The 288,358-nt window shown below is 40.0% G+C and overlaps 1 protein-coding gene across 2 annotated transcripts; it reads right to left on the bottom strand.

The window, feature by feature from the left end:
* Positions 1 to 59,610: 59,610 nt before the first annotated feature.
* On the bottom strand, positions 59,611 to 282,344 carry trhde.2 (thyrotropin releasing hormone degrading enzyme, tandem duplicate 2). 2 transcript variants are annotated; one of them, XM_039600662.1, is made up of 20 exons: positions 282,283 to 282,344; positions 278,187 to 278,431; positions 253,705 to 253,981; positions 211,203 to 211,329; positions 156,788 to 156,942; positions 122,053 to 122,166; positions 109,548 to 109,685; positions 108,856 to 108,921; positions 103,913 to 103,978; positions 103,208 to 103,386; positions 92,331 to 92,419; positions 89,445 to 89,578; positions 89,298 to 89,353; positions 81,619 to 81,766; positions 81,416 to 81,519; positions 80,569 to 80,676; positions 68,209 to 68,376; positions 64,275 to 64,415; positions 64,098 to 64,179; positions 59,611 to 60,058 (listed from the first exon to the last, which is right to left on the bottom strand). In XM_039600662.1, exons 1-20 carry the CDS (start codon positions 282,286 to 282,288, stop codon positions 59,906 to 59,908), a joined length of 2,556 nt encoding a protein of 851 aa, XP_039456596.1. In that variant the 5' UTR covers positions 282,289 to 282,344; the 3' UTR covers positions 59,611 to 59,905. The 2 variants fall into 2 exon arrangements, with proteins under 2 accessions (XP_039456596.1, XP_039456595.1); XM_039600661.1 differs by lacking the exon at positions 282,283 to 282,344 and adding an exon at positions 278,862 to 278,917.
* Between the last annotated feature and the right edge of the window lie 6,014 nt (positions 282,345 to 288,358).

Below are 288,358 nucleotides of genomic sequence, written 5' to 3'. Positions count from 1 at the left end.
AAGTTTTGTCTTTAAGAGAATATATATATTTATTTGCAGAATTATTATGCAACTAATTGAAACGAACATTTTCCCATCTCACTAGTTTATTTGTAAATGTTAAAGTGAGAATAATAAAACAACTCAAAATGTACATATAAACATTTCTGACATGTCAAAAAAAAATATCAGTGACCAATATAGCCACCCTTCTTTTCAATAACTGTCACAAGCCTTCCATTCATGGAGTCTGTCAGTTTCTTGATCTGATGATGATCAACTTTTTGTGCAGCAGCAACCACAGCCTCCCAGACACTGTTCAGAGAGGCGTACTGTTTTCCTACACTGTAAATCTCCCATTTAAGCAAGGCCCACAGGTTCTCAATAGGGTTTAGGTCAGGGGAGGAAGGGGGCCATGTCATTATCTTTTCATTCTTAAGGCCTTTACTGGCTAGCCATGCAGTGGAGTACTTCGATGCAGAAGATGGAGTATTGTCCTGCATAAAAGTCATGGTCTTCTTAAAAGACTTTTTCCCGTACCACTGCTTGAAGAAAGTGTCTTCTAAAAACTGGCAGTAGGTTTTGGAGTTGATTTTCAGACCATCTTCAACCCGAAAAGGTCCAACCAGCTCATCTTTAATAATACCAGCCCACACCAGTACCCCACCTTGCTGGTGTCTGAGTCAAAGTGGAGCTCTGTGTCCATTACTGATCCATTCATCTGGTCCATCAGGAGTCACTCTCATCTCATCAGTCCATAACACCTTTGAAAAATCTGTCTTCAGATATTTCTTGGCCCAGCCTTGACGTTTCAACTTGTGTGTTTTGTTCAGTGGTGGTCGGGTTTTAGCCTTCCTTACCTTGGCCATGTCTCTAAGCACTGAACACCTTGTACTTCTGGACACTCTGGGTAGGTTGCAGTTCAGGAATATGGCAGCACTGGAGAATAATGGGTTCCTGGTAGCTTCACGTTTGATTCTTTTCAAATCTTTGGCAGTTAGCTTGTGTCTTTTTTTGTCAATACGTTTCTTGCAACCCTGTTGGCTATTTCCAACAAAACATTTGATGGTTCTATGGTCACGCCCCAATATCTTCGCAATTTCAAGAGTGCTGCATCCTTCTGAAATACTTTTTACAATTTGACAATTGACTTTTCAGAGTCCATTAAATCTCTTTTTTGCCCATTTTGCCTGAGGGAGAGAAGCTGCCTAATAATTATGCACACCTTTATATAGAGTGTTGATCTCCTTAGGCCACACCCTCACTCGTTACGCAAATACAGATCACCTGATATACTTAAATCCAATAAGCACTCAAGTTTATACAGCTTGAAGTTGGAAAATATGCGTAAAAATTACACCCACTTGCCTAACAATTGTGCACACAGTGTATACCCAGTGCTTGGCAGGGAGATATTTCTGTTACTTACAGTAATGCAGTAATCTAAGGCCTGGAAACTGGTCAGCAACCTTTAGTCACTAGGGAGAAATGTGTATTACCCGATTGGTTGCTAGAGGTTGCTGGCTATAACTACATGGGTGAAATTAGCCGCAAAGAGAGTGCTACACCAAAACCTTCGTGTGTTTGCTTTGTTTGCTAACAGATTGCTTGTGTCAGCTACAGCTTGCATTAAGCTGCTAAGCTGCACTTGCTGTTTGCTCTCCAAGATGTAGTCCAACTTCTGCAAGAGCAAAGCAAACCAAAAAGGGAGGACTTTGGCTTTCAAGGTAAAAGTTGTGCCTTACAGTGCAAACAACACATTTCCAAAAGGCCGAAGTTCTCCATTTCCAGTTTGCATTTTGCTCTTCAGCATTTTTGAGTGTTTGCAGAAAAGTTGGCATCTTCCATGGAAATTATGGAACAGCAACAATCTGCTAATGTCCAAAGCAAAGGAAGGAGGATATTGGTGCAGCATTCTTTGCAACTAATGTGATGCTAGCAACTTTCCGAAATGTTCAGAAACCACTTGCTAACCAGACTGGGCAGACTTGGTAAGTGCACTATTAGTTAATTATGTAGTATGTTTTAATTAGTGACAGTATATTAATTAATATTATTTATACGCTTATACACTGTTAATGGATGTAGCTTGCTAATGAAGCTTGCTAGCCTTAGCTGATATCTTTGGATTCTGCTGTAACTTCCACCTTCAAGATCAAAACCAAAACGCTTACGATGAGACTTCCAAATGTATCAAAGCCACTGGATGATGTCGTTTCTAGACAGTCTATGGCTAAGGCATATATCTGAGTGTTACAGTTATAGTTACTATCATCGGAAAACATGACAGAAGATAACAGGTCACTGTGCTAGAAGAAAGGAAACAGAGTGAAACACTGTATTGCAAATGAATGACAGTAAATATAAAAGAACAGGAGGATTGTAGGAAGAGAAGGGTTTAAAGTTCACCAGTATAAAAGGCTGAAGAGGAAGAAGTAAAGAGCAATGACTTCTGTTGCAGATGGTGTGTATTTGAGTGTTTAAGTCCAGGAACAACACACAGACAAGATTTGTCAGACTGAGACTTCCTCTGCCAAAGCTCCTTCACTCTGATTTTTATTTTCCTCTGTAAATGAGATGTGCACTGAAGCCTCAGTGATTGACTGATTGTTTGATTTTGACTCATTGTAGACAGGTACTTTAAATTTTGAGCCCACACATCACGACACAAAGCAAAAAGCAAACATAATGGGTAGTATCAGTTGTATTTTCATTGCTCAGGTGACTCACCACTTATTTTGAAATGTTACCAACCACTTGAACAGAAGAAATTACAATTTTTAATGACCAAATTGTTCTGACATTTAGTGAACACATTTACAATAAACCGTTAATGGAACCAAAGATTTTTCATAAACAACTAACACGAAAAACATTATGATGTTTAACCTATTAATATTTTCATGATATTTTCCATTCTCCTCTTTTTTTTAAAAGTTACTGTTACACATATAAGAGTTCGCCCTGCTTTGGGAAATATCTGACTCCCATTGTCAATGTTTGACATTTTATTGACCCATCCACTGACACTGACCTCCTCTTTCTGTCATCTTTTTTGGCTCCTGTGAAGAGGAGTCAGACATCCTACAGCTGCTAGAAAGCTTTTCACTTGCTGTTTGGGGTGCATGGACTGCAATGACTGATGCTGGGTTTTTTTTCCTGTTGGGTATTTTGAACCAATAAAGGTTTTTCCTCTGAGCTTTTAGAACACACTGATAATAATGAGTTACGATAGTCCACCCTCAAAAAAGAAATGATGTGAACTAGCTTTTCACCATTGCTCTGGGATAGGATATTTCTAATGTCAGTAATATTGCACAGATGAAAGAAGAGAGTTCTTGAATTCGATGTGTGTGTGTTGAAGAAAATATCCCACTGACAAAAAAATCCTTGCAGTTTCTTTAATATCAGCAATTTATTTTTAGTTTGTGTATGAAAATGTTGAGGTCATCAGGTGTGACCATCATCAGGACATGCATGAAGTTGAGTCCACTGGCAGAGCCCATAAGATGGTCATTTGAAGCATTCGCCAATGCTGTTCCTGTTCTCCAAAAACCATTCCTTTGCATTCCTGTGGTCATGTAGCTGATTTGTACAGGGTTTAAAACTGTTGGTGATTCACCCACATTGATGTAAGACCATCAGATCCATAAAACATACTTAATGCCCAAATTTATTCTTACCACTGTGTACTGGTTAGTGAATCAGAATGAGTCTAAATTTGGATTCAGCACACTGTCCCATTGACATTTTTCTACAGAAGACCTATTTGCCTTGAGGGAAATGTTGTAGCAAATAAACAAAGCAGGAAATTTTAGGAACTCGGGAAATTGAAGCAAAAGTTACAGAGACTGAACTCTGAAAAAGGACAACTTTCCAAAGTGTTTCCCTGGAATGAGGCTGGGGGACAAAAGCAGGGGTTGTGCTGCAATAACTGAGGCAGTGATTGTTGTGTCCCCTGTGACATGGGCTGTCGCTCTCAAACAGAAAAAAAGAAAAGGTTTGACATCAGACAAAAAGAAGGGAGCAGGTATCGAACAAAGACCACCTGGCCTGTCAGCCCGAGAAGATAGTCACTACAATTACTGGACAAACATTCTTTACCTGGATGAACTAACAGTATAAGAGATAACATCCATCTGTGTTGTTTAGTCTTTTTTTATTGGCAAAACCCAGCAGTGAAAGAGTCACCTGTAAGAAGACAGGCGTTAACTAAAGTCAGGCTGATTCATTACTACAAAGCATGATTGTTGTTAAAGTCAACGTCAAGGACTCAAAACTTTAAAGTGACTGCAATAAATCTGAAGTATTAAGTTGAATGATTTGAGTGTTTTTATGATCACAGAAAGTCTTTAAGCATTTAAAAGAACATCTTTGACATTTTCTTCAAACTGCAAGGCTGAGAGGTCTATGAAGAGTTTCCACTCTGAAAAAAAGTTCCATAATATGTTGATGATGTGACATTTCAAAATGATTACTTAGGGAACTCTAAATAGTACATTCAACTCAAGTAAAGTAAGTAACTCAAACAATTTAAGTTTGGAAATCACAGCTAATTGGTTCATTGGTTTCTACTAATGAATATAACACAAAAAAAGATCAGATTTTCATACGTCTAATGCAGACCTATGCAGCTCTGGTGAGATCCCCCAGTAGTTTGTGGTCCTGTTTTAGTGATAAAGTTCACTGTTGCAATTGGTGTTCTGAAACCAGATGTGACCAGCTGGCTACCAGTGAGCATCACCTGGGTAATCCATCCATCCATCCATTGATCCATCCATCCAGGTGGGCTGGAGGCTATCACAGGGCAGGAGGCAGGCACACCCTGGACAGATCACGACAGGGCTAACACAGAGATACAGATAACCAGTCGCACCTGCAATCAGTTCAGTATAGAATAACTAATGAACATAACCCCTATGCAAATCTTTGGATTGTAGGAGGAAACCAGAGTTCCCAGAGAGAACCCACACAGACACAGTCTCTAACCCTAACTCATTTGAATCTAGAACCTTCTTGCTGTGAGGTGACAGTGCTAACGATGTACCACTATGTCAGCCATGTGACTCTTCAAATCAGGCAAAATGTACACAATGGACGTAATGTTTCAAATGGTGTGACCAGAGCAAAGTGCTTCCATAGGTTTCTGCAGAACCAGCAGTCTTTTTGCATTCAGAGTTGTCGGCTCCTGTTGCCATTAAAAAGAATGTAGATTTAAGGCACATTTAAGGCTTTACTTTTCAGGACTGGAAGCTACATCCATCTTTATGCTGTCTGTGGATCATGGACTACTATCACAGTGGCCATGGATAGACTGAAGGCAGCTTCTCCCTTTTTCTTTAATAAGTTTTGTTTTTACCCTCAGTAGATAAAAGCTATTGCCTTTATCTTGAGATATTAGAGCTGTATCAATGTTTCCATCTTAATAATATCTGGAAAGAAAGCAGCCATGGGATTTCTTTCCATTCGTTCACTAAAGAACTCCAATCCATTTTAATATTGACTGAAATTTTCAGCACACTACAGTCATAATAATGAACCCCTTGTACTAAATTTCTTGAAAGCTGTTGCACACAGTCTGTGCTCCCATGTGGTTTAACCATTTTGTCTGAAAATGTAACTGAAATGTCAAGCCTCAGGAAAAGTATTTAATCAACTAGATTATAACAATGATAAAAGTTTCATATTAATAAATCTAAATATTCTGCAAATGATTTATCCCTTTTATTTTGAAGAAATGTAATGGTACATTGACAGAGTTTACTCATTAAGTGTCAGGACTGTTAAAATGACTGATGTGCTCTTTGTTTAGCTGTATTTTTTTCCTTATTAATGACTAGTCATTCTGTGTAAAGAAAATGTAAAAAGCAAGCTTGGATGTGTCACTCCTCCCACGCACTCCTTTGCCCCACTTTGTCTGATGTTTAGATTTGTGTAGGAGGCCGGGACAGTGTTTCATTATCCATGAACAACAGTTAAATCACCAGTTTGTTGTCCCTTTGTATTGTGGGATGAGCAGGTGTGACCACAAGGTTTCTGTTCCCATCTGTGGCTGCAGGTTGTCTGGTGTCTGTGACCATTAAAGCATTTAACATTCAAAGCCTTTCTCGTCTTCCTCTGCTCTTCTTTGTGCATTCTTGTGAATATGGAGCAGCTGTTATCTGAACGAGTTGCTGAAGATAATTGGTGGACAAGTGGAGTTTGATTGGAGAGGGACGCTGCATTTAAATTTGTTTTTCCATTAAAGAAACAATCTCATGTGAAAAGTGCATCTGTCTGTTGGCCGGCTAACAATGCCATCTTTTAGTTAAATGCAGCTTTTTGAAGTGAGGCTTGTGTTTACAAAGCAGATTGTGTATGTGACTTTTCAGCTCTGGCTTTCAGTTACTATCCTATCAGAATAAATGAACACACATGGTCATGTTTGTGCCACTTCAGGGGAAACTATATTGACTCTAAACTTTACGTACCTTTAAATAAATCAAATCTTATTCACATTTTTGGTGATTTATTTTCCCAAATGCCACATTTGCATGGATTAGCTGCTTAGAATGTATTTGTATCTGAACTTAATCACTCATTTATTATTTATTAATGCAGTTATGATTTATTCATGCTGTAATTCAGTGGTAGGTGTTCTAATATCATTCCCACAATGTTACCTTGAAATTTATATTATGGAAACTTGCCTTTTATCCCCTAAAAGAAGATGAGTCTTCACAGTAGCTAAACTTACACAATATGTTGTGTAGTAAATCTGATTAGACATAAAAAAAAAAATAAAAAAAAATAAAATAAAAGCTCAATTCATAAATTTGTTGTAGCTGCTTTTGCAGCACTTGCGGTCTCTTGGGAGCTTTGCCGCATCTGATTTCGTTTAGTTTATCACCTTCTCCCTCACAGATCCTCTCCAGCTTCATCAGAATATATGGAAAGCATCTGCCATTAAATGCTCTGTGGACTCTAGTGCTGAACTTATTCTGGGCCACTCAAGAAGTCAAGTCCCAATCTTAATCTTAACTGAGACTCATTAGAATAGGCAATGTTTCCCAGTCACCACTGTAGAGGCACCCACTGTGGTTTTTTGCTTCTATAGACCATCTGATTTAAGGTTTGACCTTTTGTGTGTTCAGAGATGCTATTCTGCACATCTTGGTTGTAACAAGTGTTTATTTGAGTAACTGTATCCTTCCCATCACCTCAAAGCAGTCTTGCTAGTCTCATGTGACATCAACTAGATTTTTTCTCCCTGATAACGCTCTCTCACTAAATATTTTCTCTTTTTCAGATCATTCTCTTCTATAAAACTTAGAGATGGCTGCGGGAGAAAATCCCAGCAGATCAACATTTCTGAAATACTTAGACATTCATACAATGTTCATGTAAATCACCTTTCACCTCCCTTCTGATGTACACTTTGAACTTCAGCAGGTTTTCTTAACCATATCTACATGTCTAAAAGCATTGAAATGCTACCATGTGATTGAGCAGCTGAATAAGTTTGTTTAACAAAACAATCACTGAGTGTATATCACCCTCCTCTACAGTTCACCTGATATCATCGTTGGAGTTCAACTCTTTCCTTCAGCACAGAGAGTCTTTAGTTTGACAAGCACTGGGCTTATTTACCTTTTACTCAAAGTGGCTTTTGTGCAGCTGCTCTTCAATAAAGTGCTGATTGATGGAGTGCTACTAAGATTGTTCTCCAGTTTCATCCAAGGACTTGTGGAGTTTGTTTTGATTGACTCCTTGGTCCTTGATCACCTCTCTTACCAATGAGTTTTCCCCCCATTACTCAGTTTTGCAGCATGGTAACCTATAGAAAAAATCAAGGTGGTCATTTCTGCTGGAAAGCTTTACAAATGCTTTTATACCTCTGCACTCATCTTTACACCAGCAGGTTTTTGACCTTCTAAACTCTGTCAGTTTATTTTTAATTAGTTTGTCACAGTTAGAAGGAGGAGTCACAACAAAGAGGTTCTTTTTCTTCTCACTGCAGCTTTTTTTTTGTTCATTTAGTTGGCAAGAAATAAAAAAGTTTTTGGTTTGTTAAAATTGCTTAACCAGTCTAGATCAATGATGGAAATGTCAGCTATTTGAGTTAAATAAAATTCACGTTATAATTTGAACACTGGTGCTGGCATGCCCCCACAAGTTGAGTAACACAAGCTACACACATGGATTAAGTCAAAATCCAAGGACAGAAAAAACAAAAAGACAGAAAATAACCAACCCTAAAATTTTATTCTATAACGATTGTTCTTGTTTTAAATCTCCATTCAGAAATTGTCTGACTCATTGTCATTTGCATATTCCACCTTAAACCAAACTACGTTCTTACACTCATTTGTATTTCACCCTTAACTTGAACCAGTCAATTTTTCATTTCCCCTTAGCAAACCAATCAGTTCCACTGTCTGAGCCTCAGTCATGTGTATAATGAGCTGTCAGCCAATCACATTAAGCCCAGGGGCAGACGCCGCCTCGTGATTGGATACTTGCTGTGAATGGTGGTTTTCTCTATGTTTAATGTTTGACTTCTTGGTTCTTTAAATGTTATAATTTCATTTTTTCATCATGTTTCAATATCAAAGTTTTGGACAGCTTTTAAATGAAAGTTAAAAATAGTCCCAGATAACACAATAGACGCGTGGACCAAATTATGCAGGTGGTGAGAGAGCTCAGAAAATTTCACCTTGCTATGAGATTTCAAATTCATATTGTATTGGCAAGACCTGTGTTTTGCTTTTTTTAAGTGGTATAGTATATAAATTTTGTTTGTTTGTTTGTTTAGAGGTAGATTGTCTGCCAAAACAGTACATACAACCATAATTTTTGGGGGACAAAGACATTTATTGTAGTTTTGCCTCTGAACACCACCACAGTGGATTTTAAATCAAACAGTCAAGATTATGAAGATGATCAGTGATGTGATGAAAAGTTTAGGATTACCACCCACTTTCATACACAATTGATCATTTTAGAGTCTCAAAACTTTTTAGATAAAGTAGCATAATGGAATATAATAACTGTTTTACAACTTGGATTAACATCCGTCACATGGATTTGAACAAAATGATGTTTTTGCTCGCTTCAGTTGCTCTGCCAGGCCTTTCCTTTAGCCACGTTCAGTTTTTGGATTTCGCTGCCTTTAGTTTTACATTTCATAACTGAAAAGTTACTCTGCTGGGTTGAGATTAGGTGGCTGACTTGGAAATTTCTTTACCATGAGAAACTCTTGGCTTGCTTTTGAATTATGCTTTGTGTCATTGTCCATTTTCACTGTAAAGAAAACACTGACCTGGTTCCACTGGTAGCCCCTCCACCCTTATTAAATTTATTACACTATATTACTGCCCTTGTATACACCCCCACAATGTTTCTGTTTCAATGTTTCTACATACACCAGGTATATAGTTTACTCATCTAGATAGATGATAGATAGATAGATAGATTTGATGAAATTCTGGGGCAATACTGATGGAGAAGTTAAGGATACCATTCATGGGACCCATTTGTTGGGAATCAAAGAAGTCTTTACGAATGATCAATAAACATTTAGCCAGCTAAACATTAAAGTGTTATCTTCACTATCTACTATCAGTTATATGATTTGCTGTCAACAAGGCCAGCATTTGGCCAAAATAGTGGCAAAATGATAGAAAATGGGGTATAAGTTCAAACAAGTACACCCAGCGGTAAAATGGTCAAAACTACTGTTGTGTTGTTCCTAAAGCATCACTTCTCAGCCATCTGAGGTAGAGCGAGTCCTTTCCACGTCTCAGAGAACAAACAGATTGAAGAAATGATAATTAGAACAAATTAGGAACATCTGTGCTCAAACATACACACATGCCGACTGTCCTCGTCCAGCCATTAGTGTGCGTGTGTTTTTACTTTTTCATCTGCAGCAGCTGTTTTTCTGTCTTGAGGCGACTACAATCTTTGTGTCTTACTCTTTCTTTCTCTCTTTTCTTCCCTTTCTTCACTCCTCATTCTCACTGAATTTATTTTTTTAAACTCCCCCCCCAAATGTTTCACAGTTCCTCTCTCTCTCTCGCTCTCTCTCTCTCTCACACACACACACACGCACACACACACACACACACACACACACACACTGAGCAGTCTGCCAGGCTGTGATTAGAGAGGAAGGTTGCAGGGGATATAAAAAAAGAAGGGAAAAGATGCTAAGATGCTTTAAGCAACAAATAGAACCTATAGACTGCTCTTTATGTGCTTTCCCAGTAATTCAAGATTTGCAACATTTAAAATATTCAGTTCAGTTGTTTTTCTTATTTCTTTATTTCACACGGACAGAAAGACAAACAGGTGTGTCAGGTTGATTTATTTCTTTTGGCTGGAGGGCTTCTCTCCCTCTGCTCTCCCTCTGCTCTCCCTTTCTTCTTTTACCTTTTAGCTCCTCCGGGGATGAAAACCCTCTCTCCTCTTTCTTTATTTACTTTCCTTCCACTCTTCTTTTCCTCCTTCAGTCTCTGCCTTTCAGATTTATAAGTCAGGAGAGTAAAAAACATGAATCCAAACTTTAAATGAGCTCATTTAAAATCAAGCTGCCTGATTACACAGTCATCATGGGTTTCTCCGACTAACCTCACAGAGACTAAGTGTAATGATGCGTTCAGGTGCTTCTCATCGATTCAGAAGTTGTGCCACATCACCAGTGGTAACATGGGACGTGAAATTAGAGAAATTTCCTACCAGACTGCATGTTATGACTGTAACAATGTGTTCTCACCACAGGGTGTCAAATAATGTTGTTTTGTCAGATGCCTTCTGCATCTCACCATTATTCGCGAGTCTTCTGGCACTGAATCTTTGGCATACCAGCCATGGTAGGGCAAGATGGTGGGGGTATGAATCACAGGTTTGTCAGCCAGGAGAAGATTGTTCACACCTTTGTTATATTGTGTTCATGAGCTGGTTAGGTTACACACTAAAAACTCTTTTCTTAGTGTAGCAACCTACGAAAAAGGGAAAATGGCGGTTTGATGTGAAAAAGGCATCATTGCACCATACATTGATATTTATAGTGAATCCCATATTTTTGAATGTTTTGGCTGCCGCCATTGTGTTTGGAGCTATGAGAGACAATATTTGGAAGACAGAGCGGTGTGCTAAGCTATCAGTTGACTCTGACAAACTTGATTAGGCCCCAGTCACACAGGACTAGAGGCCAGTTGACACCAATCTGGAAACGATGGGTCACTAGGGAAAAATATCCCACCTGCCTTTTAAACATGAAGAATATGAGTTGAAACCATGTTTAAATTTACATTAACTGGAAAATTTCACTCCTGGTGTCAAGAAGGTCTTGATGTTAAAGATTACTAACTATTTCTCTTTTTCAAATTACATTGACTATTATATTATAAAACACTGATCCATTCCTTTTTAATAAAGTACACAATTATAGTCTGACTGGGTCTCATGTTCGCACTGATCTCTACTTATTTTTCTTCTTTCGTACGCTCCAGCAGGAAAAAAAGATGTCCCTGATGAATGTCACTGCTATCCTTCCTCTTACTCACGATGACACTCAGTGTGGATGAAAGCTAACTGAAATAACAATTCTCACACTTTAATCAAACACTAATCATGCTATCTGTCATAAGCAAGCAGAGCTAAGCCTCCAGCACAGTCCTATGGAGGTGCTATACAGTGCATGTAATAACTGAGTACTTTCAAAAACATGTGGATCCATGTGCTGCTCTTGTTTGTGTTTGTGCGGTTGTATATTGATTTGTTTTTCTCTTTAAACTATGCTGTTAAAATAAAATTTAAAAAAACTCTTCCTGAGTTAAATACCCAGTAAAGACGTATATTTAAAATGAACTAGAGGTAGAAACCAAACAACACATTCATGCCTGTCAAATATTTCTGCGTTGTTTAGAAAAACTGTGAAGAGCAGATAGTTAGCAGTGTGGAAACTCATCAATAAAAAGCCCGTCATGCACAGCAAAAATCAAATGCTACAACAAAACAGTAGACACAGCAACCTAGTTGAAAAGTTGAAATTCAGAGGTATGCCTTATCTTTGGTGAGATAAAATAAAGACAATAAAAGAAAAGATAAAATTCCTTTGCCGCAAGCATAACAAACAATACTACAAGTTCATACACAGTATGAAGTAATGTAACATAGAGCAACACAATAATTTTGTTTCGTAACAATTATATCTGACACAACAGCAGCTCACACACCAAAAAGACACACAGTGGGAACTGCATGTTTGTGCTGTTGTAAATCATGCCTGTGACAGATTGGTGTTGCCAAGGGGAAAATATATAGCAATTTAAACATCACATTCTCACACAGTGAGTAATGTGAGTGCGGGACGACTGACAGGAAAACAAGAATAGAGGGAGAAAGCAGAGAAACGATCACAGGGCTGAGCTCAGGGTCTGACAAAGTGTCTGTCTGCGCACATATGTCTCCCTGCCTGTCACCGCTTATTTATTTTATTTACTTATCTGTGTGTGAATTTGTCAGTCTGTGTGCTGAGAATTCAGATTTCCTTTAAGGTGAACTCGACATGGAAGTTGGAGTTGGATAGTTTCAGACTCTCATGACTAGTTTTGCTCTTAACTGAAATCCTAAAACCATATCAAACACGTGCGGTGACGCAGGACTTTAAATCAGGGTGTGGTCAGTACACTGTGACATCAGTGTTTATTCCATTTATTATTTACATTTCTTTTGTTATTTTGTACATTACAGACTAAACTGTGACCTCATCCAGGTCTCAGTGTCACAGCTCGTGGGTTTGTTATTTTAAGTGTTCTAGATTTCAGTTTGCTTTTCATTAATAACCTTTAAGATTCTCATTTTTAATATTATCATTTTATAGTCTGTTTTGTATATATATTGATTTTTAAAATGTAGTTATGTGGTCAGTCTAGCCTTCCTAGAGTTTTCTCTGTTAAGTGTCTGTTAGGTTACTTCTATCTTATTTTGTGAGTCCTTGTCTCGTCTGCCTTGCTTTTAGTGCTACGTCCTGTGTTCGATTAGTTCAGCTGTTTCCAGCTCCCCTGGTTCCCTTGTGTGTTTTGGTGTGTATCTGTTGCCTGAGTGTCTCTTTACTCCCTGTTACATTGTTCTGTTTCTCTGCCTGCTGCCCATTTGTCTCTGTTGTCTAGATTTAGTTACTTTGTATCTTGGAGTATGGTTTCTCTCTGCTTTGGATTTTTGTTTGGGGCTTTTTTAAATCACTTTTTGAACTTTGTCTTTATGCCCTCACTCTACATATGCCAGACCTTGAAATGGAGACGTAAATGAAAAGATAAAAATGATAAATACGAACTTTAAAGATGTAGTTGCTGAGCATGAATTCCCAAACTATTTTACTGTATTTGTGTATATTACAGAATAAATCCCATGATCAAATACAGTAGAAAACTTAGAGATCAATACAAGTTATTGATGCTCTTCTTAGCTTTTGTCTGTTTAGTGTTTACTTCAGATTTCACAGTTTTCAGATATTTTAGAGTCTAAATGCTTCTTTAGTAACAAATGGAAACATGGGCTGAGGCTCTACTAAAAAAAGACCAAAATGTTTTCAGCTGCAATGAAATAATCAGCATGACTGTACTCACAGGTCTTACAATAAGGTTTAGCTGTGATCTACACACTATTTCTAAAAACTAAAAAAATTGGATTTACATAATGTTTGAGAAAAGACAAATGTTTTTCCTCTGCAGACCGCCAGAGTAAATCAAACACTGTTGATGTGATTTCAGTGCAGATTCAAGAAGTTCTCACAATTTGAACCGTCTAAAAATTACTGCAATTGTATACACAGCCCCCCATTTTCAGAGGTTCAAAATTATTGGGACAATAGACTGACGAGCAGTTTCACACCTTCATAATTGGAAATACATAACGTTTATAAGAAGGTGTAAATCACAGGTTACAATCAAGGCTCAGAAGGTCAGATTGGAGCGGACAAAAATTCTGAAAATATATCTTTGGAGAGTTGAGACTGGAATGATGGAAAGAGAAAAATATGGAGAAGGTGAGAAACAACTCATCACCTGAAACATGTCTTCTCACATGGGCGAGATAGTGTTATGCCATGGGCATATATGGTTAGTAGTGGAACTGGGCCACTCTTATTGATGATGTTACTGCTGATAGAAGCAGCAGCAGGATCAAATACTGCAACACTGGACTACTTAACAAAAGCATTGTCCTTAATCCTGCAAAAGAAACCCAAGAGTTTCTAAATGTAAAAGAATGAAATTTTCTCTCATTGCCAAGTCAGATGAGTTGATCTAAACCCAACAGATTAGCTTTTCTATTATGAAATACAAAACCGAAGGTGCAGAGACCCCAAAACAAGCAGCAACTGAAGATGGCTGCAGTAAAAGTCCAGCAGAGAATAAAGTTTGATAAACATGTTTCTCTTTACTAAACCAGAAAACATAAAGTCACCAGCATTAATAAAAAGTGGCTGCTGTCTAAATATAACTGTAAAAAGCAAGTCAAATAATGCTGCAGTCATGGCAAAGTCAACATCCTGATGCAAGAGCATGATGGAGTTAGCACAGCTGCTATGATAATTTTAATGAGCTTCTCCCTTTACATAATTTCCTTAGGGATTAATAAAGTGTTCTGATTCTGATTCTTTGTATGCAGAAATGCCAGTCTTTATGTTGTTGTGAGCTTCAGGGTGCCTGGCTAACCACAGAGGAGCACAGGGCCTTTATTTAAAGGGTATGAAGCCAGATAATAACTAATAAAACTGTTTGCTGTACCAGTTTTGCCTCTGTTACAATAGACAATTAACTAGGTCTCATTTCTTATATTTTATTTTAGCTTTTTTCCATTACTATAATCCAACATCTAATGGTTATACATGCACTAGCCTTTAGGTGTGCTTAAAAAAAATCAATCTCTGCAAACCCTGGGCTGACTGCTGGCAAGTTAAAGGTGAAGAAGGTTTTTCAAAGTAGCATCAAGTGTGTCTCTGCCCTCTGGCGATACAGGGGACACCATCTTAACTCTTGCCTAGGGCGTTAAATTAATTAGGGACAAATGTGACTAAAAACTTGTTTGCTGCTGTAATTTGCTGGAATACAAATGGATCTTAGCAATGTATGAGGGAAATGATTTATAGGATTCAAGGTGAAATTGCCTGCACACAGCAGCAACTGATGCATTTTGACAGTGAAAAGGAATGTTACTTATTGTATAAGTGCAATATATCCATTTAAACTTCCATCCATCCATCTTCTGCTGTTTATCCAGGGAGCAGAATGACTGGTAAAGCCATAAGCAGCACCGATGTCTGGGGAATACTAAGTGTCCCAAGTCATCCAAGATATCTTATCCACCACGTTGGACATGACTAAAATACCTCAGCGTGGAGGTGTCTGGGAGGCATCTTAGGGAGAAGATCAACCCACCTCAACTGGCTCCTTTAAGCAGGAGAAGCAGCACCTCTACACTGAGCCCATCCTTCAGTCACTGAGCTCCTCACAATTCAAGGAGGCTCACAGATCCTTACCTGCCAGACATCCTTGGTGGGAAGGTTATTTCTGACATTTATATTTCCAGCCTATTCTCGTTCTCAGGAATGTCAGATAATACAGTTTTGTCAGATCCGTTGGCGTGACTCAGTTACTTACAAAGTGTCATTTGGTGACATAGCAGATTATGGCATTAAGCAGACGGGGCTGTCACTCCCAACTTGTCAGTTTTCCACATGCAGGGTTAATGTTGTGTAAAGCCATATTGTAACTCAAACCATGATTTTTCCTAACCCTAAAAGCGTAGCCTTTAGTGCCTTAAACTAACAAATTAAGACAAAACTAAAAAGTGAGTCGAGAAAAAAAAACTCACGGGTAGCAGACCTCCTAATGCTGGGCTTACACTGTGCGATTTTTGGCTCATTTTGATACGATTTTTCAGTCGTGCAACCGTTTTGGGGATCGGCCCAAGTTTCGCCTTCATCGTGTGTCGTGCATCGTGTAGTATACATGGGGTAACGAGAAGCGTTTAACACCTCACGACCAGCTCCCGATCATCAATCGTTTGGTCGTAAGAAAATCAAACCTGTTTGAAATCCTGTCGGCCATCGTGAGGGTGTCACCGCAGCCTCTCACACTGCGCACGCGCAAACACAGAAATGTAAGTGAAAAGACGGAGCAGCACGGCAGTGCAGCGTTTGATCTGGCCACAAGCGATGAAGCACAACTTGTAGAACTTTGGCAAGCTCATCCGAGCCTTTTCGATGTGGCCTCACAAAATTATCACGACCACAACAACCGTGAAAATAGTTGGATTTACATTGCTGCTCAATTACAGCTGCCTGATCAATGTTTTTCATTAGCAATTTAGCTAAATTGATGGTGGCGGTGTGTGTGTCTGTGTGAGTGAATGACAGAGAGGGAGAGCGAGAGACAGATTTTGTGTTATAACCTTCATGTTATGGACACAGTGTGAGCACTCAGGTCGCATCAGAGCATCGGGCCGTAGTGTGAGACTCTGCATCGTGACCTACGAACTTCTAACCCCTGCGAGTCAATCGTGCAGTTTGAGCAGGAGCTGAATAACGCGACTGAACAAAATCGCAGTGTATGTCCAGCTTAATGCAGATTTTGTACGCCTCTAAAACAGATCTCTCACAGAGGCTGATATTTCCAGGACTCGTGTTTCAATGCACTAACACCATAAGACAAATAGCTGTGTAAAGGCCTCAAGATAAGAAAGCATTTTTTGGTATTTTGGTTACTACCTACAACTTGAACTGCAGATCAGCCTGTGAATCTGCAATTTAACCTTAACACTCATGCGCATCTTGTTTCAATGCACAGCTGTCTTATTCCTCACTTCATAACAAGACCTCAAAGTACTCCTTCACATCAGGCCTCACTCATCCCCAACCTGAGAGGCCATTTTACTCTTTTCTGACGGAGAGCAAAGCCCTCAGACCTGAAGGTGCCAATTTGCTCACCAGCTCCTTTGATTGTGGCAACAAACTGCATCACTGCAAGCTGGCGATTAACTCTTGATGGCACCAACAGAACTTTATCATCTGTAAATAGCAAAGATACAATTTCAAGAACATCAAAGTGGACACCCTGTTCCTTTTGGTTGGAAATCAAGCTCTGAGGGTCCCAACTGCATTTAATACAGGGCTCACTAACTCGTACTCCAACGGCATCCGCCACAGGACAAGTCAAGAGATGTGGTGATTCGTCTTTAAGTCACCCACAAAACCACGTAGACTCATTGGACCACCACCCACCTCTGTGAAAGACTAAAGAGCTGGTCCAGCGTTCCACAACAAGGATGAAAACCAGAATGAGATCTTTGATTGCACTGAATCAAATATCCACTAACAATAATCTTCTATTTAATTTGAAACTGGAGGTAACCAAAGCGTTAACCATTCAAGTTGTCAGGGTTCCTGGGTCGCTGACCCAGTGATTCAGTTCTGTTCATGTTCAGTTTAGTTTGCCACATTAATGTTCTCACTTCCTGTTTTTTCCCATGTCAGCTTGTGTCATTAGTCGGATTATGTTCAGCCCTGTACTCACCCGTTTCCAATCATTGTCATCATTCAACCTGTGTATTTAAGCTCCTCGGTTTCACCAGTTCTTTGTCGTGTCATTGATGTTCGTATGATGTTCGTATGATGTTGTCCTTTCCGTGTGTTCCCTCAATTCAGTCAGCCATTCAGTTATCCAGCCAGTCAGTGTCAGTTCACCCTCTGTTCATCCATTCCTTATAATAAACCTTCACCAGTCTTCACCTACCCGCGAGTCCTGCGTTTGGGTTCCTTCTTCCTCGCCTCCACACAAAACCTGACACAAGTTTTAAAAAGCCATCCGTCTGTCTATCAAACTTTTACAAATGCCATATAATATTTAACAGCAGTTTGTTTTTATCATTAAATCATCATTACAATCCCCTCTGAAGTTTGTTTTTGCAGATATTTGCTGCTCTAAAATACCACACAACACACACAGTCATGTTTCCATCACTTCAGAGGACATTACAATGACTTACGTCAATTTCTGACCTTAACATTACATAAAAGTCTTCTTTCAAAAACGTCAATAACTCCCTTATGGACCACAATGTGGCTGTGTTTATGTCCTCACAACATGAGTTACACAAATGAACACACACATAGTCTTTTGTTTCCTGTGAGTGATGTGACATTTTTAAATCCGTGTTGCAGTGGTTCTGCACGGCTGTACGCTTTAATGGAAACACAACTTCTGTTCACAAATAAGTGCAATGATGATAAAGGATTTTATTTATAATCCAGGTCTTTATTTAAAAAGAACAAACTGCTGTGAGTTACACGACTCCAGGGAGAAAAACACCTGTATCACCACAGAAAACATGAAACGGAGAAATGTGCGACGAGGGAGGAATAAGCAGCGGACTGTTTCTGTGTTAGCTTTCTTTGTTTCCAGTATTAGCCATGCGACCACCTCTAATGCAAAGACGAAAAGGGATTTTAAAGAGACCCACAGAGAAACAGCATTAACCTGCTGGGCTCACGGGAAACAACAAGAGACTAAAAGCTGCATTAATACGTGTACTATTAAATTAGCCTCTCAGCTTTTCAGTTATTGTGGTAAATTAGACCATGTGCAAAAGTCTTGAGCCACTCTTTGAATTTTGGTTCCAAAGAGGCAGTAAATATAAAACTGGCACCTAACTCAAGGCATAAAACAGTGCTGTGTCTACAGATAACAGACAACTCAACAAAGAACCAACTTTAAATTGTATCTTTAGGCTCTTTGTTACTAACAGCCTGTCATTTCTTCAGCTGAAGCTATAAAAAATGACAAAGATAAACTGGCATATCTTGGCATGGTGTACAGCATGTCCTTAGAAGTAGTCACAGGCCTAAAAACACCATCTGCAGCAGTCATGTTGAAAGTCATGTTCTTAATCCAGTAAAGACCAAAAATGTAAAAGTAACGTAAACGTAAAAGTAAGACTATGATGATCTGATGGAGGTATGCCAAGTTACACAAAAACTGGCCTGAAATTCAGTGTCAGCAACTGTTAGCTGGTGGTCTTGGGGATCTTTTTCAAAATAATGGAATTACAAATGCAGACAAGCACGTCCATATTTTGACAATGATCCCAAAGAGCTTGTACCTGAACATTACTGAAGCATCTTGATAGAGAACAGAACAAAAAGGCAGCTCATACTGCATCACTAGGATCTAGTCTCTTCAGAACTGTAGCCTTTTCTATTAGTCATTGAAGCACACTGTACATATGATGCATCAGGAAAAAAACTCCAAACCTGACTAATGTGTACACCCCGGTTATCATTGTTAAAGAAAAATCATACCTCTCCTATATTGTCTTCTTTTTATTGGCACCCTAAATTGAATTAAAAATCCTTCAGGCCCTATCACATCTTAAAGACCTTATAATATCGTATTATCCTAACAGAGCTCTCAGACAGGCACCGACTGGGCCATCCTTTCGTATGCTGATACACTAAGGCGTCACTCTTTTTTATTACCCATGAATTTCCTATCCAGTGATCAGTGTTTGTCTAAGCATAATTTATTAGGGTATTTCTGACCTGAATTAAAAACTTAAATCTGTAAAATAGCAGGCAAGTAAAGCTCTAAAGTCAAAGTACTGGAACACATCCTGCTATACATGCTGGAGGTATAACTACTGGAGAAGATGGCTGTGGTTAACCTCCAGCTAACTTTATCAGTCTAATCAAGATTTCTGGTTAATTATGTTCAAACCCCAAACTTTGTCTGTTAGGTAACAGTTGTCACAGAGTTTACCCTGGAGGAAATATCAAACTCAACCAATTTGACAAATCTCAGACTTATATTGTAGTTATGTTTCTGTAAAAGGAAGCACTTTTACAGAAAAATAATAACTTGCACAAGGAAAAATCACTAGGAATGAGGTCACTAGCATGCTGAATTCACAGAGAAATGACTGACACTATCCTCCAGATGAAGGGCCATTGGGAGAGAGGTAATGACTGTTGGACTGAGGCAGACTGACAGGCGAATCTACAAATTTCCAAGATTTGTGTGAAGCGAACGAATATGTCTTATTTGAAAGAGTCAATAAGGTCCAGGAGGGGGCACCAGTTTGCTTGAAAAAGTCCGTAGGAGGGAGGGAAGGCAGGGTAGTCGGTTCACAGATGTAGCTGATCGTCTGACCCACAGAAATACAAAATGAAAACGAGAACTGGAAGCATACTGTTGGAACAAAGTTTACAAAGTACACAGAAGGTTCAGAGGAAGGGTCTGTCTGGATGCAATAGCTGGTTCTTCGGTATCAGTAAGTTGATGCAGGCCAAGGAGTAGACATTGCCGGCTCCACCCAAAGGCAGAACCATGTCTGTCCACCCCATCCTAGACCCAACCTTGACCCGAGGTTTGGTCTGTTAGGTGCATTACTAGAAGAAGCAGGGTAGGCAGCCAGAGCTCCACCACTGGTCTCAACTAGTTTCTGGAGACTCTTTAGGAGCCGAGACTGTGCATGTACAGCTGGGAGTCATGAATCTTAATACAGTCAGTGTCTGTGAAAAGGTTTGTTGTGAGTACTTTTTGTTTGTTTGTTTTTAAATTTAAATTTCAGCTGAACATATTTTGGCATCCTCCTCACATCACTTCATCAGACACACACGACAAATGTAATCCTGTCCGGTTTGGAGCGACAGTGAAATCCTGTCTCAGTGGTTTGTTGATACTCCGAGATCTTCTTCAGAAAAGTTGATCAGAAAATATTCTTACACATATTTCAGACAGATTTTTGTCTTAATGTCAGATTCTGAACATTTCAGGCAGGATGTGCTTCAGTTATTATCGTTTTTATTTAATCCCCGTCTCGTTGGCTCTAATGCTTTCATCTTTCCTCACTCTACTGTGTGCATGCGGTGCTTTGATCTTCTCCCTCTCGCTGTATGTTTAATGTATACTGACTGTACAAGACTCTGCTGTGCTGGTCCTCTTCGCAGGAGGAGGAGGAAGAGGAGGAGGAGGAGGAAGAGGATGGCATGAAAATAGACAAAGAAGAGATAAACAAGAGAGAACAAACAGAGGAGGAGGAGTGGAACAGTGTGAGGAGGTGGAAGAAGCTGATGCAAAAAAAAAAAACCCATCACGATAGAAAAAAAAACAGAAACAGAAATTAAGGAAGGACAAAGAAAGGAGTTGAAGCGGGTTAGGAGTTGGTGATGGAGGGAGAGGAAAAATAAAAAGCATGTAGTGGTGAAATGATGGATCACATACTGCGATGACCTCCATTACCCTCGCTCTCCTTTCTCTTTGGTGGATCAGGGGAGCGTAGGAGGTGTAAAAACATTACTTAAAGAAAGTATGGACAGGGTGACACGAGTTTGATTTCATCGGGTCTTCATTAAGGCCGACTTCTGCTCCAAACTTAAATGAAAATGTCCACGAAGCGGAGAAAAGGAGCAGACAGCTAATGAAAAAGATGTCACAATCACACAAAAGGGGAAAAAATAAGGGTTTAAAAGGAGCGGCAGCAAGAAAGCTCAGATAGTGAGGACTAATGAAGTGAAGAATGGAGAGGGAAAAGGGTGAAAGAAGTATTGTTATTGCTGATTTAATGTCTAGGATCAGCTGACTGAGTTGGCTGATATGGATCAAATATTCTGTCACAGTAAATTAAATTTTTAATCACATAGTGGTATTATCAGCACCTGGTAATTAAGGTTAGAACATGTGTTTAGATACAATCACTGCCTTTTAGTCAAATGAATTAAACACCTGACAAATCAGTGCTCATCTAAAAATCTCAACTTGCAGCACAAAAAAAAAATCTAAAATAACTTCACAGTTTCCTTCATTTTCCCCAAAAGTTGATTCTGTTCATCTGGACGTAGTGTTTTCAGTGGGAGAAACATTTCATCACTCATCCAAGTGACTTCTTCAGTCTCAGCTGACTTCAGGTTTCTCCAATCTTATAAACAGTACATTTGCATAATGACTGAAACTAGCACCACTGAGGGAACAATGGGCTGGGAGGTCAGTTCCTTGATCAATAATATGCAAATTCTCATGACCATTGATCAGTGTTGGGGAGTAACGGAATACATGTACCGCCGTTACGTATTCAGAATACAAAATATGAGTAACTGTATTCCGTTACAGTTACCGTTTAAAAAGGTGGTATTCAGAATACAGTTACTTTGTTGAAATAAATGGATTACACTGCGGTACTTTCCTGTTTCATATTGTCGCGGGTCAGGATTATTTGGGTTTGTTTGACAGCTACGTTCTGTTGTTCCAGGCGGCAGCGTTACGGTTGCCATGGTTACAGGGTGACGCGCTCTCTCTCTGCGTGTTTCCTGGGTGAGAGAGCGCTTTGTTGTTGTTGTTGTTGTGCTAAGCTAAAAGGCAGAATGCTACAGGCATAGCGCTAAAGCATGTAGCCTGATGGGCAGTGTAGTCCGTGCTGCAGGGAGAATGGACTGCCATACCCGTTATGTGTCTGTGAGCGAGGGAGGGAGAGAAAGGAAAAGTCCGAACTGTCACGGAGCAAAAACGGGAGCTGGAAGCATGTAAATATAATAATAACCACAGCAGCCAAGAAGAGTGCCTGACGAGCCCATTTGTAAGTAAGCTATTAAGACTCAACGGTACACTGTGTTCGTGTTTTCCTCCGGAAAAAATAAGTTCCGTTGGAGCAGCCTTTCAACGCCTCTCTCTGTCTCCCGCAAGCAAAGTTGACCCAGACAACAAAGTAAAGCTAGTTTTCGGCTACCAGCCCGACACGGAACCGGACGTATTAGCCAGAGGTCCCTTTACTACGTTTCGTACTACGTACCTTCAGTAACAGTAATAAATCACAGCAATAGGACATTCATGTAGTTGTAAACAGCATGATAATATATTAAGTATTCCAAAGTATTCAGAATACGTTACTCTCATTGAGTAACGTAACGGAATACGTTACAGAATACATTTTGGGGCATGTATTCAGTATTCTGTAGTGGAATACATTTTAAAAGTAACCTTCCCAACACTGCCATTGATCAACGTACACTGATCAAAGCTCATTAATCAAGGAACACTGATCTATGGCCATGAGTACCATTCACAGAGAGTTGGGGAATGGCTGCAATCACAGCATTGTAAGATGGCGAAAGATGTACCCATAGGCCCCCTCCTCGATTATGAGATGGTCTTTCCTACCAGCGTTCATCCCTGTCCAGGATGTGCACATCCTCATCACTGAAAGAGTGTCCACTGGCCTGTAGATGTGAACAGACTGCGGAGTCTTGGCCTGACGAGGTAGCTCTTCTGTGTTGTGCCATTCTCTTCGCCAGAGGTTGTTTGGTTTCCCCGATGTAAAAATCCTGGCAATCCTCCTGGCACTTAACAGCGTACACTATGTTACTCTGTTTGTGTCCCGATCCTTGGGGTGGACCAATTTTTGGCGCAGCTTGTTTTGGGGTTTAAAAGCCACCGAGACGCGGCATTTAGAAAAAATGCATCTCAACTGTTCCGATACTCCTGACACACTATGGGTTTTCGCTTAGGCAGCAGTTTTCCTTCTGTTCTGGATCAGCTGGAGCTTTCTTTAGGTGCCTTCCCAGCTTTGACAAATGTACAGCTGGGATAACCACATTTACTCAGGGGCTTCTTGATGTGATGTTTTTCTGCTTCTCTGGCCGCTGTGTCTGTGGAGGTGGTGTTCGCTCTATGTTGTAGCGTCCTGATGACACCCAGTTTATGCTCCAGTGGATGATCAGAGTCAAACCTTAAATACTGGTCCTTATGTGTAGGTTTAAGGTACACATTAGCTTTTAAATGTCCTCCATTACTGATGGAAATCTCACAGTCTAAGAAGGCTCCCTCTTCAGAGGGAAGAGTCTTGGCCCACGTTTCCTTCTACTGACCTTTGCTGACAGAAACTATGATGTAGGAAACTATGAGCTGCTAGTGGTCAAAATAGCTTTAGAAGAGTGGCATCATTGGTTGGAAGGGGGTGAGCAGTTGTTTATTTAGACTGACCATAAAAAACTGACCAGTCTCCAGTGAACTAAATTCAAGATGAGCTATGATGGCACTGATGCTACTGCTTGTTAGCTTTCTACAGAAGATGACTTCATTGCTCTAGAAACCATCTTGCCTCCCTCATACAATGTGGGCAGCCTCATGCTGCATTCAATTTTTAAACTTGATTTACTCATGTAGTGCCAAATCAAAACAACAGTCATCTCAGGGTGTTTTTTAATTAAAGGTAAAGACCCTACAATAATACAGAGAAAACCCCAACATCAGACAAGCCCCTTTGAGCAAGCACTTGGCAACAGTGGGAAGGAAAACTCCCTTTTAACAGGAAGAAACGTCCAGCAGAACCAGGCTCAGGAAGGGGCAGCCAGCTGCCAGAGAGCCAGTAAATATTTGGGCAGCAAGATCGTCTAAGTGAACCAGACCCTGTTTCAGGTCCCTCAACCATCTTTTTGTCTCTTTTAGTTCGCTTACACTGAAACCACATTTGAAATTTGTATTGTACTCTGGGGTAACTTGCACCATCATTGTCCTCAAATAGTCTTTGGTGGCTATCCCTGGACAAAGATGTTAGAGAGCTTATAGCATACTGTTCCATCTGTCCCAGAAATAAAAGTAACTCTCAACGACCAGCTAGTCTGCTCCACCCCCAGTTTCCTCCTGATCTCACATTGCTTTGGATTTATTGCTACCTCCATCCGATGCTGAGAATGTTATCATTACCATAATTGACAGATTTTCTAAAAACACCCACTTTGTAGCTTTAGCCAAACTTCCTTTCTCCACAAAAACAGAAAGCCTCTTAGTCCATCATGCTTTCTGCCTGCATAGCATTCTTGAAATTCTTGTAACTGTTTCAGACCAAGGTCCTCGATTGACATGAAAACCTTCTGTAAGACTCTAGGCTGGCCGTGGTTCAGGAGGTAGAGAAGATCACCTACTAATCGGAGGTTGGTAGTTTGATCCCTGTCTACTCTAGTCTGCATATCAAATGTCCTTGGCCAAGATTCTAACCCCGAATTGCTCTCTGATGCATTGATTGAAGTGTGTTAGATAGAAAGCACCTATATAGAAAATGCATAGAAAAAAGTGCTTGTATGAATGTGTGTGAATGTGTGAACAATGGGTGAGCATTATTACCATAACCCGTTCCTACCAGCATATCACCCCTGTTCTTCGGGAACTTCACTGGCTCCCAGTGAAATTCCGGATAATATTCAAACTTCTTCTGCTCATCTTCAAGGCCATTCATAACCTTGCTCCTCCTTATCTTTCTGATCTGTTAAGCACTACCTCTTCTGCCCGCTCACTTCGATCCTCTTCTTCTATCCAGCTTGCCGTGCCTTCTTTCCGCCTCACCACCATGGGAAGCAGAGCTATAGCTGCTCTGCTCCCAGGCTGTGGAAATCTCTACCCCCAGATATAAGAAATATTGGTTCTCTCCCCCAGTTTAAATCTCAACTCAAAACACATCCTTTCAAATCTGCATATTCACTGTGAACCCACTGTTTGTTAATTTTAACTTGTGCTTTTGTTTCTATTGTTCTTCATTTTGTCATCTCTATTATGTGTTTTATTCTGTTGTTAAGTGTCCTTGGGTGTCTTGAAAGGCGCCTATATTATTATTATTACAAGGCAGTCTGTAGAAAAGCACTATATGAGAACCAGTCCATTTAACATTTACTGGGTACAAAAGCCAGCCTATCGTCTGGATTCCATCTCCAGAGTAAAGTCCAAGCAGAGCAAATTGAGTGCTTGAAACAATTTTAAGATGTCTAGTTTTATCTTGGACTTTACTGCCTGGTCTGAAAACAGACCAAAGCTGCTCTTCTGAGAACTGTTACTCAAAATCAGCTTCTGGCAGACGGATGGAGGAACTCAGCTTCACATTACACCCCAGGTCAGAGTGTATGAGTCCTGGTCCCCGTGCCTCTCCGGATGGCTCATGTTGGCCACAGGTTTGTTTTTCTTTTTATCCCTCTCTCCTGCTTGCTTGGGCGAAGCTCATTGTGGGCTCTCGCTCTTGGCCCACGCCCCTGCGGTGATTACACCACCTGTTGCTGATCTGCTGGTGTTCCCTTTGACTATTTAATGCAGTCGGCGCTGGAACGTTGAACCTCCGGTGTTCGTGCTCTCAGCTCTCTCTCTAAAAAGACTCTCTCTGTGTTCATTGGCCTATTGGTTCTAATCGAGCTCTCTGTGTTTAGATCTCCCCGGAACTGGTGGTGGACCCTTTCCTGTGATCCCTGAGCGTGTCGGCGTGAGTGGAAAGAGTGGATGAAGAGGCGTGAGTGTGCATGGAAGAGGAGTGGCGGAAATTGGACTGTGGTGAAGAGCGAGTGTGGATTCCCTTCCCTCCATCGCCCGGAGCCCTGAACCTCTGCCCCATTCACTGTATATACATATCACTGTGGTTTCCCTTTGTGAAGATAAATCGTCACCCTTTTGCTTCCCTGAACGCTGTCTGCACTTGAGTCCATCTGTTAGCCATGACGGTATGGCTTTCCCCTAAAGATATTCATTGAAATCCGTTTTTAAGGAGCTGTCACCAAGATCACCAACATACACTGACTCTTTGGGATTGACAAGATTATTAGAGCACCTGCTGTCAAACCGCCCCCTGCATGAAGATTCATCCACGTATCAAGTACCTTAAATCAAACCTGTTGCTTCCAGTACTCTGAGTCCTGCTTTTGGGTCTACATTTACTAGGTTTATAAAATAAAAAGGAAGAGACAATTGAATTAGAAGGGAATATTTAAACAAAAGATGTTTTTAAAAAAGAAATTTCTTACTTGAGAAAAACATTGCATTGTTGATAAGCTGTACTTTCCTTAGAAATGTCTTGATGCATTCTCAATCATCCAGGAAAGTAAATCTCCAAAAGTTGATTCTGTTCGAGACTGAAGAAGTCACTTGGATGAGTGACGAAACGTTTCTCCCACAAAACGCTACGTCCAGATGAACAGAATCAACTTTTGGAGATTGCCTTAGAAATGTTTCCAGTGTAAGTGGAAGCATGCCAAACTGCACAATACCCCCCCATATGCTCAGTCCTAATTCTTTAACAGCTTTCAGGGTTTTAAGTGACATTTTAATTTTGTGAAATTGTCATGCTGGTGCTAATTTTTAAAGGGAAGCCCCAAATGCGGAAAAAATATTCACATGTGCAGATAATCAAAGAAAAAGAAATGTGCTAGTAAAAGAAGACAATGGGGAATTTTTTTCTGAGAGCACATTGGGAGGTTTTGTTTTTTTCAAAGTCGCAAAGCTATGACATCATAGCAAAGTCACTGGTCACTTGCAATTTTGAACCTGGAGAAACATCATTATGTTGATCCAGGAACAACACCAACACAAGAATATAAGAGAGACCATGGGACATGGTGTCAGAGGGAGACACAAGGTTGATCTGACAGTGTGGGAAAAGAAAGCAATACACACCTTTGTTCTTTTTTGCCTGCATTAGGATCTCATTACCCTTCTTCACAAAGGATGTTAAGTAAAAACAGGAAAAACACTTGAGCAATTAACCTTCAAAATAAAACAGGAAGTAAACTGAAAGGCAGAAATATACAGTGCAAAAACACAGAGGGCACACGTGAGATAGAGGAAAGGGAACGGCGTTCAAAAACACAAAGAAATGGAAAAACTAAGAATTTCTGATTAAAAGCAGAGCACATCCTGCATTCCTCTCTTGTTGTGGTTTTCTTTGTCAGTTGTGTTGCACACCCCAGAGATGCTGCAAAACACTGCGTAGTGAAGAAGTGAAAGTAGAAGTGACATCTACTTTCACACAAAAATGTTTCCATTTAAGACTTCATAAGGATTATTATGTTTTGAGATGTATTTCTATAATTTCCAATCTCTTTTTTTCAAATACACAAACAGAAAACAGTTTAACCAAACACATACTTACAGAGTAGGAAAAGCAAAACAGAATTAATAGAAAAGTCTGTCAGGGACAGGAAGGCTTGGCATGAACCAATTAACACACCTGAGGTGATTGAATCACATGTAGACCTGAGAAACCTCCAATCTACTTCACACATAAAGTTTAGACCTCTGTTTTTGTGCCTTATTAATGTACACACTTTGAGATGGAGAACTAAAAAGTGAGCTTTGATTTTTTTTATAAGTGAGAGCGCCCTTTGAAAACTCATGGCCACACAGTGCCCTAGAAAAATTACCATTAAATAACAGAAAACCCCCAAATCTGCCCATCCATCCTCAGGAAAACTAAAAACAGATTAAACAGAGCCTTTTTTAAAGCACTCTGTAAACATCATGCCATGTTCCAATGGTTGTCCTGTGTAATAAATATGATCAAAGTTTCAGTTAAAGAGTACAGTTTTTTTTTTATCTGGGTTCAATGTGACACTACTGATCTGCTGCTCATACCTTCTGTTTGCCAGCGGTAGCATATTAGAAGAAAGCAATCTTAAAGTGAGGGTGGATTCAAAGGGGGAGGGGCTAAAATGTCTTTTTTAGACAGAGAATGAGCTAAGGGACTGTAAAAAGACAGTATGGGTATGGCAAAAGCATGAAGTAGGATTTGAATGAGCTGTTTTTGGCTGTTGGTGGGAATTTGTTTCTGCAACTTTCTGTGGTTTTCTAAAAAAAAAAAAAATCTAAAAAAAAAAAAAAGAATCCATAAGTCCCCAAAGCGAGAAAGCATTGACAGCAGAAGGAACTTGATAAATTATTCACAACTACAGACACACAGAGAGGACTGGACACACAGTCTGTGCTCCTCTACAATGGTAGGACTCATTTCTATCCTCGGACAGGTGATCTGTTACAGAGTTGGGGCTTCACAGTAGAATCAGCTGTTACACAGCAGCTGTACTCTGAGTCCCAACTCCATCTGTCAGGAAGGCTTTAAAAAGTCTGATCGGTTTGTGGAGTTCAAAGTACTTTCCTGTCGAGGTTATTATTATTTTTCCAGTTTTGGAAGTTGTGTTTTGAGTATCTGCTGTAGTTCAGTTCAGTTTAGAAATAATACAATACAAAGTGATGAAGTGAGTTTGGCAGATACACAGACACTACATTTAGGTGATAACTTATTCATAAACCTCAGGCCTGATAGCCTCTTTCCACAAATTTACAGTGGAACTTTTTGGGCTATTAAATGGTCTGTTTACCAAAACTTCTAAAACTTCGACTACTCTCTAACCCTTGGCTCAAACTCACTCTGACAGTAAAGAACTGGTGACTCCAAAATAAAGAAAAGGAATGAAAAAAAAATATTTTTTTGATTTTTGCTTCCCACCTTTGCCAAGTGCTTGTTCATAGAGTGTCATGATTGTAAGGAATCTCTCTGTATTAGGGTCTTTACCTTAAAATATACTGCAAGGTAATTGCTAGTGATAGGTTTTAATTGCATTAGTGAACTTCTTGGCTAATGCCAACTAAATGCTCAGACAACACGATTGGTCAGTTGCCATACTGATCCTGGACTGAGATTGTTATCGGAATCAGTATCAGAAGAACTTTATTATCCAAAAACATTATGATGGTACAGGAACAACAGCAACATGCTGATGTTAGATCACCTGATTTCACTGGGGCACTGACAGCAACCTCCAGCAACCACTCACCACCAACCAGTTAGCGACTACACGTTTTTCGTTAAAGAACAGAGGTTAGCAGATAAGCAGTCCTTAGGCCTGAGGAAGATCTGTTCTCATGTTATCTCTATATTTGTCTGGATTATAAAGGGGGCAATTCCAGTTCTCCAAAATCACTTCTCTGGTCTTTGCACTTTTGTTTATCTGCTTGTATTCTCTGAGTAATCGTCCCTGTATCCGGCTCTTTAAATGTTTTCCTGTCTGTGATGGTCTCCTTGGGATTTTCTGCATCTCTGCCTCCTCCCCAGTCTTTTCCTCTAAACTAATTCTGTTTATTTAACTATATGAATATGATTTTTCATAAGTATGGACTTATACCAACAAATCTGTGTGTGAGAGTGTGTAACAAAGATTAATATCACTGTGTAACACCAACATAAAAAACCACACACACAGAGAAACGGACCTCACACAGAGTGCCGTTATCCTGTGTGTCATCTTGTTCTATTAAAGAGCTTCTTCTCTCCTTATCAGCTCCAACCTACACACACACACACACACACACACACACACACACACACACACACACACACACACACACACACACACACTATCGACTAGCAAACAGATGAAAGCTCTTTCAGTCTTTCAGCTGAATTCAATTTAAAAACACAGTTAGTTAGAAAGATATTGATCGGTTTCACAATAAAAGCCCTTTGACCTTTGATATTACTGGGATTCACTGTAAAAAATATATATATGGATTTGTTAGACACTATGTATGTGTGTGTGTGTGTGTGTGTGTGTCTGTGTCTGTGTCTGTGTGTGTGTGTGTGTGTTCAGATGGCCTGTACTTGGATATTGGTGGTGTTTGCATGTTTTTAATCACTGTTTTTGACTCCGCTGGTGGTGGTGCAGGAGAAGATGTTCTAGCTTTGAGGCTCAGAGGTTGTCAGTTTTTATTGTGCCTTCAGGTTTTTTCTTTTTTGTATTTTAACTCCTCCTGGCAAAGTCCTGTTTGAGTCATAATAATGCCTTCAGTGCCAGTACCATGATCACAAAGAGTCTGGTTTAATCCCAGTAAAGTCTGGTTTAATCCTAGTGGAGTGTCATTTGATCTCATTATTGTTTGTGCATCAAACAAGTTTACTTGCTTTCCAGAGCAAATTTCAGGCTCTTGTGTGCCGCAGCAGAAACAATGCTCAGCTTTTTAAACTAATGTAAATAAAATGTTGGTTTCAGTTTAAACAAAAGATGAAAGTATTTATGTTTTTTTGTCACAGTGATATACAAATACAAATAGATAAATATTACAAAAACAATCCAAAGACTAATAACAAAAAATATCAATTTGTCTTGGTTTAAAATTAATCCATGTTAATTAATAAGTAGTACTAATGTAATAACTATAACAATGTTATAATAAATGCAATATTATTACTGTTATCATAAGGAGCAGTGCTAGTATTTACATTTGTTTGAAATGTATACACTTTAAATCAATATAAAAATATTAATTGGAAATGTAAATTCTTTTGGCTTCACTGGTCCTCCACAGACATTATGTTTAGATTAAATCAAGAAATTTTCCAGTTCAGGGGGTATTTAAAAACATTATGTCTGCTATTATTCTAGATATTCATTGTTATAAGATCAAAACCAGAATTGTTTTTGTCCAGTTTTCAGTTTTTTCTGAGACCTGTGGCTCTGAGCCCAAAGCTCACTAGTTCCTACTTGCAAATTAATAAAAATAGATTTGAGAGTTATGTAGCTTCATTAAATCTGCTGTAATAGTTTGTTAAGTCACCTTGGGTCACCAGAGTTTTTAGAAAATATTACCCAGGAAACAGGAGAAGCATTGGTATCATTTTTGGCAGTGTGATAATAATCCATAAATTGTATCTAGCTAGTAGCAGTTAGTAAAATGAAGATCACGTAGTAACATTTAATGGAAAGTCTCGTGACTGGTGGAAAATCTTTTCTGCTGCTCAAAGATTTCTGGGAAAAACTATAAATTCCTGAAAACACCAGTTATATTATCTCTCACACTCACACACACACACACACACACACACACACACACACACACACACACACACACACAGTCACGCTACATATATTTACAGAAGAAGAGAGGTGACAGAGAGAGAATCTGTCTCATTGGTAGAGTAACAATAATTAATACATTTATCAGTTTGTTACTTTCATATTCTTTCTAAATGTAGCTTTTAACACTTAAACAGCATAGCTCATTGCCCTGGGAAATGAACCATGATACAGTAGCTTGGGTAACATCTGCTCATATCTTGGTGAATTCAGTTTGTTAGAGCCACAAAAAGCAGCAGCACAGGTCAGCTGATCACAGGCTAAATACACAGAAAAATCTACTTGAGCAGAAAACAAATTATTTAGACTTATTTCTAAGTGATTGTGCTACATCTGAACTTTGTGTCCCCCCTCTAGTCCAATCCCTCTCTAAGCCCTGAGTGTTAAAGACCTTTTTAGCAAGTGGCAACCGTAAAAGCGGAGAGAAAAATGTCACAGGAGTGAATGTGAGAGGAACCAAACACAAATCTGATTCAGTGAGTTAATCTAATCAGAATCATTACTTTAATTCATGTTTAGATGAACTCTAGATGCAACCATCCCAGCCTACTACAACCTTAATAACAGCACTGCAAACTAACCAGTCTAACCTGCATGAACTGCCTGGTATTTTCATGTATCCGCTAAATAACAATAATTTAGCATTTCAGTTTGTTTCACATGACATTTCACAAAAACAGCAACATGCTGCTGCAGATATTTTTTGCCCACTTTACTGCTGTAAAACACAGACATGCCCACAGTGGTGAATGCTGGGTCTATGTACATCCATGATTGCAGTTCTAAGATAAGTTTAATAAACTTGGACCAGGACCAGTGTTCTGATCAAGTAAGAAGAAAACGTGTCTTTGAAAGCGGCAGCTCTTTTCACTCTCTGTGTGTCATTTGGGTAATACCATTTTGTAATTTTGCCTCACAGTGGTTCAAACATCCAGGTCACAACGACAGTGTGACCTGGATGTTTGTGGACACCGTGGAATAAGACTTCTAGTCAGCCTCAAAGCGGTTCTGGCAAACAGTCAGATGACACAGGAGGTGGAAGAGGTAATCTACACACACTGTTTACCATGGTGGGATGCTGTGGACCACGACTGAGGATATAGTCAGATGGTGGAAAAACACTTTGAGCATCTTTTCAATCCCACAGCCACGACTGAGTCTTGAAAGCACTTACGAGGAGGGGGACAACACGCCCATCACTGTGGCGGAAAGTCACTGATATAGTTGTCTGTGAAGGTTCTCAGTCATCCAGGTCACTGTAGTCTAATAAGCTTGGAAAGAAAAGAGTCTGGACTTCTTTAAGTTTCTTGAAGACGTTTCACCTCTCATCCTCTTCCTAATTCACTAATATAGTTAAACAACTGCACACTGGCGGGACCCCTGGGATGGGTAAGATTTGCTCTGAGCTCCTGAAGGCTCCAGATATTGTAGGGTTTTCTTGGTATACATGTCTCTGTTTTCTCAAAAAGGTGTTTCCTACTGTTGGACCACATATTCTAAACATAATCAATACCAGCCTCTTGTCAGGTCAAGTACCAAGTGAGTTTAAGCATGCACTTATTGATCCCTTATTTAAGAAACCAGGCTCAGACATTTCAATTATGACAAACTTCAGACCCATCTCTAAGCTTACTTTTCTGAGTAAGATCCTGGAAAAGATTGTTCACACTCAGCTGATGGACTATCTAAATGATTTTCACATTTCAGAAGCTCATCAGGCTCATTTTGTTCCCAGGACGCAGAGAGGCTGAGGGAAATCTCAAACATTTGCAGAGTCAGGCTTGTAGCACTACCCACATAGCAAAATTGGTATGGTCCGGATCTGGCCCACACACCGCAAAGAATGACGGCTCTTTGATGGCCCAGATCTGGTTTGCCAGAGGTGGCCCACACATGGGCCAGCACAAGGCCAGTTGCAGACACAATGGTGGTCCTTTGCTGGCCCATGTGTGGATTACCTCTGGCAAACCTGGTCTGGGCCACCAAAGGGCTGTCATTCTTTCTGGCTGTCTAATCTCTGTTCAGACAGTGAATGGACTGATTCATATATAGCATTTTTCAACTCTCCCAGATTACTCAAAGTGCTCTATACAACATGCCACCTTCACCCAATCACACACTTTCTCTTAACTGAGTGCTTCCTAACTAGATTCATACACATTCAAACTCACGACATGCAGACTGGAGAAGGGATCGAACTACTAACCTTCTGATCAGTAGGTGACCTGCTCTACCACCGGAGCTACAGCCACCCGCTGGCAAAGTTGAGTAAACCCTCACTAGGTTTTGGATAAAGTGTACACTCACAAACCTGTCAAACCTGCATTTGAAACGTTGGCTACCATAGTAGTGTAGTATTGCAACATGGCATTTGGGTCTTCTAACTAAAATAGGAAAATAGGAACATAAATAGTGCCATCATTGCCAGACCTGGCCCACATCTGGTTGACATACACCCTGTCATGACACCAGTCAGTCAGAAGTGCCAGCTTGATGCCAGATCCGGGCCAGGCCTGTTTTCTATGAGCCAGGCCAGATAAACCAAACCACAATCGAGCCAGATATGGTATGCCATCACATACACAGTGCCATCTATGCCAGGCCTGGCCCATATCTGGATGACATACGTCTTATCATGCCAGAAGTCAGCCAGCAGTGCCGGCTTGATACCAGATCCGGGCCAGACCTGCTTGCTATGTGGGTAGAGGCTCCATTTCTACCAATAAATGTTTTTAAAAAAATAAATAAATAAATAAATAAAAGTAATGAACGATATTATGGTAGCGATGGACTGTGGTAAACATGTAGTGCTGGTTTTATTGGATATGACTGCTGCATTTGACACAGTGGATCAAGACCTGCTGATCTCTCGACTACAGCATTGTGTAGGGATTTCTGGCTTGGCACTTTCGTGGATAAAATCATATCTCTCTAACAGGAGGTTTTGTGTTAAGTAAGGTTTGGCTTCATCCTCTGTGGCCCCTCTGGCGTGCCACAGGGATCTATTCTTGGGCCACTACCGTTTTCACCGTATCTCCTGCCACTGGGTGCGATCTTCAGAAAACACATAATTTCATATCATCTATATGCTGATAGTTGCCAGCTTTATTTACCTTTCAGTCACTCTGACAGCTCTCCGATTGGATGCCTGCTTGATTGTCTTAGTGATGATAAGTCATGGATGGCTCTAAATTTTTTTTAATTTTAATGAATGTAAAACGGAAGCAATTTTATTCGGTCCCAGTCATTCCTCTGGAACCCCAGTTGACCTTGCTGCTCTGATCCAGAGCTAGATAAGCAGCAGAAAACAGATGGATGGGTAGATGGCTCAATTAAAGCTTGATAAAAAACAATATTTTAAATAAAATTGAAAAATCTCAAATAATGTAATGCCATGTAGTTGTAGTAATAATAATAATAATAATAATAATAATAATAATAATAATAATAATGATAATAATTCTTATTATTAATGTTTTAGTGCTTGAAATAAAATAGAAAATACTTTTCTCATCTTTGGTCTGCCACAGTCACTGCATTCATAATGAAAATTGAATCATTTTCGAGTTTAAGGAGTATTTAAAAGTATCCCATGCCTGCTCCTATACCAAATATTTATTTCAAAAAATACATTTCACATGTTTTGATACTTTCTGAGACCTGTGGCTCAGAAAACCCAATGGTTCCTACTTGGAAAATATTAAAAACAGCTGACAAATATATAGCTTCATTATTATATCTGCCTTAGTAGTTTCTTAATTCATGCAGGTTACTATAGTTTCTAGAAAATGTTTTGCAGTGTAAAAATAGTTTTAGCTAGTAGCAGCTGCTAAAAAGGAAGCACAAAATAAAGACAATGTGGCAAGAGTTAGTGAAAAGTCTTGTGAAAGTGCTAATTGGTGGAAAGCCTTTTCTACTGCTTGAAGACTTCTAGGAAAAACTGTCAGTTCCTGCAAACACAAGTTATACTCTCTCTCACACACACAGTCACGCTACATATATTTACAGGAGAGGAGAGGTGACAGAGAGGGAGTCTATCTTAACAGTAGAGTAACAATAATTAATACATTTATCCATTCATTGCTTTGATATGCTTAATAAATGTAGCTTTTAACACTAACCAAACAGTGTCACTCCATGGTGTGGGAAATCAGCTGTGGAGCTGCTTATATTGATGGATTAGACCCACAGGTTAGACCAGGGGTCGACAACCCGCGGCTCTGGAGCCGCATGCGGCTCTTTAGTCTTTATTTTGCGGCTCCGGGTGGTTTGGGAAAATAAATTAGAAGTATAGCTGAAGTGTATTTTATTTGTGTTTAGTTCTTTTTTTTAACTTGTAGTTCTAAATTGGAAGATTATTGTGATTTTGAAATGTAAAAACAAAATTATATCTTATCATTTTTTCATCGCTCAAAATAAGCGTCACACTCGCAGAACCCGGTGTACCTGCCAAAACGCCGTGCATTTATCGAGACTATCGACACCAGGTAGGCCAATTATGGATCTTCGGATCCACATTATGTCGGCAGCTGTTCTCCACCATGAACTATGTTAAAAACAAACACCGCTCAGGCCTCACAGATGACAGCTTACAGTCCTGCGTAAAGATGAAAGCCCCGATTTGCAGACGCTGTGCGCCGAGGTTTGGGACCAGAAGTCTTATTGTAAACATATCACGGCAGACCCGACGATGTTTGCATGAACATGCTTTTCAGCATCTCTTTATTGACCACTTTTCACACACGGTTGCTGTACGCATACAGCCGGTTGTAGCTTTTCAGCTCACAGCCCGACAACACAACAGCAGAGAGAGCACAGACTTTAAGGCGGCGAGGCGTGATTGCGGGTGCCGCTCATGTGCGTCCGACTCCCATGCAGCGGCACTGCAGACCACGCCCCGCCACACACATTAACCAATTTTGCAAATATCAATTTTTTTTAGCGGCATAGTGCTTTTTTTCCCAATTACTTTTTAAAAGTCAGGTCAAGGCTCCAAAAGCCCAAAGGCGATATAAGGGAGGCGGCTCACAACAGTTTTTGTTTGCTACATGGATCATTTTAGTTCAGCTGGGTTTCTTTCCTTTTGTTATATTTCTTTAAGAGTTTAAAATGTGTTATTTACTTAAATAAAATGTAATTTTCTCTGTAGCACTTCATGGATTACATAAGCAACACACCTTAGTTTCTCTGTGGATTCTTTTAAAAAGCAGTTAAAAACTTTTCTGTTCAAACAAGCCTTTTGTTGATCTACGTATTTTATATTCTTTACATTATTTACATTTGATCTTTTACATTGTGTATAATGTCTATTGATTGTATTGTTTATTTTAATATTTGTGTACAGCACTTTGTGACTGCCTGTCTGTGAAAAGCGCTTAATAAATAAACTTTACTTACTTACTTTAGTTGTTCACAGAAAGCATAAAGGTAAAAAAAAACAATATATACAGTGTTAACTTCATTTTAGATTTCAAAAAGTATTTGCGGCTCCCAGTGTTTTCTTTTGCGTGGAAACCGGGTCCAAGTGGCTCTTTGGGTGTTAAAAGTTGCAGACCCCTGGGTTAGACCCACAGGTCAGCTGATCACAGCCTGTACAAAAGGAAAAATCTACTGGAGCTTTGCAGCCACTGTGCTGTTTTTAAGCATTTCAAACCTTTTTATTTATTTTAGTCTCCTTTTGCATCACTTCCTTTGCACCTTACCTCTGCTGTTTTTGTGCTTCTTTGTTGTGTTGTCTATTGGCAGGTTTCTCGCTGTTTTGGGTCATTTTTTGGCCTTTTGCAGTCATTCTGTGTCTGCTTTAACGTTGCCCTTTGTTCTGTTTTGGTTTGTCCCACTTTGTGCTTGATTTGCATCTCTCTGTAGTTGCTTGGTTTTTCTCTGCCTTTCTGGTGACATTTGCTTTACAGTAAACCTCCATCACACTATGGACATGCAGGAGGACTGGTGTATAACAGCAACCCAGGAGGTCCGTTAGATCAACAACAAGGTGCAACAGCTGCATGTCATTGCTGGTTGAACCTCAGAACTGTTTTTATATTAATTTAAGTGATTGTTTCAAAGCAAATATGGCAGCAAATTAGAAAGAAGGGGGCCAGCCTGGCTGTGTGGCTGCTTTGCCTTTTTTCTCATCCTTTGGTTTCTCTCTGCAGTAATTTTGTGTTGATGTGCATTATTCGTTTGCCCCTTTCTGATTTCTCTTATTCAGTTTAATAATTTTCTTTTCAGGTGGCAATTTTATGCTTTTTTAAAAATCTTTTTTTGTTTAATTCCCTTCCAGCACGAAATGTTAATTGTCACTTCTGACGGAGGTTCTGGATGAGACCCCCTTTGGCGCCTGAGCCGGTCCCCTGCAGGCCTGTTCGGTTATCCTGTTATCCCATTAAAGGGGCGCTCCATGGGGAGTTTTCCTTCATGAAAGTGGACGGTCTAAAGCACAGAGCATCTTATGTTCCACCTTTTACCCTTGAGGCACAATTGTGCTTGATAAATTCAAGTGTTAGGTAACGCTGTAGCTCTAACAGCCCCACAGGCTGTTGAGTTTGAGTGGAGCTCAACACACACAGTGTAGTTCAACAGCGGGAGGTGACGAACTTCAACTTCTCGTTTCTATTTCCAAATTTATCTGGAGGAGGAAAACCGTGAGAACAGTATGTCCGCCGGTCTGTTTATCATTTTGTGCTTTTCTTCTTTCAGATCTCTTCTTCCAGCGAACCGACCGGAGCTGTGCTGCTCCCAGTGTGTGTGCGCTGATAACAGTGCTCGTCTGATAATCAGCCACAATTACATCTCAGCAGAGGGAGACAGAGAGGAAGTGGGTGGTAGGAGGAGAGAACTATTGATATGGTAATATGTGTGACACGCGCAGGCACGCACGCTGAGGCCTATTGTACGGTGACAGCAGGAGAATAGCAGGTTTCATTTTCTCTCACCAACCTTTTATTACAATGAGATACTGAAACCACTCATTAGAGGCAGAGACAGCAGAGAGGTGTTGCTTTCAAGTGAATTCGTGCAGAATGAAATGCAGTGAAGGTGACAGAGCCCGACTGTTTAGAATTATTATTTGACACATTTAGTGCCTTTTCACACTAAATCACACTTGCAAAGAGCGCACTTGGAGACGCCGAGATTGATTTCATGTATGTTTAATGGTCCCATCTCACAGGGACTCTTCAGCAGCACGGCGTATGTTTTTTAAACAAATCCATCTACAAATCTAAACAGAGCTGTTCTGGAATATCTAAAATAAATAAAATACATGACCTCTCCTCCTTTTCCCCAGTCACAGTAAACTATAATAGTTAGTACCTAAAACAGGATAGCTGCTGTGTTTTGGCATTTTGGCTGCTATGCACACATACTCTTAGCCACAAGGCCAAGAAATACTTAGAGATTGTCCCCTTAGCATCAGTGATTTGACGCACACACTGTGACATTACTGGCTGCTGACAGCTATTGATCCCGTTTATGGAGCAACAACGGAGGCAAAAGGAGGCAGGAGGGTGAGTCAAGTTTCTGAGTCAGGAGATGCCAGTTAAGCCCCCGTTATTTCTGGTTCCTGGACATGATCCTTCATCTGATCAGTCTCATGAACCTTTGAACGTGGACTTTAAAAATAAAAATCTAAAGAAAAAAGGGCGAAAAACAATTTAGAGGGAGGAGGGGTTAGTGGTGGAGTGAAGGGAGTCATTTTGCTGCTTACAGCAGAAACCACAGTTTGAGGCTTGCGTGTGACATATTTTCATGCATTAAATTTAAAAATTTTATGAATTATAATTAAAAATGATATTGCTTCATTTAAAGTATTGTTGGTGAAGCCAATGAGATTTTCAGAAAAGTAGAATGATGAATTTTACGGTGGGTTATGTAGTCTTCGCATTGATGGCATCATCATCTGCAGGATATACAGATGCATGGAAACTGTGTGAAACTGAAAGCGAGTCGTTTATTTGACTGTTTGCAGTAAATTCAAAAAGAAAAAGAAAAGCACAATCCGAAAGGCAGAAACTATAAACTTCTGAAAAATAAAGCTAACCAAAATATGCTCTGATAAGAAGAGACAGCAACTACATATAGACAGAAGGGTAATCAGGGAAGTGGCGACAGCTGAGAGAACGAGACACAGCTGAGCTAAATCACAGAGGACGAGACAAAGGAAGCAAAACTAAAAGCAAACACAGGAGCTGTAAATGAAACAGGAAGTGTGATAACGTAACGATTTGACACAAGGGGGCAGTACAGCAAGCAGAATTAAACTCTAAAACAACTACAGACCAAGAACATAAATAAATACACTAATAGGAAAAAAAAAAACATAAACATAATATTTACATGCAACCCATGTAGTGTGCACATGTAGTCCAGCTCCTACGACATTACATCCATACATGCTGTTGCAAGAAGGTTCGTTTTCTTTCCCAGAACAGCCTCAAGAGTCTGAAGGAGACACCAGCAGATGGGTTCTTACTCAGAGAGAGCTGGAAAGGTTCATCAGCCCAGCAGCAGGAGCACAACGGATCTGACTCTGAGAAGGAAGCTCCACAGTGGACTACACGTGCATGCTTCTAACCGAACTGTCTTCATGAGGGCCAAAGTCCTTTACTGGGACCTGTGCTCACAGCCCAGCACTGTGCAGAAGTGGCATTTTCTTCACAAATGACACTAAGTTCACTGAGCATGTGTGACAGGAAAGTATCCATGGCAACAATTATGTTTCCTACAATGCCATCCAGCCTGATGCGTTTATCAGCGGGTAGGTGATAGCCTGGCCTTCTCTCAATGGCACCCTGAGGGCTTTTATGTAGGATCAAATCAGATAGACTGTCAGATCTCGCTGCTGATGCAGTGCATCCTGGGCTCCTCCTGATGCGTAACCGCGCCTGACCTCTTAGCAATTGGAGTTTGTGCGGAGTTACTGGATGACATAAGCATCGATATTATTAATAGGCCCTTAACACCACAGACTGTCAAGGGGCTCACTGGTGCCTTGATCCAGGTCCGGGAGGAGATACGGCAGAACACCATCCATCAGGAGCATGCCCAGATGGTGGGGGTGCAAACAGCCTCCTGAGCCACTTATTGGATCAGTCTGTGATTTCCATTTGTGGGATTTTACATCCATCCCTCAGAGTGTTGATGATTTTGGTTTCTACTCATTAATGTTAACGATGCCATTTTGCTCTTAACAAATTAAACAGTGTATTTCAGGTGTTACACAGAGTTTTTTAACGTAAATGTTTCATTCATCAAGACCCAGCTTTCCCTTAGTTATTTTGCACCGTGCATAAATCTGTCATATATCTGTCATTTTGAAAAGTTACATTTAAAAAACAGTAACAGAGTGATAGAAAAAAGTCATTTCCTGTGGCATTTCCTTACTTTATGTCATGAAAAAAAACTACAATTCAAGGAAGAACTGAATGGAAAGACCTGCAGGGGCATTTCTATCAGTTTTCACACACGCTGCAGATTTTTAAATTTTGCTGAAACCCTGAAAAAGTGAATCTGCAGAGGTGAATATAAAAGTCTGCAAAGACAAAGAAATCAGTATGGACATTCATCTGAACCACAATCACACAGTGAGAAACCTGCACATCAGTCAGCAGTGCTGGCATTCATAGACTTCCATACTGACTCCCACAGTGAAGTTAGTTTCATACAGCAATTTTCTTTAAACTGTAGTCACTATTCAGCAAATAGCACACACATACACACACACATTGTGGTGATGTCAAATTAATAGTAGCACAGTGTGTTCGGGGCCCAAAGCTGCAGATAGAAGCTCAATCATCCATCAACCCTGACTGCTGATATAATTACTACACACACGTGCACATACACTTGCAGAGACTCTGTCATTTCCCCATGTTTTCTCCACCTGTCTCAAGGAAACAACCAATTTTCTCTGAACATTTCCATTTACCTTGAAGCTCTCTGTTTTTTCATTCTCTCTTTGTCAGCCTGTGTCTCTACTTTCTGACTGGCTGCGACGTGTGTGTTCACTATTGATTAGTAATTCATTAACATCTGGTCAGTGAGGTATTTTTTTTTCCAAAAACAAACAACTCTTAGACTTTATCCCGTCACCTCTCTGCATTGAATCATACTTGTACATTAATACATTAATCTCTGGCTCTCTTCCACAGTATGTCTTTTGTCTTGTCTTTCTCCCCTCACCCCAACCAGTTATTGCAAATGGCCGCCCCTCCCTGAGCCTGGTTCTGCTGGAGGTTTCTTCCTGTTATAAGGGAGTTTTTCCTTCCCACTGTTGCCAAATCGCTTGATCATACAGGGTCATATGATTGTTTGTTTTTTCTCTGTATATATTATTGTACGGTCTACCTTACAATATAAAGGACCTTGAAGCGACTGTTGTTGTGATTTGGTGCTGTATAAATAAAACTGAATTGAACTGAATCTAGTCAAAGGTGAGCAAACTGATTAAAATAGACAAAAGTTCAACTGAACTCCATGATGCCGACAGTCTTCTTAAAGAAGTTGTTATGTTATTGTTGTCTATAAAGCATCATTTTACTCTTTTTGTCCCAGCTTTCTTTTGCCAAGCTCGTCGTATTATTATTTTTTGAATTGTAACTTTAAAGATGAATGCTTGTTAAACTTTTTTAAAAATTTGTTCCAAAAAATGCACGATTTTGTCAAAAAATATATCCTTATTATTTGTAGTTTATGCCCTTGTAGGTTTCCCTAACTGGCTGGTATTGTTTGTTAGTATCCAGAAGGATAATACAGCATAGTATGTTTTAGGGTAGCCCTCCCTACTACTGACAGGATGCATTTACGCTCTTATTGTCCCTTGCTTATCACGTCCGGCTGTGAAAACAACCAGACGTGAATATACTCAGCTTGAGGCTCAGAATGACTGATACATTGTAAACCAGAGGGTGACATCATGGTGGCCTGCACATCCCTCCAGTCTTAGATTGGAGTCTAAGGAGTCGAAAGGCTGAGTCTGTACTTTGGGTTCTTTGATGTGTTGCTGGGCAGTTTTTGGGGCGTGACAGCAAAATTTCCATGCAGGACATCCTTGAGCATACTACTGTAAAACATGTCACCCATTTAAAATTACAGAAAAAACTTAAAGAGTACAACACATAAGTGTTGTTATGTTGTCAGTGTAGAAAGGAACATGTGAGTTATGCATGCAGTATTGTATACTGACAGGGAGTTCTGAAACTGTGTATCAATTGCATTAATTACTGTATCCAAAACAGGTGCGTCTGTCCACTTTTTATGTGTCTGTAATGGTTAATCCACCAGAATATAATTATTGCTGTTATCCATGAATTTTAAAATTTACTGGGTTTTTTTGTAAAGCAGAAATAAATAGTAAAGAACATGACTATTCCAGTTATTTACAGAAATGTGTCTTAGTGGCTGAATTTTGTGCTTGATTGGTTTTTGTGTGCTGGCTCTGACTCGGGTATGAAAACCTGAACTCTTTTTGTTATAACTAACAAGTAATTTTTTAGTTTTAAACAATTTCCGGACAGATTTCTAGAATATCTGGGTTTTCTTGTTTTGGAGACAGGTGGTCTAATACATTTTTAAAGAATTTTCTTGAAGATGGACTTGTGAAGCTTTAGGATACTGGGAATAAACAGAATTATGCAGACAGAAATGTTGGCAGTGTTTGCAAGTTTAACTTGCTCTGTCCTCTCAGTGCTCTTGAACATCACATGCTGTTTGCAGGGCTTCTGTTTCTGTTGATTTTGTTGTTTCCTGGGACCTGAAACCTAACATTTCTGCCTTGTATCAGAAATGTTACTTCATTTCTATATAAAACAGGAAAGTTTCATTTATTTGCTAGTTCATTCATTGATGAAAAAATCACTGTTTATTTATTGTTAATCTTGCTTATTTTACATTTAGTTTTAGCCTCATTTTTTGCTATAACAAACAGGGTGTGGAACAATGGTTTGTTGTCACTTGACCTTAGGCATATAGCTGCCAGCCTGCCTGAGAGTGGACCACATTCATGAACAGGATACAAACAGCATGTTGTCTAGAAGACTCGATGTAAATGATTAAAGACGTTGAGTGAAACATCTTCTCTCTAACAACTCTTTGAAACTCAAACTGATCTGCAGTCTCTATCTGTCTGTGGAGGCTTTGCACATCAAATGCTCCTGAGGACTTTTTATGTAAGAGACGTTTCTTACAAAACAAGAACAAATCTGAAAAGCTGTGAACAACTATGTCCTTCTCCCTGTGTGGATGTTACTGTTTTTAAAAGCTCTTTGTGTTTCACCTCCAAGGAAGAAGCTGAACTCAAGTGTTTGTCAGTGGCTTCATGTGTATTTAAACAGACTGTATTAATATGCAGATTTTTCCTCTTTTCTATTGCTCGTGTTTTTAGATTTCTGTGAATGGACTTTCAGACGTGTCACAGGAAAACACAGAAATGTGTTTCCAAAACATCACAGGAAGTGCCTGATTGGCTTCTTCAGTCTGTTAAATCTAAAGTAGAAATGATGCTGGAATGTCACACTGATGCCAACTGCTGCAAATGTTTTTGTGAGACAGTTATCTCTTAGAGTTCTTTCACAAAAATGATATCCGTGAAATCACCTTTCTTTCAATTACAGCTCAACTACTTAAAATTTACCAGTTCGCTGGTAATCTATAGGTGTAGTGTAAGGGCTTTTTTGCCACATGATAAAACCATTCAAATGTTACCTTAATGTGAAGTCAAGCTTTCTTGTTGAAATTATTTTTTTATTTGAATGTCCCAAACAGTGAATACCCATGACTTTCTTCGCTGGTGACCTGGTGGACATTAAGGACACTATGTCACATTACCAAGGATGTCTGAGCCAACGAGAAATTGTGTTCCACTTGTGCCAAGTTGGTTCACAAGCTAAAGTCTAGGCAGGCCTAGAGACCTTTTGAAGATGTCCTCTGATCACTAGGGAGCAATGTGTGTTCCTGGAAGTTTTTGCACCAAAAACCTCTGTTGCTTGGTTGCCACAGATGCCTGTAGTTTGCATGGAAGATGACGGCTTGTCTGCAAATACTTTCTAACTAATGACCGAGCAGCAGTCAAAATGGAACCTTAATCAGAGGGTGTTTGCCTTTAAAGTAAAAGCTGAAAATGAAACATCTGAAACCAATATGCTTGCACTCTTCATTTTCACTACTGCTTAGTGAGTAAATAGTGAGTTTTTGGAGACAAGTTGGAATCTTCCCTGCAAACTATGCATGACTATGAAAATCTGTGAGGTTTGTGTACAGTGCTGTTATACCTCATTGTGACCAGTCTCACCTAACAACAACAACCTCTAACAATCCTTTACAACCGGACAGGCAATACTCACTAGTTGGCTACTACAGTCTAAAAGGCTGCTTGACTGCAGTCTAAGCAGGAAATTCTAGAGAGCCTTTAAATCCTTGTTGCTAGCATTGTTTTCCACTTTCTCCTGGAGAATCTAAAGACATTGGTGAAAACAAACTCACTGATGTTTGCATTTTTAATGTGTTGCATTTGAGCTAATACGATAGCCTTTAGCCAGAGCCCATGAGGTTGTGAACACCTGTGACTGTTCCTAAATTTAAAAACAGAACTAAAACATTTTTTTTTAACTATGAACATATTCATTATTAATTTACAGTAATTGTACATCGCCATGCTTTCACTTGGCTGTTCTCAACTACACATTAGCTTATCTCCAAATTGAAGATACTAAATCTGTTATATTAAAATTATTCAACAATTGCGCCAATCAGGATATCCTGTTTGGGTTATTATAGTTATAGTATTGTATTACGCACACACACACACACACACACACACACACACACACACACACACACACACACACACACACACACACACACAAAACCCAGGAAAAATCTGTCAGCAGTGTTTAATCAGTTGTGAGGTCATTATGATGATTTACATTCATGCCCTTAGAGTGTAACCTCACCTAAAGATGAGTTTAATTTTTAATGGAACCAGTATGATTGATTTACACATAAAAATGTACGCACGCACACATGTTCACACACACATACACCCATATACACACACCCACACACACCCTTGAGTCCAGTTTTAGTGCCTTAATGTGAATGAAGATGAACAGAAATTAAATTATTTCAGTTTGGAGAGATGAAAAAATGCAAATGAATACTTAGGATGTGTGTGTATCTCTCTCTCCGTGTCTGTGTGTGTGTGTGTGTGTGTGTGTGTGTGTGTGTGTGTTTTGCCTGAAGGAAAAGCAGCTCTACTTTCATTCATATTAAAATGAACTGACGAGAGTCTGTAAGTCGCAGAGTCGGATAAGGAAAAAGGACGACAGCAGAAACAGGAATGAGAGAACGGATGTAAGGATGGGAGGAAAGAGGAGACAGCGAAAGACAGGAGGAGTCAGGAGGGTAAGAGAGGTGAAGGCGAAGAGCGGAGCAGATAGGAGGAGTCAGAGTGACATTATCTGGGTTTCCTTGTTTTGCTGCTGTCAGAGTAATCCACTGTCAGCACACACACACACACACACACACACACACACACACACACACACACACACACACACACACACACACTTCCACACATGTACAGACGCACACACACACACACACACACACACACACACACACACACACACACAAAAATGGTTTTCCATATAAACAAACGTTTTCTCTGAGATCGCAGCACATTTGTAATTACTGTGAATTTTAAAGAGCTGCATCAAACACACACGGCGTGTTCGCAGTTCACATTTAGGTCACACTGGAAGCCATCACCATGACTGCTGACGAGTCTTGTGCTGGACTCAGTGTGAGTGGGGCAGGTGGATTCATCCTGCCTTGCTGCAGTGTGACAGCATCAGATTTTGCTTATATGAGAGCTGACAAAGCAATAATCACAGGAAGGAGGAATTTGCTTAGTGAGATTGTTGAGTCTGTCTAGCACAGGCCGACCGCTGGAACGAGACAATTTAACTACACCGGGAAAGCATTGAACACCAAGTAGGCAAAGTTCGTTGGGCTACTCATGCATGAGGGAACCCTGCCCAGAGCCAAGTGTCGTTCCACCCACTTGACCTCCGTCAGACTCTCAGCCAGGTTCCCCATAGCACTCCTTTTATTGTGGTTACATGAATATACATAGGTTCATTAACATATGACGTATACATACACACAAAGAGTACCTTGCCTGTACGTTGTGTAAGTATGTGTGTGTGTGTGTGTGTGTGTGTGTGTGTGTGTGTGTGTGTGTGTGTGTGTGTGTGTGCGCGCGTGTGTGTGTGGTCAAGATGTGACCCCGTGAAGACTCCCCAAAGCTGGTGCCAGGAGTCTAGCGGTCCATCTAAACAAAAGGCTCTTATACTTAACCAGATACAGAGTGGGTGTCCTTCTATACCATAAGTCAGTAAGAGCAGATATAACCTCTCTCCTGACCTTAAGTTGTGTGTGCATGCCAGAGTGCTCTGGAATGCACACAAAGTTTGCAGACTATTAAGGATCAAACCTCTACCAATCTACAACTAATTATAAAACTCTAAGCATATATAAGTAGATATTTCTAAGCATAAATGACAATCAACAATACAAATCCAACAGAGATCACAAAATGTCAGCAGTTACTGAAAAGAAGCTTGCAGTGGTATCGGAAGCACAGTCTGCACCGACTTCCATTTTCAGGTTATGTGGCTTCATTACTGTGAATTAAGTGTTTTAGTGAATATTGTAAGGATACATTCTCAATGATCAGACAGTCTGCTAAAACCAAGCTCTTCACAGTGACAAGAAAGATCTCCCTTTCAATAGGAAGAGACCTCCAGCAGAACCAGCTCAGGAAGGTATCTGCCTCACCTAGTAAAAGGTGTTTCACGGTCACCTGCTCCAACTCTTTATCCATGAGGAACGCTTTAAGCCTAATTTTGACAGTAGAGATGGTGTCTGTCTCCCAAATTCAAACTGGGAGCTGGTTCCACAGGTAAGGGGCCTGAAAGGTTTGCCAAGTTTCACAAGTGCTCTGTTATAATAATGTGATGACAAAAGGTCTTTAGGACATGATGGGCCTGATCATTGAGTAGAAGGGTTTTGAATTTAATTCAGGGTTTAACACAAACCACTCTAAGCTTCTCTGCAGTGTTGTAGGTCTTAACACAGATCCGAATGCAGCTCTTCAGCTGCATCCTGCACATAACAGCAACAACCATTCAGGGCCCAGTTCACTCCTTTTATGCAGGGGAGGCATGATGAACTGATTGAGCTCGGGTGTAGCCACACCAGACCACACCCCGCCACAACAACTTAATTAGTTCTGATCGGTTCTCAGAACCAATGTCTGCAGAACATTTTCATCTCGTTTTCAGTCATTGATAGAAGTTTCACTAAGTCTCATCATAGTTTTTGTCCTGGTTAGTCACTGAACTTAACACTGGTATACTTTGCACTCATGTTGTTTGGATGAGCAGTTCCTGGAAAGGCTACAGCTACAGGACCTTTTCTAAATGAGATGAGGTAAAACTGAATGTTTTTGTAATTTGGATCCATATTACACCACTGGTTCCACTGTAGGGACAATGGCTGCATTATCAACCTGACTGTGTCTGTGTGTCACACGTGCACTGCAGTATAATACCTCTGTGCATTAATGCACCTCTCATTAGGGCTGTGAGACAGTGTGAGCATGTTTCACCCGAGCTTTAAGCATTCTCGTTAACGTGATCCAATAATCCTGAATGAAGTCGGTAATAAAACTGTTGGGTAAAGTAATGTAAAGCTGATTTATTATTTTACTGCTTCTGCCAGAGAAAAAAAAAATCCACTTTCTCTGACTCTGGTTAAGCTGTTACCAAGGTAACGATGGATTATACTTGATATCAGAAAATGAATTACACGTTTTTTCTCCTGCCCTCTGTCTTCCTGTCCTTCATTAAACTGTGTGTATGTGTGTGTGTGTGTGTGTGTGTGTGTGTGTGTGTGTGTGTGTGTGTGTGTGTGTGTGTGTTATCTGAAATGGGATTCCTCTGAACAGAGACAAGACTAATAAGAATAATAACAATCTGCACACTGCTGCTGTTAGCCCGACTCATCCATATCCTGAATTTTTTCCTTGTGTTTTTCCTTGTTTCATAATTTTTTCTTTCTTTTTTTTACTCTCCCTTTCCCTTCTGCTCCTGTTTCCTTAATCTGTCTTTCTTTGCTTCCATATTTACATTTCCTTTTATGGTTGTTTCCTCATCTCCTTTCTCTGTCTTCCCTCGTTTCCTGTTTCCTTGTCTCTTTTCTTTCTTTCTAAATTCCCTCATTTTCCGGTTGCTTTCTTTTCTTACTTTCTATTCACCTCTCCTTGTGTTTCTCCCTTCACCAGTTCCTCTCTCTTTTTTTGTTTTTTTCTTTCTTCCCCCACCCACAAGATAATTCTGCCTTCATCACACTGTTTTCTGTTTTCCTTCTAAATGAAGCTTTTTTTTCCACAGGAAAGGAAAACTGAAACTTTCATAATAAAAATGATCAAACACAGAAACAACAATGCAAACATTCATCTAGGGGTTTTATATTAATCTCTTTACTTAAGGCAGCCATTTCTGTTGTGAGCCCGGTCACTGATGATGGAGCACCAAACTGCTGATGGCCTCCTGATTTGCATAATGAAGCAGAAATGCATCATTAAATTTAAAAAAAAGAAAAACAGAAATAAATAGGTTTTGGGGGGAAATGCAAAGGGAACTATATGAACTTCAATTAATTTATAAAAATGGGCCTGCAGGGGAGTTAATACAAAGGTAAATAAATGCAGGACTGAATATCAATTTCTAATACATTTCAGAGTTTGTCTTTATTTTTGATTATGGCAGTTCTGGCGCTCCATACTGACAGATTTAGGTTGGATTTGGAGTAAAGTGGCAGACTGATTCTCTTCTCTTTGCATTCCCATTCATAAAACACAAAGTACTCCTCTATCTCTGCATGTGTGCCTGTTTCTCTCTCTTTATCATCTGTTTAGCTCATTTCTCTCTGTGTCACATTCTTTCCGAGTCCCATTAATCTCAGCACACACACACACACACACACACACACACACACACACACACACACACACACACACACACACACACACACACATAAACACACAGTTTTGTGTTGATCACTTCTGAGGACATAAAAGTGACTTACATTAGACTAACAATCATTTTAATAACTTTAACCTACCCCGGGTCAAGGCATCACTGTAAAATTAAATGATTTGCATTATGGAGACTTTCTTTGTTCCCCATAAAGGAAACTGGAATAACCTGAATGTAAGCTGCATGAACAGAATTATGTCCCCACAACAGTGGTAATACAAGAGCACACGTGCACACACACACACACACACACACACACACATAGCGTGCACTCTCAGTGGGTATGCACGGTATGATTTCCCATGACGCTGTGGGAAAAAACAATGGAGCCATTCATCACTTTGGATGAAGTCTGGAGATGTTGCACACACACACACACACACACACACACACACACACACACACATGCATAGATCACTGCGGTGGTTGCCGGTTTGAATCTCTGTTCATTTCTCCTTCTCAGCAGTTAAATACTGGAAACTGTCTTCCAGCTGTAATTTCTCATGATATATTTCAGGGTAAGTGGCCCACTTGACAGTCATGTTGTTACCATGGAAACCAGCCACCACCAACCTCATCACTGTGACATTGACTAGACAAGTAAACGTCATAATAGTAATACAAGTTTACTACTTCTGCTTGTGTTTTTTGGTCGATGGGCTTGTTGATACAGTATCACTTGTACGCACGAGTTTCCATGAATTAGTCATTGTGCAGCCAAAAATAACATTTAATTACTAAAAGTCTGAAAAAGTTTAGTGAATTCTGTGAGATCTTCTGTTTCCTATTGATTATCGTGACAATGTCTGCAGCTGTTGACAGCAGCTGGGACGCAGAGCTCTGCCAGAGGAAGACAAAGAAAATGTAGTTATTAAGCAAAATTGAGAGATTTTGAAGGATTTTTGAAGACCACATTAAGTCAGACGATGTGACATTTGTCCCACGTAGGCTGAACGCATTTAGGTAGTGTGCAAAATGTAGGTATATATTTTGATAAGTTTTAATACATGGCTAGAACACAATTAAGCTGCGTCACTTTGAATATAACTGTTTTTGTTTGTTTTGTTTTGTTTTTTGGCCTTGTCTGCATTCAGTCATACAGGATAAACAACTGGAGTGTGTATCCTATATGCCAGAACTATGAAAATCTGCACATACTTTCTTCATCTTGTCATCCATACCTGTGCAAAATTCCAAAAATCTAAGGCTAAGCTTGTGTGAGAAGTGACATTCCGCCAACTAATTGGCCTTCCAAACTGAGAATGCTCGCTGTACCACACAGCTGTAGTGGGCTGAAAAACAACAAGATCCAGCAACTGAGGGACATGTTGGAAGAATTTTATTTTATATTCTAAAAACAGCAGGCATGACAATATTAATTTAGAATTATTTCAAAAACTAATTTTGTTCCTTTGTTGTGTGGAGCCCTGTGGACTTAATGGTTAGAAATGATCAAGAAAACACATTTTATGACCTCTTCATTGTCAGGAGGTCCCCAGTGTTATTCTGTGTATTTTCTCTTCTACACTGGTAATAATGGATACAATGAGCTATCTACTCATTATACATACAAGAGCTGCTCAACCATGGAAACCCATAGCGTGAAGCTCCCAGTGCACAGTTTTAGTGCTGATAATAATGCCAAAGGAGATTTGGCACAAGAAGAACTCTCCAGTTAGACTCAGCTGAGTGTTGAAGACGTTTAGACATTGTGCACCTCAGCATAGAGAATAGATTTGACCCATTCTTCCATAGATGTTTGTAAAGGCAATGAGACTGAAAACACCTGAATTCAAAGATTAAGAGGCATGAGCCAGTCCTTTTCCATATGTTGCTGTGCTGTTTCTTCATCTGAAGAAGAATAAGGACAAAGTGTGGGTAACCATACTGATCCAGTGGCTGGATAAACTAGCCCCCGCAGATCTAAAATGAAGACAAATCGAACAACTGCAGGGCTTTTTCTTCACTAAAGAAGAGATGATGGTCATTGTCTTACTGGCTGTGTCAGTGATGAATGTGGTATAAAGAGGAACTGAATGCTGAAATACTGGTAAAGTTTTTGAGCTGCATTTGTAATCATCTGGGTTTTAAATGGCTTTTCGTGTTAATGTATGGATCAATATATTCCCAACAGAGTTTCATATCCTACCAATTCTTGTTTTTAAATGTAGTTTGTTTCTTGCTGCTTAGATTTGCTGTTTGGTTCAGCTGAAATCCCTGCAAAACTAATAAGATTTTGAGATGTATTTCCTCTCAGTAAGCTGAAGCTGCAATGAAGTCAGCATTAGTAAGCCTCTCCGTCAAAGTCAAAGAACGCATCATAAAATTATCATACACAGATGGAGATGTATCTACAGCAGAAGCAGAGCATGAGCCTTCCAATACTTTCAGATATTGTATCCTATCTGTGATAAACTGCCATTCTATGAAAATCACACCTGCAGTAGCAGAGCTGGGTTTCACCTAGAAGAAAAGTTGTCTCACAAAGGAGGACAGATGTTGTTCTAGCTCCACTACACAAGACTGCAAGCAGTGTTAAAGTGGAATTCATCAAAAATAGGATTGAAGGGTTCAGGATCAAGAGGCGGGGGGCGACTTCTCTGGTTCCACAAAGAAGTCGGACTGTAGAAGTCTGAGAAATGGAAGCTGCTCACTGGATCTTTGACTATGTGAATACTTTTCTGTTGTACTAATGGCCAACAGAACATGATGCTCATTTTAAAAATTATGAATTTCTTGGTATAGCCAAGCAACCAAAGGCCTCCACATTGGTGGTCGCCTGAATACCATCTCTGCTTTTTGGTCCTACTGTAGCTGGAGGTCGAGTGGAATGCCACTTCACATTGGAGTGGTTTGCAGCTGAGTGTGGAGCCATAGGAATGAGGATTAGCAGCTCCAACTCTGAAGCCATGGTGCTCAGGCAGAAAAGGGTGGAGTGCCCACTCCAGGTCAGGGACAAGTTTCTGCCCAAAGTGGAAGAATTTAAGTATTTTTGGGTATTGTTCACGAGTGATGTGTGAGGGGAGAGGCAAGCTGGAGATGGATGGACGGATTGGTGCCATGGCTGCAGTGACAAACCGTAGTGGTGAAGAGAGAGCTGAGTGTGAAGAATAAGCCTGGAAGTGACTGGTTGATGTACAACTCCACGCCCAACTATGGTGTTGAGCTTTGGGTAGTGACCAAAAAAATGAGATCACAGATACAAGCAGCGGAAATTAGTTGTCTCTGAACGATGGCTGGCCTCTGCCTCGGAGATGCAATCATTCGAGTGGGGCTCAGATTAGAGCCGCAACTCCTCCACATCATAAGCAATAGAGACGGGAAATTAGAATTTAGCAATTCTGATTCCATTATTGGTATCAATAAAAATCTGAATGGGAAAAACCAAAAGTGGATTTCATAAACCAGTAGGTGATGGATAGTGACTAAAATTGGATTATGATTATTTACAAGGTTATTCTTCTGGTCTCAGTGCTGCATCCTGAAAGAAGACACGCAGTGCCCTTGAGTTAAAGCTTTTAGAAATAAAACTGCAAGGTCTCTAAATGGTGTTTGAACAAAAGGGGGCAATGACTGTATCCAAATAAAAGGCCTTATTGCTTTTATTGTATTTGATGTTCTACTTGACAAAGTATATGTGCATATAAATAGCTTGAAAATAAAAGCTAACAGTCAGCATCTACTTATCTCACTGTCGTGAAATTGATCCTAAATTTCTTAAAAGTAGCACAAATATCACTCGACTATGAGGGCTCTGAAAAGAAACTGTGATTTTAAAATTCTTTATTATATAACCCAAGTGGATTAAAAACAGTAAGACTATTACAAAAACATTAGAAAAATAGTAAATAACTGAAGGTCTTAGCAAAAGGAAAGTTCACTGTGCTCAGAGAAATAATGCAGCACTTATCATGTGATTAGTGGTTACTCATAAAAGGTACTTTCAGACTGCAGGGACATTTCAATCGCTCTAATAACTTGTGAAGGAAGTCCCCCACTTTTTGTGTTAATGGTTCAGTAACTAGGAGCGATCAGAGTTCTTAGAAACACCATTTCTGTTTTGTTTTGTTATTTTTTTTTTTTAGCTTCTACCTCAGGGTAGGGCCAACATGTTCTCGTTAATGTAACATAATGCTGTTTTGTCAGATTCCTCCTGGCATCAATGCTCTGACACAGGCCGTGGCAATATCAGCCACTGTGATCCCATTTTAAAGACCTACAAATTCCACAGTAGCCGTGATGACACAAGTAGCTTTATCAACCATAAAACAACAATTTGTGTCCAGTGGGGATGGTTCAAGTACTCTTTGTTTTAGGTTCAGACACGGAAAACTACTTGGATACTAGACACCGCTTCAGAACAATAACCCTTCTCATTAACAACTGACACGTGTAAATGAGCCACTGTGGCAGTACTGACAAACAGCAGCAACTGCCACTTAATGGATAAAAACTATCCTAAAAGAGAAACCTCTGATTGACATTGGCAATCCATGGCAAACCATGTGAACACTAGACATTTAAGCAATATTTAGCTCTAATAAAGGGGAAAATACAATCAATGGACAGTAAAATCTAGCTTTAAGAAACCTATACAGAATAGAGACAACATAAAAAAGTCTGGCTCCTCTAAATGAAATATGTTAAAAAAAACTTCCCCAGCAGTTTATCTCGACTTGCTACATGTGACTTCAGACAGCAAAGAGGCAGAGACAGAAAATGATTAAAGTGAAAGTGGATTACCACAACAACCAAAGTAGATCTAAACTGCTGTACCACAAACTATCCTTGATCATAAACTGGCAGAAGATCTGCAGTCTGCCTCTGTCCAAGGTTAGTGGCTCCTTGTATACTTAACTTTTTTTTTAAAGTAATTCCTTCTTAGGTTGTATAATGTGAAAAAGTACAGAATCAATACTGCTTTCCAGCTCAGTTATCTTCAAACCCACTGTGCACATAAACTCTTCCATCATGGGATCCTGTATCCTGTCTTTTTTTGGTACTGAAATGCCAACACCATCTTCTGTAGCTATTAGGTCACTTTAGTTTTCAGAGGAACAGCTCAGCAGGATGTTACCCTGTGCGTTCAAACTAATAAACCTTCCTATTACTTGCCTTCTTGCTGGTTTCCAGGTACTGGACAGAAACAGAATGAATCACACACAAGGGTAACCATTTTTGTTTTAATATTGTCCAATCAGAAAACACAACCAAAGAAAAGTAAACAGGAAGTAGGATTAAAGGCTTGTGTAGGACTTCCTGTTTCTTTCAGATTTTGGTCCTAAGCCATAAACATCATCATCATCTTCTTCATCATTACCACCACCACCATTATTATGATCTTCAGCATCAACATCTTTGTAGTCCACATTTTAATTTCAAAGTCATCACAGTTGAATAATTTACAGTGTTTATCATACACAGGGCAGATTTATTGTGTGCTTTGTGTCTGTAAACCAAACTTCCCTGAATGGACAATAAAAGGTTGAAAATGCACTGAATAATTAGTATAATAATTAGAATAATACTAATTAGCTTTTTCACATCATCAACATTTGTCATCACTGAGTCAACCATCATCATTAGTTCCACCATCATAATTATAATCATTTAATCATGACTGGTAATGTGGCTCTCATCATCAAAACTGCTGTTTTCTTCATGTTCACACACGCACATCAACATACGTCACTGGACACACATTTTATAGAAGCAGGCAGGTCCATTAATTTGTATATGGCTCAATTATTAACATCAAAGCTGGATCGAAGAGAAGAGGAACAACTTCAAAGTCTGCTCCACTGGACGAAAGTTCAATGCAACAAACATTAAAAGTCCTTTTTTTTAAAACTTCTTAAAAGTCACATTTCCAAAGGTTTCACAGGTGTTCTCTTCAGGCATTTTTGTGTCCAGCTCATGTTCCCAAGACTCTCGAGTCCACAGAATCATTTACATTTAAAACTCAGCAGGGCAAAATCAGAAATCTACTCCCTTGAAAGTCCATTGTGCTTTTAAATCCGTCATGCTGCAAGACTCTTAGCCACACAGTCCACAGCAGTGCAGAGCCCATTATACTGTACAATCCACAATGATCAGAAATCCTTTGATCTGCAGAATCTGTCACATTTCCGTCACGCAGCCAACACCTCCATTCTGCTTTGTATTTTGTAGCGCAGCAGAATCTGTACAGGCTCCACAAAGCAGTCAGACCTACGACACTCGTGCACGACTGACCGCGTGTATGGTCAGTGCTGTTGTACACTGTCTGTTGTACTTTGTAATCCATCACACTGCAAAAGTAAAGCTGTCCCATATGGCATCAACTCTGCCAAAGTGCATGCTCCTCAACATAGAACTTATCTTTGCAAACAAATATCTTGAAATGCCAGGTTCATCAGGCTTTGCATTTCATCAGTAAATCACTTTGTGAACTTTGTAGGATTACACTTGCCTGTCTTTAAATAAGTCCACTGATGATGACCTTCAATCTGTCACATCAACATGAGTACAACTGTGTTTAAAAAGCCACATCATCTGCATATAACAACACTAAACACATTTCTCTAAACAACATGCTCTCAGCTGTCTCGTTGGACGTTTCATTTTACCATCTTTCATTTTGACTCTACTCACTGATTTGTCCATCAGGTTTACAAAAAACAGGTTTACTGATATCTAACCATTGACTGGCTCAAAAAAATATTTTATTAGTGACTGTCAGTTTTGTCCAGAAGTTGAGGCTGATGTGCTTTTGTCCAACAACTTTCTGGTTTTGTGCTTTGTAAAACCACAGAAATCTTTTTGAGTTGTTATTTGGTCACTGATTTAATTTCCAAGATTGCTGTCAGCCAGAAAAAGCTTTCTGAGATGCTCTGTCAGTTTTACAGTCCCCTGGCTCTTCTCAGTTTTCCACAAGGAATGATTCCAACATTCTCATCCATCTGTCATTCAATTAATCTCTCTGAGGAGTTTGTCAGACTTTAGGAGGTCACAAAATAAATAGCAGGTTTACTGGCTGACAGATTTGAAGTGGGAAGCATTCGGGGAAACTATTACAATTACACCTGACCCCTTCTGGTAGCTTGCCAAGTGTGTGGATGCAGGTGTCTTTAATTTAAGATTACATGTACCAAAAAAAATATCTCTAACCCAATGTGTTGGAGAAAAGAAAAAAATGTGTTTTACTTGTTCCAAACAAGTAAACACACAGATTCTTTTAAAGAATATAAATTATATATTATGATAGCTTAGGGCTATGAATTAGTATTTTTAGAATTAGCCCCCTGAAAGTTAACTGGATCATGCTAATGTGAGTCTTTTTCCATTTAAGTCTATGAATGCCAAAGTAGTTGTGCATTCAGAGATGCTGTACTGCATACTTTGATAGTAATGAGTGATTATTTGGGTTACTGCTGTCTTGCTATCAGATTCCTATCAAAGCAGTCTGGTCATTCTCCTCTGACCTCTGACATCAACAGTGTTCTCAGAGAGAACTGCTGTTAACTGGATATTTCCTATTTTTCAGACCAGGCTAATGAGAGCTGTATTCATTTTACATTTGAATTTGTTTTTCTTTTCCTGCTTTCTTTGCCTTTACAAATGAAAAACAAATGCATTTAAATACTTTTACTTTTGATTTTCTGTCAGGTAGCATATTTAATCCTACAGAGGGCACAGAATACAGACTTACATATTGGCAAATGGGAAATACCTTTCTTGGTAAATTCTGTTTTTGTAGTTGCTGTCAACAACTTTAAATAGAAAAACTAATTTATAGGAAATTGTAAACCTTGTCCTATTCAGCCTCCTTTGTGCTTTTGCTTAAACCCAACACCCCCTTTATGTACCAAGGCTGTTTTAGGCCTGCTTTTAAAGTCTCCTTCAAAATGCTGTCCAGTTTTGCTTATAGAAAAGAAAACAGACCTTTGCTCGACCATTATTATTCTTCAGCATTAAGTGTTTTCTCTGGTTTAGAGGAAATTTTGTTTGAGCTTTTGTGCTGTGAGCTTTTTATATTCAGGGGACATTTCTGAAACGAGGCCCCAACAACCCCCCCGAACCCACTGATATTTTCAAAAGCTGAGTCTTTGATCATGAAAAAAAAAGCTGCCCTTTAATTTCAGGCCGAACGGTATGAATTCTGTGGAGAGTTAATGAGTGTGAATCAGTGCTCTGAGTGTTATCAGAAGACACCAAGTCCATGTAGTGTTAATTACAGCTCTGTTCAATGATCGACATGCCCCTAACTGCCAGGGTGTCTGCCTTTTACCGTCAGCCGGTTTAATGTGCTGAACACAGGCCAGACTGATTAAACTGTTCTGGATCTTTGGTTAGCAAGGACGTTGTGAGGATCAGAGCCTTGAAGGACTGAAAACTGCAAGTTGCATCTTTAATCAGCCAATCAAAATGCAGACAATTACACCTATGATTTGTCAAAGTGAGAGTAAAATTTTCTTTGTTCTGGATATGTTGAAAGGTCTATTTTGAATCCTTTCTATTCAATTCATTGCATTGTGTGATTGAAACCATACAATCCAATGTCTTGATGCATGCTTAATCATCCAGGTATCCCAAAAAGTTCATTCTGTTTCTGGACGTAGCGTTTTCCATGGGAGAAACGTTTCGTCATTCATCCAAGTGACTTCTACAGTCTCAGGCTGGAACACCACTAAGTCATTGGTTCAGGTATGTGGATGACACCTGGGTGAGATCAAATCTCACGACGTACCACAATTCATTGATCACATAAACTCAGTGGACCAACACATCAAATTCACCAGGGAGGATATGACAGGTTAGCATTCTTAGACTGTGAGATTTCCATCAGTAATGGGGGACATTTAAAAGCTGATGTGTACCGTAAACCTACCCATGTGGATCAGTATTTAAGGTTTGACTCTCATCATCCACTGGAGCACAAACTGGGTGTCATTTAGGATGCTACAACACATAGCGATCACCATCCCTCGTATACAGCGGCCAGGGAAGCAGAAGAACATCATATCAAGAAGGTCCTGAGTAAAATACGGTTATCCCAGCTGGACAATTGTCAAAGCTGGGAAGGCACCTAAAGAAAGTTCCAGGCGATCTAGGAGAGAAGGACAACTGCAAAACCCCGTAGTGATCCCTTATGTGTCAGGAGTATCGGAACAGTTAAGACGCATTTTTTCTAAACACCGAGTCGCTGTGGACTTTAAACCCCAAAACTCGCTGAGCTACCAAACGCTACCAAAAAATGGTCCACCCCAAGGATCGGGTCCCCCGACACAAACAGAGTAATATAGTGTATGATGTTAAGTGCCAGGAGGACTGCCATGATTTATACATCGGGGGGGGGGAAAAAAAAAAACCTCTGGCGAAGCGGATGGCACAACACAGAAGAGCTAACTTGTCAGTCCCGGACTCTGTAGTCTATCTATGCCTACAGGCCAGTAAACACTCTTTCAGTGATGAGGATGTACACATCCTGGACAGGGAGGAACGCTGGTTTGAGTGGCTGAGACTGAAGAAGTCACTTGGATGAGCGACAAAATGTTTCTCCCACTGAACATGCTATGTCCAAATGAACAGAATAAACTTTTTGACTATTCAATACTGGTTGTGTTCCCATTTTTTGATCAAAAGAAAAGCTAGTATCAAACATCAGTGTCATATTAGATGTTTTAAAGGGAAAACTCACTAAACCATTTATATCTAAACGCGTTGTCAACCTCAGAAAGAACCACCCGTGACTGCTAATACCACAGTAAGTAGTCCCCCATGGGCTGTGTCTAATGAAGCCTAGCTGAAATACAACTTTGTTTTTTTTGTTGTTTATAAAAATCTTAGTCATTTCACGTGGTTGTTGGCTGTTTTTAATCTGACAGCTGGTTCTTGTCTCAATGACTACCCTTAAAGCAGTCTAAACATAGCACAGAAATCAATTTAACCACATCAGCCACAAGTGGAGGAAAGCAATCCAGTAGAGCTAAAAAGATTGAAATCAAGGTTCTTTAAAAAAAATCAAAACCAGTCAACCCAGTGTTCTTGATCTTTCAGTCTGTCTTTTCTTCTGTCTGACTGCATCTGGTAGCTAGCATGGCGTTAGCATAGCAGTCAGTTTGCAGTCACTTCACTTTAGCTGGCTGGCATGGTGTTAGCCGAAGGTGGTACTCGGAGGTTTGCGTAGCCACTGGTAGAACTGCCGCCGGTGGAGGCGGTGCCAGCGCACATTGCCCTCGACAATTTCCAGCGCTCGTGGCAACGCAGGCCCCGCCCCCACACCACTGGACAGGATGAACTCCTTTAACTAAAGGAAGAAAGAGTGACAGGAGTAAATAAGGCAGCAGAGGAGAAGAAAGAAAAGAAGATGAAAGAAAAGCAATAATAATAATAATATTTATCCCCTGTAGATGCTAAAAAGGCTGTCACCTACCCCCCCCCCCGCAGATTTGAGCCTTTCAAGCTCATTGAACTGTTCTATGTTGTTTCTATTAAAATTTAAAAATCTAAATAAAACTTAGAAGGCACAATCTGTGTGCCTGAGACGGTGAAGAGTAGAAAAAACTGAAGAGAGCATTGTGGGGCAGTTTGAACCCAGAGGTTAGTCTCACAGGGATTCCTTGTACATAAATTGACCTCATTTTTTGAAACTTGTGCCATGACCATTATAAAAATCCACCTCTGGGAGAGTATATATATGACATAAATAAGGGAAAGCTTCATAATTCCACTTTTAGAAGTGAGAAAAAGTACAATTAACAGATACATTGCCAGTAGAAGTTGGACAAAAACAATAGCATACACATTTCATTCTTTTATTTTGAGGGTTTTGACCAGATTGTGAACCCAGCTGCAAGGATTTGCTCCCATTCAGCCATGAGAGCATTAATGTGCTGCTACACTGATGCTGGGTGATAAATCTGGATCACAGTTGCTGTTCCAGTTCACCCCAGAGGTGTTGGATGGAACTAATGAGGTCAGGGCATGCAGGATCTTCCTCAAACAGTTAGACACAAAGTTAGACGGATACTAAAGCAAATAACTGAAAACGCCTGGATGATGTTTTCACGTCTCAAACAGATTCTTTTAGAGTTGCACTGTAAACCCGCAAAAGATGGAAAAACTTTAATGCAAACATTTTATTGTATTTTATATTGATGCGCTTTAATGTCATGGTATATGTACAGTTTCACTACATTTAAATTAAAGAGCTTGTTAGCTCAGCTGAAATAGTTTCACAGTGTCTTATTTAATTTTCTTCACTTATGCATCACTGAGGAAGGCATGTGTAAGGTAAATATACAGTTTCAAATTAAATACTGTAATCATTGACATTTAAATGCAGTTATTCTTCATTACTCTTGACTTGAATGGTACTTGCGGTGAGTGATTACACATTCTTGATGGCCATTAGCAAGACAGCTTGAAATTCACTTCACAGATATTGCTTTTTTTTCACTGAGTGGAGCACCACACGACACACAGATACCTGCGCTTCCAATTACAGGTAGCTGGAAAACGACTCTGCTCACGGTGTCACACCTCAGTGTCATTAAAAAAATAAGATGAAACAAAACCTCAGCAGCTGAACTGTAAACATAATGGATTCACATATGTCATCAGTATTTCAGAGCCTGCAGAATACTTCCCAGACACGCCCACTTAGAATAAAGAGTATACAATTATTTAATTGCTTTAATCATTAGGGTTTACAGATCGACTGTGAGCATGAATGTCATGAAAATATTTGGATTTTAATGATTTCTTCAAACTGTTCTTTTTCTAATGTTGAATGATTGTGCAGCATACATCTTAAAAAACAACATTCACACATTTTTTATTTGCTCTGTTTTTTCACTGGGCAACTTTCCAACTGCCCTGCTCGTAGCACACCACCTCAGGTCCCAGCACATCTTTTACAAGGGAGACATGATCAGCTGACGGAGCTCAGGTGTGTGTCAGCCTCCCCTGACACCACACCCTGAACCCACTGCTCCACCCCTCCCCTGCAGCTGAGCCACAAACCACACCCCACCACATATACATGTAAGGTCAAATGCATTTATAAACCCCCCACTAATCTTTGGTTAGCTTTCCCATTGCAAGCTGCACTTCGTCCAGATGCTTTTGGTAGCCATCAACAAGCTTCTCACATAATTCATAATTTCTGTTCACTGTGGCCAGAACTAAATCTTCGTCTCGTTTGACCATCAAACCTTTCTTCAGTAAGCACTTGACTTGTACACGTGGGCAGCTTGAAATTTCAGTCGAGGTTGAAGGTGTTGATTTTGGAGTCACAGCTTCTTTCTTGGTCGGCACCCTCTCAGTCCATGGTGTTGTCAAAGTGACCGCATTGTGGACAGTGACACTGGTGTTCCAGCAGTTACCATTCATGGGAGGCTTGAGCCATTTATTAGCTAGGAGATCATGGTCTGCATCCAAGTTTGAAACTTTTTTTTTTACAATTTGTTTTGTTTGTTACAAGTGGAACTAAGGCAGCTGGACAAAGCAATAAAAAGGCACATGCATATACATTTGGCCATTTAGTAGCTGAAATACAAAAAGCTCTGAGGTTTTATATAAAGAAGACTTTGTTGTTTAAACACAGCTGAAGAAAAACGTTTGAATGTGAACATGTGATGTATTCAAGCTAAACTGTCTTTGAAAGGCATCAATTAACTGTTGAAAATTACTTTGTTTCAACAATTTATAATTACACATAAAATTTCCAGCATGAAAGTGGAGATATCAAAAGAAGACTTTGGTTTACAGGACTGTAAATTAACAGGTTTTCAACATGTGAGGTGGTTTTTCTTTTTGGTCACAAAGAGAAACTTTGTTGAAAGAAGTGAATTAATTATTTTTTTTAAAAGTTGAGAGCCAAAAAGGAAACTTAATGTTGTTGCGAGTTTGACAGATTCAGTGAAGCGCGGGAGAAAATCCATCCCTCCAGCTCACTTTACTACAGTTCATATCATTAAGCAAGCACTCCTCCCTCCTCTCGTCTCTGCCATGATTTCACTTTCTGTTATCTTTACACTTTCCCTCTCCTGTGTGAGTCACCCTAAGACCCTTTTCAAACTAAAAAGAATCATCATGTATTTAAGCTCATGATGTTTTTGTTCTGAGGTTTCACTGACAGCCAAACCTGATGCGGTTACCATACCAACAGGAAAGTCGAAAGAATATTAATCACCAAAGTTTAAATAAACAGATTTATTCAGAAACACCTACGACCTTTTTTCTCTTCCTTTAATTTTATATTTAATTATATCTGATTTCCATCTTTTCATCATATCAAACAACAAGCGTAGTAGCTGTGAGATGATTCAACAGAGGAACGATTAATGTTGTTAATCAAGCTCTATTTTCTCTGAGTAATCAACAGTAAATCTGGAATATTGATCCAGCTGTGAGCCTCTTGAGAACACAATTACACACTGATTAATTTCAAGGTCCTGTTAATTTCCAAGCTCCCATACTGGCATGTAGAAAACGTGCTAATCTTCCTTCTTGTAGGGTATAGATTTATTTATTCTTGCTCTGAATGAAATAATTAATTTCCCTTCATTTATTTAGCCCAAATGAAAGAGTCCACAGTCACAAAGTCTATAATGTGCAACAGTAAAGTAATCCACAAGTTTCCACCAAGTTTCTACCAAGTAAGGAGAACATGAGGAAGACAGCAGGGAGGAAAATGGATTGGAACACACTGGGAAAACCACAGATGCCCCAAGAAAGGATGAAGGCAGGACTCAGGATATATGTACAGACAGAGTTAATTAGAGGAAGCTAAACAAATGTGTAACACAGGTGGAAGAAAATCAGGAAGAAGAAGCTAAACTTCATAGAAGACACAAAACAGTAACTCAGTCCCAGCTGGTCACTCTGTTTCATATCAGAACACACTGGCTCGATCTCAGAAATTATCCAAAAGAATAGTTGTCTTTGAATGGTTACAACACTTTGGCTCATAATCAAAATCTCATAATCAAATTAGTGAACTTACCCTGACTTTGCTAACTTTAAAATGTGTGATGTCATAGTGGCTGCATTCACATTTTATATCACAGGAAAGTTAAATTTACACAACAAGTAACTTTAATGAACGTCTTGATGTCTTTAAATCTGATTTTGTGCCAGTTTGACACTTCATGGCTTCAGGATTTGATGGTTTTCAGGTGAAACTAAAATCGGGAGAAATAGACCTTCGACGGGGAAAGATGTTTTTTTTGTTCTTTTAAATAGAAGCTTCACACCTTTCTAAACCCCAGATGCCACTTTCTATCGGATGTCATCTTTAGTCGACTGATCACAGAAAAAACAACACCACTGGATTCACTCACCTCATTGAGTTCTCGCTCAGTGTTGAGGAACTCTGTGACTCCACTGATGAGTTTTGAATTCATGAACAAAGCTTCACCGTATCTGAACAGAAATGAAGACAGAGACGGCGTTTCAGGTGCCACATGTACAGAACTTGAAGACGCGTGCGTGCTTCTTTGATCGTTCACGTCTCTTACCGCGCGTTCAGGATGTCCCACTTCTCTCTGAAGTACCTCCAAGCCAGGTTCCGACCCTGAGGGTTTCGACCCACGTGGATGATGACATCAATCACATCCTGCTCTGGGACCAGGTCTGAGGTCAGAGACAGGTTCAGCAGCCTTGGAGACACAAAGAAAAGGATGGAAAGGTTGGAATGTGACTGTACCGAGTCTACCTCGAGAGCTGATAGGTTCCATATATGCTAACACATTAACATGCTAAACGTTCTCCTCAACAAATATTAGCACAATCACAATATTAATAAAGACTGAAACTCGCTCCAAATACTGACTTTGAATTTAACTATAAAGCCCTTAAAGACGATGTTCACACTCTTCAAATCAAATCAAATCAAATCAAAATTTATTTATATAGCACATTAAAAACAACAAAGTTGACCATAGTGCTTCACAGTCAGTAAAAGCATGAGACAATTAAAACAAAACAATAAGAAAACAGGGCAGGAAACAATAGATGACAACACAACAAGCCAGATAACAGCCAACTAGTTAGAATCAAAAGCCAAAGTAAAAAGACCGGATTTAAAACACCGGATAGACTCGGCGGTACGAATATGAACAGGGAGGTTATTCCAGAGTCTAGGTGCCACGGTTGCAAAGGCCTGGTCACCTCTGGACTTCAGTCGAGACCTTGGTTGTGCTAGGAGCATCTGATTGGTAGCTGGGCGCTAAATTATTTAGAATTTTAAAAGTGAACAAAATAATTTTTAAATCTATACGATATTTGACAGGGAGCCAATGTAAGTTGGCTAAAAAGGGAGTGATGTGATCATAGATTCTAGTACCTGTTAAAAGACGCGCAGCTGCATTTTGAACTAACTGAAGCCGGTAAAGAGAAGAGTTTTGGAGGCCCAAGTAGGAGTTACAGTAGTCCAGTGTGGAAGTGATAAGTGGATAAGCTTTTCAAGGTCCTTTAAAGGAAGGAACGGCTTTGCTTTGGATATCTGACGCAACTGGTAAAAGCTGTTTTTTTATCATAGTGGAGACCTGTTTCTCTAGATTAAAAGAGCTATCCAGGAACACTCCGAGGTTTCTTACAGTGAGCGAGAGATGGCTAGCAAGAGGACCTAGGCCCTAGGTCTATGAACTGAAATCACAGAACTATGATTTCAGTCTTACTCTCGTTCAGTGTAAGAAAATTATGTGATAACCAAATTTTAACTTCATGCAGACAGTTGAACAGAGGTTGCAAAGAAGTAGACACATCAGATTTCAAAGATGAATAAATCTGGACACTCTTCCACAGTGTTTTCCCATCTGCCTTCCCTGATGCATGAAATATGACAACAGCTTTCAAGGAATAAAGAGTTAAGAAAAAACAATGTGGGATGTAAATGTGGATCTTTTGAAGTTATGAGTCGTTCAATAACCTTCTTTAGCTCCTGTTAAAGTTTTGTCTTACATGGATTAATAACCTTATAGAGAAACTTCTGTGCACCTCTGGCAACTGGAACTTGTAAAGTGTATTTTGTGTTCAGATATTAAAAGTTGTTTAACCTCTGTTTTTTGGCTTCGGCGTGAGAGTCGCAGTGTGTGAAGTCTTTTTTTTTTTTTTTTTTTTTTTTTTTGACTTTTATGATCAGTTTAATTGTATCACTTTGTTTAAACCAAACAGTGTGTGAAGTCTAACGCGTGTGTCACTCGCCAGCAGCGTGAGGGTCGACAGCTCATGTAATCTGGCCAGAAAAGGTCAAGCTGTCATTTTGTAGTTTTTTTGTTCTGAGAGCTGCCGGAGGATGTTTGTGCCAAATCAAGAAAGAGTCCTCTGAAACACTCACACAAGCTACTCCCAGCTTGAAGGGGATTGGAGGGAATTTAAAGGGATTTACAGAAACATGTTGATCACACACAGAGCGATCATTTGGATGTGTAAACGTATCAAATTGAGAGTTTTTCTTTTTCTTTGAGATGTGAAACTGAGCAGGCCAAAAAGTTTCATAAATTTATGTTCAATCATCAAACGCCGTGTTCAAAGTTTACCTTCATCGTTCTCTATTTTCTGTTGCTTCACTGCTCGTGTGTGTGTGTGTGTGTGTGTGTGTGTGTGTGTGTGTGTGTGTGTGTGTCGCTTGGCTCGTTGTTTGTAACTGCCATCTTTTCATTAAACCCCCAAATCAATTTTCTCTCTCTTTTCCCACAATCCCTCTGCTGAAACCATTTCCTGTGTGACCAATCAGGTTCTTTCTGAGCTGTGGTTTTTGATTTGTGTGTGTGTGTGCTGCAATCTGAACATACAGTACCACCTCTCTGATTGCAGAACAGTTTACTGTGGGTAGAAAATCAATACCTGAGACACACACACACACACACACACACACACACACACACACACACACACACACACACACCGATCGGTCTTACTATGAGTGTGTGTGTAATTCATCCTTGCAATTTTTCTAAATGAGCGATAGTGGCAGTTGCCCCTGATAAAATACAGTGTTATGTATACACAGTCACACAAAAACACACTTGTACACACACACACACACACACACACACACACACACACACACACACACACACACACACACACACACACACACACACACACACACACACACACACACACACACACACACACACACACACACACAAACCTAGCTGGATTTCAGCACATGTAATGCCCCCCAGGCATCTTTTCACTGCACATACTTTTCTGTCAATTAGCAATTTTTTTCCTGTCAGTGCGCCGCCAATTAACAGAGCTCACCTGACAGGTAGGAGTCACCTGTTTATTTTTTATTGTTCACTGGTTTGTTTGTCATATTCTAATACAGCCCAGTACAGACAAAACTCTGCAGTATCCGAGTCATTTTCCAAATATGAACAAAGTCATTGTTTCCACGCTGTCCCCCAAATTTGTCCTTTTACCTTCATTTCTTGGTCTGATAATGTTTTTTTAGACCCACTCTAAGTTGGTCTTAACCAAACTGTTCCCGGCAGCACGTTCTGTTTATTTTCAGTACATTTTTATTAAAGTTCTATTTATTTATTCCATCCTGCTTGTCTACCACGTGTCTGTTTTTGGTCCCTCTTATTCAGACACCTATTACAGCTCAAAATAAATGTGAATGTTGTTTCATATCTGCCGGAGGGTCTTAACAATTTAATATTATATGACATTTGCAAAACATGTACGCAAGATGCAATTAAAGACAAACAGCAGGAGGTAGATAATCCAGATGTGAATTAAGCTCACAGCAGGAAACTGATTAAAAATAGCAGCAATGCAGAATTATTTAATATTGAAACTACACAATGTGACTGTACTGGCACAGCCTGACAGGCACACAGTTAAAAATGCCTGTGGATGTTAACAGGTTAACTTAATCTCACTTCCCACCACTGTTATTCATATATCTTATGCTCAGATACACTTGGCCTGTCTTTATGTTCCCCTCCAGCACAGAGTCATTGTACATGGCTCAAGTTTCAGTTTCAGTAACAAAATCCTGATTTCATACGGGGAGATTTGTTACTGCTGTTGCTTTCGCGAAAACATAAAAAATAGTGAAGCAGAATTCAGACTCTAGGGTCAGTCTATCACAGTGACCGTCTCGAAAGACACATACAAATGGTTATACTGTATAGAACCCATGTGGGCCCGATGTAGGAGACATAAATCCTTTGAGAGTTGTGTCAGGAAGGGCATCTGGTGCAAAAATCTGCCAAATCAACTATGCGATGACCCCTTGTATTAGGACTGCGTGGGTCTGCCCACACTTGCCCTCACATGGGCCCCAAGAGGGTTGGGTAGATCAATGATATCGATTCATATGACTTTAGAATGCAATTTAAAAAAACAGCTCTCTCATTGAGTGTCTGTGAGGTTAAACAATGCAGAATCATTCTCTAATAGCTGCAACGACAGAAACAGCAGAGCCATGTGTACCTGTTGAGGAGGAAAGTGTTGTCTGAGCAGGTCAGAGCCTCCAGCAGGATCTTCTTCTCTGAAACGGCGTTGGAAGAGTGAAACTTCATCCAGATGAACTCCCACACATCCTCGTCCATCAGGCTGACTCCGGTGCAGTAAACTATGTCTCGGATGTTAGGAGGAATCCTACAGGGCAGGGACACAATATCACACCATCACACTGACTGAAGCCACTCTGCCCCGGTGCAACAAATTACCAGTACAGCAAAAGTCTGGTATCATTTTAGGAATGTGAGTATTTGATGTGACTTATTTGCAGTACCACCTTCCTGCAGGGACAGGAAGGTAATAAAACTAAAAGCCCCGATAAGGCATGTCTGCGGGATTAACTGGGACGCTCTCTGGGTGCTAAGTGAGAAATTCTGATTCCATTAAGAAGCTCCATTAAAAACATTCCTCCTGCTGCTGCTATGGTCATAAAATGCAGAGAAAGAGCCACACTCAGACACTTTTGAACAACGGGGACTTTAGAAAGTTTCAGGAAGTCTAATTGGCACGCATACCTCTAAATTTATTGTGTTGGAATATATTTTCAGTTTGAATAGCATACGTGCTGACTGCAGACAGCTTCTGTCTCAGCTGCATTCACAATTGCCAAGCCAAACTTTAATCAGAGTAAACACAGCAAATGTTCTAGTCAGTGTCCAAGTTCCAACTTTGAGATACACGGCTAAGTAAACAGACAAGACAGAGATGGCGATGCATAAATTCTGAGTAGAGGTTTAGGAGAATTCTAACTGAGATGCTAAAAAACATGTTAGCCAGTCACCCTGCTGCTCTGATGAATGCTCAGAGCAAAGCTTCACAAGACTTTCGGTGAAGTGGTCGCAGGTAGCTGCTGCCTTGCTGTATTTGTAGCACTAACTACCGTGGCATTTGTTCTGGTGCTTCAGTGGATTCAGATAGTCTGACAGTGGCAGGGTGGATGAGCCGTACTGCTGTAGAACTTTGTTCATGTTGAAGCTGCAGCGCTAAAAGCTTTTTGATCCCTGCATTTCTTTGCAGTCATCAAACTCTTCATTTTGAACAGGTTTGAATTGTGATTGTATGTTTATAATGTAATTCAAGTTGAGCCTGTTAGAGTTGCAGTTAGGAACTTTTAGATTCAGTTTCATTGCAAAACAATAACTCTTGTTTAATAACTGTTGATGACCCTGATGTTCTCTCTTATTTATAATTTTGATGAGATGGAAGTCATTAAAATGGTATTCTCGACTGACCAGAACTAAAGTAAAGGAGACTTGTTTCTTGTGTTTCCCATCCATAGTTTGTTAGTTAGTTTGTTATGACCGCATTGTTGCAGCTGTAATTGACTAAAAACAGAAGCAACTGCCCCCTAATAGTCTTTTGGTCATAATTACCAGAAGTTTCCGTTTTGTTTGCATCACTGGAATTCTGCTTTGTCATTAACTTTACACTAACCTGTCATTTCACAGTTTCTTTTCTTCAGTACTAAGGTTTGTTCATGACTTGGATTTTGTTCCACAACAATGAAAGGTGGTGGTGTAGTATAAGTGCTGACAAGCAAGACCAAGTAACACTACTAAAAACATGTTCAACATGTGAAGAAATATGAGCAACCAGAAAAAGTGAAAACAAGTCAGTCACTTAAATCCTAAAAGTTCTTTCACAGGAAAAAAAAGAGTGTGTTCAGCTATATTAATCATGGAAGGACTCATAAACAGTCACAGTCATTGGGATGGCCAATATTTGCATTTTCACCACCTCTAAATACTCATTAACCCCGTTATTGGTTTACAACCTGTACAATCGACCAGCTGCTCCTGTTGTTTGACCTGAATATTGATCTTCCAGGGTGCCAGATATGAGTGATTTACTTAATGAATAGACAGTTACAAAAATAAGACCTGTCTAAGCAGAGATTCTCAGATTTCTCTCTCCCTGTCCAGCTCCTCTAACACTTACTTCTTGGGGGACTCTGAGGCATTCCTAAGCCAGCTGAGAGATTCAATTTCACCAGCATGTTCTGGGTCTGCCCTCGGGTCTAATCCCAGTTGGAAATGCTGAAACATCTCACCTAGACGCACCCTGGTCAAATCCCTGAATCATCTGAAATGGCTGTTTTTGATGTGGAGGAGTAACGTTCTGTTCTGTCCACATCCCAATCTGTCCACAGCCCAGACAGCCTACAGAGGAACCTCATTTCCGCTTCCTGTATCCACAGTCTCCCTCTGTTGGTGATTACCACCAGCTCGCTGTAGATGAACCCATAAAATGGTGATGTTTGCTTTGTTAAGAATAAATACAATTATTTCAACACTAACAAGGCAGAATAATAACCTAAGCCTCTATCTGAATACAGAGAAAACTCTGCCCCTGTATCCTCCTGGAGGAGCTGGAGTGAGTGGCTGGGCACAGGAAGGTCTGGTCATCTCTGATTAGACTGCTGCCCTCATGACCCTTACTGGATCAGCAGTAAAGAAAACACAAATTAACACCCATTAACCTCTCAACAATCAACAAGTTGGTACTGACCGTGTTAGGAGGTTAATATCCAACATCACAATATAACAGACTCGTGTGATGCCATAAACAGCTGATGGAGCTGATCCGTCATTAGCAAAGAGGTGAACAAGATATAATAACACAATATCTGACATTTTTTTCTCTATTTATTGCTGCCAGTGTTTCATTGTTTCAGTCACAAATGTGTGTTTTGCTATTATATATTTTGGTCCGTTTATTTCAATATACAACATAACACATGGTGTAGTTGCAGTCTTGAGTCATATTGCTTCTAGCTGATTAGTTTTCGTAACCTCTCTGTGACACCAGAGAAAATAAACGCACACAAAGTTTATTAAAATAAAATGAGCTGGGTTTGTGTCAGTCATATGTCTGTAAAGTTGGTTTTTTTTGTAAAGTCTTTGAACACAAACTGAATGATGCTTCTTATTTTGAACCTGCTGTGAAAGCACCCCACGACTTGTGTCAACATTTATTCTTGTGCTGTGTATCACCATTTGCAGGCAGAGGAATAAAAGTGGAATCTGTGAGGTGACCTGGCACACTGAATGCTGGTTACACAAACTGTCTCTCAGTTATCTGACTGCTGGAGGAAAAAAGCAACACCTGGTGGTACAGGCTGATTGATAAGAGCGAGATCTGGAGCCCCTTCGAGGAAGACCTTTGATGCACCATGAATCCCATTTCATCCATGAAGGGAAAAAAGTCTACACAAATGTTCTGAACTGTCAAAACAACATAAAAAACTTCATGTGTACCTGACAAAACGCACATCCGTGTAAATGTCTCTAAGAGATGGACGCAGCTTCATATTTAAGTGTCTGAGTATGAGCCAGTAGCGCGTGCCTCCTCTGGTTGTGAAAAATAAATCTGAATATATAGAAGTTCCTATGACACTGTAAAATCTGTGGCATCAGTAAACACTTTTCTGAGTTTGTGGTCTCATTCTGATGTTTAAAGTCTTATTTAATTCAACATGATGTTCAAGTTGCTCTGTTTAAAGGAAAATAGAGAACATTTTGACCTTATCATATGTCTCTTCACCACACTGGATGTACCTCCTGTCTACTAAGAACAGAAACCTGAGGCTACAATTCACACAGTTTCAACAAAAGAAGATTAGAAAAATGTTGCCGGGTCTGATTTCGTCCGAAATTTTGCTACATTTTGATGGTATAAACAACACGAGTGCATGAATCCATCCTACCTTGTATCAACGGTGCTGGTGCTGGTGTAAAGGTTATGGGGATATTTTCCTGGTGCTCTTTGGGCCCCGCAGTAGCAACTGAGCATCATTTGAACCTCACAGCCTACTTTACCTGAGTACTTTTGCTGACCTTTATGAGCACAGTGCAACCATCAAATCATCTCAAACTGGTTTCTTGAACATGCCAACAAGTTCACTGTCCTGAAATCACCTCCACAGTCACCATTCCAACAGAAAGCCTTTGGATGTGGTGGAAGACGATGGAAGTGCAGCATGATGGTTTCATGTCAATATGGACCAAAATCCCTGAGGTATGTTTCCAGAACCTTGTTAAATCTGTGCCATCAAGAATAAACTCTTTACCTCTTTAAAGCTTACAAGGACATCCCCTGAAGTTCTTGTCTAAACTGAGCGGCTTCTGTCATATTTCAGGTCTGCTTATCTACTGAGTGTGAATCAGAGATTGGTGATGGTGGTCTGTCTATGTAGCTACCCAGAAACCATTCTAATGGTTGTCAAAAAACAAATCTGTATTGATATACTTAGTTGTCAAAACTCTTCATTAAAGGTAGAGAGGAAGTCATCAAATGTTATCTTTGTAGGACAAAGAGTTACAGCAGCTCTCAAAGCAAAAGGAGGTAAAACCTGGTATTAGCAAGGTGTTCCTAATAAAGTGTCTGGTGAGTATATACAGTGCATATTTTTTTAGAGATGACCTCTCTATTTGGCAAGTTCTCACTATTTTGAGGAGCTGGGCCCAGTGGAGCCTTTGTGGGGGATGATAACCTGACCGTGTTCTGTTCTGCCTCTGTGGAGACCTCAAGGACAACCTGACTGCTTGTTGTCTAGTTCGGAATAACTTCACTGTGTTCCTCTGTATGGAGCAGAGAGTAGCTGTAGGAAAGTGCACAAAGGAAAATCTCTGTGAAAGAATAAACTTCAGAATGTGGAAGGTCATATGCGATGTAACACCTGTGCTCGTCTCTGTTCTCCTTGAAGCGCTTCCCTAATAATTTATTTATCTATTTTAAACTTTAGATCTATGCCTACTGAAAGATTATTTCTGCATGAGGAGAACCTGGTCTCACAAGATTTCAATAAGACTAGTCCGAAGGTCAAATTCAGACGAGAAAGTCTAAGACCCTTCTGCACCAGGTTTGGGGGGGGGGGTCATGTTTATTTACTGTATGTCAGATCAGATTTACTCATTACTGTGCTGAACTGAAAACAAAAAAACTCTGATGAACATTTGAAAGAAACCTTGAATAGATTCATCTAAGTTCCAGTTAGATTTCACAGGACTGCCTATGCTAGCCTCTAACGTTAAAGAAAACCCATTATTCTTTTCTTTATTTCTCGTCATGCATTTTTCTCTTAAAATGCCAAATTAAAACTCTGACAACTCCCTGGAATGGAAAAGACAATGCTGAGTGAAACTTAAGTGTAAGTTTTATTTCCAGGGGAGCAATTACACCGACACACCTCTGAAGAGACAAAAACAAATCACAAACTCATTAGGCGAAGTCAGAACACCTGCCTGATCACTTCACTTCACACAGAGAAAGACAATTACACTGCGACTGGAAAGAATCCCCCAGAGAAGAACTGCTTAGAGTGTGAAGATCCCACTGGTTTGAGCACTAATATTATATCACAACTTTAAGTGACGGTAAAATATTAGCATGACAGGAAGATATCATTCTTTTGGTCTGCTTGATTTATTGACTTATTTACCAGGCACGAGTCTTTCATGTTGCTGTGGAGGACTTTTAGCCCACTCTTCTTTGTTTTACTGTTTTAATTCACCCACAATGTCCAAATCTATTAATGTCCCTTACACGGTTTACTTGAAGTAACTCAGAAACGCCAAATGAAAATGTAACTTCATATTTTGTGTGAATGGCGATTCCTTCCTTTTGTGAAAGAGTATACATAGTCCTAGAGTGTGAGTGCTAATTAATCTACAGCCTGACAACCACATCCTACATAAGGAGCCAAGATGGCTGCCACCTGCAGAGGATCATTCACTTCATCATCTCCCAGCCTGTCACTCCAGTGTTTGTTGTAACCTGTGAAGTATGATTTGAAGGAGTGAGCAGCGGTGACCTGCTTATGTTGGAGCTGTGTTTAGTAGATTATCTCAGGCTGTATCTGCACACAGCTTTGTTTGTTAGTTAGTTATTTTGTCCTTAGCTCACCTCAACACTAATTCACACTCCTGTGTTTGCAAATCTGTTGAATAATAAATACAACATCTATTTTTAATTGAAAAGTTGTTTTTGTGGCAGCTTGAGACTAGGATGCCATTTCATGCCATTTCTCAGCGTCCAAGATGGGACCCAGGAAAATGTTTTGGATGCCATCATCACTTTTAATGTAACTTTTAAAAAAAAAGAAAAAGAAAAAAAAAAGCTAAATATAATAACAGATACTCATGAGAAAAATGCATGTCAGTTAAAAGCACAGAGAAAATTATCTGGCAGGTGTTTGGATTTTTCCCCATAATGCAGATGAGCTAACTATATATAGTTTCACAGAGTGTGTAAGTGAATAAGTGAAGAATTTTAGACACAACTGCAGTGATCTCATGCACGCCAACCTGGGTGCTGCACCACAAAGTTAGTTCAACATATCCGGGTATCTTTCTGGTGTCTAAATCCACTCACCCTAAAATCGGCAATCAGGATACGTGGTCACATGACACTGGTCATCAACTCCCTAAGATAATCTGAGGGTTTCTCTATCTGATTACAGTACGAGGATGTTTTTGTGAAAAAGGTTGCAGTTTTAGGTTTATCTGCTCATCCACAGCCTCGGTGCTGAAGAATAAACATGAAACGGAATTCAAATGTAGCCTTGGACTAGGCTACGTGTGAAATGAAGTAAAACATAATATATAAAATAAAACAAGTGCCCTGATATGGATCACATACTATTACTAACACATTTAAAAAAATGTCTGCAGCCAGTGGGGGAAAAATGAATACAGTTTTGTCTTACATTCTGAACTTTACTGATGCTCATCGAGGAAGAACAAAGACTCTAAACACTAATGACAAAACTTGCACAGAAGGATTCAGGATTAATGAGGCTATTTTCTGGAGATTTGATAGGTTAATAGGTGGTGACACCTGCTGTAGGTTTGGTCTGCAGTATAAGTCAACATGTTGAAGTGAACCACTTTCACGGTGCAGAAAATCCTGGGTTAACCCTGAAGGTACTAGGATAAGAGGAAACCTTGCTTGTCAGTGCAGACTGCACTTGTCAGTTTGACTCTTGTTCACAAGGATCAGCCAATCAGAAAGAAGCACCCTTGAAAGGTAGACATGTTACAGAAAAAGCACTAAGGGGCTGCACCAAAGTCAGGTATAAAATAAAGATCATTTTGATCTGAAAATCATGCAAAGCTACTCTAACAGCATCTGATACAAATAAGGAATGTGAGCAGTCACCTTCAGAGATCATGACACACTTTTCCAACCATGTCTGAGAGCTCAGACCTCACAGGGTTAAACGCCAACACACACACACAGACCTCGTGTTCCAGCTGGTTACTGGCCTGAATCATCTAAAGTAAAGCCAAAAAGGTGAACATTTCTTTCATACTATAAAGTGTCTGTGCATGGGTGTGTGTGTGTGTGTGTGTGTGTAGATGTGCGTGTGCTTAACCTAAATTGTCAGCAAACCAAACTTTAATCTCAATACAGTGAGCTCAACTGGCAGCAAAATAATATCGTGGACGATAACACTGCGTGCGTGTGCGTGCATTCAGTGTGAGCACAGTGAGTGATGCAGGGACAATTACATCATTCAGCGACCTGGGAAATCATTTTAGAGATGCTCCACATAAGAACAAGCTCCAGCACACACACACACACACACACACACACACACACACACACACACACACACACACACACACACACACACACACACACACACACACACACACACACACACACACACACACACACACAGGTTGGCTAACTTCCACATTACTGCTGACTGTAGCATTAAAGTCCTTCTCAGGCGACAGCTGCCAAACACTGCGCACTCGAGTGTATTTATGACATCGAGTGTGTTTACCCAGATAACACTACCAGGTTATTAATCATGTAAAACATTAAGTAATACTCTATGCTGTCCTCCTGCTACTACATCTATTTTGCCACCTGCACAATGAAAATAACTTCATGATGTTGCATTTCCTCCGTATAATCAACCACCCAGATGGCTTAGCTCCCATTAATGAGCTCCCTTTGTGTGTGGATGTGTTTTAACAGTTTGTAGAGGATGTTTTATGTCCTAAAGCTCCATCTTTCTCCTGAAATATTTTTCCCCCGGATCAAACGCCTACTCCAATGGTAAACATGGCTCTTCACCATCTGCTCTGTCTGTCTGCCCATGTGTCTGTATGTCTGACGTCCCAGTCTAAATATCATATAGAAATTAGAAAATTACCCTGTCAGTCTCATAAAACCTTTTAAAGTACCCAATAAAGACACATGACCTCAGTCTGATCATTAAAAACAGGACTGTAGTACTGCTGTTGTTGACCTGCAGACAGATGACCATCAGAAATTTAATGGGTAGAATATTTTTTAATCAGACTGAGCCAAGTGAAGCTCTCATTGCAGCTAGCTTATTATCGCTTATGATTATTCTTTTTCCACTATAGTCATGGAGGATAAAAACAATGCAGCAGAGTCACATTTTGAACAAATGTAATTACATCATACCAGCTGGGAAAGTAGGATCTAGTTGGACCAAATTCCCCAGTCATTCATATTTACAGCAGATTGTAGACTATTGGGTATAAAATATGGACATAGCCACCCTCCCTTTTAGACTAAATAATCAAAATTAGTCACATGTTACCTTTTGGATCTGGAAGTTACCACATTTAGATAAGAGGATTGATTTCTAAATTATCAGCTAGTTAGCTAGATTAGCAAACTGCCTCCATAAAGTGTTTGTGTTTTAGTGTTTGGAATTATAATGGGATAGAATGGGGATTGACTGCTTTTAAAACCAGCCCTTAACATAACTACCGTTTTTGGCACTTTCACATTGAAAATTTGACTTGTTGGGGAGGGATTTACAGTCAGGCACACCAAACCTGACTCCATTTTGTCCAGTTATGGGTACTGGTTCTCATCTAAAGGGAACATTGTATAAGAATGCAGCTGGAAGTTCAGGCAGAGGCGGGTGGGCAGTGCATTATTTTAATGCAGAGAACTGTGGTTGCATCTTGTTACTGATATGTATTTATGCACCTTTTTTCATTTAACCAGAGTTCGATCATTAACCAATGTGTCAAACTGCTTGGCGCTCACTTCGTACCGGGGCTAGATTAAAGGCCAGATGATGAAGTTATGACAATTCCTCTTCATGGAGACATGAATGTGTAAATGTCACGGGAATCCATTTAACTGTAGTCGAGATATTTGACCCGAAACAGCAAATGTCAACCTGACATTAAACCCCAGAACCATAAATGTCTGAACCATATTTCATGAAAATCCATCAGGAAGAAACTGAATCTCAGTCTGAAGCAAAGTGTTGGACACAAAGGCTGATGTTGAAAACTCTGCAGCACAATTTTAGTTCAGTTTCAGATTCTTTGTTTGCATATTCCTAAAATAATTGGCAGAAGAATAATAAACACAAAGCAAGAAGTGGAAGTAACAGGGGTTAATGGGGGCCTAGCAGTCCATTGTTGTCCCTGAAACCTTTACCACATAATCCATTGATGGCTGCAGACGCATAAGAGCATAAGATTCATTTAAAAACAGATCATTTTTGAGCCATTTAGATGGCTAATTTACAAAGTAACCCCCACAGGACATGATTAATATTCCAGAGGGATGTAAGCACTACAATATTAGCAGCTCATTGTTCTGGACCAGAATTATTTGTATTTTTTTTGCCTGAGTCACATCACAGCAGGTGATTTAGAAAAAAAAAACCAACAAAAAACTATATATGAATGAAATGGAGGTGTTCATTTATATCAAGGCTATATTTTTCTTGGCACATTTCTGTGGGACTGTAACGGCAGCTTTAAAATGAACAAGTGTTCTAACAGGTGTTCATTTTCTTTCCTTTTCTTTTTCCTGCAGATCAGTAGGAACGTGTTCAGCTTTGTGTTGTAAGTGCAAGTAAGTTGATAACTGTCAGTTCTAATTCATATAGTAATGTAATATAATGTACTTCCATTTCTACAGCACTTTTCTACTCTTACTGACTACACAAAGTGCTTGGGACTACATGTCAAATTTCAACTATACAATCACAATTAGAGTCGGAACAGAGAATAAAAAGGACTGACATCATGAAAAAGGAGTTAGAGTTCGGGTTGAGGGTGAGTAGGGTCAATTGAAAGTAAAGGTTGGTGTAAAAAAGAAAACAGTAAAGTTTAGAAAACAAAAAACCTCTGTCTCTGTATGTACGCTCAAACATTAGGATTGGATTCAAAAATACTCTTTGGTGTATGTTTTGGCATGCCCAAATGTTAATGGGGAAAACTAAGCAATGCATTCAATGATGCACTCACACGAGAGTGAAAGTGAGATGGAAACCTGGTTATGGCCCAGAATCTTTTGGCGAATGATTGCAAGCAATTGCGGCAACCAACTGGTTGGTTTAGCTTCCAACACCCTCTACCTCTGAGTAACCACTTTGGACCACAGCTCAGTCAGGTCACCTAGTGGGAGGCAACCTGTCTCCAAACATTAGCATTCAGACTCAGACTGACTACAGTTACTCTTAGACAGTGGAAGTTTGCAAATTCTGGGTGTCTGATTTAAAACTGTAGCCTCAATGTGTTAAAATCTGACTGGTTCAATGTGGATTCTTACTGTGAACAGTTAATGTTAATTTCTGATATGCATTTCTGTGTATGTAAACAGCAACAGAGTTGCATTAGAAGACAACAAATGTGCAATTTTAATGTGTCATATTCTATGACAGAAAAATTGCATGCAATTGGTAACTTGACACCTTCCAATGACACACTGACAGGAGGTCATTCTGACATATTGCCTTTTTATCCTCTTGATGCACCAAAGTCATTTTGAACATTGCGGCTGGTGAGTGCTGCTGACCTGGTCCCTGTTTTCAAGGCAGCTATTTCATAGTCTTGCAGTGGTTTTGCTTCAGCCAGTGACTGTTTTCCCTACTGTGACTATAGCACAAGAGAACTGATTTTAAAAGTGCCATCTTCTAGTCTTTGAAACGATGCTTCATTAGCACATGGATAAAATGCAACCCAGTCCTAACCCTACCTCTCAGTGGTTCTTTGGCGACTTGGTAGACAGTAAGAGGTTTGTGTACCTATGAAATGAGGTCAGATGAGCTCTCTCTCCTGGCAATTATTGCAGCATTTTGATTCAAAACAGGTTTTTAATTAATACCCGGGCATGGGGAGGAAGATCACATACATGTGATCTCCATATGGGATTAAAAACCAGTGAATAGAGCATGAAATATTAAAAAGTCACCCCTGGAGGGATTAATCCTGCATAAATGTAGATTTATCTGGCACTTTTCCACCTAAGAGAATGAAGCATTTCCAGACTGCTTCTAAAATATGAGAAAATGCCACAGTGGCGTTGTAGTGAGGAGGGAAAATGGGTGCCATTTGGTTTACTGTAAACAACTGATTTTTAAAAGACAAGGCTAAAACTGAGAAACACAGATAATGCAAAGGGCATGCTGTAAATGCAGTGAATCCAGAAATATTTTGCGGCACGTGGTGATTATTCAGAAAAACGCACATGTCAGAGATTAGCGAGGATTTATCTATTGTTTAGATCCAGTCACATTTTTAACTGGATGGAGCAGAAACAGTTTCATTTTGTGCTTTTTGGGGTTTTTTTTTGTTTTTTTTACGACTGCTATTATCATCAGCTCCCTGCTGTCCTGTGCAGAACTCCAGCATCTGTTTCTATTTAATTTGCAGTTTGAAATCTAATTTTGCAGATCTTGTTAAGGACACAGAGGGAACGCAGGACCCAGCAGCACGTGACTGAAAAAAGAGAGCTGGAGCCAAAAGGAATGACAGAGAAAAGGAAAGCATAGAAGCAAATGGATCAGTAAAAGACAAGAGAGGTCATTAACGGTACTGGGGAGGTCATCAAATTTAATCTTTACTGATGAAAAAGTTTGGGTAACTCTTTGAAAATATTAAAAACACTGAATGTGTTCATTCAAAAAGTGATCCTTTGTTCAGATTTAACAGAAGGAAAGTTTGTCTTTTGTCCCCCCAAACAGTGAATGAGACTAACGAACAGATGTTAGCTGCCAACAGATGAATTTCTGTTCCACTTGGTCTCAGACTGATGTCACCAGAAGTCGCATTCCCTGCAGAGTCTCCATCACTGTACATTTGGGACGACGCAAATTTTTCGCTCAGTTTAATTTTTGACATTAGTTTGAGACATCTCTACATGTTGCATCGTTTGAGGCAAACACGTGACAACTGGTGGCTTTTTGAATAATCACCTTCCACCTAAAATGAGTCCTTTACACACCTATTTTATCCATAGATGGCTTCCAGTGTCACATGTAGCACCAATTTTGGCACAAGTGTTAAATGAAACAGTCTGTGGGTGTATTTGTACCTGTTTTTGTTGCTGGAGATCCAGTCAGAGATGTAGGCAACGGCTTGACGGTGGCACTGTTTGTTTCCAAAGCTACACGCTAACATGATAAGCTCTCTCTGCAACTCCCTGAATAGACATAGAGAAGAAAAAAAATGCTCAAAGAAACATCTTATGGACAATAGGTTCTTGTCTGGACACAGAACATCACTCACATGTAGCACAGAGATTATTCCAGAAAATTTTCAGACTGGTTTAGCCTAATACTTAAACTTTTATCATGTCTCAAATTGCATTCTTGCATTTTGTATTTGGAGTGCATGAGATTCTGGATGGCAGCATAATACTTGCTAGCTAGTGGTAGCTGATTTTTTAAAAGTCACTGGTGTTAATAACTTTATGGAGGGTGACTGGTGGTTCTGTATGTTAAATTTATAGTCTGAGATTTCCAGGTTTGAGTCATAGAAGGTCTGAACTTTGTCTGAACTCCATTGTCAGCAAAAAAATCCCCCTAAAATCAACATGTTTAACCATTAATGATTTGCAGTCTAGCTAACAGACATCAAGCTAAGCTAAACCATGACTTTCACCTCTGTCCAGACTGGACATAGATGCGGCTGACTTCTGATTCATTAGTTTGAGTTAAGTAACCCAAGAATCTGACATGAATAATTCTGCTCAACAATGTGACAGGAAAGAGAATAAGCAGGCTGCTATAATGCTGAACTATGTTTTGTTTACTGTTTCAACGATGCGACAGTGTTTCTCAGTCAAAGAACAAATGTTGTTAAAGGGGCACTGCCTTCCACTGACTGACTGAGTGTTGTTAGTGCAATAACACCAACAGGAATGTCTGTGTGCTGCATACTCAGTCTGGTAGGATGCTTGCAGGACGTTGCCCTCTGTGCCGGGGCCATTCGTTGGCCAACCCATCTGATGGTACCGCGATGCAACCTGCTTCAGCACATAGTCCTGTTAGCACACACAATGATAAGAGACTGTTTATTCTGCTAACAAGAAGCAGTTAGTGGTTAATTGATCGATTAAGATTGTGACTGATTGGTTGTTTACACTGAACAGCCTGTATTCGTCTGTGCGGTCCAGCAGTTTGTCCAGCTGGTAGAGCGCTCGGCTGGCAGCGTGCCATGGAAGGAAGGACGTCTCCTCTGGCAGATAGCCAATCAGCTGCAAAGGAACACCCTGTGGCAGGTACCCCGCCCTGAGGAGAGATGATGTGGATAAAAAGTGAGTAGTGGGAACAGTAGTAAGGCAAAAACATCTTGGTACAGAGGAGACAGTTATTCTTAAAATTCTCAAAACATGAAACAAATGGAAAGGACATTTCCTTTAAAGGCACAGTCAGACATTTTTTTTTAAGTTAAGTTAATTTAAAATAAAAATAAGAATGACTGAGCCACATACGTAGTATACCAAAGGCAAAGGTGAAGACAAGTCATAGGCATTTGCATACAGAGGAGGCAAATTTTAACTTGTGTCTAAACCGTGCTTTATCATCTAAGAAGAGCTCCCTTCATCACAGAAGTGCAAGCACAAAGAAAACAGACAACTCCTGAACTGAAGGCAGGTCTCTAACACATGAAAATGTGCATAAACATGCTTACTTATTCACAACATTGTCACAGTTCATTATTGCCAAGAGATTAGACATGGGATCCTCCCGTCTCCAGAAAACTGACAACGAGCTGGTGAAACAACAGCAGCAGCTGGTTACAAGTTACATCAGCTAATGTTAGACTTGAGTGTCTTAAAAATAACACTTTTCTTCTGTCAAACAGTTTGATTAAATTTTCATGTCGTGTGACTTTATTATGTTTGATCCACTTTGAAGAAAGTTGAACTAAAACCAGCTAACAGCTCTAACAGCAGCTCTGCTGTATTTTCTACTGCACTCTAATCCAGGTCTATCTATGACTAAGCAAAAAGTAAAGAAAAGCTAGTCTTCATTAGCGACTATGAGGGAGACAATGTTCGCACAACAATCGAGATCTTTTTAAAGTCTGGTAAGAACGCTTTGTCATTCTTTGGAGGATTGTTTCATGGTCACTTTTGGGGACTTAAATATCTCAGTGAAACAGCCAACACAATTCCTCACTCTGGTTATTCATATTTTTGAGCTATTTTTTTGTGTCTTTCCCCCTAACAGGGACACATCATGAATATTTCCAGGAACTGAATTAAGACATGAATTATTTGTTGTTTTTTGACACACTTGGCATTCCGTACGGAATCTTTCATTTCAGTATTTCTGCGGATTTTCGGGACACACAGAGGACCCTTGAGCTAATGTAAAGATAGATTTAATGAAGATTTGATCTTCACCCTCATTGTTTAACCCCCAACCTAAAAAGCACCACTTTAGGAACACATTAACAAAAACATGGCCTCTAAATGCCACCTGAGCTATTTAGCAGCCCCGGTTACATCCACTGCCTCATCAATATTAACGAGCTTCTTTTGTGCATTCATTAACATTCATGATGCTTTTTGGTGAGGGGTGGGCACCTCACCTGTTTCCTGCACTGACCTTCGCTCACGCCCACAGCTCATGAATATTAATGAGGCAGGGTGGTGGAGGACACAAAGTGAACTCAGAAGTAATATTAGGTTTTTTTGTTTTTGATTCTGATTATTGATGTTCAGTGAGAGAGACCAGCCTGACGCCGAACAGTGACCTTTACAGAGGATGTCAATCACAGTGACTGACTCATTTACACAAGAGGAGGTGAAATAAGTGAATGTTCTTGTACTGAAATATTATTCTTTTGGTAGGCTGTTTTTTTTAATTTTCAGAGGCAGACAGACAAGATGACAGGGGCAGACTCCACGGAAAGTCAATCTGTTTGAGATAAGACTCACTAAGTCTCTGAGCTGCCAAGAAAAGCCTGAATTCCAGACCATCATATTTCCATAATCTGCCTCATTTCCAACCCGACCAGCCTCCACACATTCATCTCCATTCCCATCATGCACCTGGCCTCTGGGACATTACCATAATCCATCCAGCCTGCACAGACTTCCTGTTTACCACGCTGCAAAAACACTGACGGGACTCGACATGAAGGCAGAGAGAGATGGCAGTCACTATGGTAACAGCAGCTGGCCATTTATCTGTTTTCTTATTTGTTTATTTGTCAGTGTTTTCTAAACATCATCCATCAGCTATCAGTCCACATCAGCTCTGAGACTCGTGTCACATGTCACTGCTGCTGCACGTGATCCATCATCAAAGTGACAACTGTCAAAATAATAAAAGGGTCAAAAAATCTACCTCAGCAGCTTTTATATGAAGTTTAATATGAGGTCAGATGTTTTTTTCACTGCCAACCACTGTAAACCTTGCACATCTGGCAGAGAGATTTCATTCTTATGTAGATTAATGGATTATTCATGACACAAAGGCCTCCTTACATGCTTCAACTAACTTTAGCCCCACAAAAGTTTAACTGCACATCCCACTGAAAACTGCACAAAACTAAAAACAAAGAAATCAGCTGAAGATAGAACCAAAAAATTACACAAGTGGAACATTTGCTTTACTGTTTTTTTTTTATATTTAGATGAGCAGAGTGATAATGAGAATCATTACAGACTGTATATATAAGATGGAAGTTGCTACCACGAAATCCCCTGATGGCTCATGGCCTTCTTTTGTGAACCCTCAACCTGAGAAATGTGTCACAAAACCACAAAAAGACTTAAAAACTGAAGGTAACTGGATGCTCATTGGCTGAAGACTTACCAACCACATGGTAAGATAGGTCCTGCTTGATTTCCTGTTTGCTTAAATATTACATATTAGGATAAATAAGCACTTTGGACCAAAAAACCTATCAGAGAAAAAAAAAATTGTTCATAGACTGAAGACTGAGCTTAAGGGTTGTTTTCTTTAGAAAAACTTCTTTAGAACTGAACATGGGCGTCCTCATTAAAATGAATGCAGGTTGAACTCATCACTTATAAGCATGCTTAAATCTGTTTGGTAAATTTGAGGTGCCAGCTAAAATTTTACTGCAAGATAAGTGAAGACAGAACAGAGTGGATGTGCAACTGTCTACCTGCTGCGTTTCACACCAAGTGAAGGGTGTTAAGGAGGAGTGCGGAAAAGTTACTTTTAGAGGATACGACTGGTCGACAATACCAAGATTGTTATAGGATTATTAGATATTGCTGGTGATGCTGCCTAATGCAGTGGCTTACATCCTCAATAAAACTGCCAGGGTTGAATACAAGGACCTCAGTAAGCAGACTTCAGCTTTGATTACCTAGTTAATCTCTCTTGTGTAAGGACTCTACAGTTTTGATTGTATGACTTTCATGACCAGCCTAAGGACAAACAGTCACCTTCTCTTTTCCTGTCTGTATTGTGTCTGTAATGAACACTGGAACCTCTAGGAAATGCTAGCAGGGCTTTAAATTTTAGTGTAGTTGTGAAATGAAGTGAAGCGATTATAGATTTTCAATTTTCGCTCTCAGTTACAGTCTCCCTCGCTCTCTCTCTGTTGCACCGTGTTGTCGTCTTAATGAGCTCATTAACTCGTTAACATCGTTAAGGGCCAGTTAATTGTTTGTCCATTAGCCATTAGCAAGGCTCAGTGGAGAGCTAACGAGGGACTGGTGCACACACATATAAGAGAGGCAACATCCATCACTGTTTAAGCGTACACTCACTGAGGCATTTATTACTGCTAAACTAGCCTGACACACACACACACACACACACACACACACCTTCATACAGTCGTGCTGCCTCCTGTTTGTAGTTAGCGCTGTGTGGATTACTCAGGCTTTGGTCAATTGTAGTGTGAGCAGCAGAAGAAGAATCAGCACGACTGAAATTAATACTGAGATTAAAGAATCAATTCAGCAAGCAGCTCTCAGAAAAAGGCTGAAATAACATCTTTATAAATAAGATCTATTTCTCAGTCCGCTAAATGAGCAGAGCTGGCCGCTTTTTTTTTTTTTTGCCTTCAGTGCGATAAAACTGATCTCAGTGGGTTTTTTGTGACTCAGAAGTGATCATTAGATGGCCTGGCAGCTGATTTGTTTGTGACCTGAAGAGTTTATCATGGTTGAATAATTTCTGGCTTTCATTTCGATCAGTACGAGCGCTACAATCCCCGAAATAATCAGTCGATGCCACGATAAGGTGGAGAAAAAAATCCCTGAGCTAGGAATCAGACTGTGGAAGAGGTACTATAAACTGCACATACCCAGCCTTCTTTTACCTCAGCTCACCATCACTGGATATGAAGTACAGACAGCAGATTCAACACAAGCTGTGCCTTCCATGTTATCAAAATAAAGAGGGTGATTCTGAATTTCCCTTAGATGATGTGCAGGAATAAGTTTTCTTGGTCTATATGCATGGATTACACATTTTGTTCCAGTAATGTCCCAAATGAATGAGAGAAAGCCCAAAGGGAGATACTGTGGATCAAACACAGGGATGCACTAAATTGGTTGTTGTGTTAGTTATGTCACATAAATGTATGAGCTGTATGGATATAAAGTGGAATGTTACAGAACTTTATTTAAATCAGACATTTAATGATAATGAGAAAAGTCTTCAGGCAGTATAAAAGATGTAAGTAATTTTTAAGTGTGTACTTTCCCTTCTGATTTCCAAAACGTGATGCACATTTCGCAATAAGTAAATAAATAAAATACAGCTGTGGTCTGAAGAAGGTTGAATACACTCATCAGGAGCATCAAATATATACATACACTCACTTAAATCCTTTACTAAGTGCAGCTGAAGCCTGCCATGAACTACAAACTGCTGGAACACCAGCGTCACTGTTCACAGTGAAGTGCGTTTTACATCTCCATGGACTGAGCACCGTGAGGCTTTCAAACCTAAGAACACAGGACTAATTGTCCAGTATGGTGGTGGTAGCAAGACAGATTAATGAATCCTTTAACTTCACCTAAAATTAACAGGTAGATAGACACAGTTTGGTGTTCTAACAGGACAAATACACAACAAAACATTGCGCTTCTGGAATGGCCTTTCCAAAGTCCTGACCTCAACCCTATTTTTGACTATGCTTAAAAGTCAGATCTGTGCCGATGAACCTACCAGTTAAACTTAACTTGACTATTCCTGCCAAGAAGAACGGTCAAATACGCAGCCAGAATGATGCCAGAACCTCCTTGATGGCTAACAAAAATCTGTTCTAGGTGCCACTTGCTAACATACATTTAACCAAATATTAGTGAGGGTATATCTACTGTATATATCTGAGTATGTATGTACACTTCTGACCCTGTGTGGATCAGAAAAAATCCAACATAAATTCAGACTTGTGCATCCAGTTGTTGTTTTTCAAAGTCATTAAAAATGTATGCTCTGCAATCATCCCACCCTGGAAAACCAGTTACAAGAAGCCATTAAAAATCCAAAATTACCCTGACATTCATGCCCATGATGGATGTAAACTTCTGTCCACACCTGTAAGTGTTCGTTGTGTGATTTGGCTACATTTTATGAAATACATTTGATGTTTTTTAGAGCATTTTATCCACTCACATGCAGCCCTGAAACTATGATGTATATGATTTGATTGCGTATTATCGGAGTAAAACTAAGGAAGCAAGAATACACATGTTTTTTGAGCTAATGATTGCTTTCTACATATTCATAAGAAAAAATGTCTCTAGCCCACTTTAAGTTGGAAAAATTTCTAAAGTTCCTGTAATGCTCTTAGTGTCTTCTAGACGTCTTTACTCCTGAAATAAAGGAGCAAGAAAATCCGTGAAGCAGATGTTGAGCTCAGAAAGCACGTCTGGAAAATGACTAAGCCTCAAAAAAGAATGTGTGAGACCTACAGTTAATGTTTTACATATAGCAGAAGGCTTCTTTGAGGATTAATAGTATCTCAGAGAAACTTTCCCAACAGGATGTGTGTCAAAGTGTTTCCTGTCCTCAAAAAGTTTAACTCTTAAGAAATAAATGTTGCATAAAAAGAGTTTTCGTGGGAGGACTAAAAAAAACAAAACAAAAAGCTCATCGGGTTAAAAAACAAACTAATTCTTGTCTTCTAATGTTGCGTGGTGATGCTACCGCAGATCCAGGGTGAAGTAAGAGTATGCTGCTGTCAGTGTACATATTAATGGATCTGTAGTTTCTTTTTCGGTACAGATGGAAACCTCCTGCTGAGCTCCCAACTCATCACACACACACACACACTCCTGAGCAGAAGATGACAGCGCAGTCGTCTCTGGATGTTGCTCATTCAACATGACAGAGGACAGATGGCTGAGAGAGGGAAGGGAAGATACAGAAAGAAGAAAAGGAGACGGGGGCAGATTGAGTTATAGGCTCGGTGTCAGAGTAGATTTTGGTTACAGTGCTCAAAAAGCTTCAGGCTGAAAACATCACCGTGAGAAACGACTCACTCAGCCTCCCCCCGCCTCCGCCCTCGCCGTGGCTGCTGATCGCTCATTCATCACTGAGTTCCCGTCTGCCTTTGCTTATTTTTCAAATTCTTTGCACGCTGTCTGTACGCAGCTTCTTTGAATTCAGAAATGTGGAAGGAGCCAGGTGTGTGTGAGACAATTCAGCTCCTACCTTGACCCATTCACAGCCATACTGTAGCACCAGGGGACACACCGGCAGCTCTGAGGAGACTTTGCATGAATTCCAAAAAGCGAAAACAGTGCAGCAGTAACATCAAAGAGATATTGGACTAAATGCCAGCTGGTTCATTTTAGTAATTATAAACAAATCGTGGAGGTCAAATCATCCAACTTTTCACAATCATAAAACAATTCTGGCACCTGAACTTAATTCATTTCAGTGAAATGCAGGTGAATTCTGTAATTCTCAGAAAGCTTTATGGTCCTGGAGTGCTTGTAGGAACAACTGCACAGGAACTGCAGCTGAACAGTCTAGTGGTAAGACTACAAATTTTTGGAGCAGGAGTCACAAGTTTGATTCCCAACCGGTATCCAGTAAGGGTCTTGACTACATGTTGTACTCTGTATGATTGTGTATGTGACAAATAAAGTTTGTTTGGAGGAAATGGTTGTGTTTGGTTTTCACCTACCACCACTAAATGATAAACAGATCCTCTCTCTAAGACTCAAAAACAAAAGGAGTTGTTTTAGCAAAACCAAAGTTTACTGGAAAGCTGTAGGAGACACAGCAAGCATGCTTATTTGTGGGAAGTAACTGATGATAAGAATGCAGGGAGGGACATAAAACATCACACAGGATACAGGATTGAGGAGAACCATCTAGTACAAGGCAGTGTTGCTAATCCCAGAGCCGCAGAGCTGCACTTATCCATGTGCTGGTGGAAGTATGTGTGCTGGTAAAGCTCTGTCCTGAACTCTTGTGTATAAAGAGTTATTGGCCTCAGCTGAACTCACATTATACAGAATAAACCTCTGTATACATGGCCAACTAAATCGAAGTCTATACCCAGCGGCAAAACAAAACACCTACTCAACTCTGAAACACATCTGTCGATGTTCAAAATTTCAAACTGTTTGACAGAAGAAGACGAACCATCAGTCCTGTGCAAGAAAAGCCCTTCACCTTATAGGAAAAGAAAGACAGAAGCAGACACAACAGATCAGCCAGGCTGTATCCTCTGTGTCCACATGCTTTTATGTCTTGAAGTCAGAGTGACAGATGAGCCAATAAGTAAGAGAGAGAGCGAGAAAAGGGTTAGAACCTCTCCTACTTCTGCCACTGCAGATATCACAGCAAACTATCATCTCACCTGGCCAGGTTAAAAGCATCATCGATAAGTCCTGCCCTGTTTCCAACGGAGATGATCTGCAAGTGAGCAACAGGCAAAGAGGGATTGAAAAACTGAAAGAGAAACAACAGACAAACGCAGATGGTACTGAATACAGACAAGTTTTACCTGGGGGTTGGTGTGCAGCTGCTGAATCAGCAGTTTCCAGTTCTGGAGGTCATAGTTCACGCGGAAGTAGCCCGTCTGATTGATGTTGCCTACCAACCATGTGCTGTCATCCATCTGACCAATCCTGTGGGTTTCTGAGACACAACACAACAAAAAAACATTGGTCACTTAATCCAAGCATCGAGAAAACAAAGACATCAAAAACATTAAAAACATCAGATACGCAGATGACGACATGGACATGTCAGGATCTTCAGAGGATTCCAGTTCCAGTTACTCCTATAGTGTAGGGTTTTTAAACAGTTTTTAGGGCTGAAAATTTAGAAGTGAAATGACAATAACACTCAATGAACTTACATGGTATTAAAATGTTGGTTTCTCACTTTATTATTATTGCTTGAATGAGAACAGTGTATAAAGGTAAAATATAGCAATGTGTTATGCCAGCACAAACTGGGTTTTGACATAAGTAAAAGTACTGTAAGGATTAAATTGAGTGCAGTGACAGGATTACTTGTAAGAGGAGGGGACGCTAATATTTTTGGTACTGACTAATCGTGCCAATATTTAACAGTAAAGTTTTGATTTTTTTCTGGTATTGAAATAAACTAACTGGCTGACTGACTTTTAGCCCATTTAGTAAATATGGCTCTAAAAGTTGTTTTTTTTGTTTTCTTTTTTTTCGTGAACTCGTCAGTTTTGAGTTTTTATGTGTTTTCATAATGTCTTCTTTCATTTTAACTGAAAGAAAATGTTCAAAATGTTTAATTTTACTTTCTATATTAGACAATTATTAATTGCTTTTATTAGACAGTGCCTCATTTTAATATTTAAATATAAACATTTGGAAAAATTGATATAAGCGATCGATCGACTGCAGACATTTTGAGGTGATATTAATGAAAATATTAATCCATTAATCCATTCATCTTATCATAGGTTGAGAGGCTGTTGTAGGAATGGTAAGACAATCTGTATCGACAGTCTGTTGCAGTCTATTACACTTCATATATCATTCACAGTCTCATTCATACAACGTTTTATTCCAAAAAACATGCACAATATTTTTTTCTGGGCTGTTTACAGGATTTTTTGAATTATAGATTAGTAAAAAGAGATTTCTAAAATCCTCTCTGAAAAATCATCTGGCTTTAATGTGCCAACACAATGAAATAAGAATTTTGAATCTGGTTTTACCAAATTCTCGGATTTGTTCTGTTTTGGAAAAGAGTACAAACCAAATATTTATACAGAGGACACCCCATTTGCACATTTCAATCTAACATTTTAGAAAACTTGGAACACACAGAATAAATAGAAAATTGGGTGCAGCAGAAAAAAACATCTTGAAACTCCAACCAGCTAAGAATAGCCTGTTCGATCTGCACAACCTTTTAAGGATTGCAGCGTCTCGCACAACAACGTGAATATCCTCAGAGATGGCAAAATTAGGTTGTAAGCTTTAGTAGAACAGCTTGTAGGATGTGTATAACAGCCTGCTGAGGAAAACAGGGAAAATAGCAGCTGACCCCAGTCTGGCCCACTTCTTCAACTTATTCCCTTTGATAGGAAACAAACTGCCTCTGAGTCGTGAACTTTAAGACTCCTTTCTTCTCATTGCAAATAGGTGAAGTTATGCCAGAATCCAGACTCTTCTTCTGAAGTTAGCTCTTTCCAAAGATGAGAACCTGATGTATTTTAGGCAAAGACAGAAATAGAAAGTATATTCTTTAAAAATAGGCCTGAATTACGTCCATTCTAAAGAGACTGAGGGGGAACAAGCCAGAAAACAGAGTTATCATCTCTGACAACACTCATAAAGTGAGAATAGCATTAGTTCAGAGATGTCCAAAAGTCATGCTCAGCTTTAATCATTAGCTAATCTCACCGTCAGCACACATCAGCTGATGGCTCTGTGAAACCTTCGACTAGTCCAGTCAGAAACTCTCATACACTGTGATAACCTGTCCGAAGCTGCCGCTTTGCAGCTCACCTCAACCCGAGCTCCTCTTTTCCTGCTTCATGTTGTTTCTGACTTAATAAACGTCATATCTGCTGTCACCGTGCCTGCTCTGATCTCTGTGTGTGTCTGTGTGGTGGTGGTGGTGGGGTCTTACAGCTGGTTTCACTGGCACAGGGCTTCAGGCTGAATTACCTTTAAAAAATCTGAAGCTTCAGTTTTCCAGGAAAAAAAAACTAAACCAAGCAGGATTTTATTCCATAAAGCAGCCAGCAAGACAAAACAGGAACAAGCTTTATTCTGAAAGGTTTATTTTTCATGTAACACACTTTCCTCCAAAAGCTAATAAAGACAAAGCACCACTTCAACACAGAAAATTTTTGTTCTCTGTAAGAAGTCATTTTATCGTCCTAATATCAAAGAAAATGCAGCTCTACTTTGTAGAGCGCGCTATTCTTTAAAAAAACAAGCAAGTGTGACCTTTATTTCTCTAAAAGCTGAACAACAGTGGGTTTTACTCATTGTTAAATAATGAGGGAGTTTTATTTATAAAAAAAAAGCTTTATTTTAAAAGACAAGAAAACATGAAGAATTAGCCATATTTACATGTGGGAGGTTTGGTGTTTACTGCCAGCACTGAAAGACCTCTAACCTTGAAAATGAGACACCTCAAAACAATCAACTGTATCTGTTCGCTTCGATTTGTTGAGCCCATTAACTACAGATTACATGTCTGGAGATAATGAGATAATTAATTTGTGATCAGGAAATAAGATTACTCTGTTAGCATAACAAAACAATCCCAAGACAGCGGCTCGTCATTTCAAGGTAACACGATAATTAAGTCATGATTGCAGAGGAAACTTTCATGAATGATCTGAGACGTGAGAGCAGCACAGAGCATCATTACACCCACACTACTGTACCTGTCTTGTTGTTGATCCAGATGAGAGACTCTGAACAAACTGCGGATGTGTTTCCCACGGCGACTGTGAGAGGGACCTGCCACTGTAAACTACAGAGAGAGAGTGATGTCAGTAATGGTCAGTGGAATTGGATTGGGTTTTATTGCCTCAGTTATCAGATAGAGAGGCATTACAGAGAGAAGAGAGAGCGATGGTCAGTGATGATCTCTCAGCATCAGTCAGCTGGAAATGGAGCGAGTGACGCTCACTGTGTTACAGAGGGACAGGAAGTGAGAGTGTAATAGCTGCAGCAGTCAGCAAGCATCAGTCAAGTGGAAGTAACTGAAGGTTATTGTCTCTTTCTGAGAAACGGAGGTTAAATGTGCTGTCCAGTGAAAACTCTGGTTAGTTAGTCGGGTGATTTTTACATTTTCACTGTCATCTGAACAATACAGAAATGCCCCTTCACTGCTTGAGTGAATTCTGCAACCTATCGAGCTTTTAAAAAACAATTATATTACCACAAAATGGCAGTGCTACTGGGATTGAACTGGGCTGTTTTTCTTCCTGAACGGTTGACATTTAGGAGTTAAACGGTTTCTGAGAAGCAGCAAGGCAGATGAAATGTGGGAGTAATTCACTGCAACACAATTCAGATTCTCTGAATAAGAAAATCTGCCAACAAAACCATCCATCCATCCATCCATCCATGCTTTTCCTTATCCTCATGACAACAGGCTAAGCCCTTATTTCCTTTTTCTCCAAACAACCTTTTTCCTGTTTTTCCCGAGGTATTCAGATGTGTTTCCAGACCACACATCCCAAATCTCTCCAGTGAGTTATGCTCTACGGGGAGACTGGAAAACGGGAGGTTTCCTGTTCAGATCCCTGGACCATCTCAGGTGGTTTTTTCATCACAAAGAAGCAGCAGCTCAAATATTACTTTGGGTTTTTTTTTTAATCTGTTCAATACATTGTTTTAACCTCAGGTGATATAGGAATCCATACTAGTTTCATAAAATGACCACAGTTTATCATTTTCCTGTTCACATTGTTTTCATGGGTAGAGACCCTGGTTACAGCTGAGACCTCAGAATGCTTGGATAGTCAGTAAAAATGTTTTGTACTGTCTTTGGTTGCTTATACCAAGTTGGACACACACCCTGTCTTTCTTATCAGAACTGGCTTAATCTTTGGAAACATTCCTCTGTGATTTTGGTCCTAATTGCTGCAGATTTGTGGGCTAGATGAGAAAATCCCATTACGCAACATCCAAAAGGTGTTCTATTGGATTGAGATGTGGTGAGGAGTGACCTCGCTGTTATGCTAAATAAAAAACATTTTGGGATGCTGTGTTGGATCCTGCTGGAAACAGCCATCATAAGATGCATACACTGGGGTCATAAATGGATGATATGTTTCAGCAATGATACTCAGGTAGCCTATGGTGTTTAAACGATGCTTAGTTGGTGCTATGGAGTCCAAGGTTTACTCAGAGAAAGCACAAATAAGAAATAAATAATAGTAGATAAAAACATTGTATGATAAACTTTCAGTGATCTAAATGATATGACAGAATCCTGAGGAAACACAGGAATTCAATTTCTTTAAATGATTCATATATATTTCGTTGTTGCCCAGATTAACAAGGTCCACATCAGGTGTTGAGGAAAGCTACTGGGACAAGAAGGCATAAGTGGACAAGGGTGAGAACACTGAATAGGAGAAATGGATTCCCCCTATTCACCATTTCTTGCTGTTGTAATGCTATTATGCAAGTAATCCCAATGGAAAGGTGAAACAACTAGTAGATCAATGTTCCAACTGCTATCACAACTAGAGATTGATTGGATACAAAACAAATGCTACGGCAAGCAAGGATCATGGCTAAGCTGGAAACCTGGTTCCTCTGTGGCCGATTACTATGTACTACGTAACTCTTTTCACATTCTCTGTTAGACCTTCAGAGGTTACTTGAAGGTCTACTGTCTACTGGTCTACTGTGACCATTGCTTAAACCAATCATCTGATCTATACCATGGCAGCAGCAGTCAGTGAGATGCTTGGCTGCAAGATGAATGGCCACAAGGAGCAGTACCCCTCAGTGGGGATGGGGACTTCTACATGGAGCCCATTTATCAGAGCTGCAGAAAGATGTGATGAAGAAATGAATGCCTAAGAAGTACAACTAGCTGCCCATACCTGAGACACTGGAAACTGCCAAGCAAAGACTCACAGATTTATACTAGGGAGATTAAAGCCAGAAGCATAAACCAGCTGTTCTCCACTGGACAATCTAAGGTGTACTCTCAGTGGCAGAGGAACTGGACGTCATGACCATCTGGCAACACAATCGAACCAAGTGCTAAAGGATGAAGAGGACTAGGAATGGCTAACTGAAGGCTGGAACAGTCCTGATCCCCAAGGATCCCTAGAAGGGGCCAGTCCCATCCAACTATCAGCCAATAACCTGTCTCAGCACTTCATAGAAGTTCCTGTCAGGCATCATAGTGGCTAAGATGAACAGGCACATACGTCAGTACATGAGTGGGGCCCAGAAAGGAATTGGCACAAATAACCAGAGGGGCAAAATATCAACTCCTGGTAAATACAGCAGTCGCTAGAGACTGATCAACATGTGCACCACCTGGACTGGTTTCAAGAAAGCCAACAACTAAATGCCTCACACATGGATCCATGTCTCAAAGGGTCAGGGCTGTTTCAGCAGCAAAAGGGGACCAACATAATATAAGGTAAGTGGTAATGTTAATGTTATGCCGGATCGATGTATGTGCATGGAGATGGGCAAAAAGTCTGCAAGTATAAAGCAAACAAAAAGAATTGCAGAACTATTTATGATATCATGAGTGCATTATTGTTAGTCTGAGGTGAATGTTTTTGGCCAAAAACCAAACCATGCAGATAGTGCTCTGTGAGGAAAGAATTTAGCTGAGTCTTAGAGTTCATTAGGAACAAATAGCTTCTTGATGCTTCCCTTATTAGAAGTCTAATTTTAATCCTAACATTTACCATATGTAAGTACGAATAACAGTCCTAAAAGTGAGTGTTTCTCTTCAGCACTGTTAAGAGCCCTGACGTTATAATTAGACTCATTTTGATCAAATTGATTCATATTTTAATTAGACTGGATTTTCATTAGAAATGGCAAACAATCAGCTTTACATACATACTTTACATCCAGTCAATTCCCCTTTTTAAGCAGTGGGTGTGTGAATACTGTAAAGTAGGGGTCATTGTAACACAATCAGCCTGAGAAAGAACCATTTACTATTCCTATAATAGCCATTTGTCGCTGCAGGCTACAGTGGATCAATACCACTGCCTAGCAAGCAAATACTTTATCTGATATTTATATCAATGTGATTGACAGGAGTGGAGCTAAACCACACACACATACACACCCACAGAGACACACACTGGAAGACACACAATCCACAGCCTGGACAGCAGAATGTGTTTATTAATATTGATGCAAGTGTGTGTGTCCTCAGAGTTTATGGTTTATTCATCAAAGGCAGAAACCAAGTGAAACACACACATTCATGCTGGAGGTAGAGAGAAACGCAGCATGACTGCAGTGATCTATTCAAAGAGGGAAACTTTAGAAACTCTTCAGACAGCCTTCACCTCTCTGCTCATCTTCCTCCATTAAAGAACATGTTGACCCCATTTAGACTTGTCGTTCCAACTGTCTCCGAGTCAGATAAAATCAAAACCTTTATGATCAAAAATACACCTACCCGCTCCTCTAATGCCAGGATCAGAAGCCACAATATCAGCTCGATAATGGCTCGACAGACGTGGGCTGTCGGGAATAAAAATGAGAGACATGCAGCGTCTCGTGGCATAAAACAACCCAAAGCTTCTAGGTCACTTCACAACTGCCAGACACAGAGGGCAATTTGTGTGTGCCACAAAATTAACACAAAACAGCACTTAACACAGACCACACCATAAAATTACCATAAAACTCAGTGACAAGCACCAAATTATTCATGACTACATGACTGCTCTGTGTTGGAACACAAGATGCCCTGAGGACGATTTACAAATGGGCACTTATAGTTTCCCTAGCACCCAGAGCTAGCAGAGCCAGAAACTCTGGGGGGAACCATTAAGAACAAAGTGATCATTCATATTCAGATGATTATTTATAAGTAGAACTTGACAATCACCAATGTTTGATGCTGTGTCAACACAGGAAAGAGTTTATGAAGGAGTATCAAACAGGGCACTCAAGTTTTACCGAGGAAACAACCAGGAGGAATCCTAGTCAGATACCCAAACCCTACCTTCACTGTTTCTGTCTGATGGTGGAGACCAGTATTCCTACCCTGAACCTTCTCCCAAATAACTGAGCACTTCACCATTTCTCTAAAGGTGGTTCTAAGCAACCTCTGAGGAAGCTCATTTCCACTGCTTGTATCCTCAATCTTATTTCAATCACTACCCACAGCTTGTAGCAGGACTCTAGACTATTCATTTTGTGTTAATATCCAATATACTGTTGAGCAAAACACAAAAGGTTTGTGGATGATTGTGGGACCAGTTCACATATCTTATAAATCATGTGACAAACTACTCTAGACTCTAGACTCACTCTACTGTGAGACTACTCTCTGTAGGGTTTTCTGTTTTTGTTCTGGCAACACTTCCAGTTGTGTAAATAACCACCATATATACACACTTATAAGGAATAAACCAGACTTGACACCTCAAAAGATGTGTCATGTGGTAGTTACGTAGCTGACTGAAAGCAAAGTCATATCTACGCTGTCAGATGTGCAAGAAACAAACAATCTCTGTATAGACAGCTGTTAAAGGGCCTTCAAAATGCACCTGCAGAAACAACATAAATGTTCCTCTGTTCATTTTACTTTAGATATCTGCAAGTGTAATTACTGGGTAGTCACTGCAGTTAAGCTCAGCACATGGTGAAATTTATCTGACTTTTGACAAGACACCAAATAGGTTGATGGAAAAATAGAGATGTCTATGAGAGTTCAATTTTATTTTCATATTAAATCTGGCGTAGGGAACATTTTTTTATGAATGGATGAAGAAAAAAAAGACAAATGAAAGAAAAAAAAAGTATATTGCCGGAGTGTTAATAACTAAAGTTCTTCAAATGGCCACTTGAGGCGAGCTCCTAAAGCCAATCGTCCCCATAGACTCCCATGTTAAAAAGCCCAAATTTGCAGTGGAAATAAACATACTTATAGCCTGGTAAAAACAAAAAAAGCAAACAACGAAAAATGATAGTTTTTGTCTCTAAAGCTACAGCTCACCCTAACAGAAACTGTATAGAGCTCAGGAAGATTTTAGCACCCAGCTGTTTGAATTGCATTAAGGATTAAATACGGCTTAACTGTCTGCTAGCCATCACATCTGCTAATTAAACAAGACCTCAGAATATATAATATTATATACATATTGACTATGTTTAATGGATTTATCTGAAGAATAATCATTCTAGCTCTTTAAAGAAGTCTAGTCTGGTGAGTGAATTTGTAAACCTTTTTAAGCTATCTAGCTATGCTTGAAAAGTTTGCTAGCAGTAGTGAATAACTTGATAAACTTTTGTGACACCTCTTCCTTTAAAAAAGTCCACATTTCAATGGACATTATATTAAAGTCAAGTTTTTAAAATGTGAATTCACAAACCAATAGGTGTTGTGTTTACTTTTTGAAGGCTCTTTTAAGGATGCATTTGAGGAGATTTTGGGCAAATACACTTTTGAGACCAGATCAAGCAAATCACAAAGTAGTCCGCAACGTTAGTTATGTGTGGTGATGCAATGAGCTTTGACGAAGACTTTTCCCCGTGAGTGTGGGGTCTGACAAAAAGTCAGTGCTGACCTCTCCAAAACCGATATGAAGCACAGTGATGTCCCATGGATGTCTGGTGTGGCAGACAGTTATAGGGTCTCTTTTTTCTAAATTTCTGGCTTCTGTAACTTTTTTTATTTCACTATTGCTTCCTCTGTCTGACTAACAAGAAGAAGGAAGGTCGAGCTAGAGGTGACAGAGTTGAAGATGCTAAGATTTTTATTGGGAGTGACCAGAATGGACAGGATTAGAAATTAGTACATCAGGGTGACAACTCAGGTTGAGCCATTTGGAGACAGTCAAGGCTGAGATGGTTTGGACATGTGCAGAGGAGGGATAGTGCATATATTGGACATAATGTTGAATATAGAGCTGCCAGGCAGGAGGAAAAGACTCATGGATGTAGTGAAGCAGGATTTGCAGAGGATTGGTTTGTCAGAGGAGGATACTGGAATACTGTGAGATGGAGGTGATCTGCTGTGGTGGCCTCTAAAGCGAGCAGCCAAAAGAAGAAGAAGAAGAGCTTTTTCTGGTACATTTGTTTAGTCATACTTATCTGGCTCATAAGGGTAAAGCAGTATATAAATACTTCCTTCAACTGTGGTTTTGTGGACTCATGAATAATTCATCACTGTCCTGTTTAGCATTAAAGCTCATTAAATCAAGCACACAGACACTGCTTCTCCAATCATGTCACTGTTTACCTGTCAGCTGACGAGGCACCACAGAAACGAGCTGTTAAATCCTGACTGAGATACTGTTTGATTTATTTTCAGTATCATTGCCTCGACCTTAACGTTAGCTCATGCTGTCCTCATCGTCTCTCTCTCTCTGCCTGTCACTTCAGTTCTTTTAAAGGCATTTATCTCCCTGGTTGTTTGATGGTGGCAAAATAAAAAGACCCAAATTTAAAATGTCTCCAAGCACAGCACCAGAGGAAGAGAAGAATGCATTTGACAAAAATAAACCGTGATCTTCAAAATGTCACCTTAAGAGCTGAAGTTAACAAAATGCCAAAAAAAATCTGAAAATAAAGATTTTCTTTTTTGTTATGTAAATGAAAAGCTTCCTCTCCAACTTAAATTTATTGGATACATAGATGACTGCCTGTCACGCTAATGTGACAGCTGGTTGGATGTCAGTTTATGAGTGGCTGCGGTCAAGTTAGCATGCTAGTTAGTCATTGTCAGGGTCGTGGGGGGCTGGAGCCTATCCCAGCTGTCTTAGAGTGAGAGGCAGGGTAAACCCTGGACAGGTCCACTTCTGTCGCAGGGCTAACAAAGAGACAGACAACCATTCACACCTATGGGCAATTTAGAGTTATCAGTTGCCCTAACCCAACTAACTGAATGTGGGAGGACCTGGAGAGAACCTACACAAAAACAGGGAGAACATGCAAACTCCACACAGGCTGAACTCAGGACCTTCTTGCTGTGAGGCAACAGTGCTAACCTGTACTTTGGTGGACACCAGCCTTTCCAGGTTTACGTGAGAGACTTTAAAAATACATTTTAAAACTCATTATGTGATCTGAAGTCTATGCAAAACCATCCTCGCTTTCTTTCAAGCACATACTGATGCTTGGTCACGACCTTAGTCATCATGTGGGAATACAGTGGGTACCCTTTTAGTGTTTTTTTTTTCCAGAGTTACTACTCCTACTACTCCAACACAATTCAATAAAAAGCCCTCCATGTCTAAAATAGATTCCATGAGACCAGGGGCCTAAAGTGCTCTGCTGGTGTCATCAACAGCAAAGTGGTGAAATGCATAACTACAGTAACCAAGGGAACAGTGGAAAAACTTGTCTATGTATGTTCTCACTCATCAGCACCATTGTAGAGCTCCAGATACCTTCTTTTCAAAAGCAGTGGAAAAGATTGTTGCAGGTAACAGAACTTTGTCTTGTGTTGTTAGGTTAAGTCAAACATTAAGCTATAACAAGTTAACCCTGCAAAGGTCCATACAGACATGACAGCATCAAGCTGTAGACATTGTGAACTGCTGCAGATTTCTCAGCTGTACATCCATGATGTCTCGTGTTCCACTACATCCCAAAGGTGCCCTACTGGATTTAGTTGATTTGAGCTTTTAGGAAGATTTAAGCTCTGTGGACGACATCTGCACCTGATGTGATCTGCTGCTGCTGCTGTACCCCATCTGTTTCAAAGTTTAATGTGCTGTGCATTCAGAGATGCTCTTTTGCATACCCTGCTTGTAACAAGTGGTCATGTGAGTTACTGTTGTCTCTAAGCAGTCTCCTCTGACCTCTGACATAAAAAAGGCATTTTTGCCCAGAGACAACCGCTCACTGGATGTTTTCTTTTCATCGGACCATTCTCTTTAGAGATGGTTGTGCAGGACCATCCCAGCAGATGAGCAACAATCATGCCATATTCATAGTAACTTCAGTCAACTTTAATCCTTATTCTGATGCTCAGTTTGAGCAGGTCAACTTGACCTACAAACATACAATTTTTAAAACTGGAGTAATATTATAATTGGAGTGTATTGCTAAATTAAAGTACCTTTTTATAAAAGAGCTCAGGAGGTTCTCAATGGCACATTATAATCTGCGATAAGATGTTATTTTTTAGCAGAGCCAAAGGAAAAGAAGAAGGTACCGTCTGCACAGAAATGAACACTTGTGAGATATATAATAAACACTGATTTTAAAACTTTTCCCTTCCTATTTTTTTCTGTTTTCATATCAAAGCTGAATGATACAGGGCTGGTTGTCCATAAAAGATGACTTAAGACAGAGGCTCAAATTTTGTATCTCTGTATGTAATCATGGGAAAAGAGAGATTTGCGTTTGGTCTAAACACACCATGAGGGTGAAGCGATGATCATGAGCTTTTTCCGACAGAATTCAGCCCTGATTTCTTGTCATTCTACAGCTGACTTGTTTAAGTAATAATAGAAAACAGCAAAACAGCAAAAGTGTCAGATATTGATCCTTCATACAGTGTCCCATCAAAAGAACTGGAGACTGAAAGTGTCGACAACAACTGTCTGAACTGTACAACAAAAATTTAAAGCTTGTGTAAGAAAAACTATTGAATCCCAGGAAAAGCAGCCAGTTTAACTGCTTCAAAAACCTTCAGCAAAATGATCGTACTCTGGATGAACCCACATCAGTATTTCTCTCCAGAAAGGTACAAAGTTGTGAGTTCCCAAGTTACTGAAGGACTGGACAACCTGCACATAATTTAGTGCATGTCCAAGAGTTCTCTTCTCATGAAAATAATACTGACAATAAATAATTAAATAAAGCAGTCTGGGCTTGAGTCAACAGTGTGTACACTGCGGGACACTGCTCTGCTTCTAAACACAGCTCCGCTGGATCAAACAGCAGCATCAGCCCCGGCTGCACTCAGCCGTGACGCCGAATCAACTAAAAGCACAGCAGCAGTTTCTTTTTAGTGTTGGTGAATGCCCCGGGACAGCTGAGTGTGTCTGAACGCAGCCCCGCGAGACTCAACAAGAGCAAAAGAAAGATTTCAACTCCACCTACAACAAACAGCTTCAGTTCATCAGCTGATGAGACCTCGAGAGTGATTCTCAGCTCAAGTGAAACACAAAAGACTCCACATGAAAGACAAGAAAAAGAACATAACATAAGAAAAGCTGAGGAAACTTTTTTTGAGAAACTGAGCAGGTCAGAGTGATTGTAAATGTCAACTACTGTACAAAAACATGACAGACTGAAGAGAGAGAAAGACCTGGAAATAAATGATGGGAGAAAACAAGAACAGGTAAAAATAAAAAAAACAAAAAAAGGAAGGGAGCTGATGAAGTATTGATGGAAAAGAAAGTGGGTCGATAAAACAGAAGAGAGTAAACTCCAAAGGTTGTAAAAGATGTGAATAAAACATGATGGGAATCAAATATAAATGAAATATAAAAGATGTAAAGGTGGTAAAGAATGTGAGGAGAAACAGGAAAAGTGCCTTTTCAGGAAAAAAATCCAGCAAGATCACTGAAAGACAAACTTAGTGCCTAATGTAGCGTGAAATGAGGGGTTTCAGGAGAATTGTTTCAGCGGTGAATGACTGAATGAAGAACAGATGGAGAGACGTGTCAGGAACAGGACTAGCAGTCTAAAGGCCAACTAGTGTCCAGAGACTCCAGCTCCATAATGCCTATTCTTAGAGTTACAAATTAGGTCCATCCAAAGAGCAGCATTTGTAGAAAGGCCATATGGACAAACCAGAGTGACTAACAAACTAACATTTTTCAAACTTGCTTAACCAAACTTTTTATGCATAAGTTGGATACACTTACAAAAAAGGACCACAAATATTTCAAAGATTCTGCAGTCATGCACTGCTGGTAGCCATAGTGACAGCACACATCGCTTTTAAGTCTCCTGTTGATTGCTCAACTAGAGCTGACTGAACCTGGTGACAGAGTGGTGGCTTGTACAGTAAAAACCTGTCAATCATAAGGTAGCCACATCTGAAAGCATACAGTGAAAAAGAGAGTTTCCCTGAGTGTGGCCTATGAAAAACCAACTTAGTCTTTGATTCACCAGCTTATAGAACTTTCTTTAGTAGCATTTACTTGAGGTACTTGATTTTTGTATGATTTTTCTCAGCCTCTCACATCACTCTGAAGGAGTATTTGAGGTGTTTGTGCTGACATGCTGTGTTTGGTTTTCTCCAGATATGCATTATGTACAGACACTTTCTCCACTTTGGTTTTGTCTGTCCAAAGTACAGTTCTCCTGAAATTTCGTGATAATAAGTTCATTGCAGTAATTTTGTCAGTGCTGTGCTCAACCCACTAGTGCCACCAAGGCACGTAGTTCTCGGTTTCTATCGGGTATCGAATGAACATTAGACTGCAGGCTAACAGAACAGAATGTTTTGTTGTGCTAGTTTGTTAGCTTGGCTACACTTGATTATAACTGCCATCTTGTTACTGTAGAGCTTCCATCACTCTTGGGTGCATCAAAGTAAGTTTAATAAAATGATGTATAGTTTATTATAATCTCTGAGAAATAACAGAATATTAAAAGATCTGACAGCTTGCAGTTCCCTCACCTGTTGTTTTTTCTGACTTCCTCTCCATACAGGAAGTGCTCCTGGCTGACTGTGATGTAATATGTAGGGAGCTGCTCTGATTGGTTCTTGCTGATGGTGACAACAGGGTAGCCCATTTGTAGAGTCCACCTGTCCATCATCTCCCCGATATCAATGTCTCGGCCCTCTGAGCGCATGGCCTTTAAAGCAGAATCAAACACACACGTAGTGTAAAGGATCAATGACTAATAATAAAAAATTTACACACATCAAATCAGTGATTAAATTAATTTGTGGGAGAAAATTGACCTTGAGGTAATTAGACATCAGACTGGCAGCTAATTAAAGAGCAGTGTCAGTCTAATGGACAGTGCTAACAGAGGTGACGCTCAATTAATCAAATCATTGCCCCTCCTGTGTCGGACAAACAAGAAAACAAGCTCCACCTCTGCCTGCCAGTCATGTTACCACAGCAACAGGCTCCTCACTAAGTCAGGTGATAATGAGCATCTTCATTAGAAGTGCTTTATTAAAGAATGAACAGCTTCAATCAGTCTGGCAGCTCTGCCCCAACAGAGCCAGGTGAGGAATAGTTACAGGTTTTAATACCTGCTACTGAGCAAGGCACTAACATTAAAAGTGGTAATGCTCTGCCTCTGTGCCTTTGGGCCAGGGAACTACACAAGGTTTAAATACCAGACAGACATAAAGTCAGGTGAGGGTTACCTGAGACAGTTTCCTCCACAGGTCGTCTCTGGCAGCGTTGCTGTACATGTGACTCAGAAGATAATCCTGAAAACAATGAGACAAAGCAACGTTAAAGCAACACTGTTATGATGTGATGTATCTGTTGTATCATCTTGACGCATGCACAGGTTATGAAATCCCAGAATGCTGATTCTGTTCATCTGTAAGAAGACTGAAGAAGTCACTTGGATGAGTAATAAAACATTTCTCCCACTAAAAACGCAACATTGACATGAACAGAATCAACTTTCTGGGATATAATCATGCCTTTTTCTGCTATAATCACATTTCTGCAATAATTATTTGCTGATTTTTTCCCTTCCACATTGTGACCATGCAGTTCAGAACAGAGAATTTGGAAGCCTTGATACAACAACCATCTTTTCCCCATCCTCATATTTCATCTGGAAATAAGATGATCACAGTTAGCACTTTTTGGGTTCTCTCTACCAATGAATCAGAAAAATGAAGTGAGTCCTTTATTACCGTGTCCCTGAGCACATTTTTGATTATTTGGTTCTCAGCAGGCAGCACAAGGTTGCAAGGACTCATTCACAATGTCTAGCACCCTTCACTGTGACATGTATTTGAACCCTGGCCACAGTACGTGCCATATATGTACAATGACTTATTAATGATGCCACTGGAACAAGATATTTCCATTTACAAATTTAATATGACCATACTTTCTGGATGCAGGGCTGTGCAGGTGAAGTTACTTCACATTTTCTGCTACTGCCATCTCTGCTCTGAAAACAAGGATTGGGGGTGGTTCAGGCTCCAGTATTTTCCCCACATAGATGTTACCTTTGTTAGCTGGCTTGGTATTACAAAAGAAAAAAGAAAAACAAAGAAATCACGACAGTGATTGGTGCTCCAGTAGGAAGCGGATGGATGGAAGCCAAAACCATTTATAAAAGGATGCCAATGGCAGTACAATGACTACAATCTAAGGAAGCATAATTTTTTTAAAGTAGGGTCTATAACACCAGGCTGTTATTTACACCAGGCTCTAATTTACCATTTTTATTAAGCAAAAGTAAAAATGTCAACTTCTGATGCACTTTATTGGATGTCACACTGACCTGGTGATGGGAGTATGGGGACATATTACATCTCAAAACTCTCCCAGGTCTCCTCTTATCCACAGTGCACAAGGTTGTTCATTTTGGCCATGCAGTTGTGAAGCTGTAACTGGCTGAATTCAGGGGTATTCTCTCAGGTGGAAATGTAATGATACCTATGTCTGAATGAATTTCTGAAAAGCCTTTTGAGAGGAACATTTACACGTGTTTGAAATTGTACATTTGAAAGTCAGTGACAGGATGAGCCAGCAGTGCTTGAGTCGGAGAAGAGCCCATATCAAGTCCAAAGAGTTTTGGGCTCAATCTCAAACTCCCTGAGTTACATTTTCCAAGCTAATAAACAAGATGAAGACTCCTCAGGGCCATTTTCTCATTCAACAGAGACTTAGTGGTGTGGTGGCTTTGTTTTCAGCCTGCAGTTCTGTAGGGACATTCGGGTCCGACTTGATCCCAGTCTGTTTTCCAGAGCAAGAAAGTCACTCCCACTACAGTGGATTGAGAGTTGTAAATGCTCAGGGAGGCTGGCAGTTGGTTTGGTTCATAATAAAACAAGGAAAAGGCAGGGAAGTACTGCTAGATAACAAAACAGCTATGGAGGCTGAGCGCTAATCTCCTTCTCAGCGATTCCTGTGTCCTTTGTGTGTTTTAGCGTGGATTCCTCCAAGTCAGTCATTTGCTGTGATGCGTTTTGAGCTCGATAAGGCAAGAGCTGTTTTATTGGAACAAGATGACACATATGATAACGACACTAAGCGCGTTTGGGAGTTTGGCTCTGCCACCTTCACTATATCTGACATGAAGGCAGATAAAAAGAGCCCCCACACACACTCCGAGAGCCTGACTCCATTAGTTTTAACAGTGTGATGCACCTTGAACCAAATGTTTTTCAGTGATAATAAGCACTGTGTAACAAATACTGTGGGTATGAGTAGTCAAAGGTCATTAGAGCAAATCAGTAGGTGTAGGAGTTTAAGTAAGGCATTTCTATTGTTGCAGGCAGGGTTAGAGCCTAATGAGGACTTGCTTTCCCTCATCTGAAGATGACTTGCATAAACTGTCAATTTTACCTTCAGTCAAGCTCCACGGGGCTTCAGAAAGGCTCTAAAACCCAGTGATCACTGTGGGCCATTATTTACATCTTCTCCAGTAAGTATTGATAACTGTTAATGAGGTTTCAGGTTTTGTGCCACACTGAAGTCACGCCGGAGCAACCATAATCATCACAATCTTTTCACATCAAGTCCAAAAGCAGTCTGGGAAACTTTTGATTTTTCTGAAAGCTCTACACGTCAGGCTTTGAGATCAGGGATAAAGAAAAGGTGAACCAATATTGATGTTTTGTGCCAAAGTCTGCTCTTTAAGGTAATTAAAGCCAAACTGATGAGACACTACAGATATGGGCCGTGCACAGTATTTGATCTTCACACAGCTGATTGAGCTGGAGTACACTTAACCCGAGCTGAAGTCCATAAATCCATATCTCTGTACTCCAGATGTCACTACGTTCCACAACATTTACAAACCTTAGAGCACTCTGAAGAATCCTCACAAACGTCCTAAAACTCCTAAATGCTCCCAAAGCATTTCATCCATCACACTAAACGCTGCCTAAAAAGACAAATTATAGGAAATAGAGACATATGGCCAGTTGTGGAGATTCATCTCATCTCAAATGATTTCAGAGTATCTAGTTTAAAAATTCCTCAGTGTGTTCTAGTTTAACATATTCTCAACGTTTTATTTCTCTTTAAAACAGGCACAGAACAGTTTTAGTACATATATGAGTCATCTTTGTTACAGTGGAACAACAAAAAAGAAGCTCGTAGATCACAGAAAATATGGTTCTTTGGCCTCCTGTTTTGACAGAGCTTTAGTGTCATTTTGTGCCTCTTTGGTTTCATTTTGTGTCTCTTTGGTGTTTTTTTGTCTCCATCTGGTTTTCCTCTCATTATGGGATAGATTTGCTTCCATTTGTAAAAGGCTTTTCACCAAGAAAATATTAAGTATACAGAGCTTGTAACGCTAGGGAGGCCTGATGCCCCTGGGCCTTTGGTACAGTATTCCTTCCATGTATATACAATATTAAAATCTACATGAAAACTAGACAGAAATGTCAGTCTTTTCCGTGACTTTCAGAAGGCTGATTTTCTCACTGTTCTCAGACGCATCAACGTTAATATGCGTATAAAGTCACAAAGGTTCCTTTCGTGAAGCATTGAAAGTTACAGTATCATCTTTGGTAAGAAAAGCATAGACGATCATAAATTATTTTGGTTACGGCTCCTGTCATGCCACAAATCACCAGAATGAGACTCCGTCACTTGGCATTGCAGTTGTTTAGCATGGTTTGTTATACGCTGTATTTTTCACTAAACACCTGATTAGGTGTTGAAACGCTCTGACAAACAGGTGACGATCGACAAAGTCTTTGTTGTTGTCGTTAATACGAACCAAACTACTGAAGCAAACATTCTCCAGAGAGTTTTTTACTCTGCTGGGGACTGAAACTTATTATATAGTATGTTGTAATGCTCAGCACAATGCATGTGTGAAGACCTCCATAACACACACACACATGCACACGCACACACACACAATGTATTTGCCCTGCTCTGCTGCTGGATCAGCAGTATTTTATATAGACTCTGGCTCTCAGTATGTTCCAGGTCACTGACAGTTTCTGCAGGAAAACCAGGACAGAGTCTGTGTGCGTGTGTGTGTGTGTGTGTGTGTGTGTGTGTGTGTGTGTGTGTGTGTGTGTGTGTGTGCACAAGGATTTGTACATATTTGTGTAACTCCATTCCAAGTAAAAATTATATTTAACCTCCATCCATGTTACATCAGACGTTGTCATTTTTACTGTAACTGCAAATAGTCTCCTTCCAATTTGGAGGATACAAAGCGTTTCCCTGTGCAATAAACTACCTGGCCCTGTTGGTGTGATTGGAGCTTCAGCTGCTCTCGTGTTTCTGTGACACCATCACAGTTTGAACCCTCAAAGAGCCACACAGCAGCCACATATAGCTGAACAACAAACAATGCAACACACAGAGTTAGTTAACACAGCTATTGCTTCATGACTGTGTGTCACAACTACAGTGAAAAAGTCTATTAAAACTGTGAGTTCTACAAAAAATAACTCCTATGTCCCCAAATAACTTCTTCCTCCCCAGTGTTTTAGACAGTTTTTTTAAACCCCTCCCCAAGTTAACTTTGAGAGAACTAAAAACAATCTAGGGAATGTAGGGTACTTTTTTATAATCAGGATTTAATCATTATTGCCTGCATCTGATTCCAACCACGCAACAGACTGATGATTTATCCAAGGTATACCATGATAGGCCATGACAGTAGGAATGCATAATAAGTATTTCTAAAGTCCTACCTCCTGTTCGGCACTACCAGTAAATCTATGCTTTGAGTATTACAAATTCAGAATATTTTAAAAGTGTATTTAATATCTGCATTTTGTTGCTCTGGCTGCATCTGGCTTAAATTCAGGTCACTTAAAATTGATCACAATATCGACAGGAAAACGTGGCAAATCTTCCTCTCAGAATGCCCCGCAAGCCAAAGGTACTTATTCCCTGTTCATCTATATGCACAGCATGTCCCAGACATTTAGGATTTAGCTAAAATATGGCTGAACACACACACCCACACGCACACACACACACACACACACACACACACACACACACACACACACAGTGTTTCTATGAATCCTTCCATGTTGTGTTGGTGATAAATCAATTCAAAGCCCCGAAACCCAGCTGTTCCCTCTGATTTAAAAACCTCTGTATACACAGCTGGACTCGCAAAGCAAAGAGAACTTACATTGAGTCCTTTCTGGAACAGCGGCTGCCCCATCACGTTAGCAAGCATCCGGATCAGTGCCGCCCCCTACGGAGAGCAAAGAAAAACACACTTTCAAACACGGTTAAAAACATCATCATCATCCATCATCATCATTGAAGTTGCTGTGATCACTGGAGGAAAAGTACATAAGAGTCAACTTTGGTGAACTTTGAAATTAGAGACTGGCTCAGATCCACATTATAAACTGTTCAGACAGCGCTGATCTTCAAGGGAACAGGGGTGGAAAGCTGCCCTACCAGCCGCTCTCTTCTGTTTTAAAGTATATAACCCCAATTTGTCAAAGTATGCAGACAATTAGAAGACAGTGTGAATAGCAGTTTTGAATTTTCAGTTTAGTGTTTGTGGTTGGCTAGAAGCAAATGCATGGTTTGAAAAGCCAACTGTATTGATAATGTTTAAAAGAGATTCCAAAACTAAACCAAAGGGCAGCTGAAGATCTCCCTTTATAAGTTAATCCAAGTCTGCTTTAAATACAAGAACATATTGACATTTTATTGTTAAAATATTATTATTTACATTAATTATCATTATTATTATTATTAATCAAAAAGAACACATTGAAGAGGTATTCAAACATTCACAGGAGAGCATGATCACACAGGTACATTTATAGTGTAACAATCTTAGTTCTGTTGAAAGTGGCTTCTTACTTTTTTGTAGGCAATCCAGTCAAAGACGCGGTCAATGTCTGTCGCTTGTTCCACTTCCTGGGAGATTGGATGGGAGGAACTTAGGCCATCCAGCAGCATCACCTCATGAAGGACATCAGTCAAGAAGCGCTGCTTCTCCTGAAAACACAAAAATTTGACTTTTTCAGGTATTATATTTCACTTTGATTATGAGAATGATGATTGTGATAATGCAGTATTTAAGGCTGATTTGGTGGATGGCACCACTCAAAAACCTCTTAAACTCTAAAATCTCTTAAACTTTGACAGCAGAGTGACAGAAAACAAAGAAATGATATTACTAGTAGAGGACTATATTAGTGGTCTGATAGTCAACAAAGACCCAAATCAAACCACAGGGACCTCTCATTGAAAATGATCAAAACATCTTAACTAGCCTTGAGCAACCATATTCCAGTCTTCACCAGCCAACATGATATAATAGGACTGCATGCACATAGAACACTTTCATGTATTATTAATGTAGCACAGTATTGTGTGCATATTAAGCCTTATGTCATAAAAATACATGCAAAAGGTCAAAGAAAAGAAAAAGCGGCTATGATAACTAGAAAATTGACTCAGCTGTTATTCGTTTTATTTCAAAGCTGAACCAAGTTCCAGAAATCCAGTGAATCTCACTAAAACATGTTTCCTAGTAAAAGGAGGACTGGATGCTTTGCCCTCGCACAGTATGGGAGTCTCTTTGTCTTTTTCGACTTTTATGGTGTCGTTCCAGCTCAGCTTTTGACAGATTCTAGTTAAACATTTATATGTAGAACAAATGTTTAGCTGTAGTTAGACGGTGCTTTCTGGGATCTTTGTTGTTCCTTTCCTGATCTTGTTTCTCTGCTTCTTTCCTCAGGACGTTCACCTTATCCAGCTTTTGCAGTTTCTCTCCCATCTTCTCTTTTTACGTCCTCGTGATTATTTTCTAATTGCGTCCACTGTGTATCTCTCCATGTTTTCTGTTCTCTCTTTTGATCTCTCCTCAATCCCATGTCTCATCTTCTCTCCTTTCTTTGCTGTCTTCATTCCCTCCCATTACTCCTCTTCTTGTTTCCTCTCCTCATCGGCTTTTCTGGTTTCGAGGTTTTAATAGACATCTGCAAGCATGTGGAGATTTAATGAGCTCTGTCTAAATTACCCCTGGGATCTGGCTAAATCCAGAGAAGTGTGGCACTGTCTAATTCATGGATTACAGTGTTTACTATGGAGATTTGGTTTTAATGAACCTCCTTGTTAAGCAATAGAATTGTTGGCTTATTAAGTTTCAGATGTTAATGAATAGACTAAACGCAACTTTTTTTTTCTTTTAAATTAACAGTATCTGGAGGGATCTGGCTAATTCTTGGTCCATGAGGTTAGGTGTAATTCACGGATTAAAGCAGTGGGCATATTGTAGATGTAGTTTTAATGATCCTGCATCTTGTTAAACAAAAGTTTTAATGAACAAAAGAATCAACATAGACCTGGGTTTTACAGCATCTGCTGGGATCAGACTATTTCTTGGTGAGTGACCGTTGATGCTGATTTACATTTGTCACATTTTCATCTTGTTAAGCAGTTCTAAGTTTCAATATGTCGACACAGAAACTGAAAAGTCATGGGAGTGTAACTTTGGGATCCAGATTAATTTTATAAATTTGTTTTTCATCTGCAGCAATGAACTGTCTGATATCTGGCGAGAAAAAGTGACGGCAGTTTGAATCTCAGTCGGTATGAGTGGCTTCAGACAAACAGCTGTTTTTTTTTCTTTTTTAAATAATTGTTGATGGGTTGCTAGAAGAGTTGCAGATCTGACTAGTTTGAATTTTTTTCCCTGCTTTGTTTGAAACAGGATTCCTCACAGACTATTGCTCTCATCTCAGAGTCAGCAAAAAGGCACACACAGAGGTAAACAGACAGTTCAGGGACTCCACCATGAATTATACAATTAGTCAATTAGTTAAATGGCACATTTGGATGAAACTAACTGTGGCTATGAGAAAGGGGAGAAAACCAGACTAAATGAGACATCAGCTCTAATTAACAGACACTTTAAATCACCTGGAGAGAGTGAAATAGGGGGTCCATCTGGTCCATATGTTCATTATGAACCAGATGGACCCACATGTGGAGGGACGGCTAATAGGCCAACAGTCAGGGTAAACACAAACACGCACACACAGATGGAGGGATAGGACGGCATTCAGGAGCAGCTGCTGAACTTTTGAAACGTCTGCTCGTCTCATCGCTCCGTCTTCCTTCACTTCCAGGCTGTCACTCCTCCTCACCACCTGTTTTTCTTCCTCCCTCCTCGCTCTAGCCTCCTCTTCATTTTGGTGTCATTTTAACATGTCACGTTCGGGTAGTAGACAGCACTCTGTGTGGCACTTTCATTCTGATTTCATCACCCCAAGGCCACAAAACCATTTTGGTTTTCATTGACTGTGAGTTCTGCTCAAATAACATTATAATGAAGAACCTTGGATGTTAGTTTTTTACTGATACTGATGATGCACACAAGATTGGCCATCTATGTTCAAGTATATGCTTTGGTTTTAATACAATATGTTTATATGTCATGTGGTTCAAACAGAACCTGGTAAACCTGCCTCATGTGGTAACCAATGAAGCCAACACACCTTCATCTGGCAGTTAAAAAGATGAGGATGAGAAACTGATTACTAATGACATGGATGTGTGAGAGAGTGTGTGTACAATTCCACCATCTGCCGGCAGGTTCCCTCAATCAAAGACGGACATCAAACAACACACAGTGGAAAAAATCATTAGGGGAGCGAGTCTGCGGAAGACACGTCCCTGAGGGCTTCCAGCAGTTAATGGACAATTAATGTACACATCACACAGATGTCATGAACTCATAAACTGTGCTTGATAACATTCAAAACAATAATTTACCTTGTCTGAGTACCATTTCACTAGAAACATGCTGGATGTTGTTTGGAATATTTCATGTTTGTCATATTCAGTAAAACAGCCCAAAGAAAATTTCTCTGAATGTCACATCCAGCCTTTATGTCCTGTGGACAGCCTGAGGTGTCCACAGGACATAAAGAAGCACATGCATGAGAAACATGTCAGCCAACATGATAATTCAGTCACACAAAATGTGTGCTGTGTCTTACTATGTTCCCAACAAGTTGCCAACCACATTCATTTCCATCAAAACACCAACAACAAAAGCAGAACTGTGATATTAAACATGTTTGAATTGAGAAACATTGAGATCATAGTGACTTTTTCTTCTGGGGACTGTGAAGGCGGAAGGTGGAATTTAAACAAACAATTTTTCAGTTCGAAGTTTCACTTTTCAGAAAGTCTAATGCTGTCTCACATCAGATTCATTCATGGCTGAGAATCAGGACTGCTTCAGCTATAAGACTGCTCATCTGTCCGTCCAGCCTCGAGCACAGAGTGCTGAAGCTTTGTGTACTACTTTGGTGAGTTATGCAAGAGATGTGTGCAAGTCAGTAGAGTCCTAAACTCCATCCATCCAGATAATTCAATTCAAATCGTGGGGGTGCTGGAGCATATCCCAGCTACCATAGCGCAAGAGGTAGGGTACAACCCGGACAGGTCACTAGTCTGTTGCAGGTCTAACACAGAGAGACAAACCACTATTCCCACTAACATTCACACCAACAGTCAATTTAGAATCACCGGTTAACCCAACCCTACTATCTGCATGTCTTTGGACATCCTCATAAACATCATATTGAAAAATAACTACAAATATGCTTAATGTGTCTTTAAAATAATACATAACAAATAACCTGCCCCGAGCTTTAATCATTTAGTACCTTGTTGATTTCCCAGCTGGCTGAGTGCTGTAAGCAAACATGTGCTATTAAAATGAATGCAAACACAGTCTTTTCTCCTCCTTTAAATATGTCCATATCAGAGATGAGCGAAGAGGCTGAATATCGATCTTTCTCTGTTCTCTTCAACATGAGAACAGATGGACTTTCTATAGGAAGTCCATTTGTTCTCCGTCAGTCAACGTTCACCTCTGACCTGCTCTCTGTATGCAGAGCAGATAAACAGATGTTCTGCTGTCAGCGATAAAAAAAAAAGGCAAAGAAATGTGTTTATGCTACGAGTACCAGTGCTGTAAGAGATCATTTTAACTGCTTAACCTCTTATCATCTACCGTGTCACCAGTGACCCATCACCTGTTTTTAATCTCCTGAGGCCCAACCTCTTGTTTAACATGCAGATATTTGGGATAAAAATAAATATCATATAAAAACAGAAAGTATAAAAACATATGTCATCATATGACACAATAAAGTGACTATTGTTTACCTCCCGTTTAAAGTGCAGAAAAGCCAAAATGTAGTGTCCCCTTATAAAGACACAAAGTCTCAGAAGGATCACATAAAATCTTTTCCTGACTGTTACACTACATGTGTTCACCTACCACAATTACATCCACAGAACATACACAAACAGATGGATGAGACACAGCAATGCATCTGTGAAACCCTGACTTAGGTATTGTGGTTATTGCACTCTTGGATTGTTGGAGGCAGAAGTGATGCATAGAAGAGATACTGGCTTGCTGACATTGTACGGGCTTTGTTACCAAGCTGCATTCATAAAGTGCATGCAAACCCATTTACTGAGTAACAGACTCAAAGCACAGACTTGGATGGTTCGCACCACACAGCAGGACACATTATTGGTCAGATAATTCCATTAAGAACACTCCCGAAGGCAAGGATGGGGTCATTTTTGGAGATTGTGTCAAGTGGCCATTGGGGGGGGGGGGATCTTTAAATGCATGTTAGAGAAAAAAAAATATCTCCATAGTGGTTTTTTCAGCTATAGTGGTAGCAAATAGTATGCCAATAAGTCTTAAAGAACTTTAATATGCACGTGTGTGACCTCCAGGGACATAAATGAGAATGGGCTTTGTGGAGAAGTTAGAAATGAACATTATTCATTTCTTCAAAGACGCTTTCCCCTTTTTTAATAGACTGGAAAAAAGACACATTTTATTTGAGTTCTCCCAAATGTCTTGACTTGAGGAGAAGACAATGTCTTATGTTTATCAGCAAATTAGGACTTTTCATTAAAAAAGTGGAACAAGTTAAATATTTAGAAAGCGCCATTACATTTTTCAGATAAGAACTGTTCTGGTTCATGCTGGGATAAAATTATGATTAGTTTTTCCTGCTGTGCCTTCATTACTGCTGTGTTTAGCTGAGATTAACGGGCTGTATTGGTATTTGGGCGCCAGAGTTATTAGAAAATGTCTGATTTCGATCATTTGGCTTTTCATTAAAGTACCGGAGAAGCAGGCCATCGTTACACTTGTATAAACCAAGTTTAATTCTGCTTTAAAAAATAATTAGTTGGCAGATCCCTGGGGAGGACACATTAACTTTTAAGCACATGTGATTAGGAGAGAAGCTTTGATCATGCTGGACCGGAATCAAACACAACAAGGTTACAAGCTGGCACACAAAGCTCCGCCAGAGGTTCTTTTTTGCTTCATTTATGACACTTTTTCTTTCTAAAACATTTCATCTTCCTATTGTATGTCTCCGTACCCCTGTGTCCCAGATCCTTGAGGTATTCCCACAGCATAAACCATTCAGATATTTCTCTGTCTCCTACCGGTTGGACTCAAACGGTTCTGAGATCTGAGCAGGGACCACTTGGATAACTTCCCATTAAGGCATTTTGCATCTGAGTTTTTTCCCCCTGTTTACTTTATTGTTATTATTATTATTATAAACTCTGTAGTCACCATCAGTGTCACCCACTGGTTCATAAAATCCATATTTTAAAGGTTTCAGTTTAGCTTTGTTGACCATGTTTAGATGAGTGGACTGCTTTTAATTATTTATTTTTTATTATTTCCACATGAGTTACACACTGAAAACACCCACTGACTGACACCACAGTCAGCTCTAGCTAGCTTTGTTTAACAAAGGTCAGCTGAACACTGTTCAGTGTGCCGGTTGTGCTGTTGTCTTTCTATCATCGTTATTAACCTGATCTGATTTTTGCGACATTGTCTCTCATACTGTAGCTCTATATTTCTGTTTTCCTATGTTTCCTTGTCATTTAATTACCTGTTTTGTCGAATCCTTGCAGCTTATCAGTATTAAGGCAGTTTTTGACTCCACTTCCTGTCTCCTAACTTCTTCATTTGGGTCCACACTCTGGCTGCCACACAGCCGATCCTTGACACCCAGGTTTCATGATTCTCTGCCATTTAGTGCTCATTTTCTTATGCAAGCCCAGGCCAGATCGAATATATAACCTCTCCTTCATATCGTAGTTATAATGCCAGTTGATTGGGTACGTGATTGATTGACTAACACAGACACAATCTATTCCTGCCCTCATTATATTTATATTTGTTTGCCTTCTCCTGTGTTTTTGCTCCTGGCCCTGCAGCACTGTGACTCACAGCTGATGGAAATGGCCTTTTTTAAATAAAAACCTGCATTAGAAATAAATTATTTTATCAGCACCGGCTCACTTTATCATCGTTGTGCTTGTTATTGGAGAAACACTTTGTTTCTATTAAAGCGTCCAGCCGTGCAGAACGGCAGTAACAGGGATTTAAAAATGCCATGTCGCTCAGAAACAGACTGTGTGTGCGTGCAGAAGATAAGGTGTTTTAGTGTAGCACATTCTCTGTTGGAAGAAAATCACAACGTACTTGGGCAGAAACAAAGCAGGAAGCGTGCATGTGCTGTAATTTAAAGTTCTGCAGCGTTCACCGTTTCTCAGAGAAGTTTCTTGAGTTTGTCCTTCGGGGAGGAAAGTGGGGGTGGTGGTGGGGAGGGGTACCCTGCGAGGCTTTGAGCAAATTTGAGGAAGGTTTCATTTCTAATTTTATATTGTTTTGAGTTGAATCATCCTCTGAGTCAATTTGTTTGCGAACCTGAGCAGAATAAAAGAAAACAGGATTTTACCTTCTGAGGAGACTCACGGCTGAATATCTGCCGAATTTCAAGGAAACAGTTTTAGAAAAAGAAGGAAGGACGTATCGATTGATGTGAGTGGAGGGAGGTGGAAGAGTTCAAGAGAAGACCTCCCAGTCAGGACTTCCTCCTCCTCAACAGCTGCTTTTAACTCTGTGCTTATACCCATGCTGTATATCCAAATGTATTCCAAGTTATGTAAAGCTTTTACCGAGAAAAGAGAAACAAGGTAGGCTGTTAAAAATAGAACAGCTAACAGCTGATCTGCTGATACAATTATTTGCTTCAAAGATTCTCCTGAAGTCAAACTGGGAGCTCAGTGGGAAGCACTGATGGTTGTGGAAATATTGAATTTCCAGTTTGTTACCATCCAACCACATCTCTCATTCTGTGAAATGTGTCCAACTGTGCAGTTGCACTTTCTAAAGGCACAGACAGGAAATGAGAACAGTTTAGAAGATAAAGTAATGGGTGTTGTGTTCTGGTAACTTCAAACTAGAAACTTCAAAAATCCTGTACAATGGGTTTATGATTTGGATGGGAATGTGTTTAAAAGGGCTGGCACAGGCCTCGCACCAGCGCCACCTGACTAGAGTGCTGTTGATCTAACAATAGCCAACACCACCGGATGGAAAATGGACAGCAGCGGTGGAACATTACCGAGTACAATGATGTTCAAACATTTTTGTGGCCCAAGAAAACCAAAGAGGAAGCCAAACCTTCAGCACAAAATAACCTCCATACCTGACCGAGAACTCATCGAGCCTTCCTCCAACTGGGTTTTTGGGTGTGGCGCATTTAGTAATCACATTATATTTTTCAGTAACACAGTAATGTAATGCATTACTCTACTAAATTGACTAATTACATTAAAGTTAATTGAAGTTACATTGTGTTACAAAAGCCCTTCAGTTATCTGCAAGAACCAAACACTAAAATGTGTTAATGTGTGTGTGTGTCCACATTAGCAGCATGTGGGACTGTCGCCTTAGGTTCATACTGTTTACTGGTAATTATCTGACAGTGTATTTCAGAGCATATTATAATATAATGCAAAGTAATGTAATATTGAATACTTTACTTTCTTGAGTAATGACAAAAACCCCTTTATTGCAGTACAGTTTTAATGTACTTTAAAATCAAATATTTCTTTACTAGTTTGCTGATGATGCAAACACAGTCTTGTTTTATTGCCATATATTTTTATTTTAACTTGTTTTTGTAGCAGACTCTTTATTTTTTCTGCAAATCTTGGGGTCAGTTTTTAAATGGGTGCTTATGGGATTTACTCATTTTTTTGGGCCATCTTCAAGTGGCCTTTTGAGGAACTGCACTTCCACACTGACTGTTCTGGGATTTTGCACCAGATTGACCCAGTTAAGTTTTTGGTTTACAGGCATGTTGTTGTCTTTCATCCTTTGTATTAATGATTCTACTGGGATACTGCGTTCATCATTAATGTGCTGCAGCTGTCACTGAACTCTGTGTACAAAGCAAATGGGCCATAACCTGAAAAATCTCTATTTAAATCCAGTAGTTATGACAGTTAATTTTATGAAACGCTTCAAAAGTAGTAACTTCAACCAAATTATTAGAGAGAAGATGTATTCTGTATTGTTATCTAACACAGTTTGAGTGCTATTGTGTCACCGCTCCAGTACTATAGACTAGATCAGTATTTTGTTTGGGATGCTAAAAGTGTCCACAAAAACTGTCCCAGTTACTCTGGATAATCCTCAGACCTCTGTGTCAACACTTTCCACTGAGAATTATTTTCTGCCAAAGAACAACCAGCACCAGTTAAAATGAGTCCACTGGCTGATCAGCCTCTGAACAGAAAGATAAACCAGGTCTGAAGTCTGATTTCATATCCAGCCTGTTTGCCTCCCTGAGAGATGTTTTTTCTGTCTTTAGATCAAATTTTCTGCCTTCTACCCATGTTCTATTTGGTGTCTGGGGATTTTTTTTTTGTGCTATACTCTGAAAAAGATCTAATTCATATCTGACCGGCTGAGGCCTTGAGCTGAAATCCTGACTCATAAAACCACAAGAGGGGAGAAAAATTAAATTTCATGAGTGAGCAGACAGAGCTTCAGAATACCTGAAAGCACTTCTACATGCTCAGCAGAGAGCTTGATTTCCTGTTTGTCAAAAAGTGAGTGAACCTGCGGTGCTACCACCAAGTCTTTAGCGATTTCATTTTCACTCCAGAGTGACATTTTGTGAAGACACACCTGGTGGTTAAGCTCTTAAGAAAGTCTGAAAGTGAACTTCTGAGTGTGGATTATTATGATTCACACGCTGTTCCCAAAGTTTAACACGAGTCTGAAGATGCAAAACTGGTTAAAATCTGGTTTCAGTTTCACAAAAACAACAAACAAAATATTTCAGACAGGTCAGCCTGTTCCCATTTTCAGAGCATAACAAAAATTGGGCTTTGTCAAAGCTGTTGGTGTTTCTCAGTGTTGTTTTATTTACTGGTGGGCTGCGATGCACTGGGTTATCCCATTAGTGAGACTCTATTGTCACTTCCAACTTGTTGTTTTCTAACCAGCAGGGTTTCTGCGGAGGGGTCCTGCATTTACACTTTACAATTTAATACTTTTAGTTCCTAAACCCAACCAGCAGGTAAATGTAGGTGAAAAACGCAAATGTAGTGCCAAAGCTGGGACATCAGACAGCAGTGACAAAAGATACTCAGCGTAACAAAGAGGACCACGTGATGCTACGAGGTGAAAACACGTTAGACAGCTCTGCAATTTTGCAGTTCAAAATCAAATATCCTAGGCTGAAGAAAGTGATATAATATAATCAGTGGTAAAGTACTTATTGACTGGCTGTTTGCACAGTTTACTGTGAAACAAGCCATATCATGAGAGTATTTCCTTAAAAGTGCCCTTTGTAAGAAATAACTTTAATATAATTAAGGTGCATTTACTGGTCATTTATTTGAGATAGGCTCAGGTGTTCATTCATCAGCCCTGAAATCCAAAATTTGATCTTAGTTGGGTCAACAAAAAGTAGAGACTCACTTTATCATGCTATATGAACTGTAAACTAGGGCTGGGTATCATCACTGTTATAACTGATTCAATTCCGATTCATGAGGTCTCCATTCGATTCAGTTCAATTCAATTTTGACTCAGACAGTCAGAAATATTATCATTGTGATCATTTATCAGTACATATCCATATTTTTATATCTATGTATAAAAACAACGCTGACACTTGTGAGACTTCAGAGGTGTAAGCGTCGCAGCAGATGCCTTTGTGTTAAAGTCACTGAGGATAAAACACAGAAAAACATGAAGGAGATTTCCCTGGCCTGGCTTTTTACAGCACATAACCGCCTTAAAAATATTCTGCAGTAGATCAAAAATGGAAGAAAACCAGGAATCAACATGGTTGATGAACATTACCTAATGCTGCTGAAGTGAAGCAGAGTAATGTTACAGAGGTTTTATTAGACAAACAGCTAAGCGTTTTGCAATTTGGCAGAATTTGTAAAAGTTTAGATTTTTTGTGTATTGAACAGCAGAAATTAGGCTTTCTTGTTGGTCTTTTTTGAGAAAAAAAAACTGCGACTGACTGTACTGTACACAACGATACGTAATAAACACACGAATAATGTAGAAAACAGAGATTTTTGATGGTAAACTGGTCTCTGAGTGCACTGAGAGAGAAAGAGCTGTGCAAGCAGTGTGATTTTATTGTAGTGGAAGAAAAACAGCCAAAGTAAGAGGGAATTCATGACAATGTTTATCAAACGTGAAGCATAGTTTTGATCTTCTTTTGCTGCTGGTTCAAGGAATTGTGATTGGAGAGAGATAAAAACCTGCAGCTTCAGAACCTGTGAGATATCGGCTTTCAGCACCAACGGTGTTTCCATGTGCGTGTCATCAGGTCGCACTTTGTGTGTACATCTTTGTGCAGAATCCGGTTACTGCTTTTTAATCGTTTGGTATTTTAACTCTTTGGTGGTTGTTGAAATACTTTTGTGAGCTTTAACCTGAGATTCTGGCCTTTCTGGCAAAATACATTTATATTTAAAAATCGATTAAGGATTTAATGAATCAATATTGTGTTATTAAAACTAAAATTGATTTGAATCGGAAAATCAATTTTTTAAAACCACTCCTATTCTGAACTGTATTTCTATTGCAACTTTGGAAAACTGGGGAACAATTTGTGAAAAGTTTAGGGGGTTTTCAACATGTTGCTTGTAACTTTCTTAAGTAGCGATACTGAAGTGACTTGTTGAGGACATTCTGAATTTTTCTGCTGTTAGTTTTCGCAGCTGCTGTTAGTGAAATTGTGTTTGAAGCAGATCTAATATTGTTGGACTTGGATACTTATGATATGAAAATGTAACCAAATGATTTATCAGTGATTTCAAACTGTAAAAAACAAAAACAAATGATGTTATCCAACATGAGAACGCTGCTACACTCAAATTCAAATATTCCCCATCCATGCTGGACTGATCCTGTATTAACAATACCTTCAAGATTTGTTTTATTTTTATTATTCTTTTTTTGTTAATTTTATTTGATTCAATTAATTATCTTTTTTGCATGTACGTAACTTATCTGTTTAGTGAATTATCCATGTCTGTTGTTTTGAGGATGATATTTGATGTCTGTTCCCTTTAGGTTTTTATTTCTTTGCTGAATGGTCCAAGAGACTGAAGACGTCACTTGGATGAGTGTCGACATGTTTCTCCCACTGAAAACGTTATGTGCAGATGAACAAAGTCAACTTTCTTGGTTTTCCTTACCTGGATGATTGAGCATGCATCAAGACGGCTCCACGTTTGACATAGTACATATGTGCTCTATAGCACTATATATAAAACACAGTTAACAGCAACATTCCCCCTCAAGATGGCAGGGAAACAAGGCAGTGTCCAGAAACAACAGCCCATTCCTATGTTTTTTATTAATTAAGGATTAATTCAAAGACATGTTTGTTAGATTATATAATTACATTAAATTATGTATATTTATGAGTGCAAAATTCGTATTTCTATTAAATAAACCTAAAAAATGGCCAACCTTTAATCAGACTGATTAATACAAAATTTCAGAGGTGTGCTGTTTATCCCACTGACAAGCAGCAGCATCATTGTGCTTTTAAGCTTTACCTGTGGTGGTGATCCTGATCCAGCACACATCCAACAGGCAAATCTAACTGAGGACAGGTTAATGATCTTGTTTTCACCTGCCTACATTGGCTGCTCCCTCTGCTAGCCATTCCATGTCATGCTTGTTGTGATCTATGCCTGATCTGTCCCGTACCCTGCGATGGTGTTTGATGTTGCTCACCCATCTGTGGGAAGGCCAGGAGGTACCAGACGAGAGCCATACTGGCAAATTACTGCAGATTAAACAGCAGTTTTCTCTGACTTCAGCGGTCATGATGATGAAAAATAAAAATGTTTGCTGTTTGTAACTTTCTAACAAACGTATATATTTATAAGTGTGGCTGGCACATTAATACCTGCTCTTAAATGAAGTAAAAGTCAGGTTTACACTCACCATGTTCCACTTTGGGAAGAGAAAGTCAGTCCCGACGTACTCGAAGAAATGAGCAAAACCTTCTTTTAGCCAAACATCCTCCCACCACACTGGAGTCACCAGATCACCGAACCACTGAAAGACAAAGACAAAATCATTTCATATGATTTGATGTCTTAAAGACTTATTTCTTATGAAACTGTTTAATGAAACGCATTCTTATATTCAAACCATAAACTGTGTATAACGAATGGATGAAGCATCACTCGTTAGCTTTCAGAGCACTGTGTTTAAAGCTTAAGCTTAGCAGTGTGAGAGTTACCCTCTAGGTTTATTAAAGCCTCCCTCACTTCGCTACACTGAAACAGAAATAGATCTTTTTTGCTTAATTTGTCACAAGCTAATGAGAGAATAGCCCTCGCCTGGCCATAAAATGGCTTTCAATCAACTGTCCAGTTACAATTGAGCCTCTCAAAATAAAGAGCTATGTATTAAAATAGATGTGGTTAATGCCATGCTTATGTCACAGCTCTTGAATTAAAGGTGAAAGTCAGATTCTTTGTTTTGATTTGTTTTTCAATCTAATGGTGTAATGACGCAAAATCACAAAAATTATGTTTTTGTCCAATTGATTATAGATTTCCCCTCACCACCAACTCATCGTGGAAGATGGCCGCCCCTCCCTTACCCTGGCTCCGTCAAAGTTTTTTTCCTGTTAAAAGGAAGTTCTTCCTTCCCAGTGTCGCCAAGTGCTTGCTCATAGGTGATCATCTGATTGTTTGGGTATTCTATTATTGTAGGGTCTTTAGCTTACAATTTAAAGTGCCTCAAGGCAACTGTGAAAAATAAAAGTGAATCAGTTCAGAGATGTAACCAAGGTGCCAGCGCCTACCTGATAGTTAGGATGGCCATGCCATTGATTAAAAATTAAATTCAAGCTTTAAAAACATTTAAAAGGGTGAGTTAAATAAAAATTCACCCTCTGTACAGTTTTGATGAAGGGATAAAGTAGTTAAACAGACCAATGCTATTTTTTGTACCTGGATGTAAACATGTTTATTTTCAGAGCCAGCCTCGACTGCCCAATTGAGAATTACAATTTTTGGCACTTGCTTGAGCTTCATTTTTCAGTTCCAGACGCTGCAGCTTGATGTAAACATGTCCTCTACTCGAATATGGAAGTTTAGTCATGTTTGCATGAAATTGCTGCTTATGTGGTATGAAGCAATTTATTACTAATGTCCATCAATTTATCTCTTAAAGCTGGTTGTTTTGCTTTTAGAGTGAAGTTCAAAATTGCTGAAATTATACAAAAACAGATTGTTTTTCAGTGAGTTGTACGCATGAAAATTGCCACAAATAATCCACTCTGAGTTCCACAGTCACACCGTGAAGTGGGTGTGAATTTGTGTCTTTCAGAAAGTTACAAATACTAGGAGATATGTATCATATATTTAGATACAGGCAATTAAACTTCAAACTATCCAATATCTGTCAAGATATTTATGTAAAAATCAAAAACCGAATGCTGACGCCACAGTCACAGAATTTCCATAGTGGTTTTAGTCCAATATGTCCGAGATTAGTTTATTACCAGCTCTTCAACCACTCCTGTAGAATGAATAAAATTTCATATTTCCATCTTTAGAACATACAAAACTGTTTTTGTTGTGCATAGGAAAGAAAATCCAATTAAATCCAAACAAATTCTGAGCAGGGAGAGTACGGCCTTCCAAGTCCTGCCCCTCCTGAAGGACCGACTTGGCTTCCTTGCCTGCTCTGAGCTGATGTGATGAGGCAGGTTCACTCATCAACAACACCATAGGGCAACCAACAACGGTGCTCCAAAGTGTGACAAAGGAAGGGGAGGCTTTGGCTCTCATTTAGCTGGCACGGTACCACCTGATTGGACTGTGAGCCTTTTCTCAAGCTGCCTCGGAGCCTCGTCAGAGTAAACCAGCAGTGAAGTCTAATAAAGGCAGAGCACGTAAGAAAATAGAGTGAACTTTGCTGATAGCGAAACGCGCAGCCACAGGAGTAATTTATTGGATCCAAGCTGTTTCCTGGCGACGCAGTTTGAATGAAAACGGTGGGGAACAAACGGGCGTCTCTACCAGCTTTGTTTCTGAGTCTGAGCGTTCCCTTTAAACCTTCAGACGCACAAAGAAAAAAGTTTACCTCGAAATTCCTTTAAACCCTGATTAAAGTTCCATCTGTAGAAACAGCACACACTGCAGTTTTGATACATCAGCACAGTGAGTGTGAGACTGTACGTTTGGCAGCATTTCTGTAGTAAATTGTCCTTCAACTGATCAAAGTTTGTGTGGTCAAGTAGAGACGTACCTAGACTGTGCATATATGTGTGTGTGTGTGTGTGTGTGTGTGTGTGTGTGTGTGTTCAGTGTTTTTGGGTAAATCTGCAAGCAGCTGAAACAAGTCAGACTTAATTATGCAGTGTGGTGTTATGAGTCTTTCCATATAAATCAAAAAGGGCACAAAAGCTAATCCCCCGACCAACAACAACAGCACTGGCTTTCATGCAATTAGTTACTGGAGCTTTCGACAGATGCTGTCACCCAGCAGAGCGATAGCTCAGTGCATCAGAAATTAATGACCAGGGTTTTTTATTTGTTTCAGAAGTGAAGGAGAACATTGAGCATCCGCCTTCATCAAAAAACAGAGGCTGGCCCTCTTTATGTAGCAGCGGGGGCGAGGAAATCCACTTCAGTCGAGTGCGGCATATGAGGCAGATAATCAAACTCTACCAGGTGGTGGAGATGCTGCAGCTCTTTTTGAAGACATCTTGTAAAATTGTCAAAGCAGAAATTACAAAATATAATGAAGGGCAGGATTGGAACCAAGTTAATCATTGGGGCTGAAAGGACAAAAACATCTGCACACTGCAATGCTGACTCAGGCATTTTGTGACTCTTGCTGGTCGATGATTTACATCTTTGTGTTGTTATTTTCTTGCCCGGGTTGTTAATCGTGAGTCTTTGCTGCTTTCTATCTCATTTAGTATTGCCTACTAGTGCGCAGAGCAGTTAAAATGTCATTTTATGGCTTCTTTCCATAGATTCTAACAACAAAACAGATGCAGCTTCTGGGTCTGAAAAGCAAACCTGCTCAGAAATGGCTGAAACCTGCGTTCTTTCTAATGGCCTGCAGAGGGCGACTCCTGCAGCTGGGTAAAGACTTTCAGTTGAAGAAGTCGATGGGCACACAGGCCTAGCCTCCCATACTCTCTGATCTCAGTGAATAATTTCCTTATGAGATCATGGGTTCAAGTTTCAAAGTGTACTAAAAACAGGTAAAAGTTTCAAATGATGTAAAACAACACTAATGTTTGTGACAGTTCAGTAATTAGAATCAAATGAGGTTCTATATGTGTCGACTGTGCTCCCAGTACAATGTCCTAAATGTCTATAACTACTACATACAGATTTATAGGAATTGATATTTCCTCCTAAAATATAATTACCTTCTTAACTTCACAAAGACTAGCAGCCTGGTCAGTACTGATGGGGGCTGTTATGGGTCGGGTTTGATTAGCATCAAACCCCTTCTTATAGATTTCTTGTTTGTTTGGCATTCTGAAATTGAAAACTCGTGACAGAAGATCAGCAAGGCCAAAATGTGTTAGACTAAATTGGAAAAGGTGTTCTAGTCGTTATTGTAATGTGCATGTTTAGGATGTGGGTGTAACACAGCCAAACCTTACTCCTAAATCATATTAAACAGAGCAGGGTAGACCCAGGAAAGGCTGAGTTAACTGAACCAATTAGCCTAACAAAGAAATCTTGCTGGGGGAGATAACAAGAACACCTGGAGCAAACCCACACAAGGATGGGGAGAACATGCAAAGACCACAAATAAAGGCTGAAGCCAACCAGGAACCCTCCTGTAATAGTGTTAACCACAGCAACCTAATCTTAGCTGGTTTAATTAACAGCTGCTTTACTTTGAGTGGTTACTACTGAAAAATAGAATTGATTTTGAAAGTGTTGTTGACATTTGTAGATATTTATATTTAGCAGTACTGCATGTCCCACATGGCAGGGAAAGCACATGGTGTATAAAAAAGGTGGGGACAGGGTGGAGGTGGGTTGTGCAGTAGTAAAACTACCCACCTGCAGAGGGGTGAGCGAAGCCCTGACTCAGTTCTTCTCTCTGTTAAATCTCATGTGATTAACCACATTCAGGATCTAGTAAATACAAGCTAAGTTTAACTGTAGCAGAACTCATTTCAGATATAAATTTGGTTATTTTTTTTAAACATTTTTACTTTTTTTTTTTTTTTTTAAAATCTGGCTTCATTTTATATTCATGTGGTTAGGTTTTGTAATGCCTTTGAGTCTGTTTTTACCGTGTTACTCAGTCTAAGCATTCTTGTCAGTACATCTGCTGTGAGTAAAAAGTAATTTGGTCAGCGCCTGTTTTTTAAATAAAAAAATATATTTTACTTGGTTTTAGTCTCTTTTCTTCCCCATCATGCTTCTAAATATATTGCACAGCATGTCTGAGATCTTAATGAGCTGTGGGTGCACTTCAGGAAAACAATTTTTAAGGGTAACTGATTGGAATTCCTGCACATTGTATTCATTAAATCATATTTCATTCTAGTTGCTGGGTCTTGTTCTGAGATCATTTTGCAGAGAAAGTGGCTCTCTGATACTTTCAGTCCCTTTGCGTAGTAGTCCCGTTCAGTAGTCCATACATGTCTGCCTCCCTAGATCCTTAAAAAACATGTGAAAGTGCCCTTAGAAGCACTGCTGCTATTAAAGGCAGAGGTTGGATAGACCAAACACTCATTTGATTCATTTTCCCTTTTTACTGCATTTTTTATGAGGACAAGATAGAAACTCTTTGTGACATTATATTTTTGAAGCACACTTCTTCGCAGCTCTGTAAGCCTGCACAGTTTGGAGGGAATTCACCTCTTCACCTGCATGGACACACACACACACACACACACACACACCCTGTAGATATGGTGAAGCTGAAGAATGTATCCAGACATGCATACTAACTCCTTTCACTCACTGTCTGGCAGGTTGTGTCTGTGTCTGGGCAGGGATTCAAACCGACCACCCTGTGGGGAGCTGGCAGGCTGTTCAGCTGGCTGCTTCCGATGCCTGGCTCAACAGACACTGGTTCAACTTCCTGAGGCGGAGCTACAGTCACAGCGGGGACCACTGCAGTTTATAGGATGGAAAACCAGTGCCAGATGAAGTTGTACTCACATCAGGAGGAGTGCAAGGTCGCTGCTTCCTCTCGATACTCACACAGTTGCTGGAACGTAACCAGACTGTTAGACCTTTACATTTATTAACTACATTTAAATATATATTTATATATATATGGATGAACTTTTTATGTGTAGTAAATTTCCAATTTGTAATCAATTTGAATTGAAAGGAAATACTACAAAAAAAATTTCCGACTGTCAATAGCTTATGTTAATCACAGTCATTTATTTATTACTATTATTATTATTACATTTATTTTACTGGCTGCCTCTGTCACACAGGCAGAGACCAGTTAATAACCCAAGATATTAAAGAGTACAGAGGGTGCTGCACCAAAAAACTCCCTGAGATGGCTTTGATTGCTAACAGATTGCCAAGGATCATTCACAGCAGGAAAGCACTGACTTATCCACAAGCACTAGCTAACCAGTCACAGAGCAGTAGTAAAACTCAAAGAAGTGCCTTAAGAGTAAGAGCTGTGCCTTACTACTGAAGCCAATACATTGCAAAAGGCATTTCTTTTACTTTGAAGGTGAACGTTGTCGATTTCCTCTTCACAGTTCTACATCTTGGCTAGCAGTTAGTGAGTGTTATTAAATCACTTTACGTCTTCAGTATGAAGTAGAGACAACCACGGCAACATGCTTGCCACTAAAAAAAAAATCGCAGAAGGCTTTCAGTGTCACACTATTGTGATTGATGTGACCTAGCAACATCAAGCCGCTACATGCAACCACTTAACAACCAGTTGGAGAATATACATTTTTCCTTAACAACTGGAGAAGTGTCAATCTCACAATGATAGCCATCAACTCTAGCAACCAGTTGCAACTGGTCAGAGAATGCTCATTATTCCCCAGCAATCAATGGTTGCTAGGAGTTTGCCAACCTGTTTCTAGGCCTGTGTGACTGGGAACTATAGCATGTTTAGATAAAAGTCATGGTTTGGGTTAAACTCTACTGCACCTGTCCAGTACTATAACCCTGCACTTTGAAAAATGACCCTTAGGGCACTCAGTGTGCTGAAGGAGCTGGTGGGAGGTGAGAGTAAGACTTTTGCCGTGAACAATACAATAATTCACCAACTTGTGCGTGTCATATCAGTGTCAGTGCTGTAAAGTTTTGTGTTTAATGCAAGGATGGATCAGTCACAGTCCAGTGATATTAATTCAGTTTATCTAGTTCTACCTTTATCACTGTTCACTGTAACTGTTACAGGGAGTGAAAGAGTCGAGTCCTGTCATGTTAGTTTAACTTACTGTCTATTGCTGATGTACCATCACTGCCGTCACTCTCTGCAGTTTAGTTTTCTGTTTTCTCTGCAGTGAGTTTAATTCATTCATGTTCATGAATGTGACTCCCTGATGTTTGGTTATGTTTCAGTGGGGCGGAGCCAACAGATTTCAAGTCAGAACAGATTTATTCATGTAGTCCTATTTTAGTGTCCAAACTCCAGCTGTTGTGTTGCAGGAAGGGATGAATTCTAGTCCAGTCGTCCCATTATCGTTAATTAAGTTTAACTTACTGTTGTAGTGCAGGGAACAAAGAGGTTTGGTTAAAGGGAGTAAGTTTAATTTATTCCCTCTTTATTATTGTCAGTCACTGCTGTTCAGTTTGGTGTCGTTTTTCCATGAGAAGGACTAAATAAAGTCAAATTTGATTTTTCTTATCTTCCCCTAAATTGTCACTTTAGCTTGATTTGTTGTTGGAGGAAGTGAATGAGTAGAGTGACATTTAATTTATATTTCCTCATTATCTGACTCTCTTATCGGGTTTAGCACTAAATATATTAATGTGGATTGCTTGTATGTTTGCTAGTTTGTGAGGCAGCAGTATTGAATGGTTGTGACAGGGATTAAGGCTGTGTGCCAAGCACTATATTGGCATTTGTAAACAGTGATTTCTTGTCATTGAGTCCTCCTTTGTCATTGTTATTTAATATAATAAAGATAATTGTGTGGTAGAAATTCTACATGTAAATTTATGCAGTGCTATTATCCCATTATCATTACTTCCACTTCCACCACTCCCTGCTGTTTAGCTAGATGTTTGGGAGTAAAGAAGTTGATGCAAGCCAAATGAATTTTATTTATACAGCCCCGAAATCATAAATAATGCATTTGCCTCAGATTTGCATCAGGCTATTCTTAGACTGTGAATTCAGATCGTTAGCTGATGAAGAGACTTAATCAGAAATGAAGGCCTGTTTTCACAAATCAGATGGAAATGGGCTGTTTAAAGGGCAGCTATTGCGCTTTTCCCATATGTACTGCTATGATAGTGGCTGCTTATATTACAAAAATGGCAAGAATTTCAAATAATGAGGTTGGTACATAATCCACGTGAGGTGGCTGAATGTGATCCTAAAGTTAAAACTAAACAGTCTATGCAGCCATCCTCTAATGCTTATCCAGGTCCAAGTTGCAGGGTTGCAGCAGTTTAAGGGGACATGCCCAGATCTACCTTTCGTCAGCAATCTCCTCCAGCTCTTTCAAGTGAGAGCCAAAGTCAACAGAGAGATTTAATCTCTCTACTCATTCACTAGGTCAGCACCTAGAGACTTCTCACAGTAGGACATGACTGAAACATCTCACCAAAGCACCCAGGAGGCCTTGTGGATTGGGTGGCAGTCAAAGCTAGCTATCCTCAGCCTCAAACATTTTTACAGTTGAGTTCAGTTTAATTTGTTGCTACAAAACACGCTGCATGTGATGGTTGGTAGTTCATGATGGTGCATTCAGTAAAAATCTCTGCTGTGAAAGGATAAATTAAAAAAAAAACGATAGACTGGTTTTGTCCACCAACAGAAATTAGGGAAGTTTGTGTATTTTTCTGTTAAAATAATAAAGATTCTGATCAAAGAACGGGTTTCTAGCGTGCAGTAAAATCACTTTGATTTTTCTCTATCAGACAAACTGCTGCTGAGTTGCTCTTCCATTAAACATGACAGTTTACATTTGATTCTCTGTTCTCCTGCTTTAAAAGGATTTCACTTTTTATCCAGCTGGTTGATAACGGTGGAAGTGGGTCAGTAAGTTTTCAGTTCCCATCGTGCTGATTCATGCTGGTGTAGTTTGTTCAAGCTTTTTGACAAATAGAAAATATAATGAATTTTTACACTGCAGAGAATTTTTCCTTTCATGGTGACAGACCCAATGACAAGAACTAATCCTCCATACTTGTTACGACTTCTCTGCTAATTAAAAATGACAACTTCTGTAGTTTTTTTAACGCACTTGTCTTCATTAGCTTTTCTGTCGTCTCTCATGGTGTTTCAGCCTCATTAAAACACAAAAACGCCTCTGGTGGGTCGGCCATTTCTGCTGGGAGGGAGAGGGGGTTGATTCGGGTTGCTATGGTTATGCTGTTTCCATGGTTAAACACATGTATTGTAGGTAGGTGGGGTTGTTCATAAAGTGCAGCAAGGAAAGCCAAAAAAAGAAAACATTCAAAGGTGAAGCGAAAGACTGCTGAGGCTCAAGACGCAGGAAAGAAAAGTCCAACGTCAGGAAGAAAGATGATGAGTCAGTAAAAGGAGGCATAGAGAGATGGGACATGGTGTCTGGCTTTTAAATTTAGTAAAAGCTGAGAAAGTGACAGAGACAAATGCATGAATGCAAAGCAGAAACACAGAAATCGATGTTTGTTTTAAGGATTGCTCAGGAAAGGTGAACTGGCCCAGTCCCTACCCCAAAGATGGCAAACTGTAAAATGGTTATATTACCCACAGAGTTCAGAAAATTATGAAACAGTATCAATAACACAGAATTGGGATTAGGTTCCTTTCTAGTTGTTGCAGATAGCTTATAAAGTACAACAAACAGTGCTTCGATCTCCTTATGTCCCACCATGAGAAAAGAGCACGGTCACAAAAAAGAAGTAATTTGTCATCAACGATGCTAAGCTTTAAAACAATTTTACCTCATTAATATGCAAATCCATGCAGTGAGGCCAAACAAAATGTAATCCCATCATCTGCTCTGGTACATATTGTTCTTTAGTTATCCGTTTCCTTCTAATTAAGCTAATTAGCTCATAGGCAATGCTACACATCTGGTATCAATTTGAACTTGTTAAAGTATAAAGGAGTTTCAGCAATTTCTGGGAGATCATTGTTCTCTCATTAATATGCAAATCTATGCAGACAGGTGCTCCACAATCTCATCAGATCATCTGGCTTTTTGGGGTGTCTTGTTTTGAAGTTTCTATAGTATTGATGAGCAATATTGCATGGTTTCCTTTTGAAATATGATAGATTACAGCAGACCACTTACTCTCTCAGATATGAAAATTTGATGATTTAAATGACTTAATTTGTAATAAGTGTTTTGAACTATTCTAAACTAAAAGTTTCCTCATGTTTTTCACTGAGCTTTTTGCCCTCTGAGTAGACGAGCTTTGATCTGCAGTCTCGACAGTAAGAATAAAAAGCACTGATCGTTCCATTCTACGTTAAAGCACATTTCTAATTGTAGAAAGAAAACAAATACCAAGCACTGACAAGTATCCTTGTCAGGTGATATGAGTACCTTCGTTTGTGGAGCTGGCTTACAGCAAGCATTGCAGAATCTGGCAAGGCTCATTGCCATGACTGGCAGGTGATACAAAATCCAGCAACTGAACCAATCGCACACTGGATTCACACACCGTCACAAACATGAAGATACAGATGCGTGAAAGTCATCCTACCATTGTTTAGCACTTGCACCCTAATTTCATATTATTCTAGTATCTTGAAGTCTTTACAACTTGAATTTGTTTGTGATACAATACAGTTACGCTTAACTAGCTTCTTCGTTACAATCAAGGTAGGAAACAACAATGGGCCACCTTTGATTTTACAGTTGAGCATAGCTGTAAAGTTCAACATCTTATGTTTTCCTCATATTATAGTGACTTGTTAATCACAAGGTAGCTGTAAACCTGTACCTTAAAATTTAATCTGCTTTATTGGCTTCTTTACTCTAAAAATAACATGAATTTGCATAATGGGCAACTTGTAGTTTCAAATACGACTTAAAATTAGTTGCTGAGACTTTTCTGGAAAAGCTTTATTGATATCCTCAGTTGACAGACAGGGTTATTGTTCGTTAAATTCTGCACAATCGGACTTACTTTTGCAATCAGTGGAGTTGCCCCCTGCTGGCTCAGGCAGTTCTGCTTTGACTTTACTCTGCAGACCTAAAAACCTATTGGTAAGTAACTACCAAATGTAGAACTAGCTGGTTAGCTGTTTGGTATTTTTCTCAGCTGACCCAAAGGGTACTTTCATATGAAGGTGGGATTAACGTTTTTCTGTTGTACATAGATCTCCCTATGTACTACAGAAAAACTGTTTCTTTTTCCATCCATTTTCTCCCATCTATCCAGTTCCTTCGGGGCAGGAGTCTAAGCAGAGAAGCCCAGATCTCTCTCTCCATAGACTTCCTCCACCTCTTCTATTGGGACAGCTAAGCATTTCCAAGTCACCTGAGGGATGTAATCTCTCCAGTGTGTCTACTTCCAAAACACCTCACCAAAAAGGCGACCATGAGCTACCTTAACTTGTTCCATTAAATGTTGAAGTGTAATAAGTCTACTCTGACTCTATTCCAAATGACTGAGCTCCTTGTGCATCTTTCCACCCTCTGGAGGAAACCCTTCCTCCAGAGGCAAGGGTTTCCTCCACATACATTTCCTTCCACATACGCGGAGTACTCCACGTAGTACTGGTGTAGAGAACTACTCCACTGGTGGTGGAGTACTATGTTTGTCCTGCTTATATCCCCGATTTCCTTCTTTGGGTAACTAGCCAGAACTCACACCAATCCATCTGTCAGTCTCCCGCAAAACTCTGCTGTCACTGATGAACAAGACCCTGAGATACTTAAACTCCTCCATGCCAAATGTACTGTTATCTGGGTAGCCAAGCATCTAGGCTATTGGTTAAGTGAATGCTATTTCCACCAATCAACAACCACATGAGATTATATTATTCTTCTAACCTTGTGTACAACATCTGGAAACCTTGCTCTCTGGGTATACCCAGGAGTTCCCAGCAGCTAAATAATCCTTAATACGGGTAAAGTGGCACTCTGATGAATGCTGTATCTTTAGAAGTACTGCTCATGTTTTGCTGAGTGAAATTTTCACAGATAAACAGCAGTTGTTTGGGGGAACCAAGTTACTTTACCAGTATAATGGACTAACTTATTTTTAGAAATTAAATTAAGGTTGCTGCCATGGTTTGAAAAATCTTACATGCTTCAAAGTGATCATGCAACAATGCACTAAAACAGAATAAAAAAAACTTTAGTTTTTTTTTAACAGATTCATTCTTTCCTTCCTTCACCTTTGTTTTTCCTCTTTCTTTCCATCTCTCCCCTCCTTTAGAACAAAGCAGAACTGTGCCTTTGATCATCGTCTTCTTCCTCTCCTCCCTCCGCCTGACCCTCACTGATAAATATTCATCCCTCACTTGAGCAGAGGGACTGAATCTGATTTTCACTTTCTGTTTGGATGGAGCTCCTCACGGCTCTACGGCAGCCAACACCAAATGACTCTTGGTTGTCATTTGGCACAAATATTGTTTACATCTCCACATCTGTGAAGCTAGTGAGAATTTCACAGGGTCTTATACCCTGACTGGCTGAATTTGAAATTAGCGCTGTCAACAACAGTCACAACAAACTCTCAAACCTCCTGCTTAATTAAGACTTATGCGACTGCTGTTTGTTTGGGGATTTAACAGTGGCCACAGGCCAAATGGTGGTAAATTTTGAAACTTGATTTTGGATAATAGCCTATGCTACAGACCAACAGGCAATGAAAAAAAGATCTTAGATGCATCTGGATAAGTTGCATCTGGACCACAGCACGTGTTGTAAGAAGCTGCCAGAAGTATTCTGAGATAACTGGTCCATAAACTTAGAGCTTACTGCAAAACTCCTGGCCACTTTAACCTGAAATATGGACCACATATGAATGAGGGATTACATAAAACTGCACACAACTTTCACACTGATGCAGTTGGAGCTGCCTTACAGAGTTTTGGACCAACTGGACTTTGCTGTAACCTTTCCTGCCAGTTGGAACAAGAATAAGTAATCTTCTGTATGTGGACCAACTTGGCCTAACAGACAAGCTTTTCTGTTCAAGTTGGTTCAGGACAGACAGCATCCCTACAGACTTCTTGGGCTATTGAATCTGCAGCAAACACAGCAGCTAGCAGCCTGACAAGTTCTGAGAATTTTGGACATGGTTTAAGGTTCTTTGCTTTCTCTGGACCAACTATATCTTAGCTCAAAAGTTTGTTGGATAGACTATGGATAAGGGAGATCTAGTCTAATAGGCATGGCACAGAGTTCTAAACTGTTTGAGCTGTGTTTCCAAAGTTCTGGATTATTTCAACACAAGTCTCATTGTACATAGACCAGTTCTAAAAGTTGCCTGCAGAGCTCTAGACCAGTTGTATTCATTCCCAACTTGTTGCATAGTGTGTGGAAAAAAGGGATACCTTAGTTAGTGTCTCATATAAAGCCCCAAAGAAGTGAACCCAAACCACAACGTTTCCTAAACATGACAAGTAGTTTTTGTACCCCAACTAAACATGTGTGAAAGCAAAACAAATCAAATTGCACTGGCTGACACCAAAGGGCACCATGTGCTGCCAATCCATACTGACAGGCATGATATCAAGTTCTGAAGCTCTGAACTCCCAAAACACATAGACCAGCTGGATGAGCCAAAAGCTTCACTGCAGATTTTCTAAACCCAGAACAGTGCAGACGGCACAAGCCAAGACAGATAGCTGACTCCTGAGGGTTTTATAGTGAAGTGTAGTTGATTTTCTTTCCCTGTTTTTAAGCCAAAAAAATAATGCTGAGTCACAATTGGCCCAATCTCTGACAAGTTTCAAATAACATAGCTGAGTGCAATGTACTGAAAGTCTCCTCTTCATGTGTTGGCAAGAACCTCTGCCATCAGAGAGTCGGAGCTGGTGTTGTTAGCTTAAGCTTACAGTAATTTATTGATGATGGTTGTGTGACAGTGAGCAAAGAGAGAGGGCGGGTTCAGGTGACAGTTTGTCAGACAAAGCATGTGCACAGCTCTGTAATTCCCATTGTTTCCCTGACAGTCCCTCCACACTTCCATCGAGTCTACAAGTGCATGCAGTTCAAACTGATGCTGCTGGACGAGAAAAAAAAAAGGGAAAACTGACACAACTTTTAATTTACTGCAGAAGAAACTGCACATTGAACTCACTGCAACAGTGTGTCTGTGTTTTTTGATGTGTTCTGTCAGAGCCAATCAAAGGAAAGTTCCTGAGCCTGAAGACACAGACTGAAAGAGGGAAACATACTGAACTGCGTATGACTTCTAATTAACCACAACTCAACCTCAGAGCAACTGTGAATACAATAAAAAAAAAAATACACAAACTGACACAAAAAGCAACAATTTATTATTCCATTCTGAAAACTTTCAGCGGGACTTTCCTAGACTTTAAGGTTCTGGATGAGCACACAGATTTTTAGAAACATCTTAATATCGTCAATATTAAAACATAAAGGTTCAGTCATTTCTTAAAAAACAGCTGGGCACTGTTGTTTCAGCTAAATATTAATCAAACGGGAGCCATTTTTATGTGAGCAGTAATACACATTTGGTGCTCCAGTTAACATTTACAGCTCTAGGACACTTTTAGAAACAGCACATTTGAAATCATTAATTTGGGTTACAGTCTCAGCAATTTCCCCAAAACAGCTGGGCTCGGTCTTTTTTACCCAGAACTTCATTCAAACAGCAGATTATAGGGCACTTGTTGGGGACTATTTTCAGTGAAAGAGTAATACATATTTGGTGCTCCAGTTAACATTTGCAACACTAAGGCAATGCTTTAGTTTTTTAATACAGCTCATATGAAATCATAAAGTTTCAGGACTGCTAAGTTTCAAAAACTTGGTGTTGCTGGAAAAAGACTTTTCTCAGCTGTGGAAGAATCCACATCAAGTGTTTGTCAAGATAAAGTGCTGAATTATTAGCTAACACTTGCGAACCTGATTAGTACGCTTCATCGACAGACAAAGAGATGGTCGAATTAATACAAGAAAAATGCTCCAAAAACACAAAAAACTGAGAGCTTCAGTCAATAAATGCAGGCATGTCTTAACTTTAAGTCTTATTGAAATTAAAACTGTGGACTGTTGTTGTTTGCAGTTTAATTTCCTATTACATCTTCTTCAATTTTGTTATGATCCGGGTTCTTTGATCGAGCATTCAGTTCTGTTTATCATCCATAATGTTCCGTTTGCTTCCTGTTGTTTTTTCACCATTTTGTATTTCTTGTTATTCATCCTCAGTTACGGATGTTGTTGGTTTTGTAGTCTCAGTTTAGTATTTTGGTTTTGGTTTAATGTTCCCTTGTACCTTGCTTGGCCTTCATGTTACGTGTTTCCTATTGTGTCATTTTCAGCTTTTCCTGTTTTTTTTTTGGTAAACTTTGTCTTGTGTGTTTAGTATTCAGTTTTATTTTCACCGATTAGTTCCAGCACTGTTCCCTACAGTTTCTCCATCTCCCTGACTATCCTGTGTCTCTAGCCCTCGTCTCATCCTGTTCCATTACTGGTCCTGGTTTCTGTAGTCTTATGGTTTCCTAGCTCCCTAGTATACATAGGAATACTAGTGTTTGCCTGGTATTCTGTATGCATGTATGTGTGTATGTATTTTGCCTTCAAAAAAACTTGTTTCTATTTAATGCCTGTCTACAAGTCTCCATTTGGGGTCCTCACTCTTTCCTAAATTCGACAATTTTACTGTGTTTTGTTCTTCAGTGTCTTGTGACTACCTGTCAGTGAAAGGCCTTTCTCAATAAATTTGGACTTATTATTTGTACTCCTTCTACCAGTTTCCAGTATTAGTCTCACCTTGAAGCTACCTGATGTAAGGTGTGTTATGGAGCATCAAGCTGAGAACAAAGAGGGGAAACATTTATTTTTCCAAATACATATGAAACGATTTTTTTTTTGTCTTTGGTTTTCAATTCATCCCTTCACAGTGCACAGCAGTTCATGCACACATTTACACAGAGCATACACCCGTCACTGTGTTTGAGGTTCATTATAGCTATTTAATGTGAGGTTTTTAAATGTGTGTATGCAGAGTATGTGTGTGATCGCCCACTGTGTAGCGACTGCAGGAGTGTGTTCAGCCTTCCTAATAAGCCTTGAACAGACACAAACGTGGACACACTCACAAAAGGAAACCCACACAGGGTGTTAGATGTTTGTTTATGGTCTGTTAATTAGCCTCGGACATGAGCAGGAGGCAGCTCAACGCAAACACGACAAACACACACATCTACACACACACACACACACACACACACACACACACACACACACACACACACACACACACACACACACAAGGCTAAATATAACTGTATTCCTCTCACACATTATTATTGATTAAACCCTCCTGTCCTTCAGTAGTGGAACAGCACAGGAGGCTGTGGGCAGACAGATTAATAAAGCATCTAAAGAAAAGATTTTCCTCAGTATTTCACAAAAAAAAAAAAACAATTTCATGTATGCGCCGTTAATTATGTGTTAATAAATATCCTGGAATAAGCTGATATGCTGAGCAAAATAACAATCAAAAGGAAATTTTTGTAGATGTTCTGCCAACACGTCTACTGTGATTCTACTGTTTTTTTAAGGCACTGACAAATTTATACTTTTTTAGGATTAACTCTGGAATTTTAACATCATGGTTTTTCTTTTCAGGTGGTCTGATGGGATGGACATGCAGACAGCTCAGTGCAGATGTACATGGTGTTTTGTGAAGCCCCATTTTGAAGATTCAGGGTTAGCATTTTGGCTGTTAGGTTATTGGAGCTGGAAGTGACCACATTTGCATGGATGTGTGGAGATATCAGCTCAGACTTGCATGTTGTGTTAGCAAGTTTCAATCATGAACAGCATGAGTGAAACCTGCTCATTAGTACCCAGTAACAGAAAAATCAAATACAAGTATTTCACTCATTAGAGCCAGAGCACAGACTTCTTGGATGGTCTGTCAGCACAATTAATCACACAGCGGGTCATATTACTAACAGCAAGCATGGCTGGGAGGTGTAGCAACAGCTTTTCAACTTTTTGGCCCTGCTGTCTGAAAGCCAGCACTGAGACTCTTAGTATGGACTCATTCGCATTTCTGCTTTACTTGAGCACTCAAAGCTCTTCATACAACATGTCTCATTCAGCAATTCACACTCACATTTGTACAAGCCCTAACATGTGTGATCTAACGTTTTTATAACATTGAATGCATTGAGCTACTCGGGGTTAAGTATCTTGTCCAAGAATACTTTGGCACACAGATTGGAGCAGCCAGGGATCAAAACCACCGAGCTTCTGATTAGTAGACGATCTGCTCTACCTCAGAAGGTCTTTCTTATGGTCTAGATTTGTGCTATAGCACATCTATAACAGCTCATCTGTTATTCCATTACAATGTTATGCTTTTTGCCGACTGTATTTTTTGATGTTCTGTGTTTTGTAATCTACCAAATCTCTTAAATCTGTGCATGATGGTCATCATCCTCCTACTCCACTTAACACTCAGTGATTCAATCATTCCTGTCAGTTGAACATGCTATACAGATCTGAATGAATACCAGGCTGTACACATGCTTATTAATGCTTTAAGATTGTTTATCATGGAATTTATTTATTAAACAGGCTGTGCTTTACAATTAAGTTAATGTTGCAGTTACTTTGCAGAGAAAGCAGAAAGACATTTAAGTATTACACCCTGTATGAGATGTGGAACCCAAAGGGTAGGAGCTGAGCCACTGGCTGGTGTCACAGCTGCCATAACTGGGGCTTAGCTTGACTTTTTGGAACTCAAGAATATTCGATTTTCTGGACTTTAAAACTTTCCACAGACTTCCCACATCAGCAGCATCACAACTGATGGTCAAGAGGTCAGTGGACAAAGGTCAAAGAAGACTGGAAACAACTGCAGATGGAGGAAATCATTCTGCGACTCCAGAATGAACTGATAGACAAGGACAGCTGAGCGTTAGTGTGAGGCAAATATAAATGAAAAACTCAGAAGGAAAGGAAAGAAAGGAAGAAGACCAGCAAGAATAAAGGGAAACCGACAGACAGGTAGAGCGGGAGCAAACAATGAGATGATTTATGGCTCCTTCTATTGTAATGAACTGTATGCAAACATGGACTGCAGTAATAAATGATCCACTTTGAACCAAAATACTGCAGGGAAAAATATACAGCCTGACAGCTTCAGCACACACACACACACACACACACACACACACACACACCCGCACACACACACACACACACACACGCACACACACACACGCATACGCACAGTGCATGCATGTGCTCTCCTGTCTCCATGAGGACCAGGTCTGAGAGATCACAGAGTCAAATCGAGCACAGATGTTTAAACAAATCAACTCATTTGTTGTTTTGTGTTCTCTTTATGTTAATAATCAGAATTCATATTTGTACCTAAGAACCACAGTGACTCCAGGGACCTGACTGAGAAAGCAGCTTGTGAAAAACACTGCAGTGTAACTTGACGTGCCCTTTGGACCTGAGAGCAGCAGAGGTCATTGATTATTTCACTGCTATCCCACTTCTGTCTTTTGCAATTGTTTTGAGGGTGCTGTAGGACTGACCCTATTTTTGCACCTTTCCTTCCACATCCCTGCACTAGATGGTCGGTGGTCTGATTTTCTTTCATTTTCCTTGAGGAAAGTGCTGGATTTTTTTTTTTTCAAATTTCTTCTTTAATATCTTCCTCTCAAATTCCCCCTTAGGTTGTTCCAACATTGCCCGATCCTTTATTTTGTCTGACCACTTATCGCCATAATTTGTCATCTTGGTTATTCTCCATGTCCTGGACCGACTCATTTCAGTATTATTGGACTATTTTTGGTGCAGTTTACGACTTCATACATACCTTGGATGTTGGCAGGACCTGTTAGTATTCATTACTGTTTGAGTGAAGTGAAAGGTCGTCTGCACAGTCAGAATCATCTACAGCTGCTGCCAGAAGGTCCACCTTTGCACCATTGCACCTTTTTTTTTTTACTATTTCCACCACAATGCATTCAATAACCAATAGGAAGAAAAAGGTGCAATCACATCACCTTGTTTCACTCAGTTTGGACTCTGAGGCTTGCTGATAAGTGGCCATCGTACAGAAAGACGCAGCAATCTTGTTATAAGAGGTCTTTATGATGTGTATGATCTTCCCAGAGATGCCATAATGTTTTATAGGACCACAGAGGGTGTTCCTCCGAAAACCGTCGAAGGCCGTCTCAAAGTCATTAAGATTTATATAAAGCCATGTGTCATACTTATTGTTCTACTTGTTGCCTTTTACCAGTGAAAAAATAAAAGTGCACTCTCACACCTATAACCTGATCCTTTTGTTCAAAGCAAACATTTTTTTCTAGCATGGTTAATTTGTGTTGGTGTGAAATTACACTGTTAGTCTAGTCACAGATTAAAAACCCATTAGAGCACTAGAGCTCTCATAATGTGTAATGCAGAGTGTTTGTTTATGGTATTAAAGCAAAGCAGAACAACCACCGGCTTTTAATATTACAAAAGCTATAGAAAAGCTATAAGCTATAAAATCAATCTTGAAGCAATTAATTGTTAAAAAAATGATCTTATCAAATATTTTCATCCAACACCCAGCCTTACAGAGGTGCATCTTCTTAGAATTGTTGTGTGGCACAACAATGAGCTGATTATTCAGACAGAATCAAGAATGATCTTCACCCACAACAAGAACAAGAATTCTGCAATTCAACATATGATTCCCAACGATTTCTTTCTTCTTTCTCCTGGAGTCAGGGTGTAATCCACGAGGAGACATCCACCGAGCTAAAGCCACAAGAGTACAGTGGAAACCAAGAACTAGTCCAAAGAACACCCCCGGAAACCGATCTGAAACTAGCTCAAAACAGTCCCAAACCATTCCTAAACAAATCCAATCCTAAATAATCCTAAATAAAAAACATTCTAAACTCAAGCTGATTTAAAATGGCAAAGAGTAAAAATGGGTTTTCAAAAGGGTTTTAAAAAATGCTGATTGCTAGAGAGGTCCTGATGTGAAAGCAGTTTGTTCCATGTTTAAGGCTCAGCTATGGCAACAACTTGGACTATGACCTGATCGCTATCTCATCTGGACATCTGGAGCATGTACTCAACAGACCTCAGGCATCTCAAAGCAAAGTAAAATGATCACGGAGTAATGAGGTATCAACCCATGCAAAAACTTAAAAAACAAACAATAAAACCTCAAAATCAATTCTAAAACTAACTGGAAACCAGTGCCAGGAAGCCAGTATGGATGACATGTGCTCTCTGAGCATAAAAAGTGAGAGACTGATTTCTCCTCTCAATCATAAAATGCAGTCAAGTCAAAAGTGTTTTTCTGGTAAATGAGAACCTAATGATTTTTTTTCATTTTATAATAACTTGTGAACCATAAAATAGAAATGCACAAGAAACAGCAGGATAGCCAGAGATACAAAAAAGGATAAAGCTGTCCAGTGAAAAGGCACCTATCACAGAACTATTCATTTTTTCATATTTTGGGTAACCTGACTCTTTAGATATGAGCTCTCCTGTGAATCTTACTTTACTGCTCCAGCCGGCAGAAGGAGCTGTAGCTTGTAGCAGTTATGAGGATTAATGACATGACAGCTGGGAAGAAAAAGGTTGACATTGAAAGTTTAAGACATAAATTGTTTCCTGTAGGCTGTAAAGCAGATGATTGATGGTTCTGTCCTCCTTCTAGACATCAACATGAACCGAATGAAGGAACAGACCTCGAGCTGGGCTGTCAGTCATCGACTTCTCAGGTGGAAACCACATGGTTAAAGTTAAGAAATATGAACAGGTGAGGACAGAATTATTTAACCGCTTCTATGAAAATTTCATCTGTTAAAAATATTTCCCAAGTTGTGTTAAACAGAACAAGAAATTTTTAGCACAGCTTTTCCAAACATCCTAGTTTTATTTTGGATGCTTACACAAAAACAAAATTATCTCACAAAAAACAAAAATGATAACTGTTAAAATTACTAGCTCTCCTAAAGCTAGGGGTCAATTGTGTGTCCTTGTTGCAGGATAACAACTTACAGTCATTTGTTGTAATTTTCAACAAGTCTTACACATCTGCCAAATAATCCTAGCCCATTCTTCTCTTGCAATTTGGTGGTATTCTGGCATACCTTGGTCTTCAGTTCACATCACAGATTTTCAATGGGATTCATGTCAGAGCTTTGTGCAGGACAATCACTAACTTTAACTGTGGTCTTCTGGAGATTGTTCCTTATCAGGAACAACGTATGTTTCGGGTTGTTGTCACATGGAAGACAAAGTGATGACCCAGATCCAGTTTTGCAGCTGACTGCTTCAGATTTCTTTCAAAATCTTAACATATCCTTCTTTCTTTGTGATTCTTTCCACCTTCCAGACACACTGAAGCATCCCCACATCCTAATACTCCCACCACCATGTTTCACTGTGGGGATGGTGTTCTTTGGGTTGTACGCCCCTCCTTCTTTCTCCAAACATAAGCAGCATCTCTTTGGCCAAAGAGCTCTAGTTTCACCTCTTCTGACCAAGGGACGCACTTCCAGTATTCATAATCTTTCTCCAGGTTTTCCCTAGCATACTTCAGGCTGGCTTTAAGGTGCCTCTTCTACAGAAGTTGAGTCTTTGTTGGTCTGCAGTACTTGGAGAAGTTTTGATAAAACTTTAAAATAATTTTGGTTATTTTGTCCTCATCTGTAAAGTGAATCTAGTACCACTAGTTTACCGGCAGAAGCATTACGGTTGGGTTGGGTAAAATATGCACGTTTTCAGAAACTACAAGATGCTGGACTTCAAATGAAGTGTGACAGGTTTACTGTTTTTCTGTTGTAATTTATTTTTTCCATACAGACAATGCGGTTAATAAAAAGGGCGGTGGATGACAGAACTGATCCTTACCTGTAATTCCAGTTTTAGACTAGTTGCCAGTAACTTGGTGGATGTTAAGAAGTTAACACGTGCACTTAGAGTGTGTTAGCTAACACTGACTCTGCTGTCACCTCGCCAGAATACACATTGCGTTATTTCCTCCTGCATATGGTTGAATTATGTGAGAGAGGGAGCAAGTGAGTGAGTGAGACAGTAAATCTGTTTTCCTGAATCTCATCCCAGTGTTTCTCTTTGTCTGTTTTAATTAACAGACAGCTGATAGGAATAAACTGAGAGCATCCTCTGGCAAACACAGTCCTGCATATGTGCATATGTTTGGCTGTTTGAGAGAATCACTTTAACCATTTGGTGGTTACAATCTGCTGCGTGCAGTTTACTGCCATTCCTATTGCGTACACACCTGCAAATTACAATTCAACAGAAAATAAAGCCAATGCATCATTCATGAGGACGTCCCTTATAACTCCTAATACTGCCTACTTCAAGCGAACATCTTAGAGCTAGCATACTAGTGAGTCATGAGTTAATGATTGATTCATAATATCCGTTAATCATTCACACTCTGCGCTTTCTTCATGACTCATTTCTGTTTAACTCTGATCCAAACACTGTAACCACTCATTCATTACTGATTATTTCAGCACTAATTGCTCTTTTTGTGTAACCGCAAGTAGTGATCCATCTGTCTGAATAGCATCTCCTGGCTCTTTGTTGTTGTGTAAATGTATTCGATAGCATTTGCACCAAATCTAAAAGCCACATACTGGAGACTGATTAAGTGTTTGATTTGAAGGGTAACAGATGAGGGCCCATTGAGAACATGTAATCAATTGGAAACTCATCTGTGACAACTTTTAAATTTTTAAAGGCATAAATATACTGGTTTAAAACATTCCAGGCCTTATTAAAGGCCATTACATATAGTAGCCACAAGCTAAACAATCACATTTTCGGACATAAAAGATGTCACTGACATTTTTGTCAACATAATGCTAACCATATACCCAGCCATAATGAGTCTTTGCTACCCTGGTGAAATGGTGGTCCCTCTCCTCTTTAGTCTGGCCCTGATGTCCATGTTTTCCAAAAAGAATTGAAAATTTAAATTTAGCTAACCTCAGAACAGTTTTCACTTTGCATCCCAGGGAAGACGTTATTTCTGAATCATGTTCACATATGGCTTCTTTTTTGCATGATCAAGCTTTAATCTGCATTTGTTGACAGCAGTCAGTTGTGTTCTCACACACTGATTTCTGAGGTTGTAATCATTTCTATGAAAGAATAATGCCTGATTTTGAAAATATCGATTTTCAACTTTGTCCCTTGCGCACAGAGATTTCTTCAAAATCTTGGAATACTTTGATGATATCGTGTACTATAGATGATGAGATATTCAAAGTTCTAACAATTTTTTGTCAAAATTATTCCAAAGTTTGAAGGTTTTTTCTTTTGCAGACTGATGAAGCTCTCTCTATCTTTACTTCAGAGAAACCCCTCTCTTTAAGAAGACACTGACTTTTATTAGCAAACACTGGATGAACATTAAATTTGTAGCTCTGTAATGCAACCTCATGCAACTTTTGCCTGTCCTCCTGATAAGAGTCACAATTCCTTGGGCCTCTTGAGGGCTTATCTGTAATTTAACACGCATTGAAACAACTAGTACTTTCAATTTTTCCTGAAACAGTAGCCTCTGGGGAGCAATATATCAATCTTTATGTCACCTGAACACAAACATCTGGGCACGTTATCCATTTTGTTCCTGAACAACTTTGATCATGTTCTACAATAACCTGTACAAATCATTAATACTCATTAACTCAGCAATTGGTACAATAGATCATTTACATTGTAGACTATGTACAAAAAGACAATATTGCCTCAAATAATCTGCATATTTAAACCCTTCAGTCTGATGTTGTGCTCAATACCAGGATTATCCAAATGATTGGACAAGAGGAAGACTCCCCACAGGGTGCTAATGAGGACTCAAAATACATCTAGATTTAATATATTAAGAATATTGTTATGTGAAAATCCATGGAAATGGATTAAAACAGCATTGTTATGGCTTGGCAAACCATGCACTAGTTGCTTCATATAGGGAAAAATATTCTAGAAATCACATTTTTTCTTTTCTTTTTTTTTTCAAAATCACTTGTTGGAAGACTTTGACACTTTAAATATGCTTTTTAAAAAATCAAAAGACAGTAAAGTATGTGCAGCTTTTAACCTTCTGGAGGATACATAAGGATTTTGTAGGAGTTTCCCCAAACAGTAGACTAGGAGAGAGCATCTAATCATAGAATTTGGCATGTTGTCTGGGGTTGCTTTAGGATTATGTACAATTCAACCCTTGTAAAACTGTGGTGAGTGCATATTCAGACTCATTCCAACTGGACCAGTGCTCTTTGTCACCGATCCTGTTCCTAACTTCTATAGACCAAACTTCTAAGCATAGCCAAGTTCAGAAAGGTTTCTCGATTGCCTGCTTTACGTAGGTGAGGTCACAAAGCCTTAATTGAGAGATGACCTCAACTGGGGTCTTTTGCAATTAAATGCAGATAAACGCAATTAGGACCTGAAGCTGAACTCTGAAGCCATGGTTTTAATTTGATTGGGTACATCTCTAGAGATAAAATGGGAAGCTTGTTCGCTTAAGAGTGACTAAAAGATGTGCTGCTCCTTTACATAAAAAGAGCCAGTTCAGTGTTTTGAGAATCTAATTATTATCCCTTGGATCTTGGATTGCTCCTGGGTTTCAGGTATGGAAGGAGACCCCAGGGAAGACCCAGGACAAGCTAAAGAGGTTGAAAGGGTAGTCTGGGAGAAGTCCTGGACATTTCAGAAATCACATTTTTTCTTTTCTTTTATTAATCCATTTGCCAAAATGACTCCTTGGAGGCCCTTGACACTTTAAATATGCTTCTAAAAAAATCAAAATACAGCAAAATATGTGCAGCTTTTAACCCTCTGGAGGATACTTAAGGGTTTTGTAGGAGTTTCCCCAAACAGTAGACTAGGAGAGAGCATGTAACCATAGAATTTGGCATGTTGTCTGGGGAGGCCTTTGACACTTTAAATATGCTTTTGTTCTGGACATCTCAGTTTAGACTACTACCTCCGCACCGTTAAAGATGAGCTGTATTCTTCTCAGTGTCTGGAATTATTTTCTGTTTAATTCCATCTGTCATCCCCTCAGCTGAAAGGGGAAAACAACCACATGTGGTCCATCTGTTCACCTGAGAACAACAGCAGCAGGCAGCATGTGCACTCTGAACCTGTCAGCAGCAACAGCACATATCTAACAAGACATCAAGACCACCAACACAATTTTCGTCATCTGTTCCATGTAAAAAATGATCACGAATATGCAGAGAAACCATACAGTACAGTGCTACAGAGCAGTTTGACAAGAAACTCAACTGAGTGTAGATGTAACAAAAACAAAAACCCACACAAATCTGAAATTAAACACATTCATCAGATTTTGACTAGAATATAAAATATGATGCATATTTTATTACATTTCACTCTTTAAGTCCACAAATCCTTCTATTGTGGCTGATAGAGGTCGACATAAAAACATGACAGCAGCAGAGGAGGCTAATCTGACAGATGGGTACAATACATCCTCAAACACACACTCCCACAGCAAACAAACTTGTACTCCTGTGAGGGCAAAGACTTAGGCCCTGTTCAGATTGCAAGCTTACACGGTTTCTCTTATTTAACATATTTAAAAAATAGATGCAGACCATATTTAATAGAGGTTTGAAAGATGATTCAAATATTTCTTTACTTCACTTCCAAAACAAAACACACATCAAACATCAAATCCAGAGTGACAGAAGCTGAATCTTTGCCTGAACACTGCGTAGGAGAACAGAACAGGCGGTGGACGTATGACAAAATGTACTGCTGGCACTCACAGGGAGACCGTTCTATAGGCGAAGTTATAAGAAATTATAAGGATTTTGTGGCAACCTGCGTAGATAAAGTGCAAATAATAGCCTAGACAATCTGTCCCCAACATCTGATTGGAGTTATATCTGAAAGTTACAAAAAATTTAAAATTCCTCAAAGCTTTTCACCTTCCCTGTCATTGTGGTGACTATAATGCAACACTAGGTCAGCATATCAGTTACCTTCATCATTTTCCTGCATTTAATGCAACATAATTTTTATTTATATGGGAACAGTTCACAACAGTTATCTCAAAACACTTTGTACTGTAAGATAAAGACCTGCAATATTAGAAAGTAGCTCAGCCACAACAGTTCCAACAATCATGTTTTCCAGGGAATACATCAACCTGACTTTGATTACTGACTGCTGCTAAAACTCTGTGTGGCATTAAGTAGTTTTGATTGAAATGCCTTGAACGCACCTGGATAGATTGAAATGAAACTTGTTATGAAGATATGGACAATAACTTTGGTGATCACCTGACTTTTTAAATAGCACCATCTTTAAAACTTTGTTCGTGCTGAGAAAAATACAATGGCCATACACTTGGTCCCCCACTTGGGGCTAACTTAGCTAGCATAGCAGCCTGGTGTGTAAAGTTCTGCTGAACTAGGTGTGACTGAGTCAAGCGAGCATGACATGTTTATACAACATGGCTCATTCACCCATTCACATCCATTCATACAGCCACTATTTCTATGTCGAAGCGCTTTCTATTTAACATTCAAACACATTCATACATGGAAACATTGAAGAGCAACTAGGGGCTAGTATCTTGCCTAAAGATACAGTGGAACCCCGACTTACGAAATTAATTCGTTCCCAAGGGTCTTTCGTAAGTCAAAAATTTTCGTAAGTCGAAGCACCCATCGCGCCTTTTGAGTGAACGATAGGCTATATGCTAATTGCTAACGGCAACAACAATACGTCGTTCAAGTGGAACAGCGAAGCGCAAGTACGGAAGCCAAGGGGTTGTCACATGATTCGGAAGGCATTGTGGGCATTGTAGGCATTCTGGGCTCAGCCAATCAGAGCCAGCGGATTTCGTTACGCGGGCATTTTGCCGTAACACGGGCAGAAATATTCCCGTTAAGTGCCTTCATAACTTGAATTTTTTGTTAAATGGGGTATTCGTAAGTCGGGGTTCCACTGTATTTGCCATTTGGACAGAGCAGTCAGGAATCGAACCTTCTGATTAGTAGATGACCCTCTCTACACCTACTCCAAAGATAAAGATAAGATAAAGAGCCTACATTAATACAGAGGAACAATCAGATGACCCCCTATGAGCAAACACTTGTCAACAGTGGAAAGGAAAAACTTCCTTTTAACAGGAAGAAAGTTGTAGACATACATTTAGCGTCTCCTGTCATGCACTACACATCACACACATTCACTTTTCCTGAAATCTATCGGTCCACCCATTGGCAGGCGATTGCTAGGCAACATGATGATTTAATAATATCATGTTAATAATATCAATAATATCAAGTTTGGACGGTCACTTCCTGATTGTGTAGACAGAGTTCATAGACATGCAAGCTAAAGTTTAATGGTGGTGGGCAACTTGATTTTGACAAAATGGACAAAGTGTTTATTTCCAGCATAATTCCAGAAATACTTTACTCTTTGTAATAATATGTAACTTCTCATACTCCGGTACAGTCTTGAAAGATAATTTTTTTCTTTTAAAAAGGCAAATTATGCACTATGATTAGAATTAGACGTTTATTCTTTGCGCATAACAGGTCAATAACAGCTAAACCTTCCACTAAAAGTCTATTTTCCAATTAAACTCTTTCTGACTCAACCAGCTGATTATTGAAAGCTTCAGACAACTTTCTCTCTTCTTTTGTAAGTCTCTCTGTATATTTGCATGTGTTTGAGAGAGATAAATGGCTTCAGGATGAAATGGAGTGCAAAGCTGCAGACAAAACACTACTTTATCATTTTCCTTTCTTCTCACTTGCTCCTCTAAACTAACAAACCAGATGAAGAAAGATGCACAAAAAAGACAAAAAAGTAAAAAAAAAAATGCCAAAACAAAAAAAAAAAAATATCAGTACTACATTTTTTATGACATGTCCAATAATATTTATGACTTAATATACTGCACACATCACATATTACAGCTTAACATTGTTATTCATTCTGTTTCTTTGCTTCACACCAGCAGCAGCCTGAAGGCAGCGTTCATCAAGACTGAGCACAGAGAAATGTCGGTATGAGGCCATATCCTGAAGGAAATTAAATAGGAGCATGCCGTTTCTCCATCAGGCTGAGGCACCACAATATTTATAGCGGAGCCTTTTATTTTCATCATCAAAATCACCTCATATTACATGAACAGTTCAGTTTGGACACACTTCATCCAAATTTTATGGTTTTGAGATATTCTAATACTTCTGCTGCCACTCCAATAAAGAGGACATCAATTTCAGGCATTTAATTACCCATGAAATATTATTCATCCAGTGTACTGGAGGTAGATATAGATTCATGGATTACTTCAGGTCATGTTCACAAAAACGAATAAACACATACTTTACATTAAATCTTAAGACTACAGCATATAATGATACTTCAGACAGTTACGGCTCAGCTCTCTTAGATGTATAAAGCTCAACAGCATCAAGAAGACCTTAATCAAAAATGAGAACTTCAAGGTTTAGAAGCCTCCAATTCTTTATTGTGATCATGGAAGATAACAAGCTGTTCTCTGCTCCTCAGTAAAATTCATACTCAGCCTCGCACTGTAAATACAGCAATGTTATTTCATTTAACTGTGTTACATTGTTTGGGTGTACTTATACTGAGTTGTTTAGACTATAGGTGTTCATGCTTGTTTGAATTCATCATTTCCATGTGGCATGTTTAAGTAATGAACAGTTCTGAAATTACAAACACAAGGAATCATGGGACTATTATTTTTTTACTTCTAGCAGTGCCAAGTGATTGGCACACCACCTTTGCATTTACTAATGAACTTCTGTTATTCTGTAGTGTGCTGGGACCTAGGAGACACACACACACTGAAGTCCCACAGCTGGTGCTGCACACAAAACCAGATGGAGAAGCTGAGAATCCCAGGCTTCCCTCACCCCAGCCGCCTCTTCCACCTCATCCAGGGGAACACAGAGTCATTCCCAAACCAGCTGAGAGTTATAATCTCATCAGTGAATCCTGGTCTGTCCTGGGGTCTGCTTCTGGTAAGACATGCCCAAAACACCTCAATCAGAGGCGTCTGTGAGGTATCCTAGTCAGACGCCCTGACCACCTGAACTGCCTCCTTTCAATGTGGAGAAGAGGTGGCTTTACTCAGAGACCCTTCCAAATGATCGAACTCCTCACCCCAGAGAGCACAGCACCCTTTGAAGGAAACTTATATCTATAATTGTATTCTTTTGGTCACTACACAGAGCTTGTGACCATAGGTGAGGGTAGTAAAGTAGATTGTAGACTAAATCACCAACTTCGCTTTTACCCTATGCTCTGTCATAAAAGATGCTCCAATCTCATGGTCCCTTCTTCAGTCAGTCATAAACAAGACCCTGGAGGCTGGAAGTCCCCACCTGATGGCTTCATCAGGTGGGGAAGCAAACACCAGCTTATTTAAGGACACTGACCTTTTAGCTCTCAAATCATTTTCCAGAAACTGACGCCACAGTGACGCCAAACATTTTCTATGTACAGCAAAGATATGCTGCAAGCTCTCAATTTAATATGAAGTTTAAGTTTTAATACTTTTATCATTTCAGGTTCGTAAACTGAATCTATTGAAGGTGACCTACTTTAATGTAGAGAAGAGCTCATTCACTGGATATACTATGTTAAGTTCATGTGACTTCATTTGCTGGAATGCTACACAAAAAAAGTATAGCTGACGCCTCTTAAATTGGCCTTAAATTTTGACTGATAATGAGTTGCCCCTAATCCATAATGTGAAGGGGGTGTTGGAGTAATCCAAATGCAAACGTCTTTTCTTCCTCAGAAGACTTAGAGACTTCTATCTGCCGCTGAGGGTGCTTAAGAACTTTTACTCCTGCACCATCGAGAGCATCATGAGGGGAAACATCTGCACCTGGTATGGGAACAGCACCAAACAAGACAGACGAGCTCTTCAAAGAGTGGTGTTCTCGGCCAAACACATCATTCACTCTGAGCTTCCCGACTTGCAGTCTGTCTACACTAAGCGGTGCAAGACAAAAGCCAGGAAGATTATTAAGGATCTCTCATATCCCAACAATGGACTCTTCTCAGTGTTGAGGTCTGGGAAGCGCTTCTGCTCCCTTAAGGCCAAAACAGAGAGAATGAGGAGCTTCTTCCATCAGGTTATTCAGTCTCTGAACCAGGTGGAGTACTGTAGGACTGGACTCTCTCATACATCACAACACTGCACATGCACTCTAATAACAATAATAATAATGTACCTCAGTACTATGCCTCAGTAACTTGTTATTCCACTGTAAACTGCTACTATCCACACTGTTTATTTGCACACTTTTTATAATTTCTTAAATTTGTTTATTTGCACAAAGTTATTTTAAATTTAACTTTAATTCTTAGTTCAGACTTTACTTCTTAGATTAAATTCTTAATTTATTTTGTACATCTTTTAGACCTTACTTTGATGTTCATTTTATATCTATTATGTAACTTTATTCCATTTTTCTGTAAATATTTTACTGTTGTTTTATTGTTGGGCATTGCACAGCAACAATGATTTCACTGCATGTTGTACTGTACATGATTGTGTATGTGAGAAATAAAATTTGAATTTGAATTTGATGAGGTTTGTGTCATCAGTGGTGACAGCCCTAACCCTAGTGCACCAAGGACGCTCTACAGCAGTCTGAGCTTTATTAAACTGCTTTCTCAAGTGTTTGCCATCAGACAACAAAGAACATAAAACCTTTAACTGATATAAAAATGACTTATATTTTTTTTTTTCAAAAAAGTCTATTTTGGCTTTTTCCCAAAACATACAGTTTTGTATATGGTAAGTTAGACCTCTGAAGGTTTAAGAGTCCGGGATCTGAAAGGCCAATAACAATGTAGAGCAAAAGATGTGTGTATATCTATAGTAAAGCTATAGAGTTACTAAAAGGCCTTCAGTTGTAAGTAGCCAATAAAACAATCCATAGTGTTGATAATGGCTCCCCACAGAGCAGACAGGTTTGGCCCGGATCTGGTGTCAAGCCGGTACTGCTGGCTGACTTCTGGCATGGTAAGTGGTATGTCATCCAGATATGGGCCAGGCCCGGCATACATAGACTGTTTATGTGATGGCATGCCACATCTGGCCCAATTATGGCTTGGTGTATGTGGCACAGGCTCATAGAACACAGGTGTGGCTCGGATCTGGCATCAAGCTGGCACTTCTGACTGACTGGTGCCATGACAGGGTGTATGTCAACCAGATGTGGGCCAGGTCTGGCAATGATGGCACTATTTATGTTCCTATTTTAGTTAGAAGACCCAAATGCCATGTTGCAATACTATACTTCTATGGTAGCCAACGTTTCAAATGCAGGTTTGACAGGTTTGTGAGTGTACACTTTATCCAAAACCTAGTGAGGGTTTACTCATGTTTACCACTGGGTGGCTGTAGCTTAGAAGGTATAGCAGGTCACCTACTGCTTGGAAGGTTAGTGGTTTGATCCCTGGCTTCTCCAATCTGCATCTCAAGAATTTATGAATGTAGTTCGGAAGCACTCAGTTTAGAGAAAGTGTGTGAATGTGGCATGTTGTATAGAACACTTTGAGTGATCTGCGAGAGTAGAAAAGCGCTATATAAGAATCAGTCCATTCACTGTCTGAGCAGAGTTTCATCGTGTTACTTTTGCACTATTATGTTCCGGCACATGTTGTTATTACATGGCTTGATTAAGGTGCACATTAGGCTGACATCTGGGGTCAGAGCTGAAACTGTTCTGGGCCAGCACAGGGCCAGGAGTATGTCTGCAACTGGCCCGTGGCTGCACACAACTTACACATGGCACACATACCGCAAAGAATGACGGCCCTTTGTGTAGATGACCTCTGGCAAACCTGATGTGGGCCACCAAAGGGCCGTCATTGTGTGGGCCACGTGTAAGCACATTGTGTGGGCCAGATCCGGGCCATACCAATTTTGCTATGTGGGTAACAAAGTCTGGTATATATCCAGTGAGCTGAGGAAATTAATTGCATAATTTCCTCAGGTATTAATAAAGTATTCTGATTCTGATGATTGAATAACCATGTTTGATTATTGGTTTTCTTTCAGTAATGTTGGAGCATCTTTACAATGCATAACAGCCTCGAGATGACCACTGCTATAAACTGGTAACACAAAGTTGCCCATAGTGTGATGGTGACCTGTTCGGGTGTGCACACCACCTTTTGCCCTTCAGCAGCTGGGATAAGCCCTGGCGCCCACACCCTGCCACCCTGACTCACATAAGCATATTATTGACGGATAGATAGACAAAACATAAAACACTTGCATATATTTTTTCACTCTTCTGTTTTGAAGAAACACCTCTGCAGTGCACACAAAACTCTGCAACATTGCACTGTACTTAATTTTTAGTTTTTGCTGTCATTATCTTACAGGTGAAATCTTATCAGAGTGTCTGCTAATGCTGATTCTTTAAGTTTACATCTAGCTTTATATGGTTACCAGGATTAAATTAAATGTCGAATATGTTCCTAGTTTAAACTGGAGATTTTGAAAAGAACACATCCTGGATGCTGAGTGTATAAAAAGCAAATGTTTGTTTGTGTAAAGCTCACTGGTAAATGTGAATAAGGCCGAATGTTTTGGGTATTTTTTACAGAGCTCTGTTCTCTTTCTGTCTTTGTTCATCTTTTCGTATCCTTTATTCTTCTTTAACGGATGTCGTTTCCATTCTTTCTCTCCATCACTTTGTTTCTGCGCCTCTTTGTTTCTCCGTCTCCTACGCTCTACTTTTTTTTCTCTCTCTCCGTCTCATACTACGTCTGTCTTTGCTGTTTAAGCTTGTTCGCCTGGTCACACTCCCTCCCTCTTTCTCTTTTCTGACTAAAACCTTTAAATTCCCTTCTGCTTCATCGTGTTTGTCTGCTCGTCACGTATTTGATGTCATACTGTAAAAACAGGATCATCCTCTCTGCTTTTGTTGTTGCCCGGGGAAATTTGTAACACGCACACACAAACACCGAGCTCATTGGTGTAGCCGTTGAAGTCATTCTGACTTCTGTCACATTTGGTGTGTTCATAACCAGACCATTTGCATTTGTTAGAGGAAAATGGATTTTTTAATTTTTACCCTGTGTTTCATGTCAATGTTCACTATTAATTTTATTTCCTTTTTTCATGTCAGACTGATGCAGTTGAATATAAAAGACCACTAGTGATATCGCAGTAGCTCATGGGTTCGGGCTGAGCCACAGGGGTGTGTTCTAGTCTCAGCACGATAACATATCAACAAATTTAGTCTCTGTAGGTGGGTCACTTTCTCTGAAGGAACATTTTTATCTTATGAACATTATTTAAACCCTCATGCTGGTGTGCCGCCATGCCTGCATAAGTGGTGAGAAATGTACAAGACCTCTGAGCTAAATCCCGAGCAGCTTTCAGAAATGCACAGATACATAAACTCCGACAGGTCTGATACCCACAAACAGCCTGGTTTCCTTTGCAAAGGCTGCAGAGTCCTTTGAAAGTCATAAGAAATTTTTAACATGCACCTGGATGTTCAGGAAGTCGTACGAAAAGATGGGAAATATTAAAATTATATGTTAAACACATTATTCAGTAAATTGATTGATTTATTTTTTAGAGCTTTTAGTTCTTCTTTTCAGACTACAAGATATAAAATGTCCAAAATACAAAATAGAACGTAGAAGGTTGACAAGCTCCCTCAACAGATGGGAAGAGAAAAAAAAATCATATTTTCTTCTCATCTCTTCACCATCAGTCCACCTACAGTGTTGTGTACTTAAATGAGATATATGGGTGCAATCCGCATAAGCAACAAAACAAGACAAACCGAGACTAATGAAGAATGAAGTTTTAAGAATTATTTGCACAATACATATCATTCATACCATAATAAATGAACAGCAGGTGGTGACAATTCTTAGATATACTCAGATCATTTGTTTTATTAGTATTTCAGTGTTATTTGTGCCCTTTCAGGTGTGGTGACATTTAATGTTGTTTTTCCAGAAGTAAGCTACCAACTACTGACCAGTCTGCACTCATTTTAAATTCCAACAGCTGTGAGTCTGTTTTGCACATTAGATTTACATAATTCTGTGCTAACAGGTTACCCCGAGCCACCAGTTTGAGCCTAGTGGTTCCACTTTATTTCAGTAAGACAAGCAATCCAGCATAGGCAGCTTCTGTCAGCCTGAATCTATGGCGTATGTGACAAGTAAACAAAATACCACATTATAGCAGAATGGGACACTAATGAACAGACATGTGACTAAGCTCACAGTGGATGAATTTAAAGGAAAGAAAATTCTGTTCTGTGTCTGCCAACAGTTCAAGGAATGAATGAACTCAGTTTATCACAGAATTGTCACCACCTGCTGTTTTCTTTTTGGTTTTTGGGGTATTTTTTTTTGTTATACATCAAACCCATCATTTTGTGTGCTTGTGCTCCATTTTCACATGAGGTTGCATTAATTACATCTTCGGCAAAAAGTGTGAAGCCCACATATTGAGTATGAAACATCTTTAACTCGAGTGGGCATGTCCTTAACTTGGCTCTGTCAGCCAGAGTGAATCCCTCCATGTTTCAATTGCAAGTATACAAATGATTTTTTATTGCATTTATTCAACTTCAGTAAAGTTTTATGACTAATATAGTCAGGGGAACCTTACCCTTCTAAAACCAGAATTACATAATCCCAGCTATCACAATCTCTTCAGCAAGTGCCTCCTGTCAGACTCAATAATACATACATTTGAAAAAGGATTTATATATTCTCTCTCTTATACTCTGTATCCAAACAATCTGCTCTCATCCATCATTTCTAGTTTATCTAAATTTACTTCAGTGAGATAGGAAAGGTTTACATTTATGAAAACAATCTTTTTTTTCTCAAGGAGAAGGTATTGAACAGATGGTGGGGACATCAAACATTTTTAGGAAACATCTTTAGGACAATGAGCAGGTGAAATTATGCAGTTATCATCATAGATTATGTAGTCTAAAGAGTAGGAAAACGTGATTTATGGGGCTTACAGATGTATCGTTTCTGCACCATTTGTACAAAAATGTGTCCAGACAGATTAAACATTTCTGAAAAGATTATTTTGTGCAAAAGATTATATTGTGTAACCAATAGTTAGTGAGTATTTATGAACACTTTGTCAAGAAATCAGTTAAACTGATTCTTTCATCAATGATCTCCAATCATATGAAATTTTACAGTCTGAATAATACCTTTGACATTATAGTATATACTCTATAGTATATTCACAATCCTTTGCAGTATGAATGGTAATATAATGTCTGAGCCATCAGGCATGTCGCCTACCTGGTGACAAATCTCGTGGACTACCACCATGGTGAGTTCCATCTGATAGGATGAGGACGACACGTCTGCGTCCAACAGGATCTTCTGCTCCACGAAGACGCTCAGGCCCCAGTTCTCCATGGCGGCGTAGGGGTGTTTGGGCACAGCCAACAAGTCTGTAAACCAATCACGACAACAACAACACATTACGGCTTTTCAACACATGCTGAATGTTTTCCTGCATTAATAAACTCTCAGCGAGATTCCACCACTTAAATAACAGGAGGCGGTTGCTGTGACAGAATGACTGCTAGCATCAGCGCGGATCCCATTTCGGGTTAAAATTAAACTCATGAGTCATTTTAACTATGTGCCAAAGGAGCCTTTTATCCACACAACACAGATATATGGATTTTTCAAGATATAACTCTACATATATCTGTATGAGAGAGAAGCAGTCCGAGACAGAGATCAGCTGAGATGTAACGAAAAGGAGTAAATGCTGAGAAATGTCCTTTGGGTGGGGAAACTTGGGTTGTTTTTCAGAAAAGGCATTTCTCTCCAGTGAATGAGTGATGAGTTCAGGTCTTAATTTAAATTTAAAATCATAAACTTCTGGCATTTCAGCTGCAGCGACCTTCGTCAGAGGATCACTTGCAGACAACAGGAGACATTATTATTTCCTCTGAGAAGGAAAAGTTAAGGACAAAATAATACCTCAGTCATAAAGAGGAGCAGAAATGAGCAAAGAATTACATGAAATTTACCAAAAATATTTTCTTCATGAATTAAACAGTATTTCTTTGAGACACACAAGTACAAAAAAAAAAAAGGGGCACTACTGTGAGTAAGACTTGCTTCCATTTTGAAGCCTCTCCAAACCAATTCATATCCAATTCTTTACCCGCCATTACTAAACCCTGAGAAAATCAAATACCTGGGTGTCATCTAACGTGCTGCCTCTTTGGCCTTGATAGTGGGTACTCATTTTAACCCTTGTGGCTAGAAACTCATAGAGACCAGTCTTGAATTTTCTACCTTAAAGTCACAGTACAAAAGTTGACCTTTTAACATTTTAGGCTTCGGTCTCAGAGGCCTAGATACTCAGTTAGGGTTAGGATGACTCCCTGGTGACCACTGGTTGCTAGTGAACTATATATTTCTCCATAAGCTGCAAGGCTCGCAAAATTTCAAAATCTCTGGTAGCCCTTCGGGCAGGCCCTCTTCAGTTTTTGGTAGCCCAAAATAAATTTAAGTAGCCCGAATAAAGAAGAGAGCAATTTTTTAATGTTTTGTTTCCTTTACAATATTATACATTAAAGTATAATATTGTAACGGAAACAAAAATTAATCAGAAAGTTGTTAAAATACAAATCACAACAACTGTATAAAAATCAGTCATCAACTCTAATACTTGGTTCTAATTGAACAGAAATTTCTATGAACTTGTAAGAACTGTGTAGAACATGAATCAGTCTGTGTCAGATCCTGAATCTGAAATTTCCACTGAAGTCACACGTAAGGGGTAAGTGGAACCAAGATCTAGGCCATTTGCTTTTTGAAGTTTGCAAAGACTGCTAAATTTTGACAATGGTAGTTCACTCTTTACAACATAGTACAATTTTGAAAGATTTTTCAGGACTTCTTCTTGTGCTTGGTTTATTTTTAGTATTTTTTTTGCAATTGCTGTTTGTTCTGGGAAAGATATTGCAGACTGGGCAATAATGCATTTCTTGCATTTCTCATGGTCTTTCTTAAAATTACTGGTCCCAGTTACAAAGGCGCTTGTCGACTCAAATGAAATGAAACTCACAACACACCCGGCAGAACATCATGTTATTTAGCTCGTCATATTCCAGCCACATAAATTCTTTTGTCCATGAAACCAAAAAAGCTGAGCTTTCTTTTTGCCTCAGTCTGATTTGTCATAACTTTTCCGTTTTGTGGTAGGCTTTTCATTGGCTGCCCCTTCTTCACCCTGACCTGTCTTATTTGGCTCTGCAGAACTAAAATACCGGCGTAAATCCTGCTGCTTTTACACACGTACTTACATAACGGTCAGCGATTCTCTGCGCAATCAACCTCTCACATGTTTAAGCTTGCTGTGGGAGATTTCACTTGTCAGGTTTGAATAGTAAGCTAATGAGTGATAAGACGATGTCAGAGGAATCGGTGCGCAATTAATCGTCACTCACCAATCAGTGCTGCCGCTCTCTACACACCGTTCGCGCGATCGCAAAGTGAAAGTGAAAGCAAAAAACAAGCGCAAATTCAAACGCGATTTCAATATGTCACATATTGACAGTGGCTCATCGATGCCAATGACATAATTACTCAGCTACATTTTCGAAAGAATGCAAAAGCATGGACATATATTTTCCTTCCTATGATAGCCCGACGGGCAGGGCTGAGGTAGATTTTGGTAGCCCGACTGGAAAAATCGCTAGCCCCGGGACGTGGGGCTAGCGATTTTGCGAGCCCTGAGCTGGTGAGTTAGTTAGTTGTCCACTGTGAAGAACATCATTAAACAGAAGTGGTGTCTTATGGTGCAAGCTATCAGCCACAATGCAGCCTTGAGATGCCTTCCCTTCCCCCAAGTCACACCTTACCTCAGGTTAGGTCACATGATGGGTAGGGCAAGATTTCATAGTGGTTTCACTCAACCCACAGTGATGGTAATGACCCATACCTTTTTTCATACTGTGGCCCACTGTTGATTATAGTACCATATGATCCATATTACTATAATCAACGGTGAGCCAACAACCTTCAAAACCACCTCCAAAGGGGATAACCCTCACTAGGGGTTAAATACTCTCAACTTCTTGTCTGTAGAACCGAGGAAGCTTCTTGAATGGGACCCAAAACATCTTCACAAATCTAAAGATGTCCAGTTTTTTTCTAAACTCTACGACAACCACCAGAATGGAAAATGGACACATTCACCTTCAGAGTACTGCTTCTTTGGAAACGTGTTGATTTCAATGTAAGATGCAACTTTTACTTTGATGGCAAGCAGTCTCTATTTCTCCTTTGCGTCACACTTCCCACAGTTTTTTGAAAACTGTCTGGTGTGTCTTTGCAGTGTTTCCGTATTTTAGATAAAATAAGGAAAAGTATCATAGAGCCACTGTAATGGCACGGACTGTGGAAGAAAAGGCAGCAAGTAAAAACCAAAAAGTGCTCAAAGAAACAAGAAAAAGGAGGTAAATGCAGACAAATTCCTCACTTTGTCTACTCATGTGGAGAAGAGGAGGTGGAAACATGAAGAGAGATGAGAGGAGGCAACAAACATCTAACAAAATGAAGCATTCATACTGCACAGCTGTGAAAGCGATGTCGATTAAACATGACGTGTGACACAGAAGCATCATCTGTCTGTTCTGTGTTACAGCCTTTTGCTCTACTTTGTTTTCTCTGTCAAACGAACCTAACACTGTTCATGACAAGTTATATATTTATTTTAAATTAATGTTGTGTCAAGAATATATAGCTATGATGAGTATTAAATTCCATATTCATCACATCAACAAACGGCGACAGGTAGATCGTTTAACTGATCATCTTCTAACCAATACAAATTATGAAGACACATCGCTTACAGTCTTACTTCTTCCATGGTTCTTAAGACTTTTTCCTTAGATTTATTTGTGGACCTTCTGTTGCCTTGCTCCTCCCTCCTCCTGATGGAGTATAGGAACTGAGCATGCAGCAGTCAAAACCTGCAGTTACTCAAACGGCCACTAGAGGCCACCTCCAAAAGAGTCGATCTCCATAGACTTTCACGTTAAAACGTTCAAATTTAGAGCAGAAAACACTTGGTTCAAGTTGTGTGCGTACTTTCCTTTTTTAATTTATATTTTTTAATTCAACCCAGATTTATAATTATGATCATGGCTGCGTTCATCAGCACCTGTAGTAGGCACCTGTCACTGAACTGGACCTCTTAAGATCTGACTTCTGGGTATTGGTTTACATTTTTGTACTTTGTACTGCTTTGAGGTATCTATGTTGGTACATTACTAATATTGATAGACCTCGGAGTATTAAAACGAAAGTTAATAACTGACCAAATAAATGTCCAGGGGAGTTTCAAGATAGTTTCCAAGAGGTGATAATTGCTTCTGGAAGGACTTTGAGATTTACGGTTGACCAAGACTTTTCCTTCTCATCCACATAAGGTCATTTCGGTTTCAAAAAACAAAACAAAAAAAGCTTCTAAAACACAAATTCTGAAGCTACAAAAGCAGAATCCAGAATGCAATGAGTGACATCACAGCATCTACATCCATCTTTCATATACAGAATATGTAACTATTCCCAGGGATTCTGCACCAGAGGACAGATTAGATTTTTTTTTATTTCATTAAAACAATAAAAGATATTTTAATGAAATAAAAGGCTGAATCAATGTTTCCCCACATTAAAAGCTTCAGGCAGCACCTTCTGCCTCAGTTTGCACCTTTTTGATGTAGTTCCATCACACGGACAGAAGTCACACTGTCAATCACTTGAGCAAAACAGGACATCAGTGCTCTTCGGCAGCTGTCACTCATCACATGGCTCACTAGGAGGTAGCAGCACATGCACAGGGGCAAATGTTTGCACACACTCATGTGAAACCTGTTGTCAGAGCAGTTTCAGAGCTAGAAACACTCCTGCTGGGAGCTCTCACACATCCACACGTTCACACTGATATCTATCTGCTGGGTTTGTTGTGGAGTGTCTGAGTGCCTTCCTCTGTAATCACAGCCCAAAGGACTAGGAACTCAACTTTGGTGGACTGCTTTAAGTGAAGCCAGATTACAGGTGTTTAAGTGTAATCTTATATTATGGTACCCGCAGTGACTTTGTGATATTTGATAAACTCTAGAATCTGCAGCACATATTGTAAACAGCTTAAAGGATTACTTTATAAAGGGCTCTTTACCAAGTGGCCCAAATGCAATGTTGATTTAATCGCTGCTGCTCTCAGAGAGGTGTTACCGAGGCATGTGCAAACATTCCTGAGGATGCTTTAATGTCTCCCATGACCTCTTCTGTGCAATCTCCAACACCCTGATGTTGTTTTGAAGTGCTCATGCTAAAGATAGGCAAAGTGTTTTCAACCTGTACATGGATGAAGATGTTTCTAATCAAGTACAAGCACCTGGTTATAAATGTCAGAGAGCTGAGGCATGAATACAGATTAGCAATGATGATATTTGGATAGCCTTGGGCACATTCACAAACCGACTCTTAGTGGGTTACTAACGCTGGGTGGGTGTTGCAAAATACCAAAGCTGTCTGTAGATAGTGCTCGGTATCAGCCCCGGGTGTAAAGTTAAGAGATATTTGAGGAAACACGCATAACAGAAGTTAACAGAAAAATAAAGAGGATTTAACAGGAGGCTGTTTGATGACACAGTGCAAGTACTGCTTTCTCTTTGGTGGATAGATTTATGTGGGAGAAATGGCCGGTGAAAATTTGTCTTAATTTCATTAAAATGAATCCTTTAAGCCACTGATCTGAGGATTTTTTTCCTCTAAAGTAAATGCTAACATCTGCATATTTTCTGTGCTCCCTATCTTTGTTTTATGTATTATCCTACACTCACTCTGGGGAAAACAATGGTTGGACATCACGACGAGGCCAAATATGTTGCGACCATGTACAACAAACAAAGACATTTCTCCACATAATTAAAGAAAATTATTAACCATAAATTGCATAATAAAATAAATATTTAATGAGCTCAATCACCTTTTTTAAACCAAGAATTAAAAAAGAATGATGTTAGCTTCTGATTCGGTTATTCTGAGTACTTGTGGTGTACTTCTTCACAATAGCCACTCCTGCAAAAGCAAATAAGAGGCTCCACTGTTCTGTCTGAACAGCCACATGCTAATGGGAAGTCATCACTGAAGATTTCAGGTTGGGGAAAAACAAATCTAGAAATTTCATTGTATCCAGTTCAGTAGTTAAGATATTTCTATTAGAGATGGACCGATCCGATATTACGTATCGTATCGGTCAGATACTGACGTAAATTACTGGATCGGATATCGGAGGGAAATAGAAAATGTAATCCGATCCATTAAATATCAAAAAAGCACCTCACAAAACTTGCAACACGGCGTAACTCGGCTCATAACCGTAGCACGTAGGAGCAGTGTGCCTCATGTGATAGAGCGGCTGTGTGTATTTGTAGCCTCTAGCAATCCGGCATTTCATCTCTGAGGAAGTTATCCCAGAGAGAAGTAAAGCAAGTGTGTAAGTTCATCTCTGAATGTTTGTAAAGCATTCCCACGTAAAGCTTAACAACCGATATATGGAGCAACTGCCTCTCTCTCTCCCTCTGCTGCTGCTACTTCAATCATGAAACTGATTAATGATCAGCTGATCAGCTTTTCTGTCGGGAGTCCGTCTCTCTTGTTTGTTTTTGGCCCACTTTGCACCAGAAAGAAAAAACCAGCGGCTGAACAACAGCAGCACCTTTAAGCTTGATAAGCTGTTGTTAGAATTTTTATTTAATATTACTTTCTACACCAGGATCTTTTTCTAAGTAGCTGACGGCTGGTAACTGTGCAGGGGCGGATCTAGCAAAGTTTAGCCAGGGGGGCCGATAGGGCATTAACAGGGAAAAGGGGGCACAAAGACATACTTTTCTTTCTTATTCTCATTTAAAATATGTAGCTTTTAATAAATAATTATCTGAATCTTACACCCAAAGTTTTAATCTTATGTAAAATGTATAGAAGTCCATTACTGTATATAGTAACTGTTAAGTCTAATATACCCTAGTAAGCTATAGTACTTTTTCCTTTGGGAAGGTACCATCTGTGCAGTCTGCAATTCTGTAGAAGAAAGATGTTGAATCTATTTAATTATTCTTGAAAAATAATTTATTTCTGTGCATTTTTTTCACCCTGCATCAAATTAAAGTTGATTACGTCGATTATGCATCATGAGGTGGAGGGTGGGGGGTGGTTCCCTATTTTTTTTGCTGGGAGTTTGCAACCCTATTAGTTAGGTTGCTTAATATTTCTGCTAAGTACTCTTTAAAATACCAGAATAGGGAGGATGGAGCAGGTTTAAGTTTATTAGATTGATCAGTGTTGCTGAACTATGAAATATTTTGGGTGCAGTGTATTTTTTTGCATACAGGTATAACAGAATAGCTTTAGTGTTGTTGTTTATTTAAACTTGAGTATGAACTTATACAAAATGCAGCAAGATATTTAAAAAAAAAACAGTTTTATTGATTAAAAACACACTATATCGGATTCATATCGGTATCGGCAGATATCCAAATTTATGATATCGGTATCGGACATAAAAAAGTGGTATCGTGCCATCTCTAATTTCTATCAGAACTAAAGTGACTCACTGAGTGTTGTTTTGAGTCCATTCCATGTAGCATTCCAAGTATTTTTATAATGTACTTCCCAAACTTTTTTATATCTAGATATTTTCCTTTTTTTGGAGAGGGGGTTGAGAAAAATTTGTAAAATAAAATGAAGACAAGGTTTGTAGTTTGGTAATGAACTATGAACTGGTAAATACAGCGGTGGATAGGAGATCATAATCTGCTTTGGGTTTTTCAGAGGCATGTTGGAGGTCACTGATTTACCAAATCAAAATTTATGATTTTCAGGCTGTACTGCCTAGGTTCACTGGGATTTTAACAATACTTGGTAAACAACAATATGCCTAAACACTGTCATGAGTCAAAATGAACCTTCAGAAGAAGAAATCAGCTAGCTGTCTTGTTTTTAACTCATGCAAACAGCATCACAGCAGGGAGCTGAGCTCAGTCAGTTTGATGTTTGAGTGTGAAAGCAGAACTCTGCAGCTGCTGTCAGTCAGCTCAGCCTGGTAGTTAATCAGGTATGGACACATGTTACGACGCGACTCCTTGGACTGCCGGGTGGCCTCTTTTACCCAGCATGCATCTTCTGGCATCGGGAAGACAGTCATGAGGACCTGCTGTGTTAACTGTTTTGAGGTAGCTAAATGTCTGTGGAGCCTGAGGCTTGGAAGCGTACGTGCCATATAACTCTGGGTGTATCCTCACATGAAATATAAGGAGATACGATGTGAATTCATGTGGAAAAAACTTTATTGTTGTATTTCCACAATAATGTTAATAATAACAGAGTGGATTTGGCACTCATGTAACTTCATATTGAAGCCTAATGGACTAAAGGAGTGCCAGTGCATTAAATATCACTGTCATGAGTTCTCACCAAGACTGACTATGTAATGGGTAGGGAGCTGAAACTGTATGTTTTTCGAAGTCTCAACATTACTGCCTCAACATAATTAACAATATTTTTTTTTTCTTTTGAGCCAGAAGTTCCTGTATTTGGATGAGATGGAAGAGTTATTAGCTCATATTAGACACTAGACGTTCACTCACCAAAACTGGAGCAAAACCTTTTGGATAGGCTGTACAATTGAGGGTAAGGACACGGCATCATGGATGCTCCAAATACCTTGGATAGCGCTCTCATGATGTTCAGAAAGCTGAAGGTGTGAAACACCTTCAATGGACTGAAAAACACTCTTCTTCTATAAAAAGGATGGCATGGCTTGAAGAAACACACAAACCCAACCTCAGGATTCACAAAATGCTTACTCATAAAATTTAGGAAATGTATATTGTGTTATGTAAAGTCATCGCAAAGTCTGCATGGTATGCTAATGGGTCCTCCCATTAGCACACGTTCATGTGTGCTAATGGGAGGACCTAAATTAAGACACAATGATGATCTGAGTTTGTGTAAAGCATAGCAAACTGCAAGCAGCCAAGTCAGCACCCACTTGTCAATCAAGTAGCCACATTCAGAACACTGCAGTACTGCAGGTAATCCAACTGTTAGTCTTAAAGCAATATAAATGGGTATATATGGGGATAGGGAAAAATTCACCTTTCATACAGTTGTAATGAAGGTCAAATTGGCTGTTTATATAGAGCAAATGTTAATTTGTGTTGTAAATTTTAGTATAGGAGTCTATGGGGACTGCATCATTGTTGGACTAGGCTTCAGTGGTCATTAGAGAAACTACAGTTTCTAGCATTTCAGGCTTGCTTTAACTTAAAATAAGAAACGTGACAATTAGAGTGGGCTTCTGATTTTGCCTGAAGGCTTAAAATCAGCTGCTACACATAGACAATTTACTCTCACACTGCACTCTGTGGTTTTGTCCCAATTTTCCAGGACTGATGAACAAAACAACAGAAGAAAGAAGATCTCTCCTGCTTTCTCACACCAATGGCTGGTGAGGACGGTGAGCAAGTTTACATGCAGATGTTCCTCATCTGTTCTAATTATCGCTTCTTCACACTAATAAAATTAAGAGAGTAAGAGAGAATTGTTGTTGGAGCTTGCTCACGCGTGCTATATATAAAGCTTTAAACAACCTTATGTTGCAGATCAGTTGCACCCATCAAAAACACCTGCTTTGGTTTAAAGTTAGAGGTGTGGATGTTTATACATTGATGATGTGTTTCTGACACCAAGATATTAATAGGAGAAACTGGAAATGTCATGAGGTTTACATGCCTAAATTCCATCAAAGAGAAGTTTTCAGCATCAGGAAAATAAATCAGGAATAAAAATATTATTATAATGCCAATAATGTGAGCAGCAGCTATGTCAATGATTCTAAACTGAACAAAATGATCAAAGATTTTTCCTGCCAAGCAGCTTGAATGAAGTTTTTGTAGAAAAAACACAAAGGCTTGGTGTGAAAGGCCCCGGTAGCCTTGTCCAGATATAATACATCACATTATATTTTCAGTGTCAGACTGCTCATAGTGTTCACACCTGATCCATCATCCAGCCTGCAGCTGTCACAGTGACAGCAGAGACTGTCTCGGTCAATGTCTGACTGATCAGCTTGTGTAGCAGTTTATAGAAACAGTTTGTAGGTCAGAGACAGCGTCCTCTGCTACAAGTAAGTAAACTACTTAAACTCTCATTGATCAGCATGGCAGCATGACTTTTTTTTTTTACCCAAACAATTTTCCCTTTTAAAAAGTTTTTCAGAGAAAAAACCTGAAGAATGTGTAGAAGGTTGATAATATCTCTATCTTTATCTGCTTCTATCAGGTTCATCTAGTTGCTGGAATGGAAGCAAGACAGGAAGTCAAGTTAATTACATATTAGAGAAAGTGGTCTCCACTATGTAATCTACTTTGATTTGCCAGACAAGCATCTCCAGGGTTTACAGGGAACAGCTTGAAAAGGAGCAAATATCCAGTTCTGCCTATAAATCTGACCTCAGTGTACCACCTTCTTATGGATGCTTCCAGCAGGATAATGCACCACAAATGTCACAAAGCTCACACCAATGAGTTTACTGTACTCAAATGGCCTTCACAGTCACCAGATCTCAATCTAAGAGAGCAGCTTTGGGATGTGGTGGAACGGGAGTTTTATATTATGGATGTAAAGCCGACACATCTTCAGCAACTTTGTGATGCTGTCATGTCACCATGGACCGAATTCTCTGAGGAAGGTTTCCAGCTCCTAGTTGAATCTCCTTCATGAATAATCAATGCAACTCTGAAGGCAAAATGATGTTCAACCTAGTACTAGTAAGGTGTACCTAATAAAGTGTGTGGTGAGCGTATACCAGTCAGTGCAGCAAAATTGAGCTTTATTTGTCCTGGAGAAAAAATAATGACATACTGCTGAACTGCTGAAGTGCATCAGTGATGATGAGTGTGTTTACATGAGCTTGCAGTCGTCTGTTTGGTTAAAACCAGTTTTAAACTGGTACAGTTGCTGTGGTCAGCCAAAAACAACTAGGAGGAGGCGGAGCATGGCGGGTGGGCTACAACTGCCAGCTAAAGGAAAGCGCTATGAAATATACATGTTACCGTGGAAACAAAATTTCCAGTCCCAGCACCCAATCCCAATGCTCGAGCCAGTTTTCCAAGGCTGAATGTGATTGGCTGACAGCTCATTATCCACATGACTGAGGCTCAGACAGCAGAACTGGTTGGCTGGTGGAGGGAAATGGAAATGTGATTGGTTTGACTAAAGGGGGGAAATGCAAATGAAGCCGTTTGGTTTAAAGTAGAAGATGCAAATGAGACATGATGCTCAATAGACATTTAAATTCAAATAGAAGGAATTAATTCATTTTACCACAGAGTGAACCTTTACGAGGTTCCCGTGTCCCAAACAACAGTCTCCTGCTCACCCTTACACACACACACACACACACACACACACACACACACGCATACATTACCTATAACCTAGATTACATTCCCTTCACACCCTGCGTCACCCTGCATGCATTGCTTACTCCAGTGTTTCACCTGGATTCTCCCTGTGGCTGCAGCCTCCCTTTTATTACCCAGCTCCTTTTTGTCAGAGATGCATGACAAATAAACCATAGTACACATAATTATGTATTTTTCTCACCTTAAAGGGCAACTTTAATACCAGCTTTAGATGGAAATTCAAGTTAAAGGGGTTCCTTAAGTCAGAGAAATAAACCATTATGATGTCATCAGGGTTTTACAGTATGTAATATACAAAGAATATATGGAGCACTTTTTGCAGCAGTTTGTAACAAGTAAAAAACAAAATTTTATGCAATTAAATTAGTGTAAAAAAAACACAAGGAAATTAGAAGACAGTATAAATGTATATACACAGCCAAAACAGAGGTAAAAAAATCTAATGCAATACATTTTTTCTTAAATATAAAATAATTAAAAACATTAGAAATAGCCAAGAACCATGTGCAGCCAAATACAAACACAACAACTGTCCTGACAACCCGTTAGCAACAGAAAAATCGAGTTAATAAGAAAAAAGCAATGGCCAACAATAAACCAAAAATCGAGTCCACTAAATGTTAAACAGCAGAAGATCCTTCTCCATGGGCACATGCAAATTTCATCTTTCAACTTTTCTGTTCCTTCACCTTCTCCTGAGACTGTTCAGCCTGTCAGAGTGGGGTCTGCTGTCAATTTGTATTGAAATAAGTCATTATCTCACCAGTACGTTAGTGACTTACTGTTAACGCTGATGAAGGCCTATAGCCTACAGGCATCCACAGTTGCATTTTTATAAAATGTGAAACTCTACAGGCATTAATTGCTTTGCGCCACCTTTTTTTCTACTTAATCTTGCATTTTGGAGGTTGTGTGCCGAGCTGAAGCACACACATGCTCTTTCTGTGGACCGAGTGTCTCATGTTACTACTCCCAAGTTCTTTCCAAGCGCTGGCACTTTTGACACACTTCTGGTGTAAACACTTAAAGGCTGGATTTTTATGTGAGACCCTGTGGGTTTTCCAGGGGATCAAATTAGTGATGAAGTGTGTTGCTGTTCTGATGGATGCAAAAGCTATTTTCCAACAATAACCCACCATTTTTTCCCCATTCTCTTCCAAACTGCCTGGGTTCCTCAGGAGGGTTAACAATGAATTTTCAAGATTCCAAGCAGCAGTTTCCTGCTGTGTTTGACAAGTCTGAGGCACAGGCAATTTGGCTATAATTGGCTGCATTAGGAAACACAGCACCCAAACGCTATCCATGTTCAGGCCTGCCATCTGATATAAGCACAGCTTCTAAAATTATATTTTCCTCCTTAAATTGTCTTTCCACAAGGAGTGTGGAAAACAGCAAATAAGGAGGTGTCCTTGTATAAGAAAATAATTGACAGTGTGGGGGCTGAAACGCTGTTTTCTAAAAATTACTAAAAATAAATTGGCTCCTGAATTATATTCACTCGGAGTCCAGGAAGCGACATGTGAGCCTGGGGGAAGATGTTAGGCTTAGGCTACTAAAACATTTAGGGAATAAAGGCAGTCAGATAGTGGAAATTTTATTGCCTGAAGTCAGAGAAGACCTTTTAAATATTTAGCCGAAGCCACAATCTTTAACATCACGGTTCGGTTTGTGGTGCCCAGAGAAAACTCTAAAAGTAAAACTTAGGGTTTGGGTATGCTCCACTCTGTGTCTGGGTGGATGGCAGTGAAATAAACCACAATCAAAGGCTGTAGTCCTACATCTTTATCATCTTTATCTGCTGACAGTTTTACTCCAAAAATCTTTGGCATTTATTCACCAACAAAGAAAACTACTGACACTTTTGTGCCACCCCAACAGTTTGACTCCCCCTGTGACTTGGAGTTAAATACATGGGCTTTTTTCTGTAAAGGTTCTTAGTCATCCACGTCATTGTAGTCTAAGGAGCTTGGAAAGAAAAGTGTCTGGACTTCTTTAAGTTTCTTGAAGACATCTCAATTCTGACCCGAGAAGCTTCTTCAGTTCTAAGAGGAACTGGTGAAGAGTCCCAGATATCTTTTAAGCCCTTTTGGGAGTGTCCCTATGAGGGTCGTGGCCTCCCTATTAATCCTCTACCTAATCACATGACCCAAGGTGTGAAAATGGGTGTCACAATCACCCAAGGTTTCGGGTGAACCCATTGTAACACTAAGCCCCATCCTATCATGTGACTTACTGAGGTCAAATGCACCAAGATGTGAGTGGGCACTAAAGTGTCTGGGAAGGGATCTCAAAACTGGATTATAGATGGCAGACAGTTGGTGTCGTAAGCCATCCCCTCTGTTCAAAGATGGTTGTTCACAGTGAATATAGATGGCTTCTTTCACTCCTCTTTCAAACCATCTGTCTTTTAGGAAAGCGTCTGGACTCTGTCCAAAATCTGGGACCCTCCACCAATTGCTCTTAGAACTGAGAGGTGAAACATCTTCAAGAAAGTTTTTAGGACTGAAGAAGCCTGCAATAAAAGGTGCATTTAAAATGTTTCACAATCACACTTAAGTATATAAAAAAAGAGTTCTGATTTTAACTGGTTGGTCTCCTTGGACTGCTTTCATTGCAGCTGCTGCTTGAGGGTCACTGCCTGAAAGCACCACTTACCACACACAAGTGTTAATATAGTTGTACCATGGACCTGCACACTCTTATGTCCACAGGAGTGTTCACATTTGCTCAAATCAGAAAGTTGGTCACAGTTCTTGAAGAATCAGGGTCTTCTACAGCCACAATGCCTTTGGTTGCTGAATAGTACTTCAGCAAGTTGTCTTATATGTTTATTCACTCTTTCCTAACTTCAAAGACTGATAAATCCTTTCAATCCTCGTCTTTGAACTGTGTGAGTAACCTGGGGCACCCAGTGAAAAATCAATTAAAGCCAATCACAAGGAGAACATGCCAACTTCACACAGAAAGCCCCCAGACAAGCAGCAGGATTACCCCAGAAACCTTTTGCTATAAAAACCACCACTTCACTATGTTTAGCGACAAATCATTAATTAATAAAGACATGTTAGCCTTCCATAGACCACAAGTGCCAAAACCAGCATGAGAAGGTGCTGGGAGAAAAGAAGACCGCTGTTTTTCAGCACATAGTGTCACTAACAGTGACATGAGGGTGCGATACCTATTTGTGAGGAAGTAAAGAAATGAACGGTAAAAACGAAAGATGTCACATTAAATTTGCAAATGTTTTCTAAATGAATCTGTCATCGCTAATGTTTCTCATGAAGAAGCGTTTTTAGAGTTCAGGAGGAAGAACGGGTGTTTCCTCCCTGCGGTGGGAATGCCCCTGTAACATTTTAATGAAGAACTCTTATGGAAGTTAGTCATGGAGTATTTCTTTTCACTGCTACTTTTACTTGATTTATGAATCTGACTATTTTTTCTGCTTCAGCTGTCATGTCTCACTGCCTTGCTTTGCGCAGGGTCACACATTCTCAGGCATGATCCCAGCGTTTGTCTCGTCCCCTGCCTCCACCACACACAGACATCACAGATAAAAGCTACACAACTCTTATTTTGTCTCTGTGTTTCCTTACTTCCTCTCATTCGGCCTCCCTCTCTTCCTCTCTGCAGTCGAGCTCCACTTGTCCACCAATTATCTTTAGCTCGTTCAGATAAGAGCTGCTCCATATTCAACAGACACAAGAGGAGGGAACTAGAGGAGAGACTTTGAATGTTAAACGCCTTCACAGCCACCAGACAACCTGCAGCCACAGAGCGAGACACAACTCCACTGCACACAAATAAACAACCACAGCAAGTGTTGCTGGAGGCTGAAATGTTCATTACACCCCATAATATGAAAGTCCAGTACAGAATAAATATCACGCTGATGGTGTTGCTGTTCTTCGAAGGCAAGCTGAAAGGTTGTCCTGAGGCTGTTACTAAAGGAAAGATCATTAAAATAACGGGCTCATCAGAAGGACAGCAGGGATGCTCAGTTAATTGTAGTTTAGCAGTTTACTGAAATATATTCTAGTCATATGGTGAAGATGTTTAAAGATCTTCAGTGTTAATTTCAGATTATTCACATCGCCGTGAGGATTTACAGATCTTTACTCTGGAGGCATTTTTAAAAAAATATATAATTGAACAGCTGATGAAAGCTGTCACATGGACAGATGATGTTGTTTCCATTTCTTCATCAGTTACAAAGTTGAAAGGTGTGGGGTTGATTCAAAGGGTCGCATTTTCATTTGGAAGCCATGGCCTCTGATTCCACAGCATTCAATCAAACTCCCAGTACAGTGAAACATGCCATACTTAGGAAAGAAAAAACACACTGATCCTCAGAGGAATCACCATGAGGGTTAAACCATTTATAAGACCAAGAACATCTAAAAAAAAAACATCTGCACACTTCTGAAATGTCATTCTTTGAAAGGATGAAACTACCTGTAACTAAATGACAAGACAGAAGTAGGAAGGAGGCTTGAAATGGCTCTTAAGCCAACAAACTTGACACAACCTGTGAAATATTGAAGCAAGGGGATGGGTGCTTTATAATGGCACCCAGTCACTTTTGCTTTTGGATGATGTCACAGAAGAAAAAAGCAGCGAAATAAATTCTGAAGAGCTTAGAGATCCAGGAGTTTATCTAAGGTGAAGAAACAGACTATTTTAAAATGATGTAAACAGTCTCCTCCAAGAATATCGTCCTGTAATAGACTAGGACTTAAAAATAGAAAAATCATGAGATTTCAAGAAAAATGTCAAATCAAATCAGAACTATTTTCATTATTTTAGACTTGATAGGAACCCCAGCAGCTCCTCCCCTGTTTGGCGCCCCGGGAGGTCACACATTCATTGCTTAGTTTCAGTGATGTTTATTGGTAATAGAGCAAAATCTGCTGGATAGATTCAGCCAAAAATTACAAAGTAGAGTGGACAGCTCTTCATATTACAAACGGGCACTGACCCAAAAACAGGAATAAGATCAAGATGGATTTTACTGTTGGATACAGAACCGACAAAGATCTAATTTACTCTGAATTTGAATATAATTCAAGTGACAAGTCGCTGTCTTATAGACTTCCTATGGCAACCGGAGGGCTCGCCCCCTGCTGGCTGTTAAAAAGCTATCTCGCTTGAACAAAACTCGCCTGGAGCTTAGATTTAGAGTTAGCTTCACAAAGTGGTCAGACAATTGAGAACTGAGCAGAGAAGTTGTTTGCACTGCTGTCCATGAAACCTAATTAAGCCATGGAGTGCGAGTTAACACATTAATAAAAGAAAACTTGCACAGCACCTGCCAGCTTTAAAGGCTAAGCCTGTCAGCACACCAGCTCTTTGGATCATAGCAAGTACATTGGATTGAATACATGTACCATTATACACATTGTGTATATTCCCCATTAAAGGAAAATCTAAGAAAATCTAACATACTGAAAAGGTGGGTAACAATGTGTCACTTTGATATCGCCCCGGTTTATTAGATGCACACACTAAGACTGACTGATTTTCACAGCATAGTCATCCTTGTGCTTGAGAGTCCAACCAGTTGCTCCATTTGCAGAAGCTTCACCTGACTCATTTCTACAACTGACAGGATATTTAAAGTCTAAAATGAAGATAATGTAGAAATGCTCTGATTAGGTCTTGGCTCAGTGAAAAGTGTTCATTAGCCTAAAGCAACAACCGGAGCATTTGCAGTGTGACAGACACACAGAGCGATGCAAACTGAGGTGACTGTGAAGATTCAGAGTCCTGACACAGACTCTGAATATCTTTCTGCTGCTCTGCACGAGTGGAAAATCTCTGTGTGTTTGTGTGTATGTAGAGGAGACTCGGAGGACAGTGGCCATCAGATCACTGGGGGGCCAGGTGATTGGCTTGGCTTTCTGCCAGTCAAGCCAATCAGAGGACTTCATTTCCCCGCAGCGATAAAACATTTTACATTCAAGCAGAGTCGACCTTTAAAGCGTCACAACACACCTGGAAAAGTATAATTACAAAGTATAATTAATGGAGATTGTGTTGCTGCAGAGACTCTCTGTTTACATTGTAGATTGGGTTCAGATGATAGATGTAATTACATTTATTAATTGCTTTTTGTTGTCTAGTCTCTCTTTGTTCCTGTCAGTCGTGTTGTCAAAGTCACCTGAATGGCACCGCTGTTGTATAATCCTCCTTCAGTGTTGAAAATATCACCTTCTGGCCCCTCAGAGAAATGAGATGGATAAAAGGGATTTTATCCCCTCAGATTTCCATCTCTATACCCTGCCTTCCTCTTAAACAGATAATAATGGAGGATTACTGCATCTATATGTTTTTATACATCTGTGACAACAACAAAAACCCCAGAAATCACTGAGAGATGGTGGAAGATGACAAAAAGACAAAGCATGTTGAAATTATCAGCACATTAAGTTAACCGTGGAGCATCATGGGAAAGCTGATAGTGGTCTGGAATGTGGCACAATTAACAAGCTACCTTAGCTGTTAGATAAAATAAAATAGTCGAGACTTGTGGTCAATTGTAGTCATTCAGTGTTTGTATGTTCTCTGGCATCTCCTGGGAGCAAAAACATGCTTGAGGTAGAAAAATGGCTTCAACCGTACAGAAAACAAAACTATATGAATGTGTGAAAGTAGCTGGTAAACTAATGTGAGTGTAAGATGAGCGTATGAATGTACTGAATGCCACTCTTATGAAATTTTAAACAGATAACTTGCCTCCATTTCACCCTATCCCTACCATCCTCTGTCACACCAGCTCACTACAATCGAGGATCTTTTTTTCTTCTTCCTCTTTTCCTCTTGCCTGGCACCTGCATCCTTTGTCCAATATATCCACCATCCCTCCTCTACACATGTCTAAACTATTTCAGGCTGGCCTCTCTAAGCTTGAGCGGTCTCTGTGGTGGACTCATTCCACACAAAACATTAATGGAGGTAGAAAGTAAAAAAATATAAATCATTTTTGTACTTGAGTAAAATTTTCAGGTATCCATACTTTACTAGAGTCTGTGTCCTGAAACTTTTCCATGTGTCCCTGTTGGAAGACACCTGAATACAAATAGTAGGTCATTAGCAAGACTCATAAAACTTGACTGCATGCTGAAGTGGCAACCTTTAACCCTACTCAAGTAAATTTAAGTAAATGTAAGTGTTTGGAAAAAATGTACTTCTAAAAGTACTTTTATTGCACCATGTTCATTCACTCATGAGCTACTATAACATGAATCAAATGGCTGAATTGCCACCTTAGCATGCAATCAAGTTCTACGCAGTAATTTTATTCAGGTGTATTGCAACAAGGACACATGGAAAAGTTTCAGGACACTGGCCGAGGACTGGAGTTCGAAACCCCTGATTTAAAGACAAATATCTTCTTTTTTACAAAATTTTCAAAACACCCTTGTTATTTTATGTTGAAAAACTTTTGAGAGAAGATTTGGTTTCACATCACTGAAGGCCAATTTAAACCTAAATGGAGAGAACAATAACACAGAAAGAACAACCACACTGGTGTATTCATCGTTAGGGCTTATCGCATATAATGAGATGAAAGTACTTTAGCTTCTAGCTGCTACAGAAGAGAAGCTAGTGTAAAGGGAGTAACATTTATTTCAAAGATCAATGATTTCAAATGCATCGATTTCACAAGTATTAGCAAACAGAGAGACTGTGGAGCTTGTTACACAGTTGAGTTGCTGCATTTCTCAGGGAGAATATGAGGTAACTTCATTCAGAGATAGAGAAGTATGTAATAAAGACAAGACAGGAGAGAAGAAGAGAGATTTGATTTAAAGATAAGGTCTGCTCAGGGGCATTTAATAAACTGGAAATGTAAACCTAAATGTAATGTCCTCATTTGTTAAACCACATATTGTATGTTATGTAAAGTTGTTTTATGTTCTGAAACTTTATCTTATTCAAAGGTTGCATGAAAATATTTGGAAGTGTAGTATAGGATAAACAGATTAGCGTGTTGTACTGCGGTGAATTCACAGTGAAGCACTGTGTTGGACAAGACAGAGCAGCTGTGCTGTTCATGGTCAGTGTTAGGTTACATCAAGTGTAGCAGATGATGAATTTGAATTTAATCTGACGATGCTTAGATTCATTCACTGAGTTCAACTAGTATCCAGTATAAAGACAGTATAAACACCAGTGTAGGGGATGGAAATCAACTAAGAAAGCTTGTGAAACATCTGCTTACATCTGGCTGAATTCAGCTGTGTAAATCCACAAATAGCAGTAAACCTGAGAGTAGGTCCAGCTGGTTGACTGATAACAGCCTGTACACAAAGAAAATCTAGTGGAACTGTAATTCACTTTTTACTTTCTTATTCTGAGTACATTTCAGAGCTGGGACTTTTTTTAGTACTTCAATGTTTCCCAGAGTACTTTTTAAAGTATTTGTACTTCTACTTAAGGAAAATGATGTCTGTAGTTTTTCTATTTCTGCTGATTATAAGTTTTAAGAGACTGATGCTACAGTTGGTGGTGCAAATTTAGCTGCAAGGCACTGCAGAGAAACTAAGCTAAACAGGCGCTAGAATGAGAAAAACAGAGTGGAAAACACATGAGACAGCAACCACAGTTTGAAGATGAAGCCTGTGCAAGTGCTTTAAGGTGGAATGGATGGCATCCATGAGTTGTGGCTCTATTGAATTCCAAGCTTCAAATGACTCTTTTAATAATATATCAGTTATTCAGGCCTCAACGGCTAAATCTGGATGCTCTGCTAAGTGTGCTGGCTGGTGGTGATTATGGAAATTAATGTTCTGTTAATAAGATTTGACGGCTTATACAACGCTTTGATATCTGCTGTGTGGACTTTGATTGACAGCAGTGACTGACAGTCGAGTCTCCTCCTCCTCCCTGGCTGAATTGCCCTTTCTCAGGATTTCAAAGCAGCTGTTTGAGAATAAACTGTATTTTTTAATCATATAATTTTGTACTTGAGTACCATCCCTTGTGTAGGCTTCATGGGCTTTCCAGAACGAAAATGTCATTCAAAGCTTCAATGGCAGCAGTAGCTTCTTTCTCAACGGTCCATGAACCATGACATCAGTGTCGTTGGAAGAATTTTTAATGTGCTGATCAATGTGTGTGGTTAATTATACTAACTGACAGTCAAAGAAACCTAATAACTAGCAAACTACAGATGGAAGCCTGTACAACGCAACCATACGTAACCTGTCTCAATTTGGAGAGTGTTTTGTCTGCATATGTTGTATGTTCACGTTTTTTGTCCACCATGTGAATTTTGACAGTTTTCTCTTAAATGCAAGTTGAGTATTCACCTAAAATGTGTGTTTTTATCCACAATGTCTATATTTAAAAAAGAAAATCTAAAATCAATATTAATGAAATTATTGTAAACAAAAAAAATATATTGTATTCATGCTCTTCAAAAATCCAGGTACCCATGAATGAATGAACCGATTAAACGATTCATTATCTTTAACAGTCTTTCACTTTTTAAAACAGTAGTTAAATAATTTACCGATATTGAGAGACAGACGGTAAAGTTAGGACACCCAAGGCTACAATTTGAGCCAACTATTATCTTAAATCCTGCCTGTGGGCACCGAGTAGATGATTCAGCTGCGACGCTGATGCTGCCTGACACCCATTATCGCTGGCGGACAGCTGTCATACAATTTCCTGCTGTCACGTACCAAGAAAATTAACTACTCCATTATTTTCCCCTGGTGTGGCTGGCATGGTCACACCGAGCGTGGAGTTGTGAAACTGTTGAACTCCGGCAACGGCGGCTCGCTTTCAGCAGCAGCCGTGGCGATGTTTACATTAGAAACGGTGGAGACGGCGGCAGTAAAGAGGCGCCGTTTGAATACCGCTCCTCAGTCACATCACATCTTTACCTGACAATGAGGATGTTAGAGACGGATGATAAGATCTCAGTCTCTCTCAGCAGAGTGAATCTCATTAGTCGGCAGATGGGGTGTTCATATAATGTCTTTATTCTGCTTTTCTTTCTCTCTTCATCTGTTTTGTTTATCTCCTCATTTTCTTCACTCACCGTGCCTTCTCCTTTCCTTCTCCTCTCATTCTTTCTCCGTCTGCTCATTTCTCTTTACATTTTGTCACACTGATCATTCTTTCACTCTGCCATCTGTTTCCCGCATCGCACTCTCAGCCTCGCCAACTGCTCCGGCTTGGCCGACCCAACATCAGTCCTGCTGTGTTTCAGCAGCGTGTTGACCCTCTGTAAACCCTGTATTGTGGTGGACTGAGCACGCTCCAGATCTTCAGTATTTGCGGCCCTGACATCACAGCAGATCCTGTGGATTTGTTACAGGCAGCACAAAGCTAGTGTGCTGAGTTTTTCAGGCTCCTGCAGCGTGTTGATTAGATATCTGCAGAGTCCTAGCAGTGTGGCTAATGATGTATAACTTATACTGAATTTTTCCCTTTAACAGGCTCTAAGAAGCTTTGAAACCATGCTGTTCCAAGAAGTTTGAGTCTACAGTCCTCTCTGTGCTGCTGCTATTATACTCCAAGTCACATATGGAAACAGCAGCGTCTTATTTTGCTAATGGAAACGCCAAGACCTTCCCACCACTTTCACATCAGGTGGGAGTGAAATTAAACATTCAGGGCATGTGGTTTTAATCGTTTTCTTTTGTCTATTTTGAGACAAAGAGGCCAAAAATGATTTTATTTTCATAAATCTGGTGTAAGGATTTCCAAATTTACCTTTCAAATCATATCACTCAGATAACACATTCTGACTAGACAGTTAAGGTTTTTACAACATGGCTTTCCTGCTGCTAACAGGAAGTTTACTACAGTGAAAACCCTCATTGTAAAACAAAAAACAAAACAAAACAAAAAAAAACAACCTCTACAGGAAAAATGTTCTCCGTGCGTATGTTGCATCATTGGTCAACAGCTCCATGAAGCCTCATCCATTCTGGATTTTCCTGTGAGATCCCACAGTGAAACTGGCAATCCTGACCAAGGCAGTTCCTGAGTACTGAAATCCTTTGGTACAAGTGCTACACAATACATAAGCACCGTATACCACCACATACCGCATTGAGGGTGACACAGCAGATGACTAAGAGAAATAAACAAACTGCAACAAACCCAACAAAACTCACTGAAAACACCCAGTGAGAGTAACTTTACTGGACATGTCAAAAATGTCAAGATTTTTTTTAAACCTTAAAAGGAAAGCCTGTCTTCACGCCATTGAAAAAAAAAAAACTAAAACAAGAGCTTTTATGTGTAAATGTGGCTGAAAAGGTAAAAGGACATTTTCCCTCGATACCTCTTCAAACTCATCACACTGCCACCAAATTCAAAGCCCAAATCTTTTTGCTGTGAGGTGGTATGCCAACCACTGCTTCGTAAAAAGATGACTTTGCATTTGAAAGAACAGATAGGTAGGATCCACACATCTATTAAACACTCTCTTCTAGAGCAAATTTAGTATGATTTCAGCTTTGACACTTTTGTGCCACTTGTACGCCTCTAATCCACAGAAAAAGGATCAGTGGGATATTGGTGAATGGAGGAAATCTGGCTGAATTGAAGGATGACCTTTGACCTGTGTCTGTTCATCCAAGTTCATATGTAACAGCCAACCAGATTTACAAAGAAAGCAAGCTCTGTGGACATTAGAAGCCTTTATTAATTATATATGTATGTAAAGACTTAACACTAGGGGTAGTAATAAGTAATAATGATTTTCTTATTGTGTGGTTTGAGGTGCTTTGTTTCAGCCTTGAATGGAAATAATGATGCTGGTTAGTGAGTATTGAGAGCAGCCAAACTTGCAGTTGTTGCCAGCTGCAGGTTGCTATGGATACAAGTATAAGGATGTGCAGTTTGGAGTGTTATATCATGGAAAAAACTGCCTTTTGTTAGAATGAGAGTGAGGTTGGAGTGACAAACATTTTTAACAGAACACTGACTGAATTAAGACAGACAGACAGACAGATGGACAGACAGCTGCAGGTAGACAGAATATTAAAATGATTTATGGATCTTTATATTCTAATGAAGTCTATGCAAACAGCCTCTGTAGTAATAAATTATCCACTTCAAACAAAAACACTGCAGAGACACAGAGAGAGCTAATGGAGAAGATTAATTAGTCTGATTCATAGGATTACACACACACACACACACACACACACACACACACACACACACACACACACACACACACACACACACACACACACACACACACACACACAGAGAGAGAGAGAGAGAGAGAGAGAGAGCAGAAAAGTTAATCTCATAATTAAACTTTTTTGTCATTTTTACTGAACTTTGGGGGGAAACATGACAAAACAGAAAGAATGCTCCACAGCAACAACGTCACCATGGCGTCATGAAAGACATCATGTGTGGTGAACGGAGCACTGACGAATCAAGATGTCTCCGCAGACATGTGAAATCGATGCAGGCTTCAGAAGGATCATGAACAGAACTGATGGAGTAGCCAATTCAATTCAATTCAATTCAATTTTATTTATATAGCGCCAAATCACAACAGAAGTCGCCTCAAGGCGCTTTATATTATTCTATTTATATTTTTCATCAATAGTTTCAATTTCTGCCACATGCTTCAAACATGCTGGTGTTGCTACATTAGTGCATTACTAAGATTAAAGCCTAACGATTATAAGAGGACATTCACAAGTGCTGGTGGCTGATCTGGTATCCATGTCTATCCATTGTGTGACAACTTTGTAATTTTGTGCTGGTTAAATATTCAAAGATAGTGGGATTAAGAGCTGAAATCCATCTTTGGGATTTATGAGTTTCCCTGCAACAAAAAGTGGATAAAATAAAAACCAAACATCAGTACTGGGATTGGCCGTCAGCCCACAACCAGACTCCAGACAGTATAATCATAACATAGCATTTATGCAAGCATTTAGTCTCCCTACAGATCTGAGTCTCCCAACAATAACTTTCATTGAGAACATTTAAATCTTTATCATTCATCTCTTATATGCTAATATTTTTATTTAAGCCTAATGATAGCAAAGCATCTGCAACACGTCTCTTTGCAACAGGCTCTAAATCAGCCAGCTGATTGTGTCTTGGATATATTCCTGTCATCCTGCTGCAACTACATCACTGTCTGTGGACAATTTTCCATTTTTTTTTCAAATCTGTGGAATTCTGTCTAGGCTCACTAACTGAATGTGTGTAGTTTATGTGAAATCATGTGTGTGCAGTTTTATTACAGTTACCTGCTGTGTGCTCTACCTGAGCACCGTCTCATTCACCCATTCAGACAAGCACTTTTTCTGTGCTTTAGTGCTTCCCATGTAACATTCACACACAGTGAGAATGTTACACCAGTGCACCAGACAGCCGCGCCCAGAGGGTGTGAAGAAGAGCAGGAGGAGCCTAAAATGCCTAATGAGGTCACACTCAATGAGCAGATAAGCTGTACATTAACTGGTTACACAAAATATAAGCAATAAATGTTGGCTGTTGGTCGTGGGCGTGTCTGCACAGTGGGAAATTAGTTCTAGTTAGTCCTTAGTTAGTCCTCCACAAGGTATAAAACAATAAGCAGAACTGCTGCCAGCTGTGGCACAAAAGAAGTTATGAACACATTTTGTTTTTTTTAATACTGTAGATGAATTCCCTTTTTTGTCTTCTTCTCTTTGAGTCTTTTCTTGTAGTTTTTCTGTGGTGGTGTGGTTTAGCTCATGCCTTTATTTTTGCTTTCAGTTAGTCTGTACTTGTTTTAGAAGATTAATGGTTTTCACTTAGTATTTTGGCCTGGGTTCATCCTAGAGCAAAACTGCTTACACCTATGTGGATAAATAAATTTCCCATATTTTGCTGAATCAGTGTATTGATTCTGACTTGTAGCCCAGGGTGGAACTCTGTACAGTGCTTTATATCACACAGGCGTGTAATTCCCACAAAAGCAAAACCAAATTCAATGTAAAATCCACGATGAGTGGAAAAGAACATAATCTTTCTGTGTAATGAAATATAATGCTTTAATACACATAAAATAAGCAGAACACCACCTGATGAAAGGAAATGCTGAAGCACCTTAAGGATGACTCTCTGGTCGTAACTCCCATTAGGAATCTGTTATTTGAACTTGTGCTCTGACCTACATCCAGCATCCATAACAAAAAGATGTCATCACTGCTGTAAAATTAAAAGAACAACTCTGATTTAATCCACTTATGTACAGTTAATCCTCCTTTGTCCAAGGAGCCTTCAGGCAAATGATCGAGCTCATTATGAAGATGTCAGCGTTCAGCTGAAGTGCTGTCCAAGAGGTGAGTATGTATGTAGCTTCAGGCTGAGCCAGTTTTTATTCCATCTCATGCATCTGAACATGTTAACTGAGGTTAACCGGCCTCGAGACAAAGGACCACCGAAAAGTATTTGCCATCATTATTTGTCTGAGAAATGCGATTTGTTTACCCTAAATCTGGAGTAATCGCTTTATTTGCCAAGAGATTCAGCAGCGGACAGCTCCCCTGTGTGCTCCCTGAAGGAAACTATGAAGCCAGCTGAGTTTATATATAGTAAGTGGTGTTTACGGTGGTTAAAAACAAATGTGGTGTCGTTTATTGTGGTTCCATAAAAGTAGACGGTAACATAAAACATGGAGAATTATAGAAAGGAAGCAATATAAATGTATGATCATGATAAATACACTAATATGGGCAACAGCAGAAAATACAGGCTTGAAATTATGACTATGATTTCAGGTTACACTTTGAGTCTTTATGCTAACAGCTTTAATCTGTCAGCATGCAGGTGGGCTGTATCCACATGGTCAGTGCTGCAAAGGCAAAGTTTTACTGGATGATGTCAGAGTCTGAAAACCCCCAAATACCCAATCAATCGTCAGTCATAAGGAGCTGCTATGAGTGCATTTTGGTGATGACACCCTGCCGCTGTGTCTGATGGGCTAAGTGCAGCCACATGGTCATCATTACATTATTTAAGTTATATAACTTATATAGCTTAAATAATATATACATATTTGAGCCTATTGTGCCAGTGAGCCTGGTCTCCATCGTTGTTTAGGTGGCTGGTATATGCCGGTAGGGAGAACTTTGCGCTGTGACGAGATGACTGATATGATTTATTTCTCCTGTCGGTGGTTTTAATGTTGTGGCTCATCAGTGCAGACTCTCTAGCTGTAATCTGACCTGTTATTTGGTATGTTGGTAGCTGGAATATATTTTTAAGCACAAAATTTATATATTCATATATTCATCCCAAAAACACAGTTTTCACTTTGTGGATGGAGGCTATGCATGCGGGGACTGCTGTGAGAAAATTAAATGTATATATATTCATTCTTAATTAGGTACACATTTCCTCCTCTGACATGATTCCCTTTTGATTAAAAACACAGGCTTTGCATGCACACAATCAGCCGTGTCAGTCAGTTTCTACAGAGAGAGAACAATATTTGGGTCCCATGAGGGAGCCTCTGCTGAGATCCTGATAAACATGTGGGCAGATTTTACAGGAAAAAGAAAGCGAGAGAACAGATGGATCCATACTGAGCCAAGCAGTAAAACCATTTTTGTCAGAGGGTAAAAAGATCAGCTATTGATGGGAATATGAACCGACAAGTTTCTGATCAAAAATCTCCAACCTGGAAATTACGACGCCGCCTTTCGCCTTTCTCTTTATCGCCCTGTTGATGTCATTAAAGTTTGATCAAGCTGATTAAAACGCCGTCTCGCGCTGCTCTTTCCCAAATCAGAACACGTTTGGGGACAGGCTAAGGCCACGATATCGTCACAGTTCTGACACGTCGTAATTTGGTCACCGACACGTGTCCTAATTTGTCTGCTTGGTCATGGATGGAGGCGTTTAATGAAACAACCGCATGCTGACACAAAAGCAACCAGGAGAGCAACATGCATGGAAACGTCAGCTGCCAGCACACACAGCTACAGGGTTAGACAGATGAACCTTATAATCTCCAGAGTGAATGGTGCTCATTAAGCTGTCGCGTTAAAGTAACGAGTTTAGAATTAAACGTTTCTATCTGCAAACTGAGAGGCTTTGAGATATCATTAAGATTTATGGTTGTCACATCCTCAATATTAAAACTGTTTAATCAAAGAGCGATATCACTCTTGGATTGTAAGAAAATCGAGCCCTCTAGAGATACATCTTTCCATTTTTTTAACTTTTGGCAAAACTTAGAGAGATATCTGAAGACATTTTAAAATTTTTGCCAACTTTCACTTGAACCACCTTTGAGGTGTTCAGATAATTGTTGTTGCTATTATAATGACAGTCAAAGAACAACTTGCTAAGTTAAATAAAATGGCACATAATGTTTCCATATACCTTTGGGAGTGATGAGATCAAACTAAAGACTTTACAAAAATCCTGATATTAAAAATAAAGTTTGCTGTAAAGTGCTGCACAGAGAAAAAGAGTTTGGCTGAAATGCAAATGCTGATGTGTTTAATGAGTCTGAGCCTTTCAGTTGCTGCTGGAATAACAGTCTGCCAGGAGCCGAGGAAAAAAAACAACCTCAAGTTTGATGACAGTGCGTTTACACTTAATCTACAGGGTTTTGACAGAAAGTACAAAGAATTTTCTCAGCCTATAGAAGAGAAACTTAATATACAAACTTGTAAAGAAACGAACCAAATACAATAACTTTGCACCATCAGGAAAATGATCAGCATTTTGTCTAAACTCGCTTCTTTGATTCTCTTCTGCATACAAATAAAGACTTAATCTGAACCCTTGACGCTTTCATGCTGTAGGAGGAAGTGTGCTGCGTGGTTTGGGTCAACCTATCGTTTTAGAGTGATAGGTTGTTGTAAATGAATAAAGTTGCTCTGAGTAATCAGCCTTATCCTCTATTCCAGGATGACCAGGGGTCAACCAATGTTTTTTTAAAGATGAAATTATGTTAATCATATTTTACGGCCTTCACACTCTTCAGATCCAATTCAGCACCTTTGGGAGATTTTGGACGAACATGGTAACACCATCACAACCCCAAAGAAAGGAATGTCTTTTGGAAGAACAGCATCCGTTCTTCCAGATGAATACCAGAGAGCTGGGGGATTAAAGTAGTCCTGATGACATGTGGTGGCCAAACACCCACCCATTTGGGGCCACTTATTCCTAACTGGCTGGGGTGGTTTGTAGGAGGGATGGAAGTAGCCAGGAGTCAGCACCTCTGAGGCCGTGGCCGTGATTCTGCATCAGAAAAAGGGCAGATTCCTGCCCCAAATGAGGGAGTTCAAGTATCTCTGAGCTGTTCACAGAATATCATTCTGCAGTCATGCAGGGATTCTAGCAGACTGTTGAGATTAAGCAAGTTGAACACGAAGCTTTCTTTTTACCATTAGATGCACCCCTTACCTACGGTCATGAGCTAAAAAAGACAAAAAAAGCAGATAAAAGAATTTCCTTGGTGTTGGGTTGGTGGGGTCAGATTTAGGGTTAGGACCTGTTAGGACCTCAGTCATCTACTTCCTGTTCATATTAGCCAAGTTTCTTTGGGGTCCAAGAATCATGTTTATCCCCTTTTAGGTTTGCCCACCTGGCTTAGGAGCCCAGCATAAATGTGGAAATTGCTGGGAAGATTTTATATGTCATTTGCTTTCAGAGCACTTTGGGATTCACCAGGAAAGTCGGTGGGGATAAGGATGTCTGGAATATCCTCCACAGCCTGCTACAGAACCCATCCAGAAAAGGGCTGAATTATGATGGGTTATGACATCAGTGAGCCAAATCTGTCATGTCCTCCTCATCATATTCTAACATGCAGGGTTACTGTTGTAAAAAGACTTCTTTACTCCAGATCACAATGTTTTTCTAAACATAACCAGCGAGTGAATGCAAAAAGCAGCAAGGGATGCAAAACTAATCAGAAACTGAAAAAAGAAAGCAAAACAAAAGTGTTTTTACAAAAATGGAGATACACATTTAAAACAAAGCCAGCCCAGGATGAAAGCATGTTGGTGGATTTGTCCTCTAATTTGCCGCGCATTTTGTTTTTTGGGATTTGCTAAAACATTTGATGCTGTCTCTCGTCTTCTGTGTGATGTCTTTGAAATAACTGAGCACATATTCCACAGCGCGCTCGGCATCTCGCTCTTGTTCCTGTCAAGTTTTAGCACTCTTACTGTAAGCCGAGAGTGATAAAAGCATCAAAGCGTCTGCCAGAAGAATGTAATGTTGTTACTAACATTTTAACCCAGTTTAAGTCACACAGGCGGCAGAGGTGGAGTAGGATTTTCGTGCAGTATGAAGGTGCTGCTGTGGAAACACACTCTAAGTTTCCCCCCTAAATAAAGACAATTCACAAAGAGGGACAGCATACGGATGTGGAGATGGAAAGAGCGGGAAAGATGTAACCATGGCAACAGATGGTGGGCCACTTAGTCAGTGAGAGGCCGACGAACTCCCCTCCACACACACACACACACACACACACACACACACACACAGACTGAATGGAGTGTATACTATATCTGTGTATGGGCAGTGAGGGGGAGGTGTTCCAGAAAATAACAGAGGTGAACACAGCTGCAACGGAAAACTGTGTGTGTGTGTGTGTCTCTGTGTGTGTGTGTGTGTGTGTGTGTGTGTGTGTGTGTGTGTGTGTGTGTGTGTGTGTGTGTTTTGACCTTGGCTGTGATTCCAGGGAAAGTTTGAGTCAAACTGGCAAACGGCCCACCAGCCGACGCGTTATGCACTCACACCTGAATCGCCCCAATACACACACACACAAACACACGCACACACACACACACACCCCTGCCAACAGGTATGACTTTGGTCGTCATGGTAACTGATCTGTGGACCCACAGAGCTGTGATTCAGTTTCGCAAACGAACACAACAGGGTACAAACCCCGCCCAGTCAAGCTCCATAAAAAGTCAGGCATGTCACATCACAGACCCAAAGCTGAGGAAAGGATGTTGAACTCACAAAGTTAGATTTGGGTGACCATCAAAACCTGTTTCAGATGCAAATAAATAATTCACACCTCATTAAGTCACAGATGTGGATTAATCCAAAACTAAAAATGGGACCTACTTTCTCACACAGCCCTGTCTGGAGTTTATAGAGAATGGTAAACTGAGAAAATACCCACTGAGCGGCTGTTTGGCAGGTGAAAATACGTGTTGATGCCAGAGGTCAGAGGAGAATGGCCAGACTGCTTTGAGCTGACAGGAAGGCAACAATTAGGGCTGTGCGATATGACCAAAATCTCATATCCCGATATTAAGACATAACGATATAAATCACAAAAATATAACATTTTCTGTAAATTCTGTGAATGTCGGGCAGCTCGACTTGCGTGAAGTGTTTCCAGCTGGGCGTCGCGTACCTGGAGTCCAGTGTTTTAACTGATGCATGAAACGATACATTTTAGACATAGGTTGTAACGGCCGCCGTTTTCTTTGTGAGTATTTATTACACGGCGTGCTGCGGGGAAAAGCCTGTTCTAACGTTTGAGTCTAAGGTTTATTTTTTTAGCACCTGACGGCTCTTTTTTGCTTCTCATCCGTAAATACTCTGCATCTTTCACGTGATTCAGTTTATTTTGAAAAGTCTCAACAGGATCTTGAGCTTTATTGTGAAAGGTTTATGTGGAAAATAAACAAGCGGACACGAGGTGGTTTTACCGTCGTTGTTGCTAACGACAACGCATAAAAACAAGCGCTTGTCCGTCTGTAGTGTGGTTATATTAAATATAAGAGAAAGAGAGAACTTTAGGAAATTAATATAGCCACTACAGTGACCATCAAAATAATGAAAAAATATTGCCGTAAACAGTTTATTTTGCGGCACCACGAAACAAACGATAGCGTAAAATGAAACGATAGACGTTTTTATATCGTCATCCGATATATATCGTTATATCGAACAGCCCTAGCAACAATAACTCAAATAACCATTTGATATAAGAAAGATATGCAAGCTTGAAGCAGATGGGCTACAGCAGCAGAAGACCACAGCAGGTGTTGCTCTTTTCAGTTAAGAACAGCAAAATGAGGCCACAGTTCACACGGGCTCAGCAAAATTGGAAAGCAGAAGATTGTAGAAATGTTTTCTGGTCCGATGAGTTTCAGTTTCTGCTGCAACATTAAGGTGGCAGTGTGACAATTTGGTAGAAAGAATATGGTCCAGTGGTTCACGCTGCTGCTGGTGGAGTCACGCTGGGACCCTTAGCCTATCCAAGCTGTCATAGGGGAAAAAAGCAGGGTATAAACTGGAGAGGTCACCAGTCTAACACAGAGCAAACACAGAGTCAGAGGACCATAACTGGCACCTTAGAATCACCAATTAACCTAACCCAACTAAGTGCATACCTTAGGACTGTGGGAGGAAATTGGAGAAAACCCATGCAAACATGAGCAGAACATGGAAAATCCACACACAAAGGCCCCAGGCTGGTGGATTTGCACCTGGGCCTTCTTGAAATTTTAGGTCAAAAAACAGCTAAAAAGGTGATTCAAAAAACTGTCATAGTCCAACTTTCTGACTTTAAAATGAATTAAAATGTCAGGCCGACCACCTGGAGGAAGCCTTTTCAAATATGGCCTTCAATGGCCTGCAGTGCACAGATGCTCCACCAGAGGGCAGATGCTATTGTTGGGTGGTGCTGTTTTTTCAGGAAAGTGTTGATCATGTTAATGTAGTGGTCTTAAAAACTTTTATGAAATATGATACAAATTGTCTAAAGGGGTTAAGAAATTACTGCACACAGATTAATGTTTCTACTTTTGATAATAAAAGTTTTTTTGTTTGTTGTTAATGACTTAAAACCTTTTATTAAAAAGTTCAAAAACAGACTTTTTTAGACCTATATTTACATACAAGTCTCTGGTTTCTAAAGCATTTCAGCGATGCGGCTGCTTTAAAGCCATAATAGCTGCACCAATACGACTTTTAATAAAACGATCCTGTGAGCTCGCTTGTTAGAGTTGTTTTAAAAGCATAAAGATACGCACTCTGACTTTGTTACATCGGCACGTTTCCTCCCAGCTTGCTGAGGTTTTGAAACTCGACACACCTCTCTGCCGAGCAGACGTCAACTAAAGTGTTTTAAAAGTTTAGTTTTAAATCCCATGAAGCCTCATTACTGCAGAGACAGAAGGATCCACTCAGACCACCGATCAATACTCGAATCGATCAGCGTTTCCTCAGGTGAACCAGCGTCTGTGTTACTTACAGCATATCTTTGGGAAGATGCTGATCTTTTTCCATCTCCGTCTCCCCTGAATTGGTTTTGTCTCCTTTCTTTGCCTTGTTTCTTTAAAGTCTATTTTCCATCATTCGTTCAGCTGCTTGCCTTTGATTATAGCAGCAGGATAGGAATGTGCACACACACACACACACACACACACACACACACACACAGCAGCACACAAAGAGAAAGTAGTGCTCGCACATACACTAAAGAGTGTGCTGTGTATGTGTGTGTGTGAGTGTGTTACATAATGAGCCCTCATCTTGAAGTGACACTAAAATAGCTGCTTCAGCTTCACGCTCTGTCTTCTGTGTCTTTAAAAGCACCAATTAGGGACATTTAATCACTGCACTGGCTGTCCGGACGAGTCACACACAGTTACACAGAGAGAAAGAGAGAGAGAGCGGTTTCATTTGTCCTCTGTGGTCTCTAGGAAAAAATGTCCTGTGGGAGGGAAATGGGGGAAAAAAGTTTGTCTTTAGAAACATTTTAAATATTTTTATCTGCAAGTTAAGCTGTCAAAAAGTAATTTCACTCTCATCATTTGTTGTTGCTGCATCAAAGTTTAAACAGAGATTGGAGTCATCTTAGCTGATGAGACACCAATAATGCTCGCTACTCACTAGCCATCAATCCCAGAGTATTATCATTCCCAACGCGTAATATACCGACGATTTGTCACGCCCGTAGGTGTCTCATAGTGAAGCAAAAGGTACCCTTCCACGTCCTTATTAAGGGCTCTGGGTTCTCAATTGACTCCAATATAAACCCGCTCGCGGCGGTAAGAGACGCTTAGAGCAGAGGCTCCATTCCACCATAAACACATGAAAATATCACTGATAATTCAACAATTCAATAGGTTTATGTTGTGGCCATCACATAGTGTTTTCCAAAGTGATCCAGGATCTGAAAGTGAACAGAATTAATGTACATAATGCTTTGTTAGGTTTATTTTCATTTCACACGTAAAACACATTTATAGATTGATTCCAACCTGCTCTCATTCCCAACGCGTAACATAGGGACAATTTGTCATAATCGTAGGTATTTTTGAGTTGGGATGAGAACGTGTTGTCAATCTCTGTCTGCAGTTCCTTTAATGACCACTAGACTCCCAAGTTAAACCACAACCAAGCATTTTACAGCCATCTGGCAGCTTCTTAAGGTATCACAATTATATGTATTTTATAACTCTTTTGTTCAGGCTGTATTAAGTCTTAAAGTGTACATCATATGGTCTCACACATGCAATGTCAGAGACAGCCAAAATGCCAAAGTCAAGGTTATAACATACCATCCAGGAGATTTATTTCGCCTGTACAGTATGTTTACCAACCACATCGTTGTCTTGGCTGCTACCATGACAACATTTGCTTCTTCTTCTTCTTTCAGCAAACTACTAAACAAAGTGACCCAGTGATGGAGCTAGACAAAATTTGTTGCTATCGGTCACTTCATGGTAATCCAATTATTTGGAAGACATGCTACTGATGTAGCATTGACTCTTATTCCTAACTGACAGCATCATAGTCAGCTCAAATCAAGTTATTTTTCTGTAAACTGATAAATATTTTTGAGATATCTTAAGACAAAGAAAAAAAAGTGAAGGAGCAGTCGGATATTTTTGGAAGTTCCTACAAAAGAACCAGATGAGATGAGTTTTTCTCTACATAATGGATGCAAAACTTTTAGTTTAGCTAGAAGACTGACAGCACAATTCAATTCATCCTTAAAAAAAACACACTGCTGTGCAAAGGCTTTAGGCACTGACAGCTTTAAAGCACCTTCGCCTAGAAGAACCGGCTCTTCAAGGTACTCAGCAGGTAAATTGCTCCAAGCATCTTGGGGAACTTTCCACAGTTCATGTGTAGATTTCATCTTTCTCTCTGTCGTTTTTTGCTAACGCAACGCCAGATTGAGTCTATGATGTTGACATCAGGGCTCCGTGGGGGTTGTGGCAGAGCGCCTTCTTCTTCCTGTGGTTCACAGAAGGTAGTTTATGACTCTGGCTGAATGTTTGGGGCTGATCAAATGCCTTTCTGATGGTACTGATTGACTTTCAGGACTTTGAAACATTGAACATTTCAAACTTTTATCTACTCAGATGCTATTATCATGATTTCCGCATTAAGTTTTAACTGTGTTCAAACAAATGGAGCCCAGTTTTTAAATTGAATATCACATAATTCAGAGTCTCAATCCCAAGAACACACCTACTGCTCCCTCTGTCGAGGCTCCAGGTCTCAGAGGTTGGTTAACAAGCCTGAGATTAGTCACATCAAATCTGATTCTCTCTCTCTTTCCTCCTGTCTACTTAACTCACAGTAACTCGCACAGAAAGTACAGTGATTAAATGTCTCTAATTGGTGCTTTTAAAGACACAGTGAGTGAGTGTGTGTTGGATAATGAGCTCTGTCCTCATGTTCAAGTGACACTAATAGCTACACATTCACACAATAGATGGAGATCATGCACGTCTTGAGGTTTTTCATCTTTCTTTGTGAGAGAAACTGACAGCTTAAAAAAAAACAGAAATCAATTACACCTCTTAAATACATCAGTCAAGGTCGGGTATTGACTACAGGCCAGAGAGAGAAGCGATTCAGCCTGAAACAAGCTGCTCAGATGCAGCTTGGAAAGTTTAACTTGATTTACATGAGTGTGACAGAATGATGGATCCGGCCACAAAGTTTTCACTTTACGACATGTTTCATTTGGTTATTCGGTCGACCTAGGCTGGACTAGCCCCCCCCCCAAACAGGAGGGGAAATTGGCCATGACCAACTGCATCCCTGGCTCATGGACCAGCAGCAGGGGTGAGTTGGATCAGGGGGCCGACCACGTATCCAGCAGTGGCGGTGACTAGGCGGGTCCGGGGCCAACCGGATGTTCAGCGGTGGCGACGGAGCTGATCTGGACTACGTGGTGAGGGGCGGCGGCGCAGCAGACGTGGACATGACCTGAGGCTCAAGGGTGGCTTGGCAGGTGGTTGAGCTGTCCAGACGCCCAGACGGTGCGGCAACCTCCGGCATGGGCATGGCAGGTCCAGACGGTGCAGCGACCTCCACCTAGGGTACAGCAGGTCGCTCTGGCGCGCTTACCTCTAGAAAGGCGTGGGGGTTGTCTCTCTCCCTCATGTGGTAGAGGGACACCGGTGGGGGCAGCGGCATCAAGGAACCAACCCGAGCTACCCGACTTTCTAACAGCTGTATCCAGTGCTTGGACTGGTCCGGCAGTTGTTCCGCCTGGCAGCGAAGCACCGCCACCTGCTTCCTCCGCATAGCCACGTGCTCAGCCACCATTCAGGTCAGTGCCATAAACAGACTTGTTGGCCCACCACAGGGCTTGTTGCAGTGTTGTGTTTTGCTTCGTGGTGACCCGTTGTGAATGGGGAAAGTAGCTGAAAGTATTTTTTAGTGATTTATTTATTATTTATTTTATAATAAATGTAGGCTATACTTCCTCGTAGTTTTCAGCATTGCAGCTGGCTGCAGTTGTGGTGAAGTTTTTCACAACATTATAATAAATATTAATAATATATAATTGGGTGGAAAAATAAATTTACATTGTAATATCAAATAGAATAAATTGAAACTGAGTTTAATTACAGAGGAATTAGACCCTTAGATGTGTACTGTACTATAAAGTGTTATTACAATGCTAAAATAAAAGTGTAAAAAAACAGTGAGCATTTAAAGCAGGCTGAAGGGTCTGGCTATGACATGAACATATTCTGAGGTTATCTTTTGGTGATGGTTATATGAACATCCAAAATTCTAAGAGTAAATATATGAATTAAATAGAGAGAGAGACAGCAAAGCTGCACGGTGGTTAGCACTGCTGAAACAAGAAGCATAAGAAGGTTAGCGGTTTGAATCCACCAACTGGCCAGGGTGTTTCTGTGTGGAGTTTGAATGTTTGAATCTTTCCATGGGTCCTCTCTGGGTAATCCGGCTTCCTCCTACACTTCACAGACGTGCAGTTAGTGGGTTAAATGTTTATTCGAAATTGCCTGTAGGTGTGAATGTGAGTGCAAATGGTTGTCTGTCTCTCTGTGTTAGCCCTGTAACGGACTGGCAATCTGTCCAGGCCGTACGCTGCCTTTCGCCATATGTTAGCTGGGATAAGCTCTGGCATCCACGTGACCCTGATAAGGATAAGCAGAAGATAATGAATTAATGGATGGATGGATGGATGGATGGATGGATGGATGGATGGATGGGAAGACGGGAAGACTTGATATTCATAGTATTACTCAAAGCCAGTTAAACTTCAGGAAAAATCAATCTGACCAGTTAGAAAAGTGGCAACAGGTTCACTGAGAAGGCAACAACAACGCAACCTCCAAAGAGGGAATGGTTAAGCAGGTGAAGGCCACAGATCATTGCTCTCCTCTGTGAAATCAATTCACCTCAGTATCTCCTCAGGATCTGAGACATCCAGTCTCATCTGTGACTGTCATCCTCTAGCTGTTTGGAAATAATCCCTTTAAACTCTTGCTTAGAGGTCCTTGATGGTTGGTCTCTGCTTTGCTCACTGCTGGAAATAAATTCCTCACCTCTGGCTGTTTCCCAAACTGCTTTGAAACAGAGACGGTGTCCTAAAGAGACCCAGTGCTCATCCATCCTGTCCTTTGAACCACAGACTGGGCTCCAAATTACCTTTCAGTAGCGAGGTCATGGAAAGAAATTGTAGCTAAAAGACTTTAGAGGAGGATAACAGTGATAACATCTTCATTCATTTTCCATCTTTTTTTGTGCCTGCAGTACAAAGTCAACAGAGAGAATTTATTCTGAGCATCTTTAAAGGACAGAAAAGCAGCAAGAGGAGCTGATAAGTGGAGAAGAAAGGTTTCCAATCAGCATGCAGATTCCAGAAAATCTCCTTTATTTTTATAATTAAGATGAAACAAGTAATGACTTGAACATTTCACTTGTTCTTAGTGCGAGACTGATATTTTTTAACCAGTTAGCATTTAACAAGTCCTTTGTAGGCCACAGTAGACAGGTGGGGTTATAGTTTGGTTGCATTTAAGCTACCTGATGAAGAAACATTTTAAGAAACTACAAGATGTTGCATTAAAAATCTAATCTTAAATGCATTTTGATTTTACAGTGAAAGACAAAGACACCTGTAAAACTGTTACTCAGACAAATCACTAAACATTGTAAGAGGTCCTGCTTTTGACTGGTTTGGACTTGGATATTTTGCCATATCCATCAGTTAGTTGGAGAAAAAGCCAAGATCTGCAGTCTAAAGAGCAGCGTGTTGCACCATGGGAAAAGCAGATGTTGTGTCACAACCACACAGTAGCAAAGTTTTAATTGCTTGCAGTACAATTTACTATTTTTCTTAGAGTAAATTGTCCCCATATGAGTACTTATAATAGAGTATAAATTTTTTTCAGCTCTCTGGACTTTTAGGACCATGGGACTGCTTGGGGTCCAGATTAAGAGAAGCAAATATTTAAACATATTACTGCTTCTGTGTTAAATCTGCAATCTCATAACTGCAATCCCTTCTGAAACCCTAAACCCTAACCTGAAGTGCACCTCCCTATAAAATCTAACTACACATTGATGCAGATGCAAGCCTCACAGGTATGAATGTTGGCGGCCACGTGCAAAGGCTACACCGTGGGCTCTACAAAGATTCACAGTACAAGCATAATTCAGGCACAAGAAATAAACTCTGAGTTTTCAATATTTGCCAAAAGGGCCCCGGTGAGTCTCAGACAACTTTAGTGATGCAAATGTGGCTTTAAGAGAAAAAGATCCCTCGCTCTTTTTTCCCCAGTACTGGTGGTGTTATTTCCCCAGCCTATACTCTTTATTTGATTCCAACACTGAAATATTCCATCCAATAATACTATACGTTTATGATTGCACCATTCATCAAATGGATATACTTCAGACGTCCAGGCTGGGAATCATTCAGCATACATTTCTCCAGAGTTGAGCCCGATAAATTCAACATCTTTTGGACGCATTGGGATTTCATCAGAAACTTGAAATGTGTGTTTTTCTAAGCTAGACAATGTACTGCAGGGTAAAATAGGTTCACTTTCTTTTTGTTCTGTGAGGAAACTTTGTAAAGTCTGCATTCTGGAAAAGAATGTCTTCTTCACTTTATTGAATATTAATGCTAAATTCCTTTAAACAGCTCTGAATGAGGCGGATGACTGGAAAAGACTCCGGCTCTCATCTTCACTGAGGCAGCAGCAGGCAGACAGCTGACTGGCCTGCAGCTCTGCATGCGCGCGCGTGTGTGTGTGTGTGTGGGATTTAATATGTGTGCTCGTGATCATGTGAGCATTTTAGTCTAGTCCATCTGCTGTTGTGTGTCACCCCGAGGCGACGGCATGAGAGAAAGAGCCAGGGACAAAGAGGAAGAAAACGAAAGACCGAAAGAAAAGATGAAAAGATACACAAGTGGAGGAATGTAGGTGTGTGTTTGTGTGTTTCGGCGCGTGTGCTGGACCTCAGGCGGTGCTGTCTCTCTGTGGATCCCAGATGGAGCCAGAACTCAACAGAGCACATTAGTCCACTTGGCGTGTTCACACACACGTTCAGACACACTCAGATATTCAGTGTAATTCTCCTGACAGTCGGATCACCTGAGCCTCTACTCACTCTGCTGCTGCAAGATTTCTGCTCCGCTGGAACAGTCAAATAAATTCCTACGGAAGCCCGGAGAGGCCCCTTATCGCTTCTTTAGTTATCTCGACTTCACGATTGAAAAGAGAGAGGAAAAACTAACTCCCAGGGTGGGACTGGGTTCGGGCTGAGTGAAAGAGCTCAAGTATCATTTGCAAGCAACAAGAAAGTGAAGTGAAGGAAGTGAAGAAATAGAGGAGGGGAACAAATAAAAAAGGTATAGGTGTGTAAATTTTACACCTCGGCCGGACTAGGATTTTAAAACTTGACTTAATAATAAAATACATCATCTAAAGCCTCTCCTCACTCCTCCAGAGCATTTCTTCACAAATGAAATCTAATCAAATTTCAGCTTCTTTGCCTTTTTGTGGTAGAAGTGATGGACTGTTTGGCAGACAGGAAAGCCACACTGTAAATCAGTAACTACAAGGCCAGGAGTCAAAGTTTCAACTTTACCCAAGAAACCAGATTTCCATGCTCAACAAGCACAAAAGATATTATGTGTTCACAAAAACACTTGCTTCAAGGCCTTTGAAGTGTAAAGTAAACACTACATTCAGACAATCCCCGTGACCAGCACTTGGAAACAGTGGGAAGGAAGAACATCCTTTGAACTGCAAGAGATCTACAGCAGAACTAGGCCGAGGCAGCAGCACTGCTGTGACCGACTGGGAGTTTCCCTCTGAACCATTCTTTGGGTACAATAAGAAGAAAGAGAGACTCATGTAAGTTAAATATGATTTATTTGTAGCCTTTACCTGTGATTTTTTGGGGAAATACTTGATAGGAAAGGATGGTTCATAGTCTCGTGGTTCAGGTTTCAATGCTTAGACCACTAGATACTCTGGGAGCCAACCAAACCACTTCATTCAATTAAGTTAACAATCTCAGCTACAAGTTAAAAAGATAGATACTTGACTTAGATTGATTACTTTAGTGTGACATGCTTCTCCTTTTTTGGTGATTGGAAACCCAATCACACCTGCATCATTACCTGATCAGTACTTAAGGACGGGCTTTCCTTCCATTCATTGCCAGATTGTTCCGCTTGCTTCAGTGGTTGGGCTCCAAAGTCTAAATGTTCACAATAATTTCCTGGTTGTGACTCACATTCTCGTCTCCTCTCCTATGAGGCTCTTGGTGTGCTCCTCCTTGGTTTGCTGGAACCCTGTCTCTTGGATTAACTTAAGTTTGGACTGGGAACTCTGTAATTTACCCTTCCAGCTTCACTGAAAGATTGCAAGCTGCCCGCTCCACTGAGTGAAAAATTTCATTTGAGCTGACTTTGCTATTTAACCCTGAGATTGTAAATAAACCCTTTGAACTGTTGTGAGTCTGAGTCTGCCGGGGGGTCTTTCTCTTGGTCTGTAATCATCACATAATGAAAAATTCTGTGGAATGAAATTCAGTCTCAGTGGATTTCACAGTAAATCTTAAATAACTTGAACTGTGAGCATTACTTTACTGTTAAATTTAAACACTAAAACTACAAACATCTTTACGTCTTTGGACTGAGCATCCACCCACACAGACGCAGGGAGGACATGCAACTCCACATAGCGGAATGTGTCAGGCCAGTGGATTCAAACCCAGGACCTTGTTGCTATGAAGCAATGATCTGTGCTGTCCAAAGACATTCATGGTTGGTCAGCTGGTGTTTCTAAACTGGTCATAGGTGTAAATGTCAGCATCTATCCGATGACCTCTTCACAGTGTACCGCTCCTCTCATCCTATGACAGCTGGGATAGGCTCCAGCCACATCTCCACCCTGAATTGGACAAGCAGAAGTGGATAGATGGATGGGTGGAATAAAAGGTTTGTGGCTTTTCCGTCCTGCTTCTTCTGAAGTTCAACAGTACAGAACAGAGACTGCACCTGACATCTGCTGAAGCAACACAACATTTAGGCTTTTGAGATTATAACCTTCACTTGGATCCTTTGAAATATTGAAAAATTCAGAAAGTCACTAATGGATTTCTACTGTGTGTGAAGAGTTTTGCACACTCTGAACACTGAATCCAGTCAGTGTTTGTAGAAATAACCCATCTGTTTTTATCATGAGAAACAACATCTGATTGGCTAAGCTTCTTAAAACTTGAATTTTGCAGCTGTTGTTGCATCTGTGTGAGACTTCAGCTGGCGCTCTGCTTGAGGTCAATGTGGTAATTTAAAATTCAGACATGATATAGCCAAAAGTTTTCCCTGAGCTGGTGCAACTTAGTCCTTACTTAGAGCTGGAGGCCATATTTGAAGTGAGTTGTATAGCTTCAGGAAATTTCTCTGATTTTAAAATCTCTCCTGGAAGTGCATTCATTACTTTCCGCAGGATATCTGGGATTCCTCACCATACATAAATAGTACTTTAATGCACCAGTGAAATCACAGCCAGGTACATTTACTCAAATCCAGTTTTTTGTAGTAAAATCTTTGCACTGGAAGAAGATCTATGTATTTGACAACTATACTGTACAGATGATTTAAAAAAATTACAAGCATGTGAAATATAAAGTATGTCTCATGTTAACGCTGGGGTTTTGTTGGGAACTTCATCCATTGTTGTTACTTGCCATGTTTGAAAAGTTACTATTAGCAGTTTGGCAAAAAAGTAAACCTTTTCTTAATAAATATCACTCTTTTATAAAAGAAAACAAAAACTATGAAAAAGTAAGAAAGATTCCTTATATGGGAACTTTTTCTGTGTCTCAAATTCCATACTTTGGCATTTACACTTCATATTATTGTGCATAATCTGCTCTGTCAATACAGCTCCATGAAGTGCAATTTAAGAATTTAGATGGTATATTTATAAAGATAAAAAAAAAAATTCACACCTACATCCCTGATAACTGGTAAATATTTATGAAAAGCAGCACCTAATGGCCTAAAGTGGAATTCCATATTTCGGGTATCGCATTTCTGTCAGTTTGAGCAGGTAAACAGAGTGAAGGGTTATGGTGATGCAAACTAAACAGACACCTCTGTGTGCAGTACAGGAGTGTCAGCAGAGTGCACCATAAAAATGATGACCACAAAAAAAAATTAAAGATAAAAAAACAGAGATAACGCAAACTTTTTTTCTTAACAACTATATTATTACTTTGGTCTTCTCCACAGCAGGAACTCAGCTAATCGGCCAACAAAAACACAAATACAAGCAAGAGAAGCACACAGACAAGTTATTCAACATCTTTGACACTGCCCCCTGGTGACAATACTCAGGTACAACACATAGATGATGGTCTGCTCTGCGTAGGACAAACGCAAATGCAAGTCAATAGACAGTCTTTATAGTTCAATAGACGGAAGTTTACAAACATTAGCATCCAAACTTAGAGAGGATTTTAAAAAGTGGAAAGATGACAATCAATCCTAGAACTCAGATATATTTTGTAACGTAGCTCCAAGGAACTAACCGTGGGCATTATACTGCAAAACTATATAATACTGATAAATGCAGCTGTGAGTGGACTGAAGCATCTTCTATAAGAATTGCCAGCTGGATGAATGCAAGGGTGTCAAGACTTTGTGACCTTCCTGAGGTAGCTATGCTTGAATTGTATTGGTTTTACACAGCTGGATTAAAATCAGTGCTGATGTCACCAATAATGTTACTTCTTTAGTTTCATTTGCCAGTCATGTGGCTCACCACAATTTGCAAAATACTTGGATCACCATTTTTTTATCCTTTAAATGTACAGTTGTTTCTCCAATGATCACATTTTCTACACCTACTTTAAAGTAAAAACAGGAAACGGTATTTTAGTGGCGTCTTATTTGTGCATATAACTACGCTACCAACAGTGGACTGTATTAAACTGATGCCATTGATTTTTGTGGAAACTTCCAGGAAATGCAAGGATGATTCATCTGTGATTAAAACCATGGACCAATCTAACCACAACCCAACAGCTCTGAGTTCCACGATGTCCATATACATTATATCCAGAATTTATCCAGATAGTAAAGACACTGTTTGGGTTAATTATCATCCAACAGATACATTCTGTACTTTTTTAGCTGTAGATGTTGGAATATATGAAGCAGAAGAAGAGCTGGAGAGACAGACTGACATCTTAACACTCGTCTCTAACAGGACAACTAGCCAAAATTATTCCTGCTATTACTCTGTTTTTATGGTCCGTCATCTGTCTGTGCAGAGCAGTTTTCCCTCTGTCCCTTTAAATTTGTATCTCAGCTCATCATTTCTCTCTCGCTCTCTCAGGGGAGCTTGATGCCCTGCATGACAACAGATGGAGCCCTGAGGCTTTGGGACCATGCACACACACATACAGAAAGAGAGAAAGATGGCAACAGTAGGACGCGGTTAGAGGCAAGCTGTGGTAAAAACTGATGTCAACATCAGTATGAATGGACACATACTCCATGATTACATGCATATATATAGATGAACAGGGGAACGCACACAAAACTAATTTTTAATGGAAGACTGCATTCAGTCGTTGCTGACACACATGCGTTCTGTCCCTCTCTCTCTCTCCCACTGACTTTCATCCAAATACAGGAAATATCTAACTCAATTTAAAACAGAAAGTCAAATCAAAGAGGAATTCACACAGAGGCTTTGCTCTCTTTGCACTCGTGTATTTACCACAGTTGACACTTGAGTTTGGATCTAATATGAGTTTCGAAACTTCAAAACAGTGAACTGGGAGGACATCTGGGGATTTCTGGACTACTGTTTGGCACAGTAACACAACAGCCCTCGGGTGACTCTCCATCCGTGTGAGAGTCTGACTGTTGTTCAGGATCACAGTGGCAGCACGCTAACCGACTGAAACATCTTTTCTCCATCAACTTCTATCCTGCACAACTAGGCATGATGGGAAATGTGGGTTTACTGTGGACTTCCAGCTGAGATTCACCAACAAAATTAGAGATAAAGCTATCAGCACTACATTCAGCTGTCATTCATACTCTCCACTGCTTTTGCCTGCACTTTCCTCATGCAACACTTGTTTAAGATAAGTTTTTAAAAATTCACAGTGTCTCAAACACAGATATGAGAGAACACTTCAGAAAAGAATCACTCTCGGGCCGGCTAAAATTCCAGTGTGGACATTGCTTAAATCTGAATCCCACCCATAATGCTCCTGGCCGGTACGGCAATCATAGTCAAGCCCCGCAAATGTTCCTCTAGGTGCACAAATCACCGTTTTAGAAATACTAGTCCTTATTAAAATTCATCAGCTAGACAAGTACGCACATAGCATACAGTCTCCATTGCATGATGTGTACTAATGGGAGTACTCAAATTAAGACACATTGTATGACTTTATCCCCACCGGATAATTATTTCTGTACATGGTATTCCATCAGACAATTACTTAACTTCCAAGTTAAATTACAATTTTTCTTACAAGATCTCTGGTGCATCTTTTACTGTCATCATGCTGCAGTCACTGCTAGCCCGGGGGTCTCATGCTCCACCTATAAACTGCATCTTCCTTGGTTCTGACAGGGGAGCCTTTGTTTCACGTCACTCCAAATTTATCTTTCCCTTTGTTAAATGTCCTCGCTCTATTGTTGAATCCCTGTGAAAGCCATATGCTTTCAATATACATTTACCCATGCAAGTGCCTTCAGGTGGACTTCAGTATCTGGAATTAACTTAATGCACATGCTACAATGCACATGATGCAGACTTATCTGCCTGTTTTGTTTTACATGCTACTCTTCATTACTCCTCATTACCTTCTACAGTTATTTTCAATTACATCGTTACTGTTATAGACAGTGTTGTTGTTAATGTATGTTTGGGGGCGTTGCACCCCGGAACCTTCAGAGGTTTTTCAGGGTTCTCCCCGCCGGAATGTTTTGTGTGGGACAGTTTCCTGTATGTGTTGCGACTAGCTGTGGTTGTTTTGAAAAGTGGTCAGTAAACGTCCTAAAATTGGCACTTGAGTTTCCGAGCATTTTTATCCTGGGGTTATAACACCTTTTTGGCGATGAGGATAAAAGCCGAACGCGGACAGTTTTGAGTTTTTGCTACGGATTTTGCCGTCGGACTACCACTTCGCATCTATGGCTACGATCGGATCGCTCACGGAGTTCGCCGAGGGAGACGGCGACTGGATTGAATATGTCGAGAGGGTGGAACACTTTTTCTTGGCAAACGACATTTCGGACGAAGGGAAAAAAAGGTCAGTTCTTCTCAGTGCGTGTGGAGCGAGGACCTATAAGTTGATACGTAACCTGACGACGCCTCGGAAACCCGGGGACTTCAGTTTCAAAGAACTGGTGACGTTGGTGCAAAATCATCACTGCCCGAAACCCTCCGTGATTGTTCAGCGGTTCAAATTCCACACTCATTCACGCAAGCCAGGAGTTTCGGTGGCTGCGTATGTGACGGAGCTGAGACAGCTATCGGAGCACTGTGAGTTTGGAGGCGTGCTTGATGACATGCTCCGCGACAGGTTGGTGTGTGGTATAAATGATGATGGCATGCAGCGTCGGTTGTTAGGGGAGCCCACACTGGACTTTAAGAAAGCTTTGGAAATTGCTCAGGCAATAGAAACGGCAGCTAATAACACTAAAGACATTCGGAAAGCTAACAACAATATGCACTCAACTGAGGTGCATCATGTATCTCAGAGTGTGAGGGGCAAACCGAGGGAGCTTTTGGAGTGTTACCGGTGTGGGGAAGCACACTTTGCCAAGGACTGTGTTTTCAAAGACAGTACCTGCCATAATTGCAAGAAAAAGGGGCACTTAGCCAAGAAATGCAGGGGCACTAAGGAGAAATCAAAGAAGGAATGGAAGACAAAACACAAACTAAACACACATCACCTGCAGAGCATGGCGCCTGAGGAGGATGAGTGTGTTTTCAACATGTTTAATCTGGTTGGCTTTAATAAGTGCCATGCGGAGCCCATCTATGCCACTATCCAGGTAAATGGGAAGGAGCTACAAATGGAGGTGGATACAGGGGCCTCAGCTTCCGTGATCAGCCAAGCCACCTACCACAGCTTGTGGCACTCGGGCGGGGCACCAGCTCTCCAAGCGACTGAGATAAGCCTGAGACAGTACATGGGTGAATGCATTCCCCTGCTTGGTGCCATAGAGGTGCATGCAGCATATCAGGGTCAAGAAGCTGCAGCAACAGTACTGGTGGTGAAAGGGGAGAGGCCTAGTCTGCTGGGTTGTGACCTTCTGCAGAAAATCCGCCTGAACTGGAGGGAAATCAGGTATGTAACTGTAATAGCAGAATTACTGGGAAGGTATGCAGATGTGTTCAAGAATGAATTGGGCACTCTCCGGGGCACCACTGTGAAGCTGTGTGTGGATCCTTTTGTCCAGCCACGCACTGTACCATACGCCATGAAGGCCAAGGTGGAAGCGGAGTTGGAGAGACTACAACAGATAGGGGTCATTGAGCCAATAGAGTTCTCGGACCGGGCAGCCCCGATTGTACCAGTGTTGAAGGAGGATGGAGGGGTGCGTATATGCGGTGATTACAAACTGACAGTAAACCAAGCCTCTCAGCTCGACGCCTACCCTCTGCCTCGAGTGGATGACCTGTTTGCCACACTGGCAGGTGGTCAGACATTCACAAAGTTGGATATGAGTCATGCTTACCAGCAGTTGCTGCTGGATGAGGAATCAAAAAAATATGTGACAATAAACACACACAAGGGGCTGTTCAAGTACAACTGGCTGGTGTTTGGCGTTGCATCCAGTCCGGCTATCTTTCAGCGCACCATGGACAATCTTCTGCAAAACATTCCTGGTGTTGCTGTGTACTTGGATGACATTTTAGTTACAGGTAAAACAGAAGAGGAGCATCTGCGTAACCTTGAGCAGGTGTTGAAGAAGCTCTCAGAAGCAGGGTTGCGTTTGAAGCGCAGTAAGTGTGTTTTCCAAGCCCCTAGCGTGACATACCTGGGTCATCGCATCTCTGCTCAGGGCCTGTCCCCGCTGGAAGAGAAAGTGAGGGCAGTAAAGGAAGCCTCGAGTCCAAAGAATGTAGCTGAACTAAGATCATTCTTGGGATTAGTGAACTATTATGGGAAGTTTTTGCCTGACTTCTCCAGCATGCTTGCTCCCCTGTATGGGCTACTCCACAAAGACAGTCAGTGGAGGTGGTCCCAAGCACAGGAGAAGGCCTTCAGACGGGTAAAAGAACTGTTACAATCGACACCGCTCCTGGTGCATTTTGATCCGGAGAAGGAGGTGGTCCTGTCCTGCGATGCCTCCCCGTATGGCATAGGAGCTGTTCTTTCACATCGCATGGAAGAGGGGGAAGAGAAACTGGTCGGATATGCGTCACGCACGCTCACAGCAGCAGAAAAGGGCTATTCACAGCTTGAGAAGGAAGGCTTAGCAATAGTTTTTGCTGTAAAACGATTTTAACAGTACCTGTATGGCCGCCCATTTACTGTTGTTACAGACCATAAGCCCCTCCTGAGTCTCTTTAGTGAAACAAAAGGCATCCCACCCATGGCTTCAGCGCTGGGCATTAACACTGTCGGCATACCAGTATCGCATTGTTTATAAGGCGGGACCTGAGAATGCGAATGCAGATGCTTTCAGCCGCCTCCCCCTCCCAGAGGTCCCCGACCAGTCGAATATGCCCCCAGAAACTGTGTTTTTGCTGGACAGGCTGGCGAACTCTCCGGTCTGTGCTAAAAACATCAAAGCATGGACTGAATGGGATCCAGAGTTATCTCAGGTTAAACAGTGGCTGCTGCAGGGCTGGCCAGCAACAGTGGAGCAGGATCAGCTCAAACCGTATGCCAAGCGTCAGCAGGAGCTCAGTGTTCAAGATGGCTGCATCCTGTGGGGTTCCCGAGTCATTGTTCCGCCTCCAGGTCGGTCACAGATCATTGAAGTGTTGCATGAGGCTCATCCAGGGATTTCTCGAATGGAAAGTCTGGCAAGGTCATTCGTGTGGTGGCCGGGAATGGACAGTGCCTTGGAAGACAAGGTAAAAGCCTGTTCTCAATGTCAGTCAAACCAAAAAATGCCACCACCTGCCCCACTCCACCCATGGGAGTGGCCTGGCCGTCCATGGTCCAGGCTTCATCTAGATTTTGCGGGACCCCGGGCCACATGTTCCTGGTGTTGGTGGATGCGCATTCAAAATGGCTGGATGCCCACATAACGCCAACCATCACAGCCCCAGTCATCACAGACACACTCCAGAGAATCTTTGCAACACATGGATTACCTGAGGCAGTGGTCACGGACAATGGGCCCACGTTCACAAGTGGGGTTTTCCAAGAATTTATGGAGAGAAATGGGATCTGACATATCCGCACCACACCCTACCACCCTGCCTCCAATGGCTTAGCGGAGCGCGCCGTGGAGACACTGAAAGACGGTCTGAAAAAAATGCCAGGTCTTTCAATAGAAAAGAGGCTCTGCCGTTTCCTGTTTCAGTATTGCATCACGCCTCATACCACCACAGGCTTGTCCCCAGCGGAGTTGCTGATGGGGAGGAAGCCCAGATCTCATCTGGATCTTCTTCGCCCAGATGTGGGAGCCAGAGTCACCCAGTCACAAAGTGGGCAGAAGGTGAGACATGATCTACATGCCAGAGGCTGTGTTTTCAAGCAGGGAGACTATGTGTATATCAAAAACTTTACAGGTGGTTCACAGTGGCTGCCTGGCGTCATTCACCACAGTTCGGGACCAGTATCTTTTGTGGTGGAGTTGCTGGATGGCAGACGAGTTCGCAGGCACAAGGATCATGTGAGAGCCCGCACGGACGGAGCTGGGAAGAGGGCTCAGAGTGGTTTGCACGCACATGGTGGAAACAGGGCTGTGGACATTGTGGGGCCTCAGATTGTTTCACCCGAAGGGGAAGTCGTGTCAGCAGCCCCTGAGATCGGGATTGGTTCTTCAGTATCACCAGAAGGGCTGGTGGAGCAATCTAAGTCACCTGAGCCGAACCCGGCCACAGGAGCTCAGCAGGCTCCTAGCCTGGAGAACCCAGCAGCAGGACTGAGAAGGTCAAAGAGGGAGCACAAGCCCCCTGATAGACTGAATTGTTAAAATAATGTGGTGTTGAATTCTCCCTCTCTTTCCGTACTTATGCATAATTGCTATGTTGTGGGTTTTTGCTTAAGGGGAGGGAAGTGTTATAGACAGTGTTGTTGTTAATGTATGTTTGGGGGCGTTGCACCCCAGAACCTTCAGAGGTTTGTCAGGGTTCTCCCTGCCGGAATGTTTTGTGTGGGACAGTTTCCTGTATGTGTTGCGACTAGCTGTGGTTGTTTTGAAAAGTGGTCAGTAAACGTCCTAAAATTGGCACTTGAGTTTCCGAGCATTTTTATCCTGGGGTTATAACAGTTACTGTCATATGAAAACCTCATTTCTGTTACATTATATAAAAGATAAGACAGATTCAGGAGGCCAATAAAATCCGTTCCTCACAACCTGACATCAAAGAGGTTCAAGCTTTTAACCTGACACTTTTGTGCAGCCAGGTCTGGACCACAGGATGTGACATCACCTTTAACTCAGCATGGGGCAGCTTGTTAATGCTGCTAATGCTGCTAATATCACTGTAAAGGTCAGGGAGGGTGGAATTAAATGTCAGGCCTAATCTGAGGCGATGAAAACAAACAGGAAGCTTTGACTGAAAGTGAATTTCTAATGTGATGGATGAATGTAGACAGCAAGAAAGTGTCTGACATATACAATATGGAGCCTCAGTGATCACATTAGCTTGTTTGGGTGAAGAGAGGAAAAAAGAAATGTACCGCTGTAACACAGCTAATTGATTCTGGCAGGTCAGAAGAATAAAACACAAACAATTATAAAGACACGAGAAGAAAAGAAGAAGGAGGATGAGATGAAATTTGACTGTTCTGAGAGGATTCATTGATCTGGGCAGGAAGAAGCATACATAGCATAGCTACATAGCAAAATAGCTGCGCATATATACTGCTGCATACTGCTGCAGAAAGGCTGAAGGTTTTATAGGAGGAAAGCCCAGGAAGCACAGATGAAAAAGGCTCATACTGCTATAAAGTTTCAACTGACTGATTCAGTCAGCTCATTTTTCTGGTAAAGCAGAGGAAGAAATACTAACTAGCATTAAAATGCCAAGCAAAAATATTCAAATGTGTTGACATGACACTTGAAACACTTTAAAGTGGCATGCTTTGATTAAAAACAAGCTTCCAAGTCAATTATGCAAAGCATGACAGCTGTCCTCACTCTGAAGAAGAGAACTTTATTTTGGTATAAGCTTAGAATTACTTTGACTTTAGGAGTTGTTTTTTGGATTCGTTTTTAAAATGACTGGTGAGTGAAAGCACAGTACAGTGGTGAGCACTCACACATTGTTTGCTGTATACCACACCACACCTTATGTGGGTATAGGTCCTTCGACAAGCGCCACTGTCTAACCTTTATATTAGTTACTTCCTGTTCTACTTTGGTACTCATTTCTCCCTTATACTTTTATTCAGTTTTACAGTGTGAGCATAAAGAGTGCAGACAGGAAGACACAGACAGGACGTTGAGAAGAAGGTCAGTCAGTAACATAACAGCAAAGTAAAATCAAGCACAACATGAACCATAAATCAAACCATATTGTCAAAATAAAGATCAAAGCTTCATGTCATCCTCTAACTGAACATTTTATTTATCAAAGCCCATTGAAACATCAATCCATCTTGAAGGAAAAGCCCTCAGGAGAGAGTTTGATAGTATGTTTAGTCAGATAATATCACTACAGACTAGTGATGGTGGACATATCTATATCATTAGTTCCTTGCACTTAAAGTAAACTGTCTTTGCAATTTAGTGGATTTTGATTGGACTGTTTTTTTATTCACACAGACATAAAGTCTTAATTTTAATATGACGGTGGACCGTTTATAGCAGCAGGGTTTGACAGCCCTCAGGCAGGTGTGTCTGAGGGTTGGAAACACAGGTAACTGAAGTGACACCATCATATGTGAGGCAGCCGTGTCAGAAAGGGTATCAAGAGAAAGAAGTCAATTTCATAGCCAGAAGTTTGTCTGACCAAGTGACTATAAATAAAAATGACTTTCCAGTTAATTCTAGCAAGCACACCTATATTTAATTCCAAGTGTTTATAATTAAAGTATTATGTTATTATTTATTATTTTTACCAAGACTATAGACAATGCAGAGGCATTCGTGAGCACCACAGTGTTTCCTGGCAGTGATTAGTACAATATGGTCTCTGTTACCCTTCAGTCGACACATCTTTTTGTAATTTAAAAAACTGAATTATGACAGAAAATCTCAAATGCAGCACAGCACCACTGGCTCCCACCACTTTCTTATGAAAAAGTTAAAAATATTTTAAAGACAAACCCTGGCTCTCATCTGGAGCTCGCCTCACTTAATCCATAATGTCTGAGTAAAATTTAAATCAGATTTAGAGCAATTTCCTTCTGAATGCAAATTGCAGAATTCTGCTGTGCCCACAGATAAGACATCTTATACACCACTGGAAAGCCTCCAGACCTTTTCTGAATGCTGGGCTGTATACTGAGGAGTTCTTTTATGCAAAACACACTGGACTGGAGGTCACATATTTGGCTGCCATCTCGCTGTATGTCTCTGCTTCAATCTACCACTATCTGCATCTGGAACAAACTCATGGTTATTCAGTCTGCACTTGAGATACAACACTTCATTTGCAACCCATGGACAATCTTTGGAGCAATATCCCTTTTCAAAACTTGCACGTAATACCAAATTCTAAGATTTTCTGGACATTTCTAGCTACTAGTTCTTCTTTTCATTACTTTTGATCATTTCGTTTAATTTTACGACCTCACAAATAAAAAACAACAACAACAAAAAAAAAATAGACAAAGTGGCAGTGAGGAATCTAAAATTCAAACATATAGATTTCTTTGATTTATTGCCCATCTGAGCTGACTCTTCATCTCCTTTCAGCCTTTGAAAAATGGCTTGACAACACTTTCATTTTCATCTTTTAATAACATGAGCTGTCACACATATGTCTTCAGCTTTTGCCGCCACCTCCACGTTTACAGTTCTTCAACTAAAGGTTCAATTTGAATTCCATTAAGTTCCTCATATCCAGCAATTATGACCACAGTAGGCGTTAAAATGGGCGGGAACGACCTGGAATGATGTTCCAACACCTTCAATTAATGCACAATTAAATCTGATAGGCAGATTAATGCATGATACTGCCAAGCCAGTTAATTTTTCATGTGTTGAAGCCTGGCATTACCTCCAGTTGCTCGCATGGTAAGAGGTGCACTAAATTATTTTAAAAGGCAAGGACAGCCCAACAAGTATCGTTTTGTAGTTTTAGATTTTTTTCTATTTGATTTAAACATAATGTGTTGCTTTATATTTAGCAAACATCTCAAAAGCTGAGGTATAATAATTTTGTGTGATGAAAAGTTTGATGAATAGGCAGGTTTAGTAGTGTTCATTGCAGACTAAACTGGTTAGTTTACAGTATTGTGGTAAGGACTGCAGTAATGCACTACGCTGGACTGGTGCAGAGCAAGCTGTGGTGTTCATGGTCAGTGTTAAGCTACATTAAAGGGTAGCAGACATCAAGTGGGGGTATTTTATCTTAAATGCAGGAGTGGGACCACACCCACATCCTCGCCCCTTCTGCTCTTCAGTCTATATTTGCCCCTTCACTAATACCTGCTTTTCATGCCCCATTTACTCACAGAATTCAACCTCTAAAAAGTTTTACACACAGGATGCATAAAGTTTTTGTGACTATTTTGTGCATTAAAAATGCAACTGTTTACACTGACCTGTAGTTTGTGCTCTAGTACTGAATATACAATGACATAGAAATAATTAAATAATACTTCTTTACCTCCGATACACAGCTAGGAACTGCTCTGGATTAATCGTCTCTCTGAAATTATCTGTTTGCCTCCCCAGATGTGGTCCCAACTGCCAATACAGCTTCAACTCTGGGCTCAAACCATGAAATACTCCGTGCTGGTGTCTTCTCTGAGTGAAACCAGAATCTCAGTTTCTCAGTCTCAGGTTACAAAAACGTGACATGTATGCGTGTATACGTTAAAAAATTCCTGAACTTTGTGTTGTTTTTTTCCCCCTAACAATTCCAGTGTGTAAAAGTCTTTATACTAAGTTTATGCTGTATAGAAATCCCGATAGCTTCTGTAATGTCTGGTTATATCTTTTTATATTTGACTAGCTAACAAACACAGGGCAGCTAATCAGAGCTACTCTCAGTCTTAGGATGCCACTTCAACCCCTGAGTAATTTATACAGAAAAACTACAAAACGTTGACTTTTAAGTGACTCAAAAAAAACTCCAAGAAGAAGACTGTTACCACTTCAGCTTCTTCCAACTTTAGCTTTATCTTCACTTCCATTATGTGCTGATTTCCCATCAGCTGATAAAAGTTTTTTTACCACCTCGTTCAAAACCTCAGGTTCAGCTTCAGTTACATTAAGTTCTACTCATTTAGCTGTTAGCAATCTATACACGGAGGACCAAACAGTGTTAATCTATTCAAATAAATTAATACAAATAATTGTCAAGCAAGCTGATAGAAGTCCTTTCACTGCCACTTACAGCTTACATTTTAAACACCATAGTTTAGTTTCATGTCTGAGCTGCAGTGCACCAAGGTCAGCTGTCACTACCATACAAATCCATTCAGAAGCTTCAAAGAATTAACTATAGGGCATTTAAACTATTTTATGTCTGCAGTGAGGCAATCACATTTCTTTTACTGTAATTCAACCAGTTATATAACAAGAGTCTAAAAATATAAAGGATGAAGGGACAAAGTTGGCATTGAACTTCAGTACTTTGAAACCTTACTCTGATGCATGTAAAGACAAACCCTTTTCTCCTTTAATAAAAATACACTCTGACTGTGCTTAATGTCTACAACTGCCATGAACTGACTGAGGTTCAATTCCCAGACGTATTCTCTTTGTAGCCCCCAACACGCAAAAGGAAAAGGAGGACGGTGTGCTTTCTTTGCCCCATATGAGTAAAAATTGATGAGCCTAACAGTAATTGTACAAAGGACAAAGAGTTGGCTGACTTCCCTAAAATGAGACACCCAGGAAGTGGAAGCTGTTTTTCCTTTCCTAATTTGGATCGGCAGGGGGATGGTAAGTAAACAGTGTGGTTTTTATTTAATGAAAGCTGACAGGAAATCAGACTTCAGGGAAACAAAGTATTTCATCCCAACTTTACTTCATCTCCACACAGTCAGAGAGCTGCAGTGCACACTGAGCAGATTCTGGCAAGACAATGAAGGAGACGAGCCCACATAACGTCAGAGGAAGGACAGCACGTCAGCAGCCTTACCTAGTTTAGGCAGAGAGTACTGGACTTTGAAGTAGTCCTGATAAAATCCGAGGAGCCTCTTGGTAATGTGGAGGGCGTAGTCCCCTGCTCCGCTCAAAATGGCATCCGGCCGGGCATAGAGACGGATCTGAAGACAAAGATACGGAGGAAGAAATGGAATTAAGCTGATTTTAATAGAGATGGATCTAAAAACAGATACAGAGAAAGGAAATTGGAATTAGTGTATGCTCAGCTCTACAGAGAACAAAATGAAATTAAGCCACTTTTTTCACATCTATACGGAAAAGGAAATTAAATTTGGCAGATACAAACAGGAGAAGGCTGCGTGTATATTAAACCCTTCAGGGGAAATAATACAATCAGAGAGAGTTTAAGTTTATATCTGCAGAGAGGAAAAATTACATTTGAGAGATGTTTTCTTCAAAATTTGCAAAGAAACAAATGGAATCAGGTCCGTGTTAGGTGGGTCACATCTACAGACAGAATAAGTGAATTGGGTCGACTTCATATTCTGCTCTCCAGACAGAACAATGGAGTCTGGTTGATTTGGTTCAAATATAAAACAAGAAAAAATTGATTTACAGCTGTGAGCAAGAATATCGACTTTAGATGGAGGAAAAAAAAATACAAGAATGTTAAATGTTCTGCTTCAGGTGGATTCCAATATTTCACACAGTCTAATGACCAGTGTGGGCTCATTATTGGACAGGGGTTGGAGCTGCTGCATCATTTATTTATAAAGGACAGTTCACCCCAAATCAAATTTACATATTTTTCTTTGGACATGTAGCAATATGTATCCATTCAGACTGCTTTGCTGTGAGTTGCCTGGTTGTGGTGATACCTGCTGTAGAGCTGTCAGCACTGTTGAATCTAATCGAACTGAAGAGCTCTCACTTTTGGGGAGCTCAAAGCACCAAAAATACACAATTCTTCTTGCGTTCATATTCACTTACAGTACTGTGCAACAGTCTCAAGACCCCGCCCCCCCATTTCTTTATGTTTTGTGTCCAAGGAGCCAGACATTTTGCAACTTTTAAAGTGCTCCTGAGTAAGAGTTCTGCAGGCTTTCTGGATGTCTTTTTTTTTTTTGACATTGTTATAGGAAAGCATTCAGGCATTAAAAAAAGGAATGAACCAGTGTTGTGTCTGCACTTAACAGAAAATTGATCAAAGATCAAATTTTAAGTTGTACATGCACTTTGTTATTAATTGCCTGTCACATAAACAAAAAAACATAAAAAATATCCCCATTTCTTTAGCTGAATTGATGACAAATGCCAAAGATTACACAGTTTGAGTGGAGTAAAATAGTAATTTTGTACCAGCAAAGTAATCCCCACTGGGAAGCCTGAATGGGCTATTAGCCAAAAAATTCCTATTCCTCGGTGCACAATTGGGAAAACTGGACAAGTGGAGAACAAAAGCTAAAACCTCTTTGCTAGGAAAAATTCAGACTCGACATGGGACCCCAGAGAGGCATCTGGACTTGAACCATGGCCACACTAGAACTGAACTTAAGATGAAGGTCAGCAGGTCTTAGCTGGTGGTCAAAACTAATAGAATTATAAATGAAAAGTTTCATCAGACATGGATCCACCATACAATACCAACAGTGGCATTTTTCAGCACCACTACCAACAGCAACAATACAAAAAGCCCTTCTGTCACACGGCAGTTCTGTGCCTATCAGCAGGCTCTGGTGGTTCAGTGGTCAGGGTGCTGACCTCACTAAAAGAGCTCCAGGATGACATGCTGACAAAGTGTGTGTGTGAGACACTCCAACTCATCACTGTTCCTGGGATTAAAATGATCATCTGCTGTTTCGAAAGTGATTCTATTATTTGGTGAAGATGACAATTTGTACTTGAGAAGAGGTTCTTTTTTTGTGCCTCACAGCTCCTGACAAGCTGTGGGTAAAAGCAAAATCACAACTTTTTCACTGCAGAGCTGTGACAGCAGCTTCACTTCAGTCTTTATTTTTACCCCCTTTCACATTGCACACCTTCGCCAAGATACACAATTCCAAAACACAGTGTAACATATTGAGTGACTTCTAATGAAATACATTTTAATTCATGCAGTATGGACTCAACCACTTGTACGCTCATCTGTACACAAATCCAAAGTGGGCCATGGGGCATTACGAGATCCAGGTTGAAGTGCCGAGTTTCTCAGTGCTTTGGCTTCACTCATATAAGTATTACTTGCCCTTATACATCAATCAGCATAACATTATGACCACCTGCCTAATATTGTTGGTCCCCCCTTTGCTGCCAAAACAGCTCTGACCAATCGAGGCATGGACTCCACTAGATTGCTGAAGATGTGCTGTGGTATATGCACCAATATGTTAGCAACAGATCCTTTAAGACAGGGGTCCCCAATCCCAGTCCACGAGGGCCGGTGTCCCTGCAGGTTTTAGATGTGTCCTTGATCCATCACAGCTGATTTAAATGGATAAATTACCTTCTCAACATGTCTTGAAGTTCTCCAGAAGCCTGGTAATGAACTAATCATGTGATTCAGGTGTGTGGACCCAGGGTGAGATCTAAAACCTGCAGGGACACCGGCCCTCGTGGACTGGGATTGGGGACCCCTGCTTTAAGACCTATAAGTTGCAAGATGGGGCCTTCATAGATCAGACGTGTTGGTCCAGCACATCCCAAATGCTAGACTGGACTGAGACCTGGGGAATTTGGAGGCTCATGATTGTGCTCCTCGAACCATTCCTGAACCATCTTTGCTTTGTGGCAGGGCGCATTATCCTGCCAAAATCAGGGAGTACTGTTTCTATCAAAGGGTGTGCATGGTCTTCAACAATGCTTAGGTAGTACATGTCAAAGTAACATCCACATGGATGGCACAACTCAAGTTTTCGTAGCAGAAGACTGCTCAAAGAATCACACTGCCTCTGCCAGCTTGCCTTCTCTTGTCTTCTCTTCTGACACTTTTCTATCAGAACAAGCATTACATTTTTCAACAGTTTGAACTACAGCAAGTCATCTGTCGGGTCAAACCACACAGGCCAGTCTTCACTCCCCCACATGCATCAGTGAGCCTTGGCTACTATGACTCTGTTGCTGGTTCACCACTGATCCTTCCTTGGACTGCTTGGCAGATGCTGACCCTTGCAGACTGGGAACACTCCACAAGAGCTGTAGACTTGCTCAAATCCTTACACTTGCCTACATTTACTGCATTTAACACTTCTTCTAACATAAAATGCTTATTTGCTCTCTAATATATCCCACCCAGGAACATGATGAAGAGAGGATCCGTGTTAACCTGCCAGTGGTCATTGCAATGTTATGCCTGATTAAGTTCAAGTTTAATGTCAAAGTTAATGTCAGCAGTTTGACATGATCCTAAATTTTAAGGTCGACGATAGATAAAAATTCTGGCTTTATCCTGAAGAAAATCAATATTTGAATCCATTTTTTACTGCAATTGATTCAAAAGTTCTTGATTACTTTTAAACTACAACCATATCCAAGCCACAACTGTGAACCTCGTGGTGGTGCCACCAGAAACATTGGTGTGCAATCCTCCCACCAGTACAGTATCTTAAATGTTTAGTCTTTTAAAAAGACTAGGCTAAACGTCATAATCAAATCATCTGACAGACCATCCTACAGGCTACCAGCCTCCGTGAAGCCAACCAGAAGAAGGATAAGGGGTTTCAAATAATGGTGCATTGTGGTTTTTAGTATTTCAGCCACCATCAAACAGAAGTTCAGGTGCACTGCAGAAGTTCAGTGTGATTATTTACACACATTACCAATCACACTGACCAACACATTAGGAGTTTGTGTCCGACTGTGAAGGAAAAATAAAAACAGATTTTGCTCTTTTTTTAATCTGACTTTGATGCCAACTTAGTGTTTGTTAGTGTGCTGTCAGTCTGCTGCCCTCTTGTGATTCTGAAGCTCAGTCAAAAATGTTTCACTTCAATGACTCCCAACGGACTCTTTAAACTAAAGTGATTCTTTCAAGCTCACAGACAGACAGACATCTGCTCCATCTGAGTCAATTTTCATTAAAAAAAAGCAATTTGGCAGGTCTGCAAAAGAAAATTAGCTTCTGCTGCTGCTTTATTCAGCAGGCATCCGGTGTTTGAGGTCAGCTGGTCTAATCTCCTGGTGCAGCTTTCATAGAGAAACAGCAAAGCTCTGTTAGCAGCAGCCACCATCACTTTATTACACAAAACACTGAATTATGAGGCTCAGTCTCATCAGTGGTGAGTCTAAAATCTGTTTCTGTCTGTGAGAGGTGCAGGTGGAGAAATCTCTGTGTGCAAGAGACAAGGCTGAAAATGTGTGGTCCCTCGGGCGACACTGCATTAAAAACAGAGATGATTCTGTCATGGAAATCAGTGCATGGGCTCAGGAGCACTTCCAGAAATCACTGTCTGTCAACACAACTCACCGTCCCATGCACTGACGCAGGTTAAAGCTCCATCATGCAAAGACGATTCTGTCTCTTTAAGGTTCCTTTCCCTCCGAATGAACCCACTGATCTAACTGAACCATCTAGGCAATAAAATACATGACAACTCCTTAAACTCTACATGTTCATTTCTGACTCACAGACCATTCTTGACACAGTTAGCAACAAGCATATCGGGCATATTCAAACAGCCTACAGCCCACAAAGCCAACAAAGCCACGCAGTGCCCTTTTTCTCATATTCAAAACCAAACAGAGATCTGAAGCAGACGGCACTTTCCACTGCAGGAAATGAACCTTTGTTCTGCTTTTGGTGTACTAGACTAATTTTCAGTTTGATAAATGCAACATCAAATTGCACTGTGTCTGAAAGAAAGACGACAAAGTCAGGACTGGGCTTCAAACCAACCAACAACCAACTTTATGACTGCCACAGAGATAACGCTGCTTCTCTGCCAGCAGACTTCAGATCAGTTACTTTTGTCGAGTTCTGCAGTTACCTTGTGAACTTTGCTGATGGTATCACGTCTTGGTATCACTCCATGAATAGCCGCTTCAGTCACATTCTCTACAAATACTTGATGGATTTGTTGATTGATGCAAAACATCATTTATTAACCACAGTGTAGGACAAACAAAGAAAGAAATTGCCTTAAAAGCTTTTCAACGAGAATTAACAACTACTGTAACTTATGGATTAACCTTCAGCACAGACTGTAATGTTGACATGGGACATCAGTACCTTAAACTCGTCTCTTACAGTCTGCGATTACAAAGAAGCACCTTGGTAAGATATTTTAGCCTTTTTATTTATGTAACTTACATTTTCTTGATTTCCATCCTCATGTCAAAAACACATGAAAAGACTTCACAGAATTATAAAATTTAAATTTTTGAGAGAAAAAAAACATCCATAGATCGACAGTTCTAACAAAAAAAGAAACCACACTCACAAAATCCATATGTCATTGTAGATAATCCTCACATGTCTCCATAATGAGACTGTGATGATGCCTTCAGGAGTGCGCTATAAATCTCCAGCTTGTAAAGCAAAGAGAGAAAAGCTGGGCATCACTCCTGAGAGAAACAAACTGTTAAATAATGTCTTTAAGATGATGGGAGGTGCTCTGACCTCAGACGGCTCTGTTCAAGTATGTAAAATGTTATTCTTCTTAACGTGTAAAGCTTTATGAGCTGATGAAGCCACAGAGGGAGCACGGTGGGTAGAGTTTAATGTGTTTCATGAAGCTTAGCAGCGAAACACTGACACAATCACATGTCTGTGGTGTTGCTGTTTCTGGTTTCAGGACTTTTCAGGTGGACAGATGCAATAATGTGATCATAACATGTGAGGAATTAATTAGTTTCAAGTTAAAAGTGGTGAGAAGTAACATTTCTGTGGCCTGAATACTGAACTGTATTAACTACATTATCTCACTTGGAGCTTTTCTCACCATTTTCTGACTTTGACCAACTGAAGCTGACTGAAACACTACAGAAACCTGCCAGAGAGACACGAAAAGAATGAAACGTGCCCTTAAAACAAGCTGCCAGCTCTCCTCTCTGTGTTTGTGTGATGGATGGAGCAGTTAATCAGACTGATCCTCCAGACTAATTATACACAAACAATGTCAGCTGACAGATAGGGGTTACCATAGCGACGGGCAGCAGTGATCTCACTGATCAATACACGTGAATCAGCGTGTGTGAATGAAAATAAAGGACAAATTAAATGTGTGTGTGTGTGCTGAATGGTTTCACTGTCAGGGAGAAACCAGCTCACTGTCAGATGAAGGACAATAAAGACTGGCTATCAAATACAGCACACACACACACACACACACACACACACACACACACACAGCAGCAGTGGCAGGTAGATGTACATATAAGATAAAAAACACATGTTATTTTCCCCATGAAGACACACAAACTCAGTATGATGTAATACTGCTGTATCACTGCTGGCTTATCACTCACACACACACACACACACACACACACACACACACACACACACACACACACACACACACTGTCCCAGTACCTCCGCTGCCTCTCCTCTCTGAGCTTCACTTCCACTCTAATAAATTCTGTTTTCAGAAAGCTGTGAAAATACGTTGAAACCTGTTCAGTGGTAACGCTGCAGATCTGCTGCTACGTGGAGTCACAGTGTTTGTGTCGCACACGAGCTGCTGTAAACCTGCACAAATACCAACAAAGGCAGGTCAAAAAACGTGTTAAGCTGCCTTCTACCAAAACTACACGCACATTTTCCAGGCAAAGTCGTACACAAAGCTGCAAATATTTTTTCACATGTTTGGTTCAACGCGTTGGCCTAAAATTAATAATCAACATCCACTCAATGAACATTAGTTCATTCCGAGCAGGAACATCCAAGATTCAAAAATAAAGCCAATGCAGATGAGCCATAAACTGCAGTTCCTCCAGTTGCCACTGGAGGCTGCTCCAAAAGTGAGTCAGGTGGCTACTTTAGATTTAGGAGGAGAATGAGGATAGTTGTAACTGCATCACTTCCTCACACTGCCAAACTGTGTGAGGAAAAGTAAGTGGACTGATCAATCCAAATATCGATAGCATCGACACCAACGCTGGTATTGGTCTTGGACTGACACCAGGACAATAGGATCGATAATTTGTTTCTATCCTCCCAGTTCAGTTTGTAGCCCACTGAAAATATTTTGATCAGTACTGATGAATTCAGAATTATGTTACCTTTATTTTTTAAAGAGTAGTGCCTTAGGTAAAATGTAAGACACATTATCTTAGCTAATTTCAAATGACCATGCTGCTGCAGCTATCCAAATTATAGCTGACGGGGTGCAGATGGTTGTAACACCTTTTAAAAAGTGCTGAAACTATCCCCATGATGGCAGCTAAATACATTTTCCCTGTCCTACTCTCTTTTTTCCAGGGTGCCGAGGCGGTGGGTGAGAAAAACATTACCACTGTGAGGGCTAAATAAACCAAATGATACTGAGCTTCTTTTAGCCTCGTGCAGCTGAGGTGATTAAAAAGACAGAGGTGAGGAAGACACTGACGTGTTGGTCATTGCACAACAATAATAATTAAGATGTACATTTTGTGGAAGGAGGTTAAATTCCTTGTGATTGACATGAGTTTATTAATTCAGGGATGTTGCTGAACAGGTTAAAGAGATTGCTACTTGTGGAGGACATCTTAAAATTCTAGCTCAGAAATATTTTGTTATATATTAGTTGTAAATGCTGAAACAACAACATCCTTGGTCTCACCAGGTTCATCAGCACAGCTGGAGCCATTTGCTGCCATCAGTGTCTCACTTCTCTTAACCAAACTGAACTCATGTCCGTGCTTATAGTGTTTGAACCTTTTGGAAGATTTTAATGAAATTATCTTTTTTGCAGTTAATTGTACTCACAGAGTCTCTAAAAAGTCTGTTCCCATAGTGCTAAGTGAACATCGAGTATTTAATTTGCATGTTATTTAGCACCAATTAGCAGATATGTGCGTCTGTGTGATCTGCTTAGAATTTATGAATGCAGCTTGCTAAACAACTGTTAACTAAGCATGCCACTCTCCCATGTAGAAATGCTGACTTCTGGCTCCAGTGCCAATACAACACAGTGACTACATCCAGCTTTCATACATACAATGCAGTCCAGTATTATTAGCCAAATAAGTGGTTTGTTTCGGCCACCACATCATGGACATGAAGTCTGGACCTATCTATTGGATTACATCAAATGAAATTGTGCTAAGTTATCTCTGGAAGACTGTTATGACCCGGCTCTGATAGCGGACAGAGGAGGAAACATAAACGATACCCGCGCGAGGGAGATCAGTTTAGAAAAAGGTTTATTACAAGAGAACTCAGGACTTACAAGAAAACCTATAGCGCTGATTACTACAAACCAAACAACCAACACAAAACAACTAGCTCACGTAAGGCTTAACCAGCAGAAATTAAAACTGGCCTCATGGGCTTGTCACATTTGAATTTGCATGGAGGAAGGCTGGCACGGGTTCCCAGCCAGCCAATTGTCTGTGGGTGTTGTCATGCTTGAATTTGCTTGAAGGAAGGCCGGCTCACTTCTTAAAAGGCCAGGGGCCGTAACAAAGACTATAACCAGGGGTGCACATAAGTGGTCCGCAGGTGCGCATGCGCTGTCAAAATAAAAAACGCGCACCAGAGGAGGACAGACATTTGTTTAGAACTCTTAAGATTAGAACTCTTAAGAGTTCTAAACAACTCTTAAGAGTTCCGCACCTGCGGACCACTTATGTGCACCCCTGACTATAACCACACTGTTGATCCCCTGATGTTTAATCCTACACCATGAAGTTGAGACCTTGTTTTTAGCAAACTCTCACACATGGACAAACTGCTTCGCATGACACAAAATCCTACCGAAAATGCATTTTTATGACTTTTCATCAAGCACTGTCTTGGAAAAACAAAAATTTTGATTGCAACAGTTTAACTTACAATCAAATAATTTTCTATCAGACTCAACTGTCCATTGGCTTCTATGCTAAATTACAAATTATTGAATGATTAGACACCAAACTAAGATGTTAACTTTTATCAGTTATTTGGGTTTTACCCATGTATGGTAAAATAGAACTGCTGGTTTAATCCTGAGTTGGTGTTTGGATGACCTCAATCCCCAATTTTAACTCCAAACCTAGCCTAGGTCTAGCCTCAGCACCTCAGAGAGAAATTTTTTTTTTTTTATTAATTCTTGTCAAACAGAAAACAAATTAAATATTTTTTTTCACTGACTCAAAATAATTAACATTTTTTCCAAAATGTCCATATTGTCTTTCTGCAAAACAGGCTCAAGTTGAATTATCACCTTTGAAGACTTTGAGTTCAGAGGGCTGAGAGGTGAAAGACACACTGCTGTTGTGTGACAGTTGTTTGAGTCAGGACAATTTGACTTTGAGGCGGCTTTTGAGCCAATACTGTTTCTCTGTATTGATCCGTCTGTTCTTTTTTGGGAAAGGAGTGTCATTCATCACTATTCCTCTCTTGATGCTGCAGCTGTCTAGTTTACAGTGAAAACAACGGAGGTGGCCTGCCAGTATGCCCAGAACATGCCTGAAGTCCAGCTAAAGACTGGACAAGGCAAATAAAATATGACCACCAAACTGCACACATTTTAGTCTTTGAGAGTGAAGAAGGAGCAGAAATCGCACAAGTGGGTAAACACAGGAACAGACTGAAGAACCGGGCAGGAAAGAGCAGAAATTCTGGCAGAAAAACATCCTGTGAATCCTGTAAGATTCACTCCGTGTGTTCCTGTACCAAAGCAAACACGAACAGCCCGTACTGTTTATTTGCACAGAAGAAAAAGAAATGAATGTAAAAGGCCCCGAGTTTGGTTGAGATCCTACTTAAAGAGGCATGCTGGACTGTAGAGCCTGTGGAGGGAATTTGAGGCCAGATTCAGGTATTTACTCCTGCACTCAACTAACATCTTTAGTCAGTGTTGGCTGCCCATATAAACATGTTTTTAAAAGATTTTCACCAAGTGAAAGCAGCTGGAAGACTTTGGATTTATTGACCATAATCTTTATAGACTTTAAACACCATCTGACCCAGACTAGCAAAGCCAGAACAAGAATCACACCGAAAACACTAGCCCACATTTAAACGATAGTGAAAGTTACAGATGAAGGAGAACAAAATCAACAGAAACTGTTCTGTTAACATAATATATATTTTAAGCTTTGTAACTAACAGATCTCCTATCAAGCCTTTTATCCCTCTGTAATCACTTTAGCCACACTAGCAACATGGCTCTTGGGATTGTAATATCAGCTGAGTTTATTACATTTGTTAGCAACAAGCATTTTGTGATACATTCATGAAGCAGACTTTAAATTTTGGCTGGCATTGATGGATCCTTTTGGCGGGAAGATTGTGAAAACATCCTCTGCAGTATCAGCTGTAGGTGATTAATAGTAATTCTCTAAAGAATAAATTCCATTTTTTGCAGTTTTTTGCAGAACAGGCATCTGTACTTAGACAGGTCCAGGGTCTCTGCAACACACTCCCACCACGACTGCTTTCCTGTCACCTGATCCAACTCACCAGCAGGTTGTGATTTATTCATAGCTGCACACAGCCGAATTTCCAGTGTACATCTGCAGATCTGACTGCAAGATTCCAAAAATCAGTCATCGACCTGGAATCACACCTGACTGGCTTGGGAGTGTCTTGGAGGTGGAGGCTAGGGATAAGAGATGTCGGTGCATCTTGGCTTAAGCTGCTGTCATTTAACCCAGACCAGGGCGACTGGCAGAAAATGGATGGATGGATTTAGACAAACATCTGTAAATGGTAAACTGCAGAGTAAACATGGAAAATTTGCATGGAAAGTGTGCGTAAAAATAGTCTTAAGAACACACACGCACTTAAGAAATGCAGTTGCAAGACTATTTATGAGGTATGCATATGGGCCAGTGTTATTTTTACCACAGAGAATATGTTAATGAATCAGTAATTCTAAATCTGTATATCTGTGCTATCTGAACACTGCCATGCCCACATTTGTCTACATAAGGAATAGCTTGTGGTAGATCATCCTGAAATGCAGTGACAGAAGAGCATGAAAATTTTACTCAAAACCGGAAATAAAAAGAGCCTAAGGAGGAAGCCACAGAGAAGAGGAAAAAGTTTTGTATGAAAGTTTGAATAGTTGTATGAATGGTTTTGTATGAAATATTTAGAACTTCTCTTTGTATTTTTCTGTTTTGTATAATTTTTTAAAAAACTGAAACCAAGTAGTGACAGAGTTACCTAATATCTATTACATTAAAGGGTACTCACGTTAAGCTCGAACAGGGATTCTAAATTAATCTGGAAAATACCGTATTTTTCGGACCATAAGGCGCACCGGATTATAGGGCGCATTAAGCGAAACAAAACAGTCAGATAAGTCAAAATTTACTCAACTCATTCTTCTTGCTTCCTCCATTTCCATACCATTGATTCATTAATGTTGAATTCTCTCGCAGCTGCTTTATTCCCATGTTGTTGCAGTATATTAATGACTAACCTCGTATTGTGGATGGATTATCTCAGTTGTTCTCCTGACTGAAGTTTGGTCTGTTTACAGCATCCTGCGTTGTGATCGCATTTGTCCCTAATCATTGGGAACCTTCCCATTAACAAGTGGAAAAAAGTTAGCATTCATTCTCCAGCTTCACTGTGTTTATGTTATCCTAACATAGCTGCGTCGCTAGCGATCACGTAGCACATCATTATATACCAGCTAGTCCAACTTCAGTAACCCTACAAAAGTCACTGCTGTTCAGTTTTCTGTCTTCATTTATGTTGGAAGTGATAGCAGAGCTGTACATTTTAATTTTTTCAGAAATCTCTCAGTCAGAACATGCTATATCATGTTTAGGTGGAAACTAGCGAGTTAACTTTCTGCTAACTTATAACTCTGTTAAATTTAATAAATTCTGTTTTCATGGATGCCTGGATGTTAAACTTAATTGTTAGACCTGGTAAAACAGCAACGCTGATCATTTTATTAAAGATGAAAGAATTTAGACAGTTTTTAACTCTCAGTGATGCCGCAGTGTTTGTTTGACTTTGGGACCTGAAGCGGACGGAGTTTGGACCCGGATTACTCCGCGAGGCTCCTGACTACGGTAGCCGTAATGCTCCAACAATCCATCAAGCGGTGTGTCTTTGTAGCAGACCAAAGTCATATTAAAACATTTTTTGACAGATTTTTGAGCGCTGTGTGCCACATAAAATTGGTTACAGGTCAATAAGCACAACCGGAATTCATACATAAGGCACACCGGATTATAAGGCGCACTGTTGATTTTTGAGAAAATTAATGGATTTTAAGTGCGCCTTATAGTGCGGAAAATACGGTAATCACATCACCTGACAGACATGCATACTTTGATTTATTACTTATTTAGTTTAATCAGAAATGTCTCTGAGATTTGGGGTTTTGTTTTGTTTTTGTTTTTTTACTTATGATTTAGTCCATGTAAAGCCCACACCATCTCACAACTTTATAACTTTTAGTCAATAAGAATCACATACTCTGATTTAAGTTCTACAAGCCCAGCTCACACAATCTGTTTCTCAGGCCTGAAGTTACTGCTGGTAAATAACTTCATTTACTACAGCCCATATTGGTAGTATGGGACACTGAACAAAGCCAAATGGATCCTGATGTTAAAGCAAAGCAATGAATCTTTAATGTGCACGCATGCCGATTAAGTCTTACCTGAGCCGTTTCACAGACCTGAACATGACAACTTAATAGCTGTGTAACAAGTTTCATTAAACGGAAACTTAAAAGCTCTCTGATGCTGTAGTTGACCTGTACCAAACAGATTAGCTTTCTGTCATGCAAACATAACAGAAACTTCCCTTTAGAGCTCCATCACTTCGAGATTTGGCTTGTGCTGTAGTTGCAAGCCTCTGGTTCAGTGACATTCTGAAGCTTCTGTTCCCTGAATAGGACTCCATATTTCTGCTGGCACAAGCATCAAATGATGACAATTTTCTTTGAAAACAGAAATTGTCTCACACCAAATGGATACACTGTCTGCAACCCCATTTGAAATGTTCTACCTCCTGCATCAAATCCTTTTTGATGCATCCTATGTTAGAAACTTGTAAAGCTGAGACTGCAGTGAATGTGCGTCACTCTGTTTGGCAAGTGCATGAAGGCATCCCGCTGTGCAGATGACTGATACAACTGGGCCAAAATACATGAAGTACCTGAAGCGACATGTGGACCAGGTTAAAATTTGCAAAGGGCTCATTTTGCCTCCTGGGCTTTGATTTGAATGTTAAGTCTTGTGAGCAAAGGTTTTAGACTACATATGCTAGGTTGATATTTTCACAAATATATAATGAGTAGCAATTATCTGGGTGGAAATGCATTATTGATGTCAGAGGAGAATGTCTAATAGGAAGGCAACAGTGACTGAAATAATCAGTTGCCTCAGCCAATTATGCAGAAGAGCATCCCTTAACATACAGCATGTTACATGTTGAGGACCACACTGAGTGCCACTTCTGTCAGGTGAGGTTACGGTTCACACATGATCACCAAAACTGGACAACAGAAGACGGAAAAAGTTTGCCTGGTCTGATAAGTCTTTGCATGGTAGGATCGCAATTTGGCATAAAACAACATGGAAGCTTGGATCCATGCTGCCTTGATTCAGCACTTCAGGCTGCTGGTGCTCTAATGGTGTGGGGATATTTTCATGGAAAGCCTTGGACCTCCTTACTTCCGCCAGCCGAGCATCATTTAAACAAGTATTTTAAAGTATTTTCAGTGACCATATCCATCTCTTTGTGATCACAGTGTACCTAGCTGCCTCCGGCAGGATTCACAGCCTCTCCACGACGCTAACAAAAAGTCAGGTATGTTGTAAGCATGTTTTTGATTGAACTTGGTGTGGAAAACTACATATGGCTAGGGATGGGTATCGAAACCCGGTTCTTGTTGAGAACCGGTTCCCACTGTTTCAATTCCTTGGAATTGTTTGCCATTTTTGCAAACGATTCCCTTATCGATTCCAGTCGCCCTGAATGACGTCACCACGTTGCGGAGCGTCATTTACCTGGCAGGAACGGCGCCTAAGCGGCTCAAACGCTCAAAAGCTTGGTTATACTTTACGAGAACAGATGACAACAGGGCAACTTGCAATACTTGCAAAGTAGATATTTCATTTAAAGGAGGAAACACTACGAATATGCAAAAGCATTTGCTCACAAAACACGCGATAACCTTAAACGAATGTCGTGTTTTTAATTCCGCTCCAGACTCGTGAATCTCAACCCAGCAGCAGCGGTAACGTTTGCACGTCCTCTCCCGTTAATGCGGCAGGAAAACAATCAGCTAACAGTGCATATTATGTTAGCGCGATCTGCCTTATTACAAAACCTGCCGTTACTGTGCATTTAGGTGACCATGATGAGAGAGACAGACAGAGTCTGGCTGGCAGTTCTCGCTGCAGTCTACCGGTAGCGTCTCCTTTCAGGCCAGGATAGACGAATGTCACCGAGCAGTGACTAAGTTTGTGGTCAAAGCTTTGCACCCATTTGCCACAGCAGATGCCCCCGATTTTCGGTAAGTGAATGTGTTTAATTGTAGGCAGGGACATTACTGGATATTCTTGTGTAATTGCTACAGAATAATTTATGTTATATTTTGTTATTGCTACAGAAGAATATTTATTTTATTATTTTACATTTACCATTTTTTTTCCTGGGGACCCTGTGACACCCCATTGAAGAGCCGTAGACTGTGGATCTCTTAAGATCTCACTGTTGGGTTTGTAAGGCCATGTTACTCCTAAATTTCTATCTTGTTCAAAGAGAAGATATAAAACAAAGTTCTAAGCTAATCGACCTTAGTGTTCTCCTTTTTTAAAAATAAGAATCGATAAAGAATCGAATCGTTAAACAGAATCGAAAATGGAATCGGAATCGTGAAAATCTTATCAATACCCATCCCTACATATGGCTGAAGAAAAATATTTTTCATTAGATTTAAGTTTAAAAATGTGTGCTCAGTAGTAGCAGTAATTTTGAATTTGTCTGCAGAGCTGACAGAAAAGAGGTATGAATCCCAGAAATGTAAGTGGCCACACAATTGAAGCAGAAAACTGCTGCAACTCTTTTCTTGATAGGTAATCAAGCAGCTTGTACCACATCTATTTTAAGAGGTTCTCAGAGTTAAACTTTCATGAAATTAATATCAATTTTTAATATATTTCTGAGCTCCAGCACAGGGAGGATATAGCTTATGTAGAAAAAAAAAAAATTGGGGGGTCTCAGTCAGCTTATTGGGTTAAATTGAGTAAAGATATGTAATCTGCAGTTAGATTTTTTACAGGTTTGAGATTCATATTCAATAAAATACCATGAAGTTTCCAATCCCACAAAGATAACTGACACGATAATATTAATACCAGTACCTAAATTAGTAAATACTACAGTTTATTAACACTAACCCAAATACTAAAGCTACTGTAATCACAATGCCGCTGTGTTGCTGCACTCCTCTCCAGCTTCCTCAGCAGGACTGGTTTCTTGATGAAAATTCAGACTTTTTAAGGCTCTTCTCCTCTTTTACCCCACATTCTCCTCCCTCCACCAGAACTCATCTCAGAGCACGGCAGCCAGCAGAGTGAATATCAGCTCAGAAAGTGGAGGCTTTATTGAAATCGTAGCTTCTTTCGGCGCTCTGACAGCAAGCTTCTGAATTGAATATCATCTCTTGAGGATTCCTAAATTGCCTCCAGTCATGTTCTCCCGGGTGACGAGAAACCCGGATGCGTTGCATTTGCTCCAACGGAGGGGTCGAGGTGTGACGTCTGACTTCAAAGCATCATACGAACATGTTCGCCGTGTCTCCTGGGATCGAAATGTGCCGCTTTACCTGAACTAAAATGGACACACATTGGCTAAGTGGTTAGCCCGCTGCCTCACAGGAAGGAAGTCCTCCATTTAAACCCGACCTGTCGAGTTTGCATGTTCTCTCCGCGTCGGCCTCAACACGCTCCAAAAACACGCAGGTCAGCTCAAGCAGAAACTTTAAATTGCCTCTAGGTGTGAATGTTGTCAGTCATGTTTCTTAACTCTGTGACAGAGTTTTCAGGGTGTACTCCCCCCACCTACCCGGTGCATCTTGGGGTTTGCTTCAGCTCTTAATTCCCTCGCTGAACAGTCTAGAAAATGGATGGAGGTATGCACAAACTGCCATTTTCTAAGCCTGAATGATGAGGTGATAAAATATAAACATGAGGAATATTTCATTTTCAGCCCCGATACACGCTGCCTTCAGGAAAGCGTCTTCAATCAAATAACTCAAACCAAATTCAATCAGTCTCTTTGGCGGCTGCTACAGCGTTCTTTTTATCCCATCTTTTAGAGTTTTGTGAGAGCCACAGCTGGCGCTCACGCCTAATAAAATCAAACCTACATCAGCAAACCAGCGGGCCCATAAATATGTGAGGGTCCGAGGGGTTTTACTTCTTCGGAAGTCAACAACTCGAGGGGAAATGGACCATGTATTTGGGAAACTGTGATGTAACACACAGAGATACATGCTGTGGGCAAGAAAAGAAGGAAACAAGAGAGTGCAGCAAAGCTCTGCTCAGCGAAGCAGGCCTCAGGCCAGGATGGCTTCAAACATCCTCATGTTACAGCTTTGAAGACTCAGCTTTAGCTTCATGGATGCCACCATCTTTGTTTATTTGGTACATTTTGGGGGATTTCTTTTCTTTGGAGCCAGAAGTGACCATCATTGTGAGATACCACTAGCAAACTTTGTTAACGAGCTATATCCGCAGACTGCTAAGTAATGGAATTTCACTCAAACTTCTTGAACAGTCAGTACAATTAACCAAGCATGAATGTGTGTGTTATTTTCAGATAACTGCATTAAAAATGCCCCAAAAGGCACAGAGGTTTTTCAGCTGCAGAGGCTGTTGCTTGCCACTTGTGTTGTTCACTATCTTAATTTAAGATTTAGCTTTCAAACATGTTCAAAATTAATACAAACCCTCAAGTCAGGATGATGGGACCATTACTAACACTCATCTCAGCCTGATGGTAATTGTTGAGGAGAAATATGATTCTTTTGTGTCCATGCACATGAAATTTCAAAGTTCATTTTGAACACACAGCACAGCCAGTGTATTTCAGCTCAATGTATATTTCAAGCCAAGAAAGAGTAGACTGACTTGTGCCACAGCCTCCTACCTCCAAATCTGAAAACAGGCAGAACCACGATTTGTGACCACGAACAGTGAAAAAAACAATATCAATTTTGTGATCATTTCATAAACTACTCTGAGACTGTACTGGAGTTGTGTGTTCTATTTTGTGGTTTATATGGCTATAAATAAAGCTGACATACTTTCAGTGATCAAAAACATTATTATAGGTGATCCTGAGCGAGGCATGAACACCTGTACACAAATCCGCAGCAATGCCTCCAAAGATATCAGAATAACGAGTCTCTCACAGAGCCAGTAGAGATCAGTGGGTGTCATGGTTCCCGTGCCTCCAGCACTGATATTCCTTTTGGTCCTCACATTTCCTCCCCTACTCCAATCCCACAGTTTAAAAAAATAAATAAATTTGATATTTCAGACGTTGGACAACGAGGATGACTGGACAGAAACGGCAATGTGTTTCAGAATTTAAGAAATAAGTTTGGTCTTCAGAAAAGTAAAGCTAATGTAAGGTGAGTGTTTTTCCCCTGAAATCTGCAAACTGATGCTTGACGATGATTTAAAAAGGAAACTGAGACCAACAGAATCAGCAGCATTGAAAGTGTTTGTGCAGGATACCAATATTGTGCAAATTTAAACTGAGCATGATGGATGCATGACGTTCTCAGAGAGCCAGATGTGCAGCATAAGCACAAAAGCAAGCGGCACAAAAAATTTTGAGCACGCTAACCTGATTTTCTTTCGAGCTAAACTGACAGAAATTTGCTTTAAATAATCTTTGGTACCGTCTTCCTTGCTGGGAAACATTTTAAATTCAGACATATGACTACGATATGTGTGATTTATTACATTGATAGCAAAAAGTGTCAAAACATCCATGATATGCATCTGAAAAATCTGATGTTAAAGCTTAAATAAGACTTCATATCATCGAAAACAAAACTAGATAAAACTTGAAAAAAGGGTGCAGCTAGCAGCAAACAAAAACTTTTTTGTAATTGATGGATATGATCCCAGCTTATCAATGTGAGTCTAAAGTATTGCAGCACAGTCTGAGTGGCAGCTTCTGCTTCTCTGGAGAAAGATGTAAAAGCATCCCAGAGCTTGCAGCAGAGGTTCTTCTCCCTACAATTAGCCTGTAATTAGGCGATTATGATATACATGATTATAGCGCCTCCTCACCTATATCCTAAAAATCAGTCAGACTCTTGTTTCTTTTGTTTATCTGTGAAGTCCAGCATTCCAAATCTAGGTGCGATATCTGATTCTTTTCTGGGCTTTAACTCTGTATCTTTTCTTTAAGGAACAATTCTGATGGTCTCCTTGGCTGAACTGAAAAATAATATTGATGGATTTGTGCATTTGTGCTAGATTATTGTAGTGCCCTGTTTACCAGCTTGGACAAATCATCTCTTTCACGCCTCCAAACGATACAAACACGTTCGAGCACACAAGCTCAGATCACTCCTGTTTTATACTCCTTATATTAGCTCCAAATAGATTTTTCTGTTTCTCTTCTTTGTTATGGGTCAGGCTGGAATCAGGCCAGTGTGTGGGTGGGCACTGAAGAGTGACTGAGCTCCAGGTCCTGCTAGATTCTGGCTGAATTCACCTGATGACCATCAATTATCTACACCAGCTTCCACAAAAAATCTTCACCAGATCAAATTCCCAGGTGGGACAGAAAGATTCAGACTAAACTCAAGTCCATTTTAAGATCTTCACTGATCTCACCTTTTATCTCTCTCTCAGCTGTGAAAGCACACTTGTACCTCATCAGGAGCTCTTAACTTCAGCACACATATGAATATATATTGTACTTATTCTGCTTTTGAGTCTGCTGGTTCTTTGTGTAAACTCTAGCAAGTTTCATCCTCCTGAATGCTCCAAGCAAAAAATGGCAAGGCAAAACAGTTTCTAGGATATTTTGTTCTGGACCAAAGTTGCCTGAACAACTCATTAACATTATCATCTCTTAAGAATTTAGCACTGGGCATGTTAAATTCACATTCAGTTCAGCATAATGTATATATCTTATTTCCCATCAGTGCAATAACGGAGTCTTCCAATCCACCCCACTCTGCTGCTCTGAGCTTTTCTTTTTCACTGAGATACCATTTCCATTCATCATTTAAGTCCAGTGGAATCTACTTTGCTGCTTGAATTAAACCACTGTCAGTGAAAACAACACTTTCTGCAAATATTCCACAGTAAAATCCTTTTGAGGAGGTGAAGGGATTATTCCTCCTGAACTGGTGGGAAGCTTTTAATGTAAAACAGATTAACAGCAAAGCGCAGCAGCAGCAAATTATCACAGCAAACTGGAGCAGATCAAAAACACCAAGGCTTCTTATTAAAATATGATCAAACATAGAGAAGTTCTCAAACAACTGCAATTAGAATGGAAGCTCTGTCTCTAATAATAGCTGGCTAAATGTAACCCTGCTCCTTTGCATTCAATGGAAATAAAGATCTCAGCTCTGTGTTGCGTCATGTTGTTAGGACTCAGTTTTAGAGACGTATAGAAAGGTATTACAGTAACTTCCCTGCAACTGTTAACAAACCATTCAGAGTCTGGAACATAATGAAAGAGGACTGAAATTACCAGATTCAGCTAATGCCCCAATCTTGGACTGTGCCTCATTAAACATGCATTATAATTAATAGATTATTTTATGTCATATTTAAAGGAACAGCCTCTCTACTGTTCCTTTAAATATAAGCTAGCAGCTAGTGAGCTAAACCTGGTTCAGGACTGTTTAATGTCTGCAAACTTCCAGGAATGTAAAAAGTCTCTTTACTTCTTCCTTTCAGAAAATGCTCAGCAATGTTTCAGAGAGTAACAGAGGTTTTTCTCCATCATATTTGAAAATACAACAACAACAGATGCTGCCGTGTGCTTCTCTGCACTTTCTGCTCAATGTCTTCCACAAGTCTTAAAAAGGGCTGAAATTTGTAATCAGTCAGCCCATCGCAGGACTTTAATGTGCTGGAGAAGTTTGCAAATCAGCAAAACTTTTGTGTGTGTGTGTGTGTGTGCGTGCGTGCGTGTGTGTGTGTGTGTGTGTGTGTGAGAATTAAAGTTTTCAATGTGATATTACAGCCTCATCTCACTCACGGGGTGTCAAGATACTGTCTTTGGTTGTAGGCAGCTGGTGCCACAGAGATACCTGCTGTTATGGTTTCACATGAAAGTCAGATACAGGGGAAAAAGGCAAAGTTCAAAGTCAATAGAGAAGGCATACAGATTTAGCTGGTTTTGGCAAACAATACAGGAAAGACGAAGGTAAACGTCAAGTAAACCAGCCAAATGTCGAAAGCTCAAATGGTGATATAAAAAACTAAGAAGGGATCCAAACCGAGTGCAAGAAATAGATAGAAAGGTCAAAACAAGCTGCCAGTCAACCAGTGGGAATACCAGGGAATTCCTGGTCCGTCCCATAACCAATTACCCCTCCATTACCAATGCTCCATTCCCATAAACCATGACATACTGTCAACAACACATAAAGCCTTAAACAGAGAAGCTTTGAGGTGCTGAAGGTGGATGCTATTGATGAAAGGCTGGCTGTTTCACCCTTTTGCATCTTAATGGACGGGGTCCAATTTCTGCATTACAATTTAGTCCAGTAGGATAAAGTATACATTTTATCACACACAATTCTGGAGAAATACTAAGAAATATGAAAGAGGATGTTTTAACAGCTATCCATTAAAATATGCATCTACAAGCTCTACAAGGGGTTAATAAGTCAGCGCAACAGCATCACATGACACAAACAGACTCGGTCTGCAGCAGTAGGAACAAGATCCCTCTCAAGATACCTGAACGGTTTTAAAGCACCTGGTCAGGCAGACAGGCAAACAACTCTAAAACATCATTTTATTCTCTGCAGGAAACCACAACATTAGCCAGTCAGTCAAGCAGTCAATCAACCTGAGAAAAGTGAGCAGAAAAGCCCCTGTGACATTTTCCTTTCTCCTCAAAGCTGAATAATATTCAAACTTTGGGGAATTAGAGTACAAGCACAGAACAGGCACATAAATGCACCTTTTTACCGTTCCCAGTGCTTTTTTCCCCACAAGTCCCTTCAATGCTTCTCCACTGCTTTTCTCCTCCTCCTTCTCTCTTCTTTCCCTCCTCCCTTCCCCCCTTGTTATCTCTTCACTCGTCCGTGACATCTCTCGCTGCTTTCTGATGCTCCGTCTGTCGCCCTTGGATGATGGATGGGGTGATGGACGCTCAGTTGCCACAGTAATTTGATGGATGGTTTAGCAACTGATACGAGCGCCGAGAGGGTGCACCACCGCGTATACTAAGGGACTCTCCACCCAGCGTCTTTGGGTCCTTGACTTTGAAGTCAACAGGCCTCAGAGAGTCACTACTCCCTCTGTAACAAACACCACTGACCCGTGAGCCAGGCGCCACACATCTGTCCAATCATACCATTGCTTTTGCTGATGCCGCCACTTTGATGAAGCGAGACAGCTGCAGAGCCCAAGCAAGGATAACAGTCTCCATCTCAATGCTGACAAAATAAAACAAAGATGATTCTTGGCTGGAGAAGCAGAAGAAAAGGAAGAGAAAGCTAGACAGCTCTCACTACGTCATAGCTCATATCCTATATGCATCATATCTGTAAACCACATGTCTAGTTTTAAACTTATCACCTTGTGCACACATTCTAGGATCACCCAGGTAGCTCAGTGTCTATGTAAGTTTACTTGGCCTCTTTGATGTGTAATGCCTCTTTTCCATTTGTACCCACTCAGCTTGGCTCGACTTGTTTTTTAGTGGTTTCTATTAGGTGGTAGTACCTGATACTTTTTTGGGGGTTCCAAGCGAGCTGAGTAAATTGGGAAATGTGACATGAACAGAGTGCATGCCACCAATTGGGCAGTCAATGGCATTACTTGATGAGTCATAAAAGTGACTCCTTCACAAAAATCCAAACCACTATTTTTGAAACCCGGCACAGCACCATGGTCCTCAAATCTGACAAAAAGTCATAGAACGAGCTCCACCATAGTTGTTTTATGTCTGTATTGCATACAAATTATGTTATAGGACTTTCAACATTGCTATAATGACTCCACCCACAGTGAGGTGGGACTTAATTGTAGTGGAAAACGACTGAAACAAAGTCAAGTTGAGTGGAGCAGGTACTAGTGGAAAAGAGAAACCTTGACAAAATTGACCACCCACCACTCCTAAGCACAGTGATTTCTTTATTAGACTACCCTCACCAACTTCGAAAACCAGTCACTTTGTTCTAACAACTGAAATGTGACTGAAACAGTTTAGTTAAAAAAAAAAAAAAAACTTTCTCAGGTTACTCCTAGCAGGCCTTTGTAAAGACTTAACACACAACAAAATATTATCGCAACACCTGCTGGCTTTAATTCTTAAGAAAAAGAAATGTCTAGACATCAAACTTCCTCCTTTTCAGCCACTCATGGTTCTCAAGCTGTCTGTGTGAACATTGAACCAGAAGAGAAACTGTGCAGCTGCTTACTGAGATCACAACATCTTATCAGAGTGCAACATTAAATGATGACAATAACTCAGGAGTCCCATCTGCCAGGCTTGACAGTTGTTCTGGTGGAAATGCTGCTCAAATTCAGGTAAATGCAGCATTGCTAAACTGTTGAATTTGTAATAAAAGTACGAAGAATGTCTGGATTTTAGGTAGATCTATGTATGAGGATTCATTGTTTTTAGTCACACTGACAAACCAGTTGGCATCTTCCCTAGAGTCAGGACATAACTGTCCAAAGGTTTAGTGAAAGCACTGTCCACCTGGATATAGAGCATCCATGTCAGTCTACATCCATTCCTTTTCTTTCTCAATGCAAGTATAGAAATAAAAATGAAAGGGATTTAAACTATAGATTCATCTGTTTCTGCCACATTGCAAAATAATTGTCTGATGATTTTTTAAACCTCTGTAAAACTGTGTGTTTGTTTTTCCTTTTTTGTGTGGTTTTTGTGTGTGTCTGTATCCATGTACAAAAATTACCAGATTCTTTTTGAGAGTGTCAATAATATCTGGTGGCCTGTGGAGTTAAAAGTATCCAAAATGCTGAGAAGGGAATAAAAAAATTGGAGATTAAAAAAATGTTTTGTGGTTTCTCTTCTTGAGTTTCCTATTAATGCGCTTATTCCAATATTTCAGTGAGTAAGTTTTGATTTCCCGGTTAACTAAAGGTAACCAATTCAGGCATTAAGACTTGTCACTTTTACACATTTATTTTGTTTTGTTGCGGGTTTTTTGCATGTGTGGGTTTTTGTAAAATCTTTTTTTTTCTTTGAAGGGACTCTGACATTGTTGGATTCGAAAATTTAGTTTTTAAACTGGTGCTGTCAATAGATTAAAAAAATAACTAATTAATCTCAAAATTTTCTGTAATCAATCGCGATTAATCACAATTACTTGATCACTAGCCTGGCTGCAATTACATTTTTTCAACTTTATATTTAAGCTTGTAACTGGCATTTATGCAATATATAATAAATAATATATATTAGTGCTGTCAAAACAATTAAAATGTTTAATCAGATTCATCACAGGGTTACTGTGGATTAATTTTGATCAATCATGATTAAATATTCATTTTTAATCTATATCAATCGCATTTCATTTTGCATGAGCAAACAGACTCGAGAAAAAAGGCAAAATATACGCACTTAACATGTTTATTGAACATCTTGAACATTCATGTTAACAAAAAACTCTGTAAACATTTATCCACTCTCTCTCTGTCACTTCAACTCTTTGAAACGAGGAACCAAAGCTATGTGAAGTGCGTCTTCTCAATGATATTAATAGGTCTGTAGTTTGTTGCAATCCACTCGGCAATTGTGTCAAGTGTGCTTCACGTATGCTTCGCGTCAATGTGATATGTTAAGCAGGAAGTGCTTCGGTGAAAAGAAAATTCCTTCTTGCACAATGTGCATAATACTTTATGTCGGACGACTATTCTGTCTTGTTATTTTTTTAATACTCAAATTTCCCATCAAGAGGGGCAATGTGCATTTATCATCTTCCATATTGAGTTGATTGGTTCAGCTGCCCGTCACTACCAGATCAACTGCCCATTTGCGCATGTGCGAAGGTAACTCTACTTGGACAAACTGCCCGAAGTGTGTTGACAGAAATATTTCAGGGATTTTGAGTCATTCTGCCCTCCAGATGCTTTAAATGCATAAAAAATTTTAACATTTTAAACGCAAATTAATTTTAATTTGCGTTAATGCGTTAATTTTGACAGCACTAGTTTAAACCGAATGTGAATGGTTATCAAACTTTACATCAGAGTCAAGCGTGTTTTTAGAGTACTGGCTCTTGTCAGCTGTATTTGACAATATAAAAAAAAATTATAAATAAGGACGTTTATGCAGATTTCCATATGACTTCAGTTCAGGAGGCTGGAAGTGAGGAGGATGAGGTTTTATCCAGATTCTGGTCACATTGTTTCTTTCCTTCGCGTTTTCACTTCTTTGGAAAAGGAGACCTCTACTCAGACAATAAAACACTGATGTAGGTGCAGACACAAATCAAATATTTACCTGCACTCCATGCAAACACACATGAGCTCCTCCTTCTTTGCCTTTGGCGTGTCTGGCTGGCCTCTAGCCACTTACATAAAATATGATTAGGAAGAACATCAACGTCGATCTGAGCTACTGCATTCATGATAAACGTGCCTGCTCCTATCTATTTTTAATGGATTAATTATAAGTTTATGATAATCCATCAATTTGCTGAAAGACATAATTACACACTAATGAATGTTTAGTTATGAGTACAATTTTTTTCTATTAAATAAACTCAAACATGGCTGAGTGTACCTTTAATAAATATCTTTAATAAAGTTTAACTGTGCAACAATCCATCTGAATTTATCCCTGTTTTCTTTAAAATGGTTGTGGGTTTCTAAAAGTTTTTCAGTTAAATGGCTCATTACAAAGCAGCACCTCTGTTACACACAAAACCAGTGATTTTGTCCACAGTGAAGCTCTGTGCCTTAAATGCATAACTGTATGAGCTGTATGCATTTAAATCCATGTTATTAAACTTTAGTTAAAGTAAATGATGTCACACAAAAACTTAATTTTAAAGAAGCCTGTTTTCATTTTAAAAATTAATCTGACCCACAGTTTATTATCACTGCTGGACATTAATGTGACCTTTATTATCACTATTGAATGTAAATGTGACATTTAATATTATTACAGAAGTTTATGGCAGACGGACACCCCAAATTTTCTTTTTTTTCTTACCAATGTGTTTAATCATAAAGGAGAAAACGTCTGCCTGTGTACTCATAAAGCAGTTTCATTACTGTTTTATTGGAAGAATGTAACATTAATATTTGTTACAAAAAAGATTATTTTATAGTCGTAACATTACAAATTTTTAAACATAATTAGAATTCATGCAATGTTGCTTTATTGCAGCATGTTAATGTGACATTTATCTATCAGAGTGTGACCAATAAACAAGACTTTACAGTAATTTCCTGCAATAAATGGCTGTTAAGAAAATCTGCAGATAATGCATTTTTTGCTGACTTTTTTCAGGCTGTTTTGGGTTTTTGAGATTTCTGCATTTGAGGTTCATTAAAGATGTCAGGCCCAGTCGAACCTTTTGGGAACACAATCACTGAAACCATCGTCTGCTTAAGGAGAACCTCACTGTTTTCCTTTGCCTGGAATGGTGAGGATATGTAGGAAGAGGAACTCCCTGTAGGAGAAGTAACATGAGAATGGGGATGGCTATGCTCTCCCTAATTTCCATACATGTTTCTATATTACAGGTATTTTACATCTTCACTTCCTGGGAGACTAATTCTGTATGAGAAATACCTGCTCTTACAAAAATTCCTCAACACAGTCAAAATAGACCATAGGCAGTGTGTTCACAGTGATAAAGGAACATATTACCCATAGCAACAGTCACTCATGGATGTGTTTTAATAGTGTTTGGACAACAGTGGAGCTTTATGCTGTGCCTTTGAGTGCCAACTCCTATCTTGGAGGATATATTTCTGAATACTAACCCTTTAAACATAAATCATTATTTTGAAAGAATTAACATTGATTTACAGCATGTTTGCTTCAGATGAAGTTTAGTCAAGGTGGCTTTGGGAGAAGCAAAAACAAAACAAACTCAGACTTGGTTTAGTCCAATGTGTTCTTGCCCTTTGGTGGCAGTCTTGTTTTGCCATCTGTGGTTTGGGTAACCATGGCACTACCTGAAGTGCAATGCTCTACTATCAGCTGACACGTTGTGTGTGCACTCAGACAAAACTGCATGTTTTATTCTTGCCATTTGGCAGCCATCTTGGCACCATCTTGGAAACACCTCTGGGCATTCCTTTTGGGTTCCCAGGTAAATAAACTGGTAGAATGTTATTTCAAATCAAAGTGATTAGCATAGCATAAAAATTGCATGATGGAATCACTCATCAAGTCTGCGAGAAACCATTTAAAGTTTGGTTGGTTTGCGCCAACATATTGTTTAAAATTTGTTTTGCCAATAAAATCTTATTTTACTACTCATATAGACCGACAACATTAAGTGGCACAACATTAAAGCTCCATTAATGCCTCAACCCAGAGTGCTGATGTGATTAAAATCTCTGCTTATCCCATGATTGGTAAATGGTAAATGGACTGGTTCTTATATAGCATCATATCTTATATAGCACTTTCTACTCTACTGGAGCACTCAACATGCCTTTTAGAACATCCCTCATTCAAACACATGCCTACAAACACTTTTTCTATGCTCTTTCAACCATTGCTGAACAAACATCACAAATGCTATGTTATGGAAATGCTTAGCAAAGAAAAGTAGACTTGCTCACTTACAAAGAAATGAGCAGTCACTAATTTTTGGTAGTTTGTTTTTAATGGAGAGACAACGATTATCAATTTAAAAAATCCAGACAAAAAAAAACACACGGCAAAAGAAAGCTATAAATTCATTTGTGTGTCGTTGTGTAAAATAAGTATTTGATCTTCTACAACCCAAACAGAATCACACAATCAGTCAATCAATGATTATTACTCCTGATCTCAACTCACTGTATGTATAAAGCATACCTGTCCACAGTATCAGTTTCTTCCATGTCAACCTCTCAAGAGCGAGACCAAAGAGCTGTCAAAGGCTGCCAGGGACAAGATTATAGACCTGCACAAGGCTGGAATGGGCTTTAAGACCCGGGAAGCCTGGTGAGAAGGTGACAAATGTTAATATTCAGAAATGTAAGAAATGCAAAATGACCATGGACTGGAACACCACACAAGGTCGTGCTTCATGGGTTGAGGATGATTATGAGAAAGGTGGTGGATGAGCAGGAGCTTGTTAATACCCTAATGGGTACAGGATGACTTCACTGCATTGTGTGGCCAATGAACAGAGTGATGGACCGTGAAATCTAGAAAGCCAGAACACTGAAGATGGGTCTTCCAGCATGACAATGATCCAAATTAAACCACCAAGACAAAAAAAGGAGTGGCTTAAAAACGAGCACATTAAGACAATGTAGTGGCCTGGCCAGTCTCCACATCTTAGTCCTATAGAAAATTTGTGGAGGGAGCTGAAGGTGTTGAGTTGGGTTGTTGAGTATTTAGAGAGTTTCTGTAAAAAGTTGACCCAAATCCCTTGTGAGCAGTGTGTAAACCTGGTGACCAAATACAAGAAATGTTATACTGCTGTGCTCGCCAATACGGGTGTTTTCTATCAAGTCATGTTTTGCTTGGGGATCAAATACTTTTTCACTCAGTGACATACAAAATAATTCATAATTTTTATGTAATATTTTTTTCTGGATTTTTTGGTTTAAATTTTATCTCTCTCTATTAAACCGAAACTACCACTGAGACTGTTTAGCTCTTTGAAAGTGTGCAAACTTACAAATTAAGCAGGGGAGGAAATAATTATTTCCCCCATTCTATGTATGGAACCACACAATTCTAAGTCACACACAAAAATAGTGAACATGCGTCAGTGCAAGAGAAACATTGGCTCGTACGCTTCCCCAACACATCGCCTCTCCCAACTCATCACATAAAGATCAAAACTCTTCACAACAATCAACAAGACTTTGAAACTAAAAACAAGAGTCAAGTCCCGTCAAAGTTTAGGAACTATATATTAGGTTTAATTCATTACTTAACGTAACGTGTTACACCCAGCATGGGTCACAGTGAGAAGCTGGCGATGAGACGGGTTTGTTTTCTGGCTCGTAACGGTCAGCACAGCCGGTAGCTTTGCCATTTAGGAATTCTCCCATTGATTTCTATTTCTATTTCCATGTTTCTCTCCTATAATGTCTCTGGTATAATATAAGAGCATGTTAACAATGTCTTCATTATGATTATAGTCATCAGAGTATTACGATACAGAATTAGGAGATTAGCATTACAGAGCATTTGCAGAGACCATTAACATCAACATCTATTATTTATAACATTAATGTAATGGCATCAATATAGAAGAGTTACATAAACTTTAATTAGAATATTACTATAACATGAAGCCATGCTTATGCAATATTGATTACCTTTATTATGCCATTAAAAATATTTTTAATATATTTGTGGTCATTACTTTTGATCAATTCTGTCAGCCATAATGCCAAAAATGCATTTTGTAATCTTAGTGTGACAGACCTTCAGTGTCTTGAGCTTTTTGTTTGGCTCTTGCTGAAGGCAGATGTGCTGCAAACCTATTCCCATTCAGATTCCAGCAGTGATTAGCTGGTAGATAAACACCAAAAGGCTTTGCTTTATAGCGCTGCCAGTGGGTGAAATGACAGAAAATGGAGGAATAACGAGCTAAATGGCTGAAAGATGGAGGTTTTATTGAACCGGGGTCTGCTCGCAGTGGGTCATCACACTGTTTTGTTTGTTTGTTTGTTTTCTGTCAGGCTTTAATCCTCCCTGAAGGGAAAGCGTCTCATTACAGGAACAGAGATTCTTACAGAGGCACATTATGCCATACTACAATGCAGCACAAAGACAAACAGCTGTTTTTGAAGTAGGTGAAGAAAGAAGAGGAATTTTGTGTGTGACAAAGAAGCCTGGAAGTGGCCCAGCCTAACGGATCTGTTTGTGCTGCTCAGATGGTCTGGAAGATGGAATCCTTCCTTTTAAGAGCTTACTGAGAGAATTTGCTTCATACTGATTTTTTTATGACCATAACGGCTCCTTCAAGTGTTTCCTGCTTACTTTAGTTTTTAAGCATCAACTGGATGCTAAGCTGAGGGTTATAATTTTCTGACCCATTACTTAGTATGCGAGTCTATGACGGCGTGTCAGTAAATAGCCATAGCCCTGCTGCTTGCGCCTATTTATGGTTCTGTTTGTAGGCTCTAAAAATCTGGTTAAGTCCTGAATACAGCATCATTATTTTTACTGCTACCGCAGTATAAATCTTGTTAATGCATTTTATGCCACTGCTAATCAGGCTTGCTAATGCTACCAGCAGCTATGTGAGAAACATAAAATGGGGCTTTTGGTTAGGCAGTGTCTTTGTACTTGGCACAGCAGCTGCTACCACAGTTGGTCTATGAAATAAGACCTCCATTTGCCAAACAATAATGTGATTAGGGGCTAAAAAGAAATGTTATTGTACAGTTCCTCTATAATGAACAATTGCTTAGTAAGAGATTAGGAGCTGGACAGCCACAGAGGAACACTTTGCCAAGGTTGGATTGCTAATTGACCAGTGGTGGAGCCAATTTTTATTGGGCTGGCCAGCATGAGCTCAGCATTGACATTTGGTGGCACAAAAACTGATGTATCAATATAATTGTTTTGTGACAAATCACTAGAGGCCAAATAGTTTGGTCACTCCAGCAACTCCTTGGGCACAACTAAAATCTGGAATAGTCGCTACAGTAATTCTTATTACATTTTTTAATGTCCATGTGGTTCCACTGAAAAAAAAAAAAAAAAAGGGATACTAATCATAAAATAAGAAAAAGATCAGGGCATTGTATGAAACTGAACTGCACTAAAATACAGTTGTTTGCAAACCAAAGTCTCCTCCCTCGTTGATATAACTACATTTACCCTTGGTCACCACAGTCTATTATATGGTACATCAAGCATCTTATTCTGAGAAAACACTGACACTGAACCCTGTTCCCATGAAAAGAAAACAAACATCTGTTAAAAAAATATATTATTCAACAAATACTCTTTGGTCCACAGTAAAAATGTGCAACCTTTGGAGTGTAGGCAAGGTTTTTCTCTTACATGACATATTCATTATTTTACTTATTTTAAGTTCTTCAGTAAAAAGTGGAAAGTGATCTTGAAGCATTCTTAGAGTAACACCGCCTCAGGAAACATTTGGTTTATCCTCATCAGTCAATTAACGGTCATTAACAGGTTCTTACTGCTGCTGCAAGCCTGGCAGCTTAAACAGAACAGTTCACTTGAAGATTCGAGCTCTGTTCTACTCCTGTCTGCATTATGATGTAGCACTTGGAATTGCATCATTTATACACAGAATAAAAATTCTTGCTTTCAGTCCAGCGCTCCTACAGATGCCTTCCTTTTCTTTCTGCAGTTTTGAGGAGGTAGGAAGAATGAATGTCTCTGTCAGATGAAGCTGTTTTATCACTTATGAAGGGGACAGAGGGATGTTTTTGTCATATAAAGCTGTTCCTTTTGGAGGTTTTGGAGGAGGAGGATGGAGGGATCCGAGGATTAATGTTTCTGTCAGAGGAAGCTGCTCTGCAAACAGACAGCAGCCTCTCCACTGCCTTCAGGCTCAAACAAGGGTTTTAATATGAGAGCGATGCTGTAACACAGACATAGAGAGCATAGCCAGCAACTGTTTGTAAATATAAAAATATGCATGTGCTGCTTCCTGGATGTATTTCATGCCCAGCACATTCATTGTCTGTAAATAGAACCGTATCCTGTTTTTAAAAAACACGTATCATTCAAGCAAGACAATCTCACTCTTAATCTGAAATCTGTCCTTCCACAGTGTTCGGGATGATTTTGGCAGCTGATGTGATGGAGTCTTCACGAATTATCTTGGTGTAACAGCGTGCATACGTTCAAGGAAAGAAAAAACATTCCATATTTGAAGATGGGCAAATGGAGGTATTTCATCATCACGACTGCTGAGCCCATTTTCTTCTTCACAGTTTCCTGACCAGAGCTTGTGTGCCATTATTCCCATCATTGAATCATAATTAACTGCCTAATTGTTCCTTCTTTCCACTGATGTACAACAGGTTTTCACTGATTCTTATTGTATAATTTAATTTTTTGTTTGGTATAATTGGAATTTGATTCTCATTGAGCTGCAGATGTCATTTGCAAGTGTGTGTGCATCAGTGAGACTGTACTGTATGACTGTTGAGGAAGAGATCAGTTCCAAAATCACATTTTACAGAGATGTAGTAAATGCATCTCACCCAACCAAAAAAATTAGGCGGAAGAACATCCTCACGTTTGCATTCATAATCAGATTGTATTTTGTGTGTAAGATCACACAGGAGTGCAGCTGATGTCACACCACATGCACACAGGACTTGTCGTAATAGCATTCAGGTTGAGCCATAAATAGAATCTTATTTTAAATTATGATTATGAAGAAAACAAAAAACTTAATGTAAAATGATTTTTGTTGTGCACTGATTTTCACAGTCTAACGTTATAAATCCAGTGCACCTTAGTTTCCTTTTTATTCTTGGCATCGAGGCCTTAGAGACAAAGAGATGAAGTCTACACTAAGAGACTGGTGGGCACACGACCTGCACCATCAGTATCCTAGGACAGAGCAGTTTGTATTCCCTTCAACGATACACCGACTTACTGATCAGTTGTGATCGATACCTAGACATCAATATAGTTTCATTTTGGTTATGTATTTTGCCATAATTAAAGATCCACAGATTCCCTGACAGGTAAAGCCTGACTATTATATATTTGGAAGCCAATGCGAGAAACAGAGGAATTAATATGTTGACACACAACTCAGGTCCAAACTAATTCTGCCTGAAATATGGTTAAAAAAAGAAAAGAAAAGAAAAGAAAAGAAAAGCTGACACTAAAGACAAAACACTCCAATCTGTCTCTAATGTTGCACTTATGTGTTTGTTTGTGCTACTGTGATTTGTGCAACAACCAGCTGCTCCAAACAAAAAGCCCCTGGTGAGATTAATAAAGTTGCATGCAACCCACCATGTCACAAGCATCATTTGAGTCTCAGGTCCGTCATATCTCCAACAGCACTGTCATGGTAGCATAGCAGCAGCATAGAGTTGCTCTGTTCATCTCCCTCACCTTTCGTGCTTTAACCACTGAAGCCTGAGGCTATGTTTTAAATTTCCACTTGTTAAGCGCCCAAAATTTTAGGCAGTAACGGCTCCACAACTGTTACCCTAAAATCAACAGAGTTTCCATCTATGGCTGAGAGACAAAAGAGAAACAAATAAAAAAGAACAAGTCTCTTTGTATCCACTTTAAAGTCATGCTGACATTAAAAAAAACAAAGTACAGAAGAATTAAATAAAAATATGTCCATAAACATTGATGTGATTGAACCGAAAGCAGCAAATCTGCTAAATCATGGGCCGTTTTATTTACAAGGATGTACAAGAGAATACAAAGGATGAATGCAATTGGCAAAGTAAATAATATTCTGTTGGCAGTGATTCCCAAGACAATTGGGAAAACTTGATTTAAATTAAGCCTTAAACAAGTAAAAACTTCCCAATCCTTTAAAGCAGCTACAATCAAATTTCCTTCAATTATCTCTCAGTTGTTTTATAATAAAGTTTTCTGACAGAGTGCAGATAATCTATTTTGGCTCCACAGAGTCTACAGACCCTAACCGAGCTCGCTAGCCTTGGCTAATAACTTGGCATTCCACTCTCACCCAAATACATTTATCACTCCAGAATACACAAATAAAACATCACACACATCCAGTTTACCCTGATTGCTCCAATACTTCATTGTTACAGAAAGCATGTACAGGCCTTTAGTGGAAAGCTGAGTATGTTCTAACGAGACATGATTGCCCCATGATGTGACAGCCACACTGAAGCACACGACTGAATCGTGAGGGAAAATACTGCAGCTAACAAACTGGAGTCTGGTTACTCCGGTAAATATGTTGCATTCTAGTGTGATTTGTGGCTTTTGAGTTTTTTGCTTATTAGAGTTTTTAGTTTGCTTTTCATTGTTAACCTTGATCTTTAGTTTTGATTACTATTGTAGACTGTTATTTCTATTATTGATTTCAGAGTAGAATGATTAGAGTCAACATTCTGTTTTCAGTTCGCTCTGGTATCTATTTGTCTATCCTCAGTGTTTTCTTGTTGTCAAATCCTTGTCTCTCGTAGATGTTTTCCAGTGTGGTTACTTCCTGTTTTATTTTTGCAAATCCCAGTCTTATTCATTTGATATTACTTCCTTTGTATCAATTAGCTTAATTAGTTTCAGGTGTTCCTCATTCACCACCTGTTTCCTCTTCACTTCATTGCCATCAGTGTGTCTGTGTGTGTACATAGTCCCAGTTTCCATCCGACCTTTGTCAGCATGTCTGTTATCCTGTCCTTGTGTGTTCCCTGTTTCACTGAGTTCTGTTTACTTTTGCCTTATGGACTTTTGGACAATGTCTCACATAATCACAATTTCACATTTTAGATGTTATGTTAATTATTAATTCAAAATAATATTTTTCCCCAGAAAAGAGGGATTCAGACCTTCTTCTATTGCATGTAATTTCTACTAATAGTTGATAAAAAAATGTTGAGGCAGACTCCGGAGGGTGGCAATCAAACTTTTTGGCAGCCAAAGCAATGCACGGAGAGTCGGGTTCCTGCACATAAGAACTGTGCACACTGTTCATTTTTATTAAATATGTTTATTAATTATTTATAGTTATTAAATAGTTATTAAATAAGTTACAGGTTTAGCTTTTTATATTTGTTTGTTTTTGTAGAAATAGCGTTATTTAGTATTTCTTATTGTCATTTAATGAAATAGTGAAAATAACAATAAGAAATACTAAATCCTTGAAAATAAAAAACCTAGTTATTTCTTTTTTGCATAGCTGTGCACTGCTGACTGGACTCCACAATCTCTCCACCTGGATGAGGGAGTTTTAGTTTTGGAACAGTTTGGCCTCCCGTACAATTTTAGGGGTTGGTGAAAGGGCTTTCGTTGGGTACACCCCTAGCCATAGGCTCTCGATCTGAATGATTAGTGTGATTTTTGGTGAGGGTCCACTTGCTCTTGTTCCATTAGACTGAGGGTACCTGGAGGCGGAGTCTCCTCATTTATCATATCTAGCATTCATTGCAACAAACCCCAGGAGCTCAGCCAGCAGGGCCACATCATGAACATTTGCTATGATAAAGACCTCCTGAAGGTAACTCCAAGAAGTCCATGGGATGCGTGCACAGCCTTTGTTTTCCTTTATCTGCTTCTGATAAATATGAAATAGTGGATCTGTATTTAGTGCTTTTGGTGAGCAAAAAAGGAAAGGACAAAAATAAAGATTAATTTATTCATTACAAAGACTAAGACAAGCCTGACTGATTCTCCCTAACATCACTGCACGCACAAAACACACTCTTATGCACACACAGTGTTGGAGGCTGGTGATGGTTATAAATGACCCAGATAGGATTTGTCATTAAAACAGCATTTCACCAAAATTCTCTTGCAGTAACAAGATGACACAGGCGGAGTGTGTGTGTGTGTGTGTGTGTGTGTGTGTGTGTGTGTGTGTGTGTGTGTGTGTGTGTGTGTGTGTGTGAGAGAGTGTGTGTGTGTGTGTGTGTGTGTGTGTGTGTGTGTGTGTGTGTGTGTGTGTGTGTGCATGAGAGAGAGAGAGAGAGTGTGTGTGAGAGTGTGTGTGTGTGTGTGTGTGTGTAAGAGAGAGAGTATGTGTGTGAGAGTGTGTGTGTGTATGAGAGAGAGAGAGAGAGTTGGAGTGCTGTCCTTGAGTTTCTGGCAGACGAGATGGATGAGCTGTAATTACACTGATAGAGTGATGATCGGAGGAGAGGAAAAGGAAGGAGGATGAGAAACAAGGTCGTGCATGTATTTGTCCTTGCATAAGAACATGGACGTGTGCATGTGCATATTTCTGTTTTAAATGTTATGGCTGTTAAAGGATGATGGGATAACAGGCAAATCCAGATTTGACATTCAAAGCAGAAACAAGATAGACATGATAAACACTAAAGCCCAGAAACCAAACTGCAAAAGTAGCTGGAGATACAGACCTGCGGGTGGACTCTCTCTAGGCTCAGCCACAACATTTGGCTACACTCAATGGTCTTGTTCTTGGTTCCGACACTGGCTCAAATCTGGCTCAAGTGTTTATAACTCAGGATGATTTTTTTAAAGCACACCTTGGAATGTGCTTAGCTTACTTGGATGTGGACTGAATCATAAATGTAGAAATGCACAGTCAGATTTTGAGCCACCATGCAATACAGCATGAAAATGATCCCAAACACACTGACAATGCCTGATATAAGAGCACGCAATTAGCCCTTCTCCACTAGCAGGTCCTCAGCTCAACTCGACTTGACTCAGTTTTTTAGGGTTACTAGGCTGTAGTATCTGTTACCAGGTACTTTTTTAGTACCTACTCGCCCGGGGGCTCCAAACAATCTGAGACAAAAATGTGACGTCAACAGACTGCATGCCACCAACTGGACAGTCAGTGGGGTCACTCGATGAGTCAGAAGAATGACACCTTCAGAAAAATCAAAACTGAAACCTGGCAAAGAGAGAAATCGCTGCACAGAAACCAACACTGTGGTCCAGTAATGAGATGCTGCCATGTACCACTGGTTTGGCAGCAGGTATATATTTTTGTGTTATTTATGTTGCATACAAATAATCTGACAGGACTTTGGGCCACACAGCTATATTGAGGTGGTTGAGTGGGGTCAACCCAAGTAGGTGCTAGTGGGAAAAGTCACAAATGTAACACTATCAGTCATGGATTGGCCTCCCCAGAGCATGGACTTTAACATTACTGAAGCAGTGTGTGATCATCTTGACAGGCAGTGGAGCAAAAGGATGAAAAAACAGAAGAGCTTTGAATGTCCTTTAAGAATCCTGGAGAAATATTCCCGAGGACTACTTAAAGAAATTTGAAGGAGTCTACCTAAGAAAGTTCAGGCTGTGCTGAAGAATAAAGGTATATATACAGTACATATACATGGTTATATATACATATAACACATGTTATATGAAGCAAAAGAGAGCCAAAATTTGGCTCTTACACATTTTATATGAAGGGTGACTTTTGCACAGTACTGTACATGGTCCTAATATATTTCCTGTTTACAGTATCCAAAACATTATTGGACCTACAGAAACAGGTAAAACAAAAAAGCAATAATCTGTATGAGCCACACATGAATAATAAATTACATTGCATTGAAGACTTAAAGGAGTTATCTAATGGCAACATGGTTCACAAATAAGAGGACTACTAAACATTCCGCTCTATGATTTCCTGCACAAATATTTGCCCTTTGTTGAAAATCGACATTGTGGGAAAATGGGATTGATGTTGGAGAAGCTCAGGGAGTCCATGTACCTACATTTGGCAGTCACAGATTGTTCACGTGTGTCTCAGATTTGGTCCACAGGCCTCCTAACTAGGGATGGGTACCGGTGTCCGGTGCCATCATAAACGGTAGTAACCAGACCGAAAAGCAGCGCACATTTCGGTGCTTTATTTTGGTGCTTTTTTTTTCCTGAGCCAATTCTAGCCAATCATTTTACGTTTCCGAGGATAGTAGGCGGGGCCAGGTACGTACGTTCTTTTAGAGCAGAGCTACAGATTAAAAATGCCCAAGGCGAAGCGGTCAAAAGTCTGGCTGTACTTCACAGCAAACGATGCAAACTCAGCAGCCTGCAACAAGTGCTTTAAGCTGATACTGTCAAAGGAGGTAACTCCTCAAATCTGATGAAACACCTGGCAACGCATAGCGTTTTTTTTAAAGCCGAGAAATGCGCTGTGTTTGATAGCTTGCTGCGAGACCTCACACCGTGCACATCTACTGCGGGTGTGGTGCCTGTTATTGGACCCGGAGTTAGCAACATCCCCCAAAAACCCGAAGAGTAGAGTCCTGGGCCCTAGCCCTGCCAGTGTAGCAGAAATGATGACGGATGATGATGGCAGCAGCAGCCGTTCTTCTCTGCGTGAGTAGCTTCATGTTGTTCGTGTGTAATTAACGTTGAGTAGGCTAACCACATTATTACATTAATGCATGTAAGGTGAACTAGCAAACACCGTCGTAGTTACATGCGGCTGTCTACTTGTTTGATGGCAGATGCTCCCTTCACCCTGGCCAAAAAGGCTAAAATGACCAAAGAAAAAGTGGAAAACAGTTAAACATGAGAGGTTTTTGGACAAAGTTTGTGTTTTTTCCATTGTTTAAGCACTGCTTCCAGCCAAGAGCGATACCATATATGCCCTATAACTGAAGAAAAGGCTAACATTGTTATCTTTTTACAAAAAAACAACTGAACATGAGAGGTTTTTGGACCAACTTTGTGTTCTCCATTCTTTAAGCACCGGTTTGAGCACCGTTTAAGCATCGGCACCGTTTCTCAAAAGTACCGGTTTGGCACCGGTATCGGATAAAACCTAAACGATACCCATCCCTACTCCTAACACCTCCTAGCTATATTGACACAACTCCAATGAGGAATAAGAATGTAATAAAACCATGTCGACCTGTAAGGAAGCAAGCTAATTATCTGTTATCTCAAGACACCAAAATGGTATCTGAAGTTCACATCTTAATTGCCATGTCATCCCCAGATAAACGTTTCAATCCGACTTAATTACATCATATTCAGATATTAAACTGTTGTCTCTATATTTAGACTTTAGAGTAAATGATTTTAACTCAGCAGTCCTGATACAGCGATTTAACCACAGCATTAGCTTGAGATATTAAGCATTGTTATCTTGCGACAGCATGTTTAAAGTGTCATTTTATCAACATGACAAACTGTGTTAGCGTCCACCATGATGGCATTATTGCCTCATTATATCAAGGTAAGAAGGAGCTTGTATATTTTGTTGCTGAAAGAAGTACTCTAGTTATTTAGCACTGTGGCTCTAGAGATGGAAACGCATCACAGCAACATCAGCAGAGCAAGACCCAGCAAAAAAACTAGGTCTTTTTGCTATTACACATTTATTTATAGATGATTACTATTAGTTTTTCCAAATAAATTTACATACACTACCAGTCATGTAAAGTCCTGACAGACCTGCTGAAGAGTTTTTCCTCATTTTTAACCAATTTCTGCATTGTGGATCAATACTGAAGTGAATAAAATATGGAAAAAAAAATATAAAATATATAAATACCTTCAAGGCCAAACATGTTAACAACTGAAAATAGGTTTTAAATTTTAGGTTTCTTATTTGGTTTAGAAAAGCTCTGCACACTCCTCAGTCTCTCAGCCAGCTCCAAGAGATTCTCTCCTGGAGTTTCTCCAACAGTCTTGAAGAGATTCCAACACATGCTGAGCTCTTGGCAGAGGAGTGTCTAAAGCAGTGGAACCTCCCCCCTTCAAGTATAATTGCCCCCTGGGGTCCTCCCAAAGCTACTGGGCTGCAGTATTGTCAGCCTGTCAGCCCAATGCTACTGGATGAGAACATGGAAAGCAAGAATGCTTGAAAGTAACTACTGCATTTACTCAAGTGCCGCACTGTTGTACAATTACATTTAATCACCATGGAGTCAGGGTAGCTTGGGATGAGTCATATTTCAAAATAATCCACCACAACTTTCTCCTGATTGCCTGCTCCTCTGTAAACAGAAGATTTGAATCGCAGGTCATTGAAGCACACCTGAGATGTCCACATAAGAATTATTCTTTCTATGACATCACACTGAACTAAAAGTTGAAAAACCTGTAACAAACTTATTACTAACTCTATTATAACTCTGGCCAAGGTTAATATGACAATTCACTATTTTAAATTAAAGTAGTACTACTGCAAATCTTATACTTTGTACTCCTTAGACATGCTTGACATGTTCGATAACTGGTATTGCAAATAATTTAAAATAATAATATTTGATACAAATCTAACATTTTGGGATATAATATATATTGAGATAACCGGGAGTAGTACAAAAAGTAATAAAACGAGCTCCAGCTTTGAAACAGAAGCAGCTTACTCATTCATGAATCAACAACTGATGCAATAATAACATTGAGTATTGCTGCTTTCTTCAGTACAGGATCTAAATGCCTCTTCCGCTGTTATGCTGTGCTGCCATGTTACCTGTAGCGGGACAGAGGAGAGTGCAGCGTTCCTTAAGCCAATTTTCAATGCTGTCTTTATTTCTGATTGAATTTTTCTGATTTCCCACAGGCCAGCCGTGACTGGTTCTTGATCCCCTGTAAGCCACCGTTTAAAAAGCAAACAAACCTGGAATCGCCCCTGCTTGTTGGCTGCTTTTCCTTCACTTTGCCATCCAACTCGTCCCAAACCATGACATCTGGATTAAGACTGAGTGACTGTGGAGGCCAGATCAGCTGCAGCAGTACTCTAACTCACTGCAGGTTTTCGTTATGTACGTTTGAAAAGTACCTGACCTTTGTGTGTTAAAGCACTGATGGACTGTTTTGGTTGTTTTTGAATTGAGCTATTGTCATTATATAGAAATGTCCTAATCTTTAATTCCACAAATTTTGATACGGATGTGTTGCTAACTATAACCCACTCCATGTGTGGATAATTATGGTTAAAATAATGTCAGTAGCATCTAAAAAAGCCAAAAACTGTCTGCTTACTACATACTTGCATATCTGTTGGTTCACAGCTCCTGTGTCTTCAATCTAAGACATTTTGTGATTGAGCAATAATCTCTAAACAAACTTAAAATTTGGAATAAAAATGAGGCAGAGGAGACGACAATGCATCAGGTGCCGTCATTGTTAAAGATGGAGATTTACTGCCAGCTACACTGCCTGATATAGCAGACCACAAAGGACTCACTTTATGGCACCTACATGATATTTAGACCTAAGATAAAGCAACAATACTTGAAACTACAACATTTGGTCAAGTCCTAGATACGTTTCGCATGAAAAAATGGCAGAGATTGAGCTTAAAGCAAACAGCACCAGCTAATGTCACAATCATTTACTCTCAGCTTGACCCCAGACTACACCATCCACATTCACAGTCTATGACATGAAGCAGATTGACAAAGTTGGTGCTGGTCAACATGAATAAAGGCGACTCCATGTTTTTGGAAGTTAAAATTGTTAATCATCAGAGAAACATTTGTGCCCGACTGTTAAAACCAATCAGATGTGAATTGTCCCCTGATATCACTGACAATCAGAGATGGAGAACAAGTTCATTGACATCTTTTGAGGCTATGGAGCTAAAGGTTACAGCTTTGTTTTTAGATGGAGACAAGAAAATAAAAAGTTAAAGATGTTACTACAACTTATTTCCAGTAATCAGCTATTCTCCTCCTTGTCCCGCTGGCTGTTAGAACAATTTTGAAAAATGGCTGAAAATTTGAAGCTCATTGTGAAAACCTGTCAGCTAACATCTGATGACACTGGGGACAATGCCAACGATCTGAATAATTCAGTGCTGAGTGATTCCAGTGTAACCAGTAGATATATTCAGGCCAAGACTTCCTGGTCAGCGTGCTGGTCATTGTTTTATAATTACAGATCTTTTTCAAAAGGCTGATAAAAATACAGTATGTAGGTACCCACATGCAAACAAAGCTTTGTTAAGCCTCTAAAGGCCTAATTTGGCACTGGTTATGACCCCGGCATTGAATATGACACCAGCCGCAATGCTGTGAATTTTTGGTTTATTAAAATTTTATCCCAAGACTTGGTGACTGGAGAACAAAGAATAAATCAGTTTTAACTGACATTTTCACTGTTTTTCAGAACAGGTTCCGAATGTGAGATCTATGTGAGTGCAGGTAAACAGATGCTCAGACAAAAGACAAACTGGATATGTTCATCACTGTGCACAAAGTAACAGTAGAAATACCAAGGTAACAAGACACAGCTGAAGCTAATCAAGACAAAACCAAATGAAGTCAAACCAGTGAAAATGCACAAGATAAAAAAGAAACACAAAATGGGAATCACAAAACAAAAATAAAGACTTGATAACAAGATACAACGGGATACTGGAGAGGCAAGAAAAAAATATTAAACCATGGAAATGAAATATTGATAAACCCCTTCATAGCATAAAACTCCCAACGAAGTAATAAAAATAAAAAACCTAAACCAAAGAATATAAACCAAACCTCACAATGACAGAACCACAGGCCGCTTCCACTTTTCCACTTTGACTTTTTCCAAATGATAGGCTCAGGTAGGGTAGGGTTACCACCAAAAATTCTATAGTCTCACAGATATCTTCATAACCACATTTAGATAGCAGTTTACTTATTTGCATGAGTATGATTATGATACATATTGGTACTACCATCACTGGTAAACTGCCTTAATTATGTTGAATTAAAAAGTGATATTCTGTTCTCCTCCTTTTCTCTGGGTACACTGAAATATAAAACCCGTACTCCCAAATCAGGACTTCATTATGTCAATTACTATCTAAAGAAAATGGTTGTGCTCATATTTAGTGTTTTAACTCCAGAGATTAGGATTCAATGATATGAAACTTAGTCTGGAGATGAACGGGGGGCTAAAATGTGACATTATGTTGAGAGAACAGGCTGCTGCGTTTCATGTTTTATACACACAGGTTTCATCATAAGAGTTTTTCCTCTCAGCCTCGAGACAAACACAAGTCCCAGAAGAAAAGAGAGCAGCAATGACAGAAGAAAAGAAGAAAAGGGCTGCCACCGAATCAACAACATTTGGTATTTGGTACATAATGAGACCATTAAGTCAAGATCACAGCAGAAATGTTTTAAAAAATGAATTAGAGCACCTCAAAAGCTTAATTTCCACGCTCTGTGAAAAGAGATAATTAAATTTGGATCATGAGATTGTTATTTTACCTCCACGAATTTAGTCTCGTGTCTATTTATTGTGTTTATTAGACATGTTTACCTTTAGATGCGCTCATTTGTGCTTCTGCTCTCTTCGTTCAATTTTTTACGCCTGTAGCTGTGAGTCTGTGAGTTGTGTTACAAACCTCATGCTTTCTGAAAATAAGCCATCACTAGAAGAGATATTACTGCCTCAACAGGCTAATACAGCATCAACAGCAGCAGTGGTCGGTGTTTATTTGTGTGTTGGGACTGACCGTCACGCCGCTGTCCGTCTGCGTCTCTCTGTAGGTGAAGTTGCAAACAGCCCAGGCCAAGTAGTACGTGGACATGCGGGGCGTCCGGGCAAAGTGATTGGTCAACCAGCCGTCCTCATCCGACAGCGAGCTGCTCTCCACCGGCATGTTGGACAGCGAGGTGTACTGTGGGTCGTGGCGGAGGGTGAGGGAGAATGTGGCCTTGTAGACAGGCTCATCAAAGCAGGGGAAGGCCTTCCGGGCATGGATAGGACTGAACTGAGTTACTGCCAAGTAGCTATGGAAAGAAAAAGGAATAATAGGATTATTACGAGAAAAAAAAAAGATTTTGTAAAGATTATACAAGATGACTTCTTAACATCAAGTCACCAGTGAACCACTTTCATTTGGGAAATGCCAAAGATGTATGAGTTCCATATAAGAGCTAAATGTGAAGGTAATACGACCCTTAACAGGTCACTGGCAACGTAGCTGATGTTTAGAGGTAAATAAATATAAAGAATGAGATATCAGCAGTTATGAATGCCAGTAAAAATGAAACAAAGCACCTCAATATCGACAAGTAAATGGAAGTGCTTTATACAGCACTTGAAAGCACTTTACAAAGTTCACACACATACAACTCTTTTGTTCTGCACATGCAGGACTAACAGATCCCAGTAACTGAGGGATGCATCTTTTTGTTTTAGTGGGTTTCAATATCCTCCCCAAGGACGCTTTGGCTTGCAGACTAGAGGAATAAAGTCAAGAACTACCTAAGAACTCGAACTATCAACCTTTAAATTAGAGTATGGTATGTTGAAAACTAAGGCTAAAATAACAAGACTGTGACTGTGAGCCTGTACCACACATGAGACAAACCACAGCTTCCTGAGGCCTCTCACCTCATAATCCACAGACCAATGTCTCATTGTTGTAACTATGTCACTACTGGTGCTGTTTCTGGTGCTGTTGCAGAATGCCACAGAGAAGACAGATGTCCGAGGACACAAAGACCTTTTCTGTTATGAATTAGAGGCAATTTTGAAAACAAGGAAAACTGTCCACTATTGTGTGGTGTGATTTTTTCCCAACGCTTCTTCCTCTCTCTTATAAACTTTACTGATTTCTCCTTTCCTGTTCAAACCAAACTGTCAACCAACCGACATTCAGTTGACATATCAAGTCTTGGCCATTGGCTTGAGTGCTGTTGGCCTTTTGGAGGAAAAATGTAGGCTTTAAACATTATTTTATGAGCCCAGTCATAGGAATGGTGTACGGAGGACCAACATAAGACCACAAAAAATAAGCAATTCATTAGGCTGATAACAAAAGACCCAAAAGATGAAGTCAAACAATATGCCCAAATATAAAATAAAAAAAAATAACAAGAATATAATATGGGAGTGCAAAGAGAGATGCACGACATTTGATTTGACAAAAACAGGAGAAAAAAAACACAAGGAAACTAACAAAGTAAAAAGGAATTAGAAGATGCAATTAATGGCCAATTTATGCTTCAGCGGAAAATCTACATTGACATAACCATGCCATCACCTTCCACGCTGATAAGTCATTGCTGGCTACGTCAACCCGACCTGCAGATACATTTCTTAGGAGGGGAAGGTCACATTAAATGGAAGGTTACAACATTGGATTAAGAGGGTTTCCAGTGGCGTAGGTTACAACATAGTTATGTCCAAGTTGTGCTTCAGTGGGAAAGCTGAGACATGAAAACTATACAGAGATGGGGGAAGACAGGCTGGCCACACCAAGCAGGAAAACCCCTGAGTATACTTAACTGAAGCAAAGTCCTGCCGTTTTAGTGCTTATGAATTCAACTCTCCATCTTATAGTAACGTGCTGTTATGCCTTTAGTCTTGCTTTAAATTAGAGGACCTCATGGGTGCATTCACCAAGACTAGGTCCAGAAAATTTGCAGTCTAATTAGGTTGAAGCACAGTGCCTTTATGTTGCCACAAGTCTTTACTTTTATTCCATTCTTCTCTTTTTCTCAAAGTCCTCTCGTCCTCCTCTTGATCCTATTTTTCTCCCTCCTTTCACCACATTTTAATCTCTCATTCCTCTCTCTTTCTCCATCCATGCTGGGGTCTGTGCATCCATACATGTGATACCTGAGTCAATCACAGCAGGCTGCTGTCATCGTCATCATCGCAGGAGAAAATGTGTTTTTTAAAGCAGGCGGTGAGAAAAAATGGTTGCTCGTTGTTCCACTACAGCTGCTCGTAATTTGGTTGAACACAATACTGCTGCCAGGGTTCGACTTCTCTCTGTGTTCACGTTGACTATAATTTAAATTGCCTTTAATTACCTGGATCCATTTGAGACCAAAGCTAGCTGTTCAGCCAGTGTTCAGATCATTCCTCTTCATGACAGTTTTCCCTGTAATATTGGTGCATTGTTTCAAACCAAGGGCTCAGGTTTCATAACAAAATACACAAAGAACTCAACTGTACTTCCATGTGCAACGTGAACAACTCTATGTTGGACCAAAACTGCCAGTAATTAAAAAAAGGAAATAAATTATATCAAAAAATGCTATTGAAAGTATTATTATTATTATTGTCATTATTATTATTATTATTATTATTATTATCATTATTAAATAATAAAAATAATAATAGTAATGGATTTTTGTTTTGGTTCTTTTAGGTTTAGGCATCAGTTAATGAAAATTGCACAGTGTTGCAAATTGTAAAAAAAAATAAAAAAAACAGGACCAAAAAAATCATTTATCAATGCCTAAATGAAATTCAGATTTGAAGAAATCAATTGGAAAACTACATAATTTAAATGAATAAATATTGGTAAACACATAAATCCATACCTAAATTTAGATATCATTTTGTTATCATTGTTTCAGTCCTCTAATGTCGTCTTCTTTTGTTCCCAATGCACTCCCCAAAGTCTTGAAGATGACTCACACATGCAGTCAAAGAGCTGAGATACAACAAACCAGATATTTTTCTCTACAGCTTCATCTACATCCAGAGAACTCTGGAATATTCTCTCTGGACATCTTGTACAACATGAACAGTCCTGTTGTCAGAGGTAAAGTCCACAGCCTGAATGAGAGTGACTCACAGAGGAGTATAAATACATTTTACACAAAGCAAAAAAAAAGAAAAAAATAGGACTGCTGCACTGTAGTCTGATGAAACCTCGCGTAGCTGCTTTGCTTTTTTTGCCTCAGGGCAAAAGCATGAAGCCAACCTGCTGTGTCTCCTTACATGTAACATAGTCAAACTTGTTGTAAAACCCAACAGAAACCAATTTCTCTTCACTGGGAACAAGATTGAAAATACTGGGACTTCGAAATGCTTCACAGCTGCTGTTAGACGTTTCGACAACCTTAGTGTTGAAACCTGCCTTTGAGTTTCTCTCTCAGCTCTCCGTTTCCAGCCTTACAAAGGCTGCTCTTTATTGGGGATAATATGAGAACAGATACTGTGGGAGTGAAATGCTGAGATTCTACAAACTTATCACTGCATGTCCCGATGATGCTGTGACTTGTTTGATCGCATATAATAAACAGTAAAAAGCCTATAATAATAGCAAATAGCAAAGACGAAAAACTAGACCAAGCAGTGACGTTTTGGATGGTTAGTGAAGTTGTTAACTTAATTTATTGATGTTTTTACCCCTCTGAGCATGGTTACTACATGGCTGCTCATTTAATAGGTCATGGCTCAGACAAGACAAGAAAAGAAAAGCACACACTGAGGGCACAGGCTGTAAAAGATGGGCATGACCACCGTGACACTAGCCATGGATGTTTAAATCAGTTCAGTTCTGGTGTAATCGGCTGGTGGTGAGAGAAACAGGACAAAGAAGTTAGGCAGAGATTAAGGAGTCTATCAGAGCCTCACATGGACATTAGAGGAACTGCGTCAATCAAACATGAATCAGCGAGGAAAAGACCTAAGAAGTGCCTGATGTGCTGTCAGATGCCATAAAAAAAGCACCAAAAGCAACAAAATTTCAACCCAGGGAGCCTCTGACCTGACACCATCCAGACATAAGTATTAGTAATTCACGTGTTGCTGCTTTCTGTGAAGTATTTGCTATAATAATGTGAATTTGATGTTCATATTAAAACTTTAGTTACTCTGAAAGGCGTTAAACTATCGGTGAGCCTGGGCCACACGTGCTTTTAAAACCTTTTATAGTCTGAAACATAAGTTTACTGAACAAACTGACAAATTTGTTTAAAAAATTAAGTACATGTTATTTTCCATGAATGGTTTTTAATTTGTATCGCATTTGCTAAATCGGGCATTTAAAAAAATGTTTTAAAATGTGTTGTGCAACTTATTTTGGTTTTTCTGATGGTGTAGAAGTCTCAAAAACTCATGAAAAGCTGCACTTATCAAATATGATAGACTAAGGGGTTAAAAACTTGCCTAAAGGTGCACTATGCATGAATTGTTCTGTAAAAAAAAAGCTATACAGAGGCAGAATTACAACTGAATAGCTTTTTAGGATTCATCGCTTTTCAAGAAACAAGGCACACAGCACTGCAGCACATTGAAAGGATGAGAGGTTCAGCCAACGCAGCAGAGGCTTGGACCTGGAGACATAATATTGAAGGGCTGTACGTCATCACTACAGAGGATGTGCAGATAATTCATTCATTTCACTGCATTCAGTCGCTGAAACTGCAGTTTAGGCTCAAATGCTCAGGTTGTGTCTGAAAGCGTTTGTACACCATCACATTAAACATATAACCAATGCAAGGGTATCACAGTATATCACACTCTGGTGGATTATTTGCCTGTCAGGAGTTTACAGAATATTAAACAAATATTTTAATCTCACCATCAAAAAAGTAAAAACTGAGCCAGACATTCCTGTTTTTTAGGTTAAACAATAAGTAAGGCTAAAGGACTAAATAGTGATTTGGGGCTATTTTCGTTTAACTATTTAAGATTTCCTTTTGCCGACTCATCCTCGTTAATATTCCCACAGAGGAGAAGCGAAGTGCAGTTATTCTTCCAAACTTTGCAGCTAGAATTATGCAGGACTAGGGAGAAACACCAATTAGCCCCCAGTTACAAGTTATCTTCACTTCACCTGCTTCAGTGTGTAAACGAGCTGCTGAGCCCTAACCGTGTGAGAGAGCGAGGACAGGACAGCAAACGTCTCATTTTTAAAGACCAAAAAATGTCCAGACAGCAGACACGTCTCCTTCCTCTTAGTTCTTCTCATTTCTTCATTTTCCATCTTTATTTTCTGTCCTTACAGCACAAAAATTTCTCCAGCTGCTGACAGACAGCTAGCGTTAGCCAAAATGTCGTTTAGTGACATCATTTGTAAATGCATAATAATTAATAATCTTTGTTTGATCGATTGTTGCGTGCCATGCTGGCTGCTCTGTTAAATCAGTTAATTACGGGTTAATATTTTTTGTTAGATAATTAGAACCATGAGTTAGATTTTAATGTATATACAGCAATTCTCTCTCTGATACATTGTTTGAAATCAGCTTTTTATTTACCAGCCGACAATCCTCCTGTCAACCAGTGATGACAGGGGGAACCAGTACTGTTGTACACGAAGTCTGGATCGACTCTCTATTCCAAAACGTCCAAGTCCTACGAGTAGTGATCCTACGTGTATTACCCAGCAGGCAATGCAGAGCTTGAAAGGAGTTGAAGAGTGAAGGGACATGATCGGTCCTAGTCTACCTCAGACTCGTAGGTTCCTGTTTTGAATGAACTGGTGTTCATGCAGCACTTTAAAAATGTTTCAGTGCTTTCATTCTGCACCCTTCATGTACACATTCACATTTTGATGGATGCATTGGGGGCAACCTGTTGCCCATGGACACGTAGAGTGGGGGAGCACTGACCTTTCGATTAGTAGATGACCTGTACCACTACCTGCTAACTTACCGCTAGGTTACTTTGTCTAACTGCGAGGCGGGATCCTCTGCAATCTACAGCGCTATCGATTGGAACTGCTGAATAAAATGCCTGGAAAGAACAAAACATACATAAATGTGTATTTGTGCAAGCACATACACAGATGTAAATGTAGGAGGCTCAGTCATGTGATAATGATGACACTAGTTGTCTTTTTTTCTGCAGCAGCTGACTGATGCTTCGACAGCATCAGTTCAGGCAGGCCACAAAGTTCATCTTAGAAGAAATTCCAGCCAATGAGCTGATGTCAGCGCCAGCCCATGACCACTGGCTCAGCGGGTACCTTTTTGCATTTCCACTCCCTCAAGCTGCTCTGCAAGCTGCTTTGAAACCCACCTCAAACCCAGCTTCACATCCATGCAGTGTATCTGTTCTCACCGATCCCTCCTCTTGCTGCTGCTCTCCCTGCCTCCTGCTTTCCTGTGTGGAAAGGCTCCAAGCCACTGAAGTGCTTATTGAAAATAATCTTTCTGTGATGTGTAAAAGTGCCTAAACACAAAGACACAAAATAATCTCTACCAGCTGCCAAATCTTTAGCGTTTAACGATACAAATCATAGCTTTCCCTTTTAACCCCAATTTGCTCCATTTGCCTCCAAAAATAAAATTATGTCATTAAGCGTGGTTGGTTAAGCAGAATTGCAGTGGCTTTAAATTACCCGTGAAGAGACCCTTAATTTAATTCATCATATTCGAATTTGCCCTGAACTTATCTCCTCTCTGGCTCTGATTTCAAAGCTTCAACACACCGAACTCACGCCTTGGAATAAATCCATACAGAATATGTGATGGTGTCATATGAAGCTGGATTTTGTTTTAGTCTTTGAACCTTTCAAACTTATCAAAGGAGAAATTTAAGGTGGAATCAGGGTTCAGGGGGTTAAAGGATAATCTTCTGAAGTCGAAGCCGACAGGTCGGCCGCCTGCAGGGAGAAGTTTTCACGGGAAGCCATTTTTACTTCGACTTTTTTCAAGTTTATGAAACGGCATCCGTGGCGAGATAATCCACAATAAACACGGGCAAACTTTCTGTTTCCTCTGGATTTCTTTTAGCCGAGCTGAATGTTTCCATATCTGAGCTTCGTTACGTTTGTCTGTCAGTCACCTGACAGACACAGGAATAAGCTCAAACCTGAGGAAATAATCCCTGTGAAAACTTTGTTATCACAATGGTGCATTTTGCTCCCGAAGTTTGTGGAAGGAGAGATGAAAGGAAGGAAACAGGAGGAGGAGAGTACGGGGTGTCTGTGCAATTCAGGTGGAGTAATAAGAAGAAGAGAGGACACAAAAAAAATCCAAAAGGAAGATGATAAAACGAAATTGTTACTACCAAAAAAAAATGGGAGTAGGAGAGGGGACAAAGATGAGGGTTGGAGCAGAGTGTAAGTAAGGAAGGAAGAAAAAGCAGAAAGCAAAAGGCATACAGGAGACAACAGAGGTAGGACCAAGATGAGAAACAGCTGTAACAAAGCAGTTTGGATGCTGAGTGAAAGAAAAAAAGAGGGGGCAGACGATGAGAAGTAGACACTTGGAGTAGGAGGGCTGGGAAAGGAGAAGGAGAAGGAAAAGACAGTAAGCAGAAGAAGTGGAAAAGAAAAGTGGAAACAGGAGGTGAGGAGAAAGGAAGGGAAGAAGATAGAAGAAAAGAACCTGACACATGCTATGGAGACATGATGACCAAGGGGAGCGGGGAGAGAGGAAGAATGGACGAAGGGAGGGAGGAGGTGACGAAAGGGAGACAGAGAGAGAGAAACCGGGAATAATAAAGAGAGGGTGAGCGAGGCCGACTGGAAGAAAGAGAGAGAGAGAATAATGGAGAAAGCCTGAGAGGGACGAGATAAAGAGAGTATCTATTAAAGAGGAGGATGAGTCTGTAACGTGCACACACACACACACACACACACACACATACACAACACTAACGTGACACCCAGCAGGTTGCCAACAGTCACTGCTGCCAAAGTAACGCTTGTTGTAACAGTAATCCTGATTGACAAGCAGGCCTATACCGTTGCCCTGGACAACGACAACAGATAAACAAACACACACACACACACACACACACACACACACACACACACACACACACACACACACACACACTCATGCATTAATGCATGTGACAATGCTTCGCCTCCAGAAACGCAGCAGAGATGGAAATGACATCATTTCCTGCTGTAATGTTTCCCAATATATTGTCTGGGGACACCACCGAAGAAGAGAGCAGGTGTGTGAATGACACATCGAACACACATCGAACACACACACACACACACACACACACACATAGAGGAGAGACAGAAACACACACCTCATTTAGATTCACAGATGTGAGTGAAGGGGAAACTGTTGAGTCAGGTGCTTTTCACAGTGACTGTGTTTCATTTCTATATCCATCCTCACACTCTCCATCACACAGACACACACACACACACACACACACACACACACACACACACACACACTCACCAAACTGGACACAGTGATCTCTTTAACCAATGTCTCAAATTGCAATTCCCTTCCTTCATATTGAAAAGACTGCTGTGTGTGTGTGTGTGTGTGTGTGTGTGTGTGTGTGTGTGTGTGTGTGTGTGTGTGTGTGTGTGTGTGTGTGTGTGTTGCTGCTATACTTTTACACAGGAAGCCGCTGAAGAGGCTGATTCATCATCTTCGGTGTAAAATATGCGACTGATGGGTGAGACAGTGTGGCTGGGTGGAGGCGGAGGGGGTGGGGGCGGGGCTTAGTTTGTCAGATTTCAGTTCTCCAAGTGTATTTAGGTAACAAGAAAGTAGGAGGCAAGGATGTACAAGAAAAAAGGAGATTAAGATAAAAATGATAATTAAAAGGATGACGATAAGGATATCATCATCTGGCTTCCTGCTCCTCTCAGTCGTACTCGGGCTGTGAGCCACTGGAGGAACATGAAAGCATTTTACAAAGTCATGGAGAAAACCAGCAAGAGTATAAAACCAAAGTACATCCTTCTCTCAGCAACAGATGATTTTGAGTTCTCGGTGAGTTCTCCAATACAGGAATCTGATTGGTTGTGTTATGAGGCATGGGGCTGTGCAGTAATGACAGATCACAATCCGATTTCAGTCAGGAACCCTAAAGTCAGAGGAACGTTATTTCCACATGCTGTCATATATCTGGTGGTCTGGATCTACTCTGGGAGCTCCCGCAACCTTCCACTTGCAGGTGTGCTCCTATATGCCTTCACTAAGTTGGAGTGAGCTCCAGCACTGAACAGAACAGCCACTGTATCAGTGCCACACAGGACAACTGATTGTGAGGCACAGAAGGAGGAGCTGGTGTGAAGGTGAAAAAGTGTTCACAACACTGTGCAAGAGTCTTGAGCAACAGATCCCCAGGCTTTCTGAAGGTCTAAAAAGTTTTTCTTTGGACATGGACTTAACACAACACACTACCGACACGTCGACAATCTACCAAAGAACAAAATTTAAATTGTATCTTTATCTTTGTTATAACAAGCCTGTCACAAAACACAGTTTGTTTCCATTTCTTTAGTTAAAAATATGAAAAATGTCAAAGAGGCTCTGCCATGGTTTGGGGCTACATTTAAGTCAGTGGTGCGTGAGATCTTGTTAAAACTGATGGAATTATGAGCACACAAAAGTACCGTCAGATTTTGATCCACACCATCTGGAAAGTATGTCAATGGTAATGACTTCCAAACACAGTAAACACAACACAAAGGAATACTAATAGTCATGGACTGGCCTCCCCAGAGCCAAACTCAAACAACAGAATGGAACATTAGTTTGCTCACCTGAAGAAAACCAGTTCTGCAACTGTGGATGGAGGAAGATAATGATGCTTGTTAGGTAAAGTGTGATCAGCTGTGTGTGATTACCTGCCTCAAGAGTGTCACACAATCCTCAAAGGAGAGAAGGTGATAATCAGCTCTCAACTACTGCCACACATGTAATTGAGAATAAAAAGGAAATAAAGAACAAGGGAGTGTCCTGCATCCAGAGCATTTATGTTGTTGTTGTTGTTGTTGTTGTTGTTGTTGTTGTTGTTGTTGTTGAAGCAGACAAAGAAACAGACACAGCAAACAGAACAAAAGGCAGGAATATCCAAAGAAGAGCTTTGAATGTGCTTCAAGAAGCCTGGCAAACTATTTCCGAAGACTATTTAAAGAAAGCCGCCTCAGAAAGTTCAGACTGTGCTGAATAATATCAGTGGTTGTACAAAATATTGATTTTCAAGCTCATTACAAATGTACAAACTGTTTTTGCCTCGTATACTACATTTTTAAATATGGTTGACAGAACAATTCGATATGATTGGATGTAGTATGACTTGTACAAGTCGTCTGCGTGTGTTTAATGATGAAGAACCTGTTACTTGGTAGATTTTCTGGGTTGATTTTGAGATGAAGGACTTCATTCTTCCATCTACATGAGATCAGAGAAAGTCAACATGAAGTGAGCTGACCTTGAGTTAACCTTTCCTCAACTTTGATCTGCGTGATTGTAACTACTACCAGTGAGAGCCAAGGATATTGTGATTAACATCTGAGGTTATGGTAAATACATTAGAGGATTACTTAAGCAACCATAGTCTGGAATGTTCTATAGCAACCAACTATTAGCTACAAATCGATCCATGATGAAGGAATGTGGACAGACCTCCCTCTTCCTGGCCATTTCTTCTTCCAGGGCAACAGTCTTATTGCAGTTCATGAAATAGTGAGGACATTTAATCTATTTAATGTGTTCCTGGAATTTCCCCCTTCCACCATTTGCATGAACACAATTTTTCCATCAGACCATTTTCATGTCTACTGATTCATGTCCATGTACACAAAGTGAATATTTTCCACTTTTAGAGGGCCAGAAGTCTGCATTTGGAAGCAGAGGAGTGGGTGGCATCATGAATGTTTTCACCACTCACACCAGAGACCATGGTTTGACTGCCAGACTTGACACATTTTTTTTCCATATTCTATTTTTTGGTACATGAGCTTTGTCATGAATATTTCACATTTTGCTATGAGACTGGGGTTTCCTAGGGAATACTGAGGTCTTCTCAAGCCATTCCAAGAGGCTTAATCTCCAGTGTGTTGTGAGTCTGCAGCTGCTCCTATATAGACAAGTCTGATAAACCTCCCATACAAGGTGCCCAAAAGGCATCCTAATCTGATGTCCAAACTTACTCCTTTGATGGAGAGGAGTAGCAGCTCCACTCTGAACTCGTCCTGAATGGCTAAGCTGATCACTGTAAGGTTGAGCTTAAAACCTTTTTTAAGCAAGCTAATTTCTGACACTTATATCCAGAGTTTCTGACTATGAATGAAGTAGAATAACCAAGCAGCCAAAAGCTCGAATAATTGTTGTAGTTAAGTCTAGGACCCCAACTGTACTTGTAGGCACACTACAAACTTCAAGCAACCGTTCACCAAAAGGAATAATTACTCATGAAAGAATAGAATAATGCATTTGAACACAGAAATGGTCCTTGTTCTCATCCTTATACACTGGGAACAAGGATCATGGAAACAGGCAAACAGGATGATGTGACAGAAAGTTTCCAAGTCTTTACTTGGGGAAAAAAAAGTCTACATCACAGAAGAATCTATAATGGTTACACAAATCAGGAAAATGAGCATTAGAATCTGACAGGAGACAGTATTATATATACACACTGTGAGCCAATTATACAATGAGACACAGGAGGGAGCAAAGCACAGGTGAAAAAGACAACAGCAGGTGAAGCCAGTAAAGGTTGGTCAGATAATGAGAGAGGAAGGAAAAAAACAGGAAGCAAAAGTAGAAATGAGACCACAACCAGATAAAACAGGAATCCAAAACTCAGCATAACAAAAACCTTGGCCATGGAAGGCCTCCCTGCCACCGAGTCAGGCTGTAAATTACACGGGTGTCTAACCAGATTTGACCTTTGATATATAAATGTCATCACTCCCTCATTGTATCCTATTTCAGTAAAACTTAATCACAATGTGAATGTGAAATCTTGAGTTATTGCCAAAAACATCTTTTGCAAGCTCACAGGGACCTTGACCTTTTACTACGAAATGCTAATCAGTTCATTGTTGAATTTAAGTGAATGTTTGTGCCAAATTATATATTAGTAAATATCCCTCAAGGCATTGCTGATATATTGCTTTCATATATGAATTAGATGCAGGATGGTCAGTGAGCTTGACCTTTGTTGCAGAGGCTTAAAAAGAACTCGTGCAAAAATGCATTATATCCAGATCAAGCTCTGTGCAAGCACGTGAAGGCAGAAGCAATTTTACACAAGATAACATGAAGAAGTTGACCTCATTTATTCTTTGCTCACTTCTACTCAAAAAGAGCAATTTGGATATTTTCGTAAACTTCAGACAGGAATTTTTCATCCTTCCTTCCTAAGAATTTTATAAGTTTTATCTTGGGTGTCTTAAAAAAGATGTACTTATGACTTAAAGCTTCTATTTGCCGTCGAGACAGATCAACTCACCACAGATCATGTGTTTTGGCTTCATGGGATCCCCATGGATATCGTTTCTGATCGGGGTCCTCAATTCACTTCCAGCATGTGGAAGGAGTTCTGTTCTTAGCCCAGGTTAGTCTCTCCTCTGGGTTTCATCTTCAGACTAATGAGCATACCGAGAGAATGAACCAACCCTCCGATGTGCAGTATCATCCAACCCATCCACCTGGAGCAGTCAACTGGCGTGGGCTGAATACGCTTACAATTCACCCACTTCATCTGCAACTGGTCTCTCACCTTTTGAATTATCTTTGGGCTAGCAGCCCCCTCTTTTCCTATATGTTGAAGGTGAATGCTCAGTTTCTTCAGTGCAGAACCACCTTCACTGGTGTCGTCGGCTTTCCGAATCAGAATCGTAATCCTTAAGGAAATTATATGAGGAGGGATGCAGGCGGCAACCAAAGAACCTCGCTATCATCCAGGCTGAAAGGTTTGGCTTTCTACAAAAAAATGTTACATATGAATCTGGCAAATTCTCTCCAAACTCTATTGTAACTAGGGGTGTGAATGTAATGCGTTAATTGCAATTAATTATGTTTTTTTTTTTTAAATGACGCGTTTCAGAAAAAAAATAACGCTTTTAATCGCACTTTGCATTCCAAGCAAATGGGAACTTTTGTCAATGCACGATTTCCTGGTATACCGATTACAGTGATCCAAACATCAGAGCTACAAAGCCTCAGAAGGCATCGCATTGGTAGGACTGATCAGAGACAAGTTTCTTTCAAAAGACTACTTGACGGAAGCCTTGATAAAAGCAGTGTTTCGTGCAAACTGTGCAAAAAGGAGTTTGCATGGCACCGAAGCACTTCAACCTTGCGGTACCATCTAAATACAAAACATGTTGCAGCGAGCACAGAAACTGTGGGAGCTGTTAGCGCTCGCAGTACGAGAACCAACAAAAGGTGTTGGCAGCCCAAACTTATTGAAATGACTGGCTTCAGGACCAAAATCAGTAAAGCTGGGCAGACACTGTGCGATTTTTTCAGTCGCGCGATTCAGCTCCTGCTCAAACTGTACGATTGACTCGCAGGGGTTACAAGTTCATAGGTCACGATGCAGGGTCTCACACTATACGGCCCGATGCTCTGATGCGACCTGAGTGCTCACACTGTGCGTCCATAAAAATTAAGGTTATAACAGAAAATCTGTCGCTCGCTCTCCCTCTCTGTCTCTCACTCACAAAGACACGCACATCACCACCATCAACTTTGCTAAAGTGCTAATGAAAAACATTGATCAGGCAGCTGTGATTGAGCAGCAATGTAAATCCAACTATTTTCACGGTTGTTGTGGTCGTGATAATTTTGTGAGGCCACATCGAAAAGGCTCGGATGAGCTTTCCAAAGTCCTACAAGTGCCTCCATCGCTTGTGTCCAGATCACACGCTGCACAGCCGTGCTGCTCCGTCTTTTCACCGACATTTATGTGTTTGCCCGTGCGCAGTGTGAGCGGCTGCGGTGACACCCTCATGACGGTCGGGAGGATTTCAAACCTGTTTGAAATCCTCCCGACCAAGCGATTGATGATCGGGAGCTGGTCGTGAGGTGTTAATCGCTTCTTGTTACCCCACGTATACTACACAATGCACGACGCACGATGAAGGCCAAACTCGGGCCGATCACCAAAACGGTTGCACGACTCAAAAATCGGCTCAAAATGGGCCAAAATTCGCACAGTGTAAGCCCAGCATTAGTCAACATCGGACAAACTTACAAATTCTCTTGGAAAATGGATTGCTCTGGACTGTTGCAGGAACAGTGTAAAGATGCCACCACAGACAAAGAGCCTCCTCCTCTCTTCATTGTCTTCAGACTCTGATTCAGATGAGGAAGCCCTGTGTAACAGGGCCCTGAGTTTGTACAGAGCAATATCCACCATCAGCGAGACAGACCGCCCACTGCAGTGGTGGTCCAGTCGAGCAGCGACCCACCCACAGCCGTCTGTCCTGGCCCGCAAGTATTTGGTTAGTCCTGCCACTTCTCTCCCATGTGAGAGACTGTTCTCACTTGCAGGTCACATAGTAACAAAAAAGAGAGCTGCCTTGAGCTCTGAAAATGTGAAAATGTTTCCCTAAATAAACTGGGTTTTTCAGTACACGTGACACCGCTTTCCCAAAAATCAGCTACATATATATTTTTGTTACATCGATATTCCAAACTGCAGTTGTCATCGGGGAAGACAGGATATATCCTGAAGAGTTTTCCAGTCATTCACAGGCCACATAAAGAGAGATAACCATTCACACTTTCACACCTTACTTATATGTATTTAGACTTCCTAAGGAACCCAGAGTACCCAGAGAATCCGGAAAGAATCTGTCATAAACAGGCACAAGGAGAACTCCACACTGTCTGCATTTGGGTTCTCTAGTTACACAAAACCTTTTAAAAAAAGGAGTAGATATTACCTAACCCAATCCCAACCTTTAACCCTAGCTCTGTTGGTTAGGGGATGGTGAGGTAACAGCTGAGCACAATCATTTCTACCTAAAACCAGTCGGAGCGGGCACGCTGCGTAACTATTTTTAAATCCCTGTAGAACCGGAACCACGTAAGCTAGCGCAATGATTTTTTTTGCATATGAAACCGGAGGAGTTGTACTTACATCTTATGCCATCAGCTTGCCCTAGGTCACGGTTTCCTTCCACATAAAGCTTTGCAAAAATTGCATAAAAAGCACTTGCAGCAACAAAAATATAATATTCCAGAAACACGCTTTGCCAATCCGATCAGCTGTTCAAAACACTTCCTACGTTGGAATAAAAGTCAGTGCAAACAATCACATGTCCACCATTACTTGCCCGAAACCGGAAGTGACGTCATTTTGCGGAAAAATGTAGTTTTTTTACCTTCGGGGCCTTATAAGCCTACACTGGTGTTTTTAAAAGTTATGTTTGACTTTATGCTTTTCTGAATAGTTTCTGGGATGCTTAGAACTCAAATTGCACTGCTGGAAATAGTTTATTTTGATGCATATCCTTTTTTATTGCAAATTTGGATTGTAATATTTATTTTCGTTTTTCCTGCAGTATATAAAAATTGGTGTATCTCAAAAATAAAACTATGAAGACACTCATAATAAATTTCCTGTGGTGGGAAACTATTTTGTGCAACTTTTTTGTATTTACAGTTTTGAGGGATAAACCTCTTAAATTTCTCTAAGTAGAAATATATGGAAAAAAACCAAAAACGATTTTCCATTTTTTTGTACTTTATTGCACTTTTTTGCAATTTATGTAGTTACTATGGACTTAATGCATACATATTATTAAAATTTGGGCTATAGTAGTTGTATTGATGTACAGCAACTTGAAATGCTCCCAAAAACTACAGCATGTAAAAATATAAAGATAAGCTCTGGCGGACTTGGTTCTATGGTAGGTCTTAAAGGGTTAAAAAGTCTTCAGCCATTTTCTTCTTCCTTACCTGGAACATCCAGATTCTGCTGCTTCCAGCTGGTCTTTGACTCTAAACCATTCGTTGTTAGACTGAAAATAGAAGTGTCATTTTTGAAGGGTGTGGTTTGTGGCTCAGCTGCAGCGGAGGGGTGGAGCAGTGGGTTCAGGGTGCGGTGTCAGGGGAGGCTGACTCACACATCTGACCTCATCATCTAATCGGGTCTCCCCTGTTACGGATGTTGCCGGGACCGAGGCAAGAGTGATGTGTGCTACAGAAACAGGGCAGCTGGAAAGCTGCTCCTTTAAAAACTGAAAAATAAAAAAGGTGCTGAAACACTAAAACACTGTGATTGTCAGGTCCGTCATTGTCAAAATCATTAAGACCGTATCCCAAACCTTTTTATGTCTTTAAAACATTCAAAAAACCAAATTCCTTAACATTAGTCTGGGACAGCATGCTTTAAACATACAGTCCAATTATATCACAGTGCTTGTCTTGAATAGCAAATATCATATACTGTGCATTTAATGGTGTTGATGGTCCAGTAACCTTAATCTGCTTAGGCCCTCAGTTACATAAAGACAAAAAGGCAGAAAACACCAACTTTCACACGTCACATTTCTCCCCTTTGCATGCATCTACACAACAGCTAACTCTGACAGAAGCTTTCACAGCTCTGCACACAAGATTGTTGGATAACCTGCTTTGGAAAGTTAGTGCAACTCTTTGAGTTTATGTCTGATGAATGCAGTCATCAACTGAATATAAAATTCAACCTCTGTGGGCTACTCTTTGAGAGACCAGAGGTTTACCAGTAACTTTGACCTCAACATCCTTTATGAAACAGGAATATTTCTATCTAACTTTACTGCACTCAATGTAATTGTTGTTGAGATATTTCCCTCTGAACCAAAGTGGACAGAAAATCTGTAAGATCACAGTGTTAGCATGGGTAAAAATTAACAGGTCAAGAGAGTCAAAGGTCTTTCTCAGGTCAAAATCAATACTGTGTGTTTGTGAAGACCTCGATTCCACAGCAGCTCCTCCTCCGCCTCCTGCTCTGTGTATTTTTTTTATGTCTGTAAAGTCTCAGAGAACGAATGAATTTATTAACTTGCTTCAGCTGAGTGCCATGTTAGATAGGTTACCCTCTGACACACACACTGCAGAGTGGGTGAGCACAGTATTGATCTGAAACATCTCATCTCAGCACCGGATTACTCTATCAGAATGAAGGAGGGAGCGATCAGACAGCAGAGCCAGGGAGAAGCTGCTGATGAGGAAGACATACGAGATGAGGTAGATGTGTTAAACCAATCGACTTCTTTCAAACCTTTATTAAAATGTAGTCCCACACATAACCTTCGTTAACCATTTGTCCCTTCTGTTAATGCTCCAACATCTCTGTTCCTCAACCAGCTCTGCCTCGTTAGTAGCCTTACCCTTCCTCGTTAACGGTAATTCCTCTCCTCGTTAAAGAAAGGCAGCTCTGCAAAAACAGTTTCAGTGTAATGAAAAAAGTTCCTCATAGGATCTGAGAAGAAGAAGGAAAAAAAAGCTCAGCTCTGGGGTTTTGGGTTTCCTTTAGAAGTCTGGGTTTCAGGAAGAAAGCACGTATCTGGCACACTTTCAGTCCAGTGGGGACCCTCTTCAGGAAAATTATCCTCCTGATGAAGTGTGCTTTATATAGAAATAATATACCATCATTTCATCATACATACTGGATGGTGCTAGTTCATAATGTAGCATTAGTTAAATTCGAAAATGTCAGTGTTCGTTATGCATTAACCTATGGAGTGTCAGCGTGAGCAGAACCCAGACCAAAGTTAAAGTGCAGCATAGTGAACTACATTTCTGAGTTCAGTGTTATTGTAATGTATTCACTGTGTGTAAAGCTAAAAATGTACAGGGTGGGCCATTTATATGGATACACCGTAATAACATGGGAATGGTTGGTGATATTAAAGTCCTGTTTGTGGCACATTAGTATATGTGAGGGAGCAAACTCCTCAAGATGGGTGGTGACCATGGTGGCCATTTAGAAGTCGGCCATCTTGGATACAACTTTTGTTTTTTCAATAGGAAGAGGGCCATGTGACACATCAAACTTATTGGTAATGTCACAAGAAAAACAATGGTGTGCTTGGTTTCAACGTAACTTTATTCTTTTATGAGTTATTTACAAGTTTCTCTTTGTTCACAGCCATTGACATGTCGAAGAGGTTAACACGTGAGGAGCGGATCGAAATTGTGTTGATATCTGGTGAACGCAGTAACCGCATCATTGCAGCAGATTTCAATGCAAGACACCCTACGAGACCACCCATCTCCCAGGCTACAGTTAGCAAACGGCTTGCTAAGTTTCGTGAAACTGGTTCAGTGTTGGATTTGCCAAAATGTGGACGCAAGAAAACTGTCACTAATGAAGAAACATCAGTGGCTGTCCTAGCTTCATTCAGCAAGAGCCCACAGCGTAGCACTCGCCGCATGTCACTGGAGAGTGGCATTAGTCGAACATCCCTTCGGCGGATATTAGCTACTCACAAATGGCACCCTTACAAACTCCAGCTACTGCAGCATCTCAACGAGGATGACCCAGAACGGCGCACAGAATTTCCAGAATGGGCAAAACAAAAATTGGAACAGGACCCTCAGTTCACGCAGAAGATTTTGTTCAGTGATGAGGCATTTTAGTCAATTTTTAGTCAATCATTTTTTAAATTATGTCTTGGACAACAGTTATGTTTAACCTGCAGCTTGGTTCCATTGATTCAGATTGTTTTAACTCGGGTCCGATTTACCTTGTGCGATGATTCAAGTGACGTGTTTAAAAATCTGCAGTTTGTTTAATTTAAGTCAAAGTGTTATGTAATCTCTCACTGCTCGATTGACTTGATTGTTGTGTTACATCATTTGAAAAAATAGTGATCATGCCACAGATGTTACATTATTGGGTGGGCCATTTATATGGATGCACCGTAATAACATGGGAATGGTTGGTGATATTAAAGTCCTGTTTAATATCACTAGTCTAAAAGGGAACTAGTCTAATCATTTCCAGCTTTATATACAAGAGCTGCTTTGTGTCTTAAGAAAAAAAAAGTCTTGTGCTGGTCCTGGTTTATAGTCCAACTGAAACTAACCACTTTTTTTGATTGGCCAACTTTTGAAATCACCAGTTAGTGTGGGCAAGGTGTGTCATGTTTACACATTATGGTATCAGAATGATCCATCACTCCCAGCCTCTCATTTTTTTTAAAGTGCAGCACTCTTATGAGGTTACATACAAAGTTCAGCAGAGTTTCCAAATGGAAAACCATAGACTTGCAAACAATAAAAGCACAACTTAAGGCATCACTATGCCTCCAACTCCTTAATGTGGACTTTGGAGGACTTTCATACAGGACCATTATCTCTCAGCAGCAGCCAGTATTGCTCCATCTGGTACATGTACAATTGTGGTCTGAAGTTTCAATCCACTCATCGTGGACAAGAATGTCATGATGATTTTGGGCTTTCACTGATTTCTTTGAAGAGTTTCTTTTCCAGGGTGGAATGATTATACAGCATACATTTTGAATTACTTTAAAAACAAGAACTGGGTGAAAAAGTTTGGATTAATTTTACACCTACATCTCTCTTAACTTGACGAGCCCGAGGCCTTTTAACTTCTCATTATTGATCAATATTGACTACAGCTGGTAGTATCTCTTTGTAGCATTACGAAGGATTTGTCTGACAGTGCTCATCGGATTGATCAATACTCAGAACAATGGGGAAGTCCAAGAAATTCTGTGGAGATCTGACATGGAGAATTGTAGATTGACACATTTTGGGAAGCCCTCCTGGGGCCATTTCTAAACAAATTCATACACACAAATGTAGTTTAATTTGAATTGGACAAGTACAAGTTATTTAGATTATCGAATTCTGAAAGAAGGACCAAACTGTTACCCTTAGATGAGAGAATATTGGTTTGGATTTTCAGGAAAAACCAAAGAACCACCAAGGTTCAGAACTGCCATAAACTCAGCATCATTGTCTACAATGAAGATGCATGATTTACAGTTCTTCTACCCAGGCAAAAGAACAATTCAAAGAATTAATAAAAAGCCCCAAATTAGCCTGACATTCATGTCCATGATGAGTGGATAGGAACTGTAGGACTGCTGCTAAAGGACATTGTGTGCCCGTGCGTGAGACACAGGCAAAATTTGTCAAAACAGCATTAAACACCACAGAATGAGAAGGTATGGTGCTGAGAGAGCGTACTGTAGCAGATATAATATACTTAAGTATTCCGAGCAGTTTGAAAGCTGAAGCATTTGCCAAAAGTGATTACTTTTATATGTTGAACTAATTGTTTCAAAGTTTAACCACATTTAACATGAACATTTAACAATGTGACACAGCATATGGCAAAATAAGGAAAAATATATGACTGTGGAAAGCCTTTAAGAATACTTAACACTATAGATGAATATGGGAATGATGATGCAACCACTTGAAAGCACCAAAAAAAGTAACAAAGCACTGAACAACACAAAATGTTAACTTCAGAGCTTGTGTGAAGTAAAGCTAAAAAAAAGATTCTTGCAATGTGTTTAAAGTCGATGTTAAAGAATAAATTGTGTCAGGACAGTCATGAAAGATCCCCTGGGAAAGAAAACTAGTGCAGTGAATGTGACAACACTCTGGTCCAGTTTCCTATACGTTAGCTGAGTATTGATGTGTCAGTTTTTATCCCTATGCGACGTCACGCGTCATGTGAGCAGCAGACGGCGGGTCATCTCTGCAGACGGGCAGAATCGGCCGAAATTAAAAATGCCTTCACTGGGAGACGACAGTAACTGCAACATCAAACTCATCTTTACATCATTTGCATAAAGATCAGTACTAAGCTAGAACAGTGATACTGTGTGTGTGTGTGTGTGTGTGTGTGTGTGTGTGTGTGTGTGTGTGTGTGTGTGTGTGTGTGTGTGCTAATTAATTCACCCACTCCCAGCATTTTAAGCGTTTAAGCCAAGCCTGGGGTTTATAGTAACTCTGGATATTAAGCAAATCTCATAGTGAAGTGTGTGTGTGTGTATGTGTGTCTGTTTGTGTGTGTGTGTGTATTAGCATTAGCTGCATTGCTGTATCAAGCTAATCCTTAAGATAACAGTGAGCTTTGTGCACGCACACACACTTTTGAGCAGACTATCACTTGGACCGTCCCTGAACACCAGTATTGTGTTTATCTGACATTCTGAAGCTCTTCTCAGAACACAGTTATTGTTTTTAAATAATAACCAGCTGTGGTTTCTTTACCATGTGTCTTACTGCTTTGCTGGTTAGTCATCAGATTAACATATTTAATGAGCTCACACTGGCAAATGTGTATATGACTAACATCCTGTTAGTCATATACACATTTCATAGTACCATGAGTCTCAGTCCCACAAATAATCTATGTCTGGCTTTATATTTATTGCATTACATTTAGTATTGTCTTGCTCTCACACAGACTTTCTTTTTTGTGTGACGTTTAAGGAATCAGGTTAGTGCACAAAGTCGACTGTAACCGGGTTTCTGGCAGCTGGAGCATTAAGCTTTAACTAACAGGTTGCTGTGTTGTGATCGAGCTCTGCTAGTATGCCAGCTGCCGTATTGATTCAGAATTGATCCAAACAGCAGCTGCCAGCGAATAGTGGACCACGAGTGGTGAAAACACTGAAAGCAAGTCTGATTGGTGGTGGATTTTGGCTCAGCATGTGCTAAAAATACTAAAGAGTTCCTTCAGAGACTCTCTGGTCACTTCAGATGTCAAAAAGTTGGCATGTTAATCAGTTCATTGTGAACTGGATGAAAAACCAATTAAAACTGCAGTTTTATACCATTGTTCTATCAAAACATGGCAGAGAAAGTCAAAGAAGAAAACAAAGCTTCAACTGTTGGACGGTAAAGAGTGTGTTTCAAATTCTACTGATATTTTGTTATTTTGCAGTTTTTGCTGCCTAAAAGCTCTTAAATTAGGAAATGAGCACAATTTTCTAATGTATGAAAGCAATAAACTCTAAAATTATTTGTGTGTTTATGGATTTGTGTCATTTATATAACCATCACTTGAAGTGACATTAGCCAGCTTTTACTTTTTAATGTTACAATAAATGTCCAGATGGTTAATGGACTGTAACACTTATCCAGCTTATTCTCATGGACAGGTCAAGGACAGCACAGGAAATCAAAATATCAGTGAAGATTCGGAAATCTGAGCCACTGGTCCTCCTTCCATAGAAGTGAAGACAAATTTAGATTTCTGGATGTGAAAATCAATGTTATACATCCCTTTGCACAGATTCATGAATCCATGAATCCATAACTGTCCAGAAAATTTGAATTCCACGTCAGAGGGATGGGTTTAAAATGCCTTCGTGTTTGTGTGATCAAAGCACCGAACAGCAGCCGCTGTCCTGCTCTGCTCATCGATCTGTCAGAATCATTACTCTTAGACTCTGCTCGTGTTGTGTCACAATAGGGGATAGTTTCCTGTCTGCAAAACAGACAGCCATTCACAGCTGCCTGGATGGATCAAATAACAGCACCTCAATGAGTGCAGTAATGCATGTCATTACAACTCATTTCACAAATTTGGACTGACTTTCAATGAGCAATCAGTCGTCTTCAAACAGTTTTGGACTCGAGCGTCTCATTTGTGAAGATACTCTGGTTTAACTCATCGGGCTTATTTAGGCAACACTCACAGTCCAATGAGGCCGTCCACGTAAAATAATCAGCTTCTTCAGACAGGCATTTTAACCTGCAGCCTTCTTGTAAATCTGACCATATAGCAGGAAAAATAAAAGTACTAGTGGATGTACAAATCCAGATGTAGGATTTGCTTGACTTAGGCCACCAACACGTCCTCCACCTCTGATTCTGTTGCTCTTTACACTCAGTACTCATTTATATTCATCTTAAGTCAACAATAATCGACCTGTTCCACTAATAAAGCTTTAAAGAAGACATCCGTGTAGCCTTGGCAAATGTTGAGATTTTATCTTTTGTTTACAAAACACTTTTTAAAATTATTTTCACTGATCTAAATAATGATGGAGTTATTTTAAGTTTTCTTAATTCTAGTATAATTAATCAAGCATTTGGGTGCACTTTGAGGAGGGTACATTTGCTCGGAGATGAAAAAGGGCTTTGTTAAAGCAGCGCTATTATTTTGACTTTTGACTGCTTCTATTAGCTCTATTATTATAAGCAAACTTACTCATGGGAAAATAAATTAATAAATCGCCCTTGTAAAAACGATCGCCGATGGGCTCAGCCTATCGTCGATAGTCCATATATTTGTCCAATCGCCCCACCCTAGCGTGGATTCATAACGTCTGTGTGTATGCTTAGATTTGAATCTATAGCCATGCAGACCGGTGTCCTGCCTTTAATGGGTAAAGAGTCACCCCTGACTTCTGTCAGTGCAGCAAAGCTGACGCTCCTCCTTCTCTTTCCTTCAGACATTGGCTGAAGAGAGAACTTTAGCCTGAGTCACACAAGTTCATCGCTGATGTATTTTCAAAGTTAACATTGATGGGCTCATCTGACCTGCTGCTCCCACTGTCGTTCATCTCAAATGGCCAGATTGATGACCCTGCCTAAATGCTTGTTACACTGAGTCTTAATAAGTGATTTAAGCTCATGAAAATCCATGCGCTGAACTCTGAGGCATTCAGACACTCTAAGCAGCTTAATTTTAGCCAATGCAGTTCATTAAAATACACCCACATGTCTGAGACAGGTCTTCAGAATCAGGTCAGAGTGCCCCAGAATCATCACAGTTAGCCTCTTTGTCAGATATTCCTCCTTGAACAAGGCGATCATCCTAGATTTGCTTTATGTCCTCTTCATAAAATAATGTTGATCACTGTGTATTATGTTACCATTAGCAAGTCTAAATATATAATACAGAATAGAGAATTCATCATTTCCTATAATGACTCTCTTTATCACGCAGTTTTATCGTATTTAGGCAGCACTGGTCTATATGGCAGCGCTCTTGCTCGTGGAGCCAATCAGAATTGGGTAGTATTAAAGTGAGAAATGACTTAATTATGTCTCATCACTGGCTAAAGCTCTTCGCAGGCAGAGTCCTTATGTGGTAATGTCTTTACTCTGTCCAATCACAGCTGAGCTCAACGTTTTTCCAAACAATTAACCACAAGTTTGTGTTTTTCACAATAAGTGGAAAAGACATTTATAAAAACACACACACAAAACAGTGCACACACACACACACACACACACACACACAGATAGAGGCCACACATATTCGTGCATGAAATAATAAATGTATCAGCACACAGTCTGTTTCCCATCGGCACCATGGGGAAGAAATCTGATGTGGAAACTGCAGCAGGGGCTTATGGGAAATTCATAAGGAGTTTTATGTGTATGCGCGTGTGTGAGTGTGTGTGTGTGTGTTTGAGATAAGTGGAACACACACAAAGACATGCACACACAGGCGTATGGCATATGGTGTGTGAGAGTTAATCAATGTCGTGAATGTGAAGCTTTGACCTTTTCGAGCTGAACCACCTGCTGGTATAGGAAAAGTGTGTGTTTCCGTGTGTGTGTGTGTGTGTGTGTGTACCGTCTCTCTCTCTGCATTGTGTATGAGCTCCTGAAGAAGCCCAGCAGCTCGTCCTCGATGGCAGCATCAAAGCTCACGTTTAGCCGGTAAACCCTCATCGGCTTCATCTCGCGGTGCAGTGCCACCACGTACATCTGATTGGCTGGGAAGGGGAAGTGTCGGTGGATACGCATGACTCCACCCCCGGGCCTGTTGGAAGGACGACCTCCAACACCGCCCTCAGCAGTAACTGTCACCCGGTCCACCTGATGGATGGAAGAGAAAATAGGATAAAGACATCCACACACCAACTGTGTCTCCACAATAAGACTCATCTAAAAGTGCAGACCAGAAGAGTGAAATATATTTGGATATGCTATAATCAGATTTCCTGATTTTTATCATTAAATAAATAAAATCTTGGCAGCGATAATAGCAAATCACGCAGAAACGCAGTAATCATCAACAAATTGAGGTAAGGAGAAGCCTTCCAGCAAGGAAACATGAATGCGAACAGCACAGGATTTAAACATTTAAAAGCTTCAGGATATTTAAAATTCATTTTGATGAGTGACACTCGATGTTAACAGCAAATCTGCAAAGAAACTCTGCAGGGGTCGTTTAATAGGATGCACGGGTACACGCGTACTCGTGCATCCTAAACTCCTCAAACTCAGACACTCTACACTCACTCACATCCAGAGCATCTCTGAAAGCCGCTGACTTCCTGTTGCTGCTCATGTTTATGTCATTTCCCACCTGAAACATGACAGCAGTGGTTGATTTCTGAGGTGGGTTAAAGCAAACAGCAGCTGACTTCTTGTGATCCTACAGGTGAGTGCGTGGAAAATGTCTGACCTTTTCAGAAAGAAAGTGAGAAGCAGCTCTTCCAAAAGGTGGTGACTTTAAAATCAAGACTTTACCTGAAAGCAGTCTGCAAATACGTTACTCAGTGTTTAAAAGAGAGGAGGAAAAAGAAGATTAGTCGACTACGAAAAGGTAGAGCTGAGCAATAGAACGATAACGATATGTATTGCGAAATAACTTTTTCTCGCTAGAAAAATTAAACTATTGCAATAGGCCTCATCTCTCTTGTCCTCTTAAAAAACAAAAAAGAACAGCCAATCCAAATTAAGTAGCGCAGAGCCGAACCAATCACAGCCGCAGCGTCACGTCACGTGACTTGTTACGTACAGCACAAGTGCCAAGGCGCACATGTGTATTTGTTTTTGCAGCCGGGCTGCCCGGGTAATGAAGGAAATGAGTGTGCCGACTAGAGAAAAATCAACCGAGAGCGTGAGCGAAGGTTACCGAAGAAAAAACAGATGATGGTTCCAATGCTGGAGAGATTGTCGAACGGAAGGGCCACAGAAGTTCCGTAGTGTGAAGGTATTTCAGCTATTTCAAGTCTGACAAAAAACAGAGTAGCGCGCACTGTAAATTGTGCCGAAAGCAAGTCTGGAAATACAATAAAGCGGTGCATGCTCAATCTCTGACTGAAAGCGCTAATTCGTCATTCGGCTTTTGTCAGACTAAAGTAACTGTTAAAACTGTTTGAAAAGCTAAGCTATACAAAGGGGAGAGATTGAGAATTTCCTTTTAGTTCTCAGTTTATTTGGTATTTACAGAAGTTAGTCAATTTTGTTTGTTCTTCTGTAAAACAAACTAAGATTTATTTTTAGAATTAATATTTTGTTTCTAAGTGGAATTGACAATTTAGTAGTCTGTTTTGTTTGTTCTATTTTGAAACTTAAACGCTTTAGCGGCTGCCTTTTGTGTAGTTTGCAATATTTGCCTTTATTTATCTGAAACTGAAGTCTCATGTTCCTTAAGTACATCTGCCCTGTTGAACTTATTATGGGAAATAAATATTTTAATTAAAACAAGCTGCTGATTATTTCACATTTTACTTGTGAGCAACGGCACATTTAAATCTTGCAAATATAGTTATTTGGCTTATATCGTGATATATATCGTTATCGCCTGAAATGAAAAAAACATATCGTGATATGAAAAAATCTTATATCGCCCAGCTCTACCAAAAGGTAGAACATAGTTCAAACCTGAGCTCAGTCTAGTGGGTGAGGTTAAACACGGGCTATTTAGATATTATGTATGTAACTAACTGAATTTCCTGGAGGAACCTAAATGAGGGATTAATAAAGTTCTATCTATTTATCTATTTAAGAGCTAAATATAATGGTGAATTACATTCCTCCATAATCAAATTGCATTTTAAATGTTTCTAAAAGATGAGTCACCGTGTACACACATATTAGTTGATGATACAGTCACACTTCACCAGTGTTGGGAAGGTTACTTTTAAAATGTATTCCACTACAGATTACAGAATACATGCCCCAAAATGTATTTTGTAACGTATTCCGTTACGTTACTCAATGAGAGTAACATGTTTGAATATATTATCATGCTTTTTACAACTACATGAATGTACTATTGCTGTGTGATTTATTACTATTACTGAAGGTTACTCGCCATACCAATACCAACAAGATTTTTAAATCTTAATATAAAATGAGTAACAGTAGGGTGGACATTAGGTAAGGCTGCGGTTTTTGCAGCGATCTCATATAGAAAAACTATTCCACGCATATATAAAACAGGTCCGCGGCTCCGAACTGAATACCACCTTTTTAAACGGTAACTGTAACGGAATACAGTTACTCATATTTTGTATTTTAAATATGTAACGCCGGTACATGTATTCCGTTACTCCCCAACACTGCACTTCACAGTGTGCAAGAACCACAACACCACCAAAATTCCTGCAAACATGTGTAGTGAACTTGTGACAATGGGCAGCAGGTCTGTGACCAATTGAAGTCACTGCCATCTTTAAAGTGACCTTGGTGTGTCATGACAGCAACAACAGAGTCAGTCTGCTACCAGTGGGATCAAGTTAGCAGTTACATGCGATTCATTTGTAATAAACAAATCTGTTCTTACAAATCTGCACACACAGAAATTCTCATTAACTACTTGCAAAAGACACAGGTGCTTGGCAACAATAACAGGAATGCAACCAGCTAGCGACCATTTGACTTGGTCCCCTTGTTGCAAAGAGATCTGCTGGGTTGTGCTCATCAGTGCAGACTCAGTTTGATTGCAGGATGTTGGCAATCTGTCTGCATTTCTAAGTAAGAGAGCAATTATTTGCAAAACTTCAGTAATCTGTATGAGAGTGACTGCAAGCAATGCAAGTTAGAGGGGAACTGTTTGGAGACAGGTTGCCTCCCACTAGGTGACCTGGCCAAATTATTTTCCTCTCATTCTCAGGTAAACGAGAGGAAATTCATAGTTGACCTCAATAAACATTTTCCTGCTGGGTTTGTGTTCTCTTTTGACATTTTTACATTTTATGATTCGCACATGATGTTCTGATTGCACACTTGGAGGTCTGATTAAGAGTAAAACACGCCTCCTCGTTCATAAACCAGGATGCTGACAGGCAAACTAAGGGCATCAGAACCTGGAGGTAACATCACAGTGGTTTTGTCCATGTTTATTAGCACAGTCCAAATTTACACTTTATTATTCACTTTGCTGACTTTAGTACCAAAGTTATAGAAGAGAAGCCAAAAATCAACTTTATAGATATTCTGTAGTCCCTGCAAATAAATAAATAATGGCACAGTGAATTATTCCATTTAATTTATCCCCATTAGAGTAATTAAGTGTTGAGCGATGATCAAAACATTGCATACATCCAGTAAGTGTCACAGCAGGTGTTCAAACCGAGCTCTCTTGAGAGAAAGCGCCCTCTGCTGTTCAGGGAGATCAGCGCAGTCAGGCAGCAAACCCAAAACGGTTAACAACCACAGAAATGCATCAGCTTCAAGCATTTACAGTTTGTCAGGTGGCAGGTATTGCTCAGCAAACCCTGATTTACAGCCAGCTGTTGTTCCGAATGCTAGAGCTGTCGCCATGGTGACATGACAGGCATCATGTGTACAACAAAGGGTGTATCTGAGAGCAGCTTTGGAGAGAAAAAGTATCATCATCTGAGCATTTTCACCAAAGTAGTGAGGAAGGAGTGTTGAAAGAAAGAAAGCTCAGCAGATCTCAGAGTGTTTGTTCGCCTGCCAACTTTACCCACATTCATCCATATTTCATTGTGCCGCTCAGGAGTCAAACTGACCAGATGATGAAGAAACAGACAGTCGGCAGCTGTGGAGAATTAATACTGAAGGAAGAGGAGAGCACCTGTCTCATTAAAGGCCCTGCAAAGCCTCACAGGTGCTCTGACTTTTCCTGGCTGATTAGACCTGCGCTCAGGTTGACACTGAGTGGGGATTTACTGGTAATTAACTGAAATGTCACTAAACTCAGTGCACTAAAGATAATCATCCAGGCAAACATATAACTTAGAGGGATATGTTAGTCAAGAACTCTCTGTACACACCCACACAGTCCTGTGAAGAGGGCTAATCAGCCACAATAAGTGCAAACACTTCTGTGGGTGTACCGTGAGAGCATACTTAAAAATAATATCAAAAGGTCTGCAGATCTGCTGCTCGTGTTAATCAGTTTTTTGTGTGAAGCGATGCAAAAAAAAAAAGGAAGGCAAACTTGAATGTCAAGGAAATGCAAACTGTCTGAGCGTAAGCCAGAATTATGCATACCTCCCAGAGGAACAAGGAGAGTTTGGGGAAAAGGATTCTCTCGATGAGCAAACTGCTACTCACAGTTCCGCCGTCACTCACAGCAGCTAAATGTGACCAAGGTCCATTCATCAAATGCTGAATTTCACAAAGCCCTGATTTTCCCCAAGAACATCTGTCATGATTTGCAGTCTGTTCTAATGTGGTTCTAACTTTTTAACTAACATGGCACCTTTAAAAAAAACAACAACACCAACCAATTCTTACCTAAATACCTTAAATGTTTGTTTTCAGGTAGACTGAAGGTAAGACCAGAACTTATCCAAGTGGAACAGCCATCTTGCTGACTGTATTAGAATTCTCCTTCTGGGAATACTTGCCGCCTGACCTAATGACCCTGCATATTTATGTATTTATCCATGCATACTGGCTTGTTTGCATACATAATATAACACCATTCGTTGGTAAATGTGAACCCTAGCAATACGGCCACAAAGTGGAATGATTGGTAAATATCCCAAGTTGAAATAAACTCCACTCATCCTTTGGCATTTAACTTAATTGCCTTCTTATTGCTTCCTTATTTAGTGTTATACAAAGGCTCTTGGCTTTGAAATATACATGAGTATTTTTAAAAGCATGTGTTTTTTTATTGCTGGGTGAGGCCCACTTTTCAGACTATGTACAGTATATGGATATCATAAATCAAAATATGGAAATGCATTTTAAGAGGTCACACTATTTCACAGTCCACAGAAAGGCAGTGAGTCTCAATGAAGTGTGCAGTGAGCCAGAATGTATAAATCAATAGTAGGTATTGTTATGATTTTTGGAGATTTAAATACAAGTTTTTTAATCAAATAGTTTACCCAGCTTTTAAAAGGCTTAAAAATATTCTTTCTTGGTTTTACTTATGCAGGGGGGAGCTTGTAGGACTTAATAGAAGGAGGGCTTGTACTGTATGGCACTGCTAAACTAAGTAACACAGGTGGTTTATAGACGTTTGCTGAGGGAAATCAGTCACAAAGAGGATGCTGCACCAAAAACCTCCTTGTGATTGCTTTTGCTAATGGATTGCCAACACAAACAAACTAAGGACTACTGCAGCACTCTACTAATGACCAAAGCGAGAAGGGCTACAATGCAGCACAGTGTACCTCTTTGCAATCAATTTCACCCACCAATAGGAAGCATTCTCTTGTAACCACTTGCCTATTGGTTGGGGAATACATATTTTTCCCAAGCAACTGGTGATGACCAGGAGGTAACTGACCAGTCTCTAGGCCTGCGTGACTGTTTCCTTATCCGGTTCTGGACGACAGAGGCTTTAGCCTATCCCTGCTGCCATAAAGCAGGGTAAACCCTGGACAAGTCACCTGTCACCAAAGAGTGTGCATCCTTTTGTAGGCCAAAAGGTCCAAAATTGGTAACATGTGCTGTTTGGTGCCTAATTAAACAAACCAATAAAAACACAGGGAAATAGCAGGTAAAAACGAAATTTAAAAAATTCACAACTGGTGCACAAATAAAAGTTGTAATTCAAGTAATTTCTATTGGATAATATAGTTTGCATAAACATGTCTCATGTTAAATTTTAAAGGGTATGCATGTGGCTATGTCCTGAAGGCAGTTCATATTTTGGGGTTTACACAGGTCAAAGAACAGCTTCTGTTCCACCTCATTAAGTAACATGTGGGTCATTTAAATTTTTACTCTTTTTGTGCATTACTCAGTTGCACCTTTCTCTTGGTAATTTTACCCTGAAGTTATACTAAATTCCTTGTGTGGATCAAATAATTAATTAAAATGAATTCAATTAGTCATCATTATAAACATGGATGAGAAGCAGTGCATGATGGGAACACGCCCGCAGCAGCAGGAACAGTTTGGAACCTTTAGGTCGTTCCGCTGTCACACATCAGTGACCCTCAGCCAATCAAACACAGTGTGTGTGTGTGTGTGTGTGTGTGTGTGTGTGTGTGTGTGTGTGTGTGTGTGTGTGTGTGTGTGTGTCCTTTGATGAAAGAACTGATCAATACGAACAGAGCCTGCTGACACAGAGAGGAAACAGTGGAGATTAAAAAGATGTTTTTCAGGCTTTTCTGATGAGTCAGCTGACACAGCGGCACGCTCTGAGATGCCTTCAAAATGTTCTGCTCAAACAAATGTTGTTTAATTGTTTGTTTGTTGGTGCTGGGTTAGATTTCTCAGCTAAAAGAGAGTAACACTGAGCCTGGGGTGCATTTTATTTAGCTAATGTAGCTGCTCGCTTTCATCACGCTTGTATCTTCATTACGTCTCAGTTTCACTCGGTGCTCATGTGACAGAGAGATGCAAGGAGAGGAACTCTTTTTAACACGCATGCTGTCCTCCCTCACTGCAAAATCATTTTGAAGAGATGGCAACTAGTCATCAAAAAATATAGAAACTGACTGTCAAATATGTCAAAAAAATGGGTCAATGTACAGAATCTGTGGAGCCTCAGGAGTAGAACGAAGTTGGTGAGATGACTTTAAAACAGATTTCATTACCCCTCCATGATCTACGCCTGACTGGAGAGACCAGTGAGGTCTAAAAAGTCTCAGAGTGTTAATGACCCCTCTGACACTAAGCACGCCCCAAGATCGGACCACAAGGAAGCGCAGGAAGCTCACATTCTTATTAGGGAGGGCTTTCTGCTTCACACCAAGGGGCCTCAGCTAGAAGTGTTCCAATCATAGTTGGCCTTAAACTTAACCCTGAATTACTTAAACACGGCCCAATGAAAATATCAATATGTACTCTAAAAGAACATATACCCTGAAATATTTTACACTCCTACTTTATCATACTGTAAATATATTTTTTTCACAATAAAATCGGAACGGAATACAGACCCTTTACTAAAACTGAGCAAAGCTAAAAAGTAAAGCTTGGTCACTTCTTTTACCATCAGCATCATCCATTAATAAATCATCCTATTAACGCTGCCATACGATGAGAGATGGGCTACATATTGGACAGGTCACAGGGCTAACACACCCAACCAAACACCACTAACTGCATGTCTTTACACTGTAGGAGGAAACTGGAGTACTCACGCAGAGAACATGCAAACTCCACACAGACCACACACCCCAGCCAAATGATGGATTCAAACCCATTTGAACCCTGCTGTGAGGCAGCAGATTGAACCACTGTTCCACTGTGCAGCCCCCAACAGCAGACTGCAATCCAAAAGGCTGATTTGATATTTGACTGGCTGAGATTTTAACTTTTTAAACCTCCAAAAACTTTCAGGAGGAGTGAGTCACGTAGAAAGACTACGTCGTTCTACACAATCTAAACCATATTAAAAGAACACCGAAACATAGATATATTCTCAAATACAATGCACAGGGAACAGCATTGCCCAATGTCTACTTAGTCTTTATTAAAATGTATTTAAAGTATCATATTTAACATGTTAAAATGCATCAGGGCAGCAATGAACCCCAAAGGCATGATATTAGGGCTATATTTTAGACACATGCTAAACGAGCCTAGAGTCCTTCCAACCTTCCAGATCACACTCTTTACAGTTCTGTTACAACATTCCCATTTTCCTAAAGTCTAAGGCTATCATTAGGTTGATCCAACCGTAACCCTAAACAGGTCACAACCTCCTCTACATGTTGAGCTTGACATAACAAAGTGGATTCAGCTACAACCTATCACAGTTGTGAAAACCCCTGAGCTCATTTTCATTAAAGTTCACACAGCTGCCCTTCATCAAGATGTGTGCTGCCCTCAGTCAGCTTAAACACCAGATTAAAAGAAGACAACTAATTTTAGCTTCTACATTCCAACGCAAACTATTTTTACAGTTAACTGGTATAGTTGTGTATAAGTGATTGCATGTTATTTTCACATACTTCAAATACAAGTGCATTGTGCTAAACAACCAGTTTAGCAACCACGGTGTGTTGAAGTGGTTGTACTATTAACCACTTTAACACAACGTAAAGCCGTAACCTTCATTTCGTTTAACAATGACACACAGCGGGTGGTGTCTGTATGAACAGGAAAAAAAGCAATAAAATCAAATATATCAAATCCTGATATCAAATCTCTCCCAGCTTGAATGGGCATGATGTATCAGACTTTACTGACTACTGTACAGGCATTGCAATTCAAAGGGTGTTAAAAACTTCCCCGTGGGACATGCTTGTGTTTCTGCGCTCGGAGCTCTCGTCTCTTCATCTCCTCTGTGGTGCATTTAAGCGATTGGAACATCCAACGATTTCCAGGTCACAATCAGAGGATGTAGGAAGGAGGACTGGAGGAGGAATAAATTAGCCAAATGGAAGGCGCGCCTGCATGTTAATTTTACTTGACATGAAGTTAAATCATTGGCTGTCTGGAGGGACTGAAATCTGGATAAGAACTGACAGTGTTTGGCAAGTTGGGGAAAATGGTCAGCCGACATCTCCAGACCGAAAACCTTCACTGTGTTTTCTACTTTCCCAAATCTTGAATGCATTTTGTATTCAATTTCTTTGAATTTGTGAATTAAGCTCTCTTTTCAGGAGTATTTATCCCTCCCCTTGCTACCAGCTGTATCTATTTTTATTCACATTTGTGTTTTCTGGCCTTTCAACATCTTGACATTTTTTTCTTTTCATAATACATTAACTCTGAGGATACCTTAGGAGACCTGCCTGGCACCCGACAGCACCTCTTAATTCACAGTGTGCTCTGACACAAACACAAAAGGGGCTGTAGGGTTTTTAATTGGCCTCTGAACAAATTAGACAGATTTATCCTTCTCTCACATTAGCCGAGATGACCAGCCTGAAAAATCACGTTGCTCAGGCGTTTCTCTGAGGCTTTCTCTCACCACGCACTTGTCTCCGAAATTGGGCTGAAACAGCAACTTTGACGGTTAATTAGCCTCGTTAAAGAAACCTCCGAGGCCAAATCTGGAAATAAACATTCTTTGTTAGAGAGCGCCGGGATGCTTTCAGCACAGAGCAGACCACTGGATGCAAACAAGGAGCTTTGTTTGGAACATTATCAAAAGATCAAAACATCTCCATCAACAGGCAGCACGGCACCAATCTCTGTTTCATGATGTAGACTTTGTATGGAGCTTGATTCAACAGTAATTAGATCATGACTCACCGCTGACCATTCTCAATAACAATAACATGACTGCAAATAAGTTACTGCAAACAAGTTTAGTCCAACCATCATCCTATTTTATCTCAAACAAGTCAGCTCTCAGGAATCTCTGATTCTACTATTAGGATTGAAACAAAAAGATGTTACCTCTGATATCAACTCCCTTACATGCATTGTGGTCTTCTGTTAGAAGATTTCTATTTGGGGATGCAAAAAAAGATATTAATAACAATAAATAAATAAATAAAATCAACTTCTGGAGTAATGGGGTAAATTAGATCTCCTCAAAATATACCACCTGTTCTTAAACAGCTCCACTGGCTTCCAGTTCAGCTCCGTGTCAATTTCAAGATCCTGCTTCTTACTTTCAAAGCGCTTCATAACCTCACTCCCCCATATTTATCTGATCTTCTCCATAGATACTCACTC

This window comes from Oreochromis aureus, linkage group 17 (assembly GCF_013358895.1).
Source record: "Oreochromis aureus strain Israel breed Guangdong linkage group 17, ZZ_aureus, whole genome shotgun sequence".
Lineage (NCBI taxonomy): Eukaryota > Metazoa > Chordata > Actinopteri > Cichliformes > Cichlidae > Oreochromis > Oreochromis aureus.
Note: the sequence above shows the minus strand (reverse complement) of the source record. Positions and strands in the feature narration are given on the sequence as shown.

Bases quoted from the DNA above. Each gene is read 5' to 3' on its own strand.
- trhde.2 (XM_039600661.1), bottom strand. From the start codon at position 278,906: ATGAGCAGCAACAGGAAGTCAGCGGCTTTCAGAGATGCTCTGGAT. The intron at 156,943-211,202 runs GTAAGGCTGCTG...ATTGGTTTACAG, and splicing joins GTACTCTCTGCCTAAACTAG to ACTTGTTGGCTGTGCCCAAA. The intron at 80,677-81,415 runs GTATGCAGCACA...ATGTCTATTCAG, and splicing joins CAAGCATCCTACCAGACTGA to GGAGTTGCAGAGAGAGCTTA.